Raw genomic sequence first — 203,964 nt, 5'->3', positions numbered from 1 at the left:
AAAACAGGATTTTTAAGCCTCTTTCCACTTTTATTCGAATACAAATACAAATAATTTTGCTGCCTCAACAAATACAGATACAAATACAAATACTGGGCTCTCTGCACATCCCTAATGCGCACAACACGCTCCCACTACGCATGTGACGTACTGAAGCTTGGAGAGAGCCAAGAAGAAGTGAGTACTGCCATTGTTTGAATTGGCTGTCTGAGTTAGCTTGATAACTAAAGATGAGACAGGCAGGTCAGTCCTCATGCACCCTCTGGAGCTTCCACAGCCAAGAAAGTTACCAAATGTTTGAGCAATTAAATAAAGAATCAAGATCACTATGTGTGTGACTATCAATTTAACCTACTGTTCTTTGTTAATCATCCCCACATGAATCCCTATGAAAAATTTAAGGTAATGGAGCCCCTGTTCTCCTTTACATACTGAATGGGGGGGGGAAACTAATAACGGCTTTACACAAAGGTCAGGAGAGGTCTAGATATCCTGACTTAGTCTGTGGTAGGGGTCAAGCTTATTCTGCAGAGTGAGTACTTTAAATGTAAAACATATGATCAGTTAATACAACATTAATTTAGACTTCACAACGTGAGAGAGATTTAAACAGTGGCTATCATTTCATGTATTTCTTGTATATTTTATAAATGTTGTCAAACAAAGTGGTCAGTATTAGTCTGCCATTCAACACCTGGTCCATATATCTGAATGCTCTATTTTAAACTTAAGCTCCTTGCTGTGTCAAAAGAGACCGTTCACTGTATGTAAGTAATGTAGCCTCTATTTAACAGTTAGTTTATGTTGTTCTTTTGTCTGAGTCAGTGGTAAGACAAACATAGTTATGTATATGTATGTATGATTTCTATGTCTCTTTAGAGGACAAATTGTTTGTTCTTCAATTCAATATGATAATAATGTCACTTTGTCATCCGATGCCGCTTTGGTCCACACCTGTGTGCTGTCATTCTGGCGTACATGGCTGTGAAGAAACTCTACTCCTAGGCTAGTTAAACTCTTGACCTTTGTTTCTATTTGAGGGTTTGCTCACTAACCTTTTTAAAAAATAGATATTTTTTGATTCTGCACAAGTGTATTTAAGAACTGTCTGAGTTCCAAATCATCAGAGAGAGAAAAGGTCATTCTCTTTCTCTCTCAGAAATATATGATAAATTGTACATTTGATTTTATTATTTTACGACATTATTTCAAGAACTGACAATGCTCTTTTTGTGTGTTTATTGAGTGATCAATCAATTCTCCACCACACCACAGCAACAGTATAAATCTCTAAAATTAATTCTAAATGCTACAATGAATAAGCATTAATATTCAAACATAATATGATAAATATAAAAAGGTTTTTGTATACTGAGTACTTTTACTTCTGTACATTTATTCTAATTCAAGTGTGTATAAACATTCATTAATGGAAAAGACAAGCACGACAAATTAAATATTATGGTCTGAATTGTTCCTTTGACTTTTTCTCAACAGTTTTCTCTTGTTTTAGCTCATTTTTGAGACAATAGCGGTTTGTTTGCTGAACATTTGCTTTTATAAGTAAAATATTGTCCGAGTAAACTAAAAGGACTGATGTTAAACATGTCATTATTTCTAGTGTCATTATATTAGAAGATAAGTCCTTTAAATCCTTTTGAATTCACAGTTAAAGTGCTTTAACCCACAGGAAGTTTCCAAAAAATGAAGTGTTTCGGGCAGGAATGACAAAAAACACACATTACATCCTTCGTACAACATGCTGTATATTTTTACAGGGTGTATTCTGAGAAATTAGATTTTAAGGAACTTCTTTAACCCCACTATTCTTTATTATGTATTTGTCCCGAAGCCGCAATCCAGTATAATTCATCTGAAGGTAATCAAGGAGCCATTATGTTTTACAAAACGATAACTAAACTCAGTTCATCTCAAACCAGAGATATCGCGACAACACAGTGGTGATATTTATGCTGGAATAGAAGCGCGATCTGTCAGTCAGAGAGGAGACCTGCTGGGACCACTACAAGAGCAGAATGGAGGGGAACCAGAACCTGGAGCACCGCACCGTCAACCTCGTTAAAAGGGAAGAATCAGGCTCATCCTCTGCTACCACCGATAAACAGGTCAGTGTTCAAGACTTCATGATAAAGCCGGCTTTATAATGAGACTAAAGACACGATGACGAGTCTCGAGGGTCCGTGTTTCATCCGTTCATCCTGTTGTTGGAAATAAAAGTCTGAAAAAGGAAACTTAAACACTTCCAGGCTTTGTGTTCACGGAGTTTTTCCTCGTGTGTCCCCTCCTCAGTGTGTAGCTGACCACTTTCTCCAGACAGGGGCCACAACATGCATAAATGAATGACTAAAACTGTGTGTACGCACAAAACCTGAAATATGTATGCGCATTCTTTTCGTCAGATTTATAAAGCTGTGCCTACGCATGGTTCTGCTTTATAAATCTCAATCATTGAGGTACTGGACGCACGTACACGAGCCTCATTGCTACTCCTACAATTACCCGAGTGGATGAAGACGCCCTGAACCAGCCCATTTCATAACAGTTCACCGCCTGCTCCACCAGCCTCCAGAAGAAGTGCCGTTTCACCGATTGTGTTGCACCGGCGAGGTTCTCCAACAGGAGAACAGCTGTCATTACGCGCGACCATTACGCACGGTTGTGTGGCTCTTATAGTGTCCATATTATTAATACATCACCTGTAAACCATCGTCGTCATTGCTGCTGCATCGGTAAGGTGCAATCCCACGAAAGTGACCATTAGGGTATAGTGTCTGACGCTGTATTTGCCCATGTTAACATTTTAGAGTAAACACACAACTCGCCGGAGCAGCGCGGCTTGAGCCCACCGCTCCCCACCCCATCCAACAAAGTTCAGAATAGATTTGAATACTCAGCCTGGTCGCCAGAATAAAACGTTGGTATTGTACGTTTCTGCAAACCACAGACACGTTGAATATCTACGTTTCAACACGTGATATACGTAGCATATTAACATTTCAACAATACGTATCACATGAAAATGTCAACAAAACGTATTATATCAACATTTCCAAAATGCGTATCATCTCAACATTTCTAAAGTGACGTAGTTCACATGTCATCTATATGAGTTGATCGTTTCTATATAGGAGGAGGAGGGGCGGGTGGATGGTTAGTAAGTTTGTTGGTTGTAAGTATCATGTATGCAGTATATGGTAATAAGTTGAAAGAAAACCGGCTTTTTTTAGTGAGACATCGGCCGTTTTTATTTTATTTTTAATTTTTATTTTAACCCAAACCACGATCTTTCTCTAACCCTAACCAAGTGGTCTTTGTGCCTAAACCTAACCAGACCTTAACCACAGCGTTGTCACACCATAAAACATCATTATTCAACGGGTAGAAATGTTAACTTGCTACGTTTGTAGAAATATTGATATGATACGTAATTTACGTGTTGAAACGTTAATATATTCAACGTTTCTGTGGTTTGCAGAAACGTTCAATGCCAACGTTTTCCTCTTGGGTTGGAATACTTGCTGCCGAAGCGTCGAAGCCCCAAAAAGATATTCAGGACAACCTTTAGCACCCAGCAGATTACTACAGAGTTCTTGCACTCCCGAAATCAATCAGTTTTATTAGGAAAAAATCATGAATTTTTGAAACATGAATTCGTGTTAAAAATCTAAGAGACATTGAGCTGCATTTAAAGTGATTTCCAGTCATTTTCCAGTCTTAAACTTTGAACAACCTGCTTTTGTTTACAGAGGTTAAACTTGATGTTATTTCTTCTGCAGAGTCCAACAAAGCTGCAACATACAGAATACTGCTCAGTGAATAAGGTGATCATGGTGGAAAATCATTTAACTATATTTTAGCACTAATAGAAGGGTTTCAGGAAATGTTGTTGGTTATCATGATAATACCGTTTACTGTGATATTTTAACCTATGATATAGGAGTCTAATGGTACACAAAATTCACAGTTTCGTATGTACCTCAGTTTTGGGGTCATGGTTTGGTGCAATTTTCTTACAGCTGAAGAAAAAAGTAGGAAATAATAGCTGTTTGGCTTTTTCTTAATTTCTTATGCAGATTACCATCTAATTGACATTTTTATTACATGCATATAAAGTAATGAAAAGGGCAGCTTCGCTATTTACTGAATTGTATTGACTGTTTCAAAATACAGAACAGCTGAGAGAGAGAGAGAGAGAGAGAAGCAGTGGTTGAGCGAGCTAGAAAGTGGATGAGGAGAGCGAGCAGTGGTAGCGAGAAAGCTGGTGAATGAGAGGAAGAAAACATTATTTTATGATTGTTTCAAGGCGGTTAAAAATAAAGATGTCCACAACCGCATGTCTGAGTAAGTGGAGGATTATTGAACTATTATCTGTGTATTCTTCATGTGACTGCATGCACCAAACCATAATATCATCATAATCATCTTCAGATGTGTTTTGGCCAACCAACAGTCCATATCAATCTCTCTGTGGTTGTCTGATTGTCTTGGGGTTTTTGTTTGTTTGTTTGTTTGTTTTGTCAATGCTCTTATTTTATTTCACTGAACGTAGAAAAATTAATAACATGTTCACACAAACGTCAGAGATCCAGATATCCTGACTTAGTCTGTAGTTGGGATCAAGCTTAAAGAACTCTGTATCCTACATTTCCCATAATGCAGCTCTATTTGTAATTTTAGATCACTTGCTCTACCATGTCATCTCTCTTATTCTCTCTGTCTTTCTCTCTATGTTTGTCTGTTGTCATAGAAACAAACAGGAAGAATGGGACTCAAACATCACTGCTGTCAGCACTGTGAAAAAGCTTTCACAACATCAAGATATTTAAAGATTCACCAGAGAGTTCACACAGGAGAGAAACTTCACAGTTGTGAGCAATGTGGGAAAACTTTTACTACAGACAGTTCTCTAAAAATCCACCAACGCATTCACACTGGAGAGAAGCCGTACAGCTGTGACCAATGTGGGAAAACTTTCACTGATAACAGTAATCTTAACAAACACCTGCGCATTCACACTGGAGAGAAGCCGTACTGGTGTAACCAATGTGGGAAAATGTTTACTACAGACAGTAATCTTAAAAAACACCAACGCATTCACACTGGAGAGAAGCCATACTGGTGTGACCAATGTGGGAAAACGTTCACTCAAGACACTAATCTAAAAACCCACCAACGCATTCACAGTGGAGAGAAGCCATACTGGTGTGAGCAATGTGGGAAAACTTTCACTCGAGACAGTACTCTAAAAATCCACCAACGCATTCACACTGGACAAAAGCCATACTGGTGTGACCAATGTGGAAAAACTTTCACTCAAGACAATCATCTAAAAATCCACCAACGCATTCACACTGGAGAGAAGCCATACAGGTGTGACCAATGTGGGAAAACTTTCACTAGAGACGGTAATCTAAAAACCCACCAACGCATTCACACTGGAGAGAAGCCGTACTGGTGTGAGCAATGTGGGAAAACTTTCACTCACGGCAGTTCCTTAAAAACCCACCAACGCAGTTGTGAGGAAGTGCAACCTCAGTAAACTGGTCTTGGTTGGTACACTGTGGAAAAGATTCCGATCAGAGAATCTCTTGTGGTAGGAGGGTTTGTTTATTGAACATACAGGTACTGCAGCAGTGTATGTGTGGTCTGAAATAAACATAAGAAAATAAATGGTCTTAAATGTAACATAAATCCAAATATAACAAATGTGAGTTATTTCTGTTTACGATAGCTACACTGCGTATTGTGCTAGGTAACTCTATTTAGCACACAGGCCTAAATATTAACAGATGGCCATAACAGGGAGAATAATATATACGTGTCAACTATACACCAATAAAGCAATACAGAATTACCATCATTAGCACACAGTAATATATGTGTATGTATATAATCCCCTGGCGAACAGAAATATACAGTTAACAGCGTAACTAATCCTCCTAAATAACCTACATTAGCATGAACAATACTGATAATAAGGTAACTCCATCTACAAAGTAATTAACCATCCATCAATTAAGCTAGCAAAACCATTGGCAAGTATGCTAAATGAAATAGTGTAATAGAATGAGGTCAAATATGTGAATAAGAAGGTTGATTCAGACAGCAATATTCACAAAATAAGTGCCGAAGCTTGCATGTGTGTCCTTCACTCACACATCAGAGGTTATAGACAGTCCATATTATTGCCTCTCGGCAGGGAAATGCTGCTCCACTCGTTAACTACTACTACTACTACTACTAAGTCAGGCGGGGCTGTGTGTCAGGAAGGTGAGAGGGGGAGAGAGTCCATGTGAGTAATGTCACCTTGTTAAGAGGTAGAACTGGTGGGCTTTTGTACAGTAGTCTCTCATTGTGCTGAACATGTTTCAGAGGCAGGTTAGTGCTGTCCCCCTCGTCTCCTCTCCATGCCTTTAATAACAGTGTTGTTCTATCCTGAGCTTCTCTACAAACTGAGGGCTGCCAACTGTAACTTTAGAATCAGCATGTATGCCATTAGTGGCTCACGTGACCAAATTTTAAGCTCAGTGATTGGTCATATTTTACTTCTACTCTGAAAGATTTTACATTTTTCACCTTGAGTTTCATGTTGATCCAAGTCGTAGAAGTGCTCAAAGTGTGAGTCATGTAACATTGTCAGGGTTAGGGTCAGGGTTAGGGTTAGGGGGCTAGATGGGCCCAGCGAACATGTATGGTGGTTAAAGTTGTGTGTAGTAAAACTTAAGAATCCTTGAAATTAGTTTAAAGGAGTTTAAGGTGGATTTAGGATTCATTTCTGGTAGTTTTACAGGTGATTGAGGAACAGTTGAGATTAAACTTTAAATTGAATTTATTGGTAATTAGATTTTGAGGAGTAACAGTGTGTTTGGGCACAGACTGAGACAAGGTGACACTAAAATACGTAGGATGTTAATACAGTTAGGTTTAAGAGAGAATTTAAGGAAAAACATGTCTTCTAATGTAATAATTATTATAATGATTATATTATAAGAAAAATTATATGAAAAAAAGTTGAAAAGATAGACTTAATTTCTGGTCCATACTGTCCATACTCATTTGGGGGTCAAATAGGCATCACTTGTGATCAAAATGATTGAGTTCCTAGTCTTGTTGACACTCAGATTACTCTGCTGATGTTAATGATTTAATACCTAAAATCTTGTCCAAAGAAAAGGTTCAAGTTCGTTTAAGTTTAAGTCTTTTTAGTTTGGATGTTAAATGCATTACAGCTGCCATGAGATCAGATTATCTCTGTATTTATTTTAGATAGTTGTTTCTGTGTAGTTGATGCAGGATCAGTCTGGCAGTGAGGAAGCTCAGCGGCTGGTGTTTTGTCTCTCTCAGGGTAAAATAAAATATGTTAATGTGTAGATTTTTACATCAAACATGTTAAAAAATAAAAATATGAGTAATAAAACAAAACAGGAATAACCAATAACATTGGTTGCTGAAACATTGCTGAAAGCAATCACACATTGTTCTTCTCACTCTTTATCCTTATTATTCCGTCTTCTGTACGTTTTTTCTTATCAGATTGTTTAGTGATATCTTTTGTAGTTTTTCAGCAATTTAAGCCCAAAGTCAGGGGTTTTGCAGACTTTTTCAGGTCTCACCAGTGTGTCATGTGATCAGACACAGTGGAGAGCACAAATATTTTTAGACCAGAATTTTTTTTCTGAACAGCTCTCCCTCCCTCAATTTTAACTCCTCAAGCACATACCTTGCCTCGGTATGTTGCCACAAACCTGCTCTCTCTCAAAATGTAAATACATTTCACATAGGACTTAAAGTTTTTGAGATCTGAACCTTAATTGATAGAGAGTCCCTGTCTTGCTCTCATTGACTGCAATACAGTCTGCAGGATGTGTGTCTCCTCTGTCCAGTTTCTTAAACTTACAGATTCTCTGATCCTTCAAACACTTTTTACACATATCATTCATTCTGAAATTAACTAGTCTTGCTTTCACTTATGATGTACAAATCTCTGGGCTTCAAGCTCTAGAATGAGACAAATACATTTTCATCATCAAAATGGAGATTTTTTCCTCTTGTTTTTGTGAATGTCTGTTGGCTCAGTGGTTTAGAACACTGTTCTCATGATCAGCTTCACCTTAGATGACAAGGTTGTGTGTTTGATATCCGCTCACTGCAGTGCTCCTCATAATATTGCTCTCATGTACAAAGTTGCTTTACATCTCTATCATGTACCATATTTCAATTCCACTCTATCTTACTTTAACATTATTACCTAAAATGTGGATTGATATGCTTTTTAAACATATCTTTTCCTGTACTACACAGCATGTGTGAGTAGTCCAGTGGTTTACGGTCATGTTGCTTCTGAATTCCTTATAGATCCAAAGGTTGTGAGTTTGAGCCCCGCTTAGGACAGAACTCAGTAGAGATGAAGGAGTCCAAGTGCTGTCAATCTGCTTGCTGAGCTGAACTGCTTTTTTTGTCAATTTCATGCAATTGATAGACTAAACAGCAGAATCTGGCCTTGCATTGCTGTGTGACATGTTAGCTCAGTGCATAGCATGTCTGTCTTACAAACATGAGGGTTTAGGTTCAATTCCACCCATTGCTGCACAGATATTTTTAGACCAGAAATGTTTTTCTAAACTGCTGTGACTCCCACAATTGTAACCTCTCAAGCACATATCTTGCCTCAGTATGTTGCCACAAACCTCCTCTCTCTCACAATGTAAATACATTTCACATAGGACTTGTGTGTGTCTATATATATATATATATATATATATATATATATATATATACACACACACACACACACACACACACACACACACACATACATATACATATATACATATAATATACATATATACATATACACACACACACACACATATATATATTTACACATACATACATACATACATTAAAAAACACAAAAGAGAAATGGTGAGCTGCCAGTTTGAATGTACTTAATTTGCGAACTGCAGATCAGCTTCTGATTTAATAGTATTAAAACCATCTTAATGTGCGTAGTTACTGGGTAGTAACACAGTACAAAAGAATTGCAAATACTAAAATATAAAGGTTTTTCTGCTTAAAACAAAGTTGTGGTTTTTTAATGTCATGTGCAGGATTACATGTGAGAAAGCAGGAAAACTGCCACATGTCAGAGGTAGTGGCTGCTCTTCTAGTTTTAAAATGTGGCCTATAGTTTCTCCATCAATCATATTTACACCTCAGATGTGGAAAATTATCTGAAAGTTATCAGACGAATCAAAACCATAAACTCAAATCCTCACTGCACTGATCTTTTGTCTATTTTTGCTTGTTTAAGCTAATTAAGTTGAAACAGAGACTGCAACTAATTTCTCTTTTCATCACCCAATAATTTATCCATTATTTTCCAACTAGTTGATTGTTGAGTCTAAAATCAGTCAGAAAGTAACAGAAAATGCAAAGAGTGGACTACCAACTGGTAAACTGTTGCTGGGCCCTAAAAGCCCCAGTTCACTGCGTGATAGTTGGTTTTTGGTCATGTCATGCTTGAACATTTGTTTGGGAACTTATATGACTAAGTACAATTAATACAAGTAGGTCCTGTAATATTACATAAACTTATAATCATCCAAAATTATAAATTGTGTTCAAAAATTGACTGTGATAAAGAACTAGATATAAATTCTTAATTAGTGGAGTTTATATTGTGCTTACATGCTGCCTAAGCCCAAATAAAGTCATGTTTCATCAAATTATTTCAAACTTGACACACAAATCCTGGAGCTGGTAATTTTTCAGTTTGGGAGTACTGGATGGTTTCTGTCTTTAATTTCCTTTTGTCTGATCAATTCAATTCAAAATTATATAAAAAGTAAAAGCAACAAATTCTGACATTGTAGAAGCTGAATCAAACAATGTTTATCGATTGTAATCGTTTCGCTGTGTCCAACTCACAAACTGAATGATTTTACTTAGACAATTTAACTAAAGCTGCAACCTATTTTCTCAATTAATCAGTCGCTTGGTCTAAAGAGTGTCCGAAAATTGTGAAAAATGTTTCCCAAAGCCAAAGGTGACTTCCTTAACTGTCCCTTAAGATATTCACTTTACTGTCACAGAGGAATAAAGAAAACAGAAAATATTCACGTTTAAGAAGCTAGAATCAGTATAGTAGTAGTATAGTATAGTAGTATAAGAGTATAGACTCTTAAAAATGACTCAAAACAATTAATCAATTATCAAAGTAGTTGGAGATATTAATTCTCTGTTGATCGACACATTGATTAATCGTCTAAACGCTGCAGCTCGAAATTTACCTTTTTATGGAAGGTAAAAAATAAAATAAAAACACAAGCAAAACATAGTTCAGTAAACTGGAGATGAGATTTATTTTAGACTTTTGACATTTTTATAGACTATAGTCATTCAGTACTTAACTCGTGTCTACATCATGTATACATTCACATTTTGGAAGAACACACCTCAGCTCTGCTCTTCACAAAAAGCAAAGCACACTGGATTTTACTTCAAAGCCTCGACACATCTTCAGATTTCTGTTTCTGTTTGAGGATCAGATCGTTTGTGTTTTGGAAATACTGAATAAAACTTGTTATACATATATCTCTAATCTTCATTCACAAAGATTAAATGAGAAGTTCATCAAAACCACAAATCCTGGTTCCACATGGTGAAGTAATAAAAAAAATATATGAATTTTGGATGGTGGATATTCTGGCCAAACAAACACTACATTAAGCTTGTAGACCTACCAGTTCCATTAAGCAAAGCTGAAGTTAAGACATTCATTAGGACATATGCACAATCAGTATGGTGGGAGTATTGGGATGATAATGAAGCTGGAAGACATCTATATAATATACAAAGACATGTTAGTGCTGGGAGAATGGGGGGCTGGAAATGAAGGGAAGAAAATGTCATCACTCGTCTGAGAATAAGTCACACAGGTCTCAAGTATACATAATATAAGATAGGCAAGCACCTAACTGGGAAATGCAATCAACCAGAAACAGTCCAACATGTACTACTTTATTGTAGAAAATACAATATCACCTTCTTCATTCACTAAGGGAGGCAAAAAAACATGACTTTTCACTGTCAGGTCTCTTGGGGAAAGCAGCAGGCAAGATATACTGTTACATTATTAAGTTTTTAAAAGAAACTGATGTAGCTCAAAGAATTTAGGGAGTTTTTTCTGCTTGTTCCACACTTCAGTTCAGGTGGTGGCGGTAATGCGCCTCTAAACTGGTTTGCCAACCGCCAATAAACACTCAAGAAGACGGCTAAACGCTGTGATATCACGAGAACACGGAGAACCTGGAACAGAAACAAGCCCGACAGTCAGAGAGGAGACCTACGGGGTTTCGCAGACCAGGGCCATCACAAGAGCGGGATGGAAGAGAACCAGAGCCCGAAGCACCGCACCGACAACTCCGTTAAAAGGGAAGAATCAGGCTCACCCCCCGCTACCACCGATAAACAGGTCAGTGTTCATGACTTCATGATAAAACCGGCTTCATGACGACACTAAAGACACGAGGAGGGGTCTCGAGGGTCCGTGTTTCATCCGTTGATCCTGTTGTTGGTGAGAAAGTCTGAAAAAAGGAGACTAAAACACTTCCAGGCTTTGTGTTCACGGAGTTTTTGGGGCGTAAAAACTACAAAAAAGTTTTAGTGTTTCCTGGTTCTATTTCGTGTAACGTTAGGTTTCGCCCTGTTGAGGACTGATGCTATTCTGTCTGTTCTGGTCCTCGCGTGTTCTTTTAATGAAGCGATAGGAGAAGATATTGTTAGGCTCAAAATCAGCTTTATTCTTTACCAGTAGAATATGTAATATTACAGAGCTCTGGGTCTCACTATAGTCTCCCTGACAAGCAACAGAGTGTCTGTAAGTTCACGGAGTCTGACTCACCATCTCTCCCTGACCCAGTATTTTATAATACATCGGTGTTTCCCCTGCATTCATTCAGCAGCGTCGCACCGCCGCTGCTAAAATTTCAGACGATCATTAATATCAACGGACTATTAATGATTTTCACTCGCACACCGTGTGAGCACAAAAACCCTGTGTTATTGTGGATTTTTTTAGTCATCCTCCCTCTCTTCGTTCTTCAAAGGACATCTATGTGAAAGGTACAAGAATAGCGTAACTCCGTCGGTCACGCCTCTAGGTGATCTGAAACTTCAACCGTCAAGAGACAAACATCCTGCTTTGCACAATTTATGGATCAACATCACCTGTCTCTTTTTCACAGTTGAATGGGCGCACCCCACTCTCACGCTTCCTGTTTTGTTAGCTGAAAGCAGAAGTTGAGGTTAAGCTGATCTATTACTTAATTCTGGGAACATGTGAATTGTAAGTTTCTCACGTCCAGTACTTTTCCACTTCACAGTCCACAATGTTCGAATACAGTGGAATAAGCTTTCTTTCAGACAGTATAAAAAATGAATCTAATATCTAAAACACCTCTATTAAATCTAAGCTTATAAAATCTCTTTGCTAAAAAGCAAATCAAGGACTTCATTTGTTGCAATTATGTTTTAGCAAAAGCATCAATCATAACAAGAAAATATCCTTCAGCCCTCTAAAGAGCTGTTGCTATCGGTTAGTCAGTTATGTGTGTATTATCTGTGACGTAACTGAGGTGCCATTTTGAAAGTAGATAAGTAGATAGATTCTACCTACCTACTTTGTACCATAGGTACAGTCAAGCAGCAACCTCTGGGGCTGAAAAATGAAGCCAATGTGGAAGTGCCAAAAACCTGCATTCTATCTAATGGCCATCAGGGGGCGACTCCACTGGCTGCAAAAATAAGTCCGATTATATGGAAGTCTATGAGAAAATCACCTTACTTCTCTCTTAATTTATTACTTCAGTAAACTGTTTCCTGATGAGCTTATGGTCTCAATCGCTAATTTCAAGTCTTCTTCAATACAGCATGATGTTTATTTTGTAAATTATGGCCCCAGTTAGAGTAAAATAGACAATAAAGTAGCGCATGCTTTAAGACGTGGCTACATTGTGATTGAGAAGTCCTTACCACGGCGACAGCATCGCTTTTGTAACGTAACCATGGCGTATAGGCGTAGCTGCTGCTATTCTACAGTGTGTTTTCAGTTCACTAAAGTTTATTGTAACATTTTGGTCGCCCAAAAAACTCTCGTTCAGTGTTGGTTGTAATAAAAGACCCACCAGACAATCGGACAATCAGTTTTTCCGGTGATTACATTTTGTTTTAACGGTTTTAGGCCTGTTTTTCACTAGCAAAAATTAGCATTAGCATTATCACTGTTAACCATAGATTGTAAATGCACCGTGCTAACCAAACTAGCAGCTAGCGCTATGGTCAGCTCCACCTTCTCGTCCAAATATGGTCACTTCTGGCTCCAAAAATCAAACATGGCGACGGCCAAATCCAAGATGGCAACGGTCAAATCGCTACACTTGAGGATTCAAAAGGGCAGTTCGCAAACCAATGGGTGACGTCACAGTGACTACGCCCCTATATTATACAGTCTATGGGTACAAACCATGTAATTACAACGTCACGTGACACTATTGGGCCCAGACAGAAAACCATGGATGTATAAAGAGAACTGGATGCAGGAAGAGCACCAGGCTTTGAAGCCAATTTGACATAGTGGTCAAACCGTGTAATTACAACGTCACGTGACACTATTGGGCCCAGACAGATTTCTCGTCTTACTGTCATAATTTGATCCCTTCAATCCAATCACATTTTGAGAGTCTGGAAGAGGCGCATGATTGAATTGTTTTATCCCCATTAAAGTTAGCTGGAAGGCTAAACTTGAAGTAGCCGGCTCGATTGGCGAAAGTCACTAGTGTGCTTGCTCTATGGGCCCCACAGATGCGGAAGCTATGTGGAAGAAGTCAAACTTTTTTGGCTTAATGCAAGCCCCCAGGAACAGCGCCAAGCGGCTGTGAAGCAAATTTGACATAATGGCCAAACCGTTTAATTACAACGTCACATGACACTATTTGGCCCAAAAAGACTTTTTCCCATAGACTTATATTGTGAAAGAGACGTCTGTAAATCAGCGGATAAATTTTTTCGAGCATCACAACAACCCCCGCGAAATGACTCGTCTCACTATCAGAATTTGACCCGCTCGGTCTGATCACATTTCAAAAGCCTAAAAGAGCCGCACGATTGAATTGTTTTATCCCCATTCAAGTTAGCCGGAGGGCTAAACCAGAAGTAGCCGGCTTGGCCGGCAAAAGTCACCAGTGTGCTTGCTCTGTGGGCCCAATGATCCCGGAAGATCTAGGTAATTTTATACGTATAGGAATGAACAGGGCCCTGCCTCCGACACTGTTTCCAGTTCTCTTTATACATCCATGTACACAACACAAGATTTCCAGTTATACAAACCATTAAATCGTCAAACTGGAGAAGTAGAGGTAAACTGACTATCATAGTGAGACAAACTCAGCAAGGATGCCAGGGACCATTATTTGGCTAAGTTGTCCTCTATTAACAACACTGATCCATACAACCTGACACTGCGGTCGAATGAGCCAAATCCGAATCAGGAAAAATTAATAGTACTCACACAAAGGTCAAGAGTGGCCTGATATCCTGAGGTAAACTGTGGTTGAGGTCAAGCTTAAAAAACTCAGGATCCTACATTTCTCATAATGCAACTCTATTTATAGCTTTAGATTACTCGCTCCAACATGTCATCTCACTTATTCTCTCTGTTTTTCTGTATGTTTGTCTGTTGTCATAGAAACAAACAGGAAGGATGGAACTCAAACGTCACTGCTGTCAGCACTGTGAAAAAGCCTTCACGACATCAAGATATTTAAAGATTCACCAGAGAGTTCACACCGGAGAGGAACTTCACACCTGTGAACAATGTGGGAAAACTTTTACTAGAAACAGCACTCTAAGACTCCACCAACGCATTCACACTGGAGAGAAGCCGTACCGGTGTGAGCAATGTGGAAAAGCTTTCGCAAGAGACGGTGATCTAAAAAGCCACCGACGTATTCACACTGGAGAGAAGCCGTACCGGTGTGAGCAATGTGGAAAAGCTTTCGCAAGAGACGGTGATCTAAAAATCCACCAACGCATTCACACTGGAGAGAAGCCGTACAGCTGTGAGCAATGTGGGAAAGCCTTCTTTACAAGCAGTCTTCTAAAAATCCACCAACGCATTCACACTGGAGAGAAGCCGTACTGGTGTGACCAATGTGGGCAAGCCTTCTTTACAGGCAGTATTCTAAAAATCCACCAACGGATTCACACTGGAGAGAAGCCGTACAGCTGTGACCAATGTGGGAAAGCCTTCGCTACAGGCAGTATTCTAAAAATCCACCAACGCATTCACACTGGAGAGAAGCCGTACAGCTGTGACCAATGTGGGAAAGCTTTCACTGCAGACAATTCTCTAAAAATCCACCAACGTATTCACACTGGAGAGAAGCCGTACTGGTGTGACCAATGTGGGAAATCTTTCACTGCAGACAATTCTCTAAAAGTCCACCAACGCATTCACACTGGAGAGAAGCCGCACTGGTGTGACCAATGTGGGAAAACTTTCACTCAAGACAGTCATCTAAAAAGGCACCAACGCATTCACACTGGAGAGAAGCCGTACAGCTGTGACCAATGTGGGAAAACTTTCACTCATGGTGGTACCTTAAAAAGCCACCAATGCATTCACTCAGTATTGTGTTGAACATGTTTTAGAGGGAGGTTAGTGCTGTCCCCCCGTCTCCTCTCCATGCCTGAATAACAGTGTTGTTCTGTCCTGAGCTTCTCTACAAACTGAGGGCTAGACTCAAAGGTCAGTCTCTAAACACTTCACTCCTAGAGACTGAGGGCAATCTTCCAGGTTTCGTTGTTAAAACTGGGTGGAACTAATTAGAGAGTTAAATAAAGAAAAAACCCTGCATTGCAGAACCAATCCAAAGTCTTTAGGGCGGCCCTTCTTATTCAGGCAGTGATATGCAGTTCACTACGGAGGAGAATCAAGGGAGAGCATCATTTGTAGTAAGGTGTGTTCTTGACAAAATGTAAGGGGCATAGGTTTGTTAACTGCCGCTCTCGCTGCTTTTCAAGTAACTACCGTGCATTTAGAAATCGGTAGGTGGAGATCTCTGATTGTCTGGTATCGCGAGACTAAGTGAGGGCTGCCAACTGTAACTTTAGAATCAGCATGTATGTCATTAGTGGCCTACATGACCAAATTTTAAGCTCAGTGATTTGTCGTAGTTTACTTCTACCCTCAAAGTTTTTTTCATTTTTCACCTTTAATTTCATGTTGATCCAAGTCGTAGAAGTGCTAAAAGTGTGAGTCACATAACATTGTCAATGGGGGAAAATAGCTCCTCCTACCTCACCACTCTATACTGCTCTGTGCAAGTGTAACGGGGGACTATATTAGCCTCACAGTTTATAATGCCCCTGTTAAGTTTCCTTTATATCGCTGATAATAGTGACAGCCTACAGTCTCTGCATTGTGTTGTGATGATGGTGGTGGACTAACGGCTGACAGTTAGTAACACCCAGACAGCTCCGATGTCGATTCAATGATGTCTGTTTATTGCTTACAAGCACTTCAGGATCTGGGGGATACAAGCCCGGTCTCAGTAAAACAATTTAACATAAATAAAATCATAATTAAAGGAAACTTACAATACTAATAAATCATTTCTGTGACAAAGCTTAATAACCGTTAAATATCAAATTACAGGGCCAACGGTCTAACCTTGACCAGGATCAAAAACTCACTATAGATCAGATTACACAAACACACTATTGATACAGATGAATCAGTTCACATAGATAATCACTCTGAATGTCAATATAGTTATAATTAGTAATAAAGTCTATCTCAGGTCAGCTATACATTATTATTTACAGGTTTCCATTTAATAGTCACACACTCACCTGGGGGATACAAGCCTGGTCTGACTTGTTCCCCTGGTGATGGGCTTTAGAGCTGCATCGTTACCTTGGATACTATGAAGCCAAGTATTAAATATTAAATATAAGATAACAGCATAAAATAATGAAAATAACACAAATATGTACATCTTACAAATATTAAATAAAGGTAAAATTACTGACAATATTATATTCTATATTAAAATATTTTGCTGTTAGACATAGTGACCATTTAAAGCACAACTAATGTATTTAATGTAACATGCAAGAGGCATATGTTACATGTAGTTGATGCAGGATCAGTCTGGAAGGAAGCTTAACAGCTGGTGTTTAGTCTCTCTCAGGGTAAAATAAAATATGTTAATGTGTAGATTTTTATATCAAACATGTTAAAAAATAAAAATATGAGTAAGAAAACAAAGCAGGAATAACCAATAACATTAACAGCAAACATATACATCAAACTCTCAATAAACAACATAAATAAATATTTCATGTCCGAAAAGGAGTAGGAAGAAGTAAATACTTAGTCCTGCCCCTTTTTTTATATATTTTATCAATAATCTTAATGTCAGATATAAATGTTCCAACTTTCTGCCCCAGTGTTCAGCATACACAACTCAACTCATACACAAATCAAACAAAAACAAAACATTCAAAACAAGAACAAACAGTATAAACAAACAAAAAAACACAAATCAGTGTTGGGCCTTGGTTACAGGTTTGCTATCAGCAATAATTAATGATTATCAAAGATAAACATAAAGTTGTTCCATAAATTAACTCGTTTGACTGTGATACAATGATATTTTGCATTAGTCCTGATTGTTTCTTGAATGTACAAATTTCTCTCAAATCCTGTTGACTTTCTCTCATTTGAAACAACTTTTGGATACTATTTGGTAGTAATTGATTTTTTTTTTTGCTTTGTACATGATTTGAACTGTTTTGAAGTCGACCAGATCATTAAATTTTAGTGCTTTTTAATCAGATAAAGAGTGGGTTTGTTGGTTCTCCATAGGTGGTTTTGTTTACAATTCTTAGGTTTGTTTTTTGAAGAATGAAGATTGGATTAGTGTTTGTTTCATATGTATTTCCCCACACTTCCACACAGTAAGTTATATATGGGACTATGAAGGAGCAGTATAAGTATAACAAAGTTTGATTTAGAAGATATAATATTGCAATTGACTTATTTAACTTTGGTATAATTTACATGTGGCTCCCAGCACAATTTATTCTCTATTATTACTCCAAGAAATTTAATTTCACACTCTTTCAATTTCTACTGCGTTCATCATGAGTTTCTTGTTTCAGTTAGTTAAACGGTTCCCAAAGTTTAAAAATTTCATTTAACTTAAATTCATTGTTAGTTTATTATATTCAAACCAGCTCTTTAACATTTTCAATTCATTTGTGTCATCTGCAAATAATACAGTTTTTAGTATTTTGGAAACCTCAAATGTATTCTTTATGTACAAAATAAACAACAATGGTACCAACACTGAGCCCTGGGGAACCCCACAAGTAACCTTCAGTAGTTGTGATTTGAAATTGTTAATTTGGATGCACTAGTAACTATTCTCCAGGTAGCTGCTTAACCAGGAGTGTGCTATCCCTTTAATTCCATATCTTTGTAATTTCTTCAGTAAATACGATATCAAATATTTTTTTTAAGATCCAGGAATACCCCCACTGTATGTTCTTTATTTTCTTTTACAGTTGTTATTTCATCCACTTTATGAGTGCAAACAAAGTTGTCCTATTAGCTCTAACCCCATATTGCTGTTAATACAGTACATTATGTTTTGTGATAAATTCATCCAGTCTTTTATAGTATTTTAGAAAACTGTGGAAGTAAGGAAACAGGTCTATACTCTTAGCCTTATATATTGGTATGACTTAAGCTATTTTAATTTTGCCAGGAAACATACCAGCTTGTAGAGATTACAAGTTACTGATTACAAATGTGGTTTCCTCACACACTCAATAGTATTTTTAACCATAACCATATCCATTCCATTACAGTTTGTAGATTTCTTATTCTTATAAACATAGATTTATTTACATTTATAGCTTTACTTTCCACATTATCTCCACTACTAGTCTATGTTGTCTCCTCAGCCAAAACAGGACCAACACCGACAAAAAAATCCTTAAATTCATCTTTATTTAAATGTATATCATTGATAGTTGTATTATTCTTTGTGCTAAAATGATTTGGGTTCCATTTTTAATGTACTTTAATACTTTCAATGTATCTTTAATTGTGTGATTGCTGAAAGCAATCACACATTGTTGTTCTCAGTGTTCCCTGGTTCACATTGTTCTTCTCACTCTTTATTATTCCTTATTATTCCGTCTTCTGTACGTTTTTTCTTATCAGATTGTTTAGTGATATCTTTTGTAGTTTTTCAGCAATTTAAGCCCAAAGTCAGGGGTTTTGCAGACTTTTTCAGGTCTCACCAGTGTGTCATGTGATCAGACACAGTGGAGAGCACAAATATTTTTAGACCAGAATTGTTTTTCTGAACAGCTCTCCCTCCCACAATTTTAACTCCTCAAGCGCATACCTTGCCTCAGTACGTTGCCACAAACCTCCTCTCGCTCAAAATGTAAATACATTTCACATAGGACTTAAAGTTTTTGAGATCTTAACCTTAATTGATAGAGAGTCCCTGTCTTGCTCTCATTGACTGCAATACAGTCTGCAGGATGTGTGTCTCCTCTGTCCAGTTTCTTAAACATACAGATTCTCTGATCCTTCAAACACTTTTTACACATATCATTCATTCTAATGTTAAACTAGTCTTGCTTTCACTTATGATGTACAAATCTCTGGGCTTTAAGCTCTCGTTTGAGACAAATACATTTTCTTCATCAAAATGGAGATTTTTTTCCTCTCATTTTTGTGAATGTCTGTTGGCTCAGTGGTTTAGAACACTGTTCTACAGATCTACAGAAATTGCATTTTCTAGTTGTTTTTGTTGTCCTCCAGTAATTTGCTGTAATAATCCTTTTTGCTGCTTCTCATTACTATTGCCAGTTTGTTTTTATGTCTTTTATGTGTGTTCTGCTTCTTTTGTTCTTTTTTTTTTAAATGATATATTTGAGTTTTTTCTTGCATGTGTTTTGTATTCCTTTTGTTAGCTAGAGTTTTTCACCAAATTTTTGTTTCCCTACTTTCTTTACTCTACTTTTTTTCATAGAGAGCTGTTGCTATGGACAATAATGACTCTTAAGCTTCATTTACATCTTCCACATAGACTTTATTCCAGTCTTGTTTCAGTAGGTGATCTTTGAAAGAGTTGAATGCATCTTGTATTTTGTATCTAATTAGGTTGTATGCTTTAACGTCCTTGTTGGTCCCAATACAGCTCTGAATGACTGCAAAGACTTTGTAATTCTGACATTGTAGAAGCTGAATCAAATAATGTTTATCGATTGTAATCGTTTCGCTGTGTCCAACTCACAAACTGAATGATTTTACTTAGACAATTTAACTAAAGCTGCAACCTATTTTCTCAATTAATCAGTCGCTTGGTCTAAAGAGTGTCCGAAAATTGTGAAAAATGTTGATCATTGTTTCCCAAAGCCAAAGGTGACTTCCTTAAGTGTCTTGTTTTCTCTTGACCAATAGTTCACAACCCAAAGATATTCACTTTACTGTCACAGAGGAATAAAGAAAACAGAAAATATTCACGTTTAAGAAGCTAGAATCAGTATAGTAGTAGTATAGTATAGTAGTATAAGAGTACAGTCTCTTAAAAAATGACTCAAAACAATTAATCAATTATCAAAGTAGTTGGAGATATTAATTCTCTGTTGATCGACACATTGATTAATTGCCTAAACGCTGCAGCTCGAAATTTACCTTTTTATGGAGGGTAAAAATAAAATAAAAACACAAGCAAAACATAGTTCAGTAAACTGGAGATGAGATTTATTTTAGACTTTTGACATTTTTATAGACTATAGTCATTCAGTACTCAACACATGTCTACATCATGTATACATTCACATTTTGGAAGAACACACCTCAGCTCTGCTCTTCACAAAAAGCAAAGCACACTGGATTTTACTTCAAAGCCTCGACACATCTTCAGATTTCTGTTTCTGTTTGAGGATCAGATCGTTTGTGTTTTGGAAATACTGAATAAAACTTGTTATACATATATCTCTAATCTTCATTCACAAAGATTAAATGAGAAGTTCATCAAAACCACAAATCCTGGTTCCACATGGTGGAGTAATAAAAAAATATATGAATTTTGGATGGTGGATATTCTGGCCAAACAAACACTACATTAAGCATGTAGACCTACCAGTTCCATTAAGCAAAGCTAATGGTTAGCTAAGTTAAGACATTCATTAGGACATATGCTGGAAGACATCTATATAATATACAAAGACATGTTGGTGCTGGGAGGATGGGGGGCTGGAAAGGAAGGGAAGAAAATGTCACCACTCGTCTGAGAATAAGTCACACAGGTCTCAAGCATACATTACATAAGATAGGCAAGCACCTAACTGGGAAATGCAATCAACCAGAAACAGTCCAACATGTACTACTTTATTGTAGAAAATACGATATCAAGAGAAATCACCTTCTTCAGTCACTAAAGGGGGCAAAAAAACATGACTTTTCACTGTCAGGTCTCTTGGAGAAAGCAGCAGGCAAGATATACTGTTACATTATTAAGTTTTTAAAAGAAACTGATGTAGCTCAAAGAATTTAGGGAGTTTTTTTCTGCTTGTTCCACATTTCAGTCCAGTTGGTGGCGGTAATGCTCCTCTAAACTGGTTTGCCAACCGCCAATAAGCACTCAAGAAGAAGAAGATGGCTAAACGCTGTGATCTCACGAGAACACGGAGAACCTGGAACAGAAACAAGCCCGACAGTCAGAGAGGAGACCTGCGGGGTTTCACAGACCAGGGCCGTCACAAGAGCGGGATGGAAGAGAACCAGAGCCCGAAGCACCGCACCGACAACTCCGTTAAAAGGGAAGAATCAGGCTCACCCCCTGCTACCACCGATAAACAGGTCAGTGTTCATGACTTCATGATAAAACCGGCTTCATGACGACACTAAAGACACGAGGAGGGGTCTCGAGGGTCCGTGTTTCATCCGTTGATCCTGTTATTGGTGAGAAAGTCTGAAAAAAGGAGACCAAAACACTTCCAGGCTTTGTGTTCACGGAGTTTTTGGGGCGTAAAAACAACAAAAAGGTTTCAGTGTTCCCTGGTTCTATTTCGTATAACGTTAGTTAGGCTACGCCCTCTAAAGAGCTGTTGCTATCGATCAGTCAGTTATGTGTACATTATCTGTGACGTAACTGAGACGCCATTTTGAAAGTAGGTAGGTAGATAGATGGGTACCATAGGTACAGTCAAGCGGCAACCTCTGGGGCTGAAAAATGAAGCCAATGTGGTAGTGCCAAAAACCTGCATTCTATCTAATGGCCATCAGGGGGCGACTCCACGGCCGATTGTATGGAAGTCTATGAGAAAATCACCCCACTTCTCTCTTAAATTCCTGATGAGCTTATGGTCTCAATCGCTAGTGTCAAGTCTTCTTCAATGCAGCATTTTGTAAATTATGGCCCCATTTAGAGTAAAATAGACAATAAAGTAGCGCATGCTTTAAGACGTGGCTACATTGTGATTGAGAAGTCCTTACCACGGCGACAGCATCGCTTTCGTAACGTAACCATGGCGTATAGGCGTAGCTGCTGCTATTCTACAGCGTGTTTTCAGTTCACTAAAGTTTATTGTAACATTTTGGTCGCCCAAAAAACTCTTGTTCAGTGTTGGTTGTAATAAAAGACTCACTAATGAGTCGGACAATCAGTTTTTCTGGTGATTACATTTTGTTTTAACGGTTTTAGGCCTGTTTTTCACTAGCCAAAATCAGCATTAGCGTTATCACTGTTAACCATAGATTGTAAATGCACCGTGCTAACCAAACTAACAGCTAGCGCTATGGTCAGCTCCACCTTCTCGTCCAAATATGGTCACTTCTGGCTCCAAAAATCAAACATGGCGACAGCCAAATCCAAGATGGCGACGGTCAAATCGCTACACTTGAGGCTTCAAAACGGCAGGTCGCTAACCAATGGGTGACATCACGGTGACTATGTCCATATTTTATACAGTCTATGGGTACAGTACACAAACCATGGATGTATAAAGAGATGTATCAAACCGTGTAATTACAATGTCACGTGGCGCTATTGGGCCCAGTAAGATTTCTTGTCTCACTGTCATAATTTGATCCGTTCAGTCCAATCACATTTTGAGAGTCCAGAAGAGGCGCATGATTGAATTGTTTTATCCCCATTAAAGTTAGCTGGAAGGCTAAACTTGAAGTAGCCAGCTCAATTGGCGAAAGTCACTAGTGCGCTTGCTCTATGGGCCCCACAGATGCGGAAGCTATGTGGAAAAAGTCAAACTTTTTTGGCTTAATGCAAGCCCCCAGGAACAGCGCCGGGCAGCTGTGAAGCAAATTTGACATAGCAGGCAGACCGTTTAATTACAACGTCACATGACACTATTGGGCCCAAAAAGACTTTTTCCCTTACATTGTAGACTTACATTGTGAAAGAGACGTCTGTAAATCAGCAGATACATTTTTTTGAGCATCACAACAACCCCTGCGAAATGACTCGTCTCACTATCAGAATTTGACCCGTTCGGTCTGATCACATTTCGAAAGCCTAAAAGAGCCGCACAATTGAATTGTTTTATCCCCATTCAAGTTAGCCGGAGGGCTAAACCAGAAGTAGCCGGCTTGGCTACTTCTGGTTTAAATAATGGCACCCATTCAGTTCTAGGAATAGGAATTGCTTGCTTGCTTTTAAATTGCAAAACCTCCATGGATCAAAAGTTCATAATAGAAAGAGTCATAATTGACATTGTTTGCAGTTCAAGGTGTGATGTCAACAGTTTTACAGACATCTCTTTTACAATGGTGGTCTACGGCCCAAAAGAGCCGTGGGGGTCCCCGTAGTTGTTGGTGGAATTTTTCGCTGCAATACCACGAGTGGCCACCGGGAAAACTTGCTGCAAGCTGAGTGGTGGCGCCCTATCCAGCTCTGTCCAACCTTCATCAGGTGTAAGGGGCGCATCACAACCCTTGGTGCTGCCCGTACACCTGATGAAGGTTGGACAGACCGAAACGTTGGAATGAATATTTCAGCAGCAAGTGGGACAATGTGCAAGAGTTCTTTTCTTAGCTCAAAACAGAATCAGAACACAATATTCTGATTCCTCGAACTATTTAATTTCCCTCATCCTCTGGAAGGTGGTAGAATGGTGAATGTGCTGAGGCCTGGCTGAAGGTCTGAGCCAGATGTGGAGGATGTGCAGGAGCATGGTTGAAAGGTAGAGATTGAGCCAGATCTTTCAGGAAGGATAGAGGCTGGTTGGTTGTCTCACTGTTAAATGGCGAAGACTGAGGTTAAGCCATGTGGAATGGAGGGGACTGGGTAAAGTTGTGGAAGGAGTTGAGATGTGGGTTGTCTTGGGTTGTTCAGGGGTGAAGGCTGGACAGGTGCCTGGTTGTGCGTACGCACAAATCTGTGCTTTAGCCGTGCATGCGAACATTTTTAACTGATCATTTTCTCCAGACCACTCTCTCCAGCCTGGTGTGATCTTGTCTCAGCTGCTTGCAATCTGTTTTTTCTTAGCTGCTCCTGCTTACTTAGTCTTGCAGAGCATGCAGTGTATGTGTGTGTAATGTCTGAGTGGCCCAAATGTAGGAGTGGTATCCAGTTTGGGTCAGTCACCATCATTTTGATGCAGGTCAACCTGCAATGACATGAAAAGGTTTTTTTATTTAAGCTAGCTATATAACGTTTAACGATTCTATGAAACAGTATTAACAAGACCAGATTAACCCGTTTGTACTGCTCTCCCTGAGTGTCTGTTGTTTACTAGCATGGATATAATGTTAACACTAGCTGCTTTAGAAGACAGAAAACCAGCACATTTCATAATGTTACTTAAACAACAAAAATCTCTTACTTACTCTTATGAAACACTGGGAGCAGACAAACATAAACTAAGATATCTTGGCAAAAGTGACATTTTTGCATCTCATCGCTGCTACCCAGGTGCTGGTTCCCGACTATGACAGCTGCTATCGGGGAAACCATGGCAATGAAGCCTGTACGAAATAGAATGTTGGCTACGTACCATAACCCCAGACTCTGAGAACAGGCGTAGCCCCAGGCCCCACTTCTCCACCATCAGCTGAAGAAAAAGCTGGCTTAATTGGGAGCAGATCTCTGTTCATGCCAGTATTATATACCGTGAATGCGGACCTGAGCAGGGAACTGTGCAACGCATAGTGGCGCAAAATAAAATCTTGACGACTGCACATGCGCACGGGGATAAACCCAATAGTGACACCTCTTAGAGGGCCACGCCTATACTCATACAATACGGGGTTACAGTGTGTAAACAAAGGTTTCCCCTTGTTGCAGACAAATGTTTACTTTTTGTTTGTGAAATTTTTCATTCTCCTGTGCAGCGCATGTGCAGTACACTAAAAGTAAAAGCAGCAATACAGCAGAGCTTCAGTTTGTACATCCAACAGTCCGTATGCAGTTGTCTTTTTTTGTTTGACTGTCAAAGCTCTTTTCAATCAAGAAAACATTAATAGTACTCACACAAAGGTCAAGAGTGGCCTGATATCCTGAGGTAAACTGCGGTTGAGGTCAAGCTTAAAAAACTTGGGATCCTACATTTCCCATAATGCAACTCTATTTATGGCTTAAGATTACTCGCTCCAACATGTCATCTCACTTATTCTCTCTGTTTTTCTGTATGTTTGTCTGTTGTCATAGAAACAAACAGGAAGGATGGGATTCAAACGTCACTGCTGTCAGCACTGTGAAAAAGCCTTCACGACATCAACATATTTAAAGATACACCAGAGAGTTCACACCGGAGAGGAACTTCACACCTGTGAACAATGTGGGAAAACTTTCACTAGAGACAGTACTCTAAAAATCCACCAACGCATTCATACTGGAGAGAAGCCGTACCGGTGTAAGCAATGTGGGAAAGCTTTCGCTAGAGATGGTGATCTAAAAAGCCACCGACGCATTCACACTGGAGAGAAGCCATACCGCTGTGAGCAATGTGGGAAAACTTTCACTAGAGGCAGTACTCTAAAAAGCCACCGACGCATTCACACTGGAGAGAAGCCGTACTGGTGTGAGCAATGTGGGAAAGCCTTCGCTACAGGCAGTATTCTAAAAATCCACCAACGCATTCACACTGGAGAGAAACCATACAGCTGTGAGCACTGTGGGAAAGCCTTCACTGCAGACAATACTCTAAAAATCCACCAACGCATTCATACTGGAGAGAAGCCACACTGGTGTGACCAATGTGGGAAAGCTTTCACTACAGACAATTCTCTAAAAATCCACCAACGCATTCACACTGGAGAGAAGCCGCACTGGTGTGACCAATGTGGGAAAACTTTCACTCAAGACAGTAATCTAAAAAGGCACCAACGCATTCACACTGGAGAGAAGCCGTACTGGTGTGAGCAGTGTGGGAAAACTTTCACTCATGGTAGTACCTTAAAAACCCACCAATGCATTCACTCAGCACTGTGTTGAACATGTTTCAGAGGGAGGTCAGTGCTGTCCCCCCGTCTCCTCTCCATGCCTGAATAACAGTGTTGTTCTGTCCTGAGCTTCTCTACAAACTGAGGGCTAGACTCAAAGGTCAGTCTCTAAACACTTCACTCCTAGAGACTGAGGACAATCTTCCAGGTTTCGTTGTTAAAACTGGGTGGGACTAATTAGAGAGAAATAACATTTTGGCTCCTACATCAGTGATTGGTCGTAGTTTACGTCTACCCTCAAAGTTTTTTTCATTTTTCACCTTGAATTTCATGATGATCCAAGTCGTAAAAGTGCTAAAAGTGTGATTCACATAACATTGTCAATGGGGGAAAATGAACAGCATTTTTACGCCCGCAATAGCTCCTCCTACCTCACCACTCTATACTGCTCTGTGCATGGATGTATAATTTTGTTTTTAGTTGTTAGACTCAAGCTGATATTATAGTTGCCGAGTCCGCGAGGGTTCGGTGGGGTCCACGTGACGTAAGTTTCGTCATCAGAGGGTGTGCGCGTGGGCTCTGTGCGGACATCCGCGTACCTGCAACAACGTTGTGTTCCTGTAGAGGGCGATCTACTGCGCATGTGTGGAACGCATCCTCCTAGCGGACCCCAGAAGGTAGTATAAACACATCAACTACCCGTCCGTGGTGTCCACAGCTGTCTGTATGCGCGTCCGCTCGAGAGTATAAATGAAGCTTTATGGAATTGAATTTTGGTTTGGGGCCTTGTGAGGTTTCCAGTGAGACACCTCTGTTGTCAGTTCAGTAAATGTTTTCTTTCTGGTTCAAGTTTGGTTTAGTAAACTTTACTATTTACTTAGAACGAGTTAGTACAACATGTTGTCCGACCACATCAGAAAACCAAAAGTGAGCCTCGAAAGACGATTGAGATGTGATATTGTTTAAATACGCACAGTTTTCAACAGTTTCTCCTAAACCCATTACTGATGTTGCACTTGGTTGTTCACACATACAGAAATAGTTGTGTAGTATAAAATACATTTACTATGGTATCACTAAGATAAGAGAAGACAACAATTTAAAATGAGCCAAATGACTGTGTGTGTGTGTGTTACACACTGACAGCCAGTCGTCCGTCATCCTCTGGAAGCTTCAGAACCTCACATCTCTCTGATAGCAACACCTCTTCTAGCTCATGTTTGGATTAAAGTAGGAGAAACTCATTCCATCTCCCTGTCTCTCACCTGTTTTTGTTTTTTTTTTTGTTTTTTTTTTACTGATGAACAGCAGGTTTCCCCTCAGGCAAAAAACCCTGTAGGTGAGAGGTGAGAATATGAGGTTTGTCAGTGTGTATTGGCTCCAAAAAACATATTTACTGCTGAGACATTCCCTGTAAAATTCTGTTAAATTGTGTTTGTTAAATATTCAGGAAGTTGCTCTACTGTTGGACACACAGGACGCTCCAGGAAGTAAAATCATAATGAGTCAAGTGATGTATAATAATAAGATATTGGTCGTTGTTGTTGGCCACACAAGAGATCAATTAAAGTTATGATTGTTATTTATCTTAATTATAGGGATATAGCTCTTTTAAGGTTAAGTGACTGACATGCAAGCACAAGATAACATCAAGTTCATTTTTAGTTACACATATTTATGACTAAACACTACAACAGATAAACACAGACACAAGAGGGAAAGGGGAAGCTGCTACAAAAGCTGGTAGTGAATGCATGGAATGAATGATGCAGAGTTATCTATTGTGTAGTTGGTGTGAGAGACCTTATAGACAGATGAGATGACTGTTATCCCAGAAGCTATGAGTCAAATCAATGGCACAGTCAGTGATAGCTTTCCTGAAAACATGCAATTTGTTTTAAGATAATAGAACAATATATAGTGGGAAAGTAACACACAACAATCATGACAATTGTTGATCTTGAAGAAGGCCTGAGGGCTGAAATATCATCCAAATAAAAGAGAAATACATATGGAGCCAGAGTGTGCAACACTTTTTTTTCTTCCTGCTTTTAAGATAATAAAACAAAACATTTTTAACTGAGCCAAATGATGACAGAGAGCAAATATTTACAAGTAATTTATTCCAATTAGAAGGAGCCTGAAACATAAAACACAACCAACTTCCTAAGAGACAAAGAGAATCATAAAGAAGGTCTGATCAGAGCAAAACAAAGAATTGTTTTAAGCAACAAGGATCATTAAAATGATTTTATTAAGGAGATCACTCCATGCCGGATGCTCTGTACTATAGTGTCCCCTCATCTTTGATCTCTCAGACCCCCAACAAGAATGAACTCTAGACCAGGACTTTATTAAAAGTCCTGACTAAATGTACTTTATGCCTGACGTATTGGTTTTGCATTTTTTTCAGTCGTATTATTCTTATTTCAGTTAAATAAAAGGTTTTTTCACACTTAATTTTAGCTTTTAGTGTAGTTTTAGTAAACTATAATACCTCTGTTATATCCTCTGAGTGAATTTGTTGAACTTTATTAACCCTGTTTTATGTTCTGAGTGATTTTCCCCACAAAAAAAGTGAATGTGTTTCAACCAGTTACAGCCTGCTTTGAGTCAAGGTCACAGCATCGCTTTTTGTGTGTGTGTTACATAGTAGCGTAAATCAGCTCATGTTGCATTGGTATGTATAAAGATAAAGAAGAAGAATTGCTCTCTCTGCTCGGGGAAGGACACTTGTCTTTTGTACTGAAACCCCTTTTTTTTGGACTTTGAATACCACTTATATTGTAATACTCAAATAAAAAGGGAATATTTCTGCCTCATCAAGAAGTTGTACTTTTTTTCATTGACTGTTTCTCCATCTTATTAGGTGAGTGTTTTTTTGTGTCATTTTTTCATTAAATACTCCTTTTGTCTAGAAGTGACTATTTTTTCTTTGAGGTAATAGTTAACCTATCCCTGCACCCGTGTATTGGGTCAGGACCTGGGTAATGCATACAGGCTAAAGTATCCCATAGATAAATCTCCCTCTGATACAGATTTACACTTTACTTTGCCCCATTTAAGATGCACTAAGCCCCAAGGATGTAGGTGACTTGGGGTGTGTAGATTTTGTACATTCAGGAGGGAATGAGAGTAGGTAGGCCTATGGGAAGATGAAAAGAGCCATCACCCATAACCTCAGTGGACTTTGCAATTTAAAAATAAGTTGATACCAATGAAATTCATCTGAACGTGTCTAGCATTTTATGATGATGTATGAAATAAAAATCCTGGTACAGATCTGCCAGTAAAACATGATGTATTTTATATTTTTTTAAATTAGTAATTAACAACACTTTTCCCCCACTTTAAGCCACCAAACTGTCACTTTTCTCCACTACAAAACAACTGTTCAACTGTTCAGACTACAAAAACAGTTGGGCTGCTGCTTTTTGCTGGTTGCTGGCTGATTGTCCAGGCTGGCTGCCAGTTTCTTCTTGCCAGTTTCTTCTTGCTTTTGTCTTTGTCTTCTTGCTTTCTGCCATGTGAAAGATATTTTCTTGTTAGGTTTGATGCTTTTGCTAAAACATAATTGCAACAAATAAAGTACTTGATTTGCTTTTTAGCAAAGAGATTTTATAAGCTTACTTTTAATAGAGGTGTTTTAGATATTAGATTCATTTTTTATACTGTGTGAGAGAAAGCTGATTATACTGTATTTGAACATTGTGGACTGTAAGGTGAGAAACTCATTTATTCACCAGAATTTAGTAATAGGTCAGTTTAACCTCAACTTCTGCTTTCAGCTAACAAAACAGGAAGCGTGAGAGTGGGGTGCGCCCATTCAACTGTGAAAAACAATGCCACGTACAGCCTCAAGGTCTTAAGCTGTGCACTGTAAGAGACAGGTGATGTTTATCCATAAATTGTGCAAAGCGGGATGTTTGTCTCTTGACGGTTGAAGTTTCAGATCACCTAGAGGTGTGGCCGGGGGTATTGTATCCCACTGGTCTAGATTTATCAATAACCTGGATTGTAAAAATGTCTGTAATTTTCCATATACATGTCTCTTTTAAAATCATACAAAGATATTATCAAGCAAGTCATTGTCTTCTGAAGTTTCAAAAAGACATCTGTACTAACTCTTCATTTTGTGAAATGCACCCTGAAACAATGCAACACATATTCTGGCAATGTCCTAACACTAACAAATTCTGGAAAGATGTGAGCCAATGTATGGTTGATAATATTGACTCTGACTTTTCTCTCTACTGGAAAAATATATTGTTTGGTTTCTTCAATAACAATTGTTATACAATTAATGAATTATGAATAATCGATTTGGACATTATCTTAGCGAAATTTCATATTCATAAATCCAAATTTCGCAATTCTAAACCCTTAATGATAATATTTGAAAATGAAAATAAACAATACATTAAAATCTTGTTTAAATCTAAAATAAGAAAGCTGCTAAAACTGTTGATTTATGTACTTTGTATCTTTATTTAGAAAATTTCTCCCCTGGCTCGTCTGTTCTTTTGTATGTATTAATGACTTCTTTGTCTGTTTTTGGGTGTTAATTATCTGTATAATCGATGTCCCTCTTTATATCTGACCTTGAATGTCAAAAAATATGTTGTGGGGGGGAAGCAATGAACGGGGCCCCTCCTCCGACGCTGTATCCAGTTCCCTTTACACATTTATGGAACAAACACGCAGTCTGTCTTTCAGGGAGGAGACCTGCTGGATTTTACCGACCAGAACCACTACAAGAGCGGAGGAGAATGGAGGAGAATCAGAACCCGGAGCAACGTACCGACAACACCGTTAAAAAGGAGGAATCAGGCTCGCCCTCTGTTGCCAGCGATACACAGGTTAGTTTTCATGACTCGAGGGTCCGTATATCATCCTGTTGTTGGAGAGAAAGTCGGGAAAAAACAACGAAAACACTTCCAAGCTTTGTGTTCACGGAGTTTTCCTCATGTGCCCCCTCCTAAGTATGTAGCTGACCATTTTCTCCAGCTCGGGGCCACATGCATAAATCTCTGTGTAGATTCATGACTAAAACTGTGTGTACGCACAATGCCAGAAATATGCATACGCATTCTTTTCGTCAGATATATAAAGCTGTGCGTCGAATGGTTCTGTTTTATAAATCTCAATCACTGAGGAACTGATGTGTGTACTACGAGGCGAGATTAGTGGGTTAGCGAGGTGTGTTGAGTATAAAGCCAGGGTTTTCAGTGCCACGAAGGTGGCTCTCTTTTAACCTGGCTCATCACCATGGTAACTTATACTGCAAACTTAACCTGGTCCGGAGCAGGTTATGTTCCGAATTTCGGTTTAAAGGTATAATTAATTATTACACATTAAAATGTCTAAAAACAACTAGACCTATGTTATATTTTGTTGAGTTGTGTACTTACATTATCCCAAATGTTTCCAACGATTTTCAAGCCCAGAAAAATCTGTAATTTAATCAAAGTAACGGACCGTTTCATTTGGTCGCATGTCAATGGTGTCATACCTCCTCTACCAAAGAGTAAACACGCACAAGATGCATACGGCAGCGCTGTGTTTGTCTGCTACAACAGCGTCTACCAAAGAGTAACTTACACACATACAAGATAATACATCGGCGTTGTGGTTGTTCCACAGAAACTGTTATAAATTGACTTTTATTCAGTTTTAAGCCACATTTTCATGATAAATTTAGGTCATTTTTAACTATATCTTTTAGCCAGAAGAGGGATTTTAGTCATTGGACGTCTGGATCAGAGAAATAAACTGGGCAAACGTTAGCAGCAGCTTGGCTAACACCCCCTCCAGGAAGTCTGGTGGTCACCAAACATCGTTGGAGAAATATTGATTTTTTTTTTTAGGTGAAACTTTAATTAGTATTTTAACGATTTTAATCCGCATGTACGTTTGATTTTGGAGAGGAGGAGACCCCTGCGGATAATTCGGCCCCCGGGAGAAACCGAGCAAACGTCTGGATCTTACGTTATAAGAGAAATAAACCGAACGAGTGTTAGCAGCAGCTCGGCTAACAGCCCGTACCGGACGTCCAGTGGTCGCCGTACATCGTTGGAGAAACACTGATTTTTTAGGTAAAACAGCTTTAATTAGTATTTTAATGATTTTAATCTGCGTGTACGTTTGTTTTTGTAAAGGAGGAGACCTCTGCGGATAATTTGGCTCCTGGGAGAAACCGGCCAAACGTCTGGATCTAAAGTTATAAGAGAAATAAACCGAACAAGTGTTAATAGCAGCTTGGCTAACAGCCCGTACCGGATGTCCGGTGGTCGCCGTATATCGTCGTAGAAACACTGATTTTTTTTAGGTGAAACAGCTTTATTCAGTATTTTTACCTGTAATCTCCAGGTCCGTTTGTTCTGGAGAGGAGGAGACCTCTGCGGATAATTCGGCTCCCGGTAAAAACATCCCGAATGATTAACACTGGAGTAATCCTATCCCAGTGAAGCTGGTTATTTAACAACGAAGACAACAACTCCCATGATCCCTTGCTACTTTGCACCGTCATCACACTTTTGTTATTGTTTGGATTGAGAGACCCCTAGCGGCTGAAATTACATATTGTGCATTTAAATCGGCAATAAAAAGCGCCGCCCTTTCACTGACTACCTGATTTGCTGTCAAGTCCATTTAACACTACTGGTATTGCAGCTATTAGAACACTGATTAGAAAATTGATTAGTTTTTTATCATACTTACCATTGTTTTGATAAGTCATATTGCAAATTTGTAATGGTGCAATAGGTTAGGGTTACTTGTGGGATGGGATTGTGTTACAATATAGCAAACTGTATTCCAAACAAAAAATAAATAAAAATAAAAAAACAAAAACTAATGAAAAGATACTTTGAACAAAAAATATAAAATAAAATTGATTAGTCTATTGGTATTTATCAGAGATAATATTCAATCTATAATATTAATTTCAACTGTGATTTGGCCAAAACCTAAAGTGATTTCCACTTATCCTTCATTATGGGACAGAGTCAGACCTGAATGCACTTCTTGAGTATTATGTTTAAATCTTCTGCATCACGTTTAAAGTTGAATTTATTTTCTTGTACAAGAAGGAGCGTTTCACAGTGCAAAACACAGGTAGGGTTACAGAGAAAAAGGCTCATCATGGAACATTCACAGTTGGTTTATATACCTTACTAATGGGCGTTTCAGCTTTCTCCTGTTGCTTACAGACACATTCCACAGATAACGTCATGACATTTTCTCAGTTCTCTAATTGGTGGCCAGCTGAAGATCCTTAACTTTAGATGACACCCTTCTGACCTGTCTCTGACCTTTTATTCTTTGCTGACTTCCTCTAATGTATATAGTACTAGCCTCCCCTTGTTAGCCTTAGCTGCTGAGTTTGCCACTTCTGCAACTTTGCAGAGCAAAACAAGAACATTCAGCATGACATTTAAAAACAAGAACACGCACATAGTATGATTTTAAGACATCTAATCACAGTATAATCCTAATTTTTATAACATACATGAGCCTCATTTCCACTCCCATAATTAGCCAAACGGATGAAGACGCCCTGAACCAGCTGTTTTCATATCAGTTCACCTGCCTGCTTCACCAGTCTGTACACCTGTCAATGAAAATAATCTCAATGTCATTATTATTATTGTTGTTGTTGTTGTTGTTGTTTAGAACCATGTCAATGTTATAACCCTCATGGTGAGTGATGGGGACCTCTGCTGGTGACTTTATGGATGCTCTTTATTTTGGTAGGGAGTATGGAATAGGGGTAACAGTTTCCACAACATGAACTAAAATAATATCACTGTATATCACACTAACTAGCTAATTTAGCTTAATCTGAAGCTACAGGCAACCAATTCATTCAAAGAGTGCTTAGTTCTCCTGACTGGTAAAGTTTTAACGACCAAATTAATGTTTATTAGCATGCTAATCCCTAATCGTGAGTTAAGCTAATCGCTAATTAGCCACCATGCTAGGTGGACTTTGGCAAGAAGTTTGTACAAGTTACCTCTGCGTCCAGAATGTAAAGTCACATGGTTTATGCTGGTTTAAGATGAATGGCAAAGGAATATGTTGCTTTAGATGTCATAGTTTTACTCCTTATTTTAGGGAGTAATGTATGTTTTGCATTTAATATAAGTTACAGTGAGTTATAGTTTGTATGTGTATTAAATCTAGAGCACAGTACTGTTTAGTATTTAGCTTAAAAAGGGGTCAGATGGTTGTAGCTGTGGCCTGTGAGAGCTGGTTGCTCACTCTCTGCACTCACTAGCCTCAAATCACCTGCATATGTAATATTCTCCTGTTAGCTTTGAGGTGGACTTTGGATGAAGAGGGACAGCTTGTTCCCAGTGGCAGTTGGACAGGAACTGATGGCTGCTGCTACACAATCTCCAGGACAACTTTTGGATTTAATTTCCCAATAAAAACAATTTAAGGACGCCTTTGGATTCCTTCTAAAATAGATACTTTTCTTTTTCTTCAACTGAAGACCATTTAGGTTTTACTAGTCCATAGACTGAGAAAGGACTGAGAAATGCCTGTGGACTCTAGTTTACTTCACCGTACTACAACTGTTTACTCTTCCCTGGCCCGGTGGGTTGGTCAAATGGCTGTGATTGGCTGGATGACCGTTAATCAAGCTATCTTGACCAATAGGTTTTCATGTATGGGGAACTCGGTTTCAATTTCATCATGAGTACCTCAGGAAAAAGTGGTGGTGGGAGTGAAATCATGTTTCCGTGAAAGTGTCTCCTTGCTTCCCTCATTCATGTCTCAGTTAGGGAGAGAAAGATGCGAGGATGGAGGAATTTAATTCATCCTATGGGTCGTCCTCGTTCACTCCAGCATCATTTTTGAGGAAACGGCAACTACTCATGACTACTACATAATAACTGTTATTATGTTCTGTGTGCATTTACAAATGTATCTGCTTTTTAGCAGATTAAACTTACTACAAAGTTCTTGAGCTCCAGATATCAATCAATTTCATTAGGAAAAAATCATGAATTTTTTAAATATGAATTTGTGTTAAGAATCTAGGAGACACGAGCTGCATTTAAAGTCATTTCCAGTAATTTTCCAGTCTTAAACTTTGAACAACCTGCTTTTGTTCACAGAGTTGAAACTGTTTTTGATGTTATTCTTTCTGCAGTATATCACTCCTCAATCTCAGGTTATGTTTCAAGACTATATGACACCATTCAACACAACAATCCCCCAACACTGAACAAAGCAAAAGGGAATAAGACCTTGATGTGAATGTCCCTGACACCATGTGTTTTACTTCCTTTCCATTTACAGCACTTAAAGTTACTCATAGTCTCTACTTCACTCCAGAAAAAATGACAAAAATGTGCTCAAATTCTGATGCCAGCTTTCCTACATCTATCTATCAATCCCTCTGCAATCTCTCTTGTATTTCTTTTTTTTTTGTCATTTTTTGACTGTTAGTGCTCTTATTTTATTTTACCGAACAGGGAAAAATTAAATAAAAAACTATATAAAGTGTTCGCACAAAGTTCAGGAGAAGTCTAGATATCCTGACTTAGTCTGTGGTTGGGGTCAAGCTTAAAAAACTCAGGATCCTAAATTTCACATAATGCAGCTGTTTATGATTTTGGATCACTCGCTCCATCATGTCATCTCACTTACAGTCTCTCTCTTTCTCTGTATGTCTGTTGTCATAGAAACAAACAGGAAGAATGGGACTCAAACTTCACTGCTGTCAGTACTGCGAAAAAGCTTTCACAACATCCGGATATTTAAAGAATCACCAGAGAGTTCACACTGGAGAGAAGCCGTACTGGTGTGAGCAATGTGGGAAAACTTTCACTCAAGACAGTCATCTAAAAATCCACCAACGCATTCACACTGGAGAGAAGCCGTACTGGTGTGAGCAATGTGGGAAAACTTTCACTCAAGACAGTAGTCTAAAAAGCCACCAACGCATTCACACTGGAGAGAAGCCGTACTGGTGTGAGCAATGTGGGAAAACTTTCAGTCAAGACAGTAGTCTAAAAAGCCACCAACGCATTCACACTGGAGAGAAGCCGTACTGGTGTGAGCAATGTGGGAAAACTTTCAGTCAAGACAGTAATCTGAAAATCCACCAACGCATTCACACTGGAGAGAAGCCGTACTGGTGTGAGCAATGTGGGAAAACTTTCACTCAAGACAGTGCTCTAAAAAACCACCATCGTATTCACACTGGAGAGAAGCCGTACTGGTGTGAGCAATGTGGGAAAACTTTCAGTCAAGACAGTAATCTAAAAATCCACCAACGCATTCACACTGGAGAGAAGCCGTACTGGTGTGACCAATGTGGGAAAACTTTCACTCAAGACAGTAGTCTAAAAAGCCACCAACGCATTCACACAAGAGAGAAGCCGTACTGGTGTGACCAATGTGGGAAAACTTTCACTCAAGACAGTAATCTAAAAAGCCACCAACGCATTCACACTGGAGAGAAGCCGTACTGGTGTGACCAATGTGGGAAAACTTTCAGTCAAGACAGTAATCTAAAAATCCACCAACGCATTCACACTGGAGAGAAGCCATACTGGTGTGACCAATGTGGGAAAACGTTCACCAACAACAGTACATTAAAAGCCCACCAACGCATTCACACTGGAGAGAAGCCGTACTGGTGTGAGCAATGTGGGAAAACTTTCACTCGAGACAGTGCTCTAAAAAGCCACCATCGTATTCACACTGAAGAGAAGCCATACTGGTGTGACCAATGTGGGAAAACGTTCACCAACAACAGTACATTAAAAGTCCACCAACGCATTCACACTAGAGAGAAGCCGTACTGGTGTGACCAATGTGGGAAAACGTTCACCAACAACAGATCATTAAAAGCCCACCAACGCATTCACACTGGAGAGAGGCCATACTGGTGTGAGCAATGTGGGAAAACGTTCACCAACAACAGATCATTAAAAGCCCACCAACGCATTCACACTGGAGAGAGGCCGTACTGGTGTGACCAATGTGGGAAAACGTTCACCAACAACAGATCATTAAAAGCCCACCAACGCATTCACACTGGAGAGAAGCCGTACTGGTGTGACCAATGTGGGAAAACTTTCACCCGAGACAGTGCTCTAAAAAACCACCATCGTATTCACACTGGAGAGAAGCCGTACTGGTGTGACCAATGTGGGAAAACGTTCACCAACAACAGTACATTAAAAGCCCACCAACGCATTCACACTGGAGAGAAGCCGTACTGGTGTGACCAATGTGGGAAAACGTTCACCAACGACAGTACATTAAAAGCCCACCAACGCATTCACACTGGAGAGAAGCCGTACTGGTGTGAGCAATGTGGGAAAACTTTCACTCGAGACAGTACTCTAAAAAGCCACCAACGCATTCACACTGGAGAGAAGCCGTACTGGTGTGACCAATGTGGGAAAACGTTCACTAAGGACAGTAATCTAAAAAGGCACCAACGCATTCACACTGGAGAGAAGCCGTACTGGTGTGACCAATGTGGGAAAACTTTCACTCAAGACTGTACTCTAAAAAGCCACCAACGCATTCACACTAGAGAGAAGCCATACTGGTGTGACCAATGTGGGAAAACGTTCACCAAAAACAGTACATTAAAAGCCCACCAACGCATTCACACTGGAGAGAAGCCGTACTGGTGTGACCAATGTGGGAAAACGTTCACCAACAACAGTACATTAAAAGTCCACCAACGCATTCACACTGGAGAGAAGCCGTACTGGTGTGAGCAATGTGGGAAAACTTTCACTCGAGACAGTACTCTAAAAAGCCACCATCATATTCACACTGGAGAGAAGCCGTACTGGTGTGACCAATGTGGGAAAACGTTCACCAACAACAGTACATTAAAAGCCCACCAACGCATTCACACTGGAGAGAAGCCGTAGTGGTGTGACCAATGTGGGAAAACGTTCACTGAGGACAGTCATCTAAAAAGGCACCAACGCATTCACACTGGAGAGAAGCCGTAGTGGTGTGAGCAATGTGGGAAAACGTTCACTAAGGACAGTCATCTAAAAACCCACCAACGCATTCACTCAGCATCGTGTTGAACATGTTTCGGAGGCAGGTTAGCACTGTCCCCCTGTCTCCTCTCCATGCCTTTAATAACAGTGTTGTTCTATCCTGAGCTTCTCTACAAACTGAAGGCTGCCAACTGCAACTTTAGAATCAGCATGTATGCCATTAGCGGCCCATGTGACCAAATTTTAAGCTCAGTGATTGGTCGTAGTTTACCTATACCCTGAAAGATTTTCAATTTTTCTCCTTGAGTTTCACGTTGATCCAAGTCATAGAAGTGTGAGTCACGTAACATTGTCAGTGGGGAAAATGAACAGCATTTCTACGCCTGAAATAACTCCTCACACCTCACAACTCTATACCGCTCTGTGCAAAAAAATGTGGCCCAGCAAATATGTATAGTGGTTAAAGGTGTGTATAGTAAAACTTAGAGAAACCACGAAATTAGTTTAAAGGAGTTTAAGGTGGATTTAGGATTCGTTTTTGGTGGTTTTACAGACGATTGAGGAACAGTTTAGTTTAATGGTAATTAGATTTTGAGGAGTAACAGTATGTTTGGGGACAGACCGAGACAAGGTGACACTAAAATATGGGATGTTAATAAAGTTAGGTTAAAGAGGGAATTTGAGGTAACACATGTCTTATAATGTAACCTTTCTTATAATGTTTATGATTCATAATTATATATACAAAAATAAATCATTTTTGCCTTTTTTCTCTCTACATGTAATCTGGAAGTTTTCAGCTTCTCAGTGTCTTCTCCTTTTTTTTTTCACTGTTAGAAAAAAGTTGAAAAGATAAACTTAATTTTTGGTCAACTGTCCATACTCATTTGGGGGTCAAAGAGGCATCTCTTGTGATCAAAATGGTTGAAATCCTAGTCTTGTTGGCACTCAGATTACTCAGCTGATGTTAATAATTTAACACGTAAAACGTTGTCCAAAGAATAGGTTCAAGTTCTTCTAAGTTCAGGTTCTTTGTAGTTTGGGTGTAAATGCATTACAGTTGCCATGAGATCAGGTTATCTCTGTATTTATTATATAACATGTTAAAAAAAATAAAAATAAAAAATTGAGAATAAAAAACAAGAATAAACCATAAAATTAATAGCAAAAATACAGTGGAAACAGCTTATGTCTGTCGGGGTCAAATTGATCACTATAAACTGATGATGATTATTGTAACCATTTTTGTTTTTTTTCTTTTTCTTTATTTCTCATGCCGATTACCATCTAATTGATATTTGTATATTTATTACATGAATATAAAGTTATGAAACTGAAAGCTTAGGTATTTAGTGAATTTTATTGACTGTTTCAAAATATAGTACAGCTGTTTAAACACCTGTTCTTTCGCTGCTGCATCTCATTGGCTCGTTTTGGCAGTTTGTTTGATGAGATTACGTTTCTCATTGAGAGAAAATGACTTTCTTTTTTCCTGTCATGATTTCAGTGTGCACACAGCACCAGCCTCAGGCAACCAGCTGGAAGCGGACGGGTTACCCCAAGGCAATAATGGTGCCGCAGCCGCTAAGCACATATCATGTGTATCATGGGAGTAAAGTTAAAAAAAATGGAATTACCATAGTTTTAAAAACAAATTCCATATGTTGTCATGAAAAAGACCCCACATGAACACTGTAAGCGTACTACTTGATTACTATAAGCAAATTATTTAAACAGCATTTGTATAGGAATGATTTTGTCATGAGCTTTTTGATCCATATAAACGGTTGATCAGTGTAACCGTGATCACCATAAGCGGTTTCCAAATATGAGGGAATAGTATAAGGTGTATAACGAAGTTTGATTTAGAAGATCTTGACTTTTATTTTACCTTTGGTATAATTTATATGTGGCTTCCAGCATAATTTATTATCTATTATTACTCCAAGAAATTTGATATCAGACACTCTTTCAATATCTACTCCATTTATCATGAGTTTCTTGTTTGAGTTAGTTAAACAGTTCCCAAAGATTATAAATTTCATTTAAGTTAAATTCAGTGTTAGTTTATTAGAATTAAACCAACTCTTTAGCATTTTCAATTCTTTTTCCACAGTATCCAAGAGTTGTTCCGAATTATTACTGCAACAAAATACATTTGTGTCATCTGCAAATAATAGAGTTTTTAGTATTTTGGAAACCTCAAATTTATTCTTTATGTACAAAATAAACAACAATGGTCCCAACATTGAGCCCTGTGGAACCCCACAAGTAACCTTCAGTAGTTGTGATTTGAAGTTATTTCTTTGAACGTACTGGTACATTATGTTTTGTGATCAATTCATCCATTTTTTTTATATAATATTTTTCTAGAGCTTTAGAGAACTGTGGAAGTGAGGAAAGAGGTCTGTAATTTGAGAGTATATGTCTATCTCCAGCCTTATATATTGGTATGACTTTAGCTATTTTCATTTAGCCAGCTTGTAAAGACTGATTACTTATGTGTGTAAGAGGTTTCAAACACTCAATATTTTCACCATATCCATTCCATTCCAGTCAGTAGATTTCTTACTCTTATAAACATAGATTTATTTACATTTACATTTACTTTCCACATCATCTCCACTACTAGTCTTTGTAATCTCCTCAGTCAAACCAGGACAAACACCAACAAAAAAATCATTACATTTGTCTTCATTTAAATGCATATTATTAATAGTTGTATTATTCTTTGTGCTAAAATGATTTGGGTATCCTGTTTTTCCAGTTCTATTTTAATGTAATTTAATACTCTCTGTGTATTTTTAATATTGGTTTACGTTGTCTCTCAGTAATTTGCAATAATATTCTCTTTTGTTGCTTCTCATTACTCTTGTCAGTTTGTTTTTATGTCTTACAAGTGTGTTCTGCTTCTGTTGTTCTTTTCTTTAAAATAATTTTTTATTTGATTTTTCTTCTTGCGTGCGTATTGTTTGCAATGTTAGCCCTTAGTTAGCAATGTTTTTCAGCAAATTTGTTTCCCTACTTTTTTTTCGTAGAGAACTGTTGTTATGGACAAAAATGTCTCATAGGCTTCATTTACATCTTCCACACAGACTTTATTCCAGTCTTATTTCATTAGGTCATCTTTAAAAGAGTTGATTGCATTTTGTGTTTTGTATCTAATTAGGTTGTATGCTTTAATGTGTTTGTTGGTCCCAGTACAGCTCTGAATGACTGCAAAGACCAGCAGATGGTCACTTGTGTCATTTATAAGTAGTCCACTTACTATTTTCCTATCAATAACATTGGTAAATATGTATTTTTAAAAACGCAAGAAGAAATGGTGAGCTGCCAGTTTGACTGTACTTAATATGCAAACTGCAGATCAGTTTCTGATTTAATTGTATTAAAACCATCTTAATATGCATAGTTGTAAACTGGTTAAATAAAGATATAAACCTGGGTTGTGTGTTTATCTGACCACCGGATGCCAAGTTACACTTTATAATATAAAAAAAACAAGTAGTAACACAGTCCTTAAGTATTATAGATACTAAAATGTAAAAGTTTTTCTGCCTAAGACAAAGTTTTTTTAAATGACACATGCAGGATTACATCTGGGAAAGCAAGACAACTGCAGCTAGTCAAAGGTAGTGGCTGCTCTTCTAGTTTTAAAATGTGGCCTAGAAGAAACCAGCGAACCTGAAAATAGTTTGTAGTTTTTCCATCAATCATATTTACACCTCAGATGTGGAAAATTATCTGAAAGTTATCAGACTAATCAAAACCATAAACTCAAATCCTCACTGCACTGATCTTTTGTCTATTTTTTACTTGTTTAAGCTAGTTAGGTTGAAAAAAGGGACTGCAACTAATTTCTCTTTTCGTCACCTAATAATTTATCACCATGAAGAATTTATTCATTTGGAGGATTTACACGCAGGCACTTCACAAAAAATGTAAAGAAGAGATTTTATCATCAACACGATATTCTAAAGCTTTAAGAAGCAATAAATCAAACTATCAGTGCATTACAGTCACACATCTGAACCAGGACACCTAGAAAATAATTTCAAGACTGTAGAGGACGGCTCAAAAGAAAGTCGAGAGGATTGCAGTATTTGTCTGAAAGTGCTACCGTCACTGTTTTGAGGAACTGGGACAACAAATCTAACTGGAGTAAGTTTCTCCAAAGCTTTTGATAAATTATTATTATCAGTATCATTCAAAACATCACCAGTATCAGCCATGCTGGTGGAAATGGGGGAAATGCCTTTAAGAATCAGAAGAGTAAAGTTCATGCTGGCACACTGGCTGATAAATATCCTGCCAAGAGTGTTTTAACAGACTGCAGGGAACATAATGACACAAATTTCATAAGTTGTGGTTGGGTTGGTGATGCAAAGGCAGAAATATAGGATTATGTCAATTACAGTACAGCCCCACAGTTTCATTTTCTTCCATTCCGCCCTGATTTGCCAAGTATAGAACTAAACATACAGCAGGAATTGAAGGACAAATTAGAGCAACTTCCAGTATGGCGCATAGTCTAGAACTATTTTGATCAGCATTTTTCAGACTCTGTTTATATTTACAGAAGGCTAAAAAAGATCCTGATACAGGATGTGCAGGTGCGGCAGTATATATCCCAGTGAGTCAGTCATATATTAAGAAAAAGGTATCAGCTATTGGCAATATTATTATCCTCTATCCACTGGCTCTGCAGTGGATAAAAAAATAACACTGTTATTGCATCTGACAGCTTTTGAGCACTAATAAGCATAAGATCTGGCAGATCATCATTTAGGACAGATATTATCAATGAAATATTCCTTATACGGAATACAGGAGGAAAATTATTGATGTAAGTGGTCTCCACTGTACTAACTAGCTGAGGAGCCAGCCAGCCAAAGTGTGAATGAGCAAAAGAGATATAAATAATGTTATTGACATCTCTTTACATATTTTGCTTTTATATGCCTCTTAAATATTTCGAAACAACCATATCAGTAGGCATAGATTATTGTTTATAATCAGTTAATGTCAGTGAAAAGGTCACATTGTGTTGATCATAACACAATTTTATATCCCTCAATTCCTCAACATGTAGATGGATATACAACATTTCTTCAAAAAGGCTGCAGCTCTGCCGAAGGCCGGTCAGGTGAGAAGATTTTGCCAGTTCAGACAAATACAAAATTAAAGTGGTTGATCACTCATTAAGCCTTGAGTTCTTGTCAATCTGAGTTTAATAAAATAACATGTTACTGAAAACAGGCGAGGAGAGGGAGAGGAGGAAGATGGAGGAGACTGACGGGGCTGAAGGAGCAGGTCTAATGGAGGTTAGTGATCAAGAAGGACGCGAGTGGGAGTTGTTTAAACTTTTCAGTTAAAATTAATACTGAATTGTATGACATAGGCCTATTACTCATACTAGGCATAAACTAAATGATTTTATGACATTTTTAGTTTTAGTTCAAACATCAGTCTGTGTATGAATACATACCTGCAACATAACTAAGAGAGAGGAGATAGCATTCCTTGACTTCAATAGTTTTGCTTGATCTGTTCCTGTTGTAAGTGGATGGAAAGCATTTAAGTCATATTAGATCCATGCCTATTACAAACTATGAAGAGACAGATCTATTGTGTTGATTTTACACCTATTGCTACTCTAAAAAAAATCATGACAAACAGACATTTTGGGGCCATCAAAAAAAAAAAAGAAATCCTCCTCCCAGCAACCCCTGGTAAAGGCTCAGCCCCCCTAACCATAAATCTCTAGTGACGCCCCTGCCTTTAGGTGAGTTTTTTAAAGCTCTGTAAAGTTTCCCATCGTCGACTTTCAGCAGGCGTGACGACAGACGATAAACAAAACCAAAATGGATGTGGTCAGATCGACAATGACAGACAAGTTAATCTCAAACGTGTTTTTAGTGACCGCGATACGTGAGAACGCTGAGGTAATATTTAAGGTGGAACAGCAGCGAAGTCTGTCAGTCACAGAGGAGACCTGCTGGATTTTATAGACCTAGACCACAACAAGAGTGGAATGGATGAGAACCAGAACCCGGAGCACCGCACCGACATCCCCGTTAAATGGGAAGAATCAGGCTCGCCCTTTGCCACCACCGATAAACAGGTCAGTGTTCATAACTTCATGATAAAACCGGCTTCATAACGAAACTAAAGACGCGAGGACGGGTCCGCGTGTCATCCGTCCATCCTGATGTTGTTATTGGGTTTTTTGGCCGTAAAAACTACAAAAAGGTTCCAGTGTTTCTTGGTTTCACCTTGTTGCGAACAAAAGCTAGAAAATGTTTACTTTTTGGTTGAGGAAGTTTCAATTCTCCCGCGCGGCGCATGCGCAGTAAACTGGAAGTAAAAGTATAAAAATTGACTGTATAAAAATACTTAAATATTATCAATGCTACCAATATATCAATGTAAAAATACTCCATTACAAATAAAAGTCCTGCATGAAAAAATCCTACTTTGTAAAAGTTCATAAGTATCAACAGCAAAATGTAGTTGAAGTATTAAAGTAAAATCATGTTACTGGCAAGATTTCACTTTCATGTATTAGTCAACATAGTTCAATCAAACACAAAACAGAGCATTACCAGATAACCCATAATATAATATATCATTATAACATTTAATGTGAGAGCCGGGGGAGTAGCAATTCTTGTTAAGAACAACATCACATTTATTTCCACTAATACTATCTCTGATATTAATGATTGCTACATTATTGTTGCTGGCAAACTGTATATCGTGTCTATTGTTTTAGTAAACACTGATGATCCAGACCTGGATCATGGGAAACATGCAGACGATATCAATACCACCAATCATCTCTATTACTGTCATTACTGTGATTATTGAGAGACACTGTGAACACAGAGCAGCTCTCCTGCTTTTATTAGCAGTTTGATTTTGTTTAGACACAAGTGGCATGTAAGAGCTCAGTATAACTGTCATTATGTTCTGTGTGCATTTACAAAATTATCTGCTTTTTTAAAAATAATGTTGGTTAATATCCAGCATATTAAATTTACTACAAAGATCTTGTACTCCAGAAATCAATCAATCAATTGCATTAGGAAAAAAATCATGAATTTTTTAAATATAAATTTGTGTTCAGAAATTAAGAGACACTGAGCTGTAATTAAAGTGATCTCCAGTCATTTGTCAGTCTTTGAACAACCTGCAGATCTATTGTGTTGATTTTATACCTGTTGCTACTCTAAAAAATCATGACAAACTGACATTTTGGGGCCATTTTTAAAAAAAAATCCTCCCAGCAACCCCTGGTAAAGGCTTAGCCCCCTAACCATAAATCTCTAGTGACGCCCCTGCCTTTAGGTGAGTTTTTTAAGCTCTGTAAAGTTTCCCATCGTCGACTTTCAGCAGACATGACGACAGACCGATAAACAAAACCAAAACTAAGCGTTGACCATGGTATGGATGTGGTCAGATCGACAATGACAGACAAGTTCATCTCAAACGTGTTTAAAGTGACAGTGATACGTGAGAACGCTGAGGTAATATTTAAGGTGGAACAGCAGCGAAGTCTGTCAGTCACAGAGGAGACCTGCTGGATTTTATAGACCTAGACCACAACAAGAGTAGAATGGATGAGAACCAGAACCCGGAGCACCGCACCGACATCCCCGTTAAATGGGAAGAATCAGGCTCGCTCTTTGCCACCACCGATAAACAGGTCAGTGTTCATAACTTCATGATAAAACCGGCTTCATAACGAAACTAAAGACGCGAGGACGGATCTCGAGAGTCCGCCTCATCCATTCATTCTGTTGTTATTTTCGTTTTTTCGGCCGTAAAAACTACAAAAACGTTACGGTGTTTCCTGGTTTCATCTTGTTGCGAACAAAGCTGTAAAATGTATAAAGTAAACTGAAATTATTTTTTTTAATTATTACCAATCATTGACTGTATAAAATACTTAAATATTATCAATGCTACCAATATATCAATGTAAAAATACTCCATTACACATAAAAGTCCTGCATTAAAAAATCCTACTTTGTAAAAGTTCATAAGTATTGGCAACAAAATGTAGTTGAAGTAAAGTAAAATCATGTTACTGGCAAGATTTCACTTTCATGTATTAGTCCACATAGTTCAATCAAACACAAAACAAAGCATTACCAGATAACCCATAATATAATATATCATTATAACATTTAATGTGAGAGCCGGGGGAGTAGCAATTCTTGTTAAGAACAACATCACATTTATTTCCACTAAGAAAGAGGCTAATAGTCAGTGGTGTTGCCGTAGTATGGGTGCGCTGGAGCTTACCTCTCAGGGGCCACGGGAAAGTGTACTTGTGAAAAAAAATGTATGTAAAATGTAAGATTTTATGTGGTTTTCATTCAATCAGTTCAAAAATGATAGAAAAGTCAATATATAAAAAATAAAAATGGAAAAAGAAAAAAGAGGAACTGGTTTGGTTCGGTTTTCACATGCCTTTCTTTTCCAGGCCTATTTAATCAGAATGGGCTTGGTTAAAAATTTTCGACTTTTTAATTCAGTCTTTCATAACCTATTTATGTCCATCTATCATTAAATTCTAAATTTGGTAACTGGCTGACAATCTCTGGTGTTCTAAAGTTACCACCAGGCACTGATTTTTTTTGCTCACAGCCAGCTTTCACCAGTTTGAAAAAAAATGCAAAAATGGACCAAGAATTGAAATCTATAATTACCCTTACTCTGAAGCTCTCCAGTAACAGGAAGCTCCATGTGGTGTGTGGCTCCGAGAGAGCCCGCAGTCAAAAGGAAGGACTGCTTATGTACGCCTTTTATCAAAAACCACAACACACTGTACGTGGTGCAGCACGCGTCTAACCTAGCCAGAAAAAACAGTTTCTAAGTTCACCAAGGTCATGTCACCTGACATGAATCTACACTCAGTATTTTTTTACAACAACTCTTTAACAAAGATGGTGGACACATTGACTTCAAAACCAACACAACCAATGTCTGATATGCAATGTGGTAATAACACCTAGTTACACAACTCCTGATGGTAATGATGGGTATTTTTTTTAAGAATTATAATCTCAACAATAAAAGGATCAAGAGTGAATGGTTAAATGTCAAATGATATTAGTATGACATGATTAAATTCAGAAATTAAAGAAAAAATTAAAAGGTCACATAAAAGATGTGATAACTAAAATTAGTAGGATAATAAAGGACTTCACGTATGTGTAAAAGTGTATTCATATGTGTTTTGTGATTTGGTGTGAGGATGTGAGGGAGGGGTAAGTGTATGTGGGTAAATGTAAGCAAGGATGTAAAGGAGGGGTGAGTGTGTGTAAATGTAAAAGAGGTGTTGAATGTGTCATCTAAATGACTTGCAGTGACAATTAAATGACAAAGTAAGAAGCTGTATACTGAATGACTAAGTAAAAAGAATATAATACAAGGATACTTGAAACAAGAATGGTGCTGAATACTCCTAGACCATATATCTTGATTACGTTGCTTCACCCTGCTGAATAGTCTATCATCCTAAACAAGATGACAACTATAAGGGAGATTTCTGACAATACATTGTTGTCACACTTGTGGAGGCAACCTCCTTTAGTTTCTTTCTATTAGTCGTTGTTCTGTTACCCGAATTTAAACCTGTTGATGGTGAATGCAAATCATGTCTCCTTTTTCCACCATAAGGTCATGCCAGCATTCAGCCAGCAAGTAGGCATAAAATCAATAAATGGCAGCAACAATAATTACAAACTTTTTCTCCTCTCTCAACAGTTGAAACTGTTCTTGATGTTGTTTCTTCTGCAAAAATTTGATACCAGCACATCTTTAATTACAACCTTAACTAGTGCAGTGTCCGATCAAATTGAGCCTGTTTGGAGTGGGTCAATTTCTCAGTATCTAGAGAGAACAGTGCCTGTCCCATAAATGCCTCTCATGCAGACTATTGGTAGACGCTACAATTTACAGATGCTCCTTAAACACCTCACACGCAGAATATCTGGAGACTACAATTTTGAGTTGAGCTGAAGTTGATTGGATGAACTGTAGAGCCTGTTCAAAACGTGCCTCAGACATCCTTGAAAATACATACAAAGTTCCTGCACGTGAGGAATGGGAATAGAGTTTAACTCTCTAAACTTTTTCAATTCAATCTTTATGTTAGTTCTTATCACTACAGATGTAATCCCACCTCTGACCACAATATGGGTTGTAATGGCAGAATGGCACTGTCCGTATTTCTGTTTGTTGACTCCACGAGCAGAAGATGAAGCAAATCAACGTTATTTATGAGGTATTTTTATGTATTTCTTGAGAACCGCTTCTCAAGATATGTGAAGGACAAACTTGCATACATACAGACAGACAGAAATAGATTCCTTGCTTTATATAGAGAGATATAGAGATATCATCTTCAGATATTTTGTTTTTGTCCGACCAACAGTCCAAAACCCAAAAGTATTCAATTTACAAGTATATAAAAACACAGATAATTTTTTACTGACCTCTTTGTAAATAGCTAGTTTATCTTGGGATATCTTAGCTAAAAAATATATCACTCCTCAATCTCAGGTCATGTTTCAAGACTATACGACACCAATCAGCACAACAATCACCCAACACTGAACAAATTAAAAGATAGTTGGGAACAAGACCTTGATGTGACTGTGCCTGACACCATATCTCATTTGGGATCTCATTATTGATCACATTTACTCCTTTTCCATTTGTGTCACTTTACAGTTATTCATCATCTCAACAACAGCAAAAGTGTGCTCAGATTCTGACGCCAGCTGTCCTACATCTATCTATCAATCTGTCTGCAATTGTTTGATTGTGTGGGTTTTTTTTTGTTTGTTTGTTTGTTTGTTTGACTGTCAGTACTCTTCTTTTATTTTACCAAATGGGGAAAAATGAATAGTGTTCACACAAAGGTCTGGAGATGTCTAGATATCCTGACTTAGTCTGTGGTTGAGGTCAAGCTTAAAAAACTCTGGATCCTAAATTTCGCATAATGCAACTCTATTTATGGTTTCAGATCACTCACTCCATCATGTCATCTCACTTATTCTCTCTCTCTTTCACTGTATGTTTGTCTGTTGTCATAGAAACAAACAGGAAGAATGGGACTCAAACATCACCACTGTCAGCACTGTGAAAAAGCTTTTACAACATCAAAATATTTAAAGATTCATCAGAGAGTTCACACAGGAGAGAAACTTCACAGCTGTGAGCAATGTGAGAAAACGTTTACTCAAGAAAATGCTCTAAAAGTCCACCAACGCATTCATACTGGAGAGAAGCCGTACAGCTGTGACCAATGTGGGAAAACTTTCACTCAAGTCGGTCATCTAAAAAGTCACCAACGCATTCACACTGGAGAGAAGCCGTACAGCTGTGACCAATGTGGGAAAACTTTCACTCAAAACAGTGCTCTAAAAAGTCACCAACGCATTCACACTGGAGAGAGGCTGTACAGCTGTGACCAATGTGGGAAAACTTTCACTAGAAATGGTGATCTGAGAGACCACCAACGCATTCACACTGGAGAGAAGCCGTACAGCTGTGACCAATGTGGGAAAACTTTCACTAGAGACCGTAACCGAAAAACCCACCAACGCATTCACACTGGAGAGAAGCCGTACAGCTGTGAGCAATGTGGGAAAACTTTCATTTATGGCAGTACTCTAAAAGACCACCAACGCATTCACACTGGAGAGAAGCAGTACAGCTGTGACCAATGTGGGAAAACTTTCATTAGAAACTGTGATCTAAAAACCCACCAACATATTCACACTGGAGTGAAGCTGTACTGGTGTGACCAATGTGGGAAAACTTTCACTCGAGACAGTCATCTAAACGACCACCAACGCATTCACACTGGAGAGAAACCGTACTGGTGTGAGCAATGTGGGAAAACTTTCATTCGAGACAGTCATCTAAAAACACACCAACGCATTCACACTGGAGAGAAGCCATACTGGTGTGAGCAATGTGGGAAAACTTTCACTCAAGACAGTCATCTAAAAACCCACCAACGTATTCACACTGGAGAGAAGCCGTACAGCTGTGAGCAGTGTGGGAAGACTTTCACTCAAGACAGTCATCTAAAAATCCACCAACGCATTCACACTGGAGAGAAGCCATACTGGTGTGACCAATGTGGGAAAACTTTTGCTAGAGACAGTCATCTAAAAAGGCACCAACGCATTCACTCAGCATCGTGTTGAACATGTTTCAGAGGCAGGTTAGCACTGTCTCCCTGTCCCCTCTCAATGCCTTTAATAACAGTGTTGTTCTATCGTGAGCTTCTCAGCTGCCAACTGTAACTTAAGAGTCAGTATGTATGCCATTAGTTCATGTTGATCCAAGTCATAGAAGTGCTCAGTGTGAGTCCCGTAACACTGTCAATGTGGAAAAACAGCATTCTTATGCCCGAAATAGCTCCTCCCACCTTGCAACTCTATACTACTCTGTGCAAAAAAAATGGCCCAGCTAATATGTATGGTGGTTAAAGGTGCGTCTAGTAAAACTTAAAAAAAAACTTTGAAATGAGTTTAAAGGAGTTTATGGTGGATTCAGGATTCATTTTTGGTGGTTTTACAGATGATTGAGGAACAGTTGAGTTTAATGGTAATTAGATTTTGAGGAGTAACAGTATGTTTGGGGACAGACTGAGACAAGGTGACCATTAAAATAGGCTAGAACAAGAGATAAAATATTTAGGATGTGAATAAAATTTGGTTTAAAAGAGAATTTAAGGGAACACATGTCTTTATAATGCAAGGCAAGGCAAGTTTATTTGTATAGCACATTTCAACAAGGCAATTCAAAGTGCTTCACATAGAGCATAAAAGGCATCAAGACAGAATATAAAAGCAACACAAGTTAAAAGACATTTAAAAAAAAATTAAAAAGTCTTAAATTCGTAAATAAAAGAAGCTAAAAAAGAACAGATAAAACAGGAGAATAAAAGTTACAGTGCAGTGTAAAATATTAACCCTCAAATTTGGTTTAATAAAAGGCAGCAGCAAACAGAAAAGTCTTCAGCTGTGATTTAAAAGAACTGAGAGTTGCAGCAGATCTGCAGTTTTCTGGGAGTTTGTTCCAGATATGTGAAGCATAAAAACTGAACACTGCTTCTCCATGTTTAGTTTTTACTCTGGGGACTGAAAGCAGACCTGTCCCAGATGACCTGAGAGGTCTAGATGGTTCATAATGTAGCAGCAGATCAGAAATGTATTTTGGCCCTAGACCATTCAGTACTTTATAAACCAACAGCAGTACTTTAAAATCAGTTCTTTGACAGACAGGAAGCCAGTGTAAAGGTCTGAGAACTGGAGTTAGCTATATGATCCACTTTCTTGGTCTTAGTGAGGACTCGAGCAGCAGCGTTCTGTATCAGCTGCAGCTGTCTGATGTATTTTTTAGGGAGACCTGTGAAGACAGCGTTACAGTAGTCAAGTCTACTGAAGATAAATGCATGGAAAAGTTTTTCCAAATCCTGCAGAGACATAAGTCCTTTAATTCTTGATATATTCTTTAGTTGATAGTGGGCTGACTTTGTAATTAATTGTCTTAATGTGCCTGTTGAAATTCAGGTCTGAGTCCATGACTACACCAAGATTTCTGGCTTGGTTTATAGTTTTTAACATTATCAATTGAAGCCGACTGCTGACTTTTAATAGTTCTTCTTTGGCTCCAAAAACAATTACTTCAGTTTTGTCCTTGTTTAATTGAAGAAAATTCTGGAACATCCAGTCGTTGATTTGTTCAATGCACTTACTCAGTGCTTGTATTAGACCATAGTCCCCTGGTGATATGGTTATGTAAATTTGTGTGTCATCTGCATAACTGGTAACATATTTTGTTGTTTTCCATAATCTGAGCTAGTGGGAGCATGTAGATGTTGAACAGAAGAGGCCCCAGAATGGAGCTTTGAGGAACTCTGCATGTCATTTTTGTCTCCACTCAGATGTGTAATTGCCTATAGACACAAAGTAGTCCCTGTCCTTTAAGTAGGATTCAAACCAGTTCAGTACTGTGCCAGAAAGTCCCACCCAGTTTTCTAGTCTGTCTAGTAATATGTTGTAGTCAACCATGTCAAATGTGGCACTGAGATCCAGTAATACTAATACTGTTTTGCCACTGTTAGGTGTATGTCATTGAAGACCTTAACAAGAGCAGTCTCAGTGCTGTGGTGTAGTCGAAATCCTGACTGGAAGACATCAAAATGGTTGTTTAGTGCCACAAAGTTGTTCAGCTGTTGAAAAACAGCTTTTTCAATGATTTTACTTAAAAACGAGAGGTTTGATATGGGCCTATAGTTGCTCATTAGTCAAGTGTTTAGATTGTTCTTTTTTTAAGAGTGGCTTGATGAGTTTTTAGGGCCTATGGGAAGACACCTGAGAGAAGAGATGTGTAGAAGATTCCAGTTTGAACATTTGTGTGCGTGCAGATAGCATTCTCAAAGAAAACACAGGAATGATCAGAGAGAGCAACATCAGTCACCCTAACCTTCGAAATGTTCAGACCCTCAGAGATGATTAAGTCCAGAGTGAGCCCCTTGTTGTGTGAGGGCTCTGTCGCATGCTGGCTCAGTCCATAGTTATCAAGAACTTAACACGGTTCTTTAACCCCTGTCCTGGGGGTTGTTAACATGGATGTTAAAATCAAAGTCAATATAGATAATAGACAGCAGTTCAGCAAAGTCATCAAAAAAGGTTGCACAGTATTTAGGTGGCCTGTAGTTCACTGCAGTTGTGGTTTGTAGTTCAGTGCCAACAATCTGCTGAACCTCTCAACTCCTCTTCTGACTGGTGGTAGAGGGCCACTGATAAACACCTCAGCATTCAGAGAGCTGACTTTGTTCAACAGATCACTAAAGTCTTGTTTCACAACATCATTGGTCACTATGTGCAGTATGATGATCACATTTGGTTGTGCAGCCACAGTATGCAGGATTCTCTCAGTCATGTCAGAGACCTTGTCCTTGGGAAAGCAGAGTATTTTGGTGTTTTTACTGCACATGCTTCTTAAATCTTTTATAACTCAGTCACCCAAAATCAGAGTTTGAGGCCCAGTCGTTAGCTTTCCCTGTAGCCTCTTACTTTCTGGTTTACTCTCAGTTCTTACCCTACTGTGTGAAGACAAGAAGTTATCCAGGTCATCAGACGAGATACAAGGTCTTGCAGCAGTGGAGCAAATCTGTTCTCCAGCTGCACACTCGGTTGTTAGGGAGGTTTGTTGTTAGTTCTCCCTTTCGCAGCTGACCACGGCTGTTTCCTGCTAAGAACAGGGGTTGAAGAGGCACTCTGCCTGGATGATAGTGCAGGCCAACCAGTCGTATCACATATCTCAGGGCCCTGGGTTCTGCCTCCTACTCTTCCTCCCATTTTCCCGGGAAATGATTTACTCTTAGGCTTTGCTCCAAGAGAGTTCCAGGGAGGACTAATGCTTGTAGATTTATTATCCGGTTCACAGACCTCCTGTTTCTTGTTTATATGGAGTATAAAGAAGTTTGATTCAGAAGATCTTTGACTTTATGTGATATTGAAGTTGACTTTAATTTTAGCTTTGGTATAATTTATATGTAGCTTCCAGCATAATTTATTATTTATTATTACTCCAAGAAATTTAATGTCAGACACTCTTTCAATTTCTACTCCACTTATCATGAGTTTCTTGTTTGAGTTGAATATTTAAATTCAGTGTTAGTTTATTAGAATCAAACCAAGTTTTTAGCATTTTCAGTTCTTTTTCCACTGTATCCAAGAATTGTTCTAGATTATTACTGCAACAAAATACATTTGTGTCATCTGCAAATAATAGAGTTTTTACTATTTTGGAAACCTCACATATATTATTTATGCACAAAATAAACAACAGTGGTCCCAACACTGAGCCCTGGGGAACCCCACAAGTAACCTTCAGTAGTTGTTATTTATTTGAACATACTGGTAACTTTTCTCCAGGTAGCTGCTTAACTAAGAGAGTGCTACCCCTCTAATTTCATATCTTTGTAATTTCTTCAATGATAAGTCATGGTCAACTGTATAAAATGCTTTTTTAAGATCCAGGAATGCCCCCACTGTATATTCTTTATTTGCTATTGTAGTTATTTCATGAGTGCAAACAAAGTTGTCCTATTAGCTCTAAAGCCATATTGCTGTTAATACAGTACATTATATTTTCTGATAAATTCACCCAATCTTTTATAGAATATTTTTTCTAGTATTTTAGAGAACTGTGGAAGTAAGGAAACAGGTCTGTGATTTGAAAGTAGATGTCTGTCTCCAGCCTTATATATAGGTATGACTTTAGCTATTTTCATTTTGCTAGGAAATATACCAGCTTGTAGAGACTGATTGCAAATGTGTGTAGGTTTCCCCACATACTCAATATTTTTAACCATAGCCATATCCATTCTGTTCCAGTCTGTAGATTTCTTACTGTTATACACATAGATGTGTTTCCATTTATAGTTTTACTTTCCACATCATCTCTACTAGTCTTTGTAATCTCCTAAACCAAACCAGGACCAAAAAATAAATAAATCATCAAATTCATCTGCAATTAAGTCCATATCATTAATAGTTGTATTATTCTTTGTGCTAAAATGATTTGAGTATTTTGTTTTTCCCATTCCATTTTTAATATTAAATACTTTCATGTATTTTTAATTCTTTGTTGTCCTCCAGTAATTTGCTGTAATAATCACTTTTGCTGCTTCTCATTACTCTTGTCAGCTTGATTTTATTTCTTATAAGTGTTTATAAGTGTGTTCTGCTTCTTTTGTTCTTTTCTTTAAAAAAATGTATATATTGATTTTTCTTCTTGCATGCCTTTTGTATTCCCTTAGAAATTGGCTCTAAAATATTGGCTAACTATTTCCTTACTTTCTTTACTAGAAGACTTTTTTCATAGAGAGCAGTTGTTATAGACAAAAATCTCTCATAGGCTTCATTTACATCTTCTACATTGTGGTGGAAAACACAGCACACTCTTTAATTCCTTATAATTAAGCACTATCTTAACACCTTATATGAAAGCTTTGCTTCAGAGACACATGTTCCTGGGTTTACTGTCGTGGAGGACTAAAGAAACCAGAAAATATTCACATTTAAGAGGCTAAGAATTTTAGTATATTGTCTTTAATGACTCAATGATTAATCAGTTGTCAAAGTTGTTGGAGATATTTTGTTGACCAACACATTGATTAACTAAATTTACCTTTTTATGGAGGGTGAAAATAAAAATAACAAGTAAAACATAATCAAATAAACTGGTGATGAGGTTTATTTTAGACTTTTGGTTTAGACAGACATTTTTACAGATTCCTGAAGATTACAATCATTCAGTACTTCACACATGTGTCTACATCATGTAAATATTCACATTTTGAAAAGAACAAACCTCAGCTCTGCTCTTCACAAAAAGCGAAGCACATCGGATTTTACTTCAAAGCCTTGAGTCGTGTTCAGATTTCTGTTTCTCTGTTCAAATCATTTGTTTTTTTTGGAAATACTGAATTAAATCTGTTATACATATTTCTAATCTTGAGGCAACTTCATTCACAATGATTAAACAAAGAGTTCATCAAAACCACAAATTCTATTTCCACATGGTGGAATAATAAAAAAATATATATAAATAGCTAAACGTTCAAATCGTTCGACACAATTTTGATTTGAGAAGCCACTGAATAAAAACAGTAGAGACCTTTTCGTAACTGAATTTCGTTGGTAAAATAAACAGCTGGAATATCAACAAACTAACAGTAAAACTGATAGAAACAGCTGAACAATATGATGGAGAACTTATTCATTTGGAGGATTTAGACTCAGGCACTTCACAAAAATGTAAAGGAGAGATTTTATCTCAACACAACGCATAATCATTGCATTTAAGAAAAAACAAACATGGCTCTGCTGGGTGTTTTCTGTTGCACAGTCATGAATTGTATATTGTAAAGCTTTAAGAAGCAATAAATCAAATTATCAGTGCAGTACAGACAGACATCTGGACACTCAGAAAATAATTTCAAGACTGTAAAGGACGGCCCGAAAGAAAGTCGAGAGGATTGCAGTGTGTTTGTCTGAAAGTGCTACCTTCACTGTTTTGAAGAATTAGGACAAAAATATAACATTATATCATTAATCATTATAATCTCCAAAACTTGATAAATGATTCTTTTCTTGGCACCATCTTATAGTCTAAAAATGTAGTTAAACTTGGCCTCTACTGTGTCTTCATCCATTAAATCCCTGCTGATCAGCTGTTCGGGACATCCAGTAAATAAACCAGAGCAGGTAGCCGACTTTTGTCTTTCCTCGCAGCTTCAACTTTTTCCCCCCTGAATGGCAGCAGGAGAGGTTTCCCAGCATCAGATCACTCACTCCTTTGTCTTGTTCAAGACTAAACAGCGTCATGCAGCAACATCCAAGATGTCTTCTCAACCTCCTCGTCCCTCACGACCTCCAGAAGTTGGAGCTCAGCTGGCCTTTGGGCGGACTGATCTGTCGGCTCTGCAGCGATGTCTACAAGTGCGAAGACAAAAAGTTTTTAAACAAGAAACAAACCAAAATCAGAGAGTCTTATTTTATTTCATCATCACAGTCATATTTTTGATAATTAGAGTAGTGATTATTTTCATGATTCATCTGTTGATTATTTTCTCAATGAATCGATTAGTCATTTGGTCTATAAAATGTCAGAATGGTGAAAAAATGTCAATCGCTGTTTCCCAAAGATGACACCTAAATGCCTTATTTTGTCCAAACCAACAGTCCACAACCCAAAGATATTCAGTTTACTGTCATAGAAGACTAAAGAAACAGAAAATTTTTGAGAAGCTGGAACATTTTTTCTTGAGAAATGACTCGAAATGATTAATTGATTGTCAAAATAGTTGGAGATTAATTTAATAGTTGCAACTAACCGCTGCAGCTTTAGATATCTGCTATCTAGAAAAATTGTTGAGGATCATTTTAGGAGAGACGGTGTCACACCTTTCTTCCACTTAAACTGACTGATTTATTGTGTGAAGACCTAATTGTGACCTGTGAGTCTACCAAGCAAGGACACTGACTGATTAATCCTTTCTATGTACTCAATGCGTTGCCTCTATGCACTACCTGTTGGCACCTACGTCCTGTCAGACTCAGACTTAGCTTAATGGTACTTACTCATGTTGTTCTTTCCTGACTAGATCCCTGCTTGTGTTGTATCAGCTCTCAGATGTACATTGCTTTGGATAAAAGCGTCTCCTACGTTAAATTGTAATTGTATAAGCAAATGCTAACATTAGCAGATATAATGTACCTCTAGAAACTGCTTGAGTCTGATGACTGAGCCCATCTGTCCGCTGCTGGTCACCGCTTCAATCCTGGAGACGCCAAAGAGACATATTCAATACATCAAACAGAAGGAGGTCAGCTCATGGCGACAGCAGCTGGTAAGCTTTACTGCTGCAACATGTTTTAGATGTTAAGTGAGTGTGTACCTGGGGAAGTATTCCTCTTTCAGAAGCAGGATGAGTTTCCAGAACTGCCCCTGATACTGCTTCATCAGAGCATTTCCACAAACCTGAAGGAAACACGAGAGCAAACACAAACATCAACACTGGAGTTTAAGTCACATTTACTCCCACAGCTGCTTTCATTGACCACAGTAATTGAATAAACTTAATTTCCCTTTATCCCCAGCCTGTTCCAAAGTTTCATGAAAACAACACAGCAACATGATGATGAATATCACTCAGTGGCTCTAAAGAAAATATAAGCCACTTAAAAACAAAGTACCAACTAAATACCAGCTACAATCAAAATTAACCTGCATGTATCATATGTTAAGTGCCTACGATAACAGAACAGATAAATAAACTAACCTACACTCTTTTAAAAGATCAGCAGTAAAACAAAACAATCCCTTCCACATGTTTAAAAAGTAACACTCACCTCCAGGAAGTCGAACAGCAGTGTCGCTGTGATGTCGGCCAGAGGCTCCATATTAAGCATCTGAGCCAACCAACGCCAGCCATGGTTCAGGCCGTGAGGAAAAGACTGAAACACGACAAGTGTGTGACATAAGTCAACAGTGAATAACTCGTACTAGAACATTTCAATATGCTGCTTCACTAAAGGCGGGGACACACATGACGACTGTTGAGATGATTATGAATATGATTCGGTTGCGGTGACCGATCAGAGCTGGTTCTGTTCCAGTCTGGTTCAGTCGGCAGATAAATGTCATACAGTGTGTGATATGTAAAGACTCTAATCTTACAAATGTCCACAAGTCCTTCTCATGAAGATTTTATTAAAACATATTTGATTTTTGGGACTGATGACGGGACAGAGTGCACAGTAAACTCGGCAGCTACACATTTCTCCGTTCTGTATTTCTGTTTTGTGTCTTCAGGTTAGGCTAACCCATTGTTGCTAACTTTGGAGCTAACCCCCTTCATACTCTCACTAACACCCCCGTTTTCACAGTTAATTTGTTAGTCTGTCCCTCCCGCCGCAGGAAATAATGGATTACTCTTGGAAAGCTGTTGATGACGCACTTTTCTCCTTATGAAAATAACACGGAGATTATTCGACCAATGAGAAATTAGTCAGACGAGAGCATATCGACCAGTCGACCAGCAGACCACAGCCCTACTAATCTTGTTAACCCTTTGTGTTCATTTTGGTTCTACATTTGTCTCTTTTCATTCTGAAATGAATGAATGCACTAAGAGGGACCTCAACAGGAAGTGAGACAGTTCTTACCCCCTGTTTGGAGCCGTAGGGCCACCTCAGCTGGATCACGGCGGCGTAGAGGCGGATCATCCCAGACATCCTCTTCAGGAAACTGTCCTGACCTTCGACCCCGGAGTCGTCCACACGGTAACCAAGAATTCTGTTGAAGAGAGGGAAAATCCCACCAAATAAGTACATTTTCTATGTAAAATTATTTTCTTCTTTTTTCATCCATTCAGGATTTATCAAACATAATAACGAGCTGTGTGACAAGACTGACCTCTGATACTCCTCCACAGGTGTGCCGTCCTTCATCGGAGGGTAGTTTGGGACTGCATACGGGCATTTCTTATGCAGGTGGGCGAGGATGAGGTCTCCCACCCGGGGGTGCAGCTCCCAGACTCCAGACGCCACCACAGCGATGGGGAACGCTGCTTCGTGGTGAGATGCCACCTCCTCCTCTCCTTGTTTCTACAAGGGAAAATGAGGTTGTCAAGGTACAGTAGCCGGGATGTGTGCACAATCATTCGCACACACACACAGATGATTACACACTGGATTTTATACTTCAGACTTTTACAAACCCATTTCCCATGTGCAAGGACATCAAATTCAGGTCAATGTAAAAGGTTTATTTGCCACATGCACAAGTAATACGTGTAATAAAATGCAGTTATAATGGAAGGTTGCTAGTTATTTTAATAATTCTTTTTACATCTGTTGCTGCTAGTTTGCTAAATTACCTTGTGGCTCAGGGAGATTTGTGTGACCTATAATTTGTGAAAATTCTTTTTACGAAGCCAAAAACGTTGTTCCTGATGTATTTGAGATGAGTCCTGTTTCAGTGGGAAGGGTAAGGACGTGTCAATCCACATCACACACAAACAAAGCAACTGGCTTGGATCTTATTCCAGACAGATTTCTGAGAGATAGTGCCAGTGTCATTTCTAGTGTAATTACCCATGTAGTAAATTTATCTGTAAGTCAGGATAAATTCCCATGACAGCCCTAATTTTAAACAAGTATTTGGTATTTATTAAATGCATCCCCTCAACAAGGTAACAGATTCATAGTGAAATAAGCTCTGTGGTAAATGTTTGTGTGATTACATCTGTAAAAATGCCTTTTATTATATTCAATAAATTATGGTCTCAAATACCACGCTCTTGAATAAAGATGGGGAAATAGCTCCAAACAGCGTCAGCTGGGGCTGAAGACTACAAGTTTGAAAAGTAAAAAACATCTGAGGGTTTAGAGTTAGATAGAAGTGAGGTTACCAGACCTCTGTAGCTCCTCATCTCTGCTGGAGGCTTGCAGCTCCAGGCTACATCAGCCGCTACTAGCATAACACACCTGAATTTCACACCGAATTAGCAGTGGTTGAGTTGGATTGTGGGTAATGTAAGAGCCAGGTTTTGTGGTGAATCACCACCCACCAAGAAGTCTACTAACTCGCTTACACAAACACAGATGGGATATGTAGTAGTAGCAACGATACACATGAGTTAGGTATATAAACTGCATCATTTCTATGGTCTACAGGATTTGTGTGACGACGTATCAAACGGCGACAGACAGACTCACCACAAACTTCTCAGCCAGTTTGTAGCTGACGAAGTCCAGGCCCTGCGGATGCTGGGAGGTGGAGACAGACTTCCCCCCCGACACCACCGCCCGTCCCGACAGCAGCTTGTCGATCTTATCAAAGATTTCTCTGAGCTGAGATCCAGAGTTGCTGGAGATTTGACTGACGGGGATGGTGGCCGCCTTCTGAAGCTCCAGCTTCAGTTTCTTTGTCTGAGTGCAGAGAAGAGAAATTAAGCACAGAGTCCCAGTTATGAATAAATTATTATCATCACTGTCCTTTTTTTATTGCCACAGCAGTGCTTAACATGATGGCTTATTCTTAGACCATATAGTTCCAGATTCAAAAGAAAATTGTGCCAATTTTAGACTTTTATGTTTTTATTTTACTGCTATTTCATGCAGCAAATCTCTACCAAAGTGCCTTTTACCAGGAGGCTGGTGGGAATTTCATGGTTAGATTATAAGCATTCTTGCAGAGAAGCACAAACTCACCTGGTTGTCTTTCGGGGAGTTGAGTTGTTCAAAGGACTGAGCGCACTGAGCAGCTGACGCCTGCAGCTCCTTGTACCATTTCAATGTGCTGTCTTCAGCGCTGTTCTGCAGCCCTGTGGGAAGATAATTACTGTCAAATATTGGGTTCTGTCTGCCAGCATGACACATCAAAAAATATTAAGCTGCACCATCTTTGAAATTAAATTAGACAAATTTGTGTGAATGTGAATTTTCTGTGGATCCGTACGTAAACTGTTCATTCTTGAACACACGTCTCACTTGAAAAAGACACCATGATCTCAATGAAACTACCTTAACTAAAGAATTCAATAAAAATCAAATAAGTCTTGACTTTGACTGACTTTAAACCTGCATTAATTTTTCTGTCCACTTGGGGGCAGCAGAAACAACTTGTGAACATTGACGTATCATCAACTTTGAGTTGATATGTTGAACTTATTATTTCCACATCCAGCAGTTACGGAGCAACATTATCATTCATGTGGAGTCGTGTTTCTGTCCACCTGGTGAATGTAAGTCCAATAATCACTCTCTTTTAGCTCTGTTTTTGCTCTCTACCAACTCCTGAGGGAAATATCTGGCTCTTTAGCTGCTAAATGCTCCACTTTGTTCACCAGCTAGTCTACAGCTAACTGTGTCTCTTTGCCATTTGGTGCTGAGCAGGTAGTGTACAGTGACTTTTTACGGCTTTTTCTCTGAAAACAACACTATGAGAGCACTGAGAGTGAACCAAAACAGTAAAGTTGCAGTCAGACAGATAAACAATGAGCTGAAACTCACTATAAAGCTCCGTTAAAGCTGAGAGGAGCTGCAGAGTCTCTGATAATTCTCTGTAGGTTCATCACTACGAGCCACGATCAACACATTACACACTGTTAGCTCAAAAAATATATTACAGTCGCTTTAACTATATCAAAATAAATCATCAAATCAATTTTTGTAACTTTACAGCTGCCCAACGATTTCCTTCCATCCAGTGAGTAAGTGTGTTCAACATTCTTACAGCAACAAATTTTTTGAGCGAACCCGTGACTGAAATGTTAAAGTTCTGAGTGTTTTCCATGTAGTGCCATTCTCTCTCTCTCTCTCTCTCACCTTTCCTCTGTGCCTTCTCTTTGGCCGACTGCGCCGCCTTCTTCTGCGCTTCTTGCTGCGCCTGCTGCTCCACCTGCTTCCTGCGCTCCTCTTCATCCTCCTGCTCCTTCTTCTTCCTCTCCTGAACCTTGGCCACCTCCTCCTGCATCAACCGGATCAGAGCCCTCATCTCGTGGAGGGCTCGCTCCGCCACGGTCATGTCCTCCACGCTGGGAAACTCTCCCTGTAAAAAAAGAGACGTTAAAGCATACAAATCGTATTTCCTCTCGCTCTCCGGGAAGAAGCCCCCCGATCCTAAACCTGAAATTAAACCGACCTCTGTTGTTTTTCGGACCACTTCGGACACCTGGGAGCAGAGCTGGTTCCCGCGGGTGCTGTAGGAGCTGAGGCTGGCCGGCGGGAGGTTAGTCTTGGTCTGAGTGGACGGCTCCAGCAGCTGGTTGAGTTGCAGGATCTCCTCTTGAATGGTGTTGAGGTTACGCAGCCTCTCCCTGCCTTCTGCCTGACGCTGTCGCTCCAGCTCCGCCTCACGCATGCGCTGCTGCTCCGCCTCCCTCAGCCGCAGGTTCAGGATCTGACGGCACAGAGGACATCATCTCGACACCGGACCTCACGATGTTTCCAGACAACAATCTTTGGGTGTTACTCGCTCCAGTATCCTTTCTACATGTGAACTTATGATCATACCTTCATCCTGTGTCGTTGCTCTTCCTTCAGCTTCTCTTGACGCCCGATGCTCTCTTTAGTTCTACAGTGCAGAAAGTTAAAAAACCGTTAAGTGGAAAACCAGACAGCACATAACATTTTTTTACAGGAATGTTAATCTTTGCCTGGTGAGTCTTACTCTCTGTCCATCATGTCCCTCATGCTCTGGTACTCCTGCCTCTGCTTCAACTCCATGAACTCCTCGAAGCGCTTCAGCTGCTCTGACCCGGAGCTCGCCACCGCCGCCATCAGCTTCTCCTGCACCTCCTGCCGCAGTTTGAGTGCCACCTGTTGACACACACAATACTTGTTAGTGGATCAATTTATTGTTGGTTTGGTTCTGCAAATCACCAGCCTTCTCCTTTAATGGTTTTATTTGGATGTCAGATGTCAGACATCTTCAAACGTCTTGTTTTGTCCGACCAACAGGTCATTTGAGAGGCTGGACATAGAGAATGTTTGGTATTTGGTAAAAACTGATCACATTTCTTTTGCTTCACTAATCCATTAAGTTGACTGATTGTTTCTTGAATGATCTAATTCATGCATTTCTTCGGTCCAAGATGAGATGTAACGTCCAAAAATGAAACAACACTGTTTTATATCTGTGCACATAAATGCTCACGTCCTTGTTTAAAATACACTTAATTACAATAATCAATAACCATTAAACATTGTTCAGGAAACATCTTCTTGTCACACAGCTGTTAAGGTGATCTTATCGCTCCGTCTGACCTTGGCCTTTTCTCGTTGTTCCTCTTCAAATTTGATGATGCGGCCGGCCGTCTCCATGGCTTTGGGCGACAGCAGGGAGATGGCGGGTAACGACGCGGGACTGGAGACTTCACCGACGTCCGCCTCCGTGTCTTCATCCTTCGCCTCATGACTACCAGCCTGCAGCGCGTTAACCTGAGGAAAAGATGGAGGCAGAAAGTCAGGAAGGTAGATGAATTCAAAAAAGGAGAAATGGAAGAATATAAAGTAGGGAAGAAAGCATCAAATCCAGCTTCATTTCCAACTTTTTAAATCTCTATAATATATTTCAAATAAAGATTATTTACGCACTAAACATAAAAAGGAACAACTGTGTGAAAAGCTGCCAGTTTTTGTGATATAAATTTTTCAGTAACTGACTTTAATTAATCAATTCAACATTTTTCTCTTTACAACCAAATTTTATTATTTACCTTCTGTTATTACATCCAATTAAATTACCAGCATATACAGTAGGGAGAGCTATTTTGATAATTGAATGATTGTTTTTCATTAATTATTCAGTGGTTGAAACTCCTCTGTGTCACACATGACGATAAACTGAATATCTTAATATTTGACACTGTTGATCAGACAAAATAAGACATTTGAAGACGTCTCTTTGAGCTTTACAGGACCAGTGTGAAGGATTTAGTGGCATCTAGTGATGAGGTTGCAGATTGCAACCAACTGAATACCCCTCCCCTCCCCTTCCAAGCATGTAGGAGAACCTTAAGTGTCCGAGAAAGGCCCTCACTAGAGGCAGTGTTTGGTTTGTCCGTTCTGGGCTACTGTAGAAACATGGCGGTGAAACATGGCGGGCTCTGTGGAAAAAGACCTGCTCCCTCTGTAGATATAAAGGGCTCATTCTAAGGTTTCCAAGTCATGTGACTACAACTTGTCTGTACTGATCATGTGATTACTTGCCAACATATATATATACGAAGCAGCCTAAAGGCGGTCACTTTGTACTTTCCCTGATGACCATTTAAAAACCGAAGTAGTAAAATTAGTAAATTAATCAAAATTTAATTTAAATAATGCAGTAAAAAAACTCAAAATAAAAGACAACTTTGCCAATTTATAACTAATAATAATAAAATCGACTTATTCTGTCTTTAAATGATGGATTAATAAATGAATTTTTAATTGAATTTCAAAAAAAAAAAAAATTTTCAAAGGTTTTTAAATTGAAATTTTTGTACTTCCGTTTACTAATATGTCTGCATATCATATTCTGTCTCATAATTCATTTGTTCCTGCTTTGATATTAAATGAGTAACAAAAATAACAAAAAGTTGCTTAATGAAATGTGGCTGAAAGCTTCAAAATCATAAAAAAGTGGCACTTTTGGTTATTCTTCTTTTCAAGCTGCTGTTTCCAAGATCAACAACGAACCTCAAGCTCAAGTTTTATTGTGTTTTTGGGTGAATTTTTCCTTTAACCAAATCAGGCTTTATTCAGATGTGGAGGAGGACAGACGTACCTGCTCATGCTCACTCTTTAAAGACGTGGTTACAGAAAGTGTGGTGTGCTTGGCGGTGATGTCGGGGATGGATCCTGTGGAGGAAATGGAGGCTGGGATCTGCTCAGAGAGACCGGGACTGGAGTCTCCGGAGCTGGAGCCCAGTAAGCAGGACCTCTGCGGGGGCAAAGAGCCAAGACGCTGCAATATGACTCCAGAGTGAGAGGACAAGCTGATGGCCTCTTTACAACCTGCCAAAATATCCTGCAAGAACAAACACATTAAAACTCAAGTCATGAATGTGTTTAAACACAGAAACCGTACGTGTCAAAGGGCTGAATGAAACAGGGTTAACAAAAACAGGCAACAAAAGGACACAGAGTGTGAGTGTAGAGGAAGAAATCTGGTTTATTTTGGTATATTTTTTAAGAACGAGTGACCACACAGTAAGCTCCAAAACTGTGATCTTATTGTATCACGGTCACGGATGTGTCAACCAGCCTGCAAATGTCAGATACAGCCTAAAATATACACACACACACACACACTACACTGTGAAAATCTGCAATCAGTGACGTTACCAGTAAGATAAAATGTACAACTTTCCTGTCTACTTAACTAGACAGGAACTTACTTTTCAGCATAAAATAACTCACTAACATTGACTTAACAGTGCCCTTTGTTTAGTTGTTCAAATTCTGATGTTAAGACGTTTGAGTTTATGAAAAAGCTCATTAAGGTTCAGCTTTGAAAGCAGCAGGAAGTTTGGGGCTTTTCTGCCCAGTGTTTCGTCTCTCAGGCAACATAAAGGCTCCTCTAACCTACTAATTAGTGGAGTCTTGATGGGGTCACATGCAGCTTGAGAGAAGGCTCTGATGTACATGTTTTTCAGGAAAGGATATAGTATAATTACTGTTACAATATACTGTTTACAATGTGCAATTATAATAATAGCCTCCAACAATCATGCTGGATCTGAACAACAATCAAAGATAAGGCAGTAAAGGCTCTTTTTAGTTTTTAGTAAAGATGCAAACAGACTTATATAGCATTAAGAAGTCAGAAAATATGTTATCTTTTCTTGCTACTTGAGTTTACTCTGAAGACATATTCACAAAGCTGCTGAGAGCAACTTTTACTGAGGAAGTGAAACATCTAGAGTTGACCCCGTTGCTACAGTATGGGATGTGATCTTGAAGAATCCATCACTACTAATGTGTCCCCCCACTTCTGGAGTTAAACCTAAACCCTTATAGCCACCAGGTGATCTGTGTATCTTTGTGAATTGGAGGCAAACCAATAAATCAGCCAATTTTTTAGCCCATCTCAGATACATTGGTCTGGATCAGTGGTTCCCAACCTTTTTGACCTGTGTCCCTTTAAAATAAAGCAAAGTTTACCTGCGACCCCTCGTCACATGTTGCATTGTCTACCAGTTAAACTATTAATTATTGTCTTTATTCATCTGTTAATCGTTTTGTCCACGAAATGTCAGAATATACTGAAAAATGTCTGTTGAAGTTCCCCACAGTGTAAAGTTACATCTTCTAACAGCCCAAAACCCAAAAATATTCCGTTTATCATCATGTTTCATTTGAAAAGCTGACACAAGCTATTTTTTTCATTTATTTGCTTAAAAAAAATAACTAAAACGATTATTCAATTTTGAAAATAGTGATGAATCTTCTGTATATCGACTAACCTTGACGCTATAGAAAGAGGACTTATTTTGTTTTATTTGAATAACTTTTAGAGGCTTGAGGACGTAAAACACAGTAATACGAAGAAAGCTTGACAGAATAATCACATGTGTGTCCAAAATATGTTTTTATCATCTCACGACCCCATGCAGGGGTCCCAACCCACAGGTTGGGAACCACCGGTCTAGATCAGCCGATAAATATCAAAAGTATGTTTATAAACTGCGTCACAATTCTGTGTCCACTCACAGATTTTAGAGTAGTTAAAAGATGGAGAATAACTTCTACTTCTTGCTCAATAATTTTAGGTTAACAGTCAGAAACAGATAACTAAATAAATGATAAATAAACAGCGTTGACTACTTTAAGACGAATCGGAGAAGTATTGAAGATTTTTCAAACAACGGAGGTTAACTGTCCTCACTGCAGAGTTAAATGGTTTAACGGTCACTTTAATCAATGATTAGTTAAGTTAACTAGCTCTAGAAACAGAGATATTTAGCCTGGTTAACGTTAGTAAGGATGTATTAAGGAGAGCATCAGCCATTACTCAGCTAATATCTGAGCTAACATTAACTCACCTCGCCCCGCTCAGACCAGTAAGGGTTGAATGTGATATTTCCTTTTGGGGAGTTTTTTAAAGCCTCTAAAGTTTCCCATCGTCGACTTTCAGCAGGCATGACGACAGACCAGTAAACAAAACTAACAACTAACCAACTAACGACAAACAAGTTACATTCAGCTAAGTTTTGAACATGCCGGATGAGGTTACAGCAATTACAATCCGACGAGAAACCGCCCGCTTAAACTGCCGAGACGCTCAATGGTTCCGGCTCTTATTTATTATTATTCACAATACAGTTTTTTTTTCATTTGGACAGCATTCATAATTATGACGGAGTATTAGGGCAAAATTGAGAGGAAAAAAGTCTGATTTCGAGAATAAGGTCCAGAAAAATTTAATTGCCTATTGAAGGGGAAATATCAACGCAGCAGTCTGCTGCCTGCGTTAAAATGAGGACTGTGGAACATAGTGTAGGTTTCACAAATAACAAAATACTTCATATTTTGGCACATCAGCACCAGATTATTGTAAGTACCAGGACTCTTAAACAATTGTGTCTATTCCGAAGAAAGAACCACAAGGACTTGGAAGAAATTGCCTCCTTTGTGGATGACGAAATGGCTGAAAGTGATCGACTGAAGGCCCTACACGTGTTACACTGTATTTGGTGACCCACCAGACTCTGCGACCTGCAGTGTTGGAAGAAGTACTCAGATCCTTTATCTAAGTAAAAGTATCAATGCCACCATTAAGTAAAAATCCTGCATTAAAAATCCTACTTACTTACTAGTACTAAAGCAAAAGTACTAAAGTAAAAGTAATCCTGCATTTAAAATCCTTTTGCAGAAATTCATGATGTGCCACAGCCTGCAATATTAGTACTTTTACTTTAGTACTTTATGTAAATTTAGCTGGTAATACTTCTATACTTTTAATGCAGGATTTTTTACTTGTAATGAAGTGTTTTTACATCGTGTTATTGATACATCTCAGCACTTCTTCCAACACTGCGGGTCACAGAATCTGATGGGTCACGAAATACAGTGTAACACCGGCCCTGACTATGGTGGTACCCAAGGCGAGATTTTAGATTGGAGCAAAATAGATGATTAAATAATACACAAAATAAATTATAATAAAGCAGTAAAATGTTAATAAAATATAATACAACAAACCACACATACATTAAAATTATACACATGTTTTATTTGAGGTGACAGAGGTCCATCAGTCCTTTTTAAACACATTTTACAGACACGTGCGAGGTTACATACAGTGCTTCATATGGGATCAGGCTTTTGACTCTTAATATAACCTGTTTTGTTCTTGGTTTAATAATCTGACAAAATGTTTTTTTGTGATAAAATGAAAACTATCTAATTACAGTTGGGTTTGTTTAGCTACTGAGAGTCTTTCTGGCATTAACATTTGCTCCACATTATAATATAACACTCCCTTAATCTCTCTTTTTAAAAAAATCTGCCTGTTTATTATTTATTTGCTCAATTTGTACAAATACACACTTCTCATCCCAAAACTTCAAATCTAATTCCAATATAAGACATTGCAAAATTCAGCGTTAAAGCCACCAGCCGGCTGTTTAATTGCCATTTTACATGCTCTGTAGTGCTGTTAACACTTTCCTGACAACCCAAAATAAATGTTGACATTTTAAGTACACAACAGACAGATCCGAGTCATTTATAAAATATCTTAGTTTACCTCCTATAAGGTTTTAATGAGAAAGAATATCTTGAATTACCAAACTGGTTAAGGGGATTTGGTGGGAGTAAGTCTATATTCTATCTAAAATATTCATATTTATTTAATATAGTATTTTAAACCTATGGTATTTCATATAGGAATTACATTTGGGACATTCAGTTTGACTGCATTGGAAGCTAAATATGTTTATATTTATTATGTAGTTATTTTTTATTTTGCATACATTTGAAAGAAAAGTAAAATTCAGAGACATTAAGTGTCAAATCTCATCAGAATCAACAACTGTGCAGAAAAGTTTTTTTTATTCAAAAGCATATAAATACATTCCAATCAACTAAAACGTAAAAACTTTCATTTTAAAAATCACTTTATTCATTTCATAGAGGTTATAAGGCTCGGATGCCTGTTCGAACCGGACGATTTAGTGGTCAGCTTGCAAGCAAAGAGTCACCAAACACGTTTCCGTATGAGGTTTTGAGAAAATGAACGTAGTTCTGCAGACTGCGGTTCGTAGCGTCCGACTGCTCCAGTCTGTCCTTCAGGTTCTGCAGCTGACTCTGGAAACGACGCTCCATCTGAAGAACAGAAACGCACAGAAACAAAACATCCGTAAGAATTCCAATTTTCCTTTTTTCAGCTCTTCAATGTTTGTTTGTGAGCCACAGATTCACACGTGTGTCCAACATGAGAGTCAGCGGATAACAGATATGTTATTTATGTTATTTAACCCTGTTCAGAGTGTGAATCTGTCTAAACAGTCACTGACTAGTAATGGAAGCATTTTGAAGAGACGCACAGTGACGTACCTCCTGCTTGCTTCGCTGCAGTTGACTCATCTCTGTTTTGGCTCGGCTCAGCTGACTCTGCAGGTCCAACGCTTTCGACTGAGACGCTCTCTCTTTGGCCAAAACTCTCTGCATGCTGTCGTCCACCTGCGGAGCCGATATTAAACGATAAGTTAGCAGTTTTTCAAATCTGTCTTCAAACAAGAGTCAGGTGCCCATTTGTATATCGACACAGAATAATTACAGAAAGCAAAAAAAAGGTTTGAACTCTGTTTTCTTGTTTAAACGTTGCTCCTCGTTTCTGATCATCTCTCTACTGTCAGCTGTCTACTAGAGCCAGAAAATGCTCCAAAAATAATTTTAAAAGTTTTAAAAGCAACGCATTTTAAGGTATTTAAGGGGTCATGATAACATTACTTCAGGCCTTTTCTGCATTGACAAAATACAAGCAGGATGAGTAGTGGAGGAAATGAAAAGGGAAGGGCAAAGGGCCCAGACAGTAGCAGGTATAACAGAATCCAAACATGTGTAAACCATCAGACTGACAATATCCTATACTATATCTCAGCAGCCGCTCTGTGACTCTTTAGATTTGAATCAGGTAAAGATGTGACTTCATAGTTTCAGACCTGTCGCTGTGCGTCATCCAGAGTATGTTGCAGCTTCCTGGACAGGACGCTGCACTCGCAGACCTTCTCCTCCAGCTGCTGTTGAACACTGCGGATGGTCGCTTCCTTTGCGGTGAGAGTGTCAGACATCTCTTTGTTTTCTACCTTGAAGTCCTCCAACTTCCTTCACAAGCAGACAAATCAACAGAAAATGTAAACACGTCTGTGATTATTTCAAATCACAGAAGTGTTTTGATGCTCCAGCGATCAATTTGCAACCGATAAAAGTACACTACCTCTCTAGGTTGTACATTTTCTCTTTGTGAACGTTGTTCTCCTCCTGCAGCAGCGTGTTCCTCTGCTGAAACATCTCCAGCTGAGAGCCCTGCTGCTCCACCTGCAGATGAACACAATCAACAGATAACACAGTGTCAGTCATGATAGAAATCCACCTCTGCTGACCATCCAGGAGTCTAAAACGCTGAGCATATAATCCCAACGTCCAGTTCAATTTATTTATTTATATAGCGCCAAATCATAACAAAAGTCATCTCAGGGCACTTTTCACATAAAGCAGGTCTGGACTGGACTCTTTAATTTACAGAGACTCAATATTCCCCCCATGAGCAGCACTTGGCGACAGCGGAAAGGAAAAACTCCCCTTTAACTGGAAGAAACCTCAAGCAGAACTGGACTCTAGGTGGGCGGCCATCTGCCTCGACCAGTTGGGTTGAGAGAGAAAGAAAGAGGGAAGGAGAGACACAGAGAACCATAATAACAACATAAATAACAATAACAACAATAATAATAATAGAAATATGACTAGTAATAGTAATAGTCCAGAGTCCAGCATGTTAAAAACTCCATCACATCCTATCAACTCTCACATTTCTCATTTCACGCAACGGTGCAGTAACAAAACAAAAGAACCCGTCATTAACACGTTAAACACACCTGACACAAGACTGAACACAACCTCCATCTACAGCAGTAGAACAGGTCAACAACTTCACATATTTTGGACCCACTTTAGACAGTAAACTCAGCTTTGATTGATCGATTCCAAACCATCCGGCTGTACTGTTCCCCCTGTTTCTTTATCACGTTAGACATCTCCGACAACAACAACAACAACAACAGAAAACTTACCAGGATCACACATGCTGACGCGCGTCTCAGACCCCTCCGAGTCTGTTTCTATCATGTTAGGGAAGCGTAATCTGCACAGATAGCTGTTTATAGCACACAAATATCCTGCTATATATATGTATATGCGTTTCAATCAAGGCTCCCAGTCTGTCTGTGAGCTGTCTGTTTCACTACAGGTTCCCCTCACTCACTACGGTGGGCGGGGAAATAAAATCAATGAATCAATAAATACGATTTCTTCCCACGGAGCCAACATGAAAACTATTTTTGTTCAGTAAATTTCTGCTGTCAGTCAGTCTGGTGGAGGCAGTTTGTCCGGCTGCTGTCCTCTCAGCTGAACGCAGGTCGGAGTTGGTGTAGATTAAACAGTTCAAATGCTCACATCTCACTTCATATGTGGATTCCCAGTGAGAGTGAGTGTGTGTAAAGGAAAGGGATGCGCTGGATTTATAACACAAAACAAAACGAGGTCATCATTGCGAAACGGAGCGCGCCACGATAATCGTTTTATCTGGATTATCTTGTTTTCATAATCGTTTGAAGCCAAAATCGTAATTGAAAATAATAGAGGACTTTGAAAAGGAGAAGAGCTCAATTTGGCAGAAGTTCTGTCCCTTCTGCCATAGCAGCACTGAACAACCTGCTCGCTGACTCATCTGTGGGTGTGCGTGCAGATACGTGTGTTGGGATACAGGCGGGAGGAACGAGAGGTTTATAACAGCTGTCGGTACCTTGTGTCTAACTTCAGAGAGGGTGGCGCTGTGCTCTACGTTCCTCCTCTTGTGGACGTCGGCCTCCTCCTGGGCGTCTCGCAGCTGCTGCTCGGTCCTCCTCAGTTTGTCGGGCAGCGTCTCGAGTCCTCTGAGTCGGTCCAGCAGCTCCCTCTTCACCTGCTCCTTCTCCCTCTCCAGGCTCACCGTCACCTCCCGCGCCTCCTTCTGCGTCGCCTCCAGCTTCAGGCAGCACTCCTCCGATTCCAGACGAGCCTGCTGGACCTGCACAAGACAGGAAACAGCAAACTTCAAGTGTCTCTGTGTTTCCATGTAGAGATTATTATCTCTTAATGTGTGCAGATAGACATGCATGGATAAATACCATAAGGGCTCTTTTTCTTTTGTGATTTGAGTGTATTAAACCTTTAAAAGTTGAAAAGTATAATATATGTATAAAATGTCCAACTCATTGGCTGATACAGTATGGGGGGTTTTTTTGTTGTTTTTTTTTTACATACAAAAGCACATAAATCATGCAGATTTTTAGCTAAGATCTTTTTTTTTAGGGGTATAACAGTGATTCCCAACTGGTGGGTCGCAGTCCAAAAGTGGCCCCCGGGCTCATTCTGAGCTTTTGGGTCAAAAAATTCACTTTGAAATATATCACAAATTTCTAGAACAACATTTTTTTATTTTAAAGAACCATTTCCCGCTTCCTATTTAGCAGCGGCACTACAACATGCAACTTTACAGTGAAGTTCGTGGGTCACATGACCGTCGCCTTGCACGTCTGTTGACTGTAGTGCACTTTTCAGAGACGGAGATGACCTGGTTTTACTACACTGAACAAAAAAAAAGAGGAAGAGAAAAATATTTTATGCAGTGAAGTTCTGAAAAGCTTGAAAGCAACTTTTCTTCTCTTTATCATTTGCAGTCGTTGTGCTTCTTTGTATTTGTCTTGTTTACATGTTATAATGGCTGTTGCAAAGCTCCTAATGTTTTTAAATGTTTTTTTTTGTCTTGCTGTAATACTTCTTATCTGATTGAGCTTTAAGCCTCAGTTGTACTTCAGTTATCTCAGTTTTCAGGTGGTGAAGCTGCAGCAGTGGTTAACTCTGTCTCCTCCGCTGACAGGAGAGACGGATGGACGGGTGTGAAGATGGTCAATGTGTGAACCGTGACCTGATGTCCGAGCGGTAAAATCTGGACCCTGACGTTAGACTGAGGTTAGTCAGGAACTAGTCTCACTGTACCTTCTTCTTGTATTTCTCCACCAGGTTTTCGTGCTTTTTGATGGTTGATTTCAGCCGCCGGGCTTCAGACTGCAAACCTCTGAGCTTCTCCTCAGACGACGTCAACTGGACCTAAATATGATGCATGTTTATAATAAATGTCACCATAAAACACAAGAATTATGACATGAATCCACATTTCATAATTATGCAAAGTATTATAATACTGCAATTATATTAATAACAAAAAAAGAGCTCTAATAGTAATAATAGGTAATAACAGCAGAAGAAAAAGCAGTAAAATACCAGAAATGAAGATAATTTCAACAAGAATTTGTGTAATAACCACATATGCTTTCTAAAAACAACTGATTCTTCTTCTTATATATATAAATAAGGAGCTACTGTTTGTTGATGTAGATTTGTATGAAGGTACCGTGAGTCTTTGGTTGTCCAGCTTGGTGGAGGCGTTTTCAGCGCTGACGTGTTGAAGCTGATCCCTGAGCTCCTCCCTCTCCGTCCGACTCTTCTCCTCCGCCGAGCGGAGCTGGGAGCTCAGCTCAGCCACCTGCCTGTGAGGGCGGCAGGAACGTAAAGACTGTGTTATGTTGTCATCACAGTCCCCAAAAATCACTTTATAGTCACATTATTCCGGTTTTTCTAAACCGTTTTACTGCAATGAAACATGAAGCAACTTTCATTCATTTAATGACATTGAGAATTTGTTTTGTTTTACTCTCACAGTGATCGTTTTAACCTCCTCATTTTTTGTCTTTTCTTTAAAACTGGTTTAGTACATTTAATTGTTTATTTATTGTATGAATTAATTGTTTACAGAATCAAAACAACTGTATCACATTTTCTCTGACTTTCTTTGTCTGGTAAATGTAAACATTTAATGATATTTTAGAAATTCAATGAAACTACAGTGGAAATTTAGGCTTCGCTTTGCAGACTTTTCTCTTTGCTTTTTATTAAATTAAATTTGAGCTTTTTATTCATATCATGCAGTGCAATTTTTATTCTCCTGTTTTACTCGTCTCATCTATACTCGTCTATTCTATTTAAGCTTATTTTTATTTTCTATTTAACTTTTTAAACTTCTATTTAAATGTGTCTTTTTTATGATGTCTTGGGTTTCTTTCACATTTTGCATTTATGCCTTTTATGTTTTATGCAAAACACTTTGATTTGCCTTGTTGTTGAAAGGTGCTATTCAAATAAACTTGCCTCGCCCTCACAATAACAAAATATTGACATATATGATAATGACTCTACTACTGTTATCTGTACTGTTAGTGATGTGATGCGCTAGCGATGTGTTAAAGCATCAAACTGGACTGAATGCGCACTCACAATTTGAGAGCAGATACTTCTTCTTCTAGCTGTCCTTTAGCTGTCGCCTCTTTAGAGTGACGGAGGCACCAGTCGCTGGATGTGGACAGAGCTTGAGCCAGCTGGGTTTCCTGAAAGATAAAACACACACACACACACACACACACACACACACACACACACACACACACCGTCTTCTTATTACTGTTCATGTTTTAGCCTTTTAAGAAATTAATTTAGATTTGAGGAATTCTGTCCAGTCTGTACTGTAGCCTGCTGTATGTCGTAAACAAGCTCAGCCACTCTGCAGCTTCACCTCTGTGTTTGCTGCTGATTGAATGTTTGACTAGAATTCTGCCACTGAAGCAAAAAGGCCGGCTGGACTTCCTTTGAACTTGATTTGCATAAAAGCCAATGATCAGACGAGGAGCCGTCACTGCTGCACACCGCAGTGTCTGTGGATGATCCTGAATAACAACGACTTTATAGAAAGACATGATGTGTGTAATATTTTAATGCTGTGTGAACCAGAGAACTCAGAGGGGAAATATGTTTGTTTGCAACATATAATGCAAAGAAACCTTTTATTAGATGGTGAAAATACTTTTTTTTTTTTACCACCATTTACCAAAAGTCTAACTGAAATCACATTTAATCATCTCTCTTCAAAAATAATGTCAGCATATTTGTATTCAGTGTATTGTTAATAGTTTTGCATTATTAGAATGAAGAAAAAAAGTCTTTAGGAAAATATCAGAAATGTTTTTTTTGTGTCGGTGTCTGTGTTTGATTGACAGCAGCTGGCAGGCTACCAGTGTTAACCTGTACAGAGAAGAGACAAAGTAAACAAACTGCTGTAGCTACAAGTCAGACAGACAACGTGTCGCTAACAGAGATTTTGAAGAGCAATGACCAAACCAGCATCTAACGTGTCCGAAGCGACGTTTGCTTAGATGCTAGTTTAATGTGCTGCAGCTGCACAGCTAATTAGATATCTTTCCCCACATTTCTCCCCAGTGAATATTTGTTAGGCTGCAGGGCAAGACGTGTGTTCATGTTTGAAAGTTAGATAAGAAGGAGACTTTAGCAGGTTGTTGTTCAGAGTCTGTGGCTCTTGTGTTGTGTAGCAGGATGCAATCAGGCTCAGTGTGAATTTAAGCAAGATTTGATTTGCTGTATTGACTCCAGTTACATAGACTAATAACATAACGGTATTTCATCAAATTAATAAAACTAGGGGGCACCATCATGAATTTCAAAAATAAATTTCCCCCTTTTGGTTTCAGATTTTTTTTTCAAAGGAGAACACGGGACAAGTGATTTATGAAGCAGATATGTTGCTGTAGTAGTTGGACATTAAGACAATAATAAACAGCCACTGTTAAATTATTACAATGTAGATTAACATATTGGCTGTTGATGGATCTAACAAGCACTTGTCATGTTACAGGAGAGTACCTCTTCTCTAAACAAACCTTCTCCTGCAGTTTGGCGGCGAGCTGCCTGGCCGATTCCTCGGCTCGCTCGGCCTGCTGGGTCAGCAGGGCCAGCGCCTCCCGGTCTTGCTGGTCCTGCTCCTGGTCCTCCTCCTTCCTCTGCTGCTGCTTCACAGTCTGCAGCTCCTTCTGCAGAGCCTGGAGCTCCTTGTACTGCTGGTCGTAGCTCTGCTGCATCCTCTGCTCCACACAAACATTCACAAACCACGTTTAAGATGTAATGAAGATACGTTATTCATAGTTTGTAGACTGATTCTCTTCAGTTTCTTCAGTTACAACAGAGACCCAGTTTTTATAAAATAAAAATATCACCGTCTTATTTCTTTGGTAAAATATGGAAGCAAATCATTGCCATAATAATTTGAATTATGTCAACAACTGAATACCAAATTTTGAAATTTAATCACTTCTGAATTTATTGAACTGAAATATTTGACTTTGAAAACAATCTTTCTGAATTGATATGGTCACGATAGTTACTTTCAAGTTGTGCAATTTCAAAAACTTAATTTCCAGTATATATTTATTTTAGGGATCTCAAATTCAGAAAGTGTCTGATAATTCAAGTTGCTCTTTTTCGATAAGCTCAATTCAGATCTAAAAACTCAAGTCTCAGGTTGCTCAAACACACTTGGTCAAATTCAGACACTAAAATTCAAGATATGAAATTCAGACCTGAACATGAGGAGCACAAAAGAAAAGCAATCGAGCCTGAACGCAGTCGATCCGAGCTCTGGCCTACTGGCTTACCAAACGTCACTGGGTGCATTTCACACCAACTGGTAGCGATGGCAGAGATCTTAGCCACGCTAAAAGTTGTTATAATTTTTGTCCTCAGACTGCTGTTACGTCATTTCATTTGTCAAGTTTTGACATTTTTCCAGGTAAGAAAGTAACCATTTAGATTTGTTTGATCAGTTTATCCAAATAACGCCTATTTGAAAATTTGCTCCACCATTTTTGGAGATATGAGGAGCCAGGAATTTGGGTAAACTAGTCCTTTAAGGATTAGGGTTTGTAGCCCACATCTGAAATTTGTTGCGACACCGACGGTAGCGCTTATTTCACACGGTCAGTGTGATGTGCTGATGTGTGTGTGTGTGTTTTTCTGTATTTTCTTTATGTTCACAAACCTGAATCTGAGCATTCAGATGTCTTTTTTCAGTCTCTGCTCTGCTCAGCTGAGACTCCAGATGGTCGCGGGTAGACTCCAGAATTTTTGAAAGCTCCTCTGTCGTCTTTACGTTTTCCTGCAACGACAGAATGAAGCAGAGGATGAACGGGATCACCTGTACTGTACATGAACCGGTAAATGACTGTGTGAGAGATATCAAACTTTTTCTACCAAGCTTTATGTTTAAATACAGGTAAAGTTTTAACCTTTTCAAAATCCAAATGCTTAGCAAGCTTGAAGGCCTCTTTCTCTTTGTTGGTGAATTTGGCTAAAAGTCGCTGTAAGAGAAGAAAAAAAAACAACATCAGATGTTATTTGGCAGCAAAACAACACTGTATGTGACCTGGTGATAGTTACTCACAGTGTTCTCTGCTTCACTGTCGGCCAATCTAATCTTCAAGGCATCTTTCTGTTCTGACCACACCAGCGATTCCCTCTGTCGACAACACGGCATTTTAAACAAACAGTCAGAGGAGAATTATTGCATGTTGACACTGAGTTTTTCTTCTGCGCATAAACTTCCCGTACCTCGTGTTCACTCCACTCTCTGAGGAGCTCTCGAAGGCTGTGGTTCGTGTGGTCAAACATCTCTATCTTCTCTATCAACAACTCCTGCTGCCGTCTGAGTGAAGCTGTGTGTATCTTAGATAGCCGCTTGTCCTAAAAAAAGTGATCGAAAACAAAGAAACGTGATCATCCATCCTGCATTTATTCATCATCTTTCTGACCAGCTGTGTTCTGAAAATGATGACCTGGTGGACCGGTGTCTGATTACCTTAGCAAGGCTGTCGATAGTTTCCTTCAGGGCTGTCAGCTGATTGGCTACCGCTACGCCATCGATCTCTGCTTCTACGAGCGCTCTCAGGAGCACATCCACCTTTCTGCCTTCAGCTCCAGCATCCGCCCTGAAAGCAAGAGAAGAAGAGACATTTCAGTCTTTACAGGGATCTACAAGGATGATATGAAGCACTACCTGTGTTTCAGCTGTCATCACATATGGAGTGTTTGCAACCTGCACTTTTTCGGTTGGTTGGAGCAGAAAACCATCTCTTCCACACAAAGAGTTGGTGTTTCATCTTTATAAATGACAAAGCATTTAAACCCAACAGTGCGTTTTACCACAATCAGAAGGTTTTATGTCATACAGCTGTTCTCAAAGAGAAACTGCAGCGCTCAAATAAAACAACACATTTACAACTGTTTTTTAAAGAGTGAACATAATGCACATGTCCAGTAACAATTTATCAAATGCACTGTGTTGCTTTCTGGTCTATTTGCAGCAACAGGTGATAAATAAATCTATGTTTGTGCCTCATCTGTGACCGATTTCTCCCTGTATGATGTTTAACAACAATGAAAAACAGTGACCCAGGAGAGTAGCCCCTTTTTTAATTTTGAGGGGACCTGACATATATCACTTCTACAATAGTTGCAGCTGTTAAAACTGTCTGGATGGGATTTCTTGTTGTCTAAATTTGGACTGTTAACCACCTAAAGATAACGAAATGTCTCCAGAAATGAAAAGTAGATCATCTAAAGTCGTTTTGAACTCTAAGACATTAATACAAAGCTTTGTAGTTTTCCAGCTGCTGAAGCGTCTCTTACTTCTTTGATCGACGGTTGCTTTCTTGCTCTCTGAGCAGGACGCTGAGGTTTTTGGATACTGCATCCAGCTCTTCTTCCTGCTCCTCTGCGTCACGCTGGAGGCCAGTCCCACCTTCTGACTGATGCTGAACTCTGCTCCTCTGCTCATAAGACACAAACAAAGAGAACTCATGTTCAATGAACACACACAAATAAGGCTGAACTTGATTGAAAAAAGTTGAATTCTGACAACAAACTGTCAACAGCAGGGTTGTTCAATAAAGTGTAAATATCTGTGCTGAGCTCTGCAATTAAACCAGGTGCTGGAATATTTTCTTACATGAAAAAATTAAAGTTCTGAAGAAAAGTTGCAAGTTATGATTATTTTGATTAACCATTAATATGCTGATTTATTTTACTTATAAATCAATGAAGTGTTTGTCTATAAAATGTGAGAAATTTGTAAAAAATGTCCGTAATTATTTCTTAGAGCCCATGGTGACGTCTTCAAACGTCTTGTTTGATCTAATTAACAGACCAGACTCCCAAAAAAATCAGTTTACCATCATGTATGACACAGAAAAGCTTCAATCTTTACATTTGAGACGCTGCAACAAGCAAATATTTGGCATTTTTGTTTAAAAAATGAGTGTGTTTAAACACACACCGGTATCCTGCTTATGATCAGGTTTTTGGAGTATCCCGGTTAGGTGTAGAGCACGTACAAACACCATATCCTGGTTTCAGAAACCTTTTAAGAAACCTGGATATGATACCTGGAATACTCCAATAGAAACTGTGACATACTGTAGAAACACCTCATGCAGGTGTCTAAACATTCTCTGTTGGTAGAGAAATGAATGACTGAGATGCTGAGGAAACAGGGAGCTGAATGACCAGGTTTCTCATGTTCAATGTAAACACCATATCCAGGATTCTCTTGCGAATGTAAACGCAGTCAATCATTAAAACAATTATTAAATGATCAAAATAGTCGACGATTGTCTATCGCTAATTGTTGAAGCACTATTCTGAAGTATTCAAAGTAATATCAAATTCCCTTCCAATAAAATGTGCTGCGTATCAGTGTATATTTTTCATTTCATTCAGTTGGAGCTTTAAAATCCTTTAAATTTTTTTGGTAACTTTTTATGTGCTTAATTATTTGCAAAATAGGCAGTCCTTCTGCAGTTTCAGAGGCGCACTAAGTGATTCCCTGCCCATCATCAGTCTGTCTATTTTACTGCAGGGTTTCTCACAGGAGTCAATTATCTGCTCTGTGTGTTGCACTTAAAAATAAAATTAGCATTCTTATTCTTTATTACATTTAATTTGGTTTGTATTTTATTAAGTACTTTCAGCACTAAGCGTAAAATACTTCTCTAACAGTGAAATCTTGTCAAAGAAGCTGTGTATGTGTTAAGTAGCATATTTGTTGGCTTTAATTGAAAGTATAACATGACAGTGAGAGATAAACACTATAAAGAGACCTGACACATGTATGAACCCACATCTCTTCTGGAGGACAGTATTCCTGGAGGAATCCATGGCGCCCGACTCTTTGACCTCCCTCCTTCTCCCTTCACCTGGGCATCTTTTGTCCTGTTCTGCAGGGCAAAAAAAAGAATTCACAAGTAAAATATCATCTTCCAATCTTGATAATTCAGTCTATTTAATTGTAAACTCTTGCTTGGTTTTAGCGTGTTAAAGGGGAACAATTACAATGTGCTGTGAAGAAGCTAACACATCAGTACTTATAGGACGGGTTCACAATTTTACAAGTGTGTCTTAAACCAGCAGTCAGATGTCCATATGAACAGTGAAAGAGGTTCCTCCTACTGGATATTAAAAGATCCCCTTCAAATGCGCTTTCAATGGAAGTGTTGGAGGCCAAAATCCACAGTGTGTCCACAGTTATTTAGTGCAAAAATGTATTTAAAAGTTGATGTGAAGCTTATATGAGGCTTCAGCAGTCTGAGTTAGTCATATCAAGTGGATATCTGACACATTTACAGTCTCTTTAGCATCAAATTCCATCTTTGTGTTTCCTTGGACAGTGTTTCCCTGTTGAGCTGTGGTGGAAGTATAGTAACAAAAAGAGGGACTTTGGCACTAAAAAGACTGTAACGTTGAAAGATATCTACTTGATTTGACTTATTTCGACAGCTGAAGCTTCATATTAGCTTAAGATAAACTTTTAAATACATTTTTTGCACAGAAGTGCATTATGAAGGGATCTTCTTATGGTCAGTATGAACAGGAGGAATGATTACAGCAAGAAAAACATGTTTCAATGTTTATTTGGGCTCCTGACAGTTGTTTTAAGACAGACCTGAAATATTCTGAACCTGTCCTTTAAGACAGGTGATGCATTTCACACATTTGTTTACATTTTACATTACAAACGTACTATGCATGTGGGATATTTAAAATGTCAATCAAAAAGTGACCTATGACAACGTAACATAGTATTTCCACTTTAATGAACCAGTGTAACTCATGGTGTAACTATGTTGTTTACCTGCGGGGTCTTGCTGGGACTCCTTCTCATATGAACGTGTACAGGTGTGGTCTCCGGTACATGGACATGAACCGGCGGTGGCGGCGGTGAATCCCGGGTTTTCATTCCTCCCCCTAAGGTTAAAACTGCCCTCAGAACGCTTTTAGGGCCAATAAATGCCCGAAACAATGAATATAAGCAAACGACAGCTCATTATTAGCGTGTTAAGTTACATGTTCCCAAGATAAATCTCTACTTGTGTCTGCGTGGAACGGACGGTTGTTTGGGGAACGACAAACGAGCCCGCTGATTGGCTCGTTTGCAAGATCTCGTTCTGTGATTGGTGGAAGGGAATTTTTGATAAGCGTTGCCCGTGGTTACCATAGAAAGTAACGGTTAATGTTTAAATCGACTGTTAAAAACGCATTTAGCTTATAAAGCCATTTCCTTAAAAAAAGCGAATTTAATTTTCAAACGTAAGACTTTCTGTCCGTCTTACTACTGTTTTTTTATTAGAAAAATACCAAAAAAAGAAAGAAAATAAAAACACAAAAATGAATCTCAAAATGACGGTGACACAACTAAAATGTATTTTATAGTTGAAATGAGACTAATATAAAGCTTAAATTCATTTTTAATGGTTTAGTTATGTAACTGTTCAGTACGCAGTTAAAAAGTAGGAAATGGTTGAGATGACTGTATTTCCTGTTTTTCTGCACGGCACTTCCGAATATTCGCTATTAGTCGCTGCCTAAGTTCACTAATCACCATAATAGCGGTATATACATATCCAACAAGTCTGTACTTCGACGGGTCAAAGGCGAAACTGTTGAATCTTGGGTATTTTCGATTGGTATTTCGATAACCAAACGGCACTGATCGATGTTTCAGTCGACGCGCTGTCTCGGGTAAAAACAAAGCTAGTTAGTTTGCAGGTCCATGTGCGTGCAATGAGATGCAAACGGGGCCTGTGGCTGCTCGTAAAGCAGCTGGAGAGGTTCATAATAATCCAGTACATTTCCTTTGTACTGCTGTTTTACCCTGCTGCATACCGGCCCGGTGAGGCGTGTGCTACCGGGACCAGCGCCGACACGCTGCTGCTGTGCAGGGCGTGCGGACACGAGCTGGCTGTCGGGACGGACATCCACTTCGTCCCCAGCCGGTTGGCGCTCTCCAGCCGCAACGACACGCTGCTCGGGGGCCGGAGGGTTAATGTCCAGCTTTTCGAAAACCCCCACGGACACCGGTTTGAGGTGATCACGTTCAGAAAAGCGGACGTTACCCAGCACTGGCCGGCAGATAAGCGCTTCTCCTGGTTCCCGGGCTATTCATGGACGGTGGCCACCTGTCCTCGGTGTAATTCTCATTTAGGTGGGTATAAACCCGTAAACATCCTGAAGTACAGTACACATCCTCAGAAACTTTCAAACTTATAAACAAGTTTGCGTAAACTTAAAAGTTTCAAGAACTTTTAGGTTAAGTCGTGTGTACTCTGCTATGACACATCACTTCTACAATTAAGACAAAACGCAAAACAAATCTATGAAAGCCTTTTCGGCCACATGCCATTTTTTCCCAAATATTCATAATCATGACAAAGCATAAAAAACTCTTAGAGTCATTCTTTCTTATAAAATACTCGTATCTATATTTAAATTTGATATAATCCGGATGTAGTATATCCCAATTAAAACTAACTGTCTCAATTATGGAGAAATACTTTAAATATTGAGCCAAAAATAATTTGAAGTCAAAAGGCTCAAAAGTTTGCCACATTAAAGTAGCTGTGGAAAAGTATTCTTATGAAATACCTTCATGTAGAGCTGAAACTATTATCAGCATATTGACAGAGCATCAATCAGTTACATTTTTGAAACTATTTGCTGGTTTTCTTCACATTTAATAACAGTAATATGAATATTTTGCAGTTTAGGACTGTTAGTCGGACAAAATAGAAATTTTAATATGTAATAATTTATTTTTTACCAAGATATTGTGTAGTAAGTTCATTATGGAGCAAGTAATAAATAAATAAAGCAATAATAAATTATTACTTGCTTACTATGTTGTTACTAATAACTTCAGTGTTAAATCAGTCTACATAAAGATTTTAATCTCAAATTATGCACATTCATGTAATTTAGCCTTATGAAATACTATTAGTGTGTATCATTTGACATCCAGTATTTGGCATCACATAATTTACAAGCAAAATAGAGGAAAATTATACTTGCCGAACAAGCTTTCTTAGTAATCCCATCCTACACAGACTTTCCACTTGAGTTTAGAGACCCTGTTTCGCTTTGCTTTAAGTGATATATATAGTGTGGTGCCCATTAAAACATCTTAACATGTGTTTTAGCTATTGATTTGTTTCTTTCTCACTCCAGGTTGGGCCTTCCAGCCCATCGATTGGCCAGACACGATCACAAAAACCAGATTTGAGGAGTCGGAGCACACCTTCCTGGCTTTAATCACCCATCAACTGTTAAGAGAAGATTTTGCCTCGAGCCTGCTCATAACCCCAAAATCCTTTGTGAGCTGATGTGCGTTGACTGTACGATTTAACCCAGGCGCCTTTGCTGCTACCTAAATCTATTTTTTAAATAAATTTCTATGCACCTACTTGGTTTGAAGACTCCCACACATGTATACACAGTAAGTTTTATTATTGTAACAAAGCAAGTTGTACACCTCAAATTTAAAACAGTTTCTTCCCCCCCCAGCGGAAAAGGAAAGTGTGATTAAATGTAAATTCTGTGAGATAACAGGTTTGTTTTTTTTTTTTAAACCCATGAAGCAGTGGGGGCCAAAATTTACAAGCTTGTTTTTTTTTTCCATTTTGTTCTTTATTAGAAATGTCATTCAATTTTCATGGATATCTGTAAAACAATACAATGAAAAAAAAAAAAAAAGTCCCATAGAAATGGTGTCAAAATAACCACTCTCCCCAATAACCAACATACTCCTGCCCCTCCCCAGCTTACCCCACCCCCCTCCCCCTAAACATTACAAGTCAAAGGAATGAGCTGGTACTTGTTAACCACATAGGGGAAAATAACAGTTTTTTCAAGGGATCAAACGCCCAACTGAAAAAAAAAGAAAAAAAAAATTATGGTAAAAAAAAAAAAAAAAAAAAAAAAAAATAGAGGTCTGCTAGAGCTAGGTCACTACACCATGGCTTTAGTCAATTTACCACACAACCTTTAACAGGAGGAAATATGTGTGAATTGTCTTCAAATTCTACTCAGGATGCCGTGCTGATTCTATTTTTATACTTTTTTTATTATTATTTTTTGAGATGACTTTGGGGGATGGTACTCACAATTCAGGGCAAAGTGCCATTGGCCTTAGATGAGTCAAAGGAGAACATAACATGGCACCAACAGGTGAAGAGGCTTCAGAATGTAAAATGAAGCACACACGGATTTAAAAAAAAAAAAAAAAAAAAAGTTAAAAAAAAAAGTAAAACCTTTGCTCCCGAACATGAGTGGAAAAACAAAATAGGGAATAGAAGGTTGAGGGTTTGGGTAGGTGATGTTTTATCTTAGTCGTCTTCTCCCTCGTCATCCTGAAAGATCAAAGATAGACAGTCAGTGGATGTTGAAAACACAACTGCTGCAACACTACTTCTTTTCTTAACTTTGCTTTACCTCTCCATCTTCTCCATCATCCTCTTCATCCTCCTCTCCGTCTTCATCACCCTCCTCATCTATGTCCTCCAGACCCTCCTCGTCTTCTTCATCATCCTCACCTTCACCCTCTTCATCATCCATGTCAGGAACCTATGGATGAGAATCACTTAGTGTTTGCTTTTCAGTTTAAAAACAGACAAAGTTAAGTGTCCTGCTTTGGTTGATCCTTAAGATAATTTCTGCCAACTGAGGGAAGTGAGAAGGTAGATAAACATGCCACAAGCAGAGCCACATCGACCAAAGTAGCAACCATTCAGTTTGCTGGCAGTTAACATACCAGGTAGTACTGCAGCGGGTTTGGCCAGATGTCGTCCTTGATGACCTCCCCAAGCTCATCAGCGCCGGCATCGGCGTGATCAGTGAACCAAGTGAAGAAGCTCTCTGGCTCTTCATGTTGCCTCTTCCTTCCTGCTTTGTTCTGTGTCTGGCTGGAGCGCTTGGTCAGGTCCTACGAACAAACGAAGGACAATTAAGTGTCAGGTTATTTAAAACTTCTCAGTATGCAACCTCTGGAGTTAGGTCAGGTCAGGCTGCTATAATGTCAGTTAAGAACCTAAGGCTTGTAAAGCAATTCTGGAAAACAAGACGGGAACTCGATATATTAAGAAAAAACTAAAAAAAAAAAAAGGTACATATGTGAAGTGGATTTTAAGAATGCTACATAACTGGTTACAGGTTGTTTAAAAAAAAAAAAAGTTCCAGTTTACTTTACTGACAACACAAAAACTTAAAAAACACACACATACCTTTCCTGATTTCCATTTGATTTCTGTTGACTTTGAAGATGGGTCTCCGCTCTCGTTCAGATGGAATTCTTTGGAAAGTACTTTGTTTTCGAAGTACGGATTTTCATCGAAATACTGTAACACAGAATATACTCAGGTGAGAACACATACACAAAAACAACCTGCACCTCCTCCATGTCATATGTGCAGCAAACAATACTTACAAAATCTATTCTGTAGCCTGACTTGATGTCTTCAAACTCTGTCACCTCCACTCGGCTCAGGTAATGAAGTGCTTCTTCATCTTCCTCCCCCAGTAGGGCAGATACTGTGGAAAAGATTTTGAAGATAAAACTTTAACTCCATATACGGTCGGAATCATACAAAAAAAAAAAAGAAAAAAGCTTTCATTATTTCCATTAGCCAGACTACAGCAACGTAGACCTAAAGTTGAATTGCTTACCTTGTGGATGGTTGACAAACGTGGTGACCCAGAAGTTGGGGATTTTGGCGATCAGTTCTGACCTCTTCTGAAAGAATGGCTGACGGAGTTTGTTGTATTTCTGTTCTACTTTGAGGATCTCCTCACTGGCTTGCTCGTTCAACCTGAGGGAGGAAAAAAAAAAGGTTTTCATGCAAGCAAGTTCCCCTTTCTGTCAAAGATGTGCTAATCACCTGTAGTTTTCTGATGGACAGAAAATCTCAGGCATACTTTAAAAACAACAACAACAAAAAAACAGTCTCTCACAACCCTGACTTAAATCAATGTCACAAATTTTCTTACCTGTCAATTTCATTTTGAACTTCGTCAATGTGTTCAATAGCTTCTTGCTGCTCTTTCTCTGCAGAGAAAAAATAACAAAAAACAAGATTTAATACAAATTAATTCTGTGACGAAGACAGATTTTTTTAAAAATAAAAAAACGTATTTTTTTTTATCTAAACTGAAAACATAGCGTACCACCTCATGTCCACATACAAAATTAAGAAAATATAAATAAGTTTTGTTTTTTTCTTGCTAATCCGAAGTTGCTTTTAATACCCGCAACTAGTTTTTACTGTGATCTGAAAATCCACCGGAGCAGCGAGGGCGGTTTTGCGGCAGTTTCGGTGTTTACAGCAGCTTAAGCCTCCGGTCCTCCGGAGGTTAGTGCACTGTGAACGGCCAATGGCAGCAGCTCTAGCGGCTCAGACACTCACCGTTTCCTGCCGGCTGCGACTGACGAGGCCGCGTGGTTTAAATGTGGGACATCTGACTGCACACACACACACGGAGCCGCGATAACGTGAGACACCAAGCGAGGACACACGCCAGAATAGACCCCAAACTGTCAAACTCCTGCTCATAAAAGGCCTGTATTCAGCTGCCTAAATACATAAAACAAGTGGCAGGTGGATTTAAATGCATCTTGATGACTAACAAAACATAACGTCGTCAGCTAGCGTTAGGTAACGTTACAACAACAACACTAGCTTGCTAAATGCTAACGCCTAACGTTAAATGAAACGGCCAACTTTTCCGGGTATTAAACTTCATAATTAATAAAGTAAGCATGAATTGCCAGATTTTAGGTCATATTACACCAGCACACTGAAGAATGATCCTCCAGCATCGCGCACGGCCACTCAGTCAGTATCCATCGACACAACTGGCCACGCTGATGATGCTAAATGAGCTAACATGGCCTCTCAGCACCGGTGTGAATTGAACAACAGCAGCGGCATGCTAACCAACGAGCTAGCTGCTGCGAGCTAAATGTGAATACACGCAGCAAAACACTGAGGTGAGCCACAAAGCAGGTCCCGGAGCGTTAAGCAAAATCAAAGCAACACACACAATAATTATTAACAATATTGCACCCCGGTGGTAGCAATGCAAATTATGTTAAGAGAAGAAAGTGAAAAATGGCGGTGAACGGTGAGGCCGCCATTCCCCTTACCGGAGGTTTCGTCCGCTCCGTCATGGTTCGAGTTCAGCTCCTTTTTACTCACTTTTGCCGCCGAGGCCGACATGTTTTCGCAAGCTGGGGTAACTTACAGACGTCTGAGAGAATAGCTGGTGGCTCTGAATCTGGTTTCTCCTTGAACAGGAGAACGTTAATTCGGCGTAAAGTTCAGCGTTCAGAAGCCAACAACGTGCTGCTTTCCGCACAATGTAGCTGCCGATGAGCGAGGAAGTCACAGCAACCGCCGCTCACGCGCTCCTTTCATTACGAACGCGCCTCGCCGAGTGGAGCAGAGACGAGCTCCGCCTCTCAAAGTAGGTCTCACTACTCCGCTCCAATTTGCTGATTTACTACTCTCTCCTTTCTCAAAACGACACCCAAATTGATCCAAACCTCAAATTGTGAAATACATTCAAAACATTACTGTTTTCCAAATAAAATTTCGCCCACAAAAAAATGCGTTTATTCAGGCCAGGCCAAACCTTCAGTTGGACCGACTCTCCGCACTTGCGCACTTATAAAAAAAGATGCTGAATGTCAGTTGGAAGTAGGAGTCTCATTTGGTGGTGGTCAGTGCTAATTAGCCCGTTAGGCCCGAGCGAATTGTTTATTTTAGGTAAGAAAAAAGCCGAATATACAAGACGTTTATGTCGAGAATATGTCCAGTTGGCTGGCGTACTCATTCATTGTGTTTATCAACAAAGCCACGTTCGCCTATTTTGTGAGGAAAACCGAAGTAGCCTACCTGTGTAGTTAAAGGACGGGTTTACAACTCTTCAAAATGAACATTGAAATAGTTTTTTTTTCTTGCTATAGTCATTCCTGTTTTTCATACTGACCATTACAGGATCCCTCCATAATGCACTTACAATGTAAGTGATGGGGGGGACAAAATCCACAGTCGTGCCAGCAAGGCTAAGACGGTCGCTTAACGGGTTAAAGCTAGTGGACGTGTAATAGCTTAATTACGACAAGTGCACGGTGAGAAATTACAGTCTGTTCAAGTGTGTCTTTTCATGTCGACATGTAACTCATATTAATGGCTTTCAATCAATCAATCGCTCGTCAACTTGAGCTCACCGGTCTCCACTCTCATTTAAACAGGACAACACACAGCTGACAAGAAGAGGACAACAGCAGCCTCAAAAGCTGTCATGTAGTCATGCTGACAAGGGTACATACATGTACATGCAGAGCTTGGAAAAAAAATCACACTGTGTTTGTCAGTAAACCCATATGTCCAAGATCATGTTCAGGACACCAGCAGTTACTCTTACATTCCCCCACCTCCTGTATATATGTTGACTGCTATCATCATGGTTATTATTTATGTCTCTCACACCCCTCCTTGTCAGAGCATGTTAAACAAACCTCCTAGACCCTGCAGGCTGGTTTCTGCCTTGTCCCGAAGAGAGCAGCAGCAGCAGCTCTGTGTTTGTCTTTTGGTTGGTGACAGCACAGGAGCATGTGGTCATGCAGCGGCCAATGCCGAGCCCAGAGCAGGCGATCAACACTATCAGACTAGCAGCAGCAGCAGTGCTGGCACCGGAGAGGAACTCTGCCGTCCCCCTGCAGAAAACCCCCCCATAAAAGAGAGACAGAGCGAGAGAGAGAGAGAGAGAGGGAGAGAGGGATTTGGTTACAGAGCGGATGATGAGGATGCAGCGGGAAGGGGATGTTGCAGAGCAGGCTGCAGGGAGGCAAAAACAAACAGGAGGACAGGCTGTGTGATCCAGGACCTCAAGATGTAGGAGCCGCATCAGAAGAGCTCTCAGTCAGAGTGTGTGTGTGTGTGTGTGAACGCACCATAACATCAGGGGACTTGTTGTGTTTCAAGGATAGTGAAGGTGGAGAGGCGCAACCTGAGAAGTCCCCGCTCCACCTCCACAGAGGATGACAAATTAGTCCTTATTCAGCAAGGAGTACGAGCATCACCCTGAGGTTAGTGAAGTGCAAAGTCATACTGTTTCCAGCTGATGTGAACATGTTGTTCTCACTTATTCCATCTTCTCTTTGGCACTTGTTTTTGTCCCGTATGAAAATGAGTTGTGTTTGCACGTAGCCCAGCTCTGTTGCCGGTGATTTCCTCCTGTTCTGCCACTTGTTATGATAAACTATGGCTCAGTCAGTGTGTTGTTTGTGAATGTGCTCCCATCCCAGCTGACCTGTCCATGGGGGGGGTAAAGCGCGGTGTTGAAGTGGGGCTTATTGTCTCTTGATGTGATGTCGTTATCCAGGATCAGATGTTGTCCACAGCTCAGCAGATGCTGCAGGATAGCCGCTCCAAGATCGAGCTGATCCGACTGCAGATTATCAAAGTCACCCAGGCTGGTAGCAGCAGCAGCAGCGGCGGCGGCGGCGGAGATGATGGCAGTAACCAAAACAGCTCCACTCATGGAGGTCAGAATCATTGGGCCAAGAGTCCCTAAGAGGGTCACAGGATGTGAAAAAGCACATTTTAAAAGGACATTAATTGTCAGAATTTCTTTTACATTCTCTCCTTCTAAAATTATGGATACGCACAGCCTCTGAGCTTCTCCTAGTATGTTAATTAGCTTGAAAGAGACATGAAATCATTTATTACAGTCATCAAATTCTGTCTGTCACCAGTAGCAACTGCAACAACATCGACACATCTGTGATACAATTTATGGCTTTTTAGTTACAGTTAGATTTTCTAAATGTGAGTGAGTTGACTGGCTCATTAAAACAGAAATCTACCAGAAATAAGAAGTGAAAACATAATAGACAACAACATATTGGAATAATAAAACTCTTAATATCATTTGTTGGCTTGAAAAAAAGACTTTTGAACCTCCAAAGCTCATTAAATCATTACAAATGTGTTGGGAGTTCGAGCTGGAAGAAGCCTCAGCATCTGGTAAAGAAATCAGAAATCAAATCAGCTCTCCAGCACATACTGTATGTCTCTACATATGTTATTTTATTTGCTTTGGGGGATTAAAACCTCCCTTGTTTCTCTTAGAAAATGACTGTCTGCTGTCAGAGGTCACTGTCCTCTTTCCGTTTTGGAGGACCATAACTTATGAATATGAATACTTTGTGAAATTGAAACAGTGAGACCCCTAAATAACAGTTTTCAAGCTTTTATAGTTGATGTATCTCGAGGACCTTTGCCCAACAACACCAGTCTTAATCTTGTTTACTTCCTGCCGGTGTTAATCCTAATATGTTGTTTGAAAATGAATCATTCAGTTATTATTGGGTATAAACATGCCCGAGCTTTCCTCTAACTGACTAGGTGTGGTGGTATGGGTCGACCTGTTGTAACAAGCTGCAAAATAATTTGGTTTCAGTGTAGAGTTTAACTGTCACAAAACTCCAAAAAGATGGTCTTTGATTTGTAAAAAAAAAAAAAAAAAAAAAAAAAAAAGTCAAGTTCAAAGATACTGAGTAACAGAGGAAAATATCGCCTATTAGCAACTTCAGTTCACAAATATCAGAGCTAGTATCAAAAAGCCACATTGGTTGAAACTACGCTTCCTGCCAACTGCCATCTTCGTGGGTGTTATTTGTATAATGCGGAAAGTGAAACCATTCTGGCAGCATTAACAGAGACAGAGAGTAAATGTGACATTTAACCCTAAAATGAGATATGTGCCATGTGAAAGCTCTGAAACTAAAAAAATGACAAAAGGAGTCCTGGCTTGAAAGTAAAACGATATGAAATACGAGTCCAGTAACTCTTGTACCTCATTTCCTCGGCTCATATTTCCTTTCCCTGACCCCCGACCTCCTTTCCTCATGATTGATTCTTTATGATGTTGTTTGATCTGCAGGAAGCTTAAGCCTTCTCAACCATTGCAGGCAGTTTAATTCACCATATCCAAGTGTCAGCTATACATGAAAATGCAAATGTTAATTCATTAGGGCCTCATTACACTCATTGCTACTCACTGCTTCGTTCACATATTTATCACCTCTACTCAGGAAAAGTAACACAATCAAAAAGAGGTTTAATAGAGGACTGCTTTGTCAGAAAATAGTGGAAATGGGCATTATAATTAAGATAAAAGTTAATATAATTTCATCTTTATGTGTTGTTTTGTCCGACCAAAAGTCCGAAAACAAAAGATAACTAGTTTGCTATCATGTGTGACAAAAAAAGGCTTTAAATTCTTAAACTTATGTTTGACATTTTTGCCTATAGATGACTAAAACAATGATTCGATTATCAAAATGGTTGCCTTAATCTTTCTCAAATATAAACTGTTCCTAAAATAATTATTTGTTAATAAATAATTCAATTAATCTGCTAATCTTTGCAGCTCTAGGTGAAATAACTGCTGTTTTTGCCTGTAGTGAGCAGCACCGCTAAAACTTTGCGCTCACTTTAAGCAGATGCATAACCTGACTACAAATGTTGAGAAATTAGGTACAGAATTAATGCTATTTACCATATGAACAAGACTAAGGGTCTGCAGCCATGCTAGCGGCTGTGTGAGGCTGTAGTTAGGTGCAGTGACCTTGAGCTAAATGCTAATGTCAGCTTGCTAACATGCTCACAATGACAATGCAAGTATGCTGATGTTTAGCAGGTCTAATGTTTGTAAACCGTGTTTACCATCTTAGTTTAGTCTGTTAGTGTTCTAACATTTAGTTTAGAGCTGCAATGATTAGTCAATCAACTAAAAAATAATTAATCAGCAACTATTTTGATAATCAGTAAATCGTTTTGAGTAATTTTTAAAGGAAAAATACTAAAATTCTATGATTCTAGCTTCTTAAATGTAAATATTTTCTGATTTCTTTAGTCTTCTATGATAAAAAACTGAATATCTTTGGGTTGGGACTGTTGGTCGGGACAACAAAAGACATTTTACCATACATCCTGGACTTTGGGAAACAGCCATTGACATTTTTCTGACATTTTGTAGACCAAACTACTAATCGATCGTTGCAATCCCGATTGTGTTAGCATGCTAACATTTGCTAAGTAGCTAATTAGGATAAGTACATCTGAGGCTTTGGGGAATGTTATTAGTTTTGCAGATATTTGGTTGTTTAAAATTTTAGACCTGATGATGACGCTAAATGAAAAGTCAGGGGAAAATCAAAGTGTTTGATCCTTAGGAGGAAACATAAATGTCCAAATTTCATGGCAATCCATTTAATAGTTGAGACATTTCACTTAAAACCACAAATATAAACTTCACGGTGGTGATGGAGGAACACCAAAGTCAGTAAGATTCTCTGGGGACCATGAACGTCTGCACAAAATTTCATGGCAATCCATCCAGTAGTTGCTGAGCTATTTCAGCCTAGAGCAAAGTGGAGGACTGACCGATGGACACTTGCATCTCTAGAGGCACGATAGCATTGCAAAAAACCATACAAACATGCTCAGAAAATGTTAATTGGTGTCTTGTTATATTAACTTTGCAACATGTGAAATTTTCATCTTTTTCTCGCTATTTAGGGCTTTTATATATTTTAGATAAGTGTCACATAAATGCCAGAAATGTAACAAATGTAATGTTAAGACGTTTGCCTGGAGCACAATGACATTTTAGAGAAAAAGGACTCACTTCAGCTCTATAAATATTGATTGCGGGAATGAAAAGAGTTTCAGTGAGGCTCTATGAGGATCTGTAGCTCTTCTGAAATGAATGCCTTCATACTGAAATGGGTTGAAGTGCTTTTACAGCCTCTCTCACCCTCCCTCTCTCTCTCTCTCTCTCTCTCTCAGGGATCTCTCCACTCGCTGTCAGTCCTGTGGACGCCCGATTAGCGGAGTTGCAGCACTACATGCAGAGAGAGAAGGATGCGTTGGTGCTGGCCAAAGATGTGGTGAAGCAGCTGGTGGGAATCTCATCGCTTGACCAGAAGGCACTGGCTGAGGTAGTCATCTCAATCAGTTTTCAAGTAGCTCTAGATCAGAGGAGCCATCATGTTGATTTGACTTAAAAATAGATACAGACTGGCAGTAGTGTATGCAGGCGTGTAATGTTATGGTTTATGATTGTTACCAAGTTTGGAAATTGTGTAAAACTTTAGCAACATTTGCAGATATTTGCCTTCTAACACTGGCCTTTTCAACCAGCTAAAGAAAAGATGTCGATACAGATATTTAGGGATTTGAGCTCATATTCAATATTTTAAAACTGCTCATTTTCATGTCAGAAACTTCAACAAGAATTCATTTTTTTTCCTAAACTGGATTACTGTCAGGGTGGAAAAAGCCTCTGAAACAGCCTTTAGGTCATCTTGGGGCATAAAAACTCTAAACTGAAACCAGAATGATGAACTTCTCTCAGTGTTATCAGCTCTTCAAAACCAGAGGAAGGAAAATATATTTAACCTAAAATGACCACAATGGTTCAGCCCTCTTTTTTTTTTTGTTAAATGCTGTTTCCAAGGTCGAGAATGACCGTCCACGCTCAGCTGTTTTTAAAATGTTTTTCCTTCTTTTCAGGGAACCAATAGTTTCCATTTATTTTAATGTATAAAAATAATTTAGTAGACTCTTGCTTGAGTTGTGTAATCTATCACAGTTAACATCAAGTCTGCAGTTCATTATTGTTCCATGGTTTAGCAATTTAACTGTTAAATGACATGGCATCATGCTGTGCAGCCAAATTCTGTTAAAACCCACAAAATTTAAATTTTTAATATTAGTACCAAGTCCCAAAATCTAAAAATCTGTGAGGATGAATTTCAGGGAAATGTGTATTAGATGATGCACAAGACATCTAGAATATTTCCATTTAACGTCTGAACTGAATTTCATGGTAATACATATATCTGTAAAAGGTCAACTGATGGTGACGCTACAGGAAAAACCAAGTGATCACCAAAGGTATTGATTAATTGTCTGGGAACCATGAATATTGGCAGAAAAACTGGTGCCAGTCCATTAAGTAGAAGTTGAGCTATTTCACTGTATAAGTAAAAACACATGTGGCAATCTATCTAATACTTGTTAAGGTATTTCACTTTGAATCACAAATGTCAACCTGCCTGATAGAGGAAAACTGAGAGAATCACTGAAGTCCAAAGGATTCATCATCTGGGGACCATGAATGTTTGTACAGACTTTCCTGGCAGTAAACAAAAGTTGATGAGTTGTTTGAATCTGGACCAAAGTGGAGGCCTGAGAGCCATGTCGCTTGCGTGGATCAAAATATAAACAAATATGAAAGGCTACATTATGCTTTCAGAAATAGTCAGCAGTAATGTTAATTTTTTGTATTAAATGAGCTACAATCTGCAAAATCCCTTTAAAGGTCTCAAGGAAGTAACTGAAAACATAAAATATGCAAAGAAAATAAAGTTTTTGTAAGGTTTGGTCATGATTAATCTATGTATCATACAAGTATGAAACTGTTTAGCTAAAATACTGATATTTGATAAAAGCTGAAAATATGTTTATGTCTGACAGGGAAACTGGAGCAATACTAATCCTGTCCCAAAATACCAAACAACTGTGTGTTTTAAAAAGACCAAATATAACAACACATTGTTTATCCTCCCGCCAGGCTCAGTCCCGGGTGCAGGAGTCCTCCCAGAAGCTGGATCTTCTGCGGTTGTCCCTGGACAAATGCCTGAAGGAAAAGAGCCAGGAGTCTCAAGAGCAGCCTGGCGGAGAGGTCGACTCATCATTGGGACCACCCAAGTCTCCCCAAAACCCCAGATCCGGATGCCCCCTGTCCACATCCCCGTCCATCTTCTCCATTAGACCGGCCTCTTTAACTGGTAGAGATTGTGCTGCTTTTGAACAGTGCTGACATAAAAAAAAACATCAGGCTGAAAATGTTTTTAAATGTGTCTGGAAATGAATTTTTCCACATGGGTGAGTTTTCAGACACTTAAAATATTTAAATAAGTCTGTCTGTGTGAGAAAGAAGGCCATGCTGATACTTAAAATGTGTTCAAATCTAATTAAGTATAACATTGTCTCTCATATTCAGCCTAATTTGTAGGTCAGGGATTCTGCACAGCAGCAGTTTACCTTGTTCAGTAATTACCAAAACAATGTTTTCCCTCTAAAAACACATTGCAAGTTGATTTTTTTTCACAGGCTTTTCTCTGTAGTATCACAGATCCCCTAGTGTTTAAACGTGATTTATCATACGCTGACTTCTGGCACTATATAATCAGCACATGTAATCTGTTGGTTTTGGATGGTTCAGTTGTAAGTCAGTTTCTCTCCCCTGCATGAGGTGGAGGAAAAAAAGAAAAAAAAAAAAGGTGAAAAAAGCCTTTTGATGATGTAACAAGGAGACAAATCCCGGAGTTGCTCTGTTGGCAGCGAATAATGAGAGCGAGTCTCAGAGCGGTGAAAACACTCGGGGTGATTTTCTGCTCCACAGCTGTTAGCACTACAGCGAAATGAAGAAAATGAGGATGTGAATACTCAGTGTGCAGCTCCAGACAGCGATGATTAGAGACTTTGAGTCTGGAAGATTTATTCATGCTGACAAATCAAAGGTTTTATTTTAAAATGCTGTGTTCGCTCGGTTCAACTGTCTTAACGGAGATTCATTACTGTTTACCATTTAGAAAGACACATAGTTTCATGCTGTAAGGTTTAACTATTCACTGTAGTAAGAAGAAATGCTGCAGAATCCTGCTTTTACACTTGATATAATTTAATTTAGTAGACGTCCTCATTGTAAATTGAGAGTGGAATATTCTATTATTTAAGTCAAAATGAACTTTTCTTCATTATTTTTCAGGGAAACTTGAAGTGAAGCTTCTTGGATGTGAAGATTTACTGAAACCTCTGACAGACTTGGAGCAGGAAAACCCTCCGAGTCCCTCTGAGGACGGTTCACCAGCTGCTCACAGGATGGACGGACCCTGTGGTCAGTGGCCATTTTGCATTTTTAAGCCATTTTGATTTTTTTTTTGAGTTGTTTCCCAGTCGTGTTTTCTACTGAACATACAGTAACATGAAATATTATTGATCACTCAAGCAAAATTTGATTCTTGCAGCTGCAAAACGTGCATGAATAATGAATATGAATGATATTATAGCAACAGTAAGACCTTAAAAATGACATTTAATAAAATAGTAAAACACTGAAAAGCAAGGAAGTATAGGTAATGAAGTATAAACACACGTTTGTTCATTTGACAGTATATGAACATGAGTTTAAGTGAATTAAAAGCATGTTTAGATATGAATACAAGTTTGATAAAAATAATCTAAACTCAATGTCCATATACGAGCTGTTTCCAGGGCTTTCAATAGCAACTTAAGTTCTTCATCGGTGCATGGAGTTTGCTTAGTTGTATGCTGTTATTTTGTCAAACGTTGGATTAGTTTGACTCGATTGTAACATACGCTTGTTATAAAGTCTGAAATACATGTATAAAGGTTAATCTAAAATTACTAATAGTATACTTACATTTTATTACATTATGTCTTCTGCCCTCGATGGTGGAAGGAGGCTATGTCATCTCAAAAAGTCATTTACTAAATGGCATGACATTTCCTAGCTATTTCCTCTAAATTGAGCAGAAAACATTATACTCGATTAACAAGTATAAACTCAATATGCGTCTCTGCGTCGGAAACAGGACGATTGTTCAAAACAGGAAAGAAAATCCAAGGCGCTCTGAGTCCTGAGTACTTTGTTTATTTCTCTTTAAAAATGACTATTTGCTGTCACTGTACTCCCTTTGATCACAACTTACAAAGATGTTTTTTGGGAGTCAGAAGCTAAAACGGCTGAGTACTACTTAGTAGAGGTAAAAGGAAGGTTATGGGTGTGAATACTTGGTGAAATTGTAGCGATTTAACCTCTAAATAACACATTTTCAACTTTTATATTTGTCTTAATCTCGTTTCCTTCCTGTTGGTGTTAATCCACATATGTAGTTTGAAAATGATTGATTCAATCCATTTTATGAGTTGATAATCACCAACCTCAATTAATATTACTCAACTGACACCAAGGCCTACACACGCTCACTTGAGGATTTAGCTGGAACCACCGCTGTGCCTCAAATATTCCCTCCAGACATGTTTTAAGATATAAAAATATGATTCGTGTCTTGTTTTTCCACAAAAATAATCTATGAATATGCAAGTATTTTTAGTTTGAAAGGTTAAAATAGTAGACATAAAATATTGATCACACTTGTATAAGTTGCATACTGGACCGTGATTGGCTCCAAGCTAGTTGTGATGAGGACGACTGAAAGTTCAGCCTCACAGAGACTCTTTATCTCATCGGTTTCACGACGGTCTCGGTCACGTGTTACTTTATGTCCCACAGCAGAGATCAACGCCGTTCTCAGGCTGGACGGCCAAGTGGTTGGCCGGACACGCTGGGCGGCCGTCAGCAGACTGAGCTGGGATCAGACGTTCTGCATCCAGCTGGAGCGGGTGAGTTCAGCCGCAGACATGCAGTCAGCCAGTGAGTCAATCGACGGAAAATTTATCTGCAACTATTCTGATAATCGATTCATCGTTTTAAGTCGTTTCTTCAAGAAAAATGCCAAACATTTGATGATTCCAGGTTTTTAATTATGAGAATATGATTCTTTTCAGCGTCCTACATTGTAGTGAACTGATTTTCTTTGGGTTTTAGTCTGTCAGGGAGACAAAAAAAGATATTTGATGACATTACCTTGGGCTGTAGGAAAGGATCATTTTCACATTTTTTCAGTGTTTTACAGATCTCGGACTGCAACTAACGTTTATTTTCATTATAAATTAATCTGTCGATTATTTTCTTGATTAGTCCATTACTTGTTTCGTCCAAAAAATGGTGAAAAATCTCGATCACTGTTTTCAAAAGCCCAAGATGATGTCTTCAAATGTCTTGTTTTGTCCCGGCCAACAGTCCACAAACCAAAGATATTCAGTTTACTTTGGAGGACTGAAGAAACCAGAAAATATTCACATTAGAGAAGCTGGAACCAGAGAATTCAGACTTTTTTTTTAAAAGAATTACTCAAAATTATCGAAATAGTTGGCGATTAATGTAATAGTTGACAGCTAACAGATTAATTGTTGGAGCTCTAAACAGCTCCAACAATTAATCTAGAAAATAATCTGCAGATTAATCAATAATGAAAACAGTTGTTGGAGTTTGAGCCCTAGTTGAAACACATCCTAGTTTTAATTTATTCAGTATACGATGTTTACATGGAACATAATGAATCCAGCTCCTGTAAACAGTCTTTGACTCCTTCACATCTCGATCACTTTCTGTCACTTTCCCCTGCAGTCGACGATAAACCCAAATTTGGCTTCTGGCCATTCTGGTCTATATAACTTCATCAGTGTTACCGTTGTCGCACATGAACTTTTATATCAGCACGTAGATCATTATTACATTGTTTATGATCATAGCTTTTGAGCATATAACTTTATTCTTGACCTTTGGAAACATTTATGTTGCAAAGTACTTTGGAGCTTTTCTGACCTTTGAAATGCATATCACAGTCTTCTTCTGCAAGTGAAGGAGGCTCAGGTGTCAAACTGTTCACTGTAGAAGACTGTAAGATGTGTTTGTAAGCTCTTGTTACACATAATATTTTGGGTTTTATTGACTAAATGCTACTGTATATAACTCAGGACATACTTGCAGACACCAGGATGTTTTCATGCACAAAAACATATTCCAAAAACCGAATGTTTTTACGTCCCTCGCCCAGCCTCTAATCATCCCTGAACCTGAAATTAGTCGAATTACAGAAATAAGTCGCCATCGCAATATTGTTCCCTCCCCCGCGGCGGTGCTCCTGGCAGGCTAGAGGAAACAAGATCAAAGTCGACATGTTCTCCTTGTATGATAAATGTACATGCCGCCTCAGTGACATTGGCGCAGATACAAACAGCATCAGCAGCTTACAGGCTGTAGTAATACTGTATATGCTGACACACATAATACAGCAACCACAGGACCTTATAGACTGTACAAAGGCACAGAGCAGGACAGACAGGAAACACACGCACATATGAAGAGTTACATTTGTAAAAGATATCCCGCTGTATCAGATCAATAGAAAATTGCAGGTAGTTTGACTGAATACTGTCTCCAAATATATCAGCGTATAACTCAGTCACGGGAGAACCTTAAAGTTTCTTAGATAGAATATAACCTGACACACCAGATGGTTTGTTACACAGAACCATCTGAGAAGTCGTCCTGGGACGCTGTTTGGGAAAAGGGAAGGCACTTTCACAAAATACCTCGCAGGTGATTGGATGAACCATCTGTCTATCACCGTCTTACCTGGCGAGGCAGCTGGATTCATGAGATCAGATTAGGACGCTGATTGAAGCCTGACGAGATGGATTCTTGCGTGATCTCTCGAATCCTGCTGCCTCGCAAAGTAAAATAGAAGTAATGAAGAAGTTTAGTCTTTTTTTTAAATTGTTTATTTACAGAAAAAAATGTTTTGAATAAATGTTTGCAAAGTAAAACCTTCTTGAAATTTTCCTGGTCATAATGTCAACTACAGAGTAATAAAATGTTACATCTCTGCACCAATGCAGTTGAAAATGACATGAAAATTAAAATATGACAACCTTATCAATTCATACGTACAGCATATTATATGTTCATAGTCATGTGACCAGGTAGAACAGCAGGTTTAAAACATTTTTTTTACAACAGTTGTAATAATTGAGTAATTGTTTAGGTCGTTTATTAAGCAAAAATGCCACAACCAAAACATTTTGGTTCTAGCTTCTCAAATGTGAGAATTTTCCTCCTTTTATGTGTTTTACATTGAGTTTTGAACTGCTAGTCAAACAAAACAAAGAATTTGAAGACGTCACCTTAAAATAACAGATTTTTCAATAAAGATATTCATAATTATGGTCGCGGTCCTATTCTGCTCTAACAAAGAGGTTACTGTCAGCGCTGTAGAGGTGACTGCTGAAAAATAGATGAAGAGACAGTTGTTTCAGGAAGAATCTGTTAGCAGGAGGAGCTGTTGTACAACATTTTGTGGCAGGGATACTCTGGTGGTTTATTATTGTTGTAGTTCTGCCTCCGACCAGCAGGTGGCTCCCTCATACCTGCAGATATTCATTCATCACAGAATCTCTGACTCATTTCAACAAAGTACAATAAATGTTCAGGAGGGTTACAAACAAATAAAGGTATGTTCAGTGCTTAGAGAGCGCAGGGTTTCACTTAATTAAAACTGATGATCCAATTTCAGATGTTGCTGAAGTTTATTCCCTCTGAGTGGAGAAATCGTTGACAGCAGCTTTTTATTTTACTAAACTCTAATTTAAATTTGGGAACCTACACAACAAAAACAAATTGTGAGATCTAGTAAAGCAGTTTATTTCTGAAGAGATGCAAGATATGCGTAAAATCTAAGAAGTGAGCTGCGTTGATGTTTATTGGAATATTACAGGCAAAATGAAAAAAGTCATACTGAAGACTGGCTGGAAGCCTCAAAGCAAATCAAACCAAACTGGTATCAAAAACTCACAGGTTCAGACACTCTCTATGTGCGGGTAACTTCCTGTAATGGTTCTTTTATCCGCTGGTTTCCGACAGTCTCGAGAGCTGGAGATCGGCGTCTTCTGGCGGGACCGGAGGGCGATGTGTGCCGTCACGTTCCTGCGACTGGAGGAGATGTTGGACAACCCGAACCGCTCCGAGGGTTTGAGTCTGGAGCCACAGGGCCTCATCTACGCCAAGGTACACACACACACACCGCCCCGCTGGAGGTTTCATAACAGAGATTACTATACAATCAAGCTTTAATTCTAAAAGGTAATTTTATTTCAGTGGAAATTCTCAAAAAGTACGACAAAATGAGTTTCCAGAACTTTAAACCTGAATTTTCTGTCTTCATGAGTGGACTGAGTTGAGCAAAAAGCCTCTCAGAGAACCTTGACTTAAGACTTTTATTATTAGATTATTATTTCCGTCATCAAAAATTGAGTTTATAAAGGTTAGATTTTTAAAAGTTAGGAAAATGTTTAAACTACCTGGAAAATAATGTGGAAAATCCACCTGTTACACATTTAATGAGGCAGAACCTGTTTTCATTTTACACTCCACAGTTTAGAGGAATAATACTCAGCTTTAATTTTATATCACCTAGTTGTCATATTCTAATTTTTAAGCACTGAAACAGTTACTCATATTTTTCTTTTCCTTAATGTTTATTTTTTTATTCAATATCACATTTAAAAAATGTATTTTTTTCTCTAACAAACCATCTCAGTGTCATTTTGTGAACCTCATACCCTAAATATGTTTTTCTCTTTTTTCTAGGTAGTTTTTACTTGTACTGTCACAATATCAAATGTTTTTTACTGGAAGTCTTGACTATAAACAATTGTAAAAAACTGAAAAACAACTTTTTTTTCTGGTCTTGATTTTAAAGCTTGAGTTCATCGCCACTGTCGTCGAGCGGCAGCCGAAACTGAGACGTCAGCGATGCATCTTCACTAAAGAGAGAGGTACTGACAGAGTTTCTTTAGTACAACTCGTGTTTGTGTTCATCGCTCTGTCTACTCGTCGTCGGTTGATTTGTTTGTTTACTTCCTTCGTCAGGGAAGAACTTTCTCAGAGCCGCACAGATGAACATGAATTTTGCCACGTGGGGTCATGTGATGATGAGCATCGTCCCTCGCTACAGCTCCTTCACCACGTTCAGCTCGTCCCTCTGTACGACCCCCAACCTGGTGGCCAACGACACCCCGCATCCCACCGAGAAGGAGCCTCAAAACACCACTCCACTGCCAAGGTCAGACGTCATCTTCAGCGTTATAATACAATATAATACGTGACGTAGTGTTAGATTTAGTTGGCATTGCAGCATCTTCTGTAACAATATGTTTGTTTGAATTTTGGGTTTTATTGCATGACAAATATCATCATCAATGCATAGTTATGACTACTTTATTATGGCCAAAAAAACAAATATCTAACAGCAGAAATCTGTTATTCAAAATGTTATTTAAATCTGACGTCTGATTCTTTTAATGTTGGTGGATTCTTATATTCAAAACATGGATTTACATATTTTTTTCAGTGAGTGGATACAGTTATTTTGTTTTTCTCTTTGCACGTGTGCAGTGAAGCTCCAGTAATCAGACTCAGCATCACTGAGGATCAGCCGTCTCCCACCAGCCTCGACCAGGGAGAGGACGTTCCCACCATCATCACCACAGCACACAAACCATCATCCGTGCCTGCGCTGCAAGAAGATCTGGTGAATAATGTGATCATAAATCTGCCAGCATACAGTTTAGATACATTTTAAAATGATGTATTTTCTCTTTACTTTCATCCAAAGTGAATTTAAACAAGTGAAACAGTCGCAGAAGCTCTTTCAAACATTTGCTTTGATCGACACAAACTCTCCTCCTCTAAAATGTTACTATTTGAAAAAGCAAATGTGTGAAGATGGTTGGAAGATGGACAAATCTCACCTACCAACCAAAATTACTGCCGTAGACCAAGCAAAACAATTCCTAAATGTTCCCAGATGAGGTTTGCATTTCAGTTAAGATGAACATAATCTACCTCAAACATAAAAATGGACATTTTGTAGACTGAGTTTATTTAGTGATTTTATTTAATAAAGGCTGATAAATACTAGAACACTGCACTAGAAATAGAAAAGAACATTTGTAAAAGTATTGGCATCGATGTTGGGATGTGATTTATGTTCCAAACTTTGTTTCTGTTTGCAGTCATCTATAAACAACACAGAAGAAAATGAAGATCAGCCCGTATCTGCTCTGAAGTACACTCACACACACACACACACACACGTGCACTCTCCACCATACAGTAAATGTCAAGTTGAGTTGAGAGGTAAAGCTTTATTTTTCTGTTTTTGTCTTGTCGTAAGGATGCAGATGGAAGATTTGAAGTATATTTCGGTTCTGGGCAGAGGACACTTTGGGAAGGTAACAGCTTCATAGTTTTTCATTTGAGCTCCATCAAAACTTCTTCTCGTCTTTTTTCAGTGTTGGTTGCAAATGTTTTTTTTTGTCCAGGTCCTGCTGGCAGAGGTTAGGAAGACAGGAAAACTGTACGCCATCAAAGCCTTGAAAAAAAGAGACATAGTGACTCGAGATGAAGTGGACAGGTGAGTGAAAGGATTTGGAAAGTTTTAAAGGGTCAGTTCACTCAATGTACAAAAAAAACTAGACCTGACAGCAGGTATACCAGGGTTTATGCAAACTACACAACGTTGAGCTGCATAAATTCCCTTCACCTCTATTGTTTCGGTGTTTGAACCTCAGTACATAATACAGACTCTCCATGGCTAAAATATATCAACATGTTAATTTGGTTGAACTGACCCTTTAAACTTATTTAAAGTAACTAGAACTGTTATTTATTCTGTGATCTGTTATGTCTGCCTGTTTTATTCTGTGTACAGAAGCAAAGTGAAAATAATAAAATTAAAACAAATCAATAACAGACTAACACACACACACACACACACACACACACACACACACACACACACACAGGTAAAAAAGCACATTTTTCTTCCAGTTGTGCTTTTTGCAATCTCAACATATGTGTCAGTTTTTTCCATCATGGTCATGTCTTTAACACCTGTCAGCCGTTGGTATTTTTAAATGTCTTATAATTGCTTTTTTACTTGCTGTTAAGAGCATTTTAATCAAGTATCTGTCCCATTAATGCATTTTACTTCATTAAAGTCTATTTAAAAGAGTGAAGAAACTTTATTGGATTCTCTATTAACCAATTAGTGATTCTACTACAGCATAATAAGGACAAATTAAACACTTGCTGCGACTTAAATGAGTCTGAACATAAATGGAGACAGAGGTGTGGATGTAACAGGAAGAAGTGGGTAACTGCCCAACAGTCCAACAGTTTGTTATAATTTGATTAATTAATAATTAGTTTAGAAATATGAACACAATATTAATTGATGTGATAAAACAAATCCTAAAATATGATCTAATCTTGTCTTGTTACAGCTTGTTTTTGTGCTTTTATTGTGCCTGTTTTCATAATAAATGTGTGTTTAATCAAATTATCTCAATCAACTTGACACATCAAACCTTGAGCCAGGTTAGTTTGAAGATGCCATGTTTATTCTTCTGTTTGCACTCTATATAATAGGCACTGGAAGGCCCCAGCAGGTTAATCTGGCTCTGGGTTTAGGGGCCCATTTTTGTTTGAGCAAAGAATTTAAACTAGTCAGAGTAAATTCACCTGTAGACTGAAGGTCATACTGAAGCAGAAATGAGACTAGATGTTTCTCAACATGAGACAAAACTTAAAGAAACAGTAATATCACCGTAACACATTCAAGCAACGTCTAATAATCGAAATGTAGCAGACAAATCTATGAAATATATAAAATCCAAAGCAGCTTGTGTTAATCGGAGGCGTTCACTCCGCAGCCTTATGAGTGAGAAGAGGATCTTTGAGATGATCAACGCGTCCAGACATCCGTTCCTGGTGAACCTGCACGGCTGCTTCCAGACCAGCGACCACGTCTGCTTCGTCATGGAGTACTTACCAGGCGGAGACCTCATGATCCACATCCACAACAACGTCTTCACCGAGGCCCAGACCAGGTCAGTCTGTTCTCCTGTTCTTTAAAGACGCTTTGAGCTTCGATCTGAAAGCCAAATACCTGACAGCTACTTCCTGTCGTCATATCTGCTGGTATCTAAAGGCTCCACGAACTTGATTCTGTCCAGTATTATAATCCTAAATCTGTTGTTGTCTGCAGGTTTTATTCAGCATGTGTCCTGCTGGGTTTAGAGTTCCTGCATCTTAATAAAATCATCTACCGGTAAGTTCTGTAACATTTTGGCTGAGCTGCAGCTTTTCTTCTTCTTATCATCTCAGTGTCATCATTATTATTATTATTTCACACAGAGATCTGAAGCTGGACAACCTGCTGATGGATGCAGATGGATTTGTGAAAATCACAGACTTTGGACTTTGTAAAGAAGGTGATATAACTTTGCATGTTGTACATCATTCAGGTTCATCTTCTTTCTTGCCAAAATACAACTGATGCAACTTTATTTCTGTTTCATTCACCGCTTAAACTCAGTAAACTCCTGGAAGATAAACCTGCTGATGACTCAAAATAGTTATTCTTAATTTTAATTTATCTGTGATGTAATTCTTCTTTCACAGCACATGTAGATTTTATTGGATGCTTAACATCAACGTATGAGAGCATTGTATGTTAAATTTTTTAACTTATATTCAATATAAGCTGTTTGACACGTGTACACATTACCATATATTGGTTTGCTTTCCTTTTGTTCTGTTCTTCTTGCCTCTACGTAATATAAGTAGAGTCTTGTAAGCCCGGCTACCTTAAAATAAAATATTCATTCATTCATTCATTGTAACAGAGTGTTATTATTTCGGCAGGGATGGGTCATGGAGATCGGACCTCGACTTTCTGTGGGACTCCAGAGTTTCTGGCTCCTGAGGTCCTGACGGACGACAACTACACCCGAGCAGTGGACTGGTGGGGGATGGGCGTCCTCATCTTCGAGATGCTTGTGGGAGAGGTTATTATCACATATTCAGTTCTTAATAGACAGAGTTGAAGGCTCACACTCTCTCCTGAAGTACACTAGCATCTTTAAAACTGCTGTAATTAATATTTTTTTATAATAACAGTGTGTGTGTTTGTGTTATGCGTTGGTTGTGACAGACACAGTTAGCTGTAGACTAGCTGGTGAACATAGTGGAGCATTTAGCAGCTAAAGAGCCAGATATTTCCCTCAGGAGTTGGTGGAGACCAAAAACAGAGCTAAAAGGGAGTGAATATTGGACTCACATTCACCAGGTGGACAGAAACACGACTCCAAATGAATGATAATGTTGCTCCGTAACTGCTGGATGTGGAAATAAGCAACTGTTTGCTAACAAGTTCAACATATAAAAGATGATGAGGTGTCGATGTTGTGTTCACTACTTTCCGTTGATACCAAGTGGCTGAAAAATCAGTTAATGCAGGTTTAAGTGAGTCTATTTTATGTTTTTTTAAATAATTTTCTGTTCATATTCTAAGATAATCAAATTATCTTAGTTTAATTTACTGTCTAATACAGTTGTAAATCAAGCAAGTCAATTATAAATGTTAAATTCAAATATCTACCATCGTTAAGTTATTGTCTGGTCTTGATTTCCACCTGCGGAAACACTAACTGAGCATCTTTCTGCCCCGCTGTTAGTCTCCGTTCCCTGGTGAGGATGAAGAGGAGGTGTTCGACAGCATCGTCAACGATGATGTGCAGTATCCAGGGTCTCTTCCTCCAGATGCTGTCTCCATCATCCAGAAAGTAATTATGATCTCTAATCTGTTGTTCTCAAGTCACCAAAACATGCTGAATACACACAATATCAGAGATAAAACTCTTTACATGAAGTATGATGATGAGGTGAATCCAGGTGTGTTTCCTCTTTTTAAATATCTGTTAATTACTGCTGATTTTATACGTAAATTTCCTCTTTTAGAAAAGATTATTTCCTCACTGTATGACAAAACCACTGTGGATCATGACACAAACAATCAAAACCTGAATATCAGGATTATGTGTAATATTTGTACTTTCAGTGTACACTGTATGTTGGATATGTGTATTTTATTTTATTTTTGGCTGGTAGAAGTTCTTCCAAACTTAGAGTTTAAACTCTTGATGCATTTTTCTGTTGAAGTCCAGCCTTATAAAATATATTCTGCTCAGAGCTGCAACAATTAGTCGATTAATCGATTGACAGAAAATGTATCGGCAACTATTTTAATAATTAATATTGACGAAAAATACAGCATATATATAATACAGTAAAAATGCCGATAATTTTCTGGTTCCAGCTTCTTACATGTGAGAAAATAAGAAATGTCATCTTCAACTGTGGAAAATTATAATGAGCTTTTTTTTTTTACAATTTTCCTTCATTTTACAGACAAAATGATTAATCGATTAATCCAGAAAATAATTGTCAAAATAGTCGATAATCAAAATAATTGTTAGTTGCAGCCCTAGAATACATTTGACAGTTTGTTCCTTTAGCCGGTCGTTAAATCCACCAGATTATCATCTAAAAAAAAACAACAAAAACAAACCAACCGTCTCTCTACAGCTGCTGAAGAAGAACCCGCTGAAAAGACTCGGAGCTGGAGAGAGAGACGCTAACGAGCTGAAAGGAGAGAAATTCTTTGAGGTAAAACACTTTCTCTCTCTTTCTTTGACACCATGTTCTCTCTACATACATGTTTCACTATTAATCCTAAAATAAAAAGTACCACAATCCCTTCAGAGTATTGTGATTGAAGACAATTTTGGGGTCAGCAGTTCATAAAAAACATATGAAAGTGCAGCAACACTCTGTTACTGTAATAACTATGTTGAACTTTGTCTCGTAGACCATCGACTGGGAAGCCCTGCTGGCCAAGAAAGTAAAACCGCCGTTCCTGCCGTCGATCAAAGAGTCCGTGGACGTCAGCAACTTCGACAGCGAGTTCACTCGACTCCAGCCGGTCCTGTCGCCTCCCTCCAAACCTTTCAGCCTCTCCGCCGAGCAGCAGGAAGCCTTCGCCGACTTCGACTTCTGCGCCTTGCACGGATGACAGACGAGATAAAAAAAAGACCAGGGTGGGAAATGAACCACCACCAGCCAAACATTGGTAATTAACCGTCATTATTTATATTCATACCCCCCTTCTGGCAAGAAAAATACTTCTTAGTATACTTAAACGTATACTAATACCACAAGCTACTTTATTTATAATGTTTTGGATAAAATCATTCATCATTAATAATCAATAAGTCCTGTTTAACTGTGAGTTAACAGTACAGATGGCAAGTATATTGATAGGATTTCATGAAACTTAAATGCTGAATTACTTGATTAATTATTATTATATATTATAAAAATAATAATAATTAACAATTTTCATAATTTTAGTACTTTATCGAATACAAATACCAAATATTTGCTGATTACAGACACAAATTTGAGGGTTTTCTCCCTTTAATTTACTGTTTCATATAATTTTATGTGAATACTTTTTGCAGCTGTTGGTAAAAAGATTTTTTGGAGTTGTAGTTTGTTTCAGAACAGAAAAACAGGTTAGAAAGTGAGTTTTGTAAGCCAGATATCTGAACTGCGGAGCTATTTATATTGATCAAAAAAACCTGCAGATATACAGTACATGGTCACGTTTATCGTCCACTCGACTGCCACTTAAAGAACATTTCCTGCCCTGGTCTTGGAAGTAGTTACAACCAGACGAATGCAGCTCATTTATTTTCAAACAGGACAATGCATACGATCCCATGGCTGATTTTGCTGACTGTTTGCGAATCGTCGATTAAATAACCAGGCAGCATCTTTTTTTTTTTTTTTTTTTTTTTTTTTTCACAGAGTAAAGAAAAGTGATTGTAGCCCTTTATATTCTCTGTGGAGAGTCAATATTTTCTGACTGTTTGAGCGCAGTGTCAACCTGCAGCAGTAATACAACTGTACCTTCAACTGCTCCTGCTATGAGATTTTATTTATGAGACTTTATGTGCAGTTTTGTGCAAACAGGTGAGACAGAGTTGATGGAGGCTGGATACAGAATGCTTGGAGAATTTACAACATTATCACCTCTTTCTTCCACAACTTTATTGATATTTGTAGTTTAATTTCAGTACTCTGCAGTTATTAAATAATTGGCTACGTAATGGTTGATTGGAAGTAGTAAAAACCAGTTTGTTGAAGCCCATGAAGCTGGATTTTTAAGACATCTTATGAGAGACGTTGAGTCAATTAATTCTTGTCATGTTGTTAAGAAATACTGGTCGTTGCCAGTCCTGTTTTCCTGTTTGACGCCATCGTTGTCTGCCACTTTTCCTCTTGCCACATCAAATACTTTTGCAGTTTTTGCACCAGATGTTGAGGCAGCGACTGTGACTGGCCTCTGAACCTTCTGCAAGCTGCCTTATGTTGCATCAAAAAACTGTATAAAATGATTGCCGTACGTCCCCTCTATCAGAGCTAACACATAAAGCTGACTGGTACTCAGTTTAATGATTCAGTTGTTTAGCAGCGTTTGGCTTCCTCAATCGCTGGTGCACCAGTCACAAACGTGGCACGATTATGTAAGGTGGCAAGAGGAAATGCCTCATAAATCATAATGACATTTTATCAAACAGGAAAACTACAACAGCAAAGAGGAACATTTACCAGACTGAACTTTACTTTGTGAAAGACACTTAAAAGGATACATTAAGCAATGGAAAATTACAAGTGCATTTACTGCAGTTTCGAGGTGTAGTTAACTGAAATATTTCCATTCTATGCCACCTAATACTTCTGCTCTACTACTTTCAGAAGGAAATATTGTACTTTTTAGTTCACAACTTTTGTCTAAAATGAACTTTCGGATTAAAATTAGCATCTGAAGATCTTATGAAATATTAAGCTTTAACGGCCAAGATTCATTCAGAAGCTTGAGTCAAAGTGAACAGTCTCTTAAGTTAGATTTTAATTTGTCTTTAGCCCAAAATAACAACTCATAAAAGTTAACCTGAACCAAATATTAGTGCTACCTAATCTAGCTAACCTGCTGCTAGCTAGTTAGCCAACTAGCCTGTAGCCTCATTTAACCAAACAAGGACACAGATGTTAATATGCTAACGCAAGTGCTAATCAAGACTAATAATAGTAATAGGAAGCTAACAGATTAATGTGGTTTGCTTGTTAACTAGCTAATTAGATTATTAAGTCTGAAACATATCTGCTAACATTGGGCTTTGAAAATCCGGGAGATTTTCCAGGACCCACTTTCAGATACAGTTGTGGTGAAAAACAAGCAGATTTTGATGTGTTCTTTGTGGCTTCTTGGGCGCGCTTAACAGATCTAGCATGCTAGTAACATCGTTTTTCCACTGCAACCAACACTTAAGTGCATGCAAACTTGCTTTTTGTCAGGAATTGGAAATAGTCTCCCAAGTATTCAAATATTTACACAGATCTTTTTTCTTTTTTGCTGGCGTCTCTCCAATTTCGTTACCCATTTTTCACGATGTCCGTCATTACTAAAAGAAGACAGGAACACAGATGCTGCTTGCTGTACGCTGCCACCTGCTGGACAGGTGTGGATATACTGGCATATACCGTATATCCAAGTCTGTGGATCTCACTGAAACGACTTGATTAAGCCAGTTGGGATTCTGTATAGCTGTAAAAATTTAAAAAAGGAAAATATGGGAGATTTACAGGGGAAATTACAAAACGGGAGCATAGTGGGAGACAGAATGAAAATACGGGAGAAACCCGGGAAAAACCGGAGAGTTTACAGGTCAGGTGTGAGACGATTTGGTTAGCCAATAAAAAATGGACAATTTCGATTATTTACTTTTAAGTGATTAAGTTAGCGAAAATGCCAAATATTGTCTTGCTTCTGCTTTGTAAATATTGTTGCACATTGAATATATTTTAGTTATGTTTTGTTGTCAATCCGAAGACAACAGCTTCGGCTCTGGGAAATTATGACGGACATTTTTCACTATTTTCTCACATTTTATCAATTTAACAACTAATTAAAAAGGATTCAGACGACTAATCAATAAGAAAAACTGTTGTAGGTAATACCTAAACACAAATTCAGTGTCTGGACTGGTGCTTAAAAGCACATTTATAAGCATTTTGTGTTTTATTTTGTCAGGGAAGAAGGTGGCGATAATGTTTTTTTTTTTAGTGCTTTTTTTTTTTTTTTTTTTTTTTTATTTCTTCCAACATGGCGGAGTGTTGCTGTTAACCAGTTGTAGCCTCCTCGAGCATCCTGTGTGCTGGAGACAGATTCAGCTTGCTTTGTGGCCTTTGCTTATTATATTTATTTATAACATTTATCCTTCAGAGAGGTACAGTATGTGCTGCCGTTTCTATGCATCACTGTGACAGGCTTCGCCCACTGCCTTGACCTAACAAATGAAACAAGCTAACCCGATTTATGAGTGTTCTTTTTAAAAAAAAGATATTAAATCCAAACATGGAAATGTTACATGTTAATTGTCAAGTCATTCCCTCGTAGCAGAGACGTGCGTATTCAGACATGAGTTTCCTCCTGACCAACAGTTTTCTGTTACAACAGTAGAAGTGCATGGCACCGTGGTGAACTTGTGCACTAGGAATCCTGTAATCGCTAGCAGTGTAAAAGAAGCCATAGAGAATCTAATATAGCCATAATAGTAGGAAAATATCTGTATTTTGAATTTAGCAAATCATATTCTGTGATACTGAGCTCTAATGATGTCAGTGCAATATAAGAAGAGGAAGAAGAGGAGCGGCAGTTTAAAGATACAGACAAACAGATACTGGATTTCCAAACTTGGGAGTTTAAACAAGCTGATAATATATTGGCCAATAGTATTTGTTTTTTTTTTAACATAAACAAACAACCTTGATAAAGATTCCCTAGATATTAGTTGATTTTTTTACTGTCACCATTTTTTTACAGTTGAAAAATCAACTTGTTAGTGCTCTGGGTGGACAAACCTGTTTCTATATTACCTTTAACTTAGTACAGTTGTACAGTAGTGCAGTATATTTCTGTACTGCAGTTTCTTACTACTTATACACCAAAACCGATATATCTGCAATATATATATATACAATTATATATATGCAATAATATCGGCTAATATTGGCTGATTTATCAGTCTAACCATACTTATAGGTACCTAAAAATCCCTAAATTTAATTCCAGTTCATTGTTGATGCTTTGAAACTCATATTTAAGAGGAGACTATTTGTTGATATGGATGAACTATTGGTCACTATTTCAAAATCAGATAGGGGACTTTAAAGAGCAACATAACACCAGATCCACTATTTCAAGTCAACAAATTACATGTACAGTAGTGTCCCTTCATGATACTATAAACTGATTCTGGTCCCAGTCTTAAGTCTTCATAACAAATGAAAAATCAAATAATTCTTCCCTCAAAACAAAATAAATCTGAAATATGTGTGACCTCGCGTTGCACTCTTGGCCAGATGAACCCCCAGAATTTGCTGTTGGGCCCCTCTGACCCCCCCCCCCCCCCCCCCCCCCCCCCCACCCCCACCCCCCCCACCCCCCACCTACCGCCATCTGTGCAATGTGCATGTTCCCTGTCCCCTTCAAGTTCCCAGTAAGTCCAGTGCAACCAGTACTCCTCCTGCTGTAGACTGGCGTAATACTTCAAACACAACTTTATTAGGAATTTTCATCATGTGACCACGTTATAAACTAAAATAATAAAACTCTTGAAACTAGATTTTGACATATGTGGTCCTGCTAAAAGACACGACCACAACTTTAGTGGTGAATATTCCCCCGATAAATCTACAATTAATTAAATTATCATAACCAGTTGACATGTGGTGGAGCTACGGGCTTCTGGGACAGGTGGAATTAATAACATTAACTGCATTTCATTACGGTGAGCTTGTCCTGCTGTGAAAACTCTCCTTAAAGAGGCTTAAAACTAGATTTGAACTTGAGCCAATTAAGAAAACTCCGAGACTACAGATAGAAAGGAAAGGAAGTATGTACATGTTAGAGAAAGCGGTAGCTAGGGGTCGGTGGGTGCCATACTCTCAATTTTAACACATTTATTTGTAAATGTGGGTGTTAAGTTTCTCTTTAAAGAAAAATAATCACTATCCTGCACTTGAAAGGTCACAAGAGTGAATCTCCTCAAATGTGCGTCCATCCATAGATATCTGTGTCCTGCTGAAGTGTCCCTGAGTACGACACTGAGCCCCCCCTCCCCTCCCTCGCCTGCTCTGGATGTCAGCTACATAATAAACCTGTAACACAACAACCAGCCGTTGTTGATTTAGCTGCTGTAGCACTTTAAGTTCATGCTGCTGAATATTACATGTTACTGTATGTGTCCCGTTACTGTATGTGTCCGTATGTATGTGATGCTTCCTGACCAGGAATGTTAGTCTGTACAGATAATAACAACATGCATATCATCAGTGTTTTAATGTATTCTTGTTGTCAATAAATACAAACAGAACAAAGTAAAAAAAAAAAAAAAGTTTGTTCAATATTTGACTCTGAATGTGCAAATTATCTCAAAGTTAAATACATTATTAACAGTAAAGCAGTTACATCAAACCAAAAGGTACAGTACATGAACCATCAGCTCTCATCAACAGTAAAAAACATTTACAGAAGAAAAAGTGGTGACCAGACGGAGAAGTTTTCTTGTTTCTTTTAACAAAACAACTTGAAAAAGCAGATTTTTTTTAATGTATTTCCGTGATTATGGACGAACTATCATCACAAGACTATTCGTGTTTGGTCTTGTTACCTCGATTGAACTGAACCCTGCGATATTCAAAACATACTGCGATCAGAAAAGGATCTGTAGTGAGTAAAGTGAGTGTAATAGCACCCAGAAATAGCTCCCTTTAAACTATTTTTACTAACTTTTTGCTTACTCTTTTGAACAGATATATTTTAGATCATAAATCTGTTCTTTTTAACTGTAACTGTAAAGGGCAACACAGGTGATTGGCTTCATTTGTTAAAAGAAAAGTTTTATTTAATTGTAGAAAAATGTGTTTGTACTCAAAAGTTAGCAAAAATTAAGATATCAAAAAAGAAATCTTGTTATCTGTACCAAAGTTCAGGCACAGTATTTGTATCAATAATGAACGAGGTGCTAAAAACTGTTATTAGATTTGTCCATAAACAGAAAATTATTGCCAACAAGTTTGATAATTGATAATAATTGAAGTCATATGTGTAGCAAAAATGTCTGATTTGCTATTTTTCATTGTATTATTATTGTAAATTGAATATATTTGAGTTTTATAAGGTCGGTCGGATAAAACGAGACATTTGAAGACACCACCTATAATTTTCTGCCATTTTATAGAGTTAACTAATTAATTAATTGATAAGAAGAATAATGTTTAGTTGCAGCCCTTGTGTTTAAAGATTTATAAGCTTTAACCAGCTTAATGTGCATCCGCTCTTCTAGACAACAACTTTCGCAGGTGCTGAAAATCATTTTATGGTCCAATTCAGTTTATAAAGATTTCAAAACCTCTGGAATTAAGGATGAAAAGTTATCTCGTGTATCATGTGGTTGGAGGTCAGACTGGATTCGGGGTGTTTCTGTGGTAGACCTGCTCCCACATCACCGTGCCGCAGATGCAGAAGAAGTCCCAGAGGTTGCAGAAGACTCCACGGTCGAAAGGGTTCTCCTCGTCCCCGCAGTGCTTCAGGTAGGAGATCCTGTGCCGCGACATGAACTCCCAGGTGGTGCAGTTGATGGAGACCAGGTAGAGGTGGCAGCCCAGCAGCAGCGCCACCACCACGGAGAAAACCCCGATCACGCCAAGCGCCGCCAGCAGGAAGCCGTTCACTCTGAACCAAAGCTCCCACGTCACGCTGGGTGAGACGCCTGACCTGGAAGATCAACATCAAGGTAGATAAATTAACAATAAATTAACAAATAAATGGAAGAGGAAGCACACAAGACAATGAGAACACACAAAAATAAAGACATAAAACCGTTAGCACACATCATGACGCCAACAATCATAAAATAGAAAGTAGTAAAGTAAAAAGTAAACTAATGTTAACGAGCAACTGGTGATGATGTTCATTTGCATCATTACAAACCGCCCGAATGATATAAAAAGTAGCCAAAAATGATCCCAACCCACCCCCGAAACCATTTTAATCCACCTAATTAAACAATAAGAAGCAGCAGTGATTATGAGCGCTCCCACAAATTAAACTTTAACGTCCCACCACAAAGGATATTTTTATTTTTTTGGCTTTTGGACCTGCGTAACTATGTGTTATGTCCCAGTTTGCTTTCTATGTCTTGTTCTTACACTACAGCACTTGTGTTGCTTTAAAATGTGTTTAATACGTAAAATGACTTAACTACACTTTACAGAGAGGACTTTTTAATTTGTTTTAGATCATTTAGACTCTAATTAGTTCTTTCTTTGTCATTCAAGTCCAACATTTGGTCTAATTTGACTCAACTGTCGTTCTTTGACTCTGCTCATTGAGGTTTAAACCCAAACAGTGAGATGATTTCTGCCTCCTATAACCTACAACACGTTTCACAGCAGTTGAAGGCATCTGCTAAAAAGTTGCTAAATCACTTGAACTTTGAAATTGTACTTGAGCAACACATTAAAGTAAACAAAGATAAGTCTAATCAACGTTGCTGCTATTCCCAAAAGCTCACAATGTTACCTAATTAGGCCCTAATGTTGCAGAGATAAACACACACACATAGATCACGTTCAGCAGACGTACAGAGCGATGTGAAGGGCCCACAGCAGAGCCAGCAGCTGCACCAGCAGGTAGACGATGAACCAGCGGTGGTTCCTCTCCCCGACGCAGTTCTCGATCCAGGGGCAGTGATGGTCGAAGCGACGCACGCAGTGTTTACACGTCTGACAGTGCTTCGCTCTCATTGGCTGCTGCTTGAAACAGAAACAGGAAGAGAGAAAAGGCCGATGAAGATAAACCGGGACTGATCAGACATCGATGTCAGTCGTTCTGCTGTTTCAAGCCACTAAAAATGCATCACATCTTTTAAAGTTTAGAGCTGCAACGATTAGCTGATCAACAGAAAATTAATCTGCAAATATTTTGATGATCAAATAATTGTTTTAGCCATTTTTTTAAGTAAAAATGTCTTTGTTTGTGTGTTTGTGTGTGTTTGTGTAGCAGTAGGTAGACCGGAGACTCTCTCTAGCTATGTCTTGTTTGCACCACATGGTGGCGATAACACATAGCTCATAACACACAGCACTGAAACATTTTTATTGTTTGCAGTGTTCACTGTATGCATTTAATCTCCTCTTTGATTGGATTAAAATGTAAATATCCTTCCTGTTTTATGTTAACCTCATGTCTTAGAGTGGAGGGAATGATTGAAATGTGTTTTTACCATAAGTGATGCAATATAAGGACATTTGCAGGGAAACAGTGACTCATGACTCAATAAGAAGAATGTGGGAGGAGGGTAAAGTGGGAACTGAAAACAATGAGATGTGGTTCACATGGAGTCAAAGTTATTTTGTCAAATGACCATGACATTCTCATAAATTACTCAGTTAGTGTTTATAATTATACGCAACATGTCATATTTCTGTTGTTGTCTTAAAAAAAAAAAGAGTTAGATCTCCTCTTCAGGTGGACTGATTGCTCTGATCTGAATCACACTGTTGTGGTGACAAAATGTTCCATCACATGTTGTCTGACTGTACTGTATGTTTGGCAATGTTGCATTATTGTTGCACATCAAGGGGGGAAAAAAAAAGAAAACCTGTGTTTGAGCTTTAGAAACATTAAGAGAGGAAACAGAGTATAAATCACTGAGTGTAAGTTTGCAGCAGCCGGTTACCTGCAGCAGACAATATCCACAACGCCGCAGCCGAGGGGTCGAAGACTGAGGAATCATGGACTCCATTTCCTCATTTGAACCCTGAACGCCCTGCGCAACACACACACTGATGTGGGTCACACATATACACACACACGTCATCAACTGTGACCTTCACTTAAAAAGACTAAACACATGTTTTTCCATGTTTTAGCTCATTTAGTACAAAGTCTCTACACTTTACATCACTGATGACTGTTTCTCTAAAGTATACAGTTGGTTTCTAGTTCAGTTCCTGCACAAAAACAACTTCTTTTATTGATATATTTATTTATGTGTGAGTTTTTATCAGGTTTATAAGAACATATTGATGAACATTTTAATGAGAAACTACATGTTCTGCATGATAAACATCAGTAACTAAGTAAAAATAGAACTTGATATTAAATAAGAGAATAAGAATAACATTAAACAACATAAAGCTACAACAGTGATAAGATGTTCCGTCGCAGCGAACATCTTGTCTGCTTGTACTTTTGTCAATGTTTCATTATTGTTGCTCAGTCATGTTGTTGAAAGCACAAACTGCTTTCATGTGCTAATGGAAAGTATTTTTTTCTTTTTAATTATACATGATTTGAAGTGAAAATGGACTAAATGCAAAAAATGAAGATGCTTTAAGTTGATTAATGCCTTTAAAATCAGATCAAGACAAAGAAAACAGCACTGAGATAAAACTGGATTTGAATATTAACATGAGTCTGTGACATGATGCGTCTTCTTTATGTCAAATATACATCATACATATCTTTATACTGTTCTACAGTAACTAACTGCTTTACAAGAAACCATTTTCTTTATGTTTAAATGTCATTTAGGTTTATATTATGTGCTACATTTACTTTAAGTCTAAGAGCATCATATACAAACAAACAATAATGTTTCTGTACAAGTTATATTTATTCTCTTGTGTTGTTTTCATGTTTTTTTGGCTTTGATTTGATCAATAAAGTACTAAAAAAAAAAATTGGTAGGACTAAAAAAGTTCTTTACTTCATCCGACGCCCTTTTTGAACATTGAAAGGTTTTTATTTGTGCTGCTTACTGAAAGTTTGCTGTTATTTTTGTTTTGTTTTGCTGCCTATATTATTTATTTTGTTATTTTAACATGTTTGAAATAAAAATAACCTAAACTCTAAAAATCTAAATCTAATCTACTAGCTACTATTAATTTACTTTTTCAAGTCTAACAACAGTGAAAAAACTGAAACATAAATGTGAAGAAAAAATAGTGATTTTAAAGATTTTGAACTTAACATACAATAAAAAAGCCATTTATACGAGGCATTTTAAGTCAATTTTGTCATGTTTTGTTTGATTTATGCTTCGGTTTTCTACCGTGATAAGTACAGTGGAAGTGAATATTGTGGTTGGAAGCTCATAGTTTAATAATGAATCAATTCAGTGACTCATGGATTGCAAAATGTAATTTAAATCCAAAGTTCAGTGCGATCAGGTTCAGCAGGTCGTAGAGTAGTGAGAAGTTCATTTTTCAACAGTAAAACGTTCGACTCTGAAGCATCAATATCAGAATCGGTGTCAAAAGTTCCTTTTAAATTCTTCCTGTTAACGAATCTCACCTTGACAGCGTCGCTGAGGACGAAGCCGGGATCCATTAAAGAAACTGCAAAGTATAAAAGCACCGACAGAACGACCAGCAGGAAGAACAGAACCGGCAGCAGTAGCTCTCCTCGCTCCTCACACTTCCGCAGATCTACACACACACACACACACAACAACACACAACAACAGACAACAACACACATCATATCAGACAGAAAACTTCATTAGAAACAAGCTTATACATAGAGAGTAGAGTTAGGCTTTATTAACAATATTAAATATAATGTTTTGTCTCAGTACATTGATACTGAAGTGATAATATATTGACTATCAGTCCCTCCAGACAGTAATATCAGTAAACTATGTTTGGGTCACAGAAATGCAGATATGATGCTTCAGTGTTAAACAGACGCTGTTTGTTCGCTGCTCTTGTTTTGGTTCACTAGTTTCTGTTTATGAATTCATTTCTTGTAAAACTGGTTTTACTGGTTTCTGCCATTTGTTTTCATTCCCGTGTCTTTGTTTTTATTGCTTGTTGCGTGTAAAGCGCTTTGTAACATTGGTTTTGAAATGTGCTACACAAATAATCATTATTATTATTAATAATAATTACATATATACCCCGATGCCTCTAATCTCATGATCTATTCAGTTAGTAGAAAAAGGCCTAAACAATTATTAAATGGCATCTGCAGAGTGAAATTGTGCTTCTGCTCTTTTTCTTTAAGGGATAATATATTATTTCATAGAAGTTTGTAATTTTTTTGGAGGATAACAGGTGTAGAGCTGCAACGATTAGTCAATTAATCGATAAGTTGTCAACTATTAAATTAATCGCCAACTATTTTGATAATTGATTAATTGTTTGTCATTTTTTGAAGACAAAATATCTAAAAGTTTCTGATTCCAGCTTCTGAAATGTGAATATTTTCTGGTTTCTTTAGTCTTCTATGACAGTAAACGGTTGGTTGAGACTAAACAAGACGTCATCTTGGGCTTCGGAAACAGCGACTGACATGTTTCACCATTTTCTGACATTTTATGGACCAAACAACTAATCGATTAATCAAAAAAATAATCAAGATGAGATAATAATGGAAAAAAATCGATAGTTGCAGCTCTAAACTATCAGTTCCTCCAGACAGTAATATCAGTAAACTATGTTTGGGTCACAGAAATTCAGATATGATGGTTCAGTGTTGAACTGTAATAGACGCTGTTTATTCGCTGCTCTTGTTTTGTCTGGTTCACTAGTTTCTGTTTCTGTATTCATTTCTTGTAAAACACTTTGTAGCACTGGTTTTACTGGTTTCTGCCTTTTGTTTTCATTCCTGTATCTCTGTTTTTGTTGTTTGTTGTGTGTAAAAGCGATATATCATTATATATCCTGAGGCCTTTAATCTCATGATTAATTCAGTTAGTGGAAGACGACGTTAACAACTGACAATTATCATGCAGCATTTGCAGCATGAAATGTTGCTTCTGCTCTTTTCTCTAAAGAATATTATATTATTTCATACAAGTTCATGTGTTTTTTTTAAGGAAGATAACGGACGTATTCTTCATTTCAAAACACGTGATATTGAGGGGAGAAATATCTCACTTCTAAGCACAATTTGATGCTGCTTGCAGGTAATAATAATAATAATAATAATAATAATAATGATGAGGTTTATCCATATTAGGGCTGCAACTAACAATTATTTTCATTATCAATTAATCTGTTAATAATTTTCTCAATTAACCTCTCTCCCTTTCTTGTGTTTATTCTCAGGAAGACTTCATGTTCACAAAAATATGAAGTATTAACCCTTTTTGGAAATCCACCTGCACCTTTTCATGAGTGAGACACCATAGAACCACATGCTGCCCTTCACCTTCACAGACAAAATCACAAACCAAAGCATTCCGGTGGATTTCAAAGACCTTCTGCTCTGTTTCTGAATCACCTCGAGTGTTTCTGACACTTTCACGTGAAACTTTGGGAGGTTTCCTTTCCGGCAACATCTGAGTTATGCAGACAGTCACTGTGGTTGAAGAGTCATAGGAGCTACAGTAATTCAAATTTGGGTGTATCATTTTTTGTATTTGCTCCAAATCAAGGGTTGAGTGGAAGAGAGAGAGTTATTGAGGTTGATGAGGATAATGAAAAGAATTGTTAGTTGCAGCCCTACTATAAATAAACTTAATTATTATTATTTAAAAAACACAGAAAAAGAAACTAGTGAACCAAACATAAGATAAATATATAAAAAGTGTAGGCTCAAAATGATTAATTGATTATCAAAATAGTCGATTAATTCAATAGTTTGCAACTAATCAATTGACTAATTGTTGCAGCTCTAACAAGAATAAAGTATCAAATACACATATTGCCACATATGTAATATTTTAAAAACATATAAAAATAAGAAAAAGCACAAATAAATCTCAATGAAGTTCTTTCCACTTTCCTGGTTTCCAGCCTCCCTCCTCATTAAACAGGTAAAACGTCCCAGTTTGAAACACTTACCGGTGTTGTGCAGGAACAGTATGAGAGTTATGACCCAGGTTAGCAGGGTGTGTGTGGCCCGAACCAGAAACCCGGTCCGGAACATGTTCTGAACCATTTTTATAAGAAAATCTTTCATTAGCACCGCTGCTAACTAGCAAGCTAACTGATAGCTTCGTTAGCTGTATTTAAAAAACATAACTATCCAGCTATGGCTTTAAAAAAAATTATAACTTTTAACTATGCTAGGAAAGTAAAGTGTCATTTATAAGCCAAATATGTAGCAAGTTACAGCAGTAAAGACGCATTTTTTATCAAATTTTGACTGATTCTATTTATCAACCTGGTCGCCGCTTCCTTGTTTTGATACGGAAAGCTGCGAGGACAAAATACGCGAAGTTAACCTTGTGTGAAAAAGCCAAACGAGTAATAATAATGGCAAATCTACGTCCAGTGATGGAAATGTATTCATAGTCTTTACTTAGTCTTAACTAAGTATATTTAATCATGTACAGTGGAGTAGAAAGTACAAAGTAACACAAAATGTAAATAATAAAGTAAAGTACAAGTACCTAAAATATGTACTGAAGTACAGTACTTGAGTAAATGTACTTAGTTATTTTCCACCATTGCCTACGTCAACTACTGTTATATAACATGTTGACTGTTACGCTTTAATCCCGTCCCAAGAATCAGACTTTGTTTGCTTTACATTTAATCTAAACCTACGTAATCCCCATATATGTAATAATGTTTTAAAACCTCAAGGACACACACACACACACACACAAAAAAATCATATTCACTGAATGCAACATCTTTACTAAAATGTCTGTTGTGTCAATAACACACCAACATATCCCTTTACACAGTGTCAGCCAATTTAATTGTGTCTTTTAGAGTACAGAGCAACTAATTTGACTTTTATCTCTCTCTGCCAGGTCACAGTAGTTTGTGGAAACCTCCTGACACTTCCAGGAACAGCTGAACCCTCCCTGAACCCTCCCTGAACCCCCCCACCGTTAATTTAGTTGTAAACTTGCCAGTGTGGAAACAAGCAAGTATATACTCTGACTATATCTTTGTGTAGTTATATTGGACAATATTATCATGAGACAAGTTGAGGTTTAGTAGAATTATATTAATTTAATTGTAAAACTCTTAACTCCTCTTTTGCTCTTAAAGGACTGGTTCACCCAAATTACAAAAAAATAAAATGTTTTATTTACAACTGCTGATATCAAGAAAAATGCAGCTAATCTTGGTTTTGCTTTATCTTAAATTTGTAGAAAAGAATTTATCCACAGAACACACTGTTGACAGTTTTCATTAGAAATTCTTATTACCAGACAAAAAGCCCTCATGAAACCGTCCTGGGCTTTAATCCAGAGAAACACTGTTTCTGGACGGAGATGTTGCTGTTAAATTTGCAATTTTGGCAATAAAGTTAATGCTGTGACCTCCACAGCTGCCTCCATTGTGTTAAGTGTAAATAATAAAAAATAATCCTTATTTATAGAGGACTTTTAAAAACCCACAAAACAAAGTGTTTCATAAATGGCAGCAAATTAAAAACAGACAAATCATAAAATATAGCTTTTATGTTCTAATAAATAAAATCTAGCTCCGTAATGTAAGATAAAACAAGAGAAATAAAAATGGAAATAAGACAGTTCAAACCAAATAAACTAAAATCAGGAAACATTCTGTGATAAAAGCATGTTTTAAAAAGATTTTTTTAAAAAGTTGCTACAAATAAAACCCAATTTATAAGATTTACTATCACTGATATTTCTGTAATTTGTTTGATCCGACCGTCTAATTCAGCTCAACAATGAACCTCGATTGGAAACCGATTTCTCAGTATCACAAGCTGTAAAACATGATGGTGAGAAAACTTGTTGTCTATAATCCAGCCTACAGCAGCAGCATACATGGCTTCATTAAAATACTTTAGTTTCAAATACTTTAATTATTCACCTGAACTGTTTATGGAGAAAAACTGAAATACTTGTATTACCAAGACAGACAAGTTTGACTTAAAACTACAGCTGTTGATTGAATCAGCTGCTTTAGTATTTGGTCGTCTGTGACATTTTGACACTGATCTTAACTCGATTACCTTTTAAACTCATTAACCACACACAGGATTATGCAGATTAAGTGAGACATGACACTCAGAATAAACAAGAATTTGCATTTATTTGCATCAAAATGGTCCATTAAAACAATACTAAAACTGATTCTTTACAAAAGAATTATTACCTGCATTGATATGACATTCAGAGGCTCTTCCAGCTTTGATTAAAGTGCATTATGTTGCTCATCTTTTTAAAGCCCTTTTTTTACTTCCCCCTCTGAGTATAAATGTGAAAAGAAAACCCACGAAACGAGTGCTCTTCTGTGAATTAAATAATTATCTAACCTGAGGTGAACATTAAGACATTTATACTTTTTCTCTTTTTAAAAGGGCAAAAAACATCCTACATCTACATGCAGACATCTGTTTGCACTGAAAAACGTCATCCTTCAGTCGTTGAAGTATCAACCAAAGTGACTAACGGATACAAACTCCAACACCCCTTTTATAGCATTTTACCAGACAACTACATTTAGTGTTTGACAGCCGCTCAATAAGGCTGTTGCCTGGTGTTAACTTTCACACCCTGAATAGAGTCAAACTGCATATTTTAAAACTGTTAGCAATCACACATTTGGCTACTCAGACAGGAAACATGCAGCATTTATCTCCTCCTCTAGACAATAAAAATCAATAAATACAGAACAGATGGAAATAAATAATCTGCAGCCAGTCGTTCGTTCATTCATTCATTCATTCAGGACAGGGGTGGAGAGAGATCAAACTCACATGTGCAAAACCCTCTCTCTTTTTTTCCAGGAACACAATCTCTTTTTTCTTCCTTACAGGCAGAACCGTTAAAGAATAAAACTTCTTAAGAGCTTATTAATGCTGTATCTGCCATGTAAAACGTGCTCCATCTTCAGTAGATTTATATAAAAAGGGGGGGAGGGGGGAGGTGGTGGTGCATGTTTAACGGATGCTGACTGACCAAAGCTTGCAATGTCACACCAACATGAAAAAAACAAAAACAAAAACATAACTGAACACTTCCTCAGGCACCATAATACAAAGTGGCAGGAAGAGCATTTGGTCCTCGATTTACAGTCTCTTACATTCCACGTGTTTCTCGTTTCCAAGCTCCTGATACTCGTCTTTAAAACATAAATAGCAGCGGTCACTGTCCCGACAACCTGAGCTCACAGAGTCCATATCCTCCATCTTTCCAACGTTCAGTGTCCTTTCTCGTCTTTCGTCAGCTGACATTCACAGAATGAGATCGCTCCACGAACCCCAACAGGTCCCTGGGATTCCCTTAGCATGAGTCCTTGACTGGAGGAGGTGAGGTGGGGGCGGGGGGGGGGGGGGGGTTGGGTATGTAGGGGTCACTTGTCATATGACAATGAGAAGGGGGGTGAGTTTCAGCGTGAGGTCACTCCCAGCTGTGTCTTCATGTTCTCGTACACTACGTAGCTAATGCTCACAGCGGGGATGACTTTTAGGAAGTTGGGGGCCAGGCCTCTGTAGAGCCCCGTGGGGCCCTCGGTCTGCAAGATCTGCTTGAAGAGACCCGTCATCGTCATCTGCTGGCTGCCTCCTGACGCCGCTACAAAAGATAACAAAGATTACACTCAGGAGGATGTCGCAATAGAGGATGTTGCAATAAAGAGATAAAGATTATGAGCCTCCTAGTTTGTTTAAAACTCTCTGGACTTAAAATCACTTTGGGTTTGATGGTCAAATAAACTTTTAAACTTATACTGTCTGTACTTCACTAGTTGGATTTGATGCAGTTTCATTTTTTTTTAAAAAAATCTAATATTAAAGGTGTCAGTTCAGCGTTTGCTGCTTTATTGAGCAACAGCATCACTGATTCATGTCTGACATGAACTTTCCTCCCTCTGACTGACAACAGCTGTGGAGGCTTTTCACAGAAATAAAGTAGGTGTGGTGCCTTAAAGAGCAGCTGACTACATTTCCAATTAATGTCTAATATAGTCTGAACAGTTTTACAGCAGCGTATTGATGCAACCATGACGAAATATTTACTCAGTGTCACATTTTAACAAGATACTTTTCACATTACGTTTCTCATTATGAGAAGAAACTGAGCAAATATTTTTTAGTCATGGTGGCTGTGATACACTGCCGTACAATTTGATGCATTTTCACTGTAAGAATAATAAAATTCTCCAGGAAAAACTCAATATTTGGAATGTCTTAATAGGAAAAAATGGTCAAATTTAAGACGTAAATCTCCGTTTTCTACACCTGAAGTAGTCAGATTATTACTGACTGGAGGATCAGAGGTGTATTATATGGTATTGTACGGTATTTCAGGAACTAAGGCCTCACCTTGTGCTTGCATGCGGGTGCGGATGAGAGCGAGGGGGTAACTGGCGAGCTGACCGCAGCCGCTGGACACGGTGCCGCAGGCCAGCAGGACGAGCACGCCGGGGTCGTGGCTGTTGATGCCGTACTGCTGCAGGTAGCTGTTCTTCAAGGTCTGAGGAGAAGAAGAAGAAGGACGGTATTGATTAATCATGTTCGTGTATTTGACCGTTTTTTCCCCCCACAGAGTATTATGTCATTTAGATTCTGTTATATAATCCAGTCATGTGTTTGCCCGCCATCTCAAGTTTTATTCACGTCGAGGTAAGATGTTGTAATAAAACCTTTTGGCTTTTTAAATAAACACTTCTCTTGTATTTTATATTTGGTTTCATATGTTTTATCAGTGTGCAAAGTTCACAAAAAGAGAAGAAAAAAAAAAGTGTAAATGTGGTGAATTTACAGCCTGAAGATTAACATTCCTACCACAGTGATACTAAAAACACAACTTGATACTACTGACAGGAATGTGAGAAAACTAAAAATAGACTCGAGGGAGTTTGATAGGATAAGAGTCCGTGTAGTGGCGACGTCTCACCTCGTACACCGCCAGGTCGATGCCAGCGTAGGGGATGATGCCCAACATGTTGGGGACGTAACCTTTGTAAAACGCTCCAAGTCCTTCTTTCCTGAAAATCTGCTTCGCACAGTCTGCGATACCCGAGTACTGACCCGTCGTCCTCAGAGCCAGACGGGTTTTCAGCACCTGGAGACAGAAAAAGAAGATAAATTAATGCATTGATACCAGGAATGTAGGCTGTGTTCTAAACTTTATTATACATATAAACAAAAAGTCCATTTATTAAATCTATGAAACTTGGAGAGGAAGTTTCCTGAACTGATAATCACCTCCATGGGGTAGATTGTACTCTGGGCGGTCAATCCAGCCAGAGATCCAGCGACAAGTCTCTCCAGGATGCTCAGAGTCTCCTTATCGCTGCCGATCAAACGTTTGATCTGGAGAAATCAATCAAGATGAAGATGTTATTAAACTGCCATCAGGAAGTGTTTCATTTACTGGTGTGTGTGTGTGTGTGTGTGTGTGTGTGTGTGTGTGACGTACCTGCTCATACGCCATGAACTTCAGCGCCGACTCGGGGGCGATTTTGATGATGTTCACGCCGTTGCCTCGCCACAACGACCTCGTGCCGCCTTCTTTGATCATCTGCATCAACCCGCTCATGATGCACATGTTGTTGGTTCGGGATCCATAAACCTGAAGACCAACAAAGACACAACCAATCAATAAATGTGATGGGGAACGTTTGACAAACCCAAAGCTGGCAAATTCTGGCCGCGGCCGGCAGCTCAATCTTGGAATTTTGGGATGAATTTGGATCGGCGCCATGTGGGCCACGAATGTTTTTTTTGGTAAATAACCCAAATGCATCATTATCAAATCAATAGGGCACACGGTTGTTTCAAAGTCGACCTTTACACGCGACAGCTGACGCAAATCGGGGCCGTTGACACAGATTCTGACTCTGCCTACAGTTAAGACCTTCAGCCCGTCGATGACGGTGGATCTGACACAGGATTACGCAGTCAAGGGTGTTACGGACGTTTGTGAGCCGCCATTGGTCGGTCAGGTGGCCTGGCTCTGATAGACAATCAGCCCCTGGACTCCGGCCCCCCTCCCCCCGCTCTCTATTAAACATTAACTTGTTTATGGGATTAGGTAACCGGCTCTTGAGCAATTTCTTTCAAGTTTCTCCTTGTTTAACTGATTGTGCCACCTGGAGTTACAAAAGAGCTTCAGATTATTCCCTCTAGGAGAGTCTTATACTATTAAAAATGTAAAAAAAACAAGTTAATCTCTAGATTGGACTTCAACATGATGCCTCACTGAGCCAAACATCTGACAACTGGGTCACAGCACCCAAAAGCTGATGATTATTCTCCTCTGCAGCAAATAACAAGCAAGATAAGAGTTTCCACAGTTTCCTCTGCACACTGTTCTGTTCCCAAACTCCCCAAAAAAAACTTTCCCCGTCTACTTAAAAAAAACTCCATGAAGACTCGTCTTACCTGCATCATGACTTTGACTCTGTCAAGCGGAGCGGTGCAAGTCCTGGAAACGGCTCCGGCTCCTCCACCTGCGACCAGGTGCCTCCACCACATTCCAGTCATTTTCTCCTCGTGGGTGAACTCATCAGGCACCAACAGGTTATCACCCACATCGAATATCTACCAGGAAGAGAGAGACATGAATTATTAGATTTACAGAATTACAGAGGTGGCTTCCTGTCCTATCTGGTAGATATTTTTAGTAGAATAGTTTTTGCTAGTTAAAAAAAGCTTAACAGAAGACACTTAAAACTGCATCTCTGCACGTGTCCTGTTCAGAACATTTTTCTCGTTAGCAGCGCGTGCTTGACAGCGGTCGCATGACTGAGTATACATCACGGGCCTCCACCGCCACAGTGAAAAAGGTCAAACTGTGCGACTGTCACGGTGCACCGGGTTTCTTTTCCACAGGTGTTGCAGTTCGTGTCAGATTAATTGATTCCAGTAGATCGTCTTGGACATAGTGTGCTTCTTTGAAATCAGATCTTAATGAAGATCTCCCCCCTCGGCAAAAGGTCAAAGAGTGTGAGTGTGTGAGGAGAAAAGTTTCCAGACGATCTGGGTCAGCAGACACGGCTTACAGCTGGATCGGTGTAAAGCTGAAGCGGTGGATCGGTGCCAACTGTGGTCACCGTGTCTAAATTTAAAAAAAGACTACCCCCCCAAAAAAAGCAGTTTTGGACGGTCATAGAACAGCAAGATTCAAGAAAACTACTCTCTATAAAAAGAAGGTCTTAATCTGTGAGATCTTTACTGCATCATTGTTATATAATTTTAGTGAGTCAATAAAATTTGCCATTTACCGCCCTGTCCTAATCAGAAGACATCAATCACCTCCTGCTCATATCTGGTAGCAGGTACAGAGCTCCAGTGTCACTCAGGGACACCAGCTTTACATTCTGGCTCTGCTGCATGGATTGAACCCATGACCTCCCAGAGCATTCAACATCTTTTTTTTTTTTTTTGCTTGCAAACTGGTATGACCCAGCAGCTCCTGTTTCATCAGTAACTTAGCTGCAATTTGCTTGGCCTCTTGGGGAGGACAGGAGAGTTAAACTCTAGCTGTATTCTTGGCCCTGGTTCAGTCTTTACTCAGTGCCAAGTTGAAGCTGCTTCTCATTAGCTGAATAGCAGTAAAACACTGGAACATCAATCAAGATCAGGCCGTTCTCCCGTGGGAGCTGTGCTACATCACTCAAGTCGCCACCTGCTCTGATTGACTGCTGCTCCTTTTACATAACAGCAAATCCTTCTGACATAATCCTCCCCGAATGGGAACAATTCCATTCATGGCCTAATGGAGCTTAATTGCTGACGCACGACTTGAGCCTTTTATGTAGTTTGCTTTCCAACTGACCTGTTTGTTTCAGACAGGAGGGAGGTATAATGCCTTAAATACTTAGATTAGGTTGAGTTTAAGTGATACTATTATTGGATCTGAAACTGGGTGAAAATATGACATCAGAAAATTTACACAACACCGACTCCTAATAATAAAAGGAGGGAGTTTTCTGGAAGTTTGCACATTCGTGATTCATGATTCAGAACTTCCTTGTTGGCTGTTGGCGGTGAAAGGTCAGCATTGTTGCGGCTCAGCTGTCTGTACAGTTTCCTCCTTTTGGGGAAAAACGTTTCAGTGCAGACGGCAAAACTAACCGTGGAGTGTTTCCAGTAGAGGATGATCTCAGGAATGCTCTCAGCCTTCTCCTCCATGGGATAGTTGCTCCATTCTTTACTGCTGATTGTAATCATTCCATTCTTATCCATGCTTTTAAAAAAAGGAAAGATAAAAAATGTAAGATATTGAGCCCCTGAAACCAAAACATCAAAAATTCCAGAGTATGAAACATCAATAAAATTACCTCTGAAGGGCTTTCTCCGCATGCTGCGGGGAAATATGCACCCCGAGTTCCCAAAGAGACTGCATTAACTCCTTAGGATCAACGCGACCTTTAAGACAAAGGACATAAAGACAAGTTGTAAGTTATTCTGTCTCGAACAAATGACACAAAGTGAGAAATGAAAGGAGCACAGAGACATGTGCAAGGAAACCGAAACCTTAAATTTGCAAGGCACCCGCTTGCGTACCTGCATGCTTCCTGTCAAGGCTCTTCACCACAAGTTTGAGGTCTTTCTCGTAATCTTGAAGATAGTGAACAAACTCCTCAAAGTCCAGCTGTCCGTCTGAGTCATGTTCTTCCCTATGTAAGGTTTTCTGCAAGAAATAATAAAAAAAAAATACAGGCAATAAGAAAATATTGTCTTGTAATGTCTGATAATAGAATAGTTTTATTGAAGCAATGAAGGCAAACAGCAGCACTCCGCTGCATCAGACTGTTTTTACTTAGTTTCAGGTAAAAACATTAGTTTCAGCAGTGGGTGACACTTTACAGGGTGCAGAGGAGTCACCTGCATTGATACAGCAAACCATTTTTTTACAGCCAAGATTATGAAACCGGTGCAACAAGTTCTGATATGTACTCTATGATAAAATTAGCATCCATGGTTTAAAATTAGCATCTAAATCCGCCAAATAACGAACGCCAAGAACATTTAGCTACAGCCCTGAATGTTAAAAAGGTGTGCCGTCTTGTGTTTCATGGCCCCACGGGAAGCCACTGTGACCCATTTGCCAAGTTTCTCTGCTCTTGGCATTCTTGAATGACAGTGATGACGTTGGTATTTTCAGGACAGCCAGGTCTATCTTTGACCTCAACTGCTAACTGACCTGCCAACTGCTTTAATCCTGTCTAAGCTCGGGGCCTCCGGGGAGGTAAAACAAGACGAGGACAGAGACTGACCCGCTGCCCACAGCGCAGGCATATGACTGTCACACAGTAATCTATACCTCAAGACAATCCTGCGGCCTCTCCTCCTGCAGCTCATGCCAACCTGGCTGCACAAGTGCATAAATGTGACTTACAGCATGTTTAAAAAGGGGGAATGCCACGTGACCAATTTCAAGTATTTACATTTCTCTACATGCACTCAGTCCTCCAGTGTTTGTGTGCTTGTACTTTAACTTTTTTGTCCAACAGCCAACTGGCTAGTGAATGTTTAAATTTTTATCAGCCTCTCAATAGATTACCATAGTTTTTTTGCCTAGTGAGTGAAGCAAATCCACCAGCAACTTGCAGATTTTACCAGCATTTTGCTGGTGCTAATTTTGTGCCCTGTACTGCCCTTCTCCAAAAAGGTCTGAAATTCAAGTGAGAAGGCTGTAAGCTGTTGTAACTGCTCTATTGAACACAAACAGGACAATGACAGTTCAAGTGAACCCCTGCTGAGTGCAAGAACTGCAAAATCTGACAGGTTACAAATGGGCCAGTGTCCTATTGATTGTAGATGGAGCAAGAGCTCCAAGTACAGCAAAACCTTTAAATACAAGAATCAAGGTTCAGGTTTCAAGTTTACACCATCAGGAATGTTTACAAGTAATACATGAGCGATTAGAAGATGACATTTCATTTGCACTACTTGAAATCTGATTTCCAACTGAAGGAGCGTGATGGGGGCCAAAGTCCAGGAGCATCCATGTGTACAAAAAAATGTATTTAAAAGTTTATCTGAAGTTTCAGCGTCCAAATGAGTCAAATCAAGTAGATATCTTTCAACGTTACAGTGTTTTTAGTGCCAAAGTTCCTCTTTTTGTTACTATACTTCGATCACAGCTTAACAGGGAAACACTGTCCGAGGAAACACAAAGAGGGAATTTGATGCTAAAAAAGACTGTAAATGTATCAGATATCCACTTGATATGACTAACTCAGACTGCTGAAGCCTCATGTAAGCTTCACATCTACTTTTAAATGTATTTTTGCACTAAATGACTGTGTGGCCTTCATCACTTCCATTGAAAGCACATTTGAAGATCTTTTAATAGCCAGTATGAACAGGAGGAATGATTACAGTGAGGAAAACCTCTTTCATTGTTCATATGGACACCTGATTGTTGTTTTAAGACAGAGTTGAACAATTGTGAACTTGTCCTTTAAAAAAAGTATAAGGCATGAAGTCCCTGCAGGAAAATCTGACATTTAAAAAAAAAAAAAAACCTGTTATTTTCCAGTGTTATTGTGCATCATCTGTTGTCATATCTGTCTATTTCACTTTTTAAATATCGTTTTACTGTTATGTATTTATTTTCTAGTCTTGTAATGTCTGATAAGAGAATTGTTTTATTGATGAGAATTGTTTTATTGAAGCAATGAAGGAGCACAGTAGCACTCCACCGCACTGCTTTTGCTTTTATCTAATTTTAAAGCCGAAATGATTTAATCTAATGTTGTCATGCAAAGTACTTTGTTTATATAGCAAAATTACAAAGTTTCATATTTTCGTTATGACATCAGATGCTGGCTTTCTCCTCCAAACCAAAAAAATGCACCAGACTGCAGCCCACATTCCTTTTTAGGGTGGATTTTCTCTGCTAAATGAATGACGCCGGCTTCAGGCGGTGCTGGCTCGTTCGCCGGTTTTTAAAAATGAGCGGTAGCATTAGTTTTTTAACAAACAAAAACAGTGTAAAGTTAAACATGTGTTGAGTGGTTACATCCAAGCATTCTCAAAAGACAGAAATATTCTCGTGGTGACTTTTCTGGAAGCCGGGCAGCTGTGCGGCCTAGTCGTAGAGGCTTTTTTTTACTACAGCGCTAATCTTTCCGGCGCCCGGAAAGAAAGGATTTAGTGGCGGTCGAAGTAAGTTAACTGGATTTACAGAAGTAGGTAATAGTACATGCTGAGCCAGGATGTGTTTTGACATTTAAAAAAGTTGACTTTGAGTGTTTTCTTCTTACCTTTCGCCACCTTTGATACGTTGTGAACTCTTGCGACGGCAGAAGCACGCTCAGTTTGTTGAAGAGAGACTTCAGCTCCGACGGCAGACCGTTAGACTCGAAATACTCCACCTCAACGGGGTCTGAGTTAGACACGGGGACGTAAAGGCACAGGCTGAGCATGTTTGGCTCCGTAAAATTTAAAAAGTTCTACAATAAATAAATAAATAGCACAGCGAGATGTTAGCCCGCCGCGGATGAGAACTGAAATGCCGGTAAAGAAACGCCGGCTCCTAAAAGAATCTCTGGAAGTCACGCCCCTTTACGGAGTATCGCTACGTCATTGGCTGTTGGGAACGTTGTGGACGTCATTTTACTACCGGCCAATCGCAGAGCTCGCCCATTGATGGGCCCGGCTCGGTCCCGCCTTCTTCTTTGTCAAAGAAAGGAGGCCTCATCGACCAATCCCGTCCTTTTATTTCGTCCGGCTCGTGAAATTTTGACCAATCTCATTCAAACCGTGGCAGAGGCGGACACGGAGGGGCGGGTTGGCGGCACATGTGCTACTGCGAGCTCAAACATCCACAACAAAATCCTTCAACCTTATAAAGCAAGAAATAGATACTGATTAAAAACAAACCTGGTGAATAGTAACAGCTGGTAGATAACCTCAGTGACACAAAAATAGATCCAAAAACAAACTCGTAAAGAGAAAATACGAACATTTATATTGTTATACTAATATAATAATATTAGTTCAAATATCAAGCACACTACTTATTAAAGCAAGCACTACTTGCTTTAATAACAACAATAATAATATTAATAATGATTTATTTGATTTTACTCTGTCATAAAATAACGTGCACATGACATTAAACTGAGAAAATGAAATGAAAACCAAAACATAAAAGACATTCAATTCAACATTGGACATGGGCATGACAGATAAAATGAAAATACAATAAAAACTATAAATAACATGCATAATGAACATAATAAGTAGTCGAAGCAGAAGCTGAGCAAGTCTTTATTTGTGCAACACCTTTAAAAACAAAGCAAGCAATGGAATTTATAACAATACAAGTCAAAATAAATCAAATCTGTCTTGAAATTTGTATACCATCGTGACATCTCATTAAAAATCAGCTGTTTTCAAGTGTCCTGCAGGCTCATTTTGCACAAGAATACCTAAAACATACTGTAACAGTCAGATGACCTTGTCAGGGATCCTGAGCCAAAGATTAGTTGTTGGGACGTCGTTGATCCTGCCTCTGCAATACAGGGCTGCAACATTAGCTCATAGGCCACAAGGCCATGCCTTAGCTGATTTTGTACTGTAGTGGTGCAAGTTTTCCTAACAAATTTGCAAATAATCGCCAACCACAGAATAAAACACACAGTAAACATGGAGCAATGCTGCTTTCAAAGGCTAACAGGGTGCAATAAATTAATTTCAGATACGTTTTTTAATCTTGAATATCTGCAAAATGTGTAAAGTTCATGCACTAGTAATAACAATTTAGCAACTTTAACTTGAACCTTATTATCTAGAAGAAGGTTTGATTTTGAGCCCAGCATTAAACACAGATTACAAAAAAACACAGTAACAACAGAGATTAATCATGAGGACTTTACTCTAGTTTCAGTTCAATCTTCACTGTCCTGCATGAGGAATTTGTCTTGCAGCATGTCAAAATCAAAACAGACTCTCCTGCAGTAAAACAGAATAAAAAGAAATGTCAGTTAGAAAAAGTAACAGACAATATAAGTGAGTGAGTTTTATCAAACCTCTCGTTCAGTTTGTTCCCTTGTTTTATTTCTGTCACTGAAGTTCTTAGTTTAACATTTCCTACTCATATGTTTTACTTATTTAGTATTTATTCTCTGCAAAACAGCTCTGTGGTTTTAACTTTGTTGTCACTGACCCTGCAGCAGACAGCATTGCATCATGTTGGCATCTGCTAGTGCAGTAACTACATCTTGTTCTCTGTAAAAACCACCTTGAGGGATGAAGGCTGTAGAAATAAACTGGGACAAGGATGAGTGCCAAAATCCAAAAAAAGCACTGAAGGAACGCCAAGACCTGCTAGAAGCCCCGAGGCCATCAGCTGATCCTGTCTGGGTTTACATACAACACACACACACACGCACACACACACACCTTTGCGTGTGGATTAACTGTCAGCCAGAGCAAAGTTCTGTGTCTTCTTGGTACTGATGCAGTCTTCACTAATTTACTTATTGGTCTGTTTCCTTCAAGTTGGTTTAACTTGAACTTATAAAGGAAGTTTCCATGCAGGTTTTTGAAGTTCTGGACTGAACCTGTAGGCAGATAATACACGACGGCCAAAAAGCATGTGGAGATAAAGAGAAAGAAATCTATACGCATGCTTTTGTGTTAAAGCATGAGTTTGCACCTTTTCTTATCTGTCTTATAACAACAGTCAGGAGCTAAAATAAACATTGAAACATGTTTCTCTTGCTGTAATCATTCCTCCTGTTCATACCGACCATTAGAAGATCCCTTCATAATGCACTTCTGTGCAAAAAATGTATTTAAAAGTTTATCTGAAGCCAATATGAAGCTTCAGCTGTCAAATCAAGTAGATATATTTCAACGTTACAGTCTTTTTAGTGCCAAAGTTCCTCTTTTTGTTACTATACTTCCACCTGCAGCTCAACAGGGAAACACTGTCCGAGGAAACACAAAGAGTGAATTTGATGCTAAAAAGACTCTAAATGTGTCAGATATCCACTTGATATGACTAACTCAGACTGCTGAAGACTCATATAAGCTTCACAAAGACTTTTAAATGACTGTGTGGACACACTGTGGATTTTGGCCTCCATCACTTCCATTGAAAGCACATTTGAAGGATCTTTTAATATCCAGTATGAACAGGAGGAATGATTACAGCAAGGAAAACCTCTTTCACTGTTCATACGGACACATGACTGTTGTTTACATTGACATGAAACTTTGGTCCAAAAACATATTATTATGTCAGTTATATTCAATCTGTTTTATTAAAATGTATATAACTATATCTGTTATTCATTGTAAGGTGTGTCTTAATTGTCAAATCAAAGTCTAAGAATGAATCATATCTTAGAAAGAAAGTTAGTGTTGAAAAATGTGGTAAAATCATTTTATTAGTGCTCTTGAAAAACAGTTTTTTGTATTTTTAAAGACCTCTTTTATGCATTAGATCTTATTAAAACTGGAGATTAGATCCAACGTGCAGAGTCGACATGATAAATTTGTCAAGATGTGACTTTTTATTTTTTATTTAACAAACCAGAGAGTCTGCTGTATACAATAATATAATCAACACTGTACCAACCTTTTCTTTTTTGTTTTAAAGCATATATTTGTACAGCACGTGGAGTTTATTTCCTTGTTTAACTTGAAACACCAGCTCTAACAGTGATTCTGAAATACTCACTGGTGTCCTGAAAAAACAGAAATATGAGTAGTAAAGTCGTTTGAAGGAGAAACAAACAACATTTGAGTTTAACAAAACCTGCTTGTATGAAATCTTATCTTATGTCTTTTCTATTCAGGTAGACTCTCTCCCCACAGGTGTTGCAGTTATTTGGCTTCTCATCTGTGTGTTATCGAGTCACCTTTAACACAGAAATCTCACCCATATATTTTGCAATTATATGGCCTCTCATCTGTGTCGGCTCTCGTACTGTATGTTCATTCAATTTGGACTTTTGACCTGTGTCAGTATTCAGGTGAATCTTTGACATAGTACGGTTACATACATTAACTGTTATCAGTGTCTATTTTGCGGTTTTATCTCTTCATTTCTAGTCGATCCTGAGTCTCTGTGTCTGTCTCATTTGTGATCTTTGCTCTCGGCTACATGAGAGTTGTGAGAGAGCAGCTGCTCGTCACGGTTCGGTTCTGGTATCACGGAGCTTTTAGCTGACATGCTGACAACATGCTCTCCCTCATGTTATGAAACCTCATCTGTATCAATTCTTATGTGTCTTTTCAACGTAAACATCTGACAGAACTGTTTCCCACTGGTTTGATGACCTCAGTATTGTTCTACAATAGTAAAAATAAAGAATCAGTAATTTGTCCAAACCTTTGACTGTCAGTGTACATAATTTAATCACTGCAGTGGGATATAAAGCTATGGAAACACATGGCATTCACCAATGAATAAACAATCTGAGGCTTTATCTCATAATTATGAGAAAATACCTCAAAATTACAAGAAAAGATCTCATAAGAATGACTTACTATCTCATAATTATGAGATCTTTTTTGTTATTATGAGGAAAGTTTAAGGTGGTTTCCAATCATTATTTGAGAAGACAGAGGCATGATGACGCTACATGATTTAATTCGCTTTTATTTATTCTCAACGACGTTTAAATGTTGATGTAGTGCTTATAATATTGTCATTCTTTGAGTCATTGTTTGTATCAAGTACGCCTACATAATCCCTCTGGTTATATGCGTCACCCACTGATGCTTCCTTCTTCTTCTTTGGAGTTTTACTGACACCTTCTGGTCTTCAAAAAAAAACACCACACAGCCGTCGTCTTCCCTCCTCTTATACTTCCATACTATTTTTTATATTGATTTCTGATAATAATCCTAATTACTGTAGTTGTGTAACCTTTTCTAGTCTTTCCTCTGTGTGTTTCCTGAATGATATGACAACATGTTACAGTCTCTGCTTCCTGACGCTGCTCGCAATGGCCTGTTGAGATTACTGTGTCTGATTCTGCTCTTTGTGACCGACTCAACCTGCTCCTACTGCTGCTGTATTTCATGAACACGGACCCATCAGGACGTCTGAACTAATAATGATGATGATTGATAACCACCTTAAACTTTTCTCATAATAACAAGATCACAATCTTGTAATTACAAGAAAACTATCTCATAATTATGAGATCTTTTCTTGTAGTTTTCGGATCTTTTCACATAATTATGTAAATATGTGATAAGGATTTTTTTTATTGGTTGATGCAATTCCACCTTTCGAATAAACCTTTTTGAAACACTGCAAATATTTCTTCAGCAGCAGCAGCAGTTAGTTGCTCGCTGATTAACTCTCTCAAACTCTGAACTGAAGACATTGTTGTTGAATTTAAAGCAACATATCTCACAATCCAACTGACCCAGCAGCTATATATACATATATATATCATTTACTGTGTGTGTTGTAACTTTAGTCTAAACTTGTACTCCCAAAAAAGATTGTTAGAAATGGGTTCCAGCTTTTTATTTATTTATTTTTTATTATGAACAAAACTCTGAAAACTTTGTGTCACATCTGAAGCCACAAACAACAAATCCAACCAACCACAAAGGACATAAAAAAATAAAATATAAATTCTGCAAACAAAAAAAAAGGACTCTAGTCGACAAGGTGAAAACATAACTGACTGAACATTACCAGAGAATTTAAAATCCACTCATATAACTGAGGTTGTGTATAAAAACAGCAAAAGTTAAAACATGAATCACACCATCAGTTTGACAGCCACTACTGTGCACTCTTGGATTCTTCCAAGATTTGGGATATTATGACTGTTTCAAAATTGATGGCATGGTTGGAAATGTACGACTTCATTACACTGAGATATTGTGACCTTTGTTTATGGAAATCCTCAATCAGTTCAATCACAAAGATGTAACTACTGCAAACCTGTATTCATCTTAGTTCCCTGTATGCAATATAATATGCTTCACACTGTTTCCCCTACAATATTTTTCGGGCCCGGTGGTACAAAAAAAAACCCTAAAGAGACGAGGCACTCACATCGCATCAAGGGTTTCCCTGGCAACGACACAGAGGTTGACTCACGTATTAGAACAGACACATATGATTATTGATTTCCAAATGAATGGATATTTAGTGTTATTTTTGGCATTGAAGAAAAGATTTCTTTGGCCCGGTGGCCCACCAGGTCTGTGCAGTTATAGGGGAAACACTGCTTCACCACTTCAGACCGTGGTACATCTTTTCCGTCAGGTGTTGTACGTCTTCTCACTCTTGTGGACTCTCCTCATGTGGGCTGTCAAGTCACCAAAAAGTCTAAAAGTTCTCCCACACATTCGTACAATTAAACGGCTTCTCGCCTGTGTGGATTCTCATGTGTGTTTTCAAATCTGGCAGTTGAGAGTATCTTTTCCCACAGGTGTTGCAGAGATATGGCTTTTCACCAGCGTGGGTCTTCATGTGGACCAACAACCCGCTACTAGACCTGAAATCTTTCCCGCATGTTTTGCATGGATACGGCTTCTCACCCGTGTGGATTCTCATGTGCTTTTTCAACGCTGACATGTGACGGAAGTTTTTCCCGCAGGTGTTGCAGAGGTACGGCTTCTCGCCTGTGTGTATTCTCATGTGCCTTTTCATATCCGACGTGTCACCGAAGGTTTTCCCACAGGTGTTACAAAGGTACGGCTTCTCACCTGTGTGTATTCTCATGTGCTTTTTTAATCCCGACAGGTCACTTAGGCTTTTTCCGCAGGTGTTGCAGAGGTACGGCTTTTCACCTGTGTGGGTTCTCATGTGGCTTTTCAAGACATTATGAAGTCTGAAATCTTTCCCACATGTTTTGCAAGAATACGGTTTCTCACCGGTGTGTATCAACATATGTCTTTTTGACGCTGACAAGTCACTAAATCTTTTCCCGCAGGTGTTGCAGAGGTGCGGCTTCTCACCTGTGTGTACTCTCAAGTGTAGATTTAATTTGTACCTCTCTTTGAAAGACTTCCCGCAAGTGTCACATATTAAAGACTTCTGACCTGTGTAGGTGTTTAGGTGAATTTTGGTGGAGCTGCAAACATTGTTAGTTTGACTTTTGCTTCTGTCATGTCCCTTCTGTAGTTTTGTCTCTTCATTTCTAGTTGATCCTGAGTCTTCATGTTTGTCTCCTTTGTGATCTCGGCTCTCAGCTACATGAGAGTTGTGAGAGAGCAGCTGGTCGTCACTGTTTGTTTCTGGTACCACAGAGATGCTGACAACATACTCTTTCTCTGCTGCACTCTGAGTTTCATCAGGACTCAAGTCCAGAGTCTGATCTTCACTGTTGCCACTTTCCCCACAAGTAGGAGTCAACATAAAGGTTTCAGTCTCCTGCTGCAGAACCAGCTGCTCTCCCTCCAGACTGGTGCAGAGTTCCTCCTGTTCCTCTTTAATCTGTGGAGGATCTGCAGCAGCAGGAACCTCCTCCTCCTTGCAGACATGCTGCTGCAGGAGCTCTGGAGGGACAAAAAGGGAGAAAGGGTAAAGAAAAAATGCAACCGGAGCAACATAAATACATTATTCTATATGTGTTATTTTATAGTTGTCTTCAGTATTGTTCTACAGTGTAGAGAATAGTATAAATAAAGAAAAACCTTTGAATGAGTTGTTCTGTCCAAACTTTTGACTGTTACTGTACATGGCATATGAAGCTGACTCCCCTGTTTCTAGTTTTAAAATATTAAGCCTTTACAAACCTGTTCTGTGTAACTTTATTTCTGGTTTCAGAAGGATATCCAGCAGTCTGCGCTGACGGTAGATCTCCTCCTCATAATCGACGATAGTTTTTTGAAAAACTGCGAATATTTCTTCAGCAGCAGCAGTTAGTCGCTCGTTGATTTCCTGTCTCAAACACTGAATTGAAGGCATTGTTGCTTAATTATTCGTGAGATGTGTCATTGTCCTGCTGAGGAACTTCTTCCCAAACACAAGACACCAAGCGACAAGCTTCTGTGTTGTTTACTTCCGCGTTCTTCTTCTTCTTCTGTGGTGTTTAACGGCAGCTAGTCTCCATGTAGTTGCATTACTGCCATCTTCTGGAGTCCGTCAGCTGCTACAGTGTTTTTCCATCAGTCCCGTTTCCCTCAGGAAGTTGATGAAACATTTATCTTCTGCCCTGTTTACTTTCACTCCGCTCCAGTATGCTCTTTAATTCTCTTCCTCTCATCTCTTATCTTTACATTTCCTCCATCATGTCCTGCCTCTCTGAAGTATATCTATTGCAGTTGGGGATAACATGCTCCCCTGTATCTTACACTGCCTACTTTCCTGTCTTTTGATCTCAATACTGTTGATATTCTCTGTTGTTATTTTTTTTTCCATACAACCCCCTTTCCCTCTGGTTTGGATAGTTTGATACAGATGTCTATGTTTCCTTTCCTACGAGCTTGTTTAGCCTGTTTGTCCACTTTTTCGTTTCCTCTGACACCTATGTGAGCTGTGTGAAAGAAAATTGAATAGTAGGTTATCATTTTATAAATCTTTTGTATATATGTTACAAATGTTTTTAAACTAAAGAGTCAATGTTATCAACTGAATGTGATGTAATGTCATTGTCATTTTGGGGACTTAACGGAGACTTTTTCTTCATTCATTTGTGCCTTCCTTACCTCATCTTCTAGACATAATACTGAATCCAAAGTACCCCTGCCTTTCCTAAATCCAATCTGTCACCCTGCTATTTGCTGTTGATTCTCTACATAATACATTAACCTTTCGTTTACCATGTGTTCCATATGTTTACATATATGCAATGTTAGGGTAATTGGCCTATAATTTGATGGGTTACTTGCATCTTTCCCTGGCTTCCTTACAGGAACAATAACTTGCTGGTATGCTACCTTCCTCCCACTGTTAAGTTCCGACAATGAAAATGTGTTTTTTTAGTTCCAGATACAATTAAACGTGTTTTTAAGCCAATAAGCATCAAGGTTGACCAACAATTGATGAGTTGTCTCATATACATATTTTTTATTTTAATCAGGCAGTCTCATTAAGATCTTTATCTTCGATCCGAGATCAAGAAACATTCATAAGACAAGAACAAAATCAAGCAGAGAGAAACAACACAGCTATACAATCAATAAAAAATTAATAAAAACGGTTACAAGAATCATAAAAAAACATCAGATAATAAAGCTTTAAAATCTCCAAGAGGAATGAAAGACTCAAGTTTTGAAGGCAGTTTGAAGTTGATTCCTTTTAAAAAGGTGCAGAGTATCTGAAACCAGTTCTGCCAACATTAGTGTGAACCTGAGGGACATCTATCTACTAAAGGAACGTATGTTTTTTCACTCTTGTGGACTCTCCTCATGTGGACCGTCAAATTACCAGGAAGTCTAAAAGCTCTCACACACAACGTGCAAGTAAACGGCTTCTCACCTGTGTGGATACTCATGTGCGTTTTCAAATCCGCCATCTGACGGTATCTTTTCCCACAGGTGTTGCAGACGTACGGCCTCTCAACAGTGTGGGTCCTCATGTGGTACAACATCCCGCTACTAGACCTTAAACTTTTCCCACATATTTTGCAAGGACACAGCTTCTCACCCGTGTGGATTCTCACATGGTTTTTCAATCCTGACAAGTGACGGAAGTTGTTCCCACAAGTTTTGCAAGAATACGGCCTCTCACCTGTGTGTATTCTAAGATGCTCTTTCAATGCTTGCACGTGACGGAAGTGTTTCCCGCAGGTGTTGCAAAGGTACGGCTTCTCACCTGTGTGGATTCTCATGTGGATCGACAACCCGTTACTAAACTTGAAACGTTTCCCGCATGTTTTGCAAGAATACTGCTTCTCATCATTGTGGATTCGACTATGACTTTTCAACTCTGATTCATTTGAGAATCTTTTCCCACAGGTTCTGCAAAAATGTGGCTTCTCACTTGTGTGGACTGTTAAATGAACTTTCAATGCTGATGTTGAACTAAATCTTTTCTCACATGTATTGCAAACGTAAGGTTTCTCACCTGTGTGGACTCTCAGATGTGCATGTAGACTGTACTTGTGCTTAAAAGATTTCCCGCAAGTGTCACATTTTAAGGACATTTTCCCTGTAACGGTATTACTGTGAATCTTTAACGTGGTAGTGTTGTCTTGATTGTTAGTGATATTTTTGCTTTTGTTAAGTCTCTTCTGTGGTTTTGTCTCTTCATTTCTAGTTGTTCCTGAGTCTTCATGTTTGTCTCCTTTGTGATCTCGGCTCTCAGCTACATGAGAGTTGTAAGAGAGCAGCTGGTCGTCACTGTTTGTTTCTGGTACCACAGAGATGCTGACAACATGCTCTTTCACTGCTGCACTCTGAGTTTCATCAGGACTCAAGTCCAGAGTCTGATCTTCACTGTTGCCACTTTCGCCATAAGTAGGAGTCAACATAAAGGTTTTAGTCTCCTGCTGCAGTACCAGCTGCTCTCCCTCCAGACTGGTGCAGAGGTCCTCCTGTTCCTCTTTAATCTGTGGAGGCTCTGGGTCCTCTCGGTCCAGACTGGAGTTCCTCTCCTGGTTACAGAGCTGCTGGTCAGCAGGAATCTCCTCCTCCTTACAGACATGCTGCTGTGGGAGCTCTGGAGGGAGAAAAAAGGAGAGAGGGTGAAGAAAAGATGCAGACATCCAAGGAAATAATTACAAGTACAGAACCAGTCATAAGTTTAAGGTTTTTCTTTATTTTGTGACTGTTTTCTACATTGTCGAACAATACTGAAGACAACACAAAGTGGCCACCTTGTACTTTGATCACAGCTTTGCACACTCTTGTCATTCTCTCAACCAGCTTCATCAGAATGTTTTTTCAACAGTCTTTAAGGATTTCCCACATATGCTGAGAACTTGTCGGCTGCTTTTCCTTTGACTCTGCAGTCCAACTTATCCCAAACCATCTCGATTGTGGAGACAAGGTCATCTGATGCAGTACTCCATCACTCTCCTTCTTGGTCAAATAGTCACTTATATTAGCCAGGAGATGTGTTGTAATGATGGCCCCACTGAGCACAAACCAGGTGGGACGGCGTGTCGCTGCAGATAGCCATGCTAGTTAAATGTGCCTTGAGTAAAAAAAAAAAAAAAAAAAGAGATTTCCACTGGTCTAATATCCTTCCTTGTGTTTCTTGGTCTAAACAACTCTAGTCTTATTATTGTCTCCTTCAGTAGCGGTTTCTTTCTCTTTACTTAGTTAAACAGTTCTTGCCATAATATGGATTCCTACAGTAGTCAAATAGGGCCATTTACTGTACACCAACACATCTTGATGGTCCCAAACACATTTTGAAGGCAAGAATTTCCACCAGTTAACTTTTGACGAGGCACATCTGTTGATTGAAAACCATCCAGGTGACGACTTCATGAGGCTGGTTAAGATCTGGCCTTAAGTATGAAAGATATTTGTTTGTTTACCATATCATTTCTTATGTGTTATTTCAGTTTTGATGTCTTCAGTATGGTTCTACAATGTAGAAAATAGCAATAATAAAGAAAACCTTTGAATGAGTGGGTGTGACCAAACTTTTGACTGTTATTGTACATCTTTTAACTTCTGTGATGGTATATAAAGCTAACTCGTTTGTTTTATAGTATTAGAATAATAAGCCTTTACAAACCTATTCTGTGTGCATTTATTTCAGGGAGAATCTTCTGCTCCTTACATACATGCTGCTGTGGAAGCTCTGGAGGAACAAAACACATCACAAATGTGTTACTAGTGTAGTGACAGAAAGACGGAGATCTGACCAAATAAATACAAGTCTGGATCTGAGACAATAGGATCTCATATTAGTCAAATTAAACAGTTTTTTAAAGATCATTAAGGTTTTACAGACCTGTTCTGTGTAACCGTATTTCTGGTTTCCAAACGATATCCAGCAGTTTGCGCTGACGGTCGATCTCTTCCTCGAACTCGACGATAGTTTTTTGAAAAACTGTGAATATTTCTTCAGCAGCAGCAGTTAGTCGCTGGTTCATCAACTCTCTCAAACACTGAACTGAAGACATTCTTGTTTAATTACACGTTAAACATTTAACTGCGCTACGACTACGCCGTTATCTTCCAGCTAATTCGATAGATACGCAACTAGCCTTTACTTCCGCTGGGTGTCACGCCGTTAAGTTCCGTCAGTGGAATGAGGTAGTATTTTGTTCCGTTTCCGCTTTTTTTGCATTGTATTAGGAGTTTGAGCCCTGAATCTCATCAGCAGGGGTCTGTTCTCTTTACACATCCATGGGATGAACAGAAGAGGTAGTACAGGCGTAGCCTTTTAACGAGCTTCGCTATTGGTTTACCCAGTGAGGCTCCACCTCGGCACCTGGAGCTTTGCACTCACCGCCCAATCAGGAGGCAGCTACCGCGCTGCACCCTCCCGCCATAAAGACCCAGCGCACCCGCCACTCGTCCCCCTTTGAAACTCAGCAACAACAACTGGGACCAGCTGGGTCTGAAGCATGTACTCATAGAACTGGAGTTACATCCAGGTACGTGTTTCGCCCTCTGACAGGCTTCGTTATTGGTTAAAACCTGTAAGGTGAAGGCCGTTACGGATGAGATGTACTGCCAGCTGGGCCTGAACACACACACAACCAAAACATACAGCAGTCCAACACTGCCTGCCTGAGGGCCTCGCACCAGACTGCAATAAGCTGGAAATATGCTGGGCACTTACCAAAAAGCTCAGATGAGGTCCCTCGAGACATTGCACCAAGCACTGAATGAGATACCGAACCAGCAGTCAAGTCCCTGAGATAGGTTGAAGTGGAAGATGGAAATGGATGTCCTCACTGAAACACCCCTGAAAAGCGCCATAGGGGACATGATGCCCCTGGTGGAGTGCACTGTCAGACCTGCTGAGGAAGGGTAACCTGCCGCCTCATAACTTCTGCGGATCGTATCACAGATGCAGTGAACGACTCGCTGCTCAGACAGATTCCAGGTTCCCCCTGAGCTCGACCAATGTGGCAGACAAAAAATGGTTGGAAAATGGGTTGGAAAGCCGCCATGTGCTCAACATAGATCACACGCATGGGGCACAGGGTGTGAAGATATTCCTCATCCTTGTTGGCATGAGGAGGCGGGGGGGAGCCCTCAGGCAACCGACCCTCAACCTGAATGAGGAGGTGATGACCTTAGGTCAGAAGGACGGATTTGGAGGTAGCTCCACCAACCCCCTATTGTCACTGATCCACATACAAGAGGGCTGCACAGACGAGGTGCACAGGTTTCCCGCCCTCTTGGCTGATGCCAAGAGGGTTACATATTACCTCTAGGTCCATCCGAACCAGAGGCCCAAAATGCCGACCCACTAAGCTGTCCAGCACCATTTGAACCTTTGATTGAGGAACGAAGCGTCAAGGGGGGCCTCAGCCTGCAGGCCTCTTGCTATCCCAGTGGATGGCTTCTGGCCAGACCACATTGATTTGGACCATTGTGGTCTGCCATAATCGCAGCTGCAAACACCCACAAAGTGGAAGCAGCATGACGATTATCGGATAAGCCCTGCAGGAAATGTAAAATACCCTGCAGGGGGCAGGAATGTGGATCGAGGTCTGTGGCCTTGCATCAGTCCGCAAACACCTGCAGATGTGCCATGTAAACCCTAGAGGTGGATCAGGCAGGGGCGTTCTAAATCGTAGAGACCACCGCGGCCTGGAGACCCAAGCTGCTCGGTCTCACCATCTCAACTTTCAGACCATGAGGTGTCATCTCAGAATCGGGCGTGAGAGCTGTGAGCAGATCTAGCACCGGCCATGGGCGTGCCACCACTAGTCAGACCAGGTCCAGGAACCACCTGGCACTCTGAATTGTGAAACTGTCCTTTAATTTTTCCAGCGTATTCTGCAGATTGATCCTGTCTGTGATGGATGTCGTCAATCTTCAGCTTCCTATATCCATGTTTTGGATATGCCCCTCTTTGCATAACTCTTAGTTGAAAGTATTCAATACAATTTCAAGAATTATCTGTGTCTTCATCAAACCATCTGTAGTTACTGTCTTATTTGGAGTCAACTTCACGCTTGTAATATCAAATCATATGAAAAACTTTATAGCTTTTGTAACTGGACACCTGATTCTTGACAGGTAGAAATCTGCTCTACCTACCCATTACACTTGGATTACAGATATTTTATACTTTAAGATGCAAAAAATGAGATTTACTACTCCACTACACATGTGTAAATGTATGAATGTATGAGAGCACACATATAGATATTTACTTTTATATTTTCCATGTAACTACACAACTATTTATTTCTCATAGGTGACCAGTTTTTTTTTTTTTTTTTTGTTGTTGCCTGATTTTGTTTCTTTCTCTCTTGTCTTCTAAATGCTCTCTGTTATAATGACAATATCTGAATTGAAGCTCAATATGCTATTCATCTGTTATTTGATTGGAAACCCAAAAAACAAAGTTTCTGCAGGCAAAGTGTGGTCTACAGAAAACAACATTTTCTGATCTGCTTTTAAAAAAAGATGGATGAATGTACACACTCATTCTTTTCATTTGACAAGCTGTCAAAACATAATAATTTGTGTTGTAAGCACAAAGTCTTCGTCCACAAGTAATTGTCTGTATCTTCTTTAGACGGAGACATCAGATATATCAATACAGTCTCTGCCTTCATTGATTCTTTACTCCAGTACTCTGCTGCTGTCTGTTGGCTGAACACAAGCCCTTGTTTGCATTAGTGCTGTTATGCATTTTTCTTCCTCTCATTATAGAAAGTACATTTTCTGACCATGGCAAACCTTCGAATGTCATATAAATATATGAATGTCACAAACTAAAAACATTATTATTATATCAGTATTATTATGCTGATTAGCCTACAGACATACTGTAATTCCACTTAATTCCATATCATTTAAATGAATATTGTAATACGGTTTATTTTGCTTTGCTGATATGTTTTTGATGTTATTAGTGGTTTTAAGTTGCAACAAAAAAATATAAAATTTTAAGATTACTCTTTGCAACAACATGAACGCAAGGTGTATTTGTCGCCTTCAGGGGACGTCGGAAATATTGTCATTACAATTTAGGTGCACGTGTACAATCAAATAAAGTGATAAATGCCTAAGATGTTATTTATGTTGAGTGGAGAATTTTGAGGCCTTATTAACATCTGATGGCAAACCTGACTGATTTTTATGTTCAACTAAAGCTGTAATACGCTTCTTCATGCTGTTGTTGCAGCGCAAAGAAACTCAATGTCAGCTGCTGCTCCATTTCCACTAAAATAACATTAATTTTGATCTCACTTCAAATCAATAGAACACATTTGAAAAGCTTTTTTTGGTGGTGAGAGTTTACTTAAACCTCACACTTTACAGACAATGAAGACAACGTGAGTATGTTCGGAAAGTCACCACACGGCGGCGCTGTTTCTCGTCTCCGAGGCTGTAGATCACTGGCAGTGAATGGAAGTCCAAAGAGTAACGTCAAGATAACAAGAGTTAGCTAGTAAAATCCCGGAAGTTAGACTATTTGACTTTAAAAATAAAATCCATAAACTTATCTTGAAAATTTTAGAAAAAAACTTTTCTAAATTAAAATATTTTTAAACTGTATAACTCTAACTTTGAACTTTGACCTGTTCTCGTTTCATCCTGTAATCTATTTGTGTTGGTGTTCTAGTAAGTAATGATTTAAAAAAAAAAAAAAAAAAATTACAATTTATCTTAAAATGTCTAAAAAGGAAAATCAGACACTTTAAATCAGTGTAACTAGTTCAAATACACTTTCAAAATGTTCAGATAGCCTTTGGTTTAATTTAATTTTGCTGAAGGTTAGCCTTCTATATCCAAACCAGTCTGTGGGGAGGACACAGATTGCCATTACTCCATCTTTACATAGCAAATAGTTGTTTGCATCTAGTGAGACTGAATATCATATATTTCACTTTTAAATGTACCTTACAGGAGTTAATAACATCCATTACAAAGGACATTTCTAATCAATTAATTAATTTTACTTTTTTAAGGTTTTTTTTGTTTGCTCAAAGTGTCATTTCTAAGAAAGAGATTGTACCTATTCCTGCTCTATTTGTCTAACTTTTCCTGCAAACTTTAAATCAGTCAAATATTTTTATTACTATATTTGACATGTATTTACACTTTTCTTTCCTCTTCCTGTAAATTTATGTGGATTCGCCTTTATTTTGTAAAGAGAAAACCCGGAAGTCATCTTACACTTTTTCCGCTAGCTTGACGTAATGCCGCCGCTACAAAGTTCCTCCTCTCGGTACCGAGACAAGAAGACGTGAAGTGTCTTTTTCTGTCATTTTATGTTGTTGAACCGCTGCTGACGAAACTCACAGGACCCGAGATGTCTCCAGGTTGGTTCTTTGTCACTTTTAAACCACAAACGTGAACATTTTCTCTCCGTTTCAACGCATATTTTTAACCGAACTCCTTGATTTGTTTCCAGATTTCTGTGCTGAATCATGTCTGAAGAAGCGGAGTTCGCATGAAAACACGAATTAAAACAACAGTCGTAGGGACTTTTCATTTATTCAGGGTTTTTTTTTAAATAAGCGTTTACTTCGCTCTTTAGTTAGTTTTGGTCGTGTTTTTATGCGAGTGGAGACAGTAAAACAATGGCTTTCTTCGTGAAAAAGAAGAAATTCAAGTTTCAGACGCATCTGACCCTGGAGGAGCTGACCGCTGTGCCTTTTGTCAACGGAGTTTTGTTCTGCAAGCTGCGGCTGCTGGATGGAGACTTTGTCGCTTCTTCTACCAGGTAAAAAAAGAAATTAAACACCCTCAAACATCACTTCATGCATGCAAAATATATTTAAGAGGCATTTTAGAGCGTTTTTCTTTCAATTTAATGCAATTTGGAAATTATGTCCCCCAACTTAAGTCACTTTAAAGCGCCTATAGGACCTTAAAGAGCATTAATGGAGCTATGTAGTTAGTTTTATTGACCTTTTTTTATGATTCATGAGGTTTTCCATCTCCTATGTTATGACTATAATATTCTGTATGAAACTGAAACTTCTATATAACATGTTTTTTATGCGAAATATAGTAATATTGCAGTGATTGTATGGGATTTCTTATGTTTTTTTTTACTTCATTAGTTTCATAAAAGTCCTCCAAGGACTAAATGCTTTGCTGATGCATCATTGCAGAATTTGCAGTAGGATTAATATTGCATCATTAGGGTTTTAAAGCTGCTACATTGCAGTTTTAAGTATTTCAGGATTGCATTGCACCAACTTTTTAGCCAGATCAGCTCCAGCTGGATAATGAAAGACTTTTGGTTTTTCTCTGAGTCAGATTTAAACACAGGGTGTTGCCGTGTTAAGTGTCTGTGTATCTAAACTGGCACCTCAGCTGGACGACCAGACTAAACACAACAAAACCTCTCCAACCAGCACACACTGCTTACACTTTCACAGCTTTAAACTGCCTTAAACTCAATGTTTTTTTATGTCGTGGTTTCTGTTTAAATAACACTAGAATCTGATGAACTAGACTGGTTTCTGGACTTTTCATCTCCTCATTCATGTCCAGATTTTCCTCCTCAGACGTCGATAACATCAACAACTTTCATCTCTTATCCCCCTCCTTGTATTTGATTCTCCAGATGAGATTATATGACCTTTAAACACACATCAGATGTCTGTTCCACTGTTTTACACTTGTTAACGAGCAGAGATGGAGAGTCTGAGAGACAGTCTGACCTTCAAAACCTCATGACGGATGTGAAAAACCAGGTTGCAGCATGAAAACACAGTTTCCCAAATGTCACTTGTGTTACAAATGAATGTGTCGTCCTGATGTAAAGTGAAAGTTGAGCTTATTTTAGCAGATTTCTCTAATATCATGGCATGTTTATGAGTGTTAAAAGTACCTCTGGATGCTCACTGTGTCCTAAATAAGTGGGCAAACATCACACAAAGCTTATTTTGACACTTTTTACCCTCCGTACATCATTTCAGCTCCTTCTTTTCAAACCTGAACTGAAGCACAAAGACAGCCTTGCTCTTTTCTCTTGTCTGCTACTCTCTCTTAGAGACTCTGACCCACTAAACTAACCTCAACTTGTAAAACAACACAAGGCATTATATTGTTATCTGGCTAAGTGTTTTATTGGCAGAGAGTCTCTGCACCACCACTAACCCATTTTTCACATGAAAGGATGGGCCTGATTTCGATTTGGACTCGGTTACGTAAAGGATGCCCCACTTCTAGCGCTTGAGTCATCTCAGAGTGTCTGGTGATAAACAAGAGGAAAGTGAATCCATGTTTGGTGTCAGAACACCTTAATAAACTCCTTTTTTCTTCCTTTTATCGAGGCGTTTCAAACCCAGTCGGTGCCTCGAGTCCATACAGACCTATTATACTTCAAATCCCCGAGCTGACAGACAAGTACGTGGGAGTTAAAGCAGATCATCCTCTTCGTACGCGCTTGTCCTCCCTGTTCTCACGTAAGCATCGTCCTGGCGCAGTTCGTCTGTGTGCGAGGGTCGAGCTGAAGGAAAGTAAACACACACTGACAGATCATGTTAATCTCAAGTGGGTTTCTCATCAGCGCTTGTTATCGTTGTCTTACCTTTCATCAGCAAGAAAAGAGCAGATTGAGAGTTTTAGTTACACAAAAACTTCTGAGAGGCTGATGTAATCTCACCGGTGGAGCCAAAGAACTACAGTTTATAGCTGTTGTTTCTTCTACATAGAAAACTTAGAAAATGCTCATCTCGTGTTCCCAGAGCCTGCAATGGTGACTTCCAGTTATTTATTTGTATAAATAGCAGCTAAAAAACCTCCAAATGTTCCAAACCTTGAGGTGAGGTAGGAAGAAAAAACAACATATTCTCTTCTTTAAAGATGCTCTAACCAGTAGTGTAATATTACCATTTAACACACTTAATAATTCATATTTAAAGGATTAAATGACAATAATCACCAACTCTGCAGCTCTACAGAGTGTTTTCAACCCCTTTTAGCTCATTGTTTTGGTTTTATGTGCGGTTCAGTCTCAACACTTTTCATCATCCTTGTGTCCAACAGCAGCTGTTTCCAGCTGTAATGTTTGCTGTCTTATTGCAAAAACTGGATAGTTTACTTCTACAGGGCTCTTAAAAAGATATAAATGCAAACAAACCTGAGAAGTGAATACTTTTCAAGTCACTCTTTTTGCTTTTCTCATCGCAACTCACATGCAACACCAAAGGGTCAAAAAAACAGGAAGGCACAGACGACAGACCACACACACAGTTCTCAGTTCTACCGCTGATAAGGACGTGAACGTGTCACTGCAGACGTGCGAAATCATATGTTTATCACACACAAGCGTGATTAAACAGCTTCAACATGTTATCGCAGAATGTGTTTAAGATTTCAGTGTGTCCGAGGTTGTGAGAACATCATATTGTTCACTTTAATGTATTTTTAATAAGAAACACTCAGTAATAAATGTGAAATGTTGCCCTATAATAGTTTATTGTTAGTCATATGTGGATCAGAGTCTCTTCTTTCAACTTTACCAGATTGTTATGTTACCAAACATTGTGGTTCTTTGGCTCCAACCTCCGAGGTTTAGCTCATCCAGTGAGATTATTGTTCCTGCCTCCAGAGGATCACAGCCTCATAAAAATGTTTGTTTGTCAAAGTAAGACTCCAATCTGCTGAGAAATAACACGCTAGATCTCCCCCCCGCTCTGCAACCCCCCACCCCCCTCTCCTTCTCAGCTCCTGTCCTCTGCAGTGAGGACAGAGATGTCCGAGGTCACTCTCCTCTCTGGACGTTATATAACAGCTCAGATTCCCTCCCTCCCATCTCAGTTATCATCTCTGTAACTGAAAACAAGGCTCTCTCAGAGGAGGAGGCGAGGGCGCAGGGAGGCTCCCTCCGTGGGGGGACAGAGATTAGGGTTATGTCACAGATCTGACAAACCGGGTCTTTGTGCGGGCCTGGCCGGGGCCTCGCCTTGTTGTGGGTCGCGAACAGTGGAGGAATTAACAGCGAGCTTATCCAGCGGACCGCACTGCCTGGCATGAAAACCCTCCCGGAGTGAGTCCCTGTTGGCTCCGAGTCTGGAAGCACAGAGGATCACATGCTGCGAATGTGACCGATGCGTCAGGGCGAGTTTTGTTTGGCCTGTCTGATATCGGCCAGTCATTGTGTCCCACCTTTTGATATGACACAAGTTCAACTGCTGAAGAAAAACTCTCTGGAAAACGTGTCATTTCTCATCAGTTATGGCTCTCCAGTGTCACTAATGAATCCCAGTGTTTCCTGCATTTAATACATGTGGTGGATCATGACCTCACAGGCCTGCTGAGAGTTTAGAGAGTTTTCTTTTATCATCCGACTGCTGCTACAGCAACGTATCTACTCTGTAAATCACTTGTCTTGTTTTCTCCTTTGAGAAATAAATCAGAAACCAAAAGGAGAAATTTATATTTTTTGGTTTGGTATTGATTTGTCAGGATGCCGTCAGTTCTTTGTCTACATTCATTAGCTGGAAACTTTATTTTGATACAGTAAATCACATCTTGTGTAAAGCCATAACGTAGCGTTCGATCGTAGGCACAGCAGAAGGTCACACTGAGCCTGATTGCATCCTGCTACACAACACAAGAACCACAGAGTCTGAACAACAAATGTGACCGATGTGTCATCGGCTAGTCATTGTGTCCCACCTTTTGATATGACACAAGTTCAACTGCTGAAGAAAAACTCTCTGGAAAACGTGTCATTTCTCATCAGTTATGGCTCTCCAGTGTCACTAATGAATCCCAGTGTTTCCTGCATTTAATACATGTGGTGGATCATGACCTCACAGGGCTGCTGAGAGTTTAGAGAGCTTTCTTTTATCATCCGACTGCTGCTACAGCAACATATCTGCTCTGTAAATCACTTGTCTTGTTTTCTCCTTTGAGAAATAAATCAGAAACCAAAAGGAGAAATTTATATTTTTTGGTTTGGTATTGATTTGTCAGGATGCCGTCAGTTCTTTGTCTACATATATTAGCTGGAAACTTTATTTTGATACAGTAAATCACATCTTGTGTAAAGCCATAAGGTAGTGTTTGATTGAAGGCAGAGCAGACGGTCACACTGAGCCTGATTGCATCCTGCTACACAACACAAGAGCCACAGAGTCTGAACAACAACCCACATTAGCCTCTCCTGCTAAAGCCTTCTTCTTATCTAACTCATGAGGCGAGGACGCACTGGACCACTAAACACTTTGGCTGGTTGGTGGCGCTGTTTCCTCCATGATCATGATGGACAGCTTTTTTCTCTCTGAAGAAATGACATAGCTTACCACAGAAACACTGCAGTTGATTGGATAGACTAACTGCAAGTTGGGGGGTGCTTGGTTTTGACTTGTTTGTTTTCATGCAGGAAAAAATGGTGGCCTGGTCAAAAACTTTCTCAAATTACAGCTAAACAGTACACTAAACTATGTCTCTGAAAACATTTGAGGTGATGCATAACAGAATCTTGATTCATATTTGATCGGCACTGCTTAGTTTGACAGTTTGATCTGAGTTTCGTGAGCTAGGTGCATTGCACTGAACTGACTCATTTGCATAAAGTTGAGGTTGTGTTTATCTTCAAATGCAGATATGCCAAATAGTCCATCAACTCGCTGTGCCATATCCATTGTGCATCACGCACATCCAGTCCATGCGTCGCATTACATGAACACATGCTTGTTGAACAAACAAACATTCACTGGGGAAAATGCGCCGCTAATGCTAGTTAGCAGGCTTGATAGCTAATTAGCTGCTCAGCTGTAGCACATTATGCAGCATGTAAACATACCTGCAAACGTCACTTCAGACCCGTTAGATGCTGCTTTGGTCGTCGCTCTTCAAAATCTCTCTTAGTGACACGACGTCTGTCTGACTTGTAGCTACAGCAGTTTGTTTACTTTGTCTCAGTTCATACGATGTAACACTGGTAGCCTGCCAGTTGCTGTCAATCAAACGCAGACACCGACACACACCCCCCCAGCTCTCTGAGACAAAAAGGAGCATTTCTAATCTTTCCCCAAAGACCTTTTTTCTTCATTTAATGTACAAAACTAATATATTTAAAAACCTGTTCACTTTATTTTTGACAGCAAATAGGGATGACTAAATGTGATTTCAGTTGGACTTTAAATAGTTTGACATGGAAAATATGCTTATTTGCTTTCTTGCTCGTATACCAGGTGGTATACTCGGGGCAGTACATCAGGATTTGAAAGCCCATCAGCAGCAGATAAACAACAATGATGGCAGAGAAACTGCATGGCGTTATCTCAAAATTATGAATATAGTAACCTCCTTGAGTGTCACCATATTGTTGTGCAACATCAGACATTCTCAAGGAAGATATTATGGTATCATTTGGTTGAAAAAAGGACGTGTGATGTCTTCAAATTGCTTGTTTTGTCCGACCAAAAGTCCCAAACCATTTACAAAGATCTAAAGCTGAGAAAAAGTGTCAAATCCTCACATTTTGAGAAGCAGTAAACGGCAAATGTTAAGCATTTTTCCTTTGTAAACTCAAATGATTTATTATCAAAATGATTTCAGCCTTTTGTAAAGAGCAAACATGTCATGAGCATCAATGTCCTGAGATGATCTAAAGGTTGTTTCAGGTTTTTCCATCCGGATTAGAATAAAATACAGAAGAAAATTTAGATAATTTAATAAAGATATCTGCTGTCAATACAAAATTTGTCCCGCTGCTGTTCAGTCTAAATATAAACAGTAAATCCCTGATTAATACGCAGTTGTCTTGTTTTTGATGATGTAACCTATTTATTGACTGATGGAGCAGCTGACAGACAGAAAGGCCTTTTGTGATTTGTCCCCTTGGTTCAACTCGTGGGTTTACAGTGTTAGTGATATAACGTGAAACAGTGCTGTGCATTTATAACAGTTGGACACGGTAAACACAAAGAATAGCCAAAGGCAAAAGGAAGAGTTACATAAAATCCTCAGTGCATGTAGTTTTCACTTCTCAGAATTGCAGCTGCAAGAAGTTTAACACTGGAATACTGGGAAGACATTACGTAAGCTGATCTAATTTAAAGAAGAAAAAATACTTGAATAGTCATATCCATTGTTAATTAAGTGTAAACGTTACTCAAATTAGTGCCTGTCCTGCCTTCATGTAGCACAAAATCAAAAATATTAGCTTCAAAAAACCTGGAATCTGCCAAATCCCTTTTTTTTTCTCCACCACTTTCTTTCAAAATCTTTCCCAATGCTGCAATATATATTTTCAAAAAGTAATATTTGAGACCTGATATTGCATTTTCAGTATCAGGAGCGGTATCAGCATTGGAAAGTGTGCAGTATATCCAGCCAGATTTACAGTATATCCACCCAGTCAGATGTGCTGATGGATCATGTGTTTTCACCCTCTGCAGCTTTAGAAACCATATGGTCTCCATCATGTTTTTGGCAGAGAAAACAAGACTTTTCGCCGCCGCACGAGTCCAGACTTAGGCTTATGTCTTTGTTTTTGTTTTGATGTTGACGATGTGCATTTTGGACAGTTTTTGGACACTTTTCATGACATTTCTGGATCCCAAACATCGCAACAAAGCTGTTAGGGTTCAGAGTGACGACAGCAACTGGGTGTAATGAAATGTTCCTCTCGTCCTGCAGTGATCATGTCTGATAGAGAAGCAATAGGAGAGGAAATAAGAGCCAAGGGAAGAAGATAAAGAGGATTTTTGTATCTAAAGGTCAAGAAAAAAACAGGAATGTGGGAGCAGTTAGAGAGGCTAAAGACACCAGAGAAAGAGGAGAGTGTGACCGAGTTCAGAGAAATATGAGCGACATCGAGTTCGGAGAAGCTGCAGTGCGAGTGTTTCTGATGTGGACACATTGTGACCATTTCCTGTTCAGATACTGATTCCATTGGACAGGAACACGCATATGGCGTTTTCACATTTTCACTAAGAAACACACTCACACATATACATATAAATACTGCTGTGGGTATCGCAGAATGGAGTCAAAAGCTGGAATTTGCTGCCAAAATCAGTTTTGTTTGATTTTTTTTTCCACAATTAAAATCTAATTTACTCAGATGATGATTTTTATTTTAGGACACATTTATAACCGATACAAACAAATAGAAATACTTGTCACACCATGTACAGTATTTCAACCGATTAATCGATTATTTGCCAACTAGTAAATTAATCGCCAAATATTTTGATAACTGAATATCTTTGGGTTGTGGTCTGTCAGTTGGGACAAAACAAGACATTTGAGGACATCACCTTGTGCTTTGAGAATCAGTGATAGACATTTTTCACCATTTTCTGACATTTCACAGCCCAAACGACCAATCGATTAATCGAGAAAATAATCGAAACTAGTCGACAGAACGATCTCAGCGCAAAGTTGACATGATCTTCCTCACAGTCCTCTTTAACGCTGCAATTAATGATTATTTTCATGATCAATTAATCTGTTTTTTATTTTCTAGATCAATCAATTCATTGTTTGGTCTTTTAAATTTCCGATTCCCTCTGTGATGCCTTCAATTTGCTTGTTTTGTTCGACAAACAGTCCAGAAAATAAAGATTTTCAAACGTTTTATAATGCATGTTCCAAAAAAACCATCTAAGCAGCTGGAACTGGAGAATATTTGACATTTTTGCTTGAAAAAAATAACCAAAATATTAAACTGATTATGAAAATAGTTGGCGATTAATTTTCTGTTGATCAACTAATCGCTGCAGCTCTTCAACACGGACAAGACGTCTTTAAGGTGCTCTGAAAAATGAGAATTTGAACATCCTCAGTCTCGTGTCAACTCGGCAAAATCCGTCTGCACCTGAAGATCATGTGACTTGCTTGAAAGCTTGAGAGCAGCTGCTAAAACGCCTCGTCGTGAGATTGTTTTGTCAACAGATTCCTGCACGAAGAGCCATGTGCTTTAAAACTATCAGATATGTGAACCGTCCAATCAGGAGCTAACAAGGAGCGAAACTGTGCGCTAGAAATTCATCCAACTGCTAAAAACTCAGTATTTTTGTATTTTTTCCCTCTTTTTTTGCCCTAAGTTTAGTCTTTCAGGAGTCCATATTAAAAAGATGAGCATATACAGTATATCTACACACAAAATTATGATTTCCCTTCTAAATTAGGGTTTTATATAATTAGGTTAATCTGGTGCAATGACTCAGTCTTTGGTTAAAGTTATCTAGAAGCAGAAGCTACTTCAAGTTGGGTCACTTCCACCTTTTCTCTGAGTGTCTGCAGTGATATTAATGAGTAAAATCTTCTTGTAACTGACATGAACAACAGCCAGAACGACTATGATCACATACCAGGTTATGAAACAGTTGAATTTCCCTTATGACTACCGCTTGTACCTGATGTAACTGAAGGAGAAACGGACCAGTAGTGCGCTGCGTTGTCAGACTGTGTTCACAGGTTTCCCAGCAGGACGGTTCAGGATGTAGTACTTGGAACCCTCAAGAATACCGGGAACGTGTGGGCGGAGTTGACGTTCGGCTTCCTGACTGTCTGTCTTCAGGCGTCACCGACACTTGACCGGAGTGAATTGTCTTGAATAGTCTAAATTTTTTAAATGCTTCTTGTCCAAGTTGTCATTAATCTTGGATTCAACAACAGTAATGTGAAAGATGATGAACAATTTCCCAGACACTCACATCTCCTTGTAGAAAACAATGAGATGTGTTTTCACGTGTCGTACGCCGCCGTCGTGTGTTTCTGATAAAGTGTGATTTATAGTCTCCACATCCTAGAGACCGATAACACAAACAAGCTGTCGTTGTCGCCTGCTCTCTTGAGTCTGTGTGAGTCTGTGTGTGTGTGGTTGTTTTAATCTCACGGGACCTGACCTGGTTTGACCGTCGCCTTCTGGGATCTACTTTGAACCAGCCTGACTACAGATAGTTTCAGTTTCAGCTCTGTGGAAGAATCATGGTTCCCTTGGCGTGACGCCACAGAGGAACCGTAGTCGTTACTTCATTGGCTGTAGGCTGTCTGTGTGGACAGTGCACCATCAGGTATTGATGGTGATGTCAAAGCCGTTGACTTTAATGCTCTGTTATGTACAAACAAGCCTGTTAAAAGTGCCTCTCAAGCACTCACAACACTGAAGAATAGTCCCTTTAGATTGTTTTTTCTTTATTACATTAAGAGAAGCTGCGGTTGATGCCTCTGCAGCCTGATGAAGAACCAGTTTGAGTTTGAAACATTCTACTTTTTCTAAATGTAATAAAATATTTATTTATTTTTGACTTGGCACCTGGACAAAAGAGACGTGTTTTAATACTGATTGCTTAAAAAGAAAACACAGAAACATTTTTCAGCTAATATTAATCGATTAGTCAACAGGAGATTGAACAGCAATTTTCATAATTAGTCATTTCAGACATTTATAGAGCTGCAACGATTAGTAGATCAATTAGTTGATTGAAATAACAATTAATTGGCAACTATTTTGATATTTTCAAGCAAAAATGCTAAATGTTTATGGTTCCAGCAGTCATATATGACAGTAAATATGATATCTCAACATTTAGGACTGTTAGTCGTATCAATATTGGCAATAATCTTTAGTTGCAGCCCTATATTCATCAAGCAAAATGACTGATCTGTACATTAAAAATTAACATTTTGGACTGTTAGTCATACAAAATGAGCAAATTGCATAATTAATGTCAATATTCTGTACATTTAACAAGCAAAATGACAAAAAAAATATCTGTTTTCAGCTTCTCAAATGTGAGAATTTGCTGCTTATCTGCAGTTTTATATAAATATTATATATTATAAACTGAGAATGTTTATGTTTTGGACTGTTTGTCAGACAAAACATGTTGGACGTGGAACTATTTTTTTTCATTTTTTTGACATCTGTAGATTAAAAATTAAACAGTTTTGTTAATCAATAATGAAAATTAGTAGTCGTTACCTTTATGTGACTGCTGTTCTTGTGGTCCGTCACCCCAATGGATGGCCAATTGGGGTTTTTTTTATTGTGGTTTAAAAGAGCTTCATTTAACAAAGGAAACCATCTCTATAAGTTTTTGTCAACCGACTTATGAAGTTTCCTGCTAATTTTTTTTTTTTCCCACCTGGTTGAAACTCTTTAAAACGTGAGCGTGAACATTCAACCTCTGCTGTGTAGGTGAAGGGAAGAGATGAGTAAAAAGGAAGGAAGAAGTCCGGAGAGTTTGCGAGAGGAGAGTGAGAGATTGACCGGGACGAGCAGCTTTTCAACAGCTGTTTCCTGTTTTCCTCTCACTTTTCCAGCCGCTAGCGTTTTGGTAGGGGTGTGAGTGTGTGTGTGTGTGTGTTTAGGGGGGTGGGGGGTCTGGACATTATTCCTCTGGTATCTGAACAGGTAATCAAAATGAACTTCCTCCATAGAAGGAAATTCCTGTTGAATTGATTATTATTGACCTTTTTATTGACCTTTTTCTTGTGAGGTTTTAGTTGCCTCTAAATGAATAAAATGCAACATTGTGACGTCATTTAATTGTGTTTAAAAAAAAAAAAAAAAGTTAATTTCAAACAAGATTTACAACCATACACATGATCTATGCCTCATGTTTGGTCGAGTTCCAGCTGAAATGGCACCGCTCCCGTTGTTTTCCTCTTCTTAGTCATCACAGATGTGGAGTTAACTGCTGATAACTGACCCGGGGGGTACCGTAGTATATCTCCATAAAAGAGTAACTTAGATCGCAGCACTTAAACTTCAGAGGAAGGAAGACATTCATGTATTTTAGCTGATTTTGTCCAAACCCATACGCTCAATGAACAGGAAATAAATACAAGTGAGGTGTTGACGTACTGCTTGAGGCGTCGGTACAAGCTTTAAGCACCTTCAAAGTTTCATTTAGGTATTTTATTCCTAAATTGACAAATAGAAATGACTTGGTAAGTAAGCAGAAGCAGAATTTCCAAACATTCACTAGTTTCAGCTTCATAAATAAGAGAAATTACTGGTTTTCTCAGTTTTAATTGTAAATTGACACTGAAATATGTCACCATGGGCTCTGTGTGAAATTAACAACTAAATGATTCATTGAAAATAATAATTGAGAGACTAATTATTAATGAAAATGAGAGTTAGTAACGTTCGTTGTATCCCCACTTGACAAGGACCAATGACAGTGTCACTAAAACAACATGCAATGCTACATGCTAACATGCTAACTTACACCAACTCAGGGGGTCAGCATCTCCCTCTATCTTGTGCTGCATTGATGTTGTCAAATGAAAAAAACAAAACTATGCACATATTGCACAGTAGGAGGTTCAATAGGCCAACGATGAACTTTGTGGAAGCGTTTGAGGATCTAAATAAAGAATAAATAAAGAACTATGCCCTTTATGGAGAGACAGTCAAATATTACCAATAGCAAAAGAACAGATCAGTAATTTTAGTGTTTTGTTAAAGATGGAGACTTGCAAGAGACAGAACGGTCAGAATCGATGCAGCAGAGGCCAAGATTTCCTGACTTTTAAGTCCCTAGTATGGGTCAAGCTCAAAAATACTCGATCATACATTTCCCATAATGCAACTCGATAACGTCTTTCCCAAGCGGCAACCTCCGGGGCTGAAAAATGAAGCTAATGTGGCAAAAGTGCCAAAAACTGCAGTTCCTTGAATGGCCACTTGAGGCTCCATAAGCGGGTCAATCCCCATAAACCCCCATGTTAAAATGCCCAACTTTACAACAGAAATAAACATGTTTACAGCCTGGTACAAAAAAACGGAAATTAAACGCCGTTTAAATTAAACGCCATTAAAATTTTATTAAGTCGTAAAGTTATGCATAATGAAGGACATGGCTGCTTTGAGTGACAGGTCCGCCAGCCGCTAGGTGGCTTGTTTCAGCCATTCGGCCCGCCTCTTTGCCCATTTTTGATTGGCTGGGAGTTAGGCGGACTCAGTCATTGCCAAGATGGCGACGGCCGGAGCGGCTCACTTTGAGCTTCAAAACCGCTCTTCGGAAACCAACGGGTGACGTCACGGTAACTACGTCCATATTTTTATACAGTCTATGGTCTTTCCTCTGTTTGACCCTCCCTGCCTGGTGAAAACCAATCTCTTCCAAACTACACGCCTCCAATTTGTATTTCAGGCTTTGCTTTATTATAATAATAATAATAATAATAATAATCTTTATTTCTGTAGCATCTTTAAAAACACAGAGATAGAGAGATGATAAAAAGATTAAAAGACAATACAAAGATGCTCAAAAGACAACATTAAATAAAAGCAAGTCTGTAAAAATGTGTTTTTAAGAAGTGATTTTAAAAGAAGTCACTGATTCTGCGAGCCTTATCTCCTCAGGCAGGTCGTTCCAAAGCTGAGGGGCCCTGACGGCAAAAGCATGGTCACCTTTAGATTTAAGCCTCGACTTTATACAAAAAAATGGACTTGGTGGACTTCCCCTTTAAATGACATTTATTCAGTTTATTTCATAAAGCTTCTACTCCGTGAACAGGCAAAAGGATTTTAGTGTCTTTTCCCTCTTTGACTTCTTCACGTGGTTGGTTGGGGTCGAGCCCCTGACGTTCTGCGTACAGGAACATCCCCTCTGACTCTTAGCGGCCTCTTGCTGCCGCCCGCCGGTCTGTCCTGACGTCACCGTTCCGCCGCAGGATCCGTCTGCTTCCTCAGCACTCTGCTGCCGAGCTGTTTATCTGAGCCCTCGATGTGACCCGACCCGGCCCCGCGGCTGCTGTTTGTGTTTCTGCTGCAGCCGGGGCCCCCAGGAGCCACGCAGCCAGGATGGGAGATAAGGATCCTATACTGCTTGCACTGCTTACATGTTGAGTCATCACATGCTGGGGGTCCTGCAGGGGGGGGGCAACTCAAATCAGGGACTTCATGTTTACATTTCAGGCTTTCAGCTGACTTTAAGGATACAATCACAACAGCACTTTGTCTTCTTCAGCCTGAACTGGAGCAGAGAAGTTTACCTTGTTGTTGCATTTGTTGTGTTTCCTTCATTTAGTCTCAGTTTTCCCAAATAACAAACCAACCATGACTTCTAAACAGAAGTCACATGGACGCAGTAACAGCTCCATTACTAGACAGAGTTTTAATAACCTGTCGTCTTGCCAGAATGCAGAATTTCCTGCTTCTAGTTCCTGTAACTTGAGCTCAGCATGACAGACTTTATTTTATAATGAAAGGTTTTCCAAGCAAGCGGGAGCAGCTGATTAGTAGACGTCAGTACGAGTCAACCGGAGCCCCAGAAACCACTGAAAACCTCAAAGCTTCAGCCGTGTTTCCACTACATGATACCGGCTCTGCTCACTTTACTTTTCTGGATTTGGTTTTCCATCGCAGATAGCAACCCCCTCAATGTAGGGCGGGGTTTGCAGGACTGCAGGTTTGATGGCTGTCGTTGATTGGTCAAGACACAACGCGCAGCTTATTCGTGTGTTTGTGTACCACTTCATTCATAAAGCAAGGAAGTAGTCTAGTATTGATTTCGGACCAGTTTAGGACGTTTCATAACGTTAAAAGTAAAGGCTTTGTCGTCACCTTTTAGTATCAGGTCAGCTCGCTTGGAACCTCGATGCAGGTGATGCCAAAAAAAGTACCAGATGCCAGGTGCTATCCACTACTTTTGCCTGAAGGAAAACCAAAAAGGAGACGAGTAGAGTCGAGTTTCCATGTGGTGGAAAAGGAGCTTTTGTTCTCTCAGGCTGTGATTCGGTTCCACCTAAATCTAATCACCTAAATCTGGCTGAAGAAGCTGCTCTTAACTAAGGAAGTAAACACTCCAAATTTCAAGAAAAACTGCTTTATGCACGGTTGTCATAAACTAATCACTATTTCACATTAGATTCCCTGTCTGCTCGGAAAAAAACAGTCAATCCTCAATCTTCTGTTTTTAAACCTTTTTATTTAAGAAGGAAAGTCTTACTGAGATTAAAAACATCTTTTTTTTTCAAGAGGCCATGACTAAACAAACCTGACCAAAACTCTTCATAATGAAGTCACCCAGTGCAGCGGTGTGACTCATTGACATGTTTTTAATCATTTGGAGGTTTACGGCACAGGGGAATAAGATGAATCAGGCTTTGGATACACACACAATACTTGTTAGTAGATCAGTTCATTGTTGGTTTGGATCCAAACATGAGATTTATTGACAGAAAGAAAATCTCCAGCCTTATCTTTTAAACAATATGCAATTGTAAAATCATGAACACAGTTGCCAATAAGACTCATATAAAAGATCACAACATAAAAACAACAAAAAAGCTTCAAATTGATGCTGCTTAAAACACTTGCAGACAGAAATAAGGTAAATAAAAATAAATGTTTCTGAAGCAATGATTTAAATGCACAGAAGAAACCCAATTTTTATGGTTTTAAATATATATGTGATGAAGTTTCTTTGTTTTGTAAGCTGAAAATGGGTTTCTTCCATAATTACTGTATATTTGGGGTGTCCCGGTGGCCTTGCGGTTACGTCGCATACCGTAAAAAAAACCAACGCAACTGTTTTTTTGTTGTTGTTGTTTCCTGTCTGTGTTTCCACTGTATCTCCACAAAAATAATCTTAAGAAGTACCTCACATCCTCTCTTTCTCTCTCCAATTAAAACCTTGTCTCCCATTTTTTTTTTTTTTGTCTCTGTTGGCTCCAGTCTTGGATTCTCTGAGGTTTTTTTACTTTCTTCCTCAGTCCTTCAGCTTTTATTTGCTTTCCTACCACTTCCTAATCTATCTACTGGATGTTACGTAGTCGCAGGAGTATTATGTTCCATATCTTGTCGGCCTAATTTGCCTAATTTGACTCTTGGCCTCGTTACTTTTAATTTGCGTGTAATTGTCGATCATGTAGCAATACTTCTACTTTTTTGCTCTACTTTCAGTCAAAGGCAGTAAATGTAAATGGATTATTAATCAAGCTAAAGGGGGAAAAATCAGCCTGCGTGACGACTTTTTTCCCTCTCTTCTTGCTGTTTTTATGATCTGTGTGTTTTTTTTGGTTTGGTTCTGGGACAGAGATGATTATTGCGTGCCGTCAACACTGGACAACATCTGTCCTGATGTTCTTTTCGGTGAACGTTTAACAGTAGTGACAGTGAATTAAATACAGATTGTGTTGCTGTCGTCGAAGTCGCGCTTTTTCCCCTTTTAGTTGCTGCTGCTGCTGCTGCTGCTGCTGCTGCTGCTCCGTCTTCAGGATGACGTGTGTGGGAAACATCAAGTTTTTTGCTCTACTTTCAGTTCAGCTGTCGGGAATTATGTTTGGTGGAGGGGCACGGCGGTTTTCTGTTTTTTTTTTTTTTTTTTTTTAAATACACTAATTTGCTTCAACTGGACAACAAGATGAAAGGATGGGCCCCGCAGGACGAATGCGTGGAAGAAGAAGAACACGCACAATGACGGCCTTTGTATCTCTTTGCAGGCGTTTTCATGTGTCGGCCTTCAGTCGTTCTGTTTATGTGAGCTCTGTTCAGCTGTGGTGGGAGCAGCTCCAGTGTCTGTCTACTGTCACTGTGGCCTGGTTAAAGTTTGCTGCTTGGCTGCTTTCACAGCTCGGTGCTGTAGAGCCGCTCATATCTAGTCTTCTATTTTTGGATGAGGAGAGTTTCTTTCTGAGGTCTTCAGACAGTGTTAAAGCCTCAATATGTGTCAAAAACATCCAAATTACTTCCACTAAGGCTGCTGCTCAGTCTGAAAAATGTGTCATTTTAGAAAAAGGTAACAACTTCTATTAGATTCTTGCACATTATGAAGCTTTACTGATTAGTACAGTAAATAAAAAACAAACTCCTGACTGAGCAGGTCTAAGAATAAAAACATTATTAAAGAGTACAAATATCAGACAGCATGTGAGATTATTTAGTAAAATAGAAAAGATCTTTATTGAAATACACAGAGACAAAAATAGGCAAACACTTCTAAAACTCAAAAATCTCACTGTTAGATAGCTCTAATCTGCACCAAATACCTGTCACTTGTTCCTTGGCTCATGAAATCTGTCAAGGTTTTGAGAGATCCTGCTAACAAATAAAAATTGTTAGGTAACAAAATATTGAACACATAGTTCTGCTCTGATCAGGCTTTTGAGGCCAGACTGAGTCATTTGTGTTGAATGTTGGAGCTTTGCTAGTAAACAACAACCCCAGATTGAACAAGCATCTGCTGATCAGTATTTTACTTTAAACTAACTTCAACTAGATTACCGTATTTCCTCTAATAGCGGCAGGTAGTCAGTTAAAATCCAGGTCTCTGTTAATGTCCGGGGGCATGGTTGACAGTATGAACTTCAACTGCCTTTATAAAGCACATATTGTTGCGTGCAGTGTGCAAACAACTGGGACGTACTGCTTCATCTGTCGTTGCCCCATCAATGTCATCTGTCAGTCGACGTGACTGATCTTCCGCTGCTCAAAGGATTGTGGGTCAGAATAGCCTGAAAAGCATGCTGGTTTACATATTACACAATGTGACAGGATGTAGTAGGACATCCTGGTATTTTTGGTGCACTATGTGTTGGGACATAGTAAATCTTTTTCTGGCGTACTTAATAGTACGGTTGTATCAGAACACACCCAAGGGTGGATAAACCATTGGTAGCCGGCTCGGCTGGTGGAAGTCTCTGGTTCAGATTACCGTAATTACTGGTAAGCAGTAACACAAATTTAACAAATGGAAGCAGATCAGAAAACAAGGCTTCGAACTAGAATATGAGCAAATGTACTTATCAAACAGACTGAATTAAAAATAAAGGCCCGTCTCTAATATAAGTCTGCTTCCTATAAAGGCCTGGTACCCTATAAAGGCTCCGGCCACTATTAAAGGAAATACGGTAAGTCTCTACAGGGTGAAACGTGTATCCAGCTCGTGTTAAACTTCAAACTACATGCAGCTCTGCTTGTGTTGCTCAAACATCCTCAACTGATTGTGACAGATTCAGCCATTTCTCTCTACTTTTCCCAAACTTTTAGAAACTTTTCTTTTTTTTCTTACATTCATTGCAACACGCTGCTCTGATTAATCACCGTTGAGTAAATATTCTCTCCGTTGTCTCCTGACCTGAACCAGAACCTGACATCTCATCCTGTGATTGATTTTAGTTGCGATAACGGCGTAAACAGTTGCCTCACTCTTTAAATATGTGCCTTTTGCTTTTCCCCTTAAGGGTTTATGTTGCATTTCATAAAAGTTTAACAACTTCTCTGTGACTTTGGGTAAAAAATAATGATTTAAGTGCCGATGTACAAATCATATGTCGGCTTCATGCCTTAAAATACGATTGTTAGAACTGAAACAGTTTTACCTCGTACAGCTTTTTGTTGTTGACACTAATTTTAAACCATCAGTTCTTAGTAGGGTTGCAACTATGTATTATTTTCTTGATTAATTGATTAATGTTTGGTCTATATAATGTCTTCATAACATGTAAAACCCTCAAAAGGTGTCAAGAACATCCGAATTATGCAAACTAGAAAGTGTAGCTCACTACTAAAGTTGCAGCAGTCTTTTAAATTTGTGATTTTAGCAAAAGGTAACAATTTCTACTAAGATCTTGTACACCATGAAGTCTTACTGATAGGTACGTAGGATCAAAAGGTCTTGATTGAGTAGAAATTAAATTATTAATTTCACTTGATAAGCCTCTAAGGACTGAAACATCATTTTTAAGTGACTGATAGCATGTGCGATTCTTAAAAAAGGTTTGTAAAATCTGCATGTGGATGCTGATCTGCATCAAAATACACAGTGAAGTCAGAGTTTGGACGAGCGGCTGCAGTGTGAACAGAGCCAGTGACTCTCTGCTGAAGAATGTTTGTTAAATGTTAACAGCTCAGCTTCGTCCTGTACGAAAAAGTGAAAACACTGTGATACAAAAGTTGCAGGTGAGATTAAAAACAAACGTCGGAGGGCTTATAAAAACGTCTTGAGGCTGAAAGAGAAAGTGTTGGTGTGTGAGCGTCTCCTCCTCCTCCTCCTCCTCCTCCTCCTCCTCCTCCTCCTCCTCCTCCTCTGAGCTGCTGGCGGAGCGTCGGTGGATTTTTAGGAGTGTGAGGTTTCCATGGAGCCTGAACAAAGCCATCTGGACTGAGGAATGTGGTTTGGGAACGTTCGCCGTTATGCACACTGGAGGACCAATAGTGTGGGGGTCCTGATAAGAGCTGAGAGTGTGTGTGTGTGTGTGTGTGTGTGTGTGTGTGTGTGTGTGTGTGTGTGTGTGTGTGTGTGAGCTCGTGTCTTTGTACACTTGTGAGAACGTCACATGTTTCCATTGATAAAAGGACAGAAGGATAAATCCTCCAACGTGACATTCTTACCTTTCTTCACTTTATTTAAGGTTAGGACTTTGGTTTAAGTGTAATAAAGATTCACAGCTTGTTTTTGGAGTATTTTAATTGTGATGTTTTTAATCGTTTTGTTATGAATCTCCAGTGTTTTACATCCATGAATTCTGGGTAAGAAACCGGAGACATTTAGATCATTTGGATGGATTCTTATCAGGAGACGTTACTACTTAAAAACAGGGAATAAAAGAACAAAGTCAATTAATTTATGATTTTATTTTAAGAAATTAAAGGTAGAAGGAGAAGGGTTAGGAAACAGGGATTAATATCAGTTATTCCTTTTTTTATTAATGAATAATTTAATATAAACATACGAATAATAAATGTCACTCTTACATTTCTGGAGCTGAAAATCATTTTAAAAACTTAAAAATTTTGTCTGACCAGCAGCAATAATAATTATAAGCTATAACCAGCAAAGGTTTAAATGTGTACTTTATAAGTATCATATGTGAGAAGTCACCCAGCAGATTAATTTACTAATTAAAAACTAACATTTAATAAAAGAGAAAAGAGACTAAACTAGAAAATAACCGTGTACCTTATCAACACTATGAACCATCCTCTGTAACAGGCTGCCCTTCTCTTTAATATAACACCTGACAATAAATAACAATACAATAAAATATTGTCAAAATCATAAATATACAGTAATAGCAGTAAAACCATTACACACACACAATAAGGATGCACATCAACTCATTTTAAAAACCAAAACAAAGCTGGAAGAAGCTCAGCTTTGACTGATATTTTGTATTTAAATGTTTTCTAAAACGTGATAAAAGTGTTTGAAGGGAAGAAGTAAAGTGGTAGAAATCACACAGCACACTGTGGAGGATGGTGGATAGTGGTGAACAAGGGGGGGAGGGGGAGTGTGAGGAGCAGCTGCTGCTAGTTTGCACTATAGATTGTGTGTGTGTGTGTGTGTGTGTGTTGTTGTTGTTGTTGTTCGTGTGTCATTTGCACCTTCTGTCGTTCTGACGTTAACCCACAAACTGCCTCATGTACTCTGAAACTAAACAGAGCAACTGCAATAGAAATAAAAGTTAAATATGAATTGAATTACGGTTTAATGACAGTAGCTGGCTTGATTAGTTGATCGATGAGTCGATCGCAACAATCAATCAATCCATTTGATCTTTTAAATGTCAGAAAATGGTGAAAAATGTTTCCCCAGAGCTCGAAACGCAGCCTAAAATTTCATGTTTTCTCCTGACCGACAGTCCATAAATCAAAAATACTCAGTTTACTGTCAAAGAGGACCAAAGAAACCAAAAAATATTCACATTTAACAAGCTGGAACCAGAGAATTTAGGCGTTTTCTCTTAAATATAAAAAAAGACTTTGGGAATAGTTGGCGTTTATGTCAGAAAATATCCTTCAGAATGTCCTGAAGACCGCAGTGATGTCAAATTACTGTCTTTGTCCAACTAACAGCATAAAACCCAAATATATTCAGGTCACCGTTAAACATGTCAAAGAAAAGCAACAAGAAACTGATAACAATGTGAATGAATTCATGTTTGGCATTTTTGCCAGAAGAAACCACTTGAAATGATTAATTTGTTATTAAAATAGTTGCCAATTAATCATTTTTTCTTCATCCTTTAGTTGTTTCAGTTGGAGTTCTCGGCCCCCAGAGGATGAATCTTTGTTTTTGCTGCTCCAATGACTTTTCCTCTAGTCAAGCTTTCAATTAATCAATAAGTTGATCGACAGAAAATTAATTTACAACTATTTTCATAATCAAATAATTGTTTTTAGTCATTTTTTTAAAGCAAATATGCCACAAAATGTGCTGTTTTTAGCCTCTCAGATGTGATGATTTAATGTTTTCTTTGTCATTTAAATGACATTTAAATGTCATGTTTGACGGTCATTATAACCTTCATTATAACTGGCATTTTCACTATTCTCTGACATTTTATGGACAAAATATTTAAAATAATCGTCAGTTGCAGCCCTAAAAATGTCCATTTGTTCTGAAGAATAAACATCAAATCTAAGGGTCAGATTGACATCAAATGTACAAACATATTCATAATCTCTAGAGGTCCTTATCTGCAAATAAATACTACATTTACCAAAAAATATACAATTTACATCTGGTGTCAGGTTGGGAGATTACATTGTTGGATGTTTGGTTGAGTAGCGAAGCTGAACTTGTACTTAACTTCTTGTTCCAAAGTAGCTACAATGGAAACAAACTGCTCATCACAACCTTCCACCTTCAGTATTAACAGTCAGTCACGCCTCACTGTGAAGTACTCTGTCTGTGATTTATATGTTAGAATTAAAGAGACGTCATGCAGTTTAGGTGAAATTGTTCAGCTGATGTGTTTCTCCTCAGCTCGCTGTTGGACAGAATCCAATAAAAGTTCCTAAATGAGCCGTTTTGTCATTTAGGAGAAGAAAAAAACTCTGTTGCTTGGCTTTTACTGTGTGATTGACAGTATATTTAAACAAATTATAGTGCTCTTTAACAGGATGGTATTTAACTTGAACTGTCTGGTTAACAAAATGACGGTCATTCAAAAACAGAAAAGTGGAGTCTTATAACTTGGCATTAACAGTCATGTAAGGATTTTGTAGTGATTTCTCTTTCTCATAGTATGTTGTATTTTAGAGGGAAACTTACAACTTGCTGGCTTTGGTTTCTTGGATGTTTCCCTGTTTTAGCACCAGAGATGTTCATAATTAGCTACAAATAACAGTTGGATTATTTCTGCACACAGTGAACAAGTCATTTTTAGGCACGCTAACAGTTTTTTCTACCACTTTGGTTCATATCGCAATAATTTGATAAATTTCTGTGGAATTTTGTACAGACGTTCATGTTCCCCAGAGGATGAAACCTACTTTCCCCTGACTTTTCCTCTAGCGCCACCATGAGGTTGAGTTTTGAGGTTTGGAGTGAGATGAAGTTTGGTTCACAGATTCATTTTTTTATGACCAAATACCTGCAAAAACTAAAAACATTCCCATCAGGCTCAGTTGAACTTCATGTTTAGTGCTAATAAGCAAATGTTAACATACTAAAACTCTAAACTAAGACAGTGAACATGATAAACATCATATCTGCTAAATATCAACATGTTAGCATGGTCATTTTTAGCATGCTAGCATGCTGAATTTGGTATTTAGGCTCTGCGTTAAAACAATGCAAGAAATATGATTCAGGAAGTCGAGTTGGAGCTAAAGATTAATGCGTTTAAAGGCTCATCGGACGCCAAACCAGCACACAGCAGTTTATAACACTCACAGGCAGAATTTTACAGCTCTGGAAACTTATTGCAGAGGCAACTGATGTATCGTTTGTCGCGCAGATGGCGAGCTAAACCTGTTGGATGATGTTGTGTAGCAGCGCAGAGCTAATGTCGGTCTGAACGCCACCTTAAGCATAGACTCACAGAGCTGCTAGCATGGCTGTAGACTCTTAGTCTTGTTCTATTTTAAAGTCTTCTACTTTACTTAATTTGTTGACTAGATTTGAAGACTCTGTAGCTTAGCTCTGTAATGACTGTTATCAAGGGTGTATTACTCTAAACTAAAGGTCTAATTGTTGGCTTTGAAAGTTTGGGATAAAAATGGAAACGGTCACTAAAAATACACATTACCCTCAAAGACAAGCAAACATTTTGGTGCCTAATTTTACAAAATAAATGTAGGGCTTCAGAAAAACAGATTTTTTTGACAAGAATCTTGACTTGGAAACACAATGCATGCCACACAGTGCTTTATTAAGCAAATTAGGTTGCCTTCTTTTTCAGAACATACCACACAAATCTAGAGACACACATTCCTCCTCCTCCTCCTCCTCCTGTTGCTGCTGCTGCTGCTGCACACTGCAATGTTTCTAATGACATTACTTTGGAATTTCTTGAACTGCCAGTCACGTCAGCTTTTTGTTTTCAGGAACAAACAGATCAGCGATCCAGTTTGTTTTTACACCTCTTGCTATTTTTCCCACCACTTCACCAGGATGCACGGACACTTAAAGGCTTTTTAAACAAAGACAAACTGTGTTTTCACAGAAGTTTCCTCGACAAATTTGCTGTCAGAGGAAAAAGTGTCAAACTAGATTACATGTCGGCTGTGAGGTCCTGTAAACCAAATTGTCACCAGTTGTGTGACAAATGCTGAATATCTACCCACCAAAGCACTGAATAAATCATCTAAAATAAAAAGCTGTCATCAGTGTCAGAAGCCATGGGAATTAGCTCAGTAATCCAGTTAGTTTTGGAAAAACTTGCTCACAACATGTTTTCTTAGTGTTGTTCTGATGAATCTGATCCTCAGTGGACAGACTGGTCATGAGGCTGTGAGACAGAGTGGGGGAAAAACTGATGTCGGAGAACATGGCGTGTAGAAAATCATGTGTTGCCAAGTCTTAAGAATGTTTGGATTTGACCTAAATGTCAGGAAATGTTTGGGAATAAGTTCTTGTTTATCTGTTTATAAATACACTCTTCCTTTATGTTTTTTTTTTTTCTTGTAAATCAACCGTCATTCTACGTGATATGTCTCAACTGCACCATCATTTCCAGTATTATTCCCTCAGCAAGATGAATCATATTCATCATTAACTGAATTCTGCAACCCACAAAGCAAGTTAATAATTCATTGGAAGTACGTGAATGGAGGATAACAAACTGTTTTTTTTTTGGTTTTTTTTTCTGCTTACAGAGAGGAGGTTCAAGAGAACTGTGTTCGCTGGAGGAAGAGGTTTACGTTTGTTTCCAAAATGAGTGCCAACCCCCACACCGGAGTCCTGGATCCTTCTGTCTGCAGGGTGTCAGTCAGGAAGGTATGAATGTCAAAGTGACCTGCTTAAGACTGGAGCTTAACTAGATTATACAATGGGCTTCATGCAGGAAACACTCATCCAACAGATTCGTTCTTAAGGGGCAAAATTTGTGGCTTTGATAATTTTCTTGTACTTAAAATTTTCTTGAAATTTACAAGTGGTCCAGACCTGTCGCACGAGTCAGAGAAACACTTGTTTGACTGGATTATAATGTCTGAATCTGAATACATTTGGAGTTTAATTATGATACTAAAAACTAGGGCTGTAGTCTGCTGGTCGACTGGTCGACTAATTGGTCGATATGATCTCGTCCGACTAAATTCTCATTGGTCGAATAATCTCCGTGTTATTTTTATAAGGAGAAAAGTGCTACATCAATAGCTTTCCAGGATTAATCCATTATTTCCTGCGGCGGGAGGGACAGACTAACAAATTACCTGTAAAAACAACGGGGGTGTTTTGAATACACCCCCGTTGTTTTCACAACTTTGAACTCGCCCAACCTAATGGAGACTGCTGGGACTAACTGTACTCAACGTTTACTGAACGTTTACTGAATCTGTGTTTCTCCATAATGACACAACGAGAACCCCCGCCAGGCTAAGAAAATATTTTTTTAATAGTTGATACGCGAATGAACATCAATTAATTCGGAAATCGATAGCGTTTGGGAGTCTCTGTGCAGCGCTGTTCCGGTACGTGAGTCAACGTCTGTTGTTGCCTGGGAAACCACTGGTCGCGTGGCTCCGTTAAGGAGTATGTTTGCGTAGCTAGTGGGGAAAGAGCGAGGGCAGAGAAGTGACGGTGGATGCGAGCGGAGCAGAGGAAAAGGTCATTAGTAAGTTGTCAGTACAGTATAAACTACAGTGTGTCAGTTAATAAATGCGAAAAAGTCACGTCTGTTGTTTCCCCAAATGCTGGAAAAGTAAAGGGGGTTAGCTCCAAAGTTAGCAACAATGGGTTAGCATAACCTGAAGACACAAAACAGAGAAATGTGTTTACTGTGCATTCTGTCCCAATCAATCAACTAAAACTTACGGCAAAATTGACATTCTCTGCACCATATCATCATCATCATCATGGCTGCCAGTTTACTTTTAGATTTTATGATTTTTATTGGCATATATCGGCGCAGCAGCTTCTACATGTCAGTAGCAGTAAACAGCTGCCTCAGAGTGTTTCTGCAGCTCTCCGTCCAGGATCGTGTTGTGTGTGTGTGTGTGTGTGTGTGTGTGTGTTGCAGCTGACAGTGTAACATCACCTACTGTAGACTATGATATTCTGTCACATGACATGTCATATTAGTCACGGAGCGATTCGCTTTAGAAAGATGTTTTTAGCGTCTAACTTCTCGTCAAAGCGTTCCCTCTTCATTTATTTCTGTCACGGTACAGAGCTGCTCTGATGACACATAGTTGGCAGCTGGATTCATATTTTCTAACTGTTTCTTATCCGCTGATCTCTGACAGCAAGACCTGAAGCTCTCCGGTGTTTGGTGACATGTTTGTGAATGAAACTCACCCACAAACTGAGCAGAACAGGTCGCCTTATATGGACATTTTTATAAAATCTCACCAAGGCTCATCTCCTCATGAGCAGGTGACATTCATCAGGCTGAAACGAGCAATTTACCACAAGTTCTGGACAGTTATATCCGACTTTGCAACACTCATACGAACAAACCTCACAGACAAAATTTTAGGAAGGAGTTTTAGGAATATGAAAATGTTCTTGCATGAGGCCCAATGTCTTGAAAATTTGGGGGATTTTCACCAAAAGTAAAGAAAAGTAAACTCTTGTTGAGATAGAACATTCAGTTATGTTGTTGTTAGAGCTGTTTGGTCAGTTTTTATTATTCTTTGATCAGATATTTGCTCATTTAAATCATATTTTAGAGTATTCTTTGAAGGTAAAAGCTTCTTTGTAATGCTGCTACAGAGCACAGGTACACAAAAACTCGCCAAACTCGTTCAAAGAGTCTTGAGACACCCACAGGAATGCCCGCAGGGTGTCATCATGAATTTGATTGATGCTAAATACATGTATGCCATGCGAACGCCGCCTCAGTGCCGTGTTCTGCTGCTCGCTCAGTGAGCTACACCGAAGCATGTGAGTGGTCTCGGCCTGTAATTTCAGTTCTCTTGGTGGAGCCCTGTAATTGGAGGCTGGTGTAATGTAAATTTGGATCAGTTGGATCACAGGGTTCATTACTCTCTTCCTGTTTTCCCCTGCAGGAACTGAAAGGAGGAAAAGCATATACGAAGGTAAGAGCCGGTGTCTGCCTCACCTCTCACGTTCATAAACACATAGAAACAGTTACAGATGAGTCTAAGTTGGCCTTCTGCGAAGCTTAATACCACATCATGTAAATATTAGGATTTTCCAACAAGCGTACAACTGAGCAGAGCGTGAACATCAATCAGAAACTTGTCTTCTTCCTCACATTTGCCCGGAATCTGCAAAACATCCTGCCAGCCAATACCTCTCTCTTACCGTAACGGTGGGAATCCCTGACAGATGAGTCACGTCTCGTGAGTGAAAATACAAGGTCAAACCCCCACCCCCCACCCCCCTTCCAATGAAGACAAGAGTCTTGTCGATCCGTGGACCGTTGTTGCATGACAGGAACCGTTTCCTCTGTTTTCGCCCATTCTCCATTTAGATTTCCTTTTAGCTAAATATACCTCGTTTCCCTCCTTAGAAGTCGGCTTCCTTAAATACACACCTATGAAAACAGAAGCCTCTTAAAGAAAGGGAAACCTGGAGGAGGAAGAATGGGGAACCTTTCGCTTGCGAGACCTGCAGAGTTAATTTAAAATAACATCGCAACTGTAGTACAGACAAAGACAGTTTCCACATTGAAAGAAGCTGCGAGGGTTGTTTTTAGAGATAACAGCTTCCTTATCTGCAAAATCTGGTGCTGTATACAAATCCCATTTACAAGTTTTAGAGACACCATGAACAATGCTTCCTTCCAGCTGAAAGTCTCCCCAAGACTCGTAAAGAGATTTTAATGTGTAACACCGGTGGAGTTTCCCCTTTTTAAGGTATATTTCAGTCTGTTTTTTGTCAGTACTCTCCTGAAATCTCTTTTTTTCCCCACTGTTTGTTAATATCACAGATATTTTCTGTATCTGTTCTTTCTAAAGTGTCATTCAAGCTATTTTACACTTATATTATGTAAAGTATTTCATTCCAAGATGCCATGTTAGACATTACGTTACATCTCGATGGGAAATCATGACCTTGTGACCTGTCAAACTGTAGAGCACATCGTCTCACCTGAAATCATTAAAAGCACTTTGAGTGAAAACTGACATTGAGGTCTGAGGATTATCCAGAAAACCCCAAAACCACCTGATTAGATACCAACAATCATATATATATATATATATATATATTTTGTGTGTGTGTGTCTTTGATTTGGGTGAACTGCCCCTTTTTAAATATGTTTTCCTTCATCAAAGCCATTTTAAAAATACAGGTTTCCCTTCTGAAGTGTGTTTTTTGCACTCTGTCATCCACTAAACTTCAAACGCTTGTGACGTTAAAGATGTAAAAGTGCTCCTCTTGATAAATGATGGGTGTTGCAGAAATCTCATCTTTCTAAACATGTGCCAAAAAAAAAAAGGGGGGGGGGGGCAGCCAGTGAAAACCCTCCATTAGTGAGTCTAGAATTACTCTTCTCTCTTCTTCACCCCTCAGCTGGGCTTCACAGACCTGAACATGGCGGAGTTTGCGGGATCTGGCTCCACTGTGCGCTGCTGTCTGCTGGAGGGATACGACACCAAGAACACACGGCAGGACAACTCCATACTGAAGGCAAGGAAACGTGTATCCGGTGATAGTAAATAACTGGAAAAAAAAGAGAAATAAAGAAGAAGAAAGCAAGCCGCTCTTTGAAAAATGTCTTTATTGGGTATATTATAAGGTGATTCTGCAAGCTCAACACATGCAAAACAAAAGCAAATCAAGAAATTAGATAAAACAAGTGTTTAGAAAACTGCTGCAAAGTGAGAAAACACAATTAAATACAGAGATGCAATTGAAATTGTGCCATTTTTTAACAAATTTCCATTGCAGTATTCCTGTATTGTGTTGTGTTTTCTGTTTTGTACTGTTTTTTTCTAAATGCTACATGTGTTGTCAAATTGATGAAGATATTTGTTGTTTGCATGTGTTTTTATAAGCTGCGGTTCGTTAAGCTCTCAGGTAGAGCTTCAACCAACGATTATTTTCATTTATTGATTAATCTGAAGACTGTTTTCTTGATAAATAGATCAGCTGTTTGGTCTATAAAATGTCTCAACTGTGGAAAAATGTGGATCACTGTCACTCAAGACTGAAGAAGCCAGAAAATATTCACATTTTAGGAGCTTGAATCAGAGAATTTGGACATTTTTTTTTCTTAACAAATGACTCAAAACGATTATTTAATTAGCAAAATGATTCATTTTTATGTCGATTGACTAATCAATTAATCAATTAATCGTCACAGCTCTTCTCTCAGGGCCACCGTAGTATTTGTCTCGGCCAAAGACAGAATGATATTAACATCATAAAGATAATGAGAGATGTATTTTTATCTCTCCTGGTTTAAACAAGAATTTTAATGTGCCATAAAGTTTATAGCTTCCAACGCCTAAAGCAAGCTTGATTATTAACTCTGAGAGTTCAACCTTTGACCTTTGACCTTTTTATTGATTGCTTCCTTTACTCTTCACTCTGTCCTCTTTTTGTCATGCGAAACCGGCGAGGGACTCGTTGAAATGCTTCGGTTTTTATCTTTAATGCATCTTAATTTAAAACAACAAGGTAGCAACAGTTTTGGTTTTTCCTTCGAAGCAGCAGAAGAAGAAGAAATATTGAGTTTAGTTAGTTCAACTTTGTTGTCATGTAATGAAAATTTGAGTTTGTAAACTCTATTTACAATGAAAACAGATAGAAAACTCTAATTATCTAATCTGATATCTCCAGTTGATGCCTGCAAAACTTTTCATTTGACATAATAAACTATATTTCTATGAGAAACTGAGATCATCCTCTTCTGACTTCACTATTTCTTGAGGACTTAAACTTCATTAATATGTACAATATAGACAAAGACCACTTGGTATTTCGATATAAATCACTCATCAGAGCTGAGTGTGAAGTTACCAGAAAAGAAAGAGACTCCTTTTAATGTCACTCTGGGTCTCTGTGGATGAAGGAGATCCTGGTTTACTCACTGAGGAGTTGAAGCTCTCTGTAGCGCCACCCAGAGATCATCAACACTAACTGCTCTGTATATGAAATAAACGAGAGCCAAAACAGTCATGAGTGGTTCTGTCATCTCATTCCTCTCATGGACTTGTACGTAATTCATGCGTCAGTAAGCTTACCGGGAATTTACTCTTAAGCTTTCACAGTTATTTATTTATTTATTTTATTATTTCTCAAGTAGCCAACATGCTGTCCAGATGAAATATGTTCAGCTACTGTTTTAGGTTTTTACAGGTTCTGGTCTGAGTGTTGATAATGTTTCAGGTCCTGATGAAGGCAGAAACAGTTCTGATATGCAGTATGTTGATTAACCGCTGTGCAGGAATGTAATCAGGTGCACAGGAAAGGAAACAGGAAAGGGAAGGAATACGATGCCGCACGACAGAGGAAAAACGTTCCACAACTATGGAAAATAGATGTCAGAGATTTTTTCGTTTCTGTAGTGTTAGCTCAGAGTGTGAAAGGTGATTAAACTCTTAAGTAGTTGCTGCTGTTTGTCTTTGGAGGTAAAAGAAATATCTAAAAGAAAAACTGTAAAAATATTGTTTTGTTTTGTTGTTTTATTTTTAAAGGTGATCATCGGGATGACCCTTTTGTCTGGAGATCCGTGTTTTAAAACGTGAGTAGTTCACATTTCTTTATATCACAGTGATTTCTACAGTTTCATTGTTAACAGATGTTTTTATTTCAGCCTCATCTTCTTAAAAGTGATTAAAAGTGATTGTTTCTTTATTTAATATTGTGTTTGATGCATGTTGTTTGACATTTTGGAGTCTTTTTTTTTTGTGTTTCCTTTCCCATTTGATATTTAAGTTTGGGGCTTAACTGATACTGGATCTTTGGGGTCGATACTGATATCGGCCGATAATCTTATATATACAGAATATATACATAAACACACATTTTTTGCAATTATCTCTCAAATCAAACATGTAATGGAGGCATAATATTTTACAGTTTAACAATAAACTGTATTGTATAAAATGACATCAGTGCACTGAAACAGCAAACTTCACTGGGAATTTAATGATTATAAATAACTATAAATGAAAAAATATGTATATATATTAGACTTGAATTAAGAAAAAGGATCAAATATACATAAAATGCTGCCTATATAACTTTTTTTTTTTTTTTAAATCAGCGCATATTGGACGACATATACACCCATACCAATATATCTGTGAAAGGCCAATAATATCAGCTGATCCATTGGCTTTAATTTAAGTACCCAGCCTCTGTCAGTTAAACACACTTAATCTCTCTTAATCTTTACTGAACTGTACATTTACAAGTCGGTAAAGTACAGATGTTTTGTACATCTGTAAAACTGTCAGCAGGCAGTTTTTCTTTTATTCTGTAAAACTAATTACAAAAAAGACAAATTATCTTGGATAGTTTTTGTGCCGATGGAATGATTCTAACAAAACCTGATAGAAAAATGCATTTTATTTCTGTTTTACAGCATTTTCAAAATTGTACACTCAACAAATACACTCAACACTTTTGTGCTCAAACTTCAGGAACATGATGCATCTCATCAATGTTCCACAGTTTTATAAATGGTGTTGTTTATCCCCAGTTGGCTGCTGTTTGTTAGAGGAGTTCTTCATAGAGTCCGCAGACATTAAGTGAACGTTTTTAACCTTTTCACCCAATAAACACTTTGACTCTTTCCTCTGCCCTTTGTTTCTGTGATGACTCAGTTTCCCCGCAGTCAATAAAGTAAATCTTACCTAAGCCTGCCAAACTAAGCTGCAAGCTGCAGCTCTGAGCTAATTTAATTTTCCAGACTGATAAGTTGTGTCTATTTTTTTCCCCTGCAGTCCTCCCAGCACAGCAAAGTCCATCTCCATCCCTGGACGAGAGCACACCCTGCAGCTGGACTGTAAGGGGGAGGGAACGGCCGAGCAGGGGCCGGCCGGAGGGGTTTCTCTGGGCCGATCCGCCAAACCTCGACCCTCCATCATCAGCTCAGGTACGAAACACGTCTGGACGGATTGATTAGTACTTCAGTCATGAGCAGAAAGGAGTCTTCTAGGTAGAGCTGGCTCCTGGTAGGCAGTTACATTCTGGATCCAGTTTCAAGCTGGTAAAAAAAACCTGATGTTTTTAAGGTCATGGTGCAAGAAATTAGAATTGGAAATGAAAGCTGCAGCGATAGTCAATGGAAAAATAAAATCAAAAGGAAAAATGCTGAAATTCTCTGGTTCCAGCTTCTCAAATGTGAATATTTGCTGGTTTCTTTAGTCCTCTATGACAGTAAACTGAACATCTTTGAGTGGAGGACTGTTGGTGAGGACAAAACAAGACATTTGAGGACGTCATCTTGAGCTTTTTTCAACATGTTCTGACATTTTATAGACAAACCAGACAGATTAATCAATAATAATAATAATCGTACTGAGTATTTGAATGTCAATTATCGATTTTTAGCTCTTAAATATGAAGTTATTATGATTTTTGTTGCCTAAAGTTGTTGAAAGCTAAACCTGAAAAGTGACTGGTGATAGAATTAAGACTGAGACCAGAACAAATGTCTTGTTTTTCCTGTTCAAACTATATTTTTGTCCCATACAGAGACCAGAAGGCAACACTTGAAATGTCAAAACAATTATAAAAAGTATTTTTAATTATTTTGAAGACCGATTGACTGTCTGAAGACAAGTTTGAAGACTGTTGACCTCATTTTTCTTATTTTTAGAACAGATGTGAAAATTTTTTTTAAAAATCAATAAAATTATCTCCAAGTATCTAAAACATCAGAAAAAGTCATCTGGAGACTGAACTCATCCAGTGTTTTAAAACTTGGCCTGACCTGCTCCCCCCACCCCCCCCCTCCCACCCCCTCTGACTCAGCCAGATGTCTTTCAAAACAAGAGCCAACACCAGAAGTTTTTCTTTTTTGAGAAGATTTTCCTTGCATGGAAAACTAGTTGGCGATGTTTAAGTTTAAATGTGTTCATTTTGAAACGAAATGAAAAAAAAAAAAGAAAACCTGTTTCGTTCCCACTTGGAAATCAGTGCAAAACACCTTTTTTTTTTCCATGAAAAAGTAAAAGTTTGATCTTGTTCAAGTTCTCAGCTATGAGTCATCGATGTCCAAGAAAGTCCAAAGTTTCATTATGAACTAAAGTCTGTTTACAAAAGCAGCTGGTTTGATTTGTTTGAATGAAAAGCTGCCAACTCTTTGACTTTACAGGACCATAAAGTAAAATTACAGCCCATATAATTTTGAAATGATCTCTGAACGCTACCTCTCTTCTCTGAAAGTAAACAAAGACTCTTCTTGATGTGTGGTCTTGCAGAAGACGTGACGGGGGGGGAAGAGGAAATGTTCTGAGAAGAGTTTTTACTTTTGATTTCTCCCTTCAGGTCTCCTGGAAGAATCCGAAGCGAACCAGTCCATTCCTGGAGAAATCTTCCAGTCTGGTCACTCTCGTAACTCCAGCTACGCCAGCCAGCACAGCAAAATCTCAGGTTTGTTCCCCCTCCAGCCTCACCTGTGTTTTTCCCCTTTTAAATATTCAGACATGTCTCTCAGTTTCTTTCCAGGACAGGAAACTCTGTCAGTGAAAAAACTCCAGTGACTCTCTTATCGTGGTGAAGTGGGCTCGCAGGCCAGAACCCTGCAGGTTGTGTTGATGGTGGCAGCAGCTTCTAAGGGAAACTGATGGTTTCCCAAGGAATCGAAAGTTGTGTTTTGAGATGTGCATCACTCAAACAACAGTGACTCCAAGTACTTTTTGCCTGCTGAACAAATCAAAAGCTGTGAGAAAATGAAATGCGATCCAGGAAGGTTCGGTTTGACTAACAGAATTATGTTTTTTAAAGCTTTTATCAGACATCAAAAATGCTGCACAGCGGTTTGTAAAACTCACAGGCAGAATTTAACAACTCTGGAAAGTTATCTGAACTTAACTGTTTCATCTTTCTATTGCGACATAAACAACAGTGCATCGACTCACTGACCCCGTTCAAAGAAATGAGAGAGCTGCATTATTTCTCCTCCGTGAATTAGCCTGTTTGTGAAGGAATGACTGCAGAAAGAGAGAAACCAGGTTATAAACAGCTTGTAGGCACTTATGTTAGGTGTTTTAATTGAGTAAATGTACTTTATTCAAGTCCTGAAAGGCCTTGAATTCAGTTTATTTAGATATTATAGTCTAATTTCTTGATGTAGGCACTAAGTTATAAAATGTTTTTGTATCTGACAGCAGGCTGTCGGGAGACTGCAGCAACAGTAGCTACAAGAAGCTCATCATCTCATCAAAAAGTCTTAAATTTAACTCGGAGCTCACAGCTGAGCCTCCTCTGACGTCTCCTCTGATCTTTGATGTTCTTCTTCTTGTGTCTGTGTCGTCCCGCAGGCTACAGCACCGAGCACTCCTGCTCCTCCAGCCTGTCCGACCTCACGCATCGCAGGAACACCTCGACAGGAAGCAGCACCTCCGGGGGCCTTGGCTTCATCGCAGATACGCCTACAGAGGGAGACAAGGACGCCGGACGCCCAGAAAGACCACCACGGCCCCCGCGGCCTGTTTTACCCCCCAACAGGCCTCCCAGGTACAGACATAAACCTCTTCTATCACTGCTCTGGTGATGGGAGTCCTAGGGTTTTACACTCCTTACATAAAAGCACAACATGTAAACTAGTTTAGACCTGTTCTGACTTTCTTCTTTTTTCTTGTACGTCAGGAGGAAGCAGGACTCCGTGGAGAGTCACCCCTCCTGGGTAAACGATACTCGGATAGATGCCGACGATATTGTGGAGAAAATCGTCCAGAGCCAAAATTTTGCAGACATCAACAACACTGAAGGTACAGTAGGAACACTGCTGCTGAATAATAGCTAGTAGATTATATGTAGTGATTTATAAGAACAGAACAGCTGACACCCCCCCCCCCCCCCCAAAAAAAGGAAAATTATTGCTGGAGGAAAAGGAGAATGAAAACTCAGATTGCCTCCCTCTACAGTAAATAATCTGCTGAGGGTTTGATGGGTTTTTTATTTCTGTTTTAGAACCAAACCATCATAAAACAATCAGAAAACACTGATTTGCCGTTTCCTCTCTTTCACTCACTCTCGCTCGCTCCTCCTCTCAGCTTCTCTCTGCCTCTCTCTCTCTCTCTCCCTCTTCATCATCTCGCTCCTTTTTAAAACGATTCAGGAGATCGACAACAAAGCCAAACTTTGCTTTAAAGTCAACAAACAACATGAAATGCCCTCCCATCCTCTAAATATCAATACCAGAGTACTTCATTGTTTTATGAATGAAGCAAGTCGAAGCAGCCGCAGCGTCGTCAATGAGCGACAGTAAGTCCAGCAAACCCCCCCCGGAGCCCCCGGGACTGTCCTACAGGAACTACACGTAGTCCCTGGTTCTTCCCGTTGACACACAGGTTTATTCCCGAGTTCCTTAAAAGGTTCTCGGTCTACTGGGAAAGTTCCAGCAGTGGAAACACCCTGCAAGACAAAAGAAGACAAGAGTCTCTTGTGTCCCATTAAGGCTAGTTTGGCTGCAGCTTCGAGATTTCTGGCACTGGGAGATGGACGTAGGAGTGGTTTATGGGAAACGTGGTCTTGATTTTGAGAAACATCAGCGCTGATGATATCACTGGTGAGAAGCGGAGGCTTTCGCTTTCCCAACACGGTCTCATTTGTTTACAGTGAATCCATTAATTTTACAGTTAGTTTGACAGAAGCTTATTGATGAATAAAAGTATTAGACGCAGCAGCGCCTGTAACCACTACACCATGTTTGGACTGAGCTCTCCCTTCAGTTTTCCAGCTCTGTGTTTTGTCACTTTTTTATTGTCAGGTGTGTTGATGCCCTCTGGTTTCACTCAGCGCTCGTTAAGTCGGTTTTCTGTGTGTTCTCGTTTTCAGACAGCAACCTGCGACTGTTCGTCAACAGAGACGGAACCACCGCGCTCAGCGGCATCAGGCTCGGAAACAGGTGATTCTCCTTTTTTTATTTTCTGTTTATCTGTCACTTCCTCCTCCCGTTGTTCCTCCAGTCTGCGTCTGTGTCCTCCTCTCTCTTCCTCTTTTCCTCCCCTGATGTCGTTTTCACTTAACTGACACCAGATTTAAGTTTTACTGATGGAAACAATCCTGCTCTGGAGGCAGAAATACCAGTTTTTAATTATGACCTTGATAGTTTAACCAAACTAAAACAGATTATCTTATTAGCAGCTAAGAACTACAACTTCCATGAGGCTTTTAGTAGCTCACTCACAGTTAAGAGTCATGGGAGCTTTAGTTTCTCATACATAGGCTCTACTTCTGCAGCCCACCCACGTAGATAAAATCCAAATTCAATTTTTTTTTTGTCCCCCCAATTAAGACATGCAGGGTTTCACATTAAACTGTGGCAGGCTGCCACAGAAAGCCCACAATCGCACAGTGTAAAGGAGTCTTTAAACATCTGTCGACCTCATATTTAGTGGAATATTTAGTCCGTCTACCATATTGTAGTGTCAGATCCCACAAATAAGTTACTTAAAAACTAGGGGTGTGCCCGAATACAAATAGATTATTCAGCAAAGCACAAATAATGTTTTGTTTTTAAGCCTCTTTCCACTTTTATTCGAATACAAATACAAATAATTTTGCTGCCTTAACAAATACAAATACAAATACAAATACTGAGCTTTCTGCACATCCCTATTAAAAAGTTGAGGAAACTGTGACGATGATCTATAAACCATCTCATAATGTTGTTAATGCCTTGTAGGACGTTACTCATTGTGAAATGATCAGACTTCAACAAAACCAATATCCAGATTTAAGCATTAAATTCTCCTTCTTACAAAACTCATAAGCATCAATCTACATACATACAAAATACATTGAAACAAAAATACATAAATCTAGTGTAAATATAGTGTAGATAAACATACATTGTAATGATGAAAGTGAGCGTTAGCGAGGTGTAAACACACAGTCTGACTCTGTTTGTTTGGATCTTTGCAGGGTGTCTGCAGGCGGGTACGAGCCTGTGGTGATAGAGAGCCATTAAATCGGACGGCAGCAGAGGCGACTTGTGACCCGCCGATCGTCTCGTCTCGTCTTCTGTCTCGCCGGTTTTCCAGGAGCTTCGGCTGGTCTGAAGCCATGAAAGGGAAAACCTTGTCAGTTTGCACTTTATGTGAAATGTGTGACGGTCCTCGTCTGCACTCCGTTCAGCTGTGTTTGTTATGTTGAGGGCGTCTTCTCAGACTTGTGGTGTGTTTACCTGCTGCTGTGGTGCAGTAACTCATTTTTTGGATCTAAGTCCAGAGATTATACAGCCAATTTATCTGTTTAGAGATACAGATACTAAAATCATCCATGTGTCCCTAGTTGATCTTTGTAACTGATGCAACATGCTTGTGGTGATAATAAACCATCAGTTCCTCTAAAGGATAATTAACTGGAGATGTTTAAACACTATTTCCAGAATCCTCAAAGACTCTTCTAACCATCTGGATGAAAAAATAATAATAATAAAAGATTTTTTAACCTGTTTCCCAAGTGGTACCTCTGTTTCAGAACCAAAACAAAGCTGGCAGCCTGCTGGTTACCTGAATAGAAAACAGAGACACAACAGGATAAAATCTTTTTTGTTGTGCAGTGAACAGAAAATTTTTTGTCATCCAGATGTTTGGAGGAGTCTTTGCCAAAACAACTTTAAGACCTTCTGGGTTTTTCCAAACTTAACCCAGTTATTCTCTTCTTTTAGAGAAACTGATGGTTATATCGGCACAAACTGGTGCAAGGAGCCATTTATGAATTTATATTAGATAAGTGTTAATTGATGCCCATTTTTAGGGGTTTTATACTTCAGTGACTGTCTTTAATATACAGTCTTACTCACTGAAATAAAGAAGCTGGTTATATATTCAGGCTTCAGTCTTAAAAAGCACACTTTAGCCTGACTGTTTTATTGTCAGTACAGTTCATTCTACACTTACTCGTCTTTACTTCTTCTCAGACACTTTATATATCAATCTTAATTAAGCTACTTGACATTTCTCAGCAGCTAACGTGCACATGAACCATCACTTCACCAACTGAATGAACGATTTAGAAAAAGTGTCTTTGAGAAGAAATGAGTGAAGAGTCAGAAACTGATTATGGTACAATTTGGGCTAAAGTGATCTTTTTAGGTTGATTAATAGACGAAATGTGTGGACAGTCTTTACGTTGATGTGTAATGAAACTATATTAAAGCCAGTTAGACTCTAACTGCTATAAAGTCAGTTAGAGGAAGTGACTGAGGCTACTCAATGATGCACCAGGGACGTATGGATGATGTTTATAGTTATATGTGAACTTCTGCTAAAGGATAAATCTGGTGATTTTTTATATTTTTCTTATTGTCAGCAAATCTCATGTATTTACAGGTATTGTGTGTATATTTAAAGCCTGATATATCTTATTCCTCTGTGCCGTAGACCTCCGTTGTTGTCCGGAAACTATTAAAAACACGTCAGTGAGTCACACCGCTGCACTGGGTGACACGTTCCTTCATTACGAAGAGTTTGGTCACTTTAGTTTGTTTAGAAACGACTTTTATACTGAAGTCATTTACAATGTAGTGCAAAGTCAAGAGGTTATGTTATGTAGCAAAACAAGCTATTGAAGCTGTAAGCAGAACCGCGTTCCTGCACATGCTCAGTAGCGTCCGCCGTACACAGAACTACTCTCCTGAGACTGAAAACGTTATCGCTGTTATTATCTTTGGAGCCGTTTCTAAACAAACTAACATGATCAAACTCTTCATGATGAAGGAACATGTCACCCAGTGCAGCGATGTGGCTAACTGACTAGTTTTTAATAGTTTTTGGACAACAACGGAGCTCTACGGCACAGAGGAATAAGATATTTCAGGCTTTAAATATACACACACACACAATACTTGCTAGTAGATCAGTTCATTGTTGGTTTGACTCTGTGCATGAGATTTATTGACAAGAAGAAAAATATAGAAAATCAGCAGACGTATCCTTCAAACAAACAGGCCACTTTAGAATAAGATTGATTTCTTCATCTCATGTCATAATAACATTATACCCGTAACTTCTGCAGTATGATATACTCTCCTGTACCAACAGTCATTGTTGGCACGTTATAGTAACACTTAAATTCGGCCTCATGTCTTTGATCACAATTAATCTGTGATGCTTTTTTTTTTTTTTTTTGGTTGCTGCAAATTCCATAATACAAGCAAGGCTCCAGCTGGCTTTTATGTGCTGAGATAAACCTGAAGGAATTTAGTTCCTGTGTAATGTCGAACAGAACAAAATTTCATCATGATTTTGATTCAGGAGGGAAACATTTAAATTCTTAAAACTCAACAACTGAGACACAACAACAGAAACAGGATAGAATAACTGTACGTGCAGTTTACAGACACATAATCCGCACCTAAAAATCTCTGAATCTGAAGTGTGTTATCATCCACTGAAGGGCAGCACAGCCAACACTGAATGTGATCACGGGTTTAGAAAAAACCACTGAGCAGCTGTGAAAGTGCAGAAACTCTGAATCGCTTTAGTTTCTTTGTCTCTGTTCCCTGTTGATCAGGGAACCACAGTCGAACCACTTTTGTGCCTGTGACGTGTTAAAGTTTCTCTTGAATGACCTGAAAGCACCATGAAAACTGTGATAAACAGAGTGCTAGTGATGGTGAGGAGAGAAATTATTGTTCTTTCTTTTTTGTTTATTCTGATTTCTTTTATCACTTGCAGGTGTAGCCATTTTGGAAATCCCACCGTATTCATAGAGCACGCTTAAAACTACTGCTGCGCTCCATCTCCATGAAGGATTCGTTGTAAACATGTAGTTCTTTCTCCTCAGCTATTAGAAGTAAAAACAAAACATGTGGTCAGCTGAACGGCGTTAGTTCTGCGGTACAAACTGTTCTGGTTTTACTCTTGAGGAAAGAGTTAACTCCATGAGGAGGGATTTGAAAGTCTTTGTTGCCCCCTGGTGGAGCAACAGCCTACCGTCAGGTTTCTCACAGGCCCCCTTTTTTTGGGTGTTTACAAGGATGTTTACATCGAGGTCAGGCTGGTTTGTTTACTGCCGTCTCAAGATGAACAAACACCAGCGTCAGAAAGAGGATGAATTTTGTTGTTTTTTTGAGTTTCTGTTGCTCTGACGGACCCAAAAAACAGAAGAAGAAGAAGAACTGAAATGTTGGCAACCAGCTGGCTGGTTGATGCTGTTTTTGTTACTTTTATAAGAAAGTTTTCTGTTTGGAGTTTAAACTCTGAAAACACGTCCACCTCAAGATAGAACAGGAAAGATTTTTATCTTTTATAGAGTCTTAAAATCTTAGATTTCTGTTTGTAAAACAAGTTAAAAAAAACTAATTTTTTTTCAAATTCAGATAATTTCACAAACCTCTCAAGTTAAGTTAAATGAACAAGGATGTTAAGTCTGAGATGACATCTTCAAATTGCTGGTTTTGTTTGGCCAACAAGATATTTGATTTACAATTAAATAAAATTGAGGAAGGCAGTAAATCTGCACATTTGAGAGTCTGGAACCAGCAAATGTTTGACAAGTGCCTGATAAATAACTGATTAATCATTTATCTAAATAATTAGCAATTAATTTTTCATTTTTATCTTTTCAGCCCAAGTGTATTCGCATCAGAAACAAGTAAAAATCATCTTTTTGGCAGATTTTTATTCGCAAGAAAAATCAGATTTTAAGACTCAGTTCTTTTGTCGGTAAATTTGTTTTTGTGGAGTTTAGTTTTAAAGTGAAGCTGCAGTTTTCTTGCTTCTCCTCTTCATCACACTACTCTTGGTTGAATCCAGGAAAAAATGTATTAAGTTGAATCACTTTTCTTTACACTACCGTGTTTGTATTTTTTCAGCTGTATGTTTATTAATCACATGGCGTCGGGTTAGTTATTCTCACATTTTGGGGATGAACCACTGATCGTAGAGTCTGCATTTTGGGTTTACGTCCCCGCAGCCCTTAGTATTCTTTTAAAGCATTTATTTATATATTTTTGTTCCTTTTTTTTCTTTGTTTTTTTTTGTCTGGAGGTTAGTCATAAGCTATGCACACAACTTGCCTCCCTGTGCTTTTTTTTCTATTAGTAATTCTAACAGATTATTCTATTGTAACAAAGCTAGTATAATCTAAATTTATAGAAAAACGAGTTGGAACTGTTCTTCCAATCAACACGTAGTTACTACAATTTATTTTTTTCTGGCATTTCAGCAGAAATGACTTCTAAATAATAAAAAGCTAATCAGAGTTTTTATCTGTCATGTTTTGTTTTTTAATCCACAGTGTTGTTTGTGTGTTTGTGTGTTCATTCAGGACCAGTTTTAAGAGTCTTCTAAGGTTTATTGACAATAGACTCTCTGGTGTTTTCACAGACTTTCAACCACCGGAGTTCACTGTTTGACATAATGTGAGATATCACAAGACAAACACAGAACATAGTTGAACAGACAGTTGAATCCCAAGAAAAGGCAACAGACTCATATAACATCACGTCATAAGAGACAATAGTTGTGTAACACTAGTTCAAAGTGCAGTAATTTATAAAAAAAAGAGAACAAAATCAAATCAAGGTACCATAATTGTATTCAGGAACTCTTGTCTACTAGTTTAACTTGACTTAAAGCTGGAAGGATTTGACTCGTTTTTAATTAAAGGATAAAAATTATGAGGTGCAGCTCTAAAAAAAAAGATCCCTTGTTTCCCCATGAATTCACAGCCAAACATTTTTAAATATTTAAATCTTCCCTTTAGATTCTCTGTTGATGAAGTGTTATTTCTATTTTCGTCTGTTCATTTGATCCAACAGCAGAGGGCGCTCTACACTTACTTCATATAACAGACACTGCATCTGTATAAAACCTGCAGGTAACAAGGAGGATACCCAGTTTAAAAGTGCAGTGTGTAGAATTTAGTGGAACTGGCTCAGCAGAAATGAAATATAATATTCCTAAGTATGTTTTAATTAGTGTATAATCACCTGAATCTAATCTGAATCCTACACAGTGGTCCTTTAAAGTTATACAGTATGGCAGCTTAACACCATACTAGTAGATTGGAAATGAATGCAACAAGTACAATAACTACAACATGAAGAGCGGTACAGAAAACCATCAAAGAACATACAGTTGAATATCAACAAGGACACACAGGAACAACGACATACAGTTAAAAATGTTTAAAATTAAATGTATTAAATTTAATGTAAAGAAGAAGTGTCTATGGGAAAATACACAAGTAAATAAATACATAAAGTAAAAAGATAAGATAAGATAAGATAAGAAGGCCCTTTTCTTGGTTCTTCACATGGCTCACAGAGAATGACTCATCCTCGTGCCTGAGAAATGGTTTTATATAAGTATAAGGCTCATTATGAAACTGCCAGAACGTCTTTGCCACAGCATGACAAAAAAAGAAAAAAAAAAGATGAGGAATAGAGTGTTTCTGGTGATTTACAAAAAAGTACAGAGATCTGCAATGTCCACATATTTTGCAATACATGAATCAACAAGATACATACAGTGTAGTAGTTTAAATTGATGGCTTGGTTTTTGATGACGTTGGAACCTAAAAAGACATCAAAAGCCAGATTTAGAAAAAAAACTGAATCCAAAACTGAATGATCTAAAGATGGTGCTGTTGTGTTCTGACAAACCCTTTCACATCCCAGGTTTAATCATCATCTCTGGCAGAAAGTAGATTCTCACGCTACGTCTCTATGCCATACACAGCGGTGGAAGAAGTATTAAGATCATTTACTTAAGTAAAAATATCAATACAGCAACGTAAAAATACTCTGTTACAAGTTAAAGTCCTGCATGAAAAGTCCTACTACAGTAAAAGTACATAAGTATTATGAGCTTGATGTAGTTCAAGTATTGCAGTAAAAGTAGTGGTTTGGTCCCTCTGACTGATATATTATTATATATGACATCATTAGATTATTAATAGTGAAGCATCAGTGTTAGAGCAGCATGTTACTGTTGTAGCTGCTGGAGGTGGAGCTAGTTTCAACTACTTTATATACAGTTAGCTAGTTTAGTCCAGTGGTTCCCAACCTAGGGGTCGGGGCCCCTCCAAAGGGTCAGCAGATAAATCTGAGGGGTCGTGAGATGATTAATGGGAGAGGAAAGAAGAAAAAACAAAGTTCTGATACACAAATCTGTTTTCAGTTTTTTTGGACTTTTTCTCTAATCTTTGATTTTTGCTGAAATATTGGATCATTTGAACATTTATTGAAATGAAACCATGTGAGAAGTTTAGAGGGAAAAATCACTATTTGGTGGAGCTGTTAACAACTCATAGACATGTGAAATGTGACCCTGACTACACACTGCTTTTTGTAAGACGTCAAAAGCCAAAAAGGTTGGAAACCACTGGTTTCATCTTTAACAATGTGTTGTATTTTAAAAGCTTGTTATATTATCCATTGTGTCAAATCTTCACCTGAAAAGTAACTAAAGCTGTCAAATAAATGTAGTGGAGTAGAAAGTACAATATTTCCTTCTGAAATGTAGTGGAGTGGAAGTATAAAATGGAAATATTCAAGTAAAGTACCTCAAAATTGTATTAAAGTACAGTACTTGACTGAATGTACTTGGTTACTTTCCACCACTGGCCATGTATTAAAAATATAATCACCAAAAAGTGGGTTTTCTTTACAAAATATTAAAACTACTCAAGTATTTATTAAAATGATGAAACCTTTGGCTGCCTCTAAGATCAGATCAAATTAACCATACAGGTGTTTTCACCACCTGATTACACGTCATCGTTGTAAATTCTTCCCATCACAGCATATAATTACAAGCTTCATCATTATGTTTGTTATTCATCTAGGTCTTCCATGATGGCTGTCTTTTAATCCCTTAATTGATTAATTAGGAGGGTGGTTGGTTTTACAGAAGTCAGTGTGAGTTTTTTCTTCTGTATTTGAGCTACTTGCTTACTTGTGGATAATAACATCCATACTGAGCTGTTTTTGTTGGATGTTATTTATGCAAAAGCCTTGTTGGTGAAACGTGTGGAGGTTTAATTAGCTGCTAATGTTCAGCTGTAGTTTAACCAACTGGTTATTGTCTATAAATGTTGGGTTTAATTTATAGATAACTGATTAAACACATTATTCTTAGTGTTTTAATCTCAGAAACTACTGAATATATCTTTAATGTTACAGTTACTATGTAGCAACATGGCTGGATTGAGCTGGGACGCCCTGGGCCCCTAAAATGAGCTTTAAAAGGTGCTTTAGTGTCTTTCAGCTCACTGATTTGGTTTTTACTGCCCACATTTTTTTTTTTACCATTTTACCAAAGTGAGTGGCTAGTTTGTGGACATGCTGGATATTTTATCCTCAAGATTTGGTGGAGACCAGGACTTAAATTGGCCAAAACAGAAACAAATAAATTCAACTGAGTAGCTTGATTTGTGTCTGCTGGATGTACAAAACTATTTGCCCTCAAGTGGCAAATTTAAGTTTAATATGTGCTCTCCTTCTAGCTCCCTTTCTTGATCTCCACTAACTCCTCAGGGAAATATCTGGCTCTCTGAGCTGCTAAATGCACCACTATGTTCACCAGCAAGTCACTAACTGTGTTTATATTCTGTTAAGTGTTAGGCACTTGAGCATACTTGAACTACATCAAGCTCATAATACTTATGTACTTTTACTGCAATACTTTAACTACATCAAGCTGATAATACTTATGTACTTTTACTGCAATACTTGAACTACATCAAGCTCATAATACTTATGTACTTTTACTGCAATACTTGAACTACATCAAGCTCATAATACTTATGTACTTTTACTGCAATACTTGAACTACATCAAGCTCATAATACTTATGTACTTTTACTGCAAAACTTGAACTACATCAAGCTCATAATACTTATGTACTTTTAATGCAATACTTGAACTACATCAAGCTCATAATACTTTTGTACTTTTACTGCAATACTTGAACTACATCAAGCCCATAATACTTTTGTACTTTTACTGCAATACTTGAACTACATCAAGCTCATAATACTTATGTACTTTTACTGCAATACTTGAACTACATCAAGCTCATAATACCTTTGTACTTTTACTGCAATACTTGAACTACATCAAGCCCATAATACTTTTGTACTTTTACTGCAATACTTGAACTACATCAAGCTCATAATACTTATGTACTTTTACTGCAAAACTTGAACTACATCAAGCTCATAATACTTATGTACTTTTAATGCAATACTTGAACTACATCAAGCTCATAATACTTTTGTACTTTTACTGCAATACTTGAACTACATCAAGCCCATAATACTTTTGTACTTTTACTGCAATACTTGAACTACATCAAGCTCATAATACTTATGTACTTTTACTGCAATACTTGAACTACATCAAGCTCATAATACCTTTGTACTTTTACTGCAAAACTTGAACTACATCAAGCTCATAATACTTTTGTGCTTTTACTGCAATACTTGAACTACATCAAGCCCATAATACTTTTGTACTTTTACTGCAATACTTGAACTACATCAAGCTCATAATACTTATGTACTTTTACTGCAATACTTGAACTACATCAAGCTCATAATACTTATGTACTTTTACTGCAAAACTTGAACTACATCAAGCTCATAATACTTATGTACTTTTAAAGCAATACTTGAACTACATCAAGCTCATAATACTTATGTACTTTTACTGCAATACTTGAACCACATCAAGCTCATAATACTTTTGTACTTTTACTGCAATACTTGACCTACATCAAGCTGCTTTGCTCCCCATTGTTAATGGTTCCTTCCATCTACTCCAGTACGAAATCTGTAATTTCTAACCATGTTACTGGCACTGTTCAGTTGGTTCCTGGCATAACAGTCAGCAAAACGAGGACTCAAAAGTTTTGCTTTTGTTTCGGTGAAGACAAAAGGAAATATCATATTTCATATTTTCCTCCTGCTGTTGCTGCAGAGCAGGCTTGTGGTTGACACCTTAAAATGATCAAGGTATCAGTTGTGACTCTTATCTCCTGAAACTTGACAGCTCTGGTAAATATAGCATTTAAGATTGTATGTTTTCCTGCTTCTATTGCGTCAAAAATACTTCTTGCAAACATCAGATGGCAACTTTGACTGACAGTTACAGTCAAATAAGACCTGTGACCTTTTAAGGAGCAGTTAATGGAGCGCACAGTCGGCAGTGGAAAGTTTCCTCGAATGAAGACGCAAACTGAAGACATCCTTTTGTTGATGGAAACGAAACAACTATAAGACTTAACTGTCCAAGATGGAATATTTTTCATGTAGCGAGGCTGTTGACACTGTACAGAATATGTACAGAAACACTTAAAGCACATTAAAATGAAAAGTGGAAAGAGCAGGGGATGGAATAACCAGGGAAGTGTGGGCACGTGAAGGAGAAACTGTCCATCACATCACATGAGTACAGTTGACTTCTTAGAATTTTTTTCCTTTTAGGAAACTCTGCTTTTAGGTCTCAAAGTAATCTTTGTAATGTTTTTTTAAGACACAGACTTTCCTCTTTTGACCCTCCGAAACCGTGTCATGATAATTCTGGGGCCTCCAACCTGATGCAAGCAGAGTTCAGTATTACTGAACATGACAGAGCTATCTAAACATAATCCTGGAATCTATTTTTTGTTAACAGGAACCTCAGTCTAATTTGGTGAGGATAACAGCCCCCCATTAATAACAAGAAAAGGATGTGGTCATTGGTCAGGGACCTCGTTAATACAGAAGTACAACTCTGCTTGCAGCTTAATTCTGGGTACTCTCCAATGCCTTGCAGCGACAGGAGTTCCTTAAATACGTTTTAGATAACAAAGAAAATGAGGAGAGAATTGTTATATGTATGCATTTCGAAAACCTTGTGTTTTAAAACTTTGTATGAATGATTTTTGTATGTTTGTTCCTTTAGAGATTCTTTTTGCGATAAAAATCTCTGACTGTCTTCAGACGGTCCTAACTAAACCTTATTTGCAGGTCAAAAGACATCCAGGTTGACCCAGGAATAAATTTTGTTGAAAAATGTGAGGATCTGCTTTACATTAAACTTTACAATAGTCATTTTAATGTTGTTGAAGCAACAGATACATGTCATCTAGATGCAAACTTTCACTTTTAAAACTTTAGCTCAGATTTAAATCTGCAATAACTTATTACAACAAGTAGTGAACACAACACTGACATATCACAAACCTTTTATGATATGATATGTTAAACTTTTTAACAAATAGTTGCTTATTTCTACATCCAGCAGTTACGGAGTAACATTATCATTCATTTGGAGTTGTGTTTCTGTCCACCTCGTGGATGTAAAGGCCCCTTCACACTGTGTGATTTTGGACTGTCTGAGACAAAAATTAATGATCATGAGAGGATTGTGGTGAAATCTTTGGTCGTCAATCCAAAATGGTGCACCGAAACCTCACTGTGAGACTCATTTACAGACGACTGATTTGGATTTAGGGGGAAAACACACTCATTCTGTAAAACACAAACCAAAATGATGGTGAAATAAAAGTGTTTGTGATTGCATTTTCAAAATATAAGAGCCGCAGACATGAGCTGTGTGGTCCATGTCTGGTTTCATATGCCTTTTTCTCTTTACATTGTGGCGCTTTCATTGTCTGATGGCCTTAATCTGACACTGTGGTCTGACACAGATTTTGACCTAGATTTTATCATAGGCGTCTTGTTCAATGTGACATCAATTAACTTATGCAGTTGGTGTTGTTGATGTTCACCAGCTAGTTTGGTGCAGAGCAGGTAGTGTACAGTGGCTTTTTAGAGCTTTTTCTCTGAAAACAGCTGTCTGCTGCGGCAAAACAGTAAAGTTTCAGCGGGACAGCTAAACAATGAGCTGAAACTTGCTATAAAGCTCCGTAAAACCGAGGGGAGCTGCAGAGTCACTGATAAGGTTTATCACTGACCTGCTGGCAGTTAAAAATGCCCATATAGGTTACAAATTATTTTGTTGTTTAGGTCTGAGAAATGTTGTAAAATCTAGCTGAGATGAGCTCTTAACTTGTTGAAAATTTGAATGGGTCATTGATTATGTGGATACAAATGTTATTTTCTTCATAGACATGAACACAGTTTTTTTAAAAAGCACACTCTTAAACAAGTTAATTAACAAGTTATCAAGTTTATCAAGGAACCATTTAAGCTCCTAAGGCCCTCAACTGGTTCCTTGAGGAACACTGTGCAGGTTTCATGAAGGTTGATGGCACTTCCTTGTTTTTTAGAGAATATCTGCATTATCTCAACAGCTAATGAATTATATCACTGCGCTAAAGGGGAAAAAAACTGATGATTAAACACAATTTTGAATCCAAACACTAAACAGACTTCAGTATCTCCAGTTATTTACTTTACTTATCAGTGTCTGTAGGAGGGGTGACCTTTCTTTTCTGATGTAGGAAGTCAGGAAATTTAGATTCAGTGGTTGACAGATAGGTTTCACTTGAGAGGCTGATAAGAAAGCCTAAATGTGTCAATAATAGAATGCGGATGGGTTCATGCACTGCCTGTAATGAGGAAGCATCTGCAGTCTTTCTTTTTTTCTGCTGTAGGCATTACTTTTGCTTCTGCAGCAGTCTCAGCAGAGGTCCTTACAGTTTCGCCTTATCTTGAAAATTCAAAGAAAACAAAACAAAGTCTGTCTATTTTGCTTAAAGGCCAAAGGAACTTTAGTCTCGATCTTAGTGTTGACATGACTTTTTCTAGTCAGGACCACACAGTTCTTATTGGAAATCTCCTCTTCCACATGCAGTTCCTCTAACCTCTCTTTTATGAGCCTGTATCATACATCAAAAGAAAAAGTTTTTCACACTGCAATAAGACACAGTTAGATGTGTTAGTGTTGTTCCTTCATGCACCGTTAATTTTGCTGCATCAGTTCCGTTACCGTATCTAGGCTTTATCAGATTTCCTGGTATATGCTCGTTTGATGTGTGATAACATTTCTGTGTGCATGAACCCTTTTTCCTTTCAGTGACTTTTTACCTCATCATTATTGGTTGCTTATTATAATGTTGATATAGGACTTTATATCAAAATGTGAGGATTGTGTTTCAGTTAAAAGTTAGCTGATGACACAAAATATGAAATTAAAACTCACAATATGAAACTAAAAATCAGGATCGCCCTATCTTATTTTGTTGTTGTTGATCTGGTTTATCTTCAAATCCTGTTACCAAAGTGCTTTCATTTGATTTTATTGCTTTCGCGGTGCGAGACAATGTGGTGATACAAACTACAATACATTGATAATGTTTTCAAAAAGTAGTAAAACTAGTACAACAAAATTGTGAACTTAATTGACCTCTGACTGGCAGCAGCTTTAAGGAGATGACATTGTGATCTTACAGATCCAACATTTTTTGATAAATAATTCCCTCAAAGTAATACGTTGTGTGCTCAGCTACACCTCAATTACCTTCAAATTACTTACTTCTGTTCCCTCAAATTAATCATTTGTGCTCTTAAATTACTGAATTGTGCTCTCAACTGATGTAGTTTGCTCTCTCTACTTAGGAGTGATAGACTTTCACCAAGGGAAATCCAAGATAACACTGTTGTGCTGAACAGCCAAAACACAAAGTATATCCATATATCTCAGTCTAAGAAGAAAATAAAATATTATTAAATCCACGCGTGCTGCAGTGAGCGTGTCAAGAACAAATGGAAGTCAAAGGTAGTTTGATAGAGGGAACAAAAATAAGTTACTCATTTCAGCACCGATCAGGCTTTAGACACATTTGGAGAATTGACTCATAAAACCACATTACACACAGTGTAAAATGTAAATCGGTGTATTATATGCACAAAATGCATGATGTGTGATGAAATGTTCCCTTAAAAAGTATTTAAAATATATCAGGTAGGTTTAAATTTTTAAAGTTGGTCTTTATATTACAAGTGTTGCTGGAGTTTTTACCTTTTTAGACTTTTTTCCTTCTCCATGCATCTAGGATGTAGGTGAAGTCAGGTCAGAACTCTGCTTTTAGGTCTCAAAGTTATCTAGTAATCTTTTTTTAAGCATGATGAACTTGATATATAAATATGGAAATATAATTAATTTGTCAAAAAAAAGAAAAAAGATTGTATGTAAAATTCAACCACAGACTTTCCTCTTTAGACCCTCCGAAACCATGTCATGATAATTCTGGGGTCTCCAACCTAATGCCAGCAGAGTTCAGTATTACTGTACATGACAGAACTATCTAAACATAATCTTGGAATATACATCTTATTTTTGTTAAGGGGAACTTCAGTCTAATTTGGTGGGGATAACAGCCCCCCATTTAATTATAAGAAAAGGATGTGGTTATTGGTGAGGGACCTCGTTAATACAGAAGTACAACTCTGCCTGCAGCCTCATTTTTGGTACTCTCCAATGTCTTGCCAAGTATTTTCTGTTCCTGATTCAAGCTTCTTTGAACCCAACTTGGTAAAATCATACTTAATTTGTCCAGATTTCTTTTTCTTTTTTCTTTTTAAACCCTTAACATTTGATTCAGCGCTTTGCAAACAGCAACTTGAGCTCTTCACAGTACTGAATCTGCATTATTGAAAATAACCAATGACTTCCTTCTAGCTGCTGACTAAGATAACTGCTCTGTCCTTTTGCTCTTAGACATAACTGCAGCCTTTGCAGATTATTCCATTCTCATTCACAGGTTAAACCAGTGGGTGGGGGTCTCTGGTTCTGCCTTAAACTGGTTTTCTTCATATTTATCCAACAGATCCTTCAGTGTCTCTATTAGCAACTCATCTTCTTCCTCTGCCCCCATGTCCCGTGGTGTCCCCCAAGGCTCCATACTTGGTCCAATCCAGTTCTCCATCTATTTGCTTCCGCTAGGTCACGTTATTCAAAAACACAACATTTCTTTTCACTGTTATGCAGATGACACACAAATCTACCTCCCCTACAGCCTAATAACTGCAACAAACTAAATGACCTCAATAACATCCTGGATGGATGAAAACTCTCTTCAGCTTAATGAGAATAAAATCGCAGCATTTGACCAACATTATTTTCTCCTCATCTTGGCCCATTGACTCCATCTGTTAAATCACATTGCAAAAAATCTCGGGAGTCATTTTCAATTCAGAATTGAAGTTTGACAAGCAAATCAATCAGGTTGTAAAAATAAGTTTCATGCATCTCCATATCATCTCCAAACTCAGATCAATTCTCTGTACCTCTCTACCTGGCAAAAGTCATCCATGCCTTCATATCTTCCTGCCATGATTATTGCAATTCGTTATATTTTGTTATCACTCAATCTTGTTTATCACACCTCCAACTAGTTCAAAATGCAGCAGCAAGAGTTTTGATAAGGTCAAAAAAGAGGGAACATGTCACTCCCACTCTTACCTCCAAACACCCCCTTTAAAATCCTGATGTTTGTTTAAAAAGTGTTAAATGTCTTTGCCCCCCTCTTACATTACAGAACTCCTGGTCCCATATAACACTGTCGGAGAACTGAGATTATCTGACCAAAGACCTCTGTCTGTCCTGAGATCCAGGGCAAAGTGTTATGGGCACAGGGCTTTCTCTATTGCTGCTCCAAAACTATGGAGTTCTCTTCCTTCCACCATCCGATTCTCCCCCACTATTGAGATTTTCAAGAGTCATCTCAAAACATACTTCTACTCATTAGCTTTTAACTGTGACTAACTTTATCCAGCTCAGATATTTCTCTTGAGGCCTCTGTAGGTCTGTGTTGCCACTATGGGCTCTGTGTGACCATATGCATTTACTTGTATTATTATTATTACTATTGTTGTTGTTGTTGTTGTTGCTGTTGTTGTTATTATTCTTATTTAATTTATTTTTCTTTTCTGTTGTTTTGTTTTTGTCTTCTTCTCTGTGTTCTTTGAAGCACTTTGGATAAACTGTGTTGTGCGTAAAGTGCTATATGAGTGAATTTTTCTGTAACTGCATCTGAAAGCAATACTGGATTCAGACGGAAAAACTTAAAATAATTTTGGATGCAATCAAAACGTGCTATGAAAGACCCTAACCCTAACCCCTAACCCCTAACCCTAACCCCTAACCCTAACCCCTAACCCCTAACCCCTAACCCTAACCCTAACCCCTAACCCCTAACCCTAACTCCTAACCCCTAACCCTAACCCCTAACCCCTAACCCCTAACCCTAACCCCTAACCCTAACCCAAGCCCTAACCCTAACCCCTAACCCTAACCCTAACCCCTAACCCCTAACCCTAACCCCTAACCCCTAACCCCTAACCCCTAACCCCTAACCCTAACCCCTAACCCTAACCCAAGCCCTAACCCTAACCCCTAACCCTAACCCTAACTCCTAACCCCTAACCCTAACCCTAACCCCTAACCCTAACCCTAACCACAACAAAACACCATCTATTGGCTGCATTGCTTTCTGGTCTGTTTATGGAAACTTTGTACAGACATTTATGTCCCACTCAGGATGAAATGCAATAACTTTGGTGATCCCTTCCTTAACTTTTCTTCAAGCACCATAATCAGGTCAAAATCTCAGTTTTTCACAACACTTAAATTTATGGCAAAATACTTGTAAAACTACATTTCCATGAGCCTCAGCTGTACTTTGTGTTTTGTGACAATTAGCAAATGTTAGCATGCTAACACGGTAAATTAAGATGGTGAATATGGTAAACATTATACCTGCTAAACATCTGAATGTTTGTGAATGTGAGAATGTCGCTGTTCTAGCATTGGCAAATAGCTGAAAGAACTGCTGTGCCTAAAGCTGTGCAGACAATGTACAGATTAGCTGGATTTTAACCACAAGTAGATCATACCAGACCAATTTTAGAATTGGGACAAATTTCTGCCACATTGGTTGTTATTTGACATTCAGTTTGAGGTCATGAGGTTTAATTAACCCTTTAACATCCACCCTTTTTATAGAATTTTCACCTACTTGGCATACCCAAATGGAAAAGCTTATAACAGAAGAACTGTAAGGCCACGATGCATGTATTAGGCTTCATTCGACAAGTGATATCTTCTAGTTTCTGGAAATGTGTTTGTTTAGCATGTGGCTAAAACACAAACAAAATTACATCAGTTCAAATAAGGCTCAAAAAAGTGTTTTTGGTCCTCATCTATAATGAGTCATATTTGAATAACAATAATTAGGACATGCTTTATGCCACAACTATGCAGAACACCTTATACCTTCTACATCTTGTCAACCTGTATAAAATTCCAGACCTCTAGGCCAAACCTTATGGGAGCTTGGGAGTTTTTAGTTTGTGGTGTCACTGGTGTCCCTGAACCTCTCCAATCATCTCCAATTGGCCAAATTGTGCCGATTTCTTTTATTCATTACTGTGTGATGCTACCGCTTACAACTGACTTAAGCTGGTCGCCAGCGACCCGGTGGATGTTAAGAGGTAAATCACCTGAACAATGATCAATTACCTAGCTGCCGGATGACTGGTTGGATTTCTGGGAGGTCAGAAATACTGATTTCCCGCATGGCTGCAGTTGATACATCTGCAGCTCCTTTTTTTGCGTTCACTTTTTATTCATAGTAGGATTACACAAAGTAACGCCGCCTTTTTCTCTTTTTGTCAACATTTTTGGGGATGCAGTTGTCTTGTTTGAATCAACAAAACCAACCAGCCAGTCAATTCATCCATACAGTGTGAGCATAAAAGTCACAGGTTCAGGCCATGCAGATGGTAAGATTAAAATGTGTAGTGTAAGTTAACACAATATACAATATATACAGTATAGATTAATAAAAATGCACAATGTCTGCCCAGCTTTAGTAGAGCCTCACAGAGCTGCTAGCATGGCTATAGATAATTAGCTTTGTCCTATCAGGCATTATAACTTCAATTAATAACTTAAATATATAAAAATAATTAATTATAATTAGTTGTAATTTTAACTTCATTAGATGTGCACCAGAGATCAAAAAGAGCCTCTTTCTCATGAGCAAAGTCTTTGTTTTTTCAACCTCCGAAACTTTTGACGGTATGCTTCAGGCACCAGCTTGTATGTAAGCACAGCAGCTTTTATTTTGTCAAAATCAAGACTGTCTTCCACCGGAAATGACGAGTAAACCCTCTGTGCTTTACCCATAGATGTATAAAGAGAACTGGATACAGGAAGAGAGAAGCAAATTTGACATAATGGTCAAACCGTGTAAGTACAACATCACATGATGCACACTGGCCCAAAAAGACTTCTTCCTATAGACTTACATTGTGAAAGAGATGTCTGTAAATCAGCAGATACATTTTTTTGACTGTCACAACCCAAGTGAAACGACTCGTTTCACTGTCATAATTTGATCCGTTTGGTCTGATCACATTTTGAAAGCCTAGAAGAGCCGCATGATTGAATTGTTTTATCCCAATTCAAGTTAACCGGAGGACTAAACTGGAAGTAGCCAGCTTGGCCAGTGAAAGTCACTAGTGCACTTGCTCTATGGGTCCCACAGATGCAGAAGCAACACGGAGGAAGTTGAACTTTTTTGGCTTCATGCGCCACTGAGGAAGTTTCATAGGAATGAATGGGGCCCTGCCTCCAACGCTGTATCCAGCTCTAATCCATGGCTTTACCACTCAGGATGCATTGCAACAACAGCATCCACACGTTTCGGCAGTTGACAAGACACTTTAAACTGCAAATAAGGTCAATTATTAATCTTTGTAGTATGAATTTTTAATTCATGAAGGTTTTATATTTGTAAAACTTTCCTCAGGCCTGGAAAAGAGATTTTAAAATTTAATCCCAATGTAAAGTCTGTGGGCCGAGCGGGAACTCGCAGGTGGGGCCAGATACACTACTGTGCATATTCAGTGGGCCACACAACGCGGTAGCAAACCTGGAAGCTAGAAAACTTTTTAAGCTTATGCGCCAGGCAAGCAATTTTCATTTGAGTGAACAGGTGCCATCTTTGAGTCCGGTATCCAGTTCCTATAATACACCATGATTCGCATGGGTCGAGTTCCTTTGTCTAGTGTGCCAACACCTTACCCAATAGTTTCTCAGTTCCAATGAAAGTTAGCTGAGAATGTTGCAACTATTCTCACTAAAAAAAACATCAGCATTGGTTGTTTGCTGAAACACTTAACACGTCCTGTTTACATTTTCAAGACAGATAACCTCTTGTGGCTGACCAGATAATGACTCTAATTTTTGAGATGTAAATACAGTCATAATGTGACTTTCATATGTAGGCTGCAAAAAACCTCATATGGAGGAGGTTTACGTAGATGGTTAACTTTGACACCAAATCATTCTCTTCACATCCTGTCTCCTATCAGCAGTGTTTTTGTTACCCGACCACAATCTTTTCCTTACCTATCTAATTTTTGTGCCTAAACCTAACCAGACGTTAGCCACAGAGCTTTCACATCAAACACTAATGAATCTTTTACTTACGATAATCAGTTGTTTTGTAAGACACTGACAGACAATGTCGTCCTGCCAACGATCCTATGGGTTGTTTTGGAAGGCAATGACAAAATAATAATTATAATAGTTAACATTAATATAAACAAACATCAATAAAACTTAAAATTTTTGAGTTGTGAACTGTAATGTAATGTCAACAACCAATTGGTAATTCATAACAGGAATTTGTCTTTCTGAAAGTTTAGACATATGACATGGTGGGGAATATTGTCTGAAAAGCAAACAAACACTGATGCCAGTGTCAATCATTCAAGGCTTAAT

The 203,964-nt window shown here is 38.7% G+C and overlaps 10 protein-coding genes and 1 pseudogene across 17 annotated transcripts; 5 read left to right on the top strand and 6 right to left on the bottom strand.

Annotated features, from left to right (window-relative positions):
- The first annotated feature begins 1,966 nt into the window (after positions 1 to 1,966).
- LOC137171798 (zinc finger protein 420-like) lies at positions 1,967 to 31,374 on the top strand. Its single transcript, XM_067575931.1, has 9 exons — positions 1,967 to 2,126; positions 3,798 to 3,842; positions 4,769 to 5,556; positions 8,377 to 8,419; positions 11,291 to 11,497; positions 14,768 to 15,719; positions 21,756 to 21,976; positions 25,782 to 29,384; positions 31,232 to 31,374. Exons 1-8 carry the CDS (start codon positions 2,037 to 2,039, stop codon positions 26,565 to 26,567), a joined length of 3,132 nt encoding a protein of 1,043 aa, XP_067432032.1. The 5' UTR covers positions 1,967 to 2,036; the 3' UTR covers positions 26,568 to 29,384; positions 31,232 to 31,374.
- Positions 29,391 to 51,823, top strand: LOC137169457 (zinc finger protein 420-like). Of its 2 annotated transcripts, none has more exons than XM_067572666.1 (2): positions 29,391 to 31,374; positions 36,211 to 41,950. In XM_067572666.1, the coding sequence occupies exons 1-2, from the start codon at positions 31,096 to 31,098 to the stop codon at positions 38,425 to 38,427; spliced, it is 2,496 nt and encodes an 831-aa protein (XP_067428767.1). In that variant the 5' UTR covers positions 29,391 to 31,095; the 3' UTR covers positions 38,428 to 41,950. The 2 variants fall into 2 exon arrangements, with proteins under 2 accessions (XP_067428767.1, XP_067428775.1); XM_067572674.1 differs by lacking the exons at positions 29,391 to 31,374; positions 36,211 to 41,950 and adding exons at positions 45,885 to 46,213; positions 49,617 to 51,823.
- Positions 51,824 to 55,788: 3,965 nt separating this feature from the next.
- Positions 55,789 to 67,843, bottom strand: gle1 (GLE1 RNA export mediator). Its single transcript, XM_067572629.1, has 15 exons — positions 67,652 to 67,843; positions 65,392 to 65,634; positions 63,888 to 64,061; positions 63,292 to 63,440; positions 63,135 to 63,195; positions 62,764 to 63,021; positions 62,448 to 62,670; positions 61,332 to 61,444; positions 60,837 to 61,049; positions 59,533 to 59,723; positions 59,283 to 59,412; positions 58,467 to 58,571; positions 58,013 to 58,095; positions 57,832 to 57,895; positions 55,789 to 57,047 (listed from the first exon to the last, which is right to left on the bottom strand). The coding sequence occupies exons 1-15, from the start codon at positions 67,748 to 67,750 to the stop codon at positions 56,979 to 56,981; spliced, it is 2,175 nt and encodes a 724-aa protein (XP_067428730.1). The 5' UTR covers positions 67,751 to 67,843; the 3' UTR covers positions 55,789 to 56,978.
- Positions 67,844 to 69,709: 1,866 nt separating this feature from the next.
- Positions 69,710 to 82,441, bottom strand: LOC137169418 (outer dense fiber protein 2-like). 3 transcript variants are annotated; one of them, XM_067572601.1, is made up of 17 exons: positions 81,958 to 82,432; positions 80,927 to 81,043; positions 79,458 to 79,597; positions 78,628 to 78,757; positions 78,381 to 78,512; positions 78,214 to 78,288; positions 78,059 to 78,130; positions 77,812 to 77,928; positions 76,658 to 76,858; positions 75,204 to 75,313; positions 74,284 to 74,419; positions 73,869 to 73,979; positions 72,634 to 72,897; positions 71,050 to 71,150; positions 70,775 to 70,937; positions 70,167 to 70,292; positions 69,710 to 69,935 (listed from the first exon to the last, which is right to left on the bottom strand). In XM_067572601.1, the coding sequence occupies exons 1-17, from the start codon at positions 82,060 to 82,062 to the stop codon at positions 69,789 to 69,791; spliced, it is 2,247 nt and encodes a 748-aa protein (XP_067428702.1). In that variant the 5' UTR covers positions 82,063 to 82,432; the 3' UTR covers positions 69,710 to 69,788. The 3 variants fall into 3 exon arrangements, with proteins under 3 accessions (XP_067428702.1, XP_067428709.1, XP_067428718.1); XM_067572608.1 differs by having other exon boundaries at positions 80,948 to 81,043; positions 81,958 to 82,430; XM_067572617.1 differs by lacking the exons at positions 69,710 to 69,935; positions 70,167 to 70,292 and having other exon boundaries at positions 70,781 to 70,933; positions 81,958 to 82,441.
- Positions 82,442 to 82,626: 185 nt separating this feature from the next.
- Positions 82,627 to 85,407, top strand: si:ch211-51h9.7 (uncharacterized protein LOC558400 homolog). The gene is made up of 2 exons (XM_067572653.1): positions 82,627 to 83,307; positions 84,327 to 85,407. Exons 1-2 carry the CDS (start codon positions 82,887 to 82,889, stop codon positions 84,479 to 84,481), a joined length of 576 nt encoding a protein of 191 aa, XP_067428754.1. The 5' UTR covers positions 82,627 to 82,886; the 3' UTR covers positions 84,482 to 85,407.
- seta (SET nuclear proto-oncogene a) lies at positions 84,589 to 88,526 on the bottom strand. The gene is made up of 8 exons (XM_067572640.1): positions 88,297 to 88,526; positions 87,141 to 87,198; positions 86,820 to 86,962; positions 86,581 to 86,684; positions 86,378 to 86,491; positions 85,909 to 86,079; positions 85,590 to 85,721; positions 84,589 to 85,507 (listed from the first exon to the last, which is right to left on the bottom strand). The coding sequence occupies exons 1-8, from the start codon at positions 88,367 to 88,369 to the stop codon at positions 85,484 to 85,486; spliced, it is 819 nt and encodes a 272-aa protein (XP_067428741.1). The 5' UTR covers positions 88,370 to 88,526; the 3' UTR covers positions 84,589 to 85,483.
- A 145-nt stretch (positions 88,527 to 88,671) lies between these two features.
- LOC137169411 (serine/threonine-protein kinase N2-like) lies at positions 88,672 to 109,763 on the top strand. 3 transcript variants are annotated; one of them, XR_010924456.1, is made up of 23 exons: positions 88,672 to 88,918; positions 89,150 to 89,283; positions 89,407 to 90,243; positions 90,540 to 90,702; positions 94,013 to 94,164; positions 95,802 to 96,018; positions 97,002 to 97,130; positions 98,550 to 98,659; positions 101,802 to 101,945; positions 102,640 to 102,715; positions 102,810 to 103,002; positions 103,335 to 103,470; positions 103,955 to 104,007; positions 104,116 to 104,173; positions 104,264 to 104,355; positions 105,656 to 105,832; positions 105,991 to 106,053; positions 106,140 to 106,216; positions 106,650 to 106,792; positions 107,462 to 107,569; positions 108,372 to 108,452; positions 108,655 to 108,915; positions 109,656 to 109,763. XR_010924456.1 is itself a non-coding variant. In XM_067572588.1 (22 exons), the coding sequence occupies exons 4-22, from the start codon at positions 90,546 to 90,548 to the stop codon at positions 108,856 to 108,858; spliced, it is 2,367 nt and encodes a 788-aa protein (XP_067428689.1). In that variant the 5' UTR covers positions 88,672 to 88,918; positions 89,150 to 89,283; positions 89,407 to 90,243; positions 90,540 to 90,545; the 3' UTR covers positions 108,859 to 109,763. The 3 variants fall into 3 exon arrangements, 2 of the variants coding, with proteins under 2 accessions (XP_067428689.1, XP_067428674.1); XM_067572588.1 differs by having other exon boundaries at positions 98,553 to 98,659; positions 108,655 to 109,763; XM_067572573.1 differs by having other exon boundaries at positions 108,655 to 109,763.
- A 4,474-nt stretch (positions 109,764 to 114,237) lies between these two features.
- zdhhc12a (zinc finger DHHC-type palmitoyltransferase 12a) lies at positions 114,238 to 122,137 on the bottom strand. Of its 2 annotated transcripts, none has more exons than XM_067572549.1 (5): positions 121,770 to 122,137; positions 119,275 to 119,408; positions 117,656 to 117,745; positions 116,560 to 116,729; positions 114,238 to 115,689 (listed from the first exon to the last, which is right to left on the bottom strand). In XM_067572549.1, exons 1-5 carry the CDS (start codon positions 121,885 to 121,887, stop codon positions 115,374 to 115,376), a joined length of 828 nt encoding a protein of 275 aa, XP_067428650.1. In that variant the 5' UTR covers positions 121,888 to 122,137; the 3' UTR covers positions 114,238 to 115,373. The 2 variants fall into 2 exon arrangements, with proteins under 2 accessions (XP_067428650.1, XP_067428659.1); XM_067572558.1 differs by having other exon boundaries at positions 116,560 to 116,726; positions 121,770 to 122,136.
- Positions 122,138 to 123,933: 1,796 nt separating this feature from the next.
- Positions 123,934 to 133,335, bottom strand: slc25a25a (solute carrier family 25 member 25a). The gene is made up of 10 exons (XM_067572538.1): positions 133,083 to 133,335; positions 130,375 to 130,501; positions 130,149 to 130,236; positions 129,943 to 130,054; positions 128,248 to 128,406; positions 127,283 to 127,435; positions 127,069 to 127,176; positions 126,758 to 126,925; positions 126,184 to 126,334; positions 123,934 to 125,434 (listed from the first exon to the last, which is right to left on the bottom strand). Exons 1-10 carry the CDS (start codon positions 133,242 to 133,244, stop codon positions 125,250 to 125,252), a joined length of 1,413 nt encoding a protein of 470 aa, XP_067428639.1. The 5' UTR covers positions 133,245 to 133,335; the 3' UTR covers positions 123,934 to 125,249.
- A 4,980-nt stretch (positions 133,336 to 138,315) lies between these two features.
- Positions 138,316 to 145,083, bottom strand: LOC137171789 (zinc finger protein 271-like; annotated as a pseudogene).
- A 3,953-nt stretch (positions 145,084 to 149,036) lies between these two features.
- On the top strand, positions 149,037 to 189,482 carry eeig1a (estrogen-induced osteoclastogenesis regulator 1a). 2 transcript variants are annotated; one of them, XM_067572517.1, is made up of 12 exons: positions 149,037 to 149,165; positions 149,258 to 149,569; positions 172,832 to 172,952; positions 175,187 to 175,216; positions 176,658 to 176,774; positions 178,787 to 178,833; positions 180,041 to 180,192; positions 181,590 to 181,694; positions 182,585 to 182,780; positions 182,913 to 183,034; positions 184,104 to 184,173; positions 185,193 to 189,482. In XM_067572517.1, exons 2-12 carry the CDS (start codon positions 149,427 to 149,429, stop codon positions 185,236 to 185,238), a joined length of 1,149 nt encoding a protein of 382 aa, XP_067428618.1. In that variant the 5' UTR covers positions 149,037 to 149,165; positions 149,258 to 149,426; the 3' UTR covers positions 185,239 to 189,482. The 2 variants fall into 2 exon arrangements, with proteins under 2 accessions (XP_067428618.1, XP_067428626.1); XM_067572525.1 differs by lacking the exons at positions 149,037 to 149,165; positions 149,258 to 149,569; positions 172,832 to 172,952 and adding an exon at positions 173,512 to 173,790.
- The last annotated feature ends 14,482 nt before the right edge of the window (positions 189,483 to 203,964 follow it).

Source organism: Thunnus thynnus, chromosome 2, assembly GCF_963924715.1.
Source record: "Thunnus thynnus chromosome 2, fThuThy2.1, whole genome shotgun sequence".
Classification (NCBI taxonomy): Eukaryota; Metazoa; Chordata; class Actinopteri; order Scombriformes; family Scombridae; genus Thunnus; species Thunnus thynnus.
The sequence above is the reverse complement of the archived record's forward strand: the minus strand, read 5'-3'. Positions and strand labels throughout refer to the sequence as shown.

What these genes read in the sequence shown, in the direction of transcription:
- LOC137171798 (XM_067575931.1), top strand. Translation starts at nt 2,037, where the DNA reads ATGGAGGGGAACCAGAACCTGGAGCACCGCACCGTCAACCTCGTTAAA. An exon ending in CTGCTACCACCGATAAACAG is followed by an intron (nt 2,127 to 3,797) that starts GTCAGTGTTCAA and finishes TTTCTTCTGCAG; the next exon opens with AGTCCAACAAAGCTGCAACA. An exon ending in CCGCTACCACCGATAAACAG is followed by an intron (nt 11,498 to 14,767) that starts GTCAGTGTTCAT and finishes CTGTTGTCATAG; the next exon opens with AAACAAACAGGAAGGATGGA.
- LOC137169457 (XM_067572666.1), top strand. Translation starts at nt 31,096, where the DNA reads ATGTCCCTCTTTATATCTGACCTTGAATGTCAAAAAATATGTTGTGGG. An exon ending in CTGTTGCCAGCGATACACAG is followed by an intron (nt 31,375 to 36,210) that starts GTTAGTTTTCAT and finishes CTGTTGTCATAG; the next exon opens with AAACAAACAGGAAGAATGGG.
- LOC137169418 (XM_067572601.1), bottom strand. Translation starts at nt 82,062, where the DNA reads ATGAAAACCCGGGATTCACCGCCGCCACCGCCGGTTCATGTCCATGTA. An exon ending in AGCAACCGTCGATCAAAGAA is followed by an intron (nt 78,758 to 79,457) that starts GTAAGAGACGCT and finishes TCTTGCTTTCAG; the next exon opens with GGCGGATGCTGGAGCTGAAG. An exon ending in TCTCTGAAGTTAGACACAAG is followed by an intron (nt 71,151 to 72,633) that starts GTACCGACAGCT and finishes GTTCATCTGCAG; the next exon opens with GTGGAGCAGCAGGGCTCTCA.
- gle1 (XM_067572629.1), bottom strand. Translation starts at nt 67,750, where the DNA reads ATGCCTGCTGAAAGTCGACGATGGGAAACTTTAGAGGCTTTAAAAAAC. An exon ending in TGGTCCGAAAAACAACAGAG is followed by an intron (nt 62,671 to 62,763) that starts GTCGGTTTAATT and finishes CTTTTTTTACAG; the next exon opens with GGAGAGTTTCCCAGCGTGGA. An exon ending in CCTACGGCTCCAAACAGGGG is followed by an intron (nt 58,572 to 59,282) that starts GTAAGAACTGTC and finishes GTCGTGTTTCAG; the next exon opens with TCTTTTCCTCACGGCCTGAA.
- slc25a25a (XM_067572538.1), bottom strand. Translation starts at nt 133,244, where the DNA reads ATGCTCAGCCTGTGCCTTTACGTCCCCGTGTCTAACTCAGACCCCGTT. An exon ending in AGTTCATGGCGTATGAGCAG is followed by an intron (nt 127,177 to 127,282) that starts GTACGTCACACA and finishes TGATTTCTCCAG; the next exon opens with ATCAAACGTTTGATCGGCAG. An exon ending in TCGACCTGGCGGTGTACGAG is followed by an intron (nt 126,335 to 126,757) that starts GTGAGACGTCGC and finishes TCTTCTCCTCAG; the next exon opens with ACCTTGAAGAACAGCTACCT.
- LOC137169411 (XM_067572573.1), top strand. Translation starts at nt 90,546, where the DNA reads ATGTTGTCCACAGCTCAGCAGATGCTGCAGGATAGCCGCTCCAAGATC. An exon ending in AACACCACTCCACTGCCAAG is followed by an intron (nt 103,003 to 103,334) that starts GTCAGACGTCAT and finishes GCACGTGTGCAG; the next exon opens with TGAAGCTCCAGTAATCAGAC. An exon ending in GCAGAGGACACTTTGGGAAG is followed by an intron (nt 104,174 to 104,263) that starts GTAACAGCTTCA and finishes TTTTTTGTCCAG; the next exon opens with GTCCTGCTGGCAGAGGTTAG.
- seta (XM_067572640.1), bottom strand. Translation starts at nt 88,369, where the DNA reads ATGTCGGCCTCGGCGGCAAAAGTGAGTAAAAAGGAGCTGAACTCGAAC. An exon ending in CGGAGCGGACGAAACCTCCG is followed by an intron (nt 87,199 to 88,296) that starts GTAAGGGGAATG and finishes TTTTCTCTGCAG; the next exon opens with AGAAAGAGCAGCAAGAAGCT. An exon ending in GTTTGTCAACCATCCACAAG is followed by an intron (nt 86,685 to 86,819) that starts GTAAGCAATTCA and finishes TCTTTTCCACAG; the next exon opens with TATCTGCCCTACTGGGGGAG.
- si:ch211-51h9.7 (XM_067572653.1), top strand. Translation starts at nt 82,887, where the DNA reads ATGAGATGCAAACGGGGCCTGTGGCTGCTCGTAAAGCAGCTGGAGAGG. An exon ending in TCGGTGTAATTCTCATTTAG is followed by an intron (nt 83,308 to 84,326) that starts GTGGGTATAAAC and finishes TTCTCACTCCAG; the next exon opens with GTTGGGCCTTCCAGCCCATC.
- eeig1a (XM_067572517.1), top strand. Translation starts at nt 149,427, where the DNA reads ATGGCTTTCTTCGTGAAAAAGAAGAAATTCAAGTTTCAGACGCATCTG. An exon ending in GAGGAAAAGCATATACGAAG is followed by an intron (nt 175,217 to 176,657) that starts GTAAGAGCCGGT and finishes TTCACCCCTCAG; the next exon opens with CTGGGCTTCACAGACCTGAA. An exon ending in AGGACAACTCCATACTGAAG is followed by an intron (nt 176,775 to 178,786) that starts GCAAGGAAACGT and finishes TTATTTTTAAAG; the next exon opens with GTGATCATCGGGATGACCCT.
- zdhhc12a (XM_067572549.1), bottom strand. Translation starts at nt 121,887, where the DNA reads ATGAAAGATTTTCTTATAAAAATGGTTCAGAACATGTTCCGGACCGGG. An exon ending in ACTGTTCCTGCACAACACCG is followed by an intron (nt 119,409 to 121,769) that starts GTAAGTGTTTCA and finishes GTGTGTGTGTAG; the next exon opens with ATCTGCGGAAGTGTGAGGAG. An exon ending in TCCTCAGCGACGCTGTCAAG is followed by an intron (nt 117,746 to 119,274) that starts GTGAGATTCGTT and finishes TGTGTTGCGCAG; the next exon opens with GGCGTTCAGGGTTCAAATGA.